The sequence below is a fragment of the Somniosus microcephalus genome, chromosome 22 (assembly GCF_052327205.1).
Source record: "Somniosus microcephalus isolate GS21.2 chromosome 22, FLI_Smic_1.0, whole genome shotgun sequence".
Classification (NCBI taxonomy): Eukaryota; Metazoa; Chordata; class Chondrichthyes; order Squaliformes; family Somniosidae; genus Somniosus; species Somniosus microcephalus.
In genome coordinates, this window is record NC_141008.1 from 14,701,487 (window position 1) to 14,945,279 (window position 243,793).

Consider the following 243,793-nt stretch of genomic DNA (forward strand, 5'->3'; position numbering starts at 1 on the left):
TCCAAGTCATTGATATGTGGGCAAAAACTGAGGCCACAGTACAGATCCCTGGAAAACACCAGTTGTCACATCCCACTAGAGTATATTCCATTTATCCCTACTCTCTGTCTCCTACCGATTGGGTTGTCAGCTTCACTCTTCTTGGCCTCTCACTTGGTTGCAACTGTCTGGCATGAGCCACAAAGAAGCTTTCTACTCTATTCCCAGCTTAGGTTTCCAATCGATCCTTCCCAAAAGAGAGTCCAGGCCCCGGCGTCCCATTCTCCACACTCAGATGGCCCAGAAACTGTACTCTATCTCTGTCCCCAGTCCAGGTGTGTTCCTTCCCTAAGTGCTTGGAGCCTGGAGCAGCAAAGCAGTGGGTTACCAGCGTGGGCTGAGTTGGACCAAGGCTGGATAATGGGTGGGTAGGTCTGAGGCTGGTATGAGAGCTGAGCAGGAACAACACCCTGTAAGCAATGCTGTTGCAGATTCAGAAGTTGTTATTAATAAAAACTGGAGCATCATTTGATGATCTAACAGTGAACTCTTTTGTATAAAAAACTGAACGAAACTTATGACTGAAGTTAAAACTCTTGGAATCCCAAATGAGTCCCATTGCAGAATAGAAGTTTTCAATTCTTGATCCTCTACTCCTTGCATTCAATATACATAACCAGTGTGGATGAGGACTGGTAATGATATGAAATTTACTGACAACACCAAGCTATGTTCTCAAGGTAACAGTGTTGGGTAGATAAATATAGGCCCGAATTTTCCGGGGCCCAAGACTGTGTACGCACTGCGTACGTGGCTGAAAGTGCCCCACAATTTCCGGGGTTCCGCATGCGCATGCGCAAAAACCCAGAACTTGCGATCTGTCAAGTTTCAGCTTGACAGAGCCACCGCATCCCTGGGTAATGGACATTTTCTGGTGGAGAGTTGGGTTATTTGCCCAACTACTGCCCAGCAAATGCCCGTGAAACTCTAATGCCTGGTAAAAGCAGGCGTAAGACCTTCTTTTACCAGCGTAAGAGTTTAAATAAATATTAAAATATTTTTTTTTTACTTAAAAAACTTTAAAGTTAGCTTAGGTTATTTTTAGCCCCTTTAAAATGTTTAAATTTATTTTTCAAAAAATTAAATTTTTGTTTTAAATGTTTAATTAAATTGTAGATTTTTAGGTGATTCTTAACAGTTTGCTGAAGGAATCTGGTCAATGTGAAGCTGTGGTAATGAGGTTAATTAAATACTAGGATGCGTCTCAAGGATACTTGAGTACAGTGAAAATAGGAATTTGTAACCCATATGAGTAATTTGCAAGCACAAATCTGAAATATTGGCCAAGAGTTTCCACTTTGGACACAATCGGCGACTCAGGCGCAAATTCCGCTCAAAATTGCACTAGTTTTGAGAAGTGTATTTTTTCTCAAGTTTCTGCTCAAACTCATTTGCACATCGCTGAACGTAAAATCAGCTGTGATCCAGTGCAATCGGGCAGCGTTTTAGAAAGTAATTTTAAAAAGAATCTTTGCATTCAGAAATATTCCTTGATATATGTAAGAGTGGTAACTTGGTGCAGTTTTATTAATACAGCTGTAAATGGGTTTATCACAAAACAATAAGCATTTTTAACCAGAGTGTCTAGACACCACCTGTCAGTAACCCAATTTTAAATAACTGAAAATGACTTAAAAAAAACTATACAGAACCATTTGCTCGTTTATATTGGTGTACAATAGTCAGTTTCTTAGTAAGTTAAAATATATATATATTTAAAAGCTTTTAAAACCTGCCTATTAGCGTCCTGGCGCCTAAAAGAACCAGCTTAATTTTAGGAGCCTCCTCGAAGGCCCGCAAACGGGTGCAATTAGCGGAAACTTGCAACGGTGATTAATTCGATTTGGGGCCGTGGTCAGTTTTGCGGACGGATCCAGCTTTTTAATCTAGCGTAAAAGATAGCAGAAACTCAATTTGCGCTGAACGTATTTTTTGCTTAAAATTCCTCAATGTTTTGTGCCATTTTGGCCGATTTCAGGTGAACTGCTCTGAAATAAACAGCACAACCTAGCGGAAACTCCTGCCCATTGTGTGCATTTTAGGCACCTTACTTCAAAAGCTTGTGATTGATATCAAGGACAACACTAAAGGTTTTTACAAATATATTAAGAGCAAGAGGGTGGCTAAGAGTAACGTGGGCCCCTTATTGACAGACGCAGGTGATATTGTAATTGGAAATCAGGAAAAGGAAGACTTAGTAAATGGTTATTTTGTATCGGTCTTCACAGTAGAGGATGAGAATAAAATACCAGATACTGTACAAGGAAAACTATAAATATATCAAGGGGAGGAACTAACTAGATTCAGTATAAGTTAAACAAAAGTGGTGGTGGAGAAACTAATGAGATTAAAGATAGACAAATCTCAAGAACCCGATGGTTTCCTCCAAGGGTATTAAAAGAAGTAATTGAGGAAATTGTTGACGCATTCGTCATGATCTTCCAAAACTCTCTCGATTCAGAAATTGTCCCCTTGGATTGGAAAACTGCCAATGTCACTCCATTATTTGTGAAGGCTAGGAGAGATAAACTAGGAAATTATAGGCTTGTTAGATGTTCCTAGAATCTATGATTAGGGACAGAGTGACTGAGCATCTGGACAAATATGAGCTGATCAGAGAGAGCCATCGTGGATTTGTAAAGGGTAAGACCTATCTAACGAACCAGTTGAACTTTTTGAGGGGGTAACTAACATGGTAGGTAAGGGAGTGTCTATCGATGCTATTTATATATGGACTTCCAGAAGGCAATCGACAAGGTATGACATAAGAGACTGTTAACAAAAAAAGAGCACATGGAATTGGAGGCAACCTATTGGGATGGACAGGGAATTATTTAGGAGGCAGGAGACAGAGAGTAGGGATAATGGGTATGTACTCAAATTGGCAGAATGTAACTTAGTGGTGTCCCCCAGGGCTCTGTACTGGGGCTGCAGCTTTTCACAATATTTATGAATGACTTGGATGAAGGAATAGAGAGCCGTATATCTAAGGTTGCTGACAACACTAAGTTAGTTGGCACAGTAATAGTATAGATGGAAGCAGAAAGTTACAAAGGGACATTGATAGATTAAGTGAGTGCACAAAACTATGGCAGATGGAGTTCAATGTGGAAAAGTGTGACCTAAGAAAGATAGATCAGAATATTTTCTAAATGGCAAGAAGCTAGGAACTGAGGGGTTCAAGTACAGAAATCACTAAAAGCTAGTGGACAGGTACAAAAAATAATGAAAAATGCTGATGCCGTTATCATAAATGGGCTGGAAGTTATGTTACAGCTGTACAGAGCTCTGGTTAGACTCTATCTGGAGTAACTGTGTTCAGTTCTGGGCCCCGCACCTCAGGAAGGATATCCTGGCCTTGGCGGGGGAGCAGCGCAGATTCACCAGAACGGTACCGGGGCTAAAAGGGTTAAATTATGAGTAAAGGTTGCATAAACTAGGCTGAAGTCCCTTAAATATAGAATATTAAAGGGTGATCTAATTGACGTGTTTAAGATGATTAATGGATTCGATAGGGTAGATAGAGGGAAACTGTTTTCTCTGGTGGCGAGTCCAGAACAAGGGGGCATAACCTTAAAATTAGAGCTAGGCCGTTCAGGGGTGATGTCAGGAAGCACTTCTTAACACAAAGGGTGGTGGAAATCTGGAACTCTCTCCCCCAAAAAGCTGTTGAGGATAGAGGTCAATTAAAAATGTCAAAACTGAGATTGATCGATTTTTGTTAGGCAAGGGGATTAAGGGTTACAGAATCAAGGTGGGTTAATAGAGTTGAGATCTGCCATGATCTAACTGAATGGCGGAACAGGCCTGAGGGGAGGGGCTGAATGGGCTACCACTGTTCCTGTGTCCCTTCCTTTGTTCCTAAAATGACATTGACGTTGGACTGGCTGAAGAGGTTTGGATGCGCCCAACAACAGATGCTGTGTGGGCCGCCCACCCTGCCAGTCTGTGGTAGTCATGTATTGAAGAGTTGGGCTGTAATTCTAGAAGTTTGGCAAATGCATCCCCTGGATAATTCAGAAATTTACAACTGGTACAACCTGCTACATATCCCTGTTCAGTTTATTGTCCAATGAACACAACATAATACATAATACATATCATATAATCAGGCTGGGATCACTTACCTTATTCATTGATCTTAGGTCCAGATGGGACACTGTCTGAATCATGACATCAATAGAAGTATCTCTGTCCATTACTCTTTCCTTGTCCTTCTATTTGTCTGTCACTCAGTCCTATGTCTCTGTTATTATCCCCCTTTCTCTCTTTATTTCTTTCTGGTATTCTCACTCCCCGTGTCTCTCTTTCCCTCTTTGTGTTTCTCTGTTAGTCTTTCATCATACCCCTATTACTCTTCCCCTTTCTATCTCCTGTGTATATTTCTCTGTGTCTCTATTACTCGTCTTTCTCTGTTTCTCTTTGCTACTGTCTCCCTAATCCTTGATTACTCTCTGCCTTTCTCTTTTTCTTTCTCTTTCACTCTCTTCGTATCTCTCTCTCACTTTCTGTTACTCTGTGTGTGCCTCTCCCCTTTCTTCCTTGCTTTCTGTGCTTCTCTCTCTGATGCTCTCTCACTTCTGGTTTTCTCTCTGTTCTTCCAGCAGTTGCTCCCCACTGCTGCCTTATCCTCTGATTGTTCCTAACTCCACGCCCCATGAAAAGATGCTTCTCTTCCCAACCAGGCCCCTAAACAACTGACCTGTGTGCATAAAGTGTAAGATATTCTTCTGTTGTTTGTGCCCCTGATCGGTTCCATTCCCCAGGCTCCGGAGCAGCCGATCAGTTTGCTGTAAAGACATTCTTCCAGTTTCTGGGCCCTTGAATAGGTGATTGGTGTGCATAATGCATAAGACTGCCCCTGGCTCCCTTGGCTCTTGAATTGCTGGTCAGTGTGCATTTAGCATTTGGCAACAGGCCTGGCAGGCCGGGGATGGATGGAGGCCTCTGCCTCGGGAGTATTCTGCAACAGGATGTTCAGTATGGTGAACCCCGAGGACGTTAATGCCATTGACCAGGCACAGAGACATATGCTGGATCATTTTGAGAACACGAACGAGTGTTACTTAAGATAAACCAGAGCTACATAACACATACAGCTTGGCATTGGGATCCCCATCAATTCACGGGCCCCAGAAATACCAGGATTTGCTTGTGTGTTAACGAGGCCTGTGTTGATCCAGAGATAAGTATAGATATAGATGCTCAGCATGGTTACAGGTTTATTAGGACCATGGGAATGAAAACTGTAGAATATTACTGATAAGGATGGAACAGTGTAGGTTTTAGGGCCAGACCGATCTCCTAGTTTTTGTTTTGTTCTTACTTGGAGCCATTTGAAATTTTTTTCTTAGAACTTTAACTTGTGATTATGCAACTCTGTAAAAGATGGGGCAAGTCTGCAACACTATGAACTGTACATGGCCTTTTAAAAGGAGCAGGCTTGAGTCCGTAACACTGAACTGTACATGGCCTGTTGGAAGAAGCAGGCTTGAAGGGCTGAATGATGTTTTCTCATTTCACATGAAATGGGACTTTGGGAAAAGTATCACAGTGACAAGTTGTAATAATTGGGTTGAACTATTATGTTAAAATACTCATTACCTTTAACTAAGCTACTGACAATCACTGTCTCAGAACCTCTTGCGTTGAAGGGTCATATGCTGTATTGTGAGTCCTGCACCTCAGAACAGGTGACTGCTGCAGTGTTGCTGTTCAGGTCTTGTCTTAAAACCCTTTTGATTTGAGTGGTTTAACCCTTTGTTGGATTGTCTCATTAGCAGGTTTCAGAGATGAAGACAACAGTGACCGTTCAGTGGGTGGGTTTGGAGGAAACAGGGCCAGAGGTAGTCGCCCTGGAGACAGACGGGGAGGAGGAGGTCGCTTTAGAGATGGACTCCCTCATGGGTCTGCTATGGAGTTCAGAGAGGCAACAGAAGGTACCAAATTATTAAATTATTTGTGTTTGCTTATAATTGATGCCTTATTTTATATTTATGTTCAGTTTCATATTCACTTAGAATTCATTAGTATTGGGAATATGCTTGGCAGGTATGATTTTCAAACCATTGCTTAAATAACTGTTTTACTTCCCAAACACTGGTCTGGATCTTCTTCTGCAATGCCACCACCTCACGGCCCCGACACGATTTTCCTTCCCACCCCCCCACCCCACCCAACCTTGCCAGTTCCACCGCCAGCTCCCCCTCCCCTGCCCACTGCATGTAAGTGCCACTGGGTGTAAGCAGGGAAGAGCCTTATGAACTGTACATGGCCTGTTGGAAGAAGCAGGCTTGAGTCTCTGAGTTACCTTATCAAAATCATTCATAATTCTAAACACCTCACTCTGGCCTCCTTTTAACCTCTGTTCTAGTGAAAAGAGCCCAGTTTCTCCAGTCTCTCCTCATAACTAAAGCCTCTCATCCCTGGTATAAGCTTTGTGATTCCCCACAGCTTTGACATCCTCCCTGAAGTAGGGCACTCAGAAGTGGACACGAAAGGGTAACCGTTCAAAGCAGATGCTGGAAATCTGAAACAAAAACAGATAATGTTGGAAACACTCAACGGATCAGACAGCATCTGTGGAGAGAACAGATGAATTAATGTGTCATCGGAACAGGAAGAAATTACAGATGAACAGCTTTTAAAAAGGACCAGAACAAATTGAAGGGGGGAGCGAAAAACGACGCATGCTTTCGTGTACGGATGCACACGCATCCACCATAAAGCGCACACACACACACCCACCATGCACACACACACGCACACACTAGAGAAGAAATAGAATGACTGTGCCATCAGCCGTCAAAGCCCTAAGCTCTGGAAGTCCCTCCTTAAACCGCTCCCCCTCTCTCTCCTTCTTTAAGATGCTCCTTAAAACCACAGAACAAAATTAAACACTTAAACATTTCATTAGTTTAAAGCACTGTCTACTGCCCTAGCTATTCGATTCGCCAGGACACTGGCGTTTCATTTGGGAATTTGGAAAGAGTGGGAATTTGGAGAAGAGGGAGAATTTTTGCCTCCACTACTTGTAATGCTTTTTGTTACAGGTAGATATTTAATTTCATTACCCATAACTTAATCTAGATCAATTAAGAAGTCAAGAAACTAAACTGTAAACTATGTTACTTAAATACAAATTTAATTAAATATAATTAAACAGAACAAGGTAATTTAGGGATGGCAGTGCAGGTGGTGTACCTCAACCGCAGCATGTGGGAGTGTGTGGAGAGCACTGTGATCCCGGACAATCACGTTTGCAGTAAGTGCCTGCATCTTGAGGAACTTCAGCTCAGAGTTGTTGAGCTGGAGTCTGAGGTGCAAACATTGCGGGGCATCAGGGATGGGGAGAGTTACCTGGACACTTTGATCCAGGAGGCAGTCACACCCCTTAGGTTAGGTAGTTGTACAGGTCTGGTTAGTGGTCAGGGACAGCAGGGTGTGACTGCAACTCAGGCAAGTAAGGGGACCCCAGGTGAAGTGCTGGAGGAGCCTCGGCATTTGTCCTTATCCAACAGGTATGAGGTTCTTGTTGACTGTGTGGATGAGGGAAAAGCCTGCAGGATGGATGAGCAAGCTGGCCATGGTACCATGGTGCAGGAGGCCATTCAAGTGGGGAGAGCGAAAGGGAATGTAGTTGTGGTAGGGGACAGTATAGTCAGAGGGATAGATACTGCTCTCTGCAGCCGCGACCAGGAGTTCCGAAGGTTGTGTTGCCTGCCCAGTGCCCTCGTGGCTGGAGAAGAACCTGGATTGGAAAGGGGAGGATCCAGTTGTCGTAGTCCACGTAGGATCCAACGACATAGGTAGAACTAGGAATGAGGTTCTGCTGAGAAAGTTTGAGGTGTTGGGATCCAAATTAAAAAGCAGAACCTCAAAAGTATTAATCTCTGGATTGTTACCTGAGCCACGTGCCAATTGGCATAGGGATAAGCCGATTAGAAGGTTCAATGCGTGGCTCAAAGAGTGATGTGGGAGGCTGGGGCTTTGCTTCATGGGGCACTGGCACCAGCACTGGGGAAAGCTGTTCCGTTGGGACAGGTTCCACTTAAACTGGGCTGGAACCAGTGTGCTGGCGAATCGAATAACTAGGGCAGTAGGCAGGGCTTTAAACTAATGAAGAGGGGGTGCAGGAGGATTCAGGAAAGAGTAAATTTAAAAGCAGCAAGAGAAATGTCAAAGCTCTAGAGCAGAGCAGAGTTTTGGGTAAAAATAAGCAGAGTGGGTCAGGAAGGGACAGAGGGAGTAACAAAGGTAATAGGGCATCAGTGACTAAGGTGACATCAGGGAAAAATAGAAAAAAGTTAAAGCTAAAGGCACTGTATCTGAACACGCAAAGCATTTGCAACAAAATAGACGAATTAATAGCGGAGATAGAAATGAATAGGTTTGATCTAATAGCCATTACGGAGACATGGTTGTAAAGTGACCAAGGTTGGGAACTAAATATTCTGGGATACTTAATTTTTATAAGAGATAAACAAAATGGAAAAGGAGGAGGGGTAGCCCTGATAATAAAGGATGGGATAAAGACAGTAGAGAGAAAGGATCTTAGCTCCGAAAATCAAGATGTAGAATCAGTTTGGGTGGAGCTAAGGAACAACAAGGGGCAGAAAACATTGGTGGGAGTTGTTTATAGGCCCCCAAACAGTAGTTGTAATGTAGGGCAGAGTATAAATCAGGAAATTAGAGGCGCAGGTAACAAGGGTAATACAGTAATCATAGGGGACTTTAATCTACATATAGACTGGGCAAACCAAATTTGCAGTAATAGTGTGGAGGACGAATTCATGGAATGTATACAAGATAGTTTTCTAGATCAGCATGTTGAGGAACCAACTAGGGAACAGGTTATTTTAGATCTAGTATTGTGCAATGAGAAAGGGTTAATTAATAACCTTGTAGTAAAGGGGTCCTTAGGGAAGAGTGACCATAATATGACAGAATTTTATATTAAGTTTGAAAGTGATTTAGTTAAATCCGAAACTAGGGTCTTAAATCTAAACAAAGCAAACTACGTAGGTATGAGGGGCAAGTTGGCTAATGTGGATTGGGAAACTACATTAAAAGGTATGATGATAGAGAAACAATGGCTAGCATTTAAATAATTAAAACCCCACAGGAAAAGTGGTCCAACCGTGGCTAACAAGAGAAGTTAAAGATAGCATTAGATCAAAGGAAAAGGCTTATAATGTTGCCAAAAAGAGCAGTAAGCCTGAGGATTGGGAGGATTTAAGAATTCAGCAAAGGCGAACCAAGAAAAGGAAACTAGAATATGAGAGTAAACTAGCGAAAGACATAAAAACAGACTGTAAAAGATTCTATAGGTATGTAAAAAGGAAAAGATCAGCAAAAGTAAATGTGGGTCCCTTACAGGCAGAGACAGGAGAAATTATAATGGGGAATAAGGAAATGGCAGAGAAATTAAACAACTACTTTCTGTCTGTCTTCACGGAAGAAGATGCAAAAAACCTCCCGGAAATAGCGGAGAACCAAGGGTCTAACGAGAATGAGGAACTGAAAGAAATTAGTATTAGTAAAAAAATGTTTTGGAGAAATTAATGGGACTGAAAGCCGATAAATCCCCAGGACCTGAGGGCCTACATCCTAGGGTTCTGAAAGAGCTGGCTATAGAGATAGTGGATACATTGGTTGTAATCTTCCAAAATTCCATTGATCCTAGAACGGGTCCCGCGGATTGAAAGGTAGCAAATGTAACCCCACTATTTAAGAAAGGAGGAAGAGAGAAAACGGGGAATTACAGACTAGTTAGCCTGACATCAGGAGTAGGATAAATGCTAGAATCTATCATTAAGGATGTGGTAACAGGGCACTTAGAAAATAATAATAGGATTGGGTAGAGTGGACTTTCAAAAGGCTTTCGATAAGGTCCCGCATAAGAGATTAGCGTGTAAAGTTAAGGCACATGGGATTGGGGGCAAGGTATTGACTTGGATAGAGAACTGGTTGGCAGACAGAAAGCAAAGAGTTGGAATAAACGGGTCTTTTTCCGAGTGGCAGGCAGTGACTAGTGGGGTACTGCAGAGATCGGTCCTTGGGCCCCAGCTATTCACAATATATATATTAATGATCTGGACAAGGGAACTAGATGTAATATCTCCAAGTTTGCAGACAACACAAAGCTGGGTGAGCGTGTGTGCTGTGAGGAGGATGCCAAGGATGATTGGGCAGAAGCATGGCAGATGCAATATAACGTGGATAAATGCGAGGTTATCCACTTTGGTGTCAAAAACATTATCTGAATGGCAATAGATTGGGAGAAGGGGAAGTGCAACGAGACCTAGGTGTCCTTGTGCACCAGTCGCTGAAGGTAAGCATGCAGGTGCAGCAGGCGGTTAAGAAGGCAAATGGTATGTTGGCCTTCGTAGCGATAGGATTTGAGTACAGGAACAAGGATGTCTTGCTGCAGTTGTACAGGACCTTGGTGAGACCACATCTTGAGTATTGTGTGCAGTTTTGGTCGCCTTATCTGAGGAAGGATGTTCTTGCCATGGAGGGAGTTCAGCGAAGATTCACCAGGCTGATACCTGGGATGGCAGGAATGACGTATGAGGAGAGATTGGGTCGATTGGGTTTATACTCGCTGGAGTTTAGAAGAATGAGAGGGGATCTCATTGAAACTTATAAAATTCTGACAGGACTGGACAGACTATATGCAGGAAGGATGTTCCCAATGGTCGGGGAGTCCAGAACCAGGGGTCATAGTCTAAGGATAAGGGGTAAGCCATTTAGGACAGAGATGAGGAGGAATTTCTTCACCCAGAGAGTGGTGAACCTGTGGAATTCTCTACCACAGAAGGCAGTAGAGGCCAATTCATTAAATATATTCAAGAAGGAGTTGGATATATTTCTTAAGACTAAAGGGATCAAGGGATATGGAGAGAAGGCAGGAGCAGGGTACTGAATTTGGATGATCAGCCATGATCTCATTGAATGGCGGAGCAGGCTCGAGGGGCCGAATGGCCTACTCCTGCTCCTATCTTCTATGTTTAAGTTTTAATGAGATCCTCTCTCATTCTTCTAAACTCCAGCAAGTATAAGCCCAATCGACCCAATCTCTTCTCATATGTCATTCCTGCCATCCCAGGTATCAGTCTGGTGAATCTTCGCTGCACTCCCTCCATGGCAAGAACATTCTTCCTCAAATAGGGCTACCAAAACTGCACACAATACGTCTCACCATTCACTGGAACTCACTAAGACACTTTCAAAGGTGCACACAAATCTGTCCAAGAGGCAAAGTGGTGACAATAAGGATTTCAATGTTTGACAGCACATTAACAGAAGGTTTACACAAACTTTGGCTAAAACGCCCAAGTGCCTACCCTTGTGTGTTGTTAGTTGGTATGATTGGACTAGGATGAGGGTGAGTGTGAGGGGTAGCTAGTGAGATGGGGAAGTGATAATGTAGATAGAGAGGGATGGGTGGAGGTGCAAGGTAAGTTGGTGTGAGTAAGGATGTGCAGGAGTAGGGTAAGGAAGGCAGAGTGATGGGGATGTAATGAGTGGCACAGCAGGATGTGGTTGAGTGTGGCTTTGCAGTAACATTTCGTGATCTTTGAGATCATTGAAATTTTTGCGCCTCTGCAGCCTGGTCCTCCTGATGACATCCCTGCTTGTGTCCTCCTGTGCAATGTGCAACCAGGCTGCGTTGGTGTCCTGGGGAGGTCTCTTCCGCCCATGGGGAGGTCTCTTCCGCCCATTGGAAGGGAAGAGAACCTTCCTGCGTGCTGTGACTCCGTCCATAAGCATATGGAGGGAGTCATGGAAGAGCCTGGGTGCAGCCGTGCACCTCTGTGCTGTGCTTGTCAGTGTTTGCAGCCCCTCAATGCTGTAGAACACTGACAGAACAACGGTCAAAATGAATGTAGCCATGGTCCCTTTAAGGAAACCAGCTGATGACGCATCATCAGACCCGCTTCCTGTTAATTGGCTGGGAATCTCGCTGGGCAATCAGGGCAAAATCAGTTGGAGGAGGCGGGATGAAGACGGGTGCGGAGCTTGAGGCTGCTGTCTACTCCGGCCGCACCAGAATCGCCACAGCTGCCGAAATCGCGGCCTAAGTTTTTCTGCTCTTTACTCCATTTAACGTTTTGCCATAAAGTCTGTGGGGGTGAAATTGTGTGCCTTTGCACTAACGGGGCGCAAATGGCTTTGCGACCAGGCACAGCACTGACATCGACTCCCGCCATATTTAGCGGGAGGTTTGCAGCGGCGTTGCGCCTTGATCTCTTTGCCTGGAAATCGTGACGTCATCGCTGTGTGCATTGTTCCAGTAGCGCCTCGGACCCAAAATTGACTTCCGCCCCCTGCAGTACCGCTGGTCAAAAACACTGACATTGCAGGAGGCATGCATCGGGCGAGTGGCCCCTTCAGGGCGATTATCAAAGGCGAGGTGGCTGAAGTAAGTTTTAAAAAAAATTACCTTTCCTGTTCTAGATTTTTTTGAAGGTTACTGCCCGCGATCGATCAGCACTCTGCTTGAGTGCCGAGCTGATCGCGCGGGATCACGGCTGCCTTGGTGGTCCAGGTAGGTACTTTTTAAATTGCAGAGCCTGCAGTGATGGCCCTTTCCTTTAAGGGAGGGAAGGAGCTTTTGAATGCGGCAGCGCTGCACGGCCTAGTGTGCGGTGCTGCTAAAGTCCCCGTCCCGCTCTCCAATGTTCGCGCCCTAAGAAGGAAGTGGAGAGCTTGATTTAGCGCGCCACTTCCTTCTTGGGGCGCTAAAACTCAATTTTGCGGTCGCCGGCACTAATTACCACTGGGTGCTAAAGTTAGCACCCAGGCGATGTTAGTACCCCAAAATGGTCGATACCAAATTTTTACTCCTGTATTTCCTCTCCTTATTCTTTATCCCAAAATCTATCGCCCGGTATGACTTTTCATTAAGTCCCATCTGACATTTACCTGTCCACTAACCTACTAATCTATAGGAAACGTTGTTATATCCGGCACCAACGGGACCGAGCTGTTGCCGATCGATCAAAACTGCCGGACATACAAAGTTAATGTTGAAGCATACGGAGGTTTTCATCTCCGTATCTGACAACAAACACTGTTGCTTAGCAACAGCTTGTAAACAGTCGGCCCACACCTTGGAAGCGTCTCTGTAGCTTAGCAACAGCTTCAGAGAGACTTTCCAGAGCCCAACTGTTGAAAACAAAGCCACGAGAAGAAGAAAAAACGAACAAAACGGCTCCTGATTTCTGCCGGTAGATCGAGGTTTCCAGACATACAACCTCCGGATAAACCAAAGTTTCCTGTAGTAACTTCTAGTCCGAAGTCACTTACAATCCTCTTCACCATTAATGTTTAATTTTCCAGGTAGGGCACATTATTCAAAGTGCGCCCCAGAATACAAGTTTTTAAAGCCAGCTCAAAATTCCTAAAGCAAGTGGACAACGCTACCACTATTATCTCCCACCATCTGCTTGAAAAGAAAAGGAATAGAGTATAGATGTCACTCGCAGCTGGTAGTATTGTTTCCATTTAGTACTCTGCTGATGTGTCTCTCAGCTGACACAAGTGGGTAAACTGTTGATGTTTATTTTGCAAATGTGGCGCAATAATTTCCTCCCACCAAGTTTCTAAGCAATCCCATCAGTTTGCAATTCGCATTTTGTACCCTGTATTGAACAAAGTTAGTTTTCTTTTTGTCTTGTGTCTTTCAGAGGAGAGGGCGCAGAGACCCAGACTGCAACTTAAACCTCGCACAGTCGCAGCCCCCCTTAACCAGGTAGCCAATCCAAACTCAGCCATATTCGGTGGAGCCAAGCCTCGGGAGGAAAAGTCTGGACAGGAGGAGCCCTAGCCTGGCTGGACTTCATGGAAAGTAGGCACGGCACGTTCCATTCCAACCACTCGACAGATTTCCTTTTGTCTTCTTCCAATTCTCCACACAGCTCTGAATGCATGTTGGTCGTTTACAGTGGGGTTTTTTTTAGAACACTCCAGCTTATCCGTATTTTAGTGCCTGCCTGGCACCGTCTTTTTGCTTTGAACAGTTTGCTTTCTGCCAGTGGTAGCTGCTCCATGTAAAAAAAGAGTCTTAAATGGATTTTCTAATGGTACTTGTGAATATTGCTGTTCTGAGTTTCTCAGAAACACAGACATGGCTGCTTCACTAGAACCTGATGTTTTATCAATATCCCTCTCACCAAAAACAGTTGTTCAACCTGCATGCAATTTCTTAGATCTATATAGTTGTACATACATGTATGTGTGTGTATATATATTTATATATATATGTGTGTATAAATATATTATACGCACACACACATATATATAATATATATAGATCTGAGAACACTGCATGCCTTGGAGAGAGAATGTTTGAACTACACTGAAGACTCTGCAGCCATTGGTCAGGCAGATAAACATTCAGGAAGACATGGTGCATCTTGTACGTTCAAACAACGAGCAGCACGACCAGCTTCTCTCTTTCGGTGACCAGTTCCCGTTGAAGGCACCCACCAATTTTTCAACGCCTTGTGCTGTGGTTCTTTTCCATAGGAGTTCCAAACAATTGACAAACAAAAAGAGTCCTTTTTACCAGACTGTGTGGCCTGCTGTTGTTCTGTAAGTAAACACCATTTCTCTCTCAGTCCAGAAGGATACGCATCCAACAGATCGCATTTCGACTAGGATCTTCGGAACATCAGAGTTTTTAAGCTTCATTGAACGTGGAAAACTTGTGTTTTTTAGACCATCCTAGATAATTGATGTCCCACATTTAGCCTCACTTTCAGTATAAAAATGCCCAACATTTTACAAATTCTACTTCATAATATATAAAATAAATTTGATATTTTGTGAATGATCTTTTAAATAAAAGAAAAATCTTCAATAACCCTGTCTGCTAATGGGTTCCCTATTTATCATTACATGTAATTGTAGTTGCTGAGTGAGATTGCGTCTGTGATTTTCCTGCAGGAGAAATTTCCCAGTCTTGGGTCTTCCATCAGTGTACGGGAGAGAAGGAGGCATTGGCGCAGGCTAGGCATGAAGGAGACATCCATGGTGGAGTTAACTTCGGCCATGCTCTCATACACCTGGATTGCACTGTGCCAGCAGCAGCAACATTGGGAGTAGGTCACCTGCTACCCCTATCAGCCAGGGCAAATGAAGGGGAAAGCAAGAATAGCAAAATATATTTGTAATTGTGAGAGACAAGTAGAGGAGACCGCATCATGAGCAGCGAATACAGTATACTAAACTGCAAGAAGTACAAGTAAATCGCTGCTTCACCTGGAAGGAGTGTTTGGGGCCCTGGACAGTGGGAAGGAATGAGGTGAAAGGGCAGGTGTTGCATCACCTGCGCTTGCATGGGAAGGTGAGAAGGGGAGCGGGTGTTGGAAGAGTGGGTCAGGGTATCGCGGAGGGAATGGTCCCTTCAGAATGCTGAAAGGGGAGGGGAGGAGGTGATGTGTTTGGTGGTGGGATCATGCTCGAGGTGACGGAAATGGTGGAAGACGATTCGTTGAATGTGGAGGTTGGTGGGGTGAAAGGGGAACCCTACTGTGGTTCTGGGAGGGAGGTGAAGGTGTGAGAGCAGAAGTGTGGAAAATGGGACGGACACGGTCGAGGGCCCCGTCCACCACAGTAGAGGGGAATCCTCGGTTGAGGAAAAAGGAAGACATATCGGAAGCACTGGTATGGAAGATGGCATCGTCAAAACAGATGCGACGAAGTTGGAGAAACTGGGAGAATGGAATAGAGTCCTTATAGGAATCGGGGTGGAAGGAAGTGTAATCAAAGTAGCTGTGGGAGTCAGTGGGCTTATAGTGGATATTGGTCGATAGCCTATCCCCAGAAATGGAGATAGAGAAGTCAAGGAAGGGAAGGGAAGAGTTGGAGATGGACCATGTGAAGGCGAGGGAGGGGTGGAAATTTGAAGCAAAGTTGAGAAAATTTTCCAGATTGGGGCATTGATACCCAGGTGGATATATTCTTTTAATTAATATATTTTCTATAGAATTTCTTCAAGCCTTGCAAAACTCCTATAAGAAAATATGATCGTTTAATATATTACTTGCCTCCAATGTGTATTTTGGCCATTGCACTTTGATGTCATACTGTGGAACTCATGCAAATTTCTGTCTTTTGGCTGAAATTTTGTATTCATAAAACAGCGACAAATCACAAGTGAACAAGCACAGAACAAACTAATCAACATGTAGCAGACAGCAATGAAAACTACCAATCAATAATTTCAAAAAATTCCCATCAAAAAACAATAACCAGCAGCAGGCAGGAGAAGAAGGTAAACCAATGAGATTGCTCTAAATATTTTTTGAAAATACTTTCTGCTGTCATCTCATTGGGCTAATTACTGGAAATAAGGTTTGTAACATAATAAAGACAAAAAAGTTGCAAAATCTATATGAAATTCATTAAACAATAGCATTTTCTGTCTTTAAAATGTCTCCATCAACATTTTCCATTGGAGGCCTATTCCCCTCTAAAGCCTGAGGCTTGAGTTCATGGGCCTATTACTGTCAGATGAGAGACACACCAAGGTAACAGATTATAACACCCAGCATGCAGCCACATCTACAACTCTGAGAAAACTTTTATGATTGACCATTCACAGAGAATTTCCACCACTTCCTTAACTCCTGTGATAACCAAAGATGATAACTCCACCTCTCCAGAAAACCATTTTTAAGCGCAGTGAAAGTAACCAGATTTTTTTTTGCATAAAACATCAAAACAGTAAAGCACCAACTCTTCAATTTTTTCTACGGCAACTTTGCTGAAAAAAATACAAATTACTTTATGCAACGATGTTTATTAGCAGTATGTTACATGTGTGACAAGTGAATCTTTGCACGTTGAAATTTCCCACTGTTTAATCTTTATAATTTCTAATTTATTCTAAATGGTTTGAGCAGCAGTATTTCTTTTACCTCAGAACTGCGAGCCAGCTAAATAATAATATTAACAGTGAACATTCTGTAAGGGCTGTGCCGTTATTCAAGTTTGGAAAGAGGATCTGAGTAGGATGTGTTTAAATAAAATGTACACATATTTATTTTAGCAGATCCTTTTAATAACACTAAGTACTGTAGCTCAGATATGTGGTAGAAAAGTGTAAGGTCCGTAGACTTGACATCAATTTCTTGGTTGCAAATAACCTTTATTTAACCCATCAAAACTCACTATCGTTGAGGAAATTACTGTGGAGGTTTGCACCCCTAACCTACCACTCAGTGCCCCCCTTTTCAATACCTGATCACAGACCTCCACCAATACCACTTGCACCAAAACGCTAGGAGCTGCAAAACATGAGCCTGGAAATTAGGCACTTTTTATCTCTCTCTTCCCTCTGGGCAGGCTCACTTTGCTTCTTACTCCCAACTGCTTAATTTTCAGCATGTTTGCTGGTATTTGAACCCTTTACTAGGGTTGCTACTAATCCAGTTTTGATCCTGTCCAGTGATGATTGAAAACCAGGGGGCGAAACTCGTCGAGCCTGAAATTCCGATTTTTAAAGTTGGTATAAAATTAGGGTAGGGGACTGGAATTTGGGGCGTGAGTCAGATATACAGGAATTAGACCCATTTTAAAATAAACGGCAAGTTCCAATGGAATTGGCTGTTGACAGACGAAGCACCCACCGCAAAGTAGTAGGTATCTGCAAGTGACAGGATAACGAGGGCCAAAGAGAAAGACTTACATTTATATAGCGCCTTTCACAACCTCAAGACGTCCCAAAGTGCTTTACAGCCAATGAAGTACTTTTTTTTTTGAAGTGTAGTCACTGTTGTAATGTAGGAAACGCGGCAGCAAACAACGTGATAATGTCCAGATTATGGGCCAGAAATTCCAGGCCAGAAGCGTGAGTGCGCTCGGGGTACTCACGCTTCTGGCCGTTGGAAATGCCGGCGTTCAGCAGGAATAGCGCATGCGGGGAACGCCGGCATTTCCAGACCTCGAGCGCGTGCGACTGCACAGGCAGCGCTTGCGCAGTGAACTTCGTGGATTTCATTCATGAAATCCGTGAGGGTAAGTCCTCAGAACTTACACTGAAAAAAAGCAAGTGTAAAGTGGTTCATTGGCTGCGGAGGAAGATATATTTTATCGTGGAGCTTTTGAAATGCAATATTTTTGTTTGGGAAAGGGAGGGAAGTTATTTTAAGAAATTTTAAGTAAGTTTTAAAGTTAAATTTTTTTTTTCTTTAAAGGGTTTTCAGAACGGTAGGTAGAAGGAGCAATTGTGGCTGTGTGAATGGAATGTGAGAATGAGTTATGTATGTATGTCCACATATATTCCTTTACGTATATGTATGTATGTTTTATATTCCTTTACTATGAATGTATGTTTTTAATTATGATTTTCCAATAAGTTACTTTCTCTGAAAGTCATAATTAAATAATACATTCATACACATAAGTAAAGGAATATATACATAACATGCAAAGGAATATATACAGACATACATACTTTCAGAAGCTCCACGATAAGAAATATCTTCCTCCGCAGCCTCTGTAGCAACTGTACCCATGCTTTTTTCATGTGTAAGTTGTAATGACTGGACCTCACTGAAAGCATTAATGAAAGCGGCGAATTATACTGCGCACGCGCTGCATGTGCAGTCGCACGCATTCTGCCTCTGAACCCCTTCGTTCAGAGGACAGGAAATGCCGGTTTTCCCCACATGCACTGTGCATGCTGAAAACCGGCATTTCATCCGGCCAGATGCGTAAGTACCCCGACCGTACTAGCGCATTTGGAAGGGAATTATTGGGCCAACATTTTACATGTCAATAAAATAAAAAATTTAACACTTGCACCACTTGCCCCCTCGCACCTGCGACTGAGGGTCCAAGGAGGTGCATTGCGCAAGAGGTCATCATCGGACGTATCCTCACACTGTTCCCTTTGGGGAACTGTATGAAGTGGTGGAAGGATTTATGGCCGTGATTAACGCTCATTCCGTGACCGTAACCATCTTTGAACCAGCCATTAGGGTGGTTAGTCCTATGGCGGGAGGGTTTTACGGGCTCCCACAACCCATCTGAGGGGGGGGGGGCGGCCACCAACACCCACGGATGCAAGTATCCCGCTGGATGTCCACCCAGAATTTAAAGTTGGAGCTCCGACTCCACTTGCCGGGACTGTCTGGAGTGGGGTTCAAAACCCTACTCCTTCTGGCCCAGCGGCGGGGATGCTTACTGCTACGCAAAAGGCCCACTCCGCACAAAAGGTGACACCCATACGTTTCCTGCGCCTTTTCCCTCCCCGTGACTGGAGCCCTATGCTGCCATTTCACGTTGCTAATCGGATTGGGCCTTTGTCATAGCGGTAGGATCCCTGCCGCTGGGCCAGATCAGGGTAGGGTTTCGAACCCCGCTCCAGACAGTCCCGGCAAGTGGAGTCGGAGCTCCGGCTCTAAATTCTGGGTTGACATCCAGCGGGATATTTGCGTCCATGGGTGTGGGCGGCCCCCCCTCCTTGTATAGCTTGTGGGAGCCCGTAAAACCCTCCCGCCATAGGACTAACCGCCCTAATGGCTGGTTCAAAGATGGTTACGGTCACGGAATGAGCGTTAATCACGGCCATAAATCCTTCCACCACTTCATACAGTTCCCCAAAGGGAACAGTGTGAAGACACGTATGACGACGACATTGCTAAATAAATAAATGGAATTTAAAAAATTCTTTTAGGGCTTTTAAAAGTCTTTAAATTGCTTTAATTCTCTTTAAAACTACTTCAGATTACTCAAAATAATGTAAACATTTAAAAAAGTTTATAAAAGTTACCAAAATCTTCAAAAAACTTCCAAAAACCTATTTAAACTGCTGCTTTGCATGTAAAAAAGCAAAGCAGCTTGACAGAAACATTGGGGGCGTGTCCAGTGAAACTGAGACCTCAAGGGGCGTGTCTCACTTACACTGCACGCTCCTGGGTCCGCGCTGGCTGCGCTCCTGGGCGGCGTGACGTCATACGCTGCCCGGGATTCTTGCTTCAGTTTCTGGAAGTGCAGGCGTCCCTGGAGCTGATCGGCAGGAGCGCGGGGTAAGTGCAAATACGGGGCTTGCACGCGCTGCAAGCCCCGTTCTGGAATTTCTGGCCCAATCTGTTTTAGAGATGTTGGCTGAGGGATAACTATCGGCCAGGACACCGGGGAAAACTCCCCTGCTCTTCTTTGAAATAGTGCCATGGGATCTTTTACGTCCACCTGAGAGAGCAGACGGGGCCTCGGCTTAACGTCTCAACCTTCCAACACTTACACCAGAACTGCACCTGACTTAAGTTCAGTCTGTAGAAAAGAGGGGTGGGCTATCTGCGCGCTTTGTCAAACCAGGAAGTGGTTGAGGTCACAAGCGTTGAAGCTCCAGCAACTTTGTCTGAGACATCAGTTTTGACTGAAACGATTACAAAAATCTGTCCTCAGCCGTGCTACCAAGAAAGGATTCCTGCAGGCTGACTTTCAGCTGTTTCAAGCAGGGAAATCTTTTGCAACCCACCCTTCTGTCTTAGAGCCCTCATCATGGGGTCATTATTATACCCTTATAATGGAGGCAGAACAGGAGCAGGGGAAAGAGGAAATGCCAAAAGGCACGCAGGATAAGGCTACATGAAGGAGAAGACCAACTTTCACCAGAGTCTACAGACCATGCTGCTCTATCAATAATGTCTCAGAATAATGTCTCAGGGCAGCACGGTGGCATAGTGGTTAGCACTGTTGCCTCACAGCGCCAGGGACCCGGGTTCGAATCCGGCCTCGGGTGACTGTCTGTGTGGAGTTTGCACATTCTCCCCGTGTTTGCGTGGGTTTTCTCCGGGTGCTCCGGTTTCCTCCCACAGTCCAAAGATGTGCGGGTTAGGTTGATTGGCTATGATAAAAATTGACCCTTAGTGTTAGGGGGATTAAATACGTGGGGTTACGGGGGTAGGGTGGGCTAGTGCGGATAAGTGGGAGGTGAGGGTGTGTTTTTTGCTCTGTTTTATTCCCCACTCCCAGGCTTAGACAGCACTGCGGAGGCGGAGCAGCGAGACAAGTCAACCAAACAGGCTCCACAGACAGTATTCAAGGAGGAGGTTGGTGATCAGCTGGTTGGTTGGTTTTCTTCCTTCTCTTCTCTTTCATACCTTTAAGTTGGTAAACATAGAAACATAGAGATAGGAACAGGAGTAGGCCATTCGGCCCTTCGAGCCTGCTCCGCCATTCAATGAGATCATGGCTGATCTTCGTCTGAGATCATAGCTGATCTTACCAGTTCAGTACCCCGTCCCCGCCTTTTCTCCGTAACCCTTAATCCCCTTAGCCTTCAGAAATATATCCAATTCTCTCTTGAAAATATTTATTGAATTAGCCTTCACAGCCCTCTGTGGCAGGGAATTTCACAGGCTCACCACTCTTTGAGTGAAGAAATTCTTCCTCATCTCTGTTTTAAATGATTTGCCCGCTATTTTTAGACTGTGGCCCCTGGTTCTGTGCTCCCCTGCCATTGGAAACATTCTCTCTGAATTCAGCCTGTCCAGGCCTGCCATAATTTTATATGTTTCGATGAGATCCCCTCTCAATCTTCTAAACTCCAGTGAGTACAAGCCCAAACTATTCAATCTCTCCTCGTAGGTCATTCCCGCCATTCCAGGTATCAGCCTGGTGAATCGCCGCTGCACTCTTTCCATGGCAAGAACATCCTTCCGCAGATGGGGCGACCAAAACTGTACACAATACTCCAGATGCGGTCTCACCAGCACCTTGTACAGCTGTAGTAAGGTATCCCTATTCCTATACTCGAACCCCCTTGATATGAAGGCCAACATACCATTTGCCTTCTTAATCGCCTGTTGCACCTGCATGCTCTCCTTCAGTGACTGGTGCACAAGAACACCCAGGTCCCTCTGCACTTCCCCATCTCCCAATCTATTGCCATTTAGATAATAATCCACCCTCCTGTTTTTACCCCCAAAGTGGATAACCTCGCATTTATCCACATTATAGTGCATCTGCCACGTATCCGCCCATTCCCCCAACCTGTCCAAATCGCACTGTAGCCTCCTGACATCCTCATCAGAGCCCACCCCTCCTCCTAGTTTAGTGTCGTCAGCGAATTTGGAAATATTGCATCCAATTCCCTGATCCAGATCATTTATATATATTGTGAACAGCTGGGGTCCCAGGACAGATCCTTGCGGCACCCCGCTGGTCACTGCCTGCCACTCCGAAAACGAGCCGTTTATTCCAACTCTCTGTTTTCTATCCGCCAGCCAGTTCTCTATCCACGTTAATACTTTGCCCCCAATCCCATGAGCCTTAATTTTGCATGATAATCTTTTGTGTGGAACCTTATCGAAGGCTTTCTGGAAGTCAAGGTACACCACATCCACTGGCTCTCCCCCATCTATTTTACCAGTTACTTCCTCAAAAAATTCCAGCAGGTTAGTCAAACACGATTTACCCTTTGTAAATCCATGTTGACTGTCCGATCCTTTCCCCATTTGTCAAGTGCTCCGCTATTTTATCCTTAATAATGGACTCTAGCATTTTGCCCACAACCGATGTAAGGCTTACTGGTCTATAATTCCCTGCTTTCTCTCTACCCCCCTTTTTAAATATTGGGGTAACATTAGCTACCCTCCAATCCACGGGTACTGTTCCCGAGTCAATGGAGTTCCGGAAGATGATCCTTAGAGCATCTGCTATCTCCAGGGCCACCTCCTTAAGTACCCTAGGATGTAGTTTATCAGGCCCCGGGGATTTGTCGGCCTTCAGTCCCCTCAACTTACCCAACACCATATCCCTAGAGATACTAATTTCTGTCAGCTCCTCCCTCTCATTAGTCCCTATGTTTGTCGATATTCCTGGGAGGTTATTTGTGTCCTCCTTTGTGAATACAGAACCAAAGTATGAGTTTAATTGGTCTGCCATTTCCTTATTCTCCATTATATATTCTCCCGAATCGGACTGCAAGGGACCGACTTGGGATTTTACCAGTCTTTTCCTCCTGATATACCGATAAAAGCTTTTGCAGTCTGTCTTTATGTTTGCTGCAAGTTTACTTTCGTATTCTATTTTCCCCTTCCTGATTAATCCCTTTGTCCTCTTTTGCTGTATCCTGTACTGCCCCCAATCTTCCGGTCTGGTGCTTTTTTTTGCCAGTTGATATGCCCTTTTTTTTGATTTTATGCTGTCCCTAATTTCCCTCGTTATCCACGGTTGAGTCACCTTTTTAGGTTTATTTTTATGCCAAACCGGTATAAACATGTTCTGGAATTCTTCCATTCTATCTTTGAATGCTTGCCATTGTCTATCCACTGTCAATCCCCCCAGAAACACCACCCAATCAATCTTACCCAATTCCCGTCTCATACCCTCGTAATTCCCTTTATTTAAGTTCTGGACCTTAGTCTCTGATTCAATTTCCTCACTCTCCATCTCGACTGAGAGCTCGATCATATTATGATCGCTCTGACCCAAGGGGCCTCGTACAAGAAGATTGCTGATAAGTCCCTTCTCATTGCACAATACCCAGTCTAAAATGGCCTGATCTCGAGTCGGCTCCTCGACATATTGGTCCAGATAACCGTCCCGAAAACATTCCAGGAATTCCTCCTCCTCAGAATTTTTACTAATTTGGGTAGTCCAATCAATATGTAAATTAAAGTCACCCATGATGACAGCTGTGCTCTTATCGCACGCTTCTCTAATTTCCCTTTTTATGCCTTCCCTCACCTCCATATTACTATTTGGAGGCCTATATATCACACCCACTAACGTTTTCCTCCCCTTGCTATTTCTCATTTCTACCCATACAGATTCCGTTTCATCCGAGTTAATATCCTTCCTTTCCATTGCATTAATCCCCTCCTTTACCAGCAATGCTACCCCACCTCCCCTACCTTTTTGCCGATCCTTCCTAAATATTGTATATCCCTGGATGTTAAGTTCCCAGCCTTGCCCACCCTGCAGCCACGTTTCTGTAATCCCAATCAAATCATACTTGTTTACCTCTATTTCCACAACTAATTCATCCACCTTGTTCCTAATGCTTCTAGCATTAAGATACAAAGCCTTCAGGCTTGCTTTTTTCACACTCTCATTATGAATTAGTTTGGCCCTTTGTGTTTCTCTCCTTTGCTTATTGCTTCTCACCTTTCTACCATCTATTTCTAACTTCATATGACTTCCCTCTTTTCCACTACCTAGGTTCCCATCCCCCTGCCAAATTAATTTAAATCCTCCCGAACCGCCCTAGAAAATATTACCCCGAGGACATCGGCTCCCTCACAGTTCAGGTGTAGACCGTCCCCTTGGTACAGGTCACTCCTCCCCAAGAACTGGTTCCAATGCCTCAAGAATTTAAATCCCTCTCCCTTGCACCACTGCTCAAGCCACGTATTTAGCTTATCTATCTTACTCTCTCTAAACTTATTAGCTCGTGGCACTGGTAGCAATCCAGAGATTACTACCTTTGAGGTCCTACTTTTCAATTTAGCTCCTGACTCCCTAAATTCAGCTTGTAGGACCTCCTCCCTCTTTTTACCTACATCGTTGGTACCTACATGTACCACGACAACTGGCTGATCCCCCTCCCCCTTCAGAATGCTCTGCACCCGCTCCGAGACATCCTTGACCCTTGCACCAGGGAGGCAACATACCATCTTGGAGTCTCGGTCTCGGCCACAGAAACTCCTATCTATCCCACTTACAATTGAATCCCCTATCACTATAGCCCTATCCCTCTTTTTCCCGCCCTTCTGTGCAGCAGAGCCAGTCATGGTGCCCTGAACCTGGCTGCTGGTGCCTTCCCCTGATAAGTCATCTCCCCCAACAGTACCCAAAACGGTAAACCTGTTTTGGAGGGAGATGACCGCAGGTGACTCCTGCACTACCTTCCTGCCTTTACCCTGCCTTTTGGTCACCCATTTACTGTCTGAGCTAGCCTTTACCTGCGGTGTGACCAACTCACTGAATGTGCTATCCACAACATCCTCAGCATCGCGTATGCTCCAGAGTGAGTCCATTCGCAGCTCCAGCGCCGCCATGCGGTCTGCTAGGAGCTGCAGCTGGACACACTTCCTGCACACATAGTTGTCAGGGACAGTGTCCCTGATTTCCCACATGGCACAGGAGAAGCATGACACGGGTCCGAGCTGCCCTTCCATGACTTAACCCTTACAATACCCTTTTATTTACTACGATTTAGCTTAATTATTGAATTCTACTTAGAATAAGTTTGTGAAAGTACTCACCAACCAGTCACCTACCTGTTTTCTGGTGTTGTATTTTCACTGCCGCCTCCTGTCCTGGAACCTTTTCCACCTAGGTTAGGCTCCTGAAATAAAATAAATTGAACCTACCTTTTCAACTTCCCCTAACCCCTAAAAGGTTAGAGGAGGTGGAAGGGTGGGAGACACTACACTGTAGTGTTTCGGGTTTAGCAACAGCTCCACCTATATAAGAGTTACTGGCCTCCTGCTCTCCCGACTGCACCAGCTGTGAAAGAAAAAGCCCGCGAAAGGTGAGCTTTTAAACTCACCAGTTACTGGCCTCCTGCTCTCCCGACTGCCCCAGCAGTTACTGGCCTCCTGCTCTCCCGACTGCCCCAGCTGTGGTCTCGGGCCTCGCCTCTCTCCGGTTTTTATACCGGGCTCCGACTCACTGCTCCCGCTGGTCCCGACTCCGCCTCCACCCGCTGCCGATGCCGCACTGGGGCCTACCTGAGCCTCTGGGGCCTCTTGTAGTCGCTCTGCCGCTCAGCTCCGCCTCCACCCGCTGCCGATGCCGCACTGGGGCCTACCTGAGCCTCTGGGGCCTCTTGTAGTCGCTCTGCCGCTCAGCTCCGCCTCCACCCGCTGCCGATGCCGCACTGGGGCCTACCTGAGCCTCTGGGGCCTCTTGTAGTCGCTCTGCCGCTCAGCTCCGCCTCCACCCGCTGCCGATGCCGCACTGGGGCCTACCTGAGCCTCTGGGGCCTCTTGTAGTCGCTCTGCCGCTCAGCTCCGCCTCCACCCGCTGCCGATGCCGCACTGGGGCCTACCTGAGCCTCTGGGGCCTCTTGTAGTCGCTCTGCCGCTCAGCTCCGCCTCCACCCGCTGCCGATGCCGCACTGGGGCCTACCTGAGCCTCTGGGGCCTCTTGTAGTCGCTCTGCCGCTCAGCTCCGCCTCCACCCACTGCCGATGCCGCACTGGGGCCTACCTGAGCCTCTGGGGCCTCTTGTAGTCGCTCTGCCGCTCAGCTCCGCCTCCACCCGCTGCCGATGCCGCACTGGGGCCTACCTGAGCCTCTGGGGCCTCTTGTAGTCGCTCTGCCGCTCAGCTCCGCCTCCACCCGCTGCAGATGCCGCACTGGGGCCTACCTGAGCCTCTGGGGCCTCTTGTAGTCGCTCTGCCGCTCAGCTCCGCCTCCACCCGCTGCCGATGCCGCACTGGGGCCTACCTGAGCCTCTGGGGCCTCTTGTAGTCGCTCTGCCGCTCAGCTCCGCCTCCACCCGCTGCCGATGCCGCACTGGGGCCTACCTGAGCCTCTGGGGCCTCTTGTAGTCGCTCTGCCGCTCAGCTCCGCCTCCACCCGCTGCCGATGCCGCACTGGGGCCTACCTGAGCCTCTGGGGCCTCTTGTAGTCGCTCTGCCGCTCAGCTCCGCCTCCACCCGCTGCCGATGCCGCACTGGGGCCTACCTGAGCCTCTGGGGCCTCTTGTAGTCGCTCTGCCGCTCAGCTCCGCCTCCACCCGCTGCCGATGCCGCACTGGGGCCTACCTGAGCCTCTGGGGCCTCTTGTAGTCGCTCTGCCGCTCAGCTCCGCCTCCACCCGCTGCCGATGCCGCACTGGGGCCTACCTGAGCCTCTGGGGCCTCTTGTCGTCGCTCTGCCGCTCAGCTCCGCCTCCACCCGCTGCCGATGCCGTAAGTCCTATTGAATAGTGGTGTGATATTATCATATATATCCGGGCAGGGTCTTCATAACTAATAATAAGAAATTTAATTAATTATATAGAATGGAGCAGGTGATGTGTTACTGTTGCGAGATGTGGGAGCCGGTGAACCCCATTGAGGCTAATGGTGATTACATCTGCGACAAGTGTTTGCTGCTAGAGGAACTCAAGTTCCATGTTATGGAGCTTGAGACCGAGCTTCGGACACTGCGACACATCAGGGAGGGGGAGAAGTTCCTGGACTCTATGTTTCAGGAGATGGTCACACCTATGAAGTTAATTACTGCAGATGTAGTCCGTGGTCAGGGACAGGACGGTGTAACTACGAGTGAGGAAGGTACAGGGATCCAGGATGTAGTGTTGAAGGAGACGCAGCCCTTGTTCTTGTCCAGCAGGATCGAGGTTCTTACTCCCTGTGAGGGCGGGAGCGGGGACTGCAGGGAGGATGAGCAACCTGGCCACAGCACCGTGGTACAGGGGGTCATTCAAGTGGAGGGAGTAAAAAGAAATGTTGTAGTGGTAGGGGATAGTATCATTAGGGGGATAGATAGGGTTCTCTGCAGTCAAGAGCGGGAGTCCCGAAGGCTGTGTTGCCTGCCTGGTGCCAGGGTTAAGGACATCTCTTCTGGGCTGGAAAGAAACTTGCAGTGGGAGGGGGAGGATCCAGTTGTCGTGGTCCATGTTGGTACAAACGACGTAGATAGGACAAGGAAGACGGTTCTGTTAAAGGAGTATGAGCAGCTAGGGGTCAAATTAAAAAACAGAACCTCAAGGGTAATAATCTCTGGGTTATTACCTGAGCCACGAGCGAATTTGGCTAGGATAAATAAAATTAAAGAGTTAAATGCGTGGCTCAAAGACTGGTGTGGGAGAAATGGGTTTTGCTTCTTGGGACACTGGCACCAGTACTGGGACAGGAGGGAGCTGTTCTGTTGGGACGGACTCCACTTGGCCAGTGCTGGGACTAGAGTCCTGGCGAATCATATAACTAGGGCTGTAGAGAGGGCTTTAAACTAATTAGTGGGGGGGAGGTTTCTAGAGAGCAAATAATAGAAATGACAACAGAGAAGGTCATAGACTTAGGTAGCAGTGGGGGAATTAAAAAACAGAATGTGTCAGGAAGGGACAGAAGGTATGGAGTAAAAAGTAAAGTACTAAAAAGGGAAAAAACAGGAACTAAGTGTTACAAAACATTTGAAAGTTCTTTATCTGAATGCACGTAGCATTCGTAACAAAATGAATGAGTTAACGGCACAAATAATGACATATGGGTATGATCTTGTGGCCATTACAGAAACATGGCTGCAGGGTGACCATGACTGGGAATTAAACATACCAGGTTATTTAACAATCAGGAAGGACAGGCAGGAAGGGAGAGGAGGTGGGGTGGCTATGTTAATAAAGGAAGGAATCACTATAATACAGAGAAATGATATTGGGTCAAAGGAGCAGGATAGTGAAACAGTTTGGGTGGAGGTAAGGAATAATAAGGGGAAAAAAACACTAGTGGGTGTAGTCTATAGGCCTCCGAACAGTTGCAACTCTGTTGGACGGAGTATTAATCAGGAAATAGTTGAGGCTTGTAATAAGGGAACAGCTATAATTATGGGGGATTTTAATTATCATATTAACTGGACAAATCAAATTGGGCAGAGCAGCCTTGAGGAAGAGTTCATTGAGTGTATTAGGGATGGGTTTCTTGAGCAGTATGTAACTGAACCGACCAGGGGGCAAGCAACCTTAGATTTGGTCCTGTGTAATGAGACAGGATTAATTAAAAATGTCCTAGTAAAGGATCCCCTTGGAATGAGTGACCATAACATGGTTGAGTTCCATATTCAATTAGAGGGTGAGAAGGTTGGATCTCAAACAAGCGTGCTGAGCTTGAATAAAGGAGACTATGAAGGTATGAGAGCGGAATTAATTAGAGTGGACTGGGAAAATAGATTAAAGGGTAAGACGGTACATGACCAGTGGTGTACGTTTAAGGAGTTATTTTACAACTTCCAAAAAAAATATATTCCACTGAGGAAAAAAGGGTGTAAAAGAAAAGATAGCCATCCGTGGCTAAGTAAAGTAATTAAGGATAGTATCCGACTAAAAACAAGGGCATATAAGGTAGCCAAATCTAGTGGGAGGATGGAAGATTGGGAAGTCTTTAAAAGACAGCAAAAAATAACAAAAAGATTGATTAAGAAAGGGAAGATAGATTATGAAAGTAAATTAGCAAAAAATATAAAAACAGACAGTAAAACTTTCTATAGTTATATAAAAAGAAAAAGGGTGGCTAAAGTAAATGTTGGTCCCTTAGAGGATGAGACCGGGAAATTAATGGTGGGAAACATGGAGATGGCAAAAACACTGAACAATTATTTTGTATCAGTCTTTACAGTAGAGGACACTAAGAATATCCCAACACTGGACAAACAGGGGGCTCTAGGGGGGGAGGAACTAAATACGATTAAAATCACTAAGGAAGTGGTACTTGGTAAAATAATGGGACTCAAGGCGGATAAATCCCCTGGACCTGATGGCTTGCATCCCAGGGTCTTGAGGGAAGTAGCGGTAGGGATTGTGGATGCATTGGTAATAATTTTCCAAAACTCACTGGACTCAGCAAAGGTCCCGGCAGATTGGAAAACTGCTAATGTAACACCCTTATTTAAAAAGGGTAGTAGGCAGAAGGCTGGAAACTATAGACCTGTTAGCCTAACATCTGTGGTTGGTAAAATGTTAGAGTCCATTATTAAGGAGACAGTAACGGGACATTTGGATAAACATAATTTAATAGGGCAAACTCAGCATGGTTTCATGAAGGGGAAGTCATGTTTAACAAATTTGCTTGAGTTTTTTGAGGAAGTAACATACAGGGTGGATAAAGGGGAACCAGTGGACGTAGTGTATTTAGACTTCCAAAAGGCATTTGACAAGGTGCCACACAAAAGATTATTGCTCAAGATAAAAAATCACGGGATTGGGGGTAATATTCTGGCGTGGGTGGAGGATTGGCTCTCTAACAGAAAGCAGAGAGTTGGGATAAATGGTTCGTTCTCAGATTGGCAACCAGTAACTAGTGGTGTTCCGCAGGGGTCAGTGCTGGGTCCCCAACTCTTTACAATCTATATTAACGATTTGGAGGAGGGGACCGAGTGTAACATATCAAAGTTTGCAGATGATACAAAGATGGGAGGGAAAGTAGTGAGTGAGGAGGACATAAAAAACCTGCAAAGGGACATAGACAGGCTAAGTAAGTGGGCAGAGATTTGGCAGATGGAATACAATACTGGAAAGTGTGAGGTTATGCACTTTGGCAGGAAAAATCATAGAGCAAGTTATTATCTTAATGGCAAGAAACTGGAAAGTACTGTAGTACAAAGGGATCTGGGGGTCCTGGTGCACGAAATTCAAAAAGTTAGTATGCAGGTGCAGCAAGTGATTAAGAAGGCCAATGGAATGTTGGCTTTTATTGCTAGGGGGTTGGAATATAAAAACAGGGAGGTATTGCTGCAGTTGTACAAGGTATTGGTGAGGCCGCACCTGGAATACTGCATACAGTTTTGGTGTCCATACTTAAGAAAAGACATACTTGCTCTCGAGTCAGTACAAAGAAGGTTCACTCGGTTAATCCCGGGGATGAGGGGGTGGTCATATGAGGAGAGGTTGAGTAGATTGGGACTCTACTCATTGGAGTTCAGAAGAATGAGAGGCGATCTTATTGAAACATATAAGATTGTGAAGGGGCTTGATCGGGTGGATGCGGTGAGGATGTTCCCAATGATGGGTGAAACTAGAACTAGGGGGCATAATCTTAAAATAAGGGGCTGCTCATTCAAAACTGAGATGAGGAGAAACTTCTTCACTCAGAGGGTGGTAGGTTTGTGGAATTTGCTGCCCCAGAAAGCTGTGGAAGCTACATCATTAAATAAATTTAAAACAGAAATAGATAGTTTCCTAGAAGTAAAGGGAATAAAGGGTTACGGGGAGCGGGCAGGAAATTGGACATGAGTCTGGGTTCGGAATGGTCATGGCCCTGTGGGTAGTGGAGCGGGCCCAGGGGCCGTGTAGCCTTGTTCTGCTCCTACTGTGTTCTAATTCTGTTAGATTTCAGGAGATGGTTTTATTCCTGTTCCTGGCTGGGGTGGAGATCGCCTTTACAGAAGTTAAGTACTGTAGAAAATATAGGGACAGAGTGATCTCCTGGAAGAATTTCGATCGCCTAGATGGGTCGGAGAGGAATTTCCCAGATTTTTTTCTCCCAAATTGGCCATTGGGTCTTTATCTGGTTTTTCGCCTCTCCCGGGAGATCACATGGGTTCGGGTGGATGCAGAGTGATAGAAGATTTGAGGTTAGGATCAGATCAGCCATGATCTTATTGAATGGTGGAGCAGGCTCGAGGGGCCGATTGGCCTACTCCTGCTCCTATTTCTTATGTTCTTATGTTCTTATGTGTTGGTGTAGGGGTTACGGGGATCGGGTGGGATATGTGTTGGTGCAGGCTCGATGGGCCGAAATGGCCTCTATCTGCACTGTGGGGTTTCTGTGATTCTGTGAATAGGCCTGCTTATGGAGGCAACAGCTCATTAAGGAGGTATAAGAACAGGAGTGGGCCATTCAGCCCCTCAAGCTTGTTCAAACAGATCATGGCTGATCTGTACCGCAACCATTTACCTGCCTTTGATCCATACTTGAAAACCTTACCTAGCAAAAATCTTAGTCTTGAAAATGTAAATTCAGACAGCATCCACAGCCCTTTGGGGGAGAGTTACAGATTTCCGCTACCCTTTGAGTGAAAAAGTGATTCCTGAAGGAACACTGTTCCAAACTAACCTGCAAACATACTTTTAAATACAAGACTAAGCAAAGAACAGACAATACTGGAATTCATATGAAAGTGTTTTTAATATTCATATATAATTCAATCTGGAGAAGTGTGAGGTAATGCATTTGGGGAGGGCTAACAAGGCAAGTGAATACACAGTAAATGGTAGGACACTGAGAAGTGCAGAAGATCAGAGGAACCTTGGAGTGCATGTTCACAGATCCCTGAAGGTAGCAGGACAGGTAGATAAGGTGGTTAAGAAGGCATACGGGATACTTGCCTTTATTAGTCGAGGCATAGAATATAAGAGCAGGGAGGTTATGCTTGAACTGTATAAAACACTAGTTAGGCCGCAGCTAGAGTACTGCGTACAGTTCTGGTCACCACATTACAGGAAGGATGTGATTGCACTAGAGGGGGTGCAGAGGAGATTTCCGAGGATGTTGCCTAGGCTGGGGAATTTTAGCTATGAGGAAAGATTGGATAGGCTGGGGTTGTTTTCTTTGGAACAGAGGAGGCTGAGGGGAGACCTAATTGAGGTGTATAAAGTCATGAGGGGCCTAGATAGAGTGGATAAGAAGGACCTATTTCCCTTAGCAGAGGGGTCAATAACCAGGGGGCATAGAGGAGAAATGTTTTCACCCAGAGGATGGTGGGGGGCTGGAACTCACTGCCTGAAAGGGTGGTAGAGGCAGAGACCCTCATCACATTTAAAAAGTACTTGGATATGCACTTGAAGTGCCGTAACCTACAAGGCTACGGACCAAGTGCTGGAAAGTGGGATTAGGTTGGATAGCTCTTTGTCAGCCGGCGCGGACAAAATGGGCCGAATGACCTCCTTCTGTGCTGTTAATTTCTATGATTCTATGATACATATTTACAACCTTTGTTTCCTTTTGCCAATGTGCCTACCCCTGGAGAACTAGGGGTCATAGTCTCAGGATAAGGGGTCGGCCATTTAGGACTGAGATGAGAAATTTCTTCACTCAGAGGGTTGTGAATCTTTGGAATTTTCTACCCCAGAGGACTAAGGATGCTCAGTTGTTGAGTATAATCAAGGCTGAGATTAATAGATTTTTGGACTCTAAAGGAATCAAGGGATATGGGGGTCAAGCGGGAAAGTGGAGTTGAGGTTGAAGATCAGCCATGATCTTATTGAGCAGGCTCGAGGGGCTGTATGGCCGACCCCTGCTCCTAATTCTTATGTTCTTATGGAACCTGCAGGCTAGCCTCTGCTCAGGCTGATTCTGATGGTGCGCTGCCTTGGTACCCTGTTTGATTCTGAACGAGCTTCAAACCCCATATCCTACCCATTATCAAGACAGCCTTTTCCACCTAGCCCCTACCATTCTTCACTGTCACTGAAACCTTCATCCACACCTTTGTCACCTTGAGTTTTGACTTTTCCAACGCTCTCTTTGCAGTGTCACAAGCTCCATCCTGCACAAACTCCAACTTGGCTTAAACTCTGCAGCCAACATCCTATCACGACCCCTGCCCTTGCTGACACCCCTTGACTCCACGGCCGGAATCTTTACCTTGGAGCCGGGTTTTGTGTGTGCGGGACGCGTAGCGGATCGGGAACACGATGTTCTGAGTAGCGCGTTGTTCAGAGCGACTTTCACTTAATGGCCCCAATTGAAAGACTCATGCGTGTTTCCTGGTCCTATTAAATGGAGCGGGTCTGATGACATCAGCAATGACTCGTTTCCAGCGCCGATATTTAAAACAGCCTTGCACTCAACTCATTTGAAGGTTGCTAGAGGAGGGTGGAACCTGACATACAAAGGCCTGAGTTCTGTTATAAAGTAGCAAGGTTGGATAGCCAAAGGCAGAGGGCTGCACCACGCTTTTCAGACGCTTCCCTGCACACTCTGGTGGAGGCAGTCAGAGCATGCAGGGAGGTTCTCTTTGCTGATAGGCGTAGGAGGCCTCCAAAAGAGGCCAAACGAGCCTGGCCGGATATAGCTGAGGAGGCCAGCAGCAGGGATGTGGTGAGGAGGACCTGGATCCAGTGCAGGAAACCATTCAATGATCTCATGAGGTCAGGAAAGGTGAGTGCAATGTCACACTCACCTTCATCCTGATGTGCCTGTTGTTGTGTATGTACCTTTAAGAGAATAACTGGTCTCAGACTGCAGTACCGGCAGTGACCACCCCTGTATAAAAGGCGCTAGTGAGCCTCTGTTTTTCAGTTTCACTATTGACTTCCACCAGTAAAGACGTGTTTTGTTTAACTCTGCTGTCCGTGTCTCAATCATTCACGGACATAATACTGGCGACGAGCAGATACGAACCTACCTACAGTCTGCACCACCTCCTGGGATCCATTCCTACAGTGAAGTGAGCAGAGGTCGAGGCCAGAAAGAAAAGAAAGTAAGAGGCAGTAGAAACGGGCGTCGACCGTGGGCATCTGCCCTGTGTTGCAGAGTTGAAGATTGCTGGAGAAGCTGTCGGATGCGGGGCCTGGTTCCTGTCGACGGTGCTTCAGCAAATCGGGCTGGCGGCAGGTAGTGCACTGATCCTTCCTGGGCTGCGGCGGTCGCGAACTCGAGCGGGTGGTTTGCAACGGGGCCGAGCAGCGTTGTCGGGAAGAAGAGAGAGAGAGGGTGGAGCACACGGCGCGGCCGGTGCTACGAAGCCGGGCTGCGTATAGACCCGCGAAGAGGGAGGCAAGAGTCCCACAGGGTTGTTCCACGATGGGAAAATAATAATAAAAATATATATTAAACGCGCAAGAAACCGTGGAAAGCAGCGCTAACAACAGCGGGGAAGAAGGCAAAGCGCGGGAGGCGCCATCGCAATCAGCGGGGAAGAAGGCAAAGCGCGGGAAGTGCCATTTTGTTAAATCAGGGAAGAAGGCAAAGCGCAGGAGGCGCCATTTTAGATTTGCAAGATGCTGTATCACTGCTTTTGATAATACAATAGAGGACTGGACCACGTATGTGGAAAGAGTCGAGGTATATTTCGAGGCAAACGAAATAGCGGAGGAGAAAAAGGCATCGATATTGTTAAACTTAATGGGCGCTAGAACGTACGGCCTATTGCGGGACCTGATTACTCCAGCCAAACTGAAGGCGAAGAGTTTTAATGAAATTGTTGCTGTCCTACAGGAACACCTAAACCCTGCACCGCTGTTGATAGCAGAAAGATTTAAATTCCACAGGAGAACTCAACACAAAGATGAGAGCAATGCTGAGTATCTTACGGAACTACACAAGCTATCAAAGCACTGCCAGTTCAGAGCAGGACTGGCAGATACCCTACGGGACAAATTTGTCTGTGGACTCCTGAGTGAAGGAACACAGAAGAAGTTACTCTCAGAGAAAGAGCTGACGCTAGATAAGGCTTTCAGTGTGGCAGTATCGTATGAAGCAGCAGCCAGGGGAGCTGCAGAAATTCAACAAAAACCACAGGAATACGACACCCACGAAATGACACGGGGATTTGCAAAATGTTATCGCTGCGGCAGAACTAGCCATGACCAGAAGGACTGCTGGTCCAAAGACAAAATATGCAGGCAATGCGGGAAGATGGGACACATTGCACGAGTTTGCAGGTCTGGGAAGAAGACCAACGACAACAAAAAGGCTACTAAGGAACCGTACAAGAAAGTACAAAAGATGACGGACAGTAGTTCCGAAGACCAGATGAGCGATAGTGAATCCGGGAACAGGAGACTAAGCTGTCTCAAACTTCACAATGTAATCGCAAAAGAGGATCACCGAACCATTTGGGTCACCCTCACGATAGCAGGGTCACCCTCACGATAGCAGGGTCCCAAGTTAAAATGGAATTGGATACAGGATCAGCGCTAACCGTCATCAATCGACGAGACTACGAGCGGCTATTTTCACACATACCCTTGAGAGAGACATCCATCGTCTTGACGACGTATACGGGGCAAAAAGTATACCCCAGAGGAAAAATAAGGGTGCCTGTCGAATACAACGGCAAGAAAATACGGAAATTGTATCTCTACATACTGCCAAATGGTGGACCACCGTTATTGGGACAGGAATGGATCAGGAAGATAAACTTAGATTGGCACTCCATTCATGCAATGACGGTGGACGGTAAAAAAGATGAAGACGTCACTCCTGGACGATTGTCAACAATCTTAGCTAACGCCAAAGAGGTATTTCAACAAGAACTGGGCACGCTTAAAGGCGTAACCGCCTCGATAAAAATAGAAGAGAATGCAGTTCCCAAGTTTTTCAAAGCAAGAGCGGTACCATATGCAATTCGCCCAGCCGTCGAGGCAGAGCTGGAGAATCTGGAGAAGGCGGGCGTGTTGTCTAAGGTCGACTGGAGCGAGTGGGCGACACCCATCATTCCTGTCATGAAGAAAACGTTAAGCAATAAGTCCGGGGAGCCAAGGAAGATTCGCATCTGTGGGGATTTCAAGGTGATGGTGAACCCAGTCCTTCACACAGTACAATATCCTCTTCCAAGGATAGAAGACATCTTCACCTCACTGTCTGGAGGGAAGCGTTTTACAAAAATTGACCTAGCACAAGCATATTTGCAGATGGAGGTTGAAGAGTCCTCTAGGAAGTATCTCACGATAAACACTCACAAAGGTCTTTACCAGTATCATCGATTGGTATTCGGAGTAGCATCGGCACCGGCGATATGGCAAAGAGCGATGGAACAAGTCCTGCAAGGGATTCCGGGGACTCAGTGTTACTTGGACGACATCCTTGTGACGGGTGAAGATGACAGTGAACACCTTAACAACCTAGAACAGGTGCTCACTAGACTACGGGAACATGGGCTGCGAGCCAACCGCCCCAAGTGCGAATTTTTTAAGAAACAGATATCGTATTGTGGCCACGTGATTGATGAAGAGGGGTTACATAAGTCCCCTGACAAAATTGAAGCGGTTGTTAAGGCCGCAGCGCCTGAAAATGTGTCGCAACTGAGGTCATTCCTCGGATTGGTGAATTACTATCATAAGTTTTTGCCGAATTTGTTGAAAATTCTGCACCCACTGAACGCCCTGCTATGAACGGGGGTAGCATGGAAATGGAGCGATGATTGTAAGCGTGCTTTTCAGAAGAGTAAGGACTTAATCACTTCAAGGGAAGTATTGGCTCACTACAACCCAGCACTGCCGATCAGACTGGCGTGTGATGCGTCTCCCTACGGCATTGGGGCGATATTGTCACATAAATTCCTTGATGGTTTAGAGAGGCCGATAGCTTTTGCGTCACGCTCGTTAACTTCTGCTGAGCGTAACTACGCCCAGATTGACAGAGAGGCCCTCAGCCTAGTGTGGGGGGTGAAGAAGTTCAATCACTACCTGCACGGTCAAAAATTTACTCTACTAACCGATCATCAACCTCTTGTCTCCATTTTCAACCCTCAGAAGGGCGTACCGATAATGACAGCACAACGGCTGCAGAGATGGTCCCTTTTCTTAGGGGCATACCAATATGACATTGAGTACAAAGGAACTAAACAGCATGGAAATGCTGATGGATTGTCACGCCTACTGTTGCCGACGGTGGAAGAAGAAGACCTTGCAGTGGATCCAATGGAGTTATTCCACTCGACCATAGTCGAATGTCTCCCTGTGACGAATGCAAACATAGAAAAGGAAACACGAATGACCCGACACTATCACGGGTCTATGATTTAATGGCGAAGGGATGGCCAGCACATGGCGAACCACTGCTGCCAGCATTCTCGCCGAGAAGAGAACAGCTGTCAGTGTGCAGAGGAACCTTGATGTGTGGATCCAGAGTAGTAATTCCACCTAAGTTGACGGATAGAGTGCTCAATGAGCTTCATGAGGGTCATCTGGGTGGGGTAAAAATGAAGAACTTAGCCAGAGCGTTTGTGTGGTGGCCGGGAATCGATAGAGAAATCGAAGAGATGACCAAGAGCTGTGCAGGATGCCAGAAGGTCCAAAACGCCCCACCACAAGCTCCTCTGCATCCATGGGAGTGGCCCTCATCTCCATGGCAAAGGGTGCACATTGATTTTGCTGGTCCCTTTATGGACTCGATGTTTTTAATTGCGTTGGATGCACATTCAAAGTGGCCAGAGGTAATAAAAATGTCCTCAACCACCACGGAAAAAACTATCACAGTTTTACGAACCATATTCGCCAGGAATGGGCTGCCTGAACAGATTTGCTCTGACAATGGACCACAGTTTGTGTCTGAAGAGTTCCGGAGGTTCTTAAAGAACAATGGTGTTAAGCATTACACATCTGCCCCATATCATCCAGCCACTAATGGATTGGCCGAGAGGTTTGTCCAAACATTCAAGAAGGCTATCAAGGCAATGTGTAATGAAGATATACCCCTACAACACAAGGTGGACAACTTCTTGTTTGCCTACCGGAATGCGACACATGCGGTTACCAACCAAACTCCAGCCATGATGTTCTTCAATCGAAGACTACGATGCCGCTTGGATTTGGTTAAGCCAAACGTCCGAAGAGATGTGGAGAACAGGCAGTTTCAGAATATGAATGACAGGCCGACCAGGAGTTTTAAGATAGGTCAACCAGTTTTGGCCCGGGACTACCGCACTGAGAAATGGCAGCCAGGAACGATTTGTACACGACAAGGACCTCTCATGTATACCGTGGACGTTGGGGAGAGCATTGTAAGACGCCATGCTGACCAGATTCTAGAGTCACTGGAAAACGTCAACTCCACACCACGATTTGATACACCTGGTAATGAAATCGACGTTCCAATTGCAACTACCGCAGAACCGGTAATATTGGAAGCAGATGAACCAAACAACGACATTGATCCTGACTCAACATTGCCAGAAGAACCTGATACTCCAAAGAGGCGTTATCCAGACAGAATCAGGAAGCCTCCTCAAAGACTGAACTTATAATTGCTTAAACTTAACCAATGTATCTTGCAACAGTAATTGTGATTGTAATTAGTTATCATTTAGTTGTTAAATGAATGTTATGTACTGTTTATCTAAAAGGGGAGGAATTGTTGTGTATGTACCTTTAAGAGAATAACTGGTCTCAGACTGCAGTACCGGCAGTGACCACCCCTGTATAAAAGGCGCTAGTGAGCCTCTTTTTTAGTTTCACTATTGACTTCCACCAGTAAAGACGTGTTTTGTTTAACTCTGCTGTCTGTGTCTCAATCATTCACGGACATAATACCTGTCACCACATCCTCATCACTCTGCCTTCCCAAGGCTACTCCTGCACATCATTCCTCACACCAACATACTTTGCACGTCCACCCATCCCTCTCTCTCTATGTACATACATCCCCATCTGACTAACCATCCCTCACACTCACCCTCATCCTAATGCAATCATAGCAAGTAACACCACAGAAGGAGGCCATTTGTCATTGGCACCCCACTCCCTCATAGTCACTCTCTACAGATGTAACCCATCCATTCCTTACACTCATTCCATCACTCTCACTCAAACTTCTCTTCTTTCCCTCCTTGCAGGACTAAAGAGCCCAGAACACACGGGAGAGTCAGGGAACAAGAGGTGGCCCTCCAGTCTTCACCCAACTAACAGCAGAGGAGGGGGCTCTGGAGATCTCGGAGAGATGCTGGCGGTGGGAGGTGGAGAGAGGGGGGCATCCCAGCAATCTGGTGACAGAATCACATCTCATAAAGCTACTTGGCATACAGCAGTCATTCATATGGTGACTGACGTCAGCAGCCAGTGAAATACCATCATGTGCATAATGGTAACGTTACACATTCTTATTATAACACTTCTAATTCATCTCTTTACTCTCCCACAGGTCCATCAGTGCCCCCGCCCACTGTCCGGCCGGAGGAGGAAGACGACTCCTCAGAGAAGCCTCCAGCCTCTAAGGGTGCACCATCAGCAGACACAAGCGCACCCAGCACCAGCGCAGATACACACACCTCGTTGGGTCCTGTGCGCCTAGAGTAGAGTTGTCACCTGGTGTCTCACAATTCACAAGTGAGCAAGAGCAGGTGGTGTTGAGAGGGACAGCAGTGGAGAGTCCTCGCTGGAGGGCACAGGATGCACCAAGCTCTGCTGAGCTGCGTGCAGACGCTGAGCCTTGGGGGCCATCGAGAAAGAGGGTGATCTTGGAGGGGCAGCAACAATTGCATGAGGCTCTGGCATCTTTTGCAGACGTGATGTCTGCAAATGTTCAGCAAATGGAGGAGTCCATCTCCAACATGAGCAGCACCATGTCGCAGGCAATGGCAACGATGTGCTGTTCCATGGAAAGGATGGCCACCTGCATGGAGTGGCGTATGTGCCAGTCACATGAGCACATGCTAGCTGTGGACAACAGATGGCAGGAGATCATAGACCTCCTCTCTAGGAGGGATATAAATGTAGATTTGGGCATTTATTGCCCCACTGCTGTGCAGCAAGGTGCTCTCCAGATCCTTGCTAGCAGGGAAGCGCGGGTGGCCCATGAGAGAGATGATGGTGAGAGGGGACATGGAAGTAGGGGCTCTTCTCAAAGCACTCCCACTTCTCCCCACTGCTGCCCCCTCAGTCAGAGCCCCACATGCATCCTTGGATCCTGACGGCCGAATCTGCCCCTGCACAGCCGCAGGAGGAGCAGACTTTGGGCGGGGCCATCACAGGCTCCAAAACCCAGAGGACATCCGCCAAAAGTGTCTAACGAGTTGCTGCTTCTACCTCTGCTGAAGCCACAGGGGTTGCACCTCGTAGAAGCACTCGGAAAAGAAAAATGGCACAAAAGTAGATGCATACGGGCATGCACATGGGTATATCAAAAAATGTTAGTGTTAAGTTTCAGTTATTTTGATGACACACACAAATGTTTTTCTTTGCACCACTTTCGGGTCTTGTCTATTTTTGCCTCAAACCTTGGAAGTGGCTTTGTCACTTGGAGTGAATGGTGAGACATTACTTAACCTCGAGCACTGGGGCTTTGGGTGAGAGGAATGGCTTGTTCATTGTAGGGATGCTTTATGGTGTTGGTGGGGGGTGGGGGGACTTAGGACAGCATGTGGCAGCCATGTGGCTGCATTGGAGCAAGTTAAGTAAATCTGGCCATGGTGAGGCCATCCCGGGCTTCCCGGGCAGCAATGTGCACCGTTGCTTGTCCCATCTCCACCTCAGGTTCACCCTCCTCCTCTTCCTCATCTTCCACCTGCTCCTCCTCCTCCTCCTCTGAAGAGGCTGTGCACTCAGAGTCTTGCTCCTCTTGCGACTCTAATCCTTGCTGCTGTGCTATGTTGTGCAGCGTGCAGCAGACGACGATGATTCTGGAGACCCTGGCTGGTGTGTAGTGAAGGTTCTCCTTCAGATCTGCCAAGGCATCTTCAGCATGCCTATTGTTTGCTCTATGACACATCTGGTGGAGAATTGGCTCTCATTATAACGCTCCTTGGCCTCAGTACTTTGTGTCCTCATGATGTCATGAGCCACATCATAGCCCTTGTCTCTAAGCAGCCAGCCAGTAAGTTTGTTTGTGGGTGCGAAGAGTTGAGGGAGGGTGGACTGGCACAGAACGAAACAGACAGCTGCCAAGGAATCTGACGCACACATGCATATTCATCTTTTTACAACAAGCTGCACATTGAGGGAGTGGAAGCCCTTGCGGTTCACAAGCACTCCTGGGCGATGATGGCCACATGTGTCCAGTTGAAGGCGCCCTGCACCTGTGGGAAGCCAGCCAGAGCCACAAAGCCAAGCACCCGCTCAGTAACACTGGCCTCTTCAGTGGCAAAGTTGATATAATTGGCTGACTTGTGAAACATGGCATCGGTCACCTGGGTGACGCATCTGTGAACGGCCGATGGCGAAATCCCGCAAATGTCTGCTGCAGATCCCTGGAAGGAGCCTGAGGCGAAGAAGTTGAGGGCGGCGGTGACTTTGACAACCACTGGTAAGGAGTGTCTACCAGGACCTCTGACCAGCAGGTCTTGATCCAGCAAGCTACAAATGTCTGCGACGACCTGGCGCAATAGCCGGAGCCTCCTGAAGCACTGGTGCTCAGTCATGTTGAGGAAGCTCATCCTCTGCCTGTATACCCTGTGTTGGGGGTGTCGCCTCCCCCGTGCTGCTGCCCTGTGCTGTTTCCCCTCTCTCCTGTGGTGCATCAGGCCGTTGAGGAGAAGGCTGTTGTTGTGGTTGCTGCTGCTGCTGCTGCTGCTCCTGGTGTGGCTGGTGTTGTTGGTGGTGGGGCTCATCTTGGTTCGATTCTGAGGACTGAGGTGAGACAGAATAAGTAGCATCCATGCTGACGTAGTAGATGGCAGGTAAAGTGGAGATCAGAGAGCCAATCTCTAGATGTTGCGATAGTGAGTAGCAATGTGGTGAGAGTGGCTTCTGAGGTTTCAAAAATGACCTGCAAGCTGCTGACACCCAGATCTGTGGACAAAATGGAGTCAGCAAGAGCTTTTCCATGAGGCAAGTAATGAGGTGTAATGTTGGAGTATTTATGGGCTTTTCCCAGCTGTCAATAAATGAACTCGCCAATGGTCACTGAGCTTCCGCCACCCCTTCACAGGCGAGGTACCCGACCTCCATGAATCCCATGCTCCTGCAGTTAAAGTCAAAAACTGGCATTAAAAGCACTCTTAAGGGTCTCTTAACAAGCACTTAATGATTTGAATGAGGTCACCCGGCTCTGCCAATCGGGTCCATGTTGCGTCTTCAAAGCTGGCCGAGTTAAATCGCGAGGTGGCAGGATGATGTCGGGTTCCCAACGCTCTCGCTATTTCCGGGATTGTTACTGCTGACCCGTCCCCAAACCCACACACTTGGCAACGGGAAAGTTCTGGCCCACGTCTCCCAATGCACCAAAGTAAAAATACTTCCCCTGATCTACAAATGCCATGGCTTTGCCCCTTCCCAAACTGGAGAGGTACCACCAACGCTGCCTCTGCAAGATCCTGCAAATCCATTGGCAGGATAGGCGCACCAACGTCAGTGTTCTCGCTCAGGCCAACATCCCCAGCATCGAAGCTTTGACCACGCTCGATCAGCTCCGATGGATGGGCCACATCGTCTGCATGCCCGATACGAGACTCCCAAAACAAGCGCTCTACTCGGAGCTCCGACACGGCAAGAGAGCCCCAGGTGAGCAGAGGAAACACTTCAAGGACACTCTCAAAGCCTCCTTGAAAAAGTGCAACATCCCCACCGACACCTGGGAATCCCTGACCCAAGACCACTCAAAGTGGAGGAGAAGTATCCGGGAGGACGCTGAACACCTTGAGTTCACCAGGAGCAAGTGGAAGCCAAGCGCAAACAGTGAAAGGAGCGCACGTCAATCCAAGCACCCCACCCACCCGCCCCTTCAACCACCGTCTGCCCCACCTGTGACAGAGACTCTAGGTCCCGCATTGGACTCATCAGTCACCTGCGAACTCATTTTTAGTGTGGAAGCAAGTCATCCTCAGTTCCGAGGGCCTGCCTAAGAGAGAGAACCTTCTCCAGCCCTACATGCCAGCATGCACCCTCTAGTGTTCAGACTCTGGCCTCCTTTCCATTTCCTCTCCCACCTTTGCCCTTGCTTTGGTGGAAGAGTCTTGGCTTCATATCTGGAACCTCTCCCCAAACCCTTTGCCCTCTTTCAAAGGCCTCCTCGAAACCTACCTCTTCAGTTACCTCCTCTAACTGTTTACCTGATACTGCTTGGTGTACAATATTTCACCTCTGTGTCTCGGGTTGTTTTATTACATTAAAGGTGCTGTGCAAGTGCATGTTATTGTTGATCTGAGGATACCAAAGGTGGAAGACGTTTTTGTAAAGTCTGTGGGTTGTGCAGTTAATTACGACACAGACTTCAGGAGTAACATACAACAGGACTTTACTATTCGAAGGTCAGGGCGAATCTGCCCTATAAATCATGCCACAGCACTTATATACCGGTGTGGTCACCGTCGGTATTACCGTATACAGAAGCCAAACAAGTAGTGCCACACCTAAAATAGTTCTCTTAAAGGTGAACGGTTACATACAATAGTCTCTTAAAGGTAGACGGTTACATACACTACAATCCTCCCTTTTTAGCTTACAACATACTATTTCTCATTAACATACATATATTCAACTTCAGGTAAACAATTTACAGATATAGTCTCTGTGGGAAACAGTTCACAGGTTCAGTCTCTGTGGGAACAGTGTATAGATTCAGTCTCTAGTCTTGACTCGGTCCGAACAACATCGCTGTGGTGTAGCCGGTTCACATTGCTAGCGTGACTCCTCCACTAGTCTTCCCCTTGACGTAACAGCTTGAACTCCCGTCCTGCTGAACCAGCAATGCTGACTTTTACAAACAGCTGTATTGCCTTGGTAATTTTCCTTACTTTCCAACTGATTTATCTCCCTTTGTAGGGCCCACGTGCATGATCTGGTAGGAGTGATAATGATTTTGATGGTTATCATCTTCTGCTTCTTCTTTTTCTTTTCTGCTTCTTGGAGACTCTCGGGGCTCCCTTATCAGCTGCCAGCTGTAGCGCCACCATCTCTCTATGTTCCTTAGACTTTAAGTGCTTCATCCTGATTTCTGCACTTTGGGAGTTTTCATCACAAGCTGGGCAGACCAGATCCTCGTAATATTCAGTGTCACTCAACAGGTCATGGTAATATTCGGTGTCGTCCTGAGCTAGTCTAGCGAGAGGGCCTGCTACTTCTTCCGTACCCAACTGGACGTTAGCCGACTGTTGTTCCCTCCCTAGACATCTTTCCTGAAGAGACTTCTTCATGCGTTCATATTCATCCCGCTCTTCCTGGGTTTCCTGCCAATCCTTCACTAATGACCTCGTTTGTGATTTCAATACTTCCCCTTCCCTCGGGGATTGATTGATCAGGCTATTCAATCCTTCTACTGGAGCAGCTGTTTCAACATTCTGCTGTTCACATTGACATGATTCAGCGTACTTTTGGCATCCCTGTAAAATCTGTGTTGCAACCTCAGCTATTTCCATAACTTTTGAGAGCTCCGAACTCCTTCCCTTTGAAGATTGAAGCTCGTGTTCAGATTGTTCCCATTGTAGAGTCTTGTCCTTCAGCATATGAAGGAGTTGGCTGACCGTTAACTCTTCCACGGGAACACTGTGGGTCAGAGTCTTCTCCATTTCATCCACCTTTTCCTCCAATGCTTTCACCTTCTTTTCCTCTTGTACTTTGGCTTCCAGCGCTCGGAGAAGTTGCGCCTTGATGCTCTCTAGCTCATGTTCAGAGGCCATTCTTACAGTCTCTGTGTTTCTTACAGTTCCCTTTTCTTCCACTGAACGGATTCCCAGTTGAATCTTTTCTTCAAGTTGTTGAATCTCGGTCATTGCCGTCCCATATTTGTCTTGGGTTTCCTTTAATATTTTGATGAGTTCTTGTACATCTTGTCTTTCAGGTTCTGCCATGTCTTTCACCTCTAATTTCTCATCTATGGATGGAACTTCTACCGATGAGTCTGTCTTGGCCTTGAGCTCATCAAGAATTTCCTGCAGCCTTTGGACTTCTTGCTCATGTTCAACCTTCAGTTGCTCATATGCTTCCACTGAAACTAGCTTTTCGGAGGTTGCCGAGTTAACCCCTTCCAGAATTGTAGCCTGGGCCTGTTCATACTGTTCTTTCAACTTCTCGCACTCTGCTTGTAAGGAGTCGTAGAGAAGAACTGGAATAAAATCCTGGCTTCCTGAAGATTCCTCTTCATTTGCTTCTTCCTGCAAATATTCTAACTCCTGAACAGCATAAGGGAGATGTGATCGGTAATTGGTCACGATGGCTCTATGGTCGCTCTCTGCTTGAGCTAGCTGCTTCTGTTGTCTTTCCAGATTCTCCCATTCGGTGTCATAGAACTTTTTCATTGTTTTCATCTCTTGTACGAGACGGTAACTCAATTGTTCTAATTGTTGTCGTAATTTGAAATAAGTTTGAGTCCGAGCTCGGTGTTCTTCCGTCATGGATATGTCCGTAACTTGAACAGGCTCAGAATTTTCTGTCGAACTAGGTTGTCGTTGTTCGGTGGAGTTCTGTTCTGAAACTTTGTTCTTCTCTGGAGCATAAGCCTTTATGCATGCCTTCGTTTTTCCAACCTTCGTCGGCAAGTCCATTTCAGCCTTGTCTTTCATATTTGGGTTGGTCTTATCGTCATCCGTTTCAGAATCTGAGCTGATTGTCTGCACCGAGTCCTCACTCGTTATGGCTTTTAGATAGTGCCATTCCATGTCTATTTTCTTGATCCACTCCCGTCCTAGAAGTGGTGGTCCTCCCTTATGTAGTACGTATAAGTTCATTCTTGGGTGTTCTTTACCCCTATCTCTCACTTTGACTCTTATCTTTCCCATGGGGTATACTTTATGCCCCGTGTATGTCTGCAATACGAACTTGGTATCTCTTAAGGGTATATGTGAGAATAGCCGGTGGTAATCCCTTCGATTTATGACTGATAGAGCTGATCCAGTGTCCAACTCCATTTTCACTTGGATTCCAGCTATTTTTAGCATGACCCAGATAGTTTGTAGGTCAGCTTCCTTACTCACATTGTGAATTCTCAGACTACCCAGCTCCTGGCCGTTTGGGTCTGAGTCTGAATTCTGTTCGTCTGAACTCTTCTCAGCCACCTTGTGTACCTTGTTGTACTTTTCCTGTGATGGCTTCCTTTGGTTGTTGGTCCTTTGGTTGTTGGTCTTCTTCCCTGACCGGCATACCTTAGCTATGTGACCCAGTTTGCCACATTTCCTACATTCCTGGTTCTTAAACCAGCATTGGTTCTGGTCGTGTGTTGTCTTCCCACAACGATAGCATTTTGTTGTTGTCGAGGTAATTTGATCCACACTTAGTGCTGCTGTCTTTAGCTGCATTTCCGCAGTTCCCTTCGCTGCGGCTTCGTGCGATGCTGCAATAAGGACAGCCCTGTCAAGTGTAAGGTTGTTCTCTTCGAGTAGTCGCTTTTGCGTTCCTTCCTTTGCCAACCCGCACACGAACTTGTCTCGCAATGCCTCTGTCAGATTCCCTCCAAACTGGCAGTATTTCGCTAGTCTACACAGTTCGACCAAGTATTCTGCGTTGCTTTCGTCTTTCCGTTGCGTTCTCGCATAGAATTTGAATCGTTCCGCCAACATCAACGGTGTAGGGTTCAAGTGGTCCTTCAGGACAGCCACAATATCATCGAAAGTCTGATCCGCCGGTTTAGCTGGTGCTAGTAGATGCTTCAAGAGCCCGTATGTCTTTGCGCCCATCGAGTTCAGCAAGGTTATAGCTTTGTCATCTTCTTCTATTTTATTGGCCTCACAATAGATCTCAATGCGTTCCACGTACGTGGCCCAGTCTTCTACCTCGGAATTAAAATCGTTGATGTTACCACGCTTAGGCATCTTCCTCTCTTTGGGAACAACACAAGTATTTCTTTAAATTATTATTTCTTTTTTTTTCTTCTAAGATGGCGGTTTTCCCGCGAAAATGGCGGTTTCCCGCTCTTATCTTCTCTCCCCGCCCACTTCAATGGCGGTTTCCCGCTTCTGTCTTCTTCCCCGCCTAATGGCGGCTTCCCGCGTTTCTTCCCTGGCGGGAGGGGTACACTTTCCCCACGGGCGACGGCCGCTGGCTTTCAGGTTCACAGCCTGCGCGTCGGCTTCAAGGCTTTCCCTTTTTTTTTTATTTTATGGCAGGGCGACCGGCTCTGGGTACCCCGTTGACGGCGAACAGGTTCAGCCGCTGGGCTGGCTCTCACACAGTTCCCCTTGCTCGGCTCTGTCTCTCTCTCGCTCGCTCGGCTCTACCGGCGCTGGTTACACCCCGTTGACGGAGGACAGTTCAGCCGCTGGACTGGCTCTCGCGCAGTCTCTCTTGGTCGGCTTTGCCTCTCCCGCTCGCTCGGACCCCAATCGCGCCTCCCAGCCCTCTCGCAGTCCGGTGCTTCTCTCCCCGGCTGCAGCTGAGTTTCTCTCTTCCCGCGCCTACGCTCCCGGTCGCAGCGCTTCATGGCTTCGGTCACCGCCCGGCTTTTCCCGCCGGTCGCGGTCTCTCACGACGCCGTTGGACCCGACTTTTTGTCCGGCTCCTTTTCCCGCTCGACCGTGGTCGAGTGCCCAGCCCTTATCCTCCAGCTATTCTTTTCACTTTCCCTTACTCACAGTCACCGTGGCAGAAGGGACAATCAGTGCCTGTTGCTGATGGAAGTTTTTGTCGCTAAAGTCTTCCTCCTTTCTATTGCTGCAGCCTTGAGTTTTCTCCCAGCCGAATGACGAGGGCGGTTGCCTCTTTTCGACGCTCTTTCATTGCTTTGAAATTATTGTTGCCGCAGGGCACGATCGGACTCGTCGCCACTGTAAAGTCTGTGGGTTGTGCAGTTAATTACGACACAGACTTCAGGAGTAACATACAACAGGACTTTACTATTCGAAGGTCAGGGCGAATCTGCCCTATAAATCATGCCACAGCACTTATATACCGGTGTGGTCACCGTCGGTATTACCGTATACAGAAGCCAAACAAGTAGTGCCACACCTAAAATAGTTCTCTTAAAGGTGAACGGTTACATACAATAGTCTCTTAAAGGTAGACGGTTACATACACTACAGTTTTGCATTCAACATCAACGATATCTCTCACTCTGTTAAGCACAAAATCTATCATAAATCAAGGAAAAAAGATTGTGTCTTGGATGAAAACTTCAAGTTCAAATCAGTCAGGTTTATATTACAGGTAGCTTTGTTTACCTGTAATCTTCTCTTGAAGGTGGTCAGTCTTGCTGTGATCCAGAGATGCCAGATCCTCCGGCTCCTCACCCAAGATCCATTATTCATGTATGTCCACAGGCTCAATGGTCCGTAGAACACTTCATAGCCAAACGCCAACCTGCCCTCTCACTCCTTGTCCACACTAGCCCACCTTCCAGCGGGAGGCAATGGATAGCAATCAGGAGGGGGACCCCTGGTTGACTTTTTCCACACCCTGGCCTAGGGGTACTGAGGCTAATTGTAGAGCCCACCTATTGACACAGCTGACGTCAGCACGTTCAGCACAGGCTGGGCATTGAGCCTGGAGCTGCCTTGTGTATATTTGGTTCAATACCATTCCTGGTGGTGCCCTGCCCCATAGAGCCATCAGGGGAACCAAAATCTAACAATCCTATCTCATTCAAAGATTTCTTGCATACATTCTGCAGGGTCGCCATACAGTTTTGTTACATGGCACTTAAAGGAAAATGCAATGACACATTAAGCTTGTTGGTAACAAGGGAAATTAGGGATAGCATAAGATCCAAGGAGAGGACATATAAATTGGCGAGAAAAAGCAGCAAAACTGAGGATTGGGAGCAGTTTAGGATTCAGCATAGAGGACAAAGAAATTAATTAAGAGGGGGAAAATAGAATATGAGAGTAAGCTTTCAGGGAACATAAAACTGACTATAAAAGCTTCTATAGATATATGAAGAGAAAAAGATTGGTGAAGTCAAGCGTAGGTCCCTTGCAGTCAGAATCAGGGGAATTTATAATGGGGAACAAAGAAATGGTTTCCCAATTAAATACATACTTTGGTTCTGTCTTCACAAAGGAGGACACAAATAACCTTCCAGAGATTTCAGGGAGCATACGGTCTAATGAGAGGGAGGAATTGAATGAAATCAGTATTTGTAGGGAAATGGTGTTAGGGAAATTGATGGGACTGAAGGCTGATAAATCCCCAGGGTCTGATAATCTACATCCTAGGGTATTTAAGGAAGTGGCCCTAGAAATAGTAGATGCATTGCTGGTCATCTTCCAAAATTCTATAGACTCTGGAACAGTTCCCATGGATTGGAGGGTAGCTCATGTTACCCCACCATTTAAAAAAGGTGGTAGAGAGAAAACGGGGAATTATAGACCGGTAAGCCTGAAATCAGTAGTGGGGAAAATGCTAGAGTCCATTATAAAAGATGTAATAGCAGAGCACTTGGAAAACAGTGACAGGATCGGACAAAGTCAACATGGATTTACAAAAGGTAAACCGTGCTTGACTAATCTACTGGAATTTTTTGAGGATGTAACTGGCAGAATAGATAATGGAAAACCAGTGGATGTGGTGTATTTGGACTTTCAGAAGGTTTTCGATAAGGTCCCGCATAAGAGATTGGCGTGCAAAGTTAAAGCACATGGGATTGGGGGTAAGGTACTGACTTGGATAGAGAACTGGTTGGCAGACAGGAAGCAAAGAGTTGGAATAAATGGGTCTTTTTCCGAGTGGCAGGCAGTGACTAGCGGGGTACTGCAGTGATCGGTGCTAGGACCCCAGCTATTCACAATATATATTAATGATCTAGACGAGGGAACTAGATGTAATATCTCCAAGTTTGCAGATGATACAAAGCTGGGTGGGCGTGTGTGCTGTGAGGAGGATGCAGAGAAACTCCAGTATGATTTGGACAGGTTGCGTGATTGGGCAGATGCATGGCAGATGCAGTATAATGTGGATAAATGCGAGGTTATCCACTTTGGTGGCAAAAACAGGAAGACAGATTATTATCTGAACGGCAATGGATTGGGAAAAGGGGAAGTGCAACGAGACCTGGGTGTCCTTGTGCACCAGTCGCTGAAGGTAAGCATGCAGGTGCAGCAGGCGGTTAAGAAGGTAAATGGTATGTTGGCCTTCATAGCGAGAGGATTCGAGTACAGGAGCAAGGATGTCTTGCTGCAGTTGTACAGGGCCTTGGTGAGACCACATCTTGAGTATTGTGTGCAGTTTTGGTCACCTTATCTGAGGAAGGATGTTCTTGCCATGGAAGGAGTGCAGCGAAGATTCACCAGACTGATACCTGGGATGGCAGGAATGACGTATGAAGAGAGATTGAGTTGATTAGGCTTATATTCGCTGGAGTTTAGAAGAATGAGAGGGGATCTCATTGAAACATAAAATTCTAACAGGACTAGACAGACTAGATGCAGGAAGGATGTTCCCGATGGCGGGGGAGTCCAGAACCAGGGGTCACAGTCTAAGGATAAGGGGTAAACCATTTAGGACTGAGATGAGGAATTTCTTCACCCAGAGAGTGGTGAACCTGTGGAATTCTCTACCACAGAAGGAAGTTGAGGCCAACTTATTAAATATATTCAAGGAGTTAGATATATTTCTTAAGGCTAAAGGGATCAAGGGATATGGGGAGAATGCAGGGACAGGGTACTGAATTTGGATGATCAGCCATGATCTCATTAAATGGCAGAACAGGCTCAAGGAGCTGAATGGCCTACTCCTGCTCCTATCTTCTATGTTTCTATGGTATAGTCAGCAGTAAGCTGGGGGCCCTGGGGGAGGGGTCAGAGTAATTTGGCTCCATCCCTCAGGTTTAACCTGATGTCCAGGTTCCTGACTGTGCAGAGTGGGACTTACACAGCTTGGGCATTGACCTGCATGAGTCTTCCACAGCCCAATCAAGTGGAAAAGAACCCTTGATGACTTGTGGCCACATTCAGTTTTCCCATCTTAGCTTCCTGGGGTGGGGAGGAGGGGAAGTAGTCTGAGTGAGTGGGTGGGGATGCTTGGGTCGGGTATATTTGCAGGAAGATGTTCCAGACTGAGTCCATGTCAGCCATGGCTCAGTGGGCAGCACTCTCGCCTCTCAGTCAGAAGGTTGTGGATTCAAGTCCTACTGCAGAGACTTGAGCACAAAATCTCGGCTGATATTTTAGTGCAGTGCTGAGGGAGCGCTGCACTGTCGGATGAGACGTTAAACTGAGTTAAACATCTGTCCTCTCACGTGCACATAAGAGATCCCATGCACTATTTGAAGAAGAGCAGGGTATGTTTCCCAGGTGTCCTGGCCAACATTTATCCCTCAACCAACAACTAAAGCAGATGATCTGATCATTTATTTCATTGGTGTTTGTGGGATCTTGTGTGTAAATTGGCTGTTGCCTTTCCTACATTACAACAGTGACTACACTTCGAAAGTATTTCATTAGTTGTAAAGCACTTTAGGACGTCCTGAGGCCGTGTGAAAGGCGCTATTTAAATGTAAGTCTTTGTTTTATATATTGCCTGTTTCGACTAGCACACATCCCACAGGTGTTTCACCCACAGGTTTGTTGTGGGGGAGGAGAAAGAGTTGGATTAGCTGCTGTGGTTCGGGGAGCTGAGGATCATGCATAAAGTAACCCATGTGACTGTATTGCAGGTGCAGGCAGGGTCTACCTCTGATGGTTTTAATGCCAGAAAAGGTTCTATATCAGTGCCTCAGTGTTTCACTCTATATTAATGACTTTCCTGTGGTTTGGGTGAAAGCCCAGCTGCAGACGACAGTGACTCCTTACACGTCAGCACGGCTTCATGCAACAGCAGAAGACCTCTTGTTCTGAACGTACGATGATTTGTCACTGGCTGCCAGATGATCGCTTTTTCCTGTGTTGAACTTGATGTGCCTCAATAATTCCGAGACTCGAAGGTAGCAGAACAAAACAAGGCTTTTATTAACTTAGAACGAAACACGTAAGCGAGAGAGATGTCGTCCTTCTGGAGATTGGGGCTAGACTGAAGCTAGCTTACAAACGGGGCCAGGTATGGGCGGAGCCCTACACACAGCACATTCCAGCGCATTCCAGTATACAATACAGCACATTCCAGTACACAATACAATGAGGTCTGGCGGAAGGGAAATGACACTGAAACCGATCTCAGTCACAGGCAGTGATGAATGGAAATATTTCATCACATTCACCCCTTCTATAGATTTAGTCTGTTTGGGGGTTTGATAGTCCTCTGCGACCGACGTGGCTGTTGCGGTGCCGCGAGTGTCGGCTGGGTGTCCCCGGTAGCCTCCTGGGTCTCTGCCGGGGGTGCCGCCAGGGTTGTTGAAGGGGTAGTTGGTGGGGGTGCCGTTGGTCGGTGTTCTTCCGGGGGTGATGAAAGAGTAGTGGGTGGGTAAGAGTTGCTGTGATCGTCGTTGCCGCTATTGCCGTGGTTGTTGTCGATGCCGGCTGGGGTGACGTCTTTTATGGACACGGTGTCCTCCCTTCCGTCGGCGTGCCGGACATATGCGTATTGGGGGTTGGCGTGGAGTAGGTGTACTGGCTCCACGAGAGGGTCCGTCTTGTGGCCCCTCACATGCCTTCGCACGAGTACCGGACCTGGGGTGGAGAGCCATGACGGCATGGATACGCCTGAGGTGGATTTCCAGGGAAAGACAAACATTCGTTCATGAGGCGTGGTATTAGTGGCCGTACACAATAGCGACCGTATCGAATGGAGCACATCCGAGAGGACTTCCTGCCAGCGGGAGATAGGGAGGCCCTTGGTCCTTAGAGCTAGAGTGACTGCTTTCCATACTGTCCCGTTCTCCCGCTCCACTTGGCCGTTACCCCGGGGGTTGTAGCTGGTGGTACGGCTCGTGGCGATCCCCCTGGACAGCATGTACTGGCGTAGCTCTTCACTCATGAAGGACGCCCCCCTATCCGTATGGATGTAGCTCGGCATACCGAACAGGCAGAACAGGCTGTTGAGGCATTTAATGACCGTGGCGCTGGTCATGTCTGGGCAGGGGAAGGCGAATGGGAACCGGGAGTATTCGTCCACAATGTTCAGGAAGTAAACATTGCGGTCGACGGACGGGAGGGGGCCCTTGAAATCTAAGCTGAGCCGCTCAAAGGGCCGTGTAGCTTTGATTAAGTGGGCTCTATCTGGGCGGTAGAACCGAGGCTTGCACTCAGCGCAAGTGCGGCAGTTCCTGGTCAGGGACCGAACTTCCTCAATCGAGTAGGGTAAGTTACGGGACTTTATGAAGTGGAACAGCCGCGTGACCCCTGGGTGGCAGAGGTCGTTGTGGAGGGTCTGTAGCCGATCCCCGGTGGCGCTGGCACACATCCCTCGTGAGAGGGCGTCAGGGGATTCGTTAAGGGCCCCTGGCCGGTAAATGATGTCGTACTCGAAGGTGGAGAGCTCGATCCGCCACCTAAGAATCTTATCATTTTTAATCTTCCCCCTCTGTTTATTATTGAACATAAACGCTACCGACCGCTGGTCGGTAAGTAGGGTGAAGCGTTTGCCGGCTAGGTAGTGGCGCCAGTGGCGCACTGCCTCCACGATGGCTTGGGCCTCCTTTTCCACGGAGGAGTGTCTGATCTCGGGCCCTTGGAGGGTCCTCGAGAAGAAAGCTACGGGCCACCCCGCCTGGTTGAGGGCGGCCGCCAAGGCGAAGTCAGACGCATCACTTTCCACTTGAAATGGAGTGTTCTCGTCCACTGCCTTTAGCGTGGCCCGCTCAATATCCTGCTTAATGCTTTTGAAGGCGGCGTGGGCCTCAGCAGAGAGCGGGAAAGAGGATGCTTTCAAGAGGGGGCGGGCTTTGTCGGAGTAGTTGGGGACCCATTGGGAATAATAAGAAAATAACCCCAGGCATCTTTTCAGGGCTTTGGGAGTGTTGGGCAGGGGCAGCTCCCGTAGGGGGCGCAATCGGTCGGGGTCTGGTCCGATTTCCCCATTCTCCACCACGCTGCCTAGTATGCAGAGGCGCGTGGTGTTGTAAACGCACTTGTCCTCGTTGTAGGTGAGGTTGAGTTTTTGTGCGGTTTTCAGGAACCTCTCGAGGTTCGAGTCGTGATCCTGCTGGTTGTGACCGCAGATTGGGACGTTGTCGAGGTAGGGGAAGGTTGCCTGCAAGTGGTGGTCATCGACCATGCGGTCCATCTCCCTCTGGAAGACCGAGACCCCATTCGTCACCCCAAAGGGGACTCTGAGGAATTGGTAGAGGCATCCGTTCGCCTCGAAGGCGGTGTACGGGCGGTCCTCTGGTCTGATAGGGAGCTGGTGGTACGCTGACTTGAGGTCAATGGTGGAGAACACCCGGTATTGGGCGATTTGGTTCACCATTTCTGATATGCGGGGTAGCGGGTAGGCGTCTAGTAGGGTGTACCTGTTGATCGTTTGACTATAGTCGATCACCATCCGTTTCTTCTCGCTACCCCTTACCACTACCACTTGGGCGCGCCACGGGCTGTTGCTGCGTTCAATAATGCACTCTTTCAGGAGCCTGTCTACCTCAGTCGCGATAAACCGCCTGTCCTCCCAGCTGTACCTCCTGCTTTTGGTTGCTATTGGCCGGCAGTTAGGGGTAAGGTTCGCGAATAGCGAAGGCGGCTTTACCTTCAGGGTAGCCAGACCGCACACTGTGAGGGGCGGCTGGGACCCACCGTACTTGAGCGTGATGCTTTGGTGGTTGCACTGGAAATCCAGGCCCAAGATCACGCTCGCACATAGGTTCTTCATGATTAATACTTTAAAATTATCATATACAGTTCCGTTAACGCACAATTGTACCGTGCAGTAACCCAGAATGGTCGATGTCTGGGTTTTGTCAGCCATAGAGATGGTACCCTGAGTAGGGACCACCTTTAGGGAGAGTTGTTGTGCCAGTTCTGAGTGGATAAAGCTCTCCGTGCTTCCACTGTCAATTAAGCATTTAACCCGGCACCCGTTTACCTCGATGTCCACCATTGATCTGGATAGCGGGTGCGGCCTGGTCTGGTCCACTGTGACCGATGCCACTGTAGGGCCCTGATCGATACAAGATGGCGTCCACGCTGTCTGCTCACAAGATGGCGGACCCCACGAGGTCGGGCAAGATGGCGTCCAAGATGGCCGCTCCCACGGCGCACACGCGGCGGTGGCGGGTTTTCCGGCGGTTGGTTTTCCGGTGGGGTTCCCTCTGCACACCTTCCCGAAGTGCCCCTTCTTACCGCACTTAAAGCAGGTGGTGCCTTTCGCCGGGCACAGGTTTCTGGTGTGCTTTGGCTGCCCGCAGAAGTAGCAGTTGGGTCCCTGACGCGTCGCGGCTGTCGTAGGGCTTCTGGGGGGAGAGCGGGGCCCAGCCGGTGTCGGGCTGTCGGGCGGGGAAGATGCCTTCCAAGATGGCGGCGCCCTCGGTGCACACGTGGCGGCGTGGACGGCGCGGGCTGAAGAGTAGGCGTCCGAGTTTCTCTGGGCCACATCCAGGGATCGCGCGGTGTCCGCAGCCTGTTTCAGGTCCAACCCCGTTTTTTCCAGCAGTCTTTGCCGGATGTAAGTGGAGCTGAGGCCTGTGATGAAGGCATCGCGAACAAGCTCGTCAGTGTACACCGCGGCTTTTACATCTCGGCACTTGCAGTCTTTGCCAAGCATTTTCAGGGTGCTTAGGAACTCCTCCACCGATTCCCCAGGTCGCTGTGCGCGGGTGGCGAGCAGGTGCCTAGCATACACCTCATTCATAGGCTGCTGGTAATGCGCCTTTAAGATGTCGCAGGCGGCCAGGTACGTCTCGGCGTCTTGGATGAGGGGGTAAACCCGGTGGCTTACCCAATTCCGCAGAATTCCGAGTCTCATCCTTGCAGTGCCCGTAGCGTCTTTGACGGCTGCGGAATTGTCCAGGAAGAATTCCATACACTCAAACCAGTGTCCGAAGCGTGCTGATGCGTCCGGAGCATGTTGATCCAAATCCAAACGTTCGGGTTTCAGGAGTTGATCCATAGTGTTGAAAAAATAAGTTAATAAAATTGATGTGCCTCAATAATTCCGAGACTCGAAGGTAGCAGAACAAAACAAGGCTTTTATTAACTTAGAACGAAACACGTAAGCGAGAGAGATGTCGTCCTTCTGGAGATTGGGGCTAGACTGAAGCTAGCTTACAAACGGGGCCAGGTATGGGCGGAGCCCTACACACAGCACATTCCAGCACATTCCAGTATACAATACAGCACATTCCAGTACACAATACAATGAGGTCTGGGGGAAGGGAAATGACACTGAAACCGATCTCAGTCACAGGCAGTGATGAATGGAAATATTTCATCACAGAACTAATTACAGTGAAGCCACGTAAGTCACCACGGAGATTGGGGAAACCTGGAAGAACACAACCAGTTAGGAGGATTGTGCCACTTTGTTAAGACTAAGGTGAGTGCTGATCAAGACCACATTTAAACTTTGTTTTCATTTGAGATGCAAAGTTACTTGCTGCTGTTGTGGTGCACAGCCAGAATGTTGAGATTTTGGCTGATTATCAGACAATGGTTTTCTTTATCAACTTGACTTGTAATCGGTGCTGAACTGTACCAACTGCAAAATGCCCTAATTTCCGGTGAAATCATGCATGTTAGCAACAAGCTCAATTGGCAAGGTTTTGCTTTAACTGACTCTGCCTTTTTTTAAATGTCTTTTCCTTCCTCTTTAGGTTCCCATCACTCTTCTCCCCTGTGCCATTCCTTGGCCAAGAAGTCAGTCAGGGCCCAGGCACGCCCATTGTCGTCCTACTCTGTAAATGGTTGCTGGGATGTGTGCAAGAGCAGACATTTATTCACCTGATCTTTCCCTCCCTACTTATGGGGAAGCAACTCACCTCCACTTGGAACATTTACCCAATGGACTGGCTGAAATGGGAAGTCTTGAGGGAATTGCTCTATTGGGCAAGGCAGCATTTTGCTTGCTACAGCAATACCAACACCTTTGAACCATGTTAGCACTGCCTAGTCTTCTCTATCACATCGGCTTTTTGTATCAGCCTTGTAACAGAATGGTTCTGTTTGAATTCACTGCTGGTGCTCTGGAATCTACCTGATGTACAATGAGGGAAGATTCTGCAGCATCAATTGCAACAGATAAACATAACTATATGTTTTGTTATAGTTCAATCATTACTTTTGTATTCGGTCTACAGTCCTGTCATGATGACTGGAACTGCGCTCGGCCTGTGCAGGTGAACTCAATGCTCGGCCTGTACAGGTGAACTGAACGCTCGGCCTGTGCAGGTGAACTCAATGCTCGGCCTGTACAGGTGAACTGAATGCTCGGCCTGTACAGGTGAACTCAATGCTCGATCTGTACAGGTGAACTGAACGCTCGGCCTGTACAGGTGAACTCAATGCTCGATCTGTACAGGTGAACTGAACGCTCGGTCTGTACAGGTGAACTCAATGCTCGATCTGTACTGGTGAACTGAACGCTCGGCCTGTACAGGTGAACTCAATGCTCGGCCTGTACAGGTGAACTGAACGCTCAGCCTGAACAGGTGAACTCAATGCTCGGCCTGTACAGGTGATCTGAACGCTCGGCCTGTACAGGTGAACTGAACACTCGGCCTGTACAGCTGATCTGAACGCTCGGCCTGTACAGGTGAACTGAACGCTCGGCCTGTACAGGTGAACTGAACGCTCGGCCTGTACAGGTGAACTCAATGCTCGATCTGTACTGGTGAACTGAACGCTCGGCCTGTACAGGTGAACACAATGCTCGGCCTGTACAGGTGAACTCAATGCTCAGCTTGTACAGGTCAACTGAACGCTCGGCCTGTACAGGTGAACTGAACGCTCGGCCTGTACAGGTGAACTGAACGCTCGGCCTGTGCAGGTGAACTCAACGCTCAGCCTGTACAGGTGAACTCAACGCTCAGCCTGTACAGGTGAACTCAACGCTCGGTCTGTACAGGTCAACTCAACGCTCGGCCTGTACAGGTGAACTGAACGCTCGGCCTGTACAGGTGAACACAATGCTCGGCCTGTACAGGTGAACTGAACGCTGGGCCTGTACAGGTGAACTGAACGCTCGGCCTGTACAGATGAACTGAACGCTCGGCCTGTACAGGTGAACTCAATGCTCGATCTGTACTGGTGAACTGAACGCTCGGCCTGTACAGGTGAACTCAATGCTCGATCTGTACAGGTGAACTGAACGCTCGGCCTGTACAGGTGAACACAATGCTCGGCCTGTACAGGTGAACTCAATGCTCAGCCTGTACAGGTCAACTGAACGCTCGGCCTGTACAGGTGAACTGAACGCTCGGCCTGTACAGGTGAACTGAACGCTCGGCCTGTGCAGGTGAACTCAACGCTCAGCCTGTACAGGTGAACTCAATGCTCGGTCTGTGCAGGTCAACTGAACGCTCGGCCTGTACAGGTGAACTGAACGCTCGGCCTGTACAGGTGAACACAATGCTCGGCCTGTACAGGTGAACTGAACGCTGGGCCTGTACAGGTGAACTGAACGCTCGGCCTGTACAGATGAACTGAACGCTCGGCCTGTACAGGTGAACTGAACGCTCGGCCTGTACAGGTGAACTGAACGCTCGGCCTGTACAGGTGAACTGAATGCTCGGCCTGTACAGGTGAACTGAACGCTCGGCCTGTACAGGTGAACTGAACGCTCGGCCTGTACAGGTGAACTGAACGCTCGGCCTGTACAGGTGAACACAATGCTTGGCCTGTACAGGTGAACTGAATGCTCGGCCTGTACAGGTGAACTGAACGCTCAGCCTGTACAGGTGAACACAATGCTTGGCCTGTACAGGTGAACTGAACGCTCAGCCTGTACAGGTGAACTGAACACTCGGCCTGTACAGGTGAACTGAACGCTCAGCCTGTACAGGTGAACTGAACGCTCAGCCTGTACAGGTGAACTCAATGCTCGGCCTGTACAGGTGAACTGAACGCTCGGCCTGTACAGGTGAACTGAACGCTTGGCCTGTACAGGTGAACTGAACGCTCGGCCTGTACAGGTGAACTGAACGCTCAGCCTGTACAGGTGAACTGAACGCTCGGCCTGTACAGGTGAACTCAATGCTCGATCTGTACTGGTGAACTGAACGCTCGGCCTGTACAGGTGAACACAATGCTCGGCCTGTACAGGTGAACTCAATGCTCAGCTTGTACAGGTCAACTGAACGCTCGGCCTGTACAGGTGAACTGAACGCTCGGCCTGTACAGGTGAACTGAACGCTCGGCCTGTGCAGGTGAACTCAACGCTCAGCCTGTACAGGTGAACTCAACGCTCAGCCTGTACAGGTGAACTCAACGCTCGGTCTGTACAGGTCAACTCAACGCTCGGCCTGTACAGGTGAACTGAACGCTCGGCCTGTACAGGTGAACACAATGCTCGGCCTGTACAGGTGAACTGAACACTGGGCCTGTACAGGTGAACTGAACGCTCGGCCTGTACAGATGAACTGAACGCTCGGCCTGTACAGGTGAACTCAATGCTCGATCTGTACTGGTGAACTGAACGCTCGGCCTGTACAGGTGAACTCAATGCTCGATCTGTACAGGTGAACTGAACGCTCGGCCTGTACAGGTGAACACAATGCTCGGCCTGTACAGGTGAACTCAATGCTCAGCCTGTACAGGTCAACTGAACGCTCGGCCTGTACAGGTGAACTGAACGCTCGGCCTGTACAGGTGAACTGAACGCTCGGCCTGTGCAGGTGAACTCAACGCTCAGCCTGTACAGGTGAACTCAATGCTCGGTCTGTGCAGGTCAACTGAACGCTCGGCCTGTACAGGTGAACTGAACGCTCGGCCTGTACAGGTGAACACAATGCTCGGCCTGTACAGGTGAACTGAACGCTGGGCCTGTACAGGTGAACTGAACGCTCGGCCTGTACAGATGAACTGAACGCTCGGCCTGTACAGGTGAACTGAACGCTCGGCCTGTACAGGTGAACTGAACGCTCGGCCTGTACAGGTGAACTGAACGCTCGGCCTGTACAGGTGAACTGAACGCTCGGCCTGTACAGGTGAACTGAACGCTCGGCCTGTACAGGTGAACTGAACGCTCGGCCTGTACAGGTGAACACAATGCTTGGCCTGTACAGGTGAACTGAATGCTCGGCCTGTACAGGTGAACTGAACGCTCAGCCTGTACAGGTGAACACAATGCTTGGCCTGTACAGGTGAACTGAATGCTCAGCCTGTACAGGTGAACTGAACACTCGGCCTGTACAGGTGAACTGAACGCTCAGCCTGTACAGGTGAACTGAACGCTCAGCCTGTACAGGTGAACTCAATGCTCGGCCTGTACAGGTGAACTGAACGCTCGGCCTGTACAGGTGAACTGAACGCTTGGCCTGTACAGGTGAACTGAACGCTCGGCCTGTACAGGTGAACTGAACGCTCAGCCTGTACAGGTGAACTGAACGCTCGGCCTGTACAGGTGAACTGAACACTTGGCCTGTACAGGTGAACTCAATGCTTGGCCTGTACAGGTGAACTGAACGCTCGGCCTGTACAGGTGAACTGAACGCTCGGCCTGTACAGGTGAACTGAACGCTCGGCCTGTACAGGTGAACTGAACGCTCGGCCTGTACAGGTGAACTGAATGCTCGGCCTGTACAGGTGAACTGAATGCTCGGCCTGTATAGGTGAACTGAACGCTTGGCCTGTACAGGTGAACTGAACGCTCAGCCTGTACAGGTGAACTCAACGCTCGGTCTGTACAGGTGAACTGAACGCTCAGCCTGTACAGGTGAACTGAACGCTCAGCCTGTACAGGTGAACTCAATGCTCGGCCTGTACAGGTGAACTCAATGCTCGGCCTGTACAGGTGAACTCAATGGTCGGCCTGTACAGGTGAACTCAATGCTCGGCCTGTACAGGTGAACTCAACGCTCGGCCTGTACAGGTGAACTGAACGCTCGGCCTGTACAGGTGAACTGAATGCTCAGCCTGTACAGGTGAACTCAATGCTCGGCCTGTACAGGTGAACTCAATGCTCGGTCTGTACAGGTGAACTGAACGCTTGGCCTGTACAGGTGAACTGAACGCTCGGCCTGTACAGGTGAACTGAACGCTCAGCCTGTACAGGTGAACTCAATGCTCGGCCTGTACAGGTGAACTCAATGCTCGGCCTGTACAGGTGAACTCAATGCTCGGCCTGTACAGGTGAACTCAATGCTCGGCCTGTACAGGTGAACTGAACGCTCGGCCTGTACAGGTGAACTGAACGCTCGGCCTGTACAGGTGAACTGAACGCTCGGCCTGTACAGGTGAACTCAATGCTCGGCCTGTACAGGTGAACTGAACGCTCGGCCTGTACAGGTGAACTGAACGCTCGGCCTGTACAGATGAACTGAACGCTCGGCCTGTACAGATGAACTGAACGCTCGGCCTGTACAGGTGAACTGAACGCTCGGCCTGTACAGTCAGGCTGATGGCTCTGCAGGCCTGAGGTGATGCTCTGCATTGCCTCATATCTCCAGCCTACCTCGCGATCTCTGAGTGAAACTGCCAAGTTAGGGCAACATTTTTGCAATGGAATCAAACTACAGCTTGTTATGCAGGGCGGTAATTGCAGTGTTTTCCCATCCCCTGCAATAGTAGGCATTGATAAAATGGCTGCGCAGGTTACGTGTAGGATGCATCCTCCTCTTGCCTCCTCCCTGTAAGAAAAGGCTCCTCGCCTCGATGTTTTGATCAGGATTGGGAACTTGGTGTGTGATGAACCACAAATATGAGCAAGTGCTTGTTCTGTGGGGCAGCACAATGGTTTACGATATTGGTAATATTCAGTAATGAATAATTAGTCCCTATAATCTGTGACCTTGTGCAAACCTGTCAAGGTACATTTTGCAAGACAATAGCAAAATACTGCGGATGCTGGAAATCTGAAATAACAACAGAAAATGCTGGAAACACTGAGCAGGTCAGGCAGCATCCGTGGAGAGAGAAACAGACTCAACGTTTCAGGTCTGTGACCCATCGTTTGTCTGGTTTATCCTATTTGAATTGTGTGGGTCTGGAGGTTTGGGAAGGGCTAGTTTTATGTTGCCTTATACATGGATAAATCCTGAATAAGAACAGAGAGATCTGTTCGTATTAGCAATTTCAAATATATGCTAATTACTGAGAACGTGGGTTTAAACTTTGTCTGTTCTCCCCCCACCATCGCCCCAGGTCAGTGATGCACATCTTTGCGGCCCAAGCAGAAACCTGGACATCCCCGAGTTAGAATACCTAATGTCAAATCTTGACTTAAGACACCTTTACTGTGTGAGTTAGTAGCCAGGCTTCCACTGATGCTTCACATTGAGTGGGGGGGAGGGAAGAAAAACTGACAGGACCACCATAGCAGATTAAGAATTCTTAGGGCCCTTGGCGTCAGTAACATTCGAGGCCACTCCGCAATGCCCCACGCCACCCCCTCCCCAACTCTGATCCATTAAAACAGTAACGTGTAGTAAAATGCAAGAAGAAATAGGCTCCTAAAATGTGTACACACCTCAGTAATAGTAAAGAATATCATATCACAATATTATACTACACTTGTATGCAGTTTTTCTGCCTTATTGGATGAGCAGAAATTTCCTCCAATTAATTATCAGGAAGACAGAAGCCATTGTCTTCAGTCCTTGACACAAACTCCGTTCCCTAGCCACTGATACCATCCCTCTCCCTGACCACCATCTGAGGCTGGACCAGACCGTTCACAACCTTGGTGTCCTATTTGACCCTGAGATGAGCTTCCGACCCCATATCCTCTCCATCACCAAGACCGCCTACTTCCACCTCGGTAACATCGCCCGGCTCCACCCCGACTCAGCTCATCTGCTGCTGAAACCCTCGTCCATTCCTCTGTTATCTCTAGATTCGACTATTCCAATACTCTCCTGGCCGTCTTCCCACCTTACACCCACCAGAAACTCAAACTCATCCAAAACTCTGCTGCCCATATCCTAACTCGCACCATTACCCCTGTATTCACTGACCTACATTGGCTCCTGTTGTGTCGGTACCTTTCTAGCTAGACACAATTTAGGACTCAGAACTCAGAGATTCAAACATGAAGTGCTTTATTGGAAGGAAAGGAAGTTCTGGCAAGTTCCGAACAAAGAGAGCTAAACTTAACCGAGAGAATACCCAACCATTTATCTCCTGTGACAGCGCCACCACAGGTGGGAGGAGAACACACAATCGAACACACAATACATAACAGCTCCCGGTCTGGCAATGCCTCCGTTTTATTTTCATCCTTATTTTCAAAACCCTCCATGGCCTCACACCTCCATATCTCTGTAACCTCTTCCAACCCTACAACCCTCTAGGATCTCGACATTCCTCCAATTCTAGCCTGTTGAGCATCCCTGATTTCCTCTGCTCCACCATTGGCAGCCGTGCCTTCAGCTGCCTAGGTCCTAAGCTCTGGAATTTTCTCCCTAAACCTCTCCACCTCTCTTTCCTCCTTTAAGACGCTCCTTAAAACCTACCACTTTGACCAAGCTCTGTCCAAATATCTCATTATGTGGCTTGGTGTCAAATTTAGATAATACTCCTGTGAAGTGCCTTAGGATATTAGGACAGGTGTCCAAAAACTTGGTCAAATACGTAGGTATTAAGGGGCGAGGCCATGGAGGGATTTGAAAACAAGGATGAGAATTTTAAAATTAAGGAGTTGTCAGACCACGAGCCAATGTAGGCCAGTGAGCACAGGGGTGATGAGTGAATGGGATTTGGTATGAGTTACGATACAGGCAGCAGAGTTTTGGATAAGTTCGAGGATGGAAGCTGGGAGGCCGGCCAGGAATAGTCAAGTCTAGAGGTATCAAAGGCATGGATGGGAATTTTAGCTGCGGATGAGCTGAGGCAGCTGATGGGCGATGTTATGGGGGTGGAAGTAGGCTTGGTCAAAGAGGTAGGTTTTAAGGAGCGTCTTAAAGGAGGAAAGAGAGGTATAGAGGTGGAGAGGTTTAGGGGGGGAATTCCAGAGCTGAAGGCACGGCCGCCAATGGTGGAGCAGAGGAAATCAGGGATGCTCAACAGGCTAGAATTGGAGGAATGTCGAGATCCTAGAGGGTTGTAGGGTTGGAAGAGGTTACAGAGATAGGGAGGTGTGAGGCCATGGAGGGTTTTGAAAATAAGGATGAAAATAAAACGGAGGCATTGCCAGACCGGGAGCCAATGTAGGTCAGTGAATACAGGGGTGATGGGTGAATGGTGCGAGTTAGGATATGGGCAGCAGAGGTTTGGGTGAGCTTGAGTTTATGGTGGGTGGGAGGACGGCCAGGAGAGTATTGGAATAGTCGAATCTAGAGATAACAGAGGCATGGACGAAGGTTTCAGCAGCAGATGAGCTGAGGCAGGGGCGGAGACGGGCAATGTTACGGTGATGGAGTGGCTATGTGATCGGAAGCTCGTCTCAGGGTCAAATTGGACACCAAAGTTGCGAACAGTCTGGTTTAGCCTCAGACAGTGACCAAGGAGAGGGATGGAATTGGTGGCTAGGGAACGGAATTTGTGGCGGAGACCAAAGACAATGGCTTTGGTCTTCCCAATACTTACTTGGAGGACATGTCTGCTCATCTAGGACTGAATGCCGGACAAGCAGCGTGACGGCTCACTGTCACACCAGAGGGGCAGGTTTACAATCAGTCATTGTAGGAGCTCTTTACTGTGTTTTTTGACATACCGTGCCCACCACTTATAGCAGGCAGGTTGGCGTTAGCCTGATTTACCCGCTATATGCGGTGGATGGTAAAGCCCATCTCCACTGCCGTGATCCCTGCGGGCTCCACTGGTCACAGAAAATACCAGTTTGGTGTGGGATGCAATTCTGACCTTGAGCACCAACAGAAAATGCGAGTCTGCCAGCAAAGAGAATCGTGGGAGAGAGAGACAGCAGCAGATGCTTCCTGGAGACCTCATCAGGGGTAAAAACTGAACATCGCACAACTGCAAATACTGTACAGTGGTTAACGAGGTGCAGAGAACTGCTCAAAACAGCCGGCGCGCTTCGTGTGTTATAAGCGGTGCCTTTGCAATTGACTCCTATAAACGGGGACGGTGTAAGTGGTGAGGACTGTATTTTCAACCAATCTATTGTAAGGACTTACTCCTGAGCTGGAACCGGAGATGAGATTCTCGGCAGGCGCACAGCACGGGTGCTGTCTGTTTAAATAACGGTCTGAAGGCGTGCTACACCTACAGATATGAATCAGTACTCTTGTGGGAAGCACCTTCCTGACTAGGCAACACATAGCTACTTAAGCACAGAGAGGCAGCGAGACAGTGCAGCACACCATCATTGCATTAATACAGTCTCACCACACCGTTCCGGTCAGGTATAAGAGAATTTCACTGTAGCTTTGGGGGTCAACTGTTTAACGATCTCAGGTTATTTCTGTTCATTTATGATTCATTTAATGCACTAGCTTCAGTTTCTCATGGCCACTTGTAACAGAGAAGACAAGGTGGGAAAGAGAAAAAGTGAGCAAGACTTGCATTGATATAGCACCTTTCACAGCCTCAGGACAACCCAAAGTGGTTTACAGCCAATTAACTACTCTTGAAGTGTCGTCACTGTTGTAATGTAGGAAACTCTGCAGCTAATTTGCACACAGCAAGATCCCACAATACGATCATCTGTTTTTAGGCGGTGATGGTGAGAACTCACCTGCTCTTTTTTGAAATAGTGTCACAGGATCTTTTATGTCCACCTGAAAGGGTAGACAGGGACCCGGTTTAGCGTCTCATCCTCCGACAGCGCAGCTCTCCCTCAGTACTGCACTGAAATGTCAGCCTAGATTTTGTACACAAGTCCCTGGAGTGGGTCTATGAACCCACAACCTTCTGACTCAGAAGCGAGACTGCTACCCACTGAGTCACACAGCTGACCAATACAGAGCAAAGTAAGGGGCAGAACACACCCTCTAGCTTACTGCAAGCAATGCCATACCCTAAGAACATAAGAAATAGGAGCAGGAGGAGGCCATTCGGCCCCTCGAGCCTGTTCCACCATTCAATAAGATCATGGCTGATCTTCTACCTCAACTCCACTTTCCTGCACTATCCACATATCCCTTGATTCCCTTAATATCCAAAAATCTATCGATCTCTGTCTTGAATATACTCAATGACTGAGCCTCCACAGCCCTCTGGGGTAGAGAATTCCAAAGGTTCATCACCCTCTGAGTGAAGATATTTCTCTTCATCTCAGTCCTAAATGGCTGACCCCTTATTCTCAGACTGTGACCCCTGGTTCTAGACTCCCCAGCCAGGTGGAAACATCCTCCCTGCATCTACCCTGTCAAGCCCTGTAGGAATCTTGTATTTTCAATGCGATCACCTCTCGTTCTTCTAAACTCTAGGGAATATAGGCCTAGTCTACTCAATCTCTCCTCATAGGACAATCCCCCCATCCCAGGATTCAGTCTGGTGAACCTTTGATCGATCTGGCAGATCGATCAGTTATTATATGCATACAATGGCTGTATAATTACTGGGAGTTGATGCACTTGTAACTAGCTCTGTAACTTGTCTGAATGTAAAGTGCAAATCTGTTTAAAATTTTGAATGTTTCCTCCTTCAATCATGTCAGAGTTGGAGGTGTCCCTGAACCCCTTTATGTGAGGGTTAGCATCTTTTGTCAAGTACAAAACAAGGTGGGTGAGGCAGGGTCAGGATCACAGTAAGATATTGATTTGGATCACAGCATGGAAGAGGGTGTACTCTTCTGGTTAAAACAATAAAACTGTAACTTAACTTAAAACATTAAAAGAACCTTAGCAACTTAAATTAAAATTGCATTCCCGGGCATGATAATGCACTCCAGTCCCTGCAGTGCCCACCGGTCGCGGAAGGCCTCGAGCATGCCGGCGGACACCACGTGCTCCATCTCCAGGCCACCCAGGCAAGAACGTGGCCGCGGAAGAGAGGCAGGCAGTCGGGCCGAATGACCCCCTCGACCGCCCGCTGCCTGGACCAGTTAATGGCTATTTTGGCCAGTCCCACAAGGAGGTTCCCCGGCCTGCCCGCTCCCCTCCACAGCGGGTGACCGAAGATCAGGAGCGTGGTGGAAGAGGGCGTAATGATGGTGGGGTGTGGGCGGGATTACAGGGAAGACAGGGGGCGGGGCCACAGCAAGGCAGGGGGCGGGGCCGCAGCAAGGCAGGGGGCGGGGCCGCAGCAAGGCAGGGGCGGCGCCACAGCAAAGTTATTTTAATAAGCAGCTTCAATCTAGCCAATCAGGATTGGGAATATTCAAGTGGTTTACATTAAGAGCCGCTGTGCCAGGGAAGTCACAACAACGAGTGCACATCGTGACCCGATAGTCATGAGTGACTCAGATAACATGGAGGAAATGAAACTCGAAGCTGGGGAAACAGTAACCACAAAATGATCAATTTCAATATAATCTGGATTTAAAATATCAGGGGCCAGCAACCAGCCATATAACACTAAAAGGGCTGGCTTCAAGGAGAGGAGGTAACAACTCAATCAAACTGATGGGAAGGCATTCAACAGCACTTTGGCAGAGGATGGGTGGAACACCTCTAAAGGCATAATGCTGAGCATGCAGGACAAATAAATCAGCAAGCGCCGATGAAAGAAGAGTGACCCCCAAGTGGGCTAACAAATTAATCAGCAATTGAATAAGGCGGACGAATGAACTCCTTTGCGGGGAGAAAGGGATGAGGCGGTTCACTGGCACATACACAGAAACAGGCAAAAGCTCATTAAAAAGGCGGTCAGTGGGGCAAAGAGAACTCCGAGAAAGGCATTGCTGTACGTGCGAAATATAACAGGAAGAAATCCTTGCAGTACTTCAGCAGTACTGAAGACGAGGTATGAACAATAAAAGGTGCAGAGGGGACGGAACACGACAGTGAACCTTCTGAACGATTACTTCTTCCACAGGGGAAGATATGAGCAATCCATCTTCCCTAAGCAGAGGTAATCTCAGTAGAATTAACAACTCAGTATAATGGTCTCAGACAGCCAGGCTCAAGTCAAGCAATGGGGCGACCATGTGTGGGCCTGGTGGTCTTCTCTTGCCCGGAGTACATCACAAGTAAAAACCCACCATTTTACACTGCGCACCCCTCTTGGAGCAGCTGAACATCAGGCCGATTCCCAGAGGAACATCCAGGCCTTAATGTCCACTCCAATCTTCGCATGTCTTTTTTTTAAATGATGTTCCTGGTTTTACAAGCAGAGGCTGGTGATGCTCCACCTAGTGACCAGCCTGAGAATTGACAAAACTTAGACAAACTCTGAAGCAAGCTTGGCGTTGAAAGGCAGATGTTCAGCAGATTGAGCGAGTTTCAATTTTCTAATATAAGGAAGCTGTTCCGAACTTTCTTTGGAGACCGGAATACTTTCTGTTACGGAATTAATTTTGGATAGGTTAACCAATATAAGATGGTGTCCACCCACACTATTCATTTATACAGATATACACCCACTTCTCATTCAGTGCTGAGTGATTGAAGTCTTTGAGCCCAATGCGTCATGTAAAGATACCCACGAGCTTGTTTACTTGTGCTGTGGTGAACCTGGAAAATACTGACATATTAGTTAATGACCTGTTGTTGTTTTAAATTTAGGCGTGTAAACACGTAGGCTTTCCATTAGACCATTATATGGCATGTTGTCGATATTCTTAGAAAGGATAAAGGTTACCACGTTATATTTAGAAATGTGACTTTTACGTCGCGATTAAATCAATGAAATTGTTGTTAAGCTATAAAAAGTGTGGATTTTGTGATCTGTTTTGTAACATGTACCCCGTCATTGCTTGAAGGAAACCTATCATGCGGTCTGGTTCTGTGGGCAGTGTTAGTCCTCCCAGAGGCTGTTCTTCATATGGATAGGCGATTGTAGGAGCTATTTAACAGTAGGATGTATTTACCTGTGGGAGCTATTTACCCGCAGAGTTGTTAACTGGGAGCCACTTACCTGTGGAATGCAATTAATGCTGCATCAATTAATCCCTCAAACAATCATGCTGGCTAAGTACCTGGTCATTAATAGGATGAAGGTCATAGGGATAAGTACAGAGATATTCATATTTATTGTGGAACATAAAGGCCGGGTTTTCTGCTTGTCTGCTTGCTGGGCCATGACAGACAGACGGAATGTAGATAAATAGATTGATAGAGAGTTAGAAATTTTACAGAACTTCTCAGAATAGATGTAATAATTAGGTAGGGTCCATGTTTGGGTAGATTATACATGGTCTGTGGCTGACGCCCAAACCCAAAATCCAATCGTAAAGATGCCACGTCCGCAGCGCCCTGGTTTACGCAGGTTCTAGTCTTATGTCATCCTGACATTATCTGTTTCTGACCATCAAGACTCATATCTGGGATAATTATGGCAATACAAATTGAACATGTCTCCACAGTGTCATAGAATCATAGAAAGTTACAGCACGGAAGGAGGCCATTTCGACCCATCATGCCCGCGCCAGCCAACAAAGAGCTATCCAGCCTAATCCCACTTCCCAGCTCTCGGTCCGTAGTCCTGCAGGTTAGAGTATCCCAAGTGCACATCCAAGTACTTTTTAAATGTGGTTAGGGTTCCTGCCTCTACCACCCTTTCAGGCAGTGAGTTCCAGACCCCCACCACCCTCTGGGTGAAGAAATTTCCCCTCAAATCCCCTCTAAACCTTCCCCCAATTACTTTAAATCTGTGCCCCCTGGTTTTTGATCCCTCTGCTAAGGGAAATAGGTCCTTTCTATCCATTTTATCTAGGCCCCTCATAATTTTATACACCTCAATAAAGTCTCCCCTCAGCCTCCTCTGTTCCAAGGAAAACAGACCCAGCCTATCCAGTCTTTCCTCATAGCTAAGATTCTCTACTCCCAGCAACATCCTTGTAAATCTCCTCTGTACCCTCTCTAGTGCAATCACATCTTTCCTGTAATGTGGTGACCAGAACTGCACGCAGTACTCTAGCTGAGGCCTAACTAGTGTCTTATACAGTTGAAGCATAACCCCCCCTGCTCTTGTATTCTATACCACGGCTAATAAAGGCAAGCATTCCATATGCCTTCTTAACCACCTTATTTACCTGGCCTGCTACCTTCAGGGATCTGTGAACATGCACTCCAAGGTCCCTTTGTTCCTCTACACTACTCAGTGTCCTACCATTTAATGTGTATTCCCTTTCCTTGTTAGCCCTCCCCAAATGCATTACCTCACACTTCTCCGGATTGAATTCCATTTGCCACTGCTCTGCCCACCTGACCAATTTATTGCTATCTTCCTGCAGTCTACAGCTTCCTTCTTCAGTGTCAACTACACAGTCGATTTTAGTATCATCTGCAAACTTCTTAATCATACCCCCTATATTCAAGTCTAGATCATTGATATATACCACAAAAAGCAAGGGACCTAGTACTGAGCCCTGTGGGACCCCACTGGAAACAGCCTTCCAGTCACAAAAACACCCATCAACCATTACCCTCTGCTTCCTGCCTCCGAGCCAGTTTTGAATCCAACTTGACACATTGCCCTGTCTTTGTCCTTTCTGTTTGCTGTGAGAGGCCTATGTTTTTAGTGCTTGCAGATATCACAACATTCCATTGACCATTCACCATTGACCAGAAACTTAACTGGACCAGCCGCATAAATACTGTGGCAGCAAGAGCAGGTCAGAGGCTAGGTATTCTGCGGCGAGTGTCTCACCTCCTGACTCCCCAAAGCCTTTCCACCATCTACAAGGCACAGTAAGGAGTGTGATGGAATACTCTCCACTTGCCTGGATGAGTGCAGCTCCAACAACACTCAAGAAGCTCGACACTATCCAGGACAAAGCAGCCCGCTTGATTGACACTCCATCCACCACTTTAAACATTCACTCCCTCCACCACCGGCGTACCGTGGCTGCAGTGTGTACCATCTACAAGATGCACTGCAGCAACTCGCCAAGGCTTCTTCAGCAGCACCTCCCAAACCTGCGATCTCTTCCACCTGGAAGGACAAGGGCAGCAGGTGCATGGGAACACCACCACCTCCAAGTTCCCCTCCAAGTCACACACCATCCTGACTTAGAAGTACATCGGCCGATCCTTCAACATTACTGGGTCAAAATCCTGGAATTCCCTCCCTAACAGCACTGTGGGAGTACCTTCACCACACGGACTGCAGCAGTTCAAGAAGGCGGCTCACCACCACCTTCTCAAGGGCAACTAGGGATGGGCAATAAATGCTGGCCTTGCCAGAGACACCCACATCCCATAAAAACGAATTTAAAAAAAATTCCAACACAGTGGCAGTTACCACTTTTGCTTCGCAGGCTAGCTGCCCTCTATTCGACCATGACAGTTCTCTTTCTCAATCCAGGCTGTCTGGTTACAACTTACTCACAGACTTTTAATTATAAGCAAAAGGTTTACCTGTCATATATAATTCAGGTTATCATTGCATACAATGGATGATTACAGACTTCTACATTTAATTTTTACACTCAATTATAAATCCCTTGCTGTTGATTATAAGATATTACTTGTTATAAGATATCAAAACAAGTATTTTAAAAAATCAACTAACCATGATAATCTTACAGTCCCTCTGCCTCTTATCTCAGTCTCTGGAATTCCATTAATTCTTTTAGTGCTGTTTCCACAGACAAGCTGTCTGTTTTGTTCTGCGAGGAAAACATCTTTAATTTGGCCCAAGCAAGGCCCAGCACCTTGGTTTCTTCCATTTTAAATCTAATGGGGTCTACCCGGGACATATTACAACAGGGTTTGCAAATATGATTATAAGTGCAGGAATAACATAATGAAATCTTTAAAGTATAATTAATAATAGCGTCAATTGGTTTAGTTCAGGTTAGTTAGAGAATAGAAAAATGGAGACGTTCCAGGATTTTCACAACGCTAGTCAATTTCTTAATAAATGTAATATTTTTTGATATGAGCAAACTTTTAAAGCATTCCTACTAGTGCCAGTGCGCCTAAGAAAATGAGCGCAATTTGAAGAGCCTTCCCGAACCAGCGGAATCGCGCAATTCCGACCCGTGGGCGTGGCCAGTTTTGTGGGTGGGGCCTGATTCAGGTCTTGTAACAGCATAAGTGGTTTTGGACGTAATGCATAGAATCATAGAATGATATGGCACAGAAGGAGGTCATTCGGCCCATCGTGCCTGTGCCGGCTCTTTGGTGGAGTTATCCAATTAGACCCACTCCCCATGCTCTTCTCTCATAACTATGTAAAAAAAAAAAATTCCTTCTAGTATTTATCCAATTCCCTTTTGAAAGTTATTATTGAATCTGCTTCCACCGCCCTTTCAGGCAGCGCATTCCAGATCACAACAACGCGCTGTGTAAAAACGTTTCCTCATGTCGCCCAATTTCTCCTTATTTAAGCTATCAAAACTGTCATGATTTTGAACACCTCTTGTAGTGGCGCTTCTTAGTTTCCAAACAGGCAGCCACTGAGCTGTGGGGCTGTTAACAATGAGTAGACGCGTGTCGAAATAAAACGTTCCCAAACGTAGCTTTGTCTTTTAAACTGTTTACTATAACACTTTACGAACGGAATTACAAAGCAAACACGTATAAACAAACACGGTCAAAAACTGTATTGCTCCAAACCTCACAACTTCTGCCTCCTTCAGCCACGTGGAGTTTAAACTGTAAAATGGCTGCATACCATGTGTGGCTTAGGGACTGTACCATTGTGGCAAGAATGAAGGGGGTGTCTCGGACTATACTACTGGAGCAAGAAAATAGGGGGTTTCTTAATACAATAAGTCAATCAGGTAAATTAACTGTATTATGCTATTTAACCAATATTTTAAAGTATTTTCTTAAGCTTTTATGGCTCTTACATTCCGGCCCCTAATTGACTAGGCACATGAAGCGTATCAATTACTCAAACATTAAGAGTCATAAACTAATGAGTTCAACATATTTACAATATAAGTGTCCACTTTTTTCGTTCAGGAACTTTTCACGCTGCTTCTTGTAGCAGGCAGAGCTTTGTGATCGGTCTTTCCAAGGTACTGGTCTTGGTTTGCAAACAAACGTGACGAACGACGCCTCTGGAGTCTGGCATGGTCTTAATTATTTTTCCCATCAACCAAGAATTTCTAGGGGCTGAATCATCCACGATTAAGACAATGTCTCCGACAATGGAGTTCCTCTTTATTTTGGACCATTTTTGACGCTCCTGTAGCAGAGGTAAGTATTCTCTTGTCCATCTGGTCCAGAAAAGGTCTGACATATACTGAACTTGCCTCCACTTCCGACGGGCATACAGATCTTCCTTTTTGAAGACTCCCGGGGGCATGGCTGGCTGTGTTTTCAACAACAACAGGTGGTTCGGAGTCAGGGCTTCGAGGTCATTGGGATCATCTGATGTCTTAGTTATCGGTCGGTCATTAATGATGGCTTCGACCTCGCACAGAACGGTTTGGAGTCCCTCGTCGTCGAGCGCTTGCTGCTTCAGTACAGAACTGAGTAGTTTTCTTACGGTGCGTATCTGTCTTTCCCAGACACCTCCATGGTGGGATGCAGCTGGAGGATTGAAGATCCACTTAATTCCTGTTTGCATCATGGCTTCCTGTATTTTAAGCCGATTCCAACCTTCAATAGCTTCCCGTAGTTCTCTCTCCGCTCCGACGAAATTAGTGCCATTATCAGAACGCATAATGGACACCTGACCTCTTCTACAGACAAAGCGCCGCAAGGCGTTAATACAGGAATCAGTGTCAAGCATGTGTGCCACCTCAATATGAACTGCTCTGATGGTCAAACAAGTGAAAAGCACACCATATCTCTTGACAAGGCTCCGTCCTCGCTTTACCTCGAAAGGCCCGAAATAGTCCACCCCTACGTTTGTAAATGGGGGCTTGTCTGGTAACAAACGGTCTTCAGGCAGGTCTGCCATTTTCTGCTCCCCAGCTCTAGCGTGTAACCATCTGCAAACAATGCATTCAGAGAGTATTTTTCTTATTACAGAATTAGCTCCTGGAATCCAGTATCTTTGTCTTAGCTTCGCAAGCACGTGATTCCTCCCACTGTGTCCAATACTCTGGTGTATATGCTGAAGAATGAGAGTAGCAACCCGGAGGTCCTTAGAAAGGATAGCAGGATGCTTGGCCTCCTCTGGCATAGCAGATTTGTTTAGTCTCCCTCCCACCCTCAGTACTCCATCTTGCAGTGTAGGATCCAGCTTGTAGATATGACTACCTTTCTTGATTGGAGTATTTCACTGTAAAGCTTCGATTTCTTCTGGGTATCTTTGTCTTTGACTGAAGCAAACTATCTCCATCTCAGCCTTGGCCAAATCCTCCACGGTCAATGAATTCTTACCCAATGTGGTCTTGTGCTGATGCATATACTGCTGTAGAAGCATTCTCTGCTTATCGGGGTTACTTTCAGACTGACTGATAGTGGCTCGGTACTCTTTTCTCTTACCGCTCAGGTGTAGCAGCAACTCTTTCAACCTTAGAAACCATGCAACTGCTTTCCTCAACTGGTGCCATCCTGAGAAATGGTTAACAAGCTTGTTCACTGTGTCAAAGTTCTCTTTTGTAGTTATGAGATTTACTGTGACTGATCTCTTGACTTCGACGTCGTCTTCAGCAATCTGACTTGGCATATCTGGTCTTTCTGGCCATGATCTCTCTGTTTCCAGCAGATAACTTGGGCCTTGTATCCAAGTTTCACTCCTCATGAAGTTTTCAGCCTTCAATCCCCGTGAGGCTTGATCTGCTGGGTTTAATGAGGTGTTTACATACCTCCATTGAGATGGTTGTGTAGCTTCTCTAATGGATGAGATTCTGTTTGCTACGAAGGTCTTGAAGCGTATCTTCTCATTCTCTATATACTTCAGCACCGTCGTGCTATCCGTCCAGAAGACACATTCTTCTAATGGGAGCTGTAACTCTTTCCGCATCGCCTGGTCAACTTTAACTGCAACAACCGCTGCCGTCAACTCCAGTCTCGGGATGGTGACCTGCTTCAGCGGAGCCACCCTGGATTTCCCCATGAGGAAGGCACAATGTTTCTGGCCCTGTTGATTTGTCAGCAAGAGGTAAGTAGCCGTGCCATAGCCGTCCTCACTGGCGTCCGAGAAATGATGTAGTTGAGCCGTCTTTGTAACTCCAAAACTCACGGGCTTGATGCATCTACTGACGTTGAAGCTAGAAAGTTGTTGCAAATCTGTCAACCATCTGTGCCATCTCTGAGCTTGACCTTCTGGGATATCTTCATCCCATCCTCTCTTGTCTCTACACAGCTCTCGTAGCATCAGCTTCACCGGCAGAATGAGTGGTGCCAGGAATCCAAGAGGGTCGTAGATGGAACTGACCACGGAGAGAATCCCTCGTCTTGTGGATGGTCTTTCGTTCACCATTATCCTGAAGTTGAACGTGTCTGACTCAATGCACCATTGTACACCAAGAGCTCTCTCGATAGGAAGGACATCGTGGCTCAGGTCCAGATCTTTGACTTCAGTGGCTCTTTCCTTTTCTGGGATAGAAGCTAGAACTGCTCTGCTGTTGCTTATCCACTTAGTCAGATGGAATCCTCCATTCGAACACAGAGTTCTAAGGTCTCTTGACGGTGCGATGGCATCGTCTTCTGTTGACACGGACTTCAGACAGTCATCGACATAAAAGTTTCTGAAGATTGTCTCCACAGCCTCTGATGGTGCTTTGCCTTTGCCATCTTCTGCAGTTTTTCTGAGAGCGTAGCTTGCACAGCTGGGAGATGATGTGGCTCCGAACAAGTGTACGGCCATTCTACATTCCACCATCGCTTGACTAACGTCGCCATCTGGCCACCAAAGGAAACGCAGAAGATCAGCATCTTCATCAGGGATTCTGACTTGGTAGAACATTGATTCTATGTCTGCCATCATGGCAACGAGCTCTTGTCTAAACCTAGTCAAGACGCCAATGAGGGTATTAGTAAGATCAGGACCTTGAAGCAGCTGGTCATTCAGTGAAGTTCCTCTGAATGAGGCGGCGCAGTCAAACACTACACGGATCTTTTTCTTCTTTGGGTGATACACACCGTGATGAGGAATGTACCAGACCCTTCCATCGTCTCTGTTCAACTGTTCCTCGGGCACTTTTACAGCATAGCCTTTCGCTATGATGTTTCTCATGAAGCCTTTGTAGTCTTCGTGAAAGTCGGGGTTCTTGTTCAGCTTTCTCTTTAGACTGATGGCGCGTTGCTCTGCTATGCAGCGATTGTTCGGCATCTTCGCGGTCTGTCTTCTCAGTGGCAAACCAATGTGATAGTGGCCATCAATGAACTGTGTAGACCTTGTCATCAAATCCATGAACTGATGGTCTTCTTGTGACATCTCTGTCTTTTCCTCACAGCTGCGTTCTGAAAAGTCTGCGTTGAACTGCTGTATCAACAGCTCTTCAATGCTTGCGATAGAGATGCGATTAACTGTGACATTTTGTCGTTCCTCCTTGTTCGACTTGTTGCCATCATCTCTCCTTACCGGTCCATTGACTACCCATCCAAGGGCTGTCCTGACGGCGTAGGGTCCATCATCCTTGCTGTTTATCACCTGCCATGGCCCCATAGTTTTGTAGGCATTGGTTCCAATTAATAGGCCAATTTCTGCTTCAATGTATGGGAGACGCACCTTTTCTAGGTAAGGCCATCTATCCACATCCTTCTGCAGGGCTAAGTTCCCTATTCTAACAGGAATCTCCCTCTGTGTGAAAACATTAGGCAGGTCTATGAAGTCCTTCTCTTCAAGTCCACACACTTCTAAGTCTGACAGGATATAACTTTGCATTGACTTCTCATGACCCATGGTGCGTAATAGGATTTCTGTTCTTCTGCCTCTAACGTTCAGCTGTCGCATGAGTGATTCTGTGCAGAACGTTGCTGAACTACCTGGATCCATGAAGGCGTAAGTCTCCACAAGCTTCTCGCTCCTCTTAGACTTGATCTTTACTGGTACGATGGCAAGAATACAATCATTGTCACCGGCCCCAGTGAGTCCACAAGTCTCTGGTTCTAGCGACACCAGAGCACTTGAAACAACCTTCTCGTCGGTATTGTTTTCTTCACTCTTCTTAGAGACTTGTTCTTCTTTATGGATATGCAGCAGACTGGGATGTTTCCGAGTGCACTCTCTGCATGTTGTTCTTTGCTTACAGTTTCTACTCAGGTGCCCCTGAGAGAGACATCCAAAACACAGGCCGTTGTACTTCAGGAATTCGATTCTGTCCTTATGTGGCTGTGCTTTGATGTCGCTGCAGAAATCCAATGTATGATTCTTCTGGCAGAATAAGCATGGCTTCTGAAAGGCATTAGCAGGCGTCACTGTGCTGCTCTTTTTGGGAGATGAGTTCTGGGGCCTTTCTTCCTCGGCCTGAGTGACGATAGTTGCAAAGCTGCTTCCCCTGGAACCACCTTTCCTGAGAGTCTTTGATTCAACAGGCTTGGCTTTCACTCTTCCATCGGTGGTCGGGCTGGCGTCCTGGATGTTTCCAAACAATGGGTCCCTAGCAATTTTAGCCTGTTTGTCTATGAAATTCACTAAGTCTGCAAACCTGGCTCTACTTTTCCGTCTCTCCATTATCTCAAAGGCTGTTCTTCTCCATTGTTCTCTCATCCTGTAAGGAAGCTTAGAGATGATGATTCTCATAGTCGTAGGATTGTCCATCTCTTCCATGAATTCAACATCCTCCATGGTGTTGCGACATCCTATGAGGAAAAGAACATATGCGTTCAATGCCTCTCCGTCCTCCGATCTGATCTGTGGCCACTTGGTAGCCTTTTCAATATATGCAGTGGCTATCTTCAGCTCGTTACCATAGTGCTCCTGCAGCAACTTCCTGGCTTCTATGTATCCCCGGTCCGGTCTCATGTGTTCACAGCTTCTGACCAGGTCTTGTGGTTTACCACTGGTGTACTGTCCCAGGTAGTACAACTTATCACTGCTGCTCTCTGTTTTGGAGTCAATGGCTTGTTCAAAGGATCTGATGAAGGGCTTATACTTGAGTGGGTCGCCTTGGAACACTGGTATGTCTCTTTGAGGGAGTCAAAACAGATTCTGTTGTTTTACAAGCATCTCTGTAATTTCGTTCTGATGTTGCATCACTCGGTATAGGCTTCCCCCTGTGTCTTCAGGCCTCTGGTGGTCATCAGCAGGGTCTAGTCTAGACCGTCTGACGTCTGGGGTAGCATCACGTGCTCCTGTTAGTGGAGAGGCCACTCTTCCACGCTGTAATGCCAGGGGATTGCCTTCGGACTCTCTTGTAACTCTTGAAGGTGCCCTGGATCCAACTCTATGTGACAACATTGACTGGCAGTATTCGCTCCCGCCATCCCGTGAGCCTTCATAATCTTCATACGCACTCAACCTGGCGTCTGAGACTGCGATAGCTGTTTTTATCTCCAGCTGTTCTTTCTTTGCCTGCACCTGGGCCTGTTGGGCCTGCAGTTGGGCCTGTTGGGCCTGCACTTGGGCCTACAGTTGGGCCTGTTGGGCCTGTTGGGCCTGCAGTTGGGCCTCTTGGACCTGCAGTTGGGCCTCTTCCCGTTCAAGAGCTTGCTTCTCTGCTAAAGATGCTGCGTGCGCCATCAACGCCGCCCGTTCAACCTCCTCTCTCATGCGTCGCGACGAGCTTGTGGTAGAAGCGACTGACCTGCGTCCAGAAACAGAGCTACCTTCTTTTCGATTTTTGCTCGGTCTGGCGGAAGTCTCTGAAATGCTATCGTCTGGTCCGACTTGATCGTCAACTTTATCTTTCTCTGCTGTATCAGCATCTTGACGAATCTTTAACATCCACTGTTCTGTGGCCTTGATATAGTCCTTAATGCTGGTTGATTTAAGATCAAACCAGTTGTGCTGATCAGCGTTTCCCTCTTCTTCAGACAGAAGTGCTAATACATCTTCATTGAGTACATTAAATTCTTCATGCAGCTTGGAGAAATCGTAATACATTATGTCTTCAGCTTTCTTAATATTAGCATTATCTTCCATGAGACGATCAATTATCTTCATTTTTCCAGTTATCTGAGCTAATTTAGCCTTCCTTGCACCTATGCTTCTATGTAACTTCTCTTCCATTGCCTTTGGGGGGAGCTTTATTTCCCTCTTTTGGCCAGCAATCCTTCTGGCTGGGGGAAGCTCCTGGCTCCGTAAGGCCTCGGCCATTTTACCCGCAGCTCTTATTTAGCTTCTCAATAGAATGAACAAAGCAAGTAACAGTCACTGTACCTTCGCTTTCTTATATTGTCGTCTGGCTCCGTGACCATTCATGTATACGTTCGCCGACGATTCCGTCCTTTCCTTCTTAGGGAGCAAGTTTTTGACTAATGTAGTGGCGCTTCTTAGTTTCCAAACAGGCAGCCACTGAGCTGTGGGGCTGTTAACAACGAGTAGACGCGTGTCAAAATAAAACGTTCCCAAACGTAGCTTTGTCTTTTAAACTGTTTACTATAACACTTTACGAACGGAATTACAAAGCAAGCACGTATAAACGAACACGGTCAAAAACTGTATTGCTCCAAACCTCACAACTTCTGCCTCCTTCAGCCATGTGGAGTTTAAACTGTAAAATGGCTGCATACCATGTGTGGCTTAGGGACTGTACCATTGTGGCAAGAATGAAGGGGGTGTCTCGGACTATACTACTGGAGCAAGAAAATAGGGGGTTTCTTAATACAATAAGTCAATCAGGTAAATTAACTGTATTATGCTATTTAACCAATATTTTAAAGTATTTTCTTAAGCTTTTATGGCTCTTACACCTCTATCAAATCTTCCCTTAACCTTCTCTGCTTTAAGGAGAACAACCCCAATCTTACATTTAAAATTCCCCGATCTTTTGCACTGGTTTGGCTGATTTGGCTCGGATTCTGCTGATATTACTAGCATACTAGCAAACTCTACCCCCTAGATTTTATACAGTGCATTACTGCATACTGTGATGTATCAGAAAGATTTATATTTATATTTTCTCAAACATAATCCTATCCCGAGTCTCACAAGGGCAGCTTCAAGCAAGTTGATGGTTCCTGGACCTGACCTTTAGGGACATTGCAGTTATACAAACAGAGTATAAGGAACAAATTGAATGAATTGCAGGCACAAATTCAACTTGGAGGGTATGACATGGTAGCCATTACTGAAACATGGCTGCAAGACTGTCAGGACTGGGAACTAAATATACCAGGTTATAAGGTCTACAGGAAAGATAGGGAAAATGGCAGAGGGGGAGGCGTAACCTTAGTGATTAAGGACTAAATCACTTCAATGATAAGAGAGGATATAATGAGAGGTAAGCAGGCAGTGGAAACTTTATGGGTAGAATTAAGGAATAGGAGAGGATTTAAGATTGTAGTGGGAGTTGTGTAAAGGCCCCCTGGCAGCAGCTGTGAAGTGGTAGAATATATAAATGCAGAGATTAGACAAGCATTTAGCAAAGGCAGAATGGTTTTAATGGGGGATTTCAACTTTTATAAAGATTGGGATAAGCAGACTAGCTCATGTCAGAAAGGTAGTAAATTTCTTGAGTGTGTCCGGGATAGTTTTCTGCAACACAGCGCCTCACAGCGCCAGGGACCCGGGTTCAAATCTGGCCTCGGGCGACTGTGTGGAGTTTGCACATTCTCCCTGTGTCTGCGTGGGTTTCCTCCGGGTGCTCCGGTTTCCTCCCACAGTCCAAAGATGTGCAGGTTAGGTTGATTTGGCTATGATAAATTGACCCTTAGTGTTAGGGGATTAAATACGTGGGGTTACGGGGATAGGGTGGGATATGTGTCGGTGCAGGCTCGATGGGTCGAAATGGCCTCTATCTGCACTGTAGATTCTGTGATTCTGTGAATATGTCCGAGAACCAACAAGGGGGCATGCCGTATTAGATTTAGTTAACAGCTAATGGCGTGTGAACATTTATCTAATAGCAATCATAATATTCAACATAGTGTTTGAAAGTGAGGAAGGAGAAACAGCTATTAAGATTCTAGGTAAGGCTGACTTCAATGCAATGAGAAAGAGACTGTCCCACAGTAAACTGGGCAAACCTGTTAAAGGATAAAATGACAGAAGATCATTAGGAGATGTTCAAAAAAGAATTTAATGTGATACAGAACCAATTTATACCCCTAAGGGGTAAGAGCTCTACATGCCAAAAAAACCCAGCCATGGACGACTAAAGAGGTAAGCGACAACATAAAACTAAAAGAAAAAGCGTACAAAAATGCAAAAATTACCAGAGATCCTGGTGAATGGGAAAACTACAAAGAACAGCAAAGGGTGACAAAACAGACAGTAAGAGCTACAAAAAGAGAATATGAAAAGAAACTTGCAAGGGATATCAAAATCAGCACAAATTTTTTTTACAATAACATTAGGAAAAAGAGGGTGGTCAGGAGCATTGTTGGCCCCTTAAAAACTGAAAGCGGTGATGTTGTAAATGAAAATAAGGAAATGGCAGACATGTTGAATAATTACTTTGCGTCAGTATTTACAGTAAAGGAAGAGGATAACATGCCGGAAATCCCAAGAAGACTAATACTGAATCAGGGTTAGGGACTCATCAAAATTAACGTAAGTAAAATAACAGTAATGAAGAAAATAATGGCACTAAAGACTGACAAATCCCCAGGGCCAGATGGTTTCAATCCCAAGGTTTTAAAGGAAGTAGGTGAGAACATTGCAGATGCCCTAACTATAATTTTCCAAAGTTCTCTCAATTCGGGAACTGTTCCTTTAGATTGGAAAGGTGTGCATGTCTTTCCGCTATTTAAGAAAGGTGAGAGAGGGAAATCAGGGAATTATAGACCAGTTAGCTTAACATCTGTTTTTGGGAAAATAAGAATCTATAATTAAGGAGAGAGTGACTGAACACCTTGAAAATTTTTAATTGATCAGAGAGAGCCAGCAAGGATGTGTGAAAGGTAGGTCATTCCTGACAAACCTGATTGAATTCTTTGAAGAGATGACGAAAGTAGTGGACAGGGGAATGTCTATCAATGCTATTTATATGGACTTCCAGAAGGCATTTGGTAAAGCCCCTCATAAGAGACTGTTAGCTAAAGTTGAAGCTCATGGAACTGAAGGCAAATTATTGACCTGGTTAGGAAATTGGCTGAGCGGCAGGAGACAGAGAGTAGGAATAATGGGCAGGTAATTGGCAGGATGTAACTAGTGGTGTCCCGCAGGGATCTGTGTTGGGGCCTCAACTATTCACTGTATTTATTAACAACTTAGATCATGGAATAGAAAGTCACATATCCAAATTTGCCGATTATGCAAAGATAGGTGGCATTGTAAGCAGTGTAGATAGAAGCATAAACTTACAAAGATATATTCATAGATTAAGCAAATAGACAAAACTGTGGCAAATGGATTTCAATTTAGGCAAATGTGAGGTCATCCAATTTAGAACTAAGAAGGACAGAACAGGGTACTTTCTAAATGGTGAAAAGCTAAAAGCAGTGGAGGTCCAAAGAGACTTGGGGGTTCCGGTACATAGATTGTTAAACTGTCATGAACAGGTACAGAAAATAATCAAAAAGGCTAATGGAATGCTGGCATTTATATCTAGAGGACTAGACTACACGGGGGCAGAAGTTATGCTGCAGCGACACAAAGCCTTGGTTAGACCACACCTGGAGCACGGTGAGCAGTTCTGGGCACCACACCTTAGGAAGGATATATTGACCTTGGAGGGAGTGCAGCGTAGGATTACCTGGACTCCAAGGGTTAAATTATGAGGCGAGATTACACAAACTAGGGTTGTATTCCCTAGAATTTAGAAGGTTAAGGGGTGATTTGATCAAAGTTTTCAAGATATTAAGGGGAACAAATAGGGTAGATAGAGAAAAACTTTCCCCGCTGGTTGGGGAGTCTAGGACTAGGGGGGGAAAATTGGGTATCGCCCATTTTGGGGCGCTAATATCGGCTGGGCGCAAAGTTAAGCGCCTGCCGCTAATTATCGCCTCCGACAGCAAACTTGGCTTTTATCGCTCCTGGAGGTGATTGGAGCGCTAAATCAGGCGCTTCACATCTGTCTTAAGGCGCAAAGGCCGAGGAACGAGGCGCTAACTCACAGCGCTGGCGAAGCTCATGTGATGTCAGTCAGCAATGGAACACAGACACACTGGCGCCGGACAATCCTTAAAGGGGAGTTCTGACGAAAGGTCATCGACCTGAAACGTTAACTCTGTTTCTCTCTTCACAGATGCTGCTTCACCTGCTGAGTTTCTCCAGCATTTTCTGTTTTTATCTTAAAGGGGAGAGTTGACCTTGGTCTCCATCCACATCCTGCTCATTGCAGCCTTGAATCTCGGCCTGGAGAGACTTGTACATCAAATCTGCTGGAAAGAACAATGGAGAGACCCAGGGAAAGAGCTCAGAGTGCAGCCCCCACAGGCTCTTCTAAATGGATACAAGGAAGGGCAAATCAAAATGAACCTGCAAAGTGCTGCTCAGTACCCAAAACTCCTTCACACAGCGTTGAATCTCTCCAGAAGTCTCTCTCACTCTCAGAATGCGTGGTGCAAAAATGTCACCAACAAAAAAAGGCAGGAAGTGGTCGCCTTTAAATAGCGCTCCCCCAGTCCCTTCCTGACTGAAAAACGCTCCCCTCAACCTGTCGTTGCTAGCGGCAGGCGGTAAGGCAGGGGGCGCCACTCAATATCCAGTCCGGGGCGCTACCGGGGCGTCGCGCACTCGACTGACGTCACGATCTGCGGGCGCAGGAGATCGTGGCGGTAGTGTTTAGCGCCGTCGCAAAAAGTCCAGTTAATTTCGCGAGCGGCGCAAACATCGCCGCGCCCGGGCGCTAGTTGATTTGCGCCCCACTTAGCGCCCTCTTAAGACGCTAATGGGTGGCGCTACCAACTGAATTTTTCCCCCTAGGGGTCTTAGTCTAAAAATTAGAGCCAGACCTTTCAGGAGTGAAATTAGGAAACACTTCTACACACAAAGGGTGGTAGAAGTTTGGAACTCTCTTCCGCAAACGGCAATTGATGCGAGATCAATTGTTAATTTTAAATTGGAGCTTGATAGATTTTAGTTAACCAAAGGTATTAAGGGATATGGGGCAAAGGCGGGTATATGGAGTTAGGTCACAGATCAGCCACGATCTCACTGAATGGCGGAACAGGCTCGAGGGGCTGAATGGCCTCCTCCTGTTCCTATGTTCCCTCTTCCCAACACACCCAACCCCCTCCCCCTGCCCAATTTAGCAGGGTGTTTAGTGATTCAGCATGAATAATATCCACATTTTCTGCCATGCCATTAGCCAGGCAATGCAGTGTGGAATCGACTTCCTCCCAGGAGATGTGATTGATGACGGCCTTCTATCTGCACATTCAGTCAGCTTGTCCAACCCCCCATGCAGATCGGTTCATGCCAAGGCATGTTAGCTCAGATGCCAACTTGGTATAGTGCTCCCTGCAGTTAATGCCCTACAGGAATCCACTGGGAGTGTGCAGTCAGAAGCAAACCTACGGCGCCCTGGGAGACTCGGCTGAACGAGGGGGCACAAGAAAGTGTAGGAATGCAGTTGTTACATGGGATTACCGCAAATGTGGTGACACTCCCCTTCACTCCCCAGTTAATGCTGACACACCCCTTCACTCCCCGGTTAATGCTGACACTCCCCTTCACTCCCCGGTTAATGCTGACACTCTCCCTCACTCCCCGGTTAATGCTGACACTCTCCTTCACTCCCCAATTAATGCTGACACTCTCCTTCACTCCCCGGTTAAGGCTGACACTCCCCTTCACTCCCTGGTTAATGCTGACACTCTCCTTCACTCCCCAGTTAATGCTGACACTCCCCTTCACTCCCCAGTAAATGCTGACACTTTCCTTCACTCCCCGGTTAATGCTGACACTCTCCCTCACTCCCCGGTTAATGCTGACACTCTCCTTCACTCCCCGGTTAATGCTGACACTCCCCTTCACTCCCCGGTTAATGCTGACACTCTCCTTCACTCCCCGGTTAATGCTGACACTCCCCTTCACTCCCCGGTTAATGCTGACACTCTCCCTCACTCCCCGGGTAATGATGACACTCTCCTTCACTCCCCGGTTAATGCTGACACTCCCCTTCACTCCCCGGTTAATGCTGACACTCTACTTCACTCCCCGGTTAATGCTGACACTCCCCTTCACTCCCCGGTTAATGCTGACACTCTCCTTCACTCTCCAGTTAATGCTGGCACTCTCCTTCACTCCCTGGTTAATGCTGACACTCTCCTTCACTCCCCGGTTAATGCTGACACTCTCCTTCACTCCCCGGTTAATGCTGACACTCCCCTTCACTCCCCGATTAATGCTGACACTCCCCTTCACTCCCCGGTTAATGCTGACACTCTCCCTCACTCCCCGGTTAATGCGGACACTCTCCTTCACTCCCCGGTTAATGCTGACACTCTGCCTCACTCCCCGGTTAATACTGACACTCTCCCTCACTCCCCGGTTAATGCTGAGACTCCCCTTCACTCCCCGGTTAATGCTGACACTCCCCTTCACTTCCCGGTTAATGCTGACACTCTCCTTCACTCCCCGGTTAATGCTGACACTCTCCATCACTCCCCCATTAATGCCGACACTCCCCTTCACTCCCCGGTTAATGCTGACACTCCCCTTCACTCCCCGGTTAATGCTGACACTTTCCCTCACTCCCCGGTTAATGCTGACACTCTCCTTCACTCCCCAGTTAATGCTGACACTCCCCTGCACTCCACGGTTAATGCTGACACTCTCCTTCACTCCCCGGTTAATGCTGACACTCTTCTTCACTCCCCGGTTAATGCTGACACTCTCCTTCACTCCCCGCTTAATGCTGACACTCTCCTTCACTCCCCGGTTAATGCTGACACTCTCCTTCACTCCCCGGTTAATGCTGACACTCTCCTTCACTCCCCGGTTAATGCTGACACTCTCCCTCACTCCCCGGTTAATGCGGACACTCTCCTTCACTTCCCGGATAATGCTGACACTCTCCCTCACTCCCCGGTTAATACTGACACGCTCCCTCACTCCCCGGTTAATGCTGACACTCCCCTTCACTCCCCGGTTAATGCTGACACTCCCCTTCACTCCCCGGTTAATGCTGACACTCTCCTTCACTCCCCGGTTAGTGCTGACACTCTCCTTCACTCCCTGGTTAATGCCGACACTCCCCTTCACTCCCCGGTTAATGCTGACACTCCCCTTCACTCCCCGGTTAATGCTGACACTCTCCTTCACTCCCGGGTTCATGCTGACACTCTCCTTCACTCCCCGGTTAATGCTGACACTCCTCTTCACTCCCTGGTTAATGCTGACACTCCCCTTCACTCCCTGGTTAATGCTGACACTCTCCTTCACTCCGCGGTTAATGCTGAAGCTCTCCTTCACTCCCCGGTTAATGCTGACACTCTCCTTCACCCCCGGTTAATGCTGACACTCCCCTTCACTCCCCGGTTAAGGCTGACACTCCCCTTCACTCCCTAGTTAATGCTGACACTCCCCTTCACTCCCTGGTTAATGCTGACACTCACCTTCACTCCCCGGTTAATGCTGACACTCCCCTTCACTCCCCGGTTAATGCTGACACTCCCCTTCACTCCCCGGTTAATGCTCACACTCTCCCTCACTCCCCGGTTAATGCGGACACTCTCCTTCACTCCCCGGTTAATGCTGACACTCTCCCTCACTTCCCGGTTAATACTGACACGCTCCCTCACTCCCCGGTTAATGCTGACACTCCCCATCACTCCCCGATTAATGCTGACACTCCCCTTCACTCCCCGGTTAATGCTGACACTCTCCTTCACTCCCCGGTTAGTGCTGACACTCTCCTTCACTCCCCGGTTAATTCCGACACTCCCCTTCACTCCCTGGTTAATGCTGACACTCCCCTTCACTCCCCGGTTCATGCTGACACTCTGCTTCACTTCCCGGTTAATGCTGACACTCTCCTTCACTCCCCGGTTAATGCTGCCACTCCCGTTCACTCCCCGGTTAATGCTGACACTCTCCTTCACTCCCCGGTTAATGCTGACACTCTCCTTCACTCCCCGGTTAATGCTGACACTCCCCCTCACTCCCCGCTTAATGCTGACACTGCCCTTCGCTCCCTGGTTAATGCGGACACTCTCCTTCACTCCCCGGTTAATGCTGACACTCTCCCTCACTACCCGGTTAATACTGACACGCTCCTTCACTCCCCGGTTAATGCTGACACTCTCCCTCACTCCCCGGTTAATGCTGACACTCTCCTTCCCCCCCCCCGGTTAATGCTGACACTCTCCTTCACTCCCCGGTTAATGCTGACACTCTCCTTCACTCCCTGGTTAATGCTGACACTCCCCTTCACTCCCCGGTTAATGCTGACACTCTCCTTCACTCCCCAATTAATGCTGACACTCTCCCTCACTCCCCGGTTAATGCTGACACTCTCCTTCACTCCCCGATTAATGCTGACACTCTCCTTCACTCCCCGGTTAATGCTGACACTCTCCTTCACTCCCTGGTTAATGCTGACACTCCCCTTCACTCCCTGGTTAATGCTGACACTCTCCTTCACTCCCTGGTTAAAGCTGACACTCCCCTTCACTCCCTGGTTAATGCTGACACTCTCCTTCACTCCCCGGTTAATGCTGACACTCTCCTTCACTCACCGGTTAATGCTGACACTCCCCTTCACTCCCCGGTTAATGCTGACACTCTCCTTCACTCCCCGGTTAATGCTGACACTCTCCTTCACTCCCCGGTTAATGCTGACACTCCCCTTCACTCCCTGGTTAATGCTGACACTCCCCTTCACTCCCTGGTTAATGCTGACACTTACCTTCACTCCCCGGTTAATGCTGACACTCCCCTTCACTCCCCGGTTAATGCTGACACTCCCTGTGGTGTATGTAACCTGTTCCACCTTAAGAGAACTACCTTAAGAGATGTACTACTTTCTCTTGGCTGCTGTATACTGTAATACCGGTGGTGACCACACCGGTTTATAAGTGTTGTGTAGGGATTTGCTGGGCAGTTCAGCCCTGACCTCCGAATAGTAAAGACCTGTTAAAAGTTATTCTTGTTGTCTGTGTCCAGTGATTGATCATACGCATAACTGGGACACACAGACTCAACAGTGGTGACGAGTCCGATCTTACGCTGCGGCAGTTTTACATCCAAGGCAGCTTCGTCCTCAGAACGGGCGTCGAGAAGAGGCATCCGCCCTCATCATCCTGCTGAGCACCATCGCACGGGAGGCATCGAGAACCCGGGTTAAAAAGAAAAAAAATTCTGGCCACGAAGCCCTCCATCAGCGATAGGCAGTGATCATCCCTTCTACCATGGTGGTGGGTAAGCCGATCAGCGACACGAGCAGAAAGTCGGCCGCGTTGGCTGTGGAGTAGGGGAGGGAAAACGGAGGAATAAGGGCGGAGAACTCGACCACGGCCGGTAAAAAGGGCCGGGCTGCAATCGAGGCCGAGAGGCGCAGCGACTGGGGCAGCTTAAGGCACGAGAGCCGCAGAGAACTCAAACGCAGCCGGTGTAAAGGACCGGGCTGCAAGCGGGGCTGCGAGGCAAAGCAGCGTCGGGGAATTGAGAACCACTGGGGCGGCAAGAACGGCAGCAGCAAGGCAATCGCCATTGCAGCCAGCGGGGGAAGAAGGCAAACGCGGGAATCCGCCATTGTAGTCAGCGGGGGAAGAAGACAAGCGCGGGAAGCCGCCATTTTGAGAAAAAAAAAGAAAAATTTAAAAACTTGCAAGGATGCCTAAACATGGGAACATTAATACCTTTGATAGCGATATCGAAGATTGGACCACGTATGTAGAACGCATGGAACTTTATTGTAAAGCAAATAAGGTACCAGATGATGAAAAAGCACTAACCTTATTAAGCTCAATGGGTGCGAAGACATACGGGCTATTGAAGCACCTTCTATCACCAAATAAACCGGCGGATCAGACTTTCGCGAATATTGTTACTGTCCTGAAAAATCATTTAAACCCCACGCCGCTGATGATAGCGGAACGATTTAAATTTTACAGAAGAACGCAGCTGAAAGACGAAAGCAACGCTGAATTTTTATTTGAACTGCGTAAGCTATCAAAGTACTGTCAGTTTGGAACAGGACTAGCAGATGCGCTGAGAGATAAATTTGTGTGTGGATTGTTAAAAGAAGGAACACAAAAGCGACTGCTTGAGGAGAATGATCTTACGCTTGATAAAGCTGTCACTATTGCAGCATCGCACGAAGCCGCAGCGAGAGGCACGGCGGAAATGCAGCTACGGTCACCGGAACTCAGCACCAATCAAATGGTCTTGGGTACAGTAAAATGTTATCGTTGTGGAAAGACAACGCACGATCAGAACCAGTGCTGGTTCAAAAATCAGGAATGCAGAAAATGTGGCAGGCTTGGTCACATAGCTAAAGTATGCCGGTCAGGAAAGAAGACCAGCAACAAAAAGTCACTGCAGGAAAAGTACAGAAAGGTACACAAGGTGACAGAGAACAGTTCGAATGAACAGAAGTCAGATTCAGACTCCAGCAGTAATGAACTGGGTAGTCTAAGAGTACACAATGTTGGTAAGGAAGCAGACCTCCAAACAATTTGGGTCACACTTCAGATAGCAGGAGTCCAAGTGAAGATGGAATTGGACACTGGATCGGCATTGACGGTCATGAATAAGCAAGATTACAAAAGGTTATTCCCACATATTCCCCTACGGGATACGGAGATTGTATTGAAAACATACACGGGGCAAAGAGTATACCCCATCGGGAAGATAGAGGTAAAGGTGGTCCACAAGGGCAAAGAAAGCCGAGGAATGGACTTATATGTGCTACCTGAGGGAGGTCCACCACTACTGGGACGGGAGTGGATTAGGAAAATAAATATGGACTGGCATTCCTTAAAAGCACTAACGGTAGATTCCGGTAAAAAAGATGTCAAACCTAAACGATTGTCCAGAATATTGGACGATGCTAAAGAGGTGTTTCAACAGGGACTGGGAACACTGAGAGGAATTACGGCAAACATCAAGGTTGAAGAACATGCAAACCCGAAATTTTTCAAAGCCAGACCGGTACCTTATGCGATACGACCTGCTGTGGAAGCTGAGCTGGAAGGGCTAGAACGTTCAGGAGTACTGTCTAAGGTAGACTGGAGTGAGTGGGCCACGCCCATTGTTCCCGAGATGAAGCGTTCATCGAGCAACAAGCTGGGGGAACCGGGGAAGGTTCGCATCTGTGGAGATTTCAAGATCACTGTTAATCCGGTGCTTCACACGGTGCAGTATCCGCTTCCGCGGATTGAGGATATCTTCGCTTCGTTGTCTGGCGGGAAACACTTCACCAAGATAGACCTGGCGCAGGCGTACTTACAGATGGAAGTTGAGGAAGAGTCACGCCAGTATCTCACGATCAACACGCATAGAGGCTTGTACCGGTATAATAGACTGGTTTTTGGAGTGGCATCGGCTCCAGCAATTTGGCAGAGGGCCATGGAGCAGGTATTACAGGGAATTCCAGGCACACAATGTTACCTGGACGATATTCTGATTACAGGAGATGATGACGAGGAACACCTTGCAAATTTGGAACTGGTGCTCACCAGATTGAAAGAATATGGACTTCGAGTTAATCGCCAGAAATGTGAGTTCTTTCAGAAGCGGATCTCGTACTGTGGTCATGTCATTGACCAGGAGGGGCTTCATAAGTCTCCTGACAAGATCGAAGCTGTTGTGAAGGCTCCTGCTCCGGATAATGTATCCCAGTTGAGGTCGTTCCTAGGGTTGATTAACTATTACCATAAGTTTCTGCCAAATTTATCCACGGTGCTGCACCCGCTGAACGCTCTTTTGCAGAAGGGAGTACCATGGAAGTGGAGCGAGGACTGTAAGAGGGCCTTTCACAAAAGCAAGGCATTGATCACCTCAGAGGAAGTGTTGGCTCACTTCAACCCAACGCTGCCTATTCGTTTGGCTTGTGATGCTTCTCCATATGGTATTGGGGCAGTACTCTCACACAAGTTGCCAAATGGCCTGGAGAGGCCAGTTGCGTTCGCATCCAGATCATTGACCTCCGCTGAGCGCAACTATGCTCAGATAGGGAGGCTCTCAGCCTTGTGTGGGGAGTAAAGAAGTTTAATCATTACCTGCAGGGGCCAAAAGTTCACGCTTCTGACAGACCACCAGCCGTTGGTATCCATTTTTAACCCTAAGAAGGGTGTTTCGGTGATGACAGCACAGAGACTCCAGAGATGGTCCCTTTTCCTAGGGGCACATCAATATCAGATTGAATTCAAAGGTACAAAGCAGCATGGTAATGCTGATGGGCTGTCGCGCCTGCCACTACCTACAGAGGAGGAGGCACCGATGGTTGACCCTGTTGAGTTATTTCACTCGACCATCATCGAATATTTACCAGCCACCAATGCAAGTATTGAAAGAGAAACCAGGAACGACCCGACACTGTCCCGGGTCTACGAAGTGACAGTGAAGGGATGGCCAGCACATGGTGATCCACTGTTACCGGCATTCTCAGCAAGACGAGAACAGCTGTCCGTCTGTCAAGGAACATTGATGTATGGAACAAGGGTGATTATTCCTCCTAAGTTAAGAGAGAGAGTTCTAAAGGAACTGCATGAAGGTCATCTGGGGGGAGTCAAGATGAAAAGCCTTGCTAGGGCTTATGTGTGGTGGCCGGGTATCGACCAACAGATAGAGGATCTGACGAAAAGTTGCTCAGGGTGCCAAAAAGTGCAAAATGCACCTCCGATTGCACCGCTGCATCCATGGGAATGGCCTCAACCCCATGGCAACGTGTACATATTGACTTTGCTGGTCCATTCATGGACTCCATGTTTTTAATTGCGGTGGACGCACATTCTAAATGGCCAGAAGTGATTAAGATGACTACCACTACCTCGGAAAAGACGATCGCGGTGCTGAGAACGATATTTGCAAGAAATGGATTGCCCGAACAAATATGTTCAGACAACGGACCGCAGTTCGTGTCAGAAGAATTCCAGAAATTCATGAAGAAGAATGGGGTGAAACATTATACCTCTACCCCATATCATCCGGCTACAAACGGGTTGGCCGAGAGATTTGTACAAACGTTCAAAAAAGCAATAAAGGCCATGAGCGAAGATCAGATTCCACTACAACACAAGGTGGACAAATTCCTACTGGCATATTGAAACGCCACTCATGCAGTGACAAACCAAAGTCCTGCCATGATGTTCTATAACAGGAGGTTGCGGTCCAGGTTGGACTTGTTAAAACCAAATGTGCGGAGGGAAGTTGAAAACAAACAGTTCCAGCATATAAATAACAAGACCACTCGGAGTTTCGAAATAGGACAACCAGTGTTAGCCCGGGACTATAAAAACGAGAAATGGCAATCTGGAACAATTCGGGCCAGACAAGGACCCCTGATGTACACGGTAGATATTGGTGAAAATGTAATACGGCGTCATGCTGACCAACTGGTAGAATCGAGAACAAGGGTCGAACCCATGGTTACGGCAGAGACAACCGTGGAAGAAGTTAGTGAACCTGAAGCATCTACCTCAGAAGTGAATGTACCTGATGATGATGTCCAATCCATAAGAGACCAACTAGATGAGTCACCCCAGCAACGAGAATCAGAGACCCCTGAAAGGCGTTATCCAACTCGAATCAGGAGGCCTCCTCAGAGACTGAATCTTTGAACTGTTTTGCATGAAGTTGTATATATATATATGTTATTATGTTATGTTAAATGAGGATATAACTGTTAAGCTAAAAAGGGAGGATTGTGGTGTATGTAACCTGTTCCACCTTAAGAGAACTACCTTAAGAGATGTACAACTTTCTCTTGGCTGCTGTATACTGTAATACCGGTGGTGACCACACCGGTATATAAGTGTTGTGTAGGGATTTGCTGGGCAGTTCAGCCCTGACCTCCGAATAGTAAAGACCTGTTAAAAGTTATTCTTGTTGTCTGTGTCCAATTATTGATCATACGCATAACTGGGACACACAGACTCAACACTCCCCTTCACTCCCCGGTTAATGCTGACACTTTACCTCACTCCCCGGTTAATGTGGACACTCTCGTTCACTCCCCGGTTAATGCTGACACTCTCCCTCACTCCCTGGTTAATACTGCCATGGTCCCTCACACCCCGGCTAATGCTGACACTCCCCTTCACTCCCCGGTTAATGCTGACACTCCCCTTCACTCCCCGATTAATGCTGACACTCCCCTTCACTCCCCGGTTAATGCTGACACTCTCCTTCACTCCCCGGTTAGTGCTCACACTCTCCTTCACTCCCCGGTTAATGCTGACACTCCCCTTCACTCCCCGATTAATGCTGACACTCCCCTTCACTCCCCGGTTAATGCTGACACTCTCCTTCACTCCCCGGTTAGTGCTCACACTCTCCTTCACTCCCCGGTTAATGCTGACACTCCCCTTCACTCCCCGGTTAATGCTGACACTCTCCTTCACTCCCTGGTTAATGCTGACACTCCCCTTCACTCCCCGGTTAATGCTGACACTCCCCTTCACTCCCCGGTTAATGCTGACACTCTCCTTCACTCCCCGGTTAATGCTGACACTCTCCTTCACTCCCCGGTTAATGCTGACACTCTCCTTCACTCCCCGGTTAATGCTGACACTCTCCTTCACTCCCCAGTTAATGCCGACACTCCCCTTCACTCCCCAGTTAATGCTGACACTCCCGTTCACTCCCCGGTTAATGCTGACACTCCCCTTCACTCCCCGGTTAATGCTGACACTCTCTTTCACTTCCCGGTTAATGCTGACACTCCCCCTCACTCCCCGGTTAATGCTGACACTCTCTTTCACTTCCCGGTTAATGCTGACACTCTCCTTCACTCCCCGGTTAATGCTGACACTCCCCTTCCTCCCCGGTTAATGCTGACACTCTCCTTCACTCCCCGGTTAATGCTGACACTCACCTTCACTCCCCGGTTAATGCTGACACTCCCCTTCACTCCCCGGTTAATGCGGACACTCCCCTTCACTCCCCGGTTAATGCTGACACTCCCCTTCACTCCCCGGTTAATGCTGACACTCCCCTTCACTCCCCGGTTAATGCTGACACTCTCCTTCACTCCCCGGTTAATGCTGACACTCTCCTTCACTCCCCGGTTAATGCTGACACTCCCCTTCACTCCCCGGTTAATGCTGACACTCTCCTTCACTCCCCGGTTAATGCTGACACTCTCCCTCACTCCCCGGTTAATGCTGACACGCCCCTTCACTCCCCGGTTAATGCTGACACTCTCCTTCACTCCCCGGTTAATGCTGACACTTCCCTTCACTCCCCGGTTAATGCTGACACTCCCCTTCCCTCCCCCGGTTAATGCTGACACTCTCCTTCACTCCCTGGTTAATGCTGACACTCTCCTTCACTCCCCGGTTAATGCTGACACTCTCCTTCACTCCCTGGTTAATGCTGACACTCTCCTTCACTCCCCAGTTAATGCTGACACTCTCCCTCACTCCCCGGTTAATGCTGACACTCCCCTTCACTCCCCGGTTAATGCTGACACTCTCCTTCACTCCCTGGTTAATGCTGACACTCTCCTTCACTCCCCGGTTAATGCTGACACTCTCCTTCACTCCCTGGTTAATGCTGACACTCTCCTTCACTCCCCAGTTAATGCTGACACTCTCCCTCACTCCCCGGTTAATGCTGACACTCCCCTTCACTCCCCGGTTAATGCTGACACTCTCCTTCACTCCCTGGTTAATGCTGACACTTCCCTTCACTCCCCGGTTAATGCTGACACTGTCCTTCACTCCCCGGTTAATGCTGACACTCCCCTTCCCTCCCCCGGTTAATGCTGACACTCTCCTTCACTCCCCGGTTAATGCTGACACTCCCCTTCACTCCCCGGTTAATGCTGACACTCTCCTTCACTCCCTGGTTAATGCTGACACTCTCCCTCACTCCCCGGTTAATGCTGACACTCCCCTTCACTCCCCGGTTAATGCTGACACTCTCCTTCACTCCCCGGTTAATGCTCAAGCTCTCCTTCCCTGCATTGAGAAAGTCAAAAGTGGGAGAAGAACATCTAGAAATATTTATAATTTATTAGTCACATAAACCTTTTCAAACTGCTCCTAAACACATATATTGTCAGAACAATCACCGTGTCCTCATATTCGCGCTGCCATTTTGATCTCAGTAATGCAGCCCCAGGTCTGACACTTGACCTTTAAGTTCGGGCTGATACTGTTACAAGATGAAGGGCTAGAATTAATGACTAATGACTGAACCCAGAGGAGCTCTGACGACGCAGGGACTCGAAGGGAGGAGGCATGATTACTGCGAAGGAGAGTAAAACTAGATCTTAAATAAAGCGGCTATCCCGGGAGGGTAAGGGCGCCAAATCTGTTAAACTGTAGCATGCAGAGTAAGTGGGCAGCTGTGGTTACACTCCTTCTGAGCGGGCCAATGCAGAGTATTCCCATGTTCATTCAACGCCTGCAGATAGTCTGCTAATTAGTCTCTGAGTAACGTTGAAAGTTCTAACTATAGAAAACAGCAGATGGGACAGTGAACTCTCTGTTATGATTAGAAACTTTTAGCAGTGCGGTGGGCGCCTTTTAAGTTTGCAGTTTAATAAGTAGGCTGCACTTCTTCTGTAGCTGAGGTGCTGTGTTAGCAATATCCTCCTGACAGCCTCGCGGCTCCGCGCTCTGTGATGCCAATAGCTTTCTCTCCTAAATAAAAACAGAAAATGCTGGAAACACTCAGCAGGTCAGGCAGTATCTGTGGAGAGAGAAACTGTTAACGTTTCAGGTCAGTGATGGTTCTGATGGAAGGTCATCGCGCTGAAACGTTAACTCTGTTTCTCTCTCCTCGATGCTGCCTGACCTGCTGAGCATTTCCAGCATTTTCTGTTTTATTTCAGTTTTCCAGCATCCGCAGTATTTTGCTTTAGTTTTTTTTTATCCTACTCTTCACATCAGTGATAAAACAGGTTACCCTTCACTGGAGCTAAACACGTGGTATTACTCCATTGGAACTGACTGAACTGCTTTCACTTTTCTATGGTTTCATTTCTATCCTTTTCCTCCTCCTCTCTTCCCCATTGTATAGTTCAGCATGTTTTCCCATGTATATTTTATGAAGCCGCTGTACATTTTGATAGCATGATGCTTGCTGGAGTATTGCATTGGTACATCCGTGTTTCTTGCTGTGACTATGAACAGTGAGGGTTAAGTTTGAGGCAGTTGGTTGGGTCTTGGTTTAAGTTTTACTTTTATAAATTCACAGCTCCTTTGTATGTTGTCTGTAACCGAGGTCAGCCACCCACTCACACACACAGACTTAGAGCTGGGTGCAGCATTGCCTCAGTATGTTCTGCATAAAAGAGTTTTCAAATGTTCACAGATAGCTGTTTGAATAAGAAAAGTGTCAAAAAGGGGAAAAGAACAGGGAAATGTGAAAGAGCGGATAACTTTTCCAGAAAGCCGGCACAGGCAAGACAGGCAGAATGGCCTCCTTCTGTACTGTAAAATTCTATGATTTTATGATTCAAACTAATTGGCATTTTGGAAGGTGCACGTTTAAAGTTGCATCCATGATGATGCTGTGTCCTTACTTCCTTCTGAAGAGGGAACTAAGGATTAACCCGGAATACAGGCTGAACATCTGCACAGTATCCACTAGGACAGGCTGAACATCTGCACAGTATCCACTAGGACAGGCTGAACATCTGCACAGTGTGCATTAGGACAGGCTGAACATCTGCACAGTATCCACTAGGACAGGCTGAACATCTGCACAGTATCCACTAGGACAGGCTGAACATCTGCACAGTATCCACTAGGACAGGCTGAACATCTGCACAGTATCCACTAGGACAGGCTGAACATCTGCACAGTATCCACTAGGACAGGCTGAACATCTGCACAGTATCCACTAGGACAGGCTGAACATCTGCACAGTATCCACTAGGACAGGCTGAGCATCTGCACAGTATCCACTAGGACAGACTGACCATCTGCACGGTATCCACTAGGACAGGCTGAACATCTGCACAGTGTGCACTAGGACAGGCTGAACATCTGCACAGTATCCACTAGGACAGGCTGAACATCTGCACAGTATCCACTAGGACAGGCTGAACATCTGCACAGTATCCACTAGGACAGGCTGAACATCTGCACAGTATCCACTAGGACAGGGTGAACATCTGCACAGTGTGCACTAGGACAGGCTGAACATCTGCACAGTGTGCACTAGGACAGGCTGAACATCTGCACAGTGTGCACTAGGACAGGCTGAACATCTGCACAGTGTGCACTAGGACAGGGTGAACATCTGTACAGTGTGCATGCTAACAGGCTGAACATCTGCACAGTATCCACTAGGACAGGCTCAACATCTGCACAGTGTGCACTAGGACAGGCTGAACATCTGCACAGTGTGCACTAGGACAGGCTGAACATCTGCACAGTATCCACTAGGACAGGCTGAACATCTGCACAGTATCCACTAGGACAGGCTGAACATCTGCACAGTATCCACTAGGACAGGCTGAACATCTGCACAATATCCACTAGGACAGGCTGAACATCGGCACAGTATCCACTAGGACAGGCTGAACATCTGCACAGTATCCACTAGGACAGTCTGAACATCTGCACAATGTGCACTAGGACAGGCTGAACATCTGCACAGTGTCCACTAGGACAGGCTGAACATCTGCACAGTGTGCACTAGGACAGGCTGAACATCTGCACAATGTGCACTAGGACAGGCTGAACATCTGCACAGTGTCCACTAGGACAGGCTGAACATCTGCACAGTGTGCACGATAACAGGCTGAACATCTGCACAGTGTGCACGATAACAGGCTGAACATCTGCACAGTATCCACTACAACAGGGTGAACATCTGTACAGTGTGCACGCTAACAGGCTGAACATCTGTACAGTGGGCACGATAACAGGATGAACATCTGCACAGTGTGCATGATAACAGGATGAACATCTGTACAGTGTGCACTACAACAGGATGAACATCTGTACAGTGTGCACTACAACAGGATGAACATCTGTACAGTGTGCACGCTAACAGGCTGAACATCTGTACAGTGTGCACGATAACAAGATGAACATCTGAACAGTGTGCACGATAACAGGATGAACATCTGCACAGTGGGCACGATAACAGGATGAACATCTGCACAGTGTGCATGATAACAGGATGAACATCTGCACAGTGTGCACGATAACAGGATGAACATCTGTACAGTGTGCACTACAACAGGATGAACATCTGTACAGTGTGCACTACAACAGGATGAACATCTGTACAGTGTGCACTACAACAGGATGAACATCTGTACAGTGTGCACGTTAACAGGATGAACATCTGTACAGTGTGCACGTTAACAGGATGAACATCTGTACAGTGTGCACTATGACAGGATGAACATCTGCACAGTGTGCACTGCAACAGGGTGAACATCTGTACAGTGTTCACTACAACAGGATGAACATCTGTACAGTATGCACCATACCAGGATGACCATCTGTACAGTGTGCACTACAACAGGGTGAACATCTGTACAGTGTTCACTACAACAGGATGAACATCTGCACAGTGTGCACTACAGCAGGGTGAACATCTGTACACTTCACTGCAACAGGGTGAACATCTGCACAGTGTGCACTACAGCAGGATGAACATCTGTACAGTATGCACCATAACAGGATGAACATCTGTACATTGTGCACCATAACAGGATTAACACTTGTACAGTGTGCACGATAACAGGATGAACATCTGTACAGTGTGCACCATGACAGGATGGACATCTGTACAGTGTGCACCATGACAGGATGGACATCTGTACAGTGTGCACGATAACAGGATGAACATCTGTACAGTGTGCACCACGACAGGATGGACATCTGTACAGTGTGCATGATAACAGGATGAACATCTGTACAGTGTGCATGATGACAGGATGAACATCTGTACAATGTGCACCATAACAGGATGAACATCTGTACATTGTGCACAATAACAGGATGAACATCTGTACAGTGTGCACTATAACAGGATGAACATCTGTACAGTGCGCACCATAACAGGATGAACATCTGTACAGTGTGCACTACAACAGGGTGAACATGAGTACAGTGTGCACTACAACAGGGTGAACATCTGTACAGTGTGCACGATAACAGGATGAACATTTGTACAGTATGCACGATAACAGGATGAACATCTGCACAGTGCACGACAACAGGATGAACATCTCTACAGTGTGCACTACAACCGGATGAACATCTGTACAGTGTGCACTACAACAGGATGACCATCTGTACAATGTGCACTACAACAGGATGAACATCTGTACAGTGTGCACTACAACAGGATGACCATCTGTACAGTGTGCACTACAACAGGATGAACATCTGTACAGTGTGCACTACAACAGGATGAACATCTGTACAGTGTGCACGCTAACAGGATGAACATCTGTACAGTGTGCACTACAACAGGATGAACATCTGTACAGTGTGCACTACAACAGGATGAACATCTGTACAGTGTGCACGCTAACAGGATGAACATCTGTACAGTGTGCACTACAACAGGATGAACATCTGTACAGTGTGCACTATGACAGGATGAACATCTGCACAGTGTGCACTACAACAGGGTGAACATCTGTAGTGTTCACTACAACAGGATGAACATCTGTACAGTATGCACCATACCAGGATGACCATCTGTACAGTGTGCACTACAACAGGGTGAACATCTGTACAGTGTTCACTACAACAGGATGAACATCTGTACAGTGTGCACCATGACAGGATGAGCATCTGCACAGTGTGCACTACAGCAGGGTGAACATCTGTACACTTCACTACAACAGGGTGAACATCTGCACAGTGTGCACTACAACAGGATGAACATCTGTACAGTATGCACCATAACAGGATGAACATCTGTACATTGTGCACCATAACAGGATTAACACCTGTACAGTGTGCACAATAACAGGATGAACATCTGTACAGTGTGCACCATGACAGGATGGACATCTGTACAGTGTGCACCATGACAGGATGGACATCTGTACAGTGTGCACGATAACAGGATGAACATTTGTACAGTGTGCACCATGACAGGATGGACATCTGTACAGTGTGCACCATGACAGGATGGACATCTGTACAGTGTGCATGATAACAGGATGAACATCTGTACAGTGTGCATGATAACAGGATGAACATCTGTACAATGTGCACCATAACGGGATGAACATCTGTACATTGTGCACAATAACAGGATGAACATCTGTACAGTGTGCACTATAACAGGATGAACATCTGTACAGTGTGCACCATAACAGGATGAACATTTGTACAGTATGCACGATAACAGGATGAACATCTGCACAGTGCACGACAACAGGATGAACATCTCTACAGTGTGCACTACAACAGGATGAACATCTGTACAGTGTGCACTAAAACAGGATGACCATCTGTACAATGTGCACTACAACAGGATGAACATCTGTACAGTGTGCACTACAACAGGATGACCATCTGTACAGTGTGCACTACAACAGGATGAACATCTGTACAGTGTGCACTACAACAGGATGAACATCTATACAGTGTGCACTACAACAGGATGAACATCTGTACTGTATGCACTACAACAGGATGAACATCTGTACAGTGTGCACCACAACAGGGTGAACATCTGTACAGTGTGCACTACAACAGGATGAACATCTCTACAATGTGCACTACAACAGGATGAACATCTGTACAGTGTGCACTACAACAGGATGAACATCTGTACAGTATGCACTACAACAGGATGAACATCTGTACAGTGTGCACCACAACAGGATGAACATCTGTACAGTGTGCACTACAACAGGATGAACATCTGTACAGTGTGCACTACAACAGGATGAACATCTGTACAGTGTGCACTACAACAGGGTGAACATCTGTACCGTGTTCACTACAACAGGATGAACATCTGTACACTTCACTACAACAGGGTGAACATCTGCACAGTGTGCACTACAATAGGATGAACATCTGTACAGTATGCACCATAACAGGATGAACATCTGTACATTGTGCACCATAACAGGATTAACACCTGTACAGTGTGCACGATAACAGGATCAACATCTGTACAGTGTGCACCGTGACAGGATGGACATCTGTACAGTGTGCACCATGACAGGATGGACATCTGTACAGTGTGCATGATAACAGGATGAACATCTGTACAGTGTGCATGATAACAGGATGAACATCTGTACAATGTGCACCATAACGGGATGAACATCTGTACATTGTGCACAATAACAGAATGAACATCTGTACAGTGTGCACTATAACAGGATGAACATCTGTACAGTGTGCACCATAACAGGATGAACATTTGTACAGTATGCACGATAACAGGATGAACATCTGCACAGTGCACGACAACAGGATGAACATCTCTACAGTGTGCACTACAACAGGATGAACATCTGTACAGTGTGCACTACAACAGGATGACCATCTGTACAGTGTGCACTACAACAGGATGAACATCTGTACAGTGTGCACTACAACAGGATGAACATCTATACAGTGTGCACTACAACAGGATGAACATCTGTACTGTATGCACTACAACAGGATGAACATCTGTACAGTGTGCACCACAACAGGGTGAACATCTGTACAGTGTGCACTACAACAGGATGAACATCTGTACAGTGTGCACTACAACAGGATGAACATCTCTACAATGTGCACTACAACAGGATGAACATCTGTACAGTGTGCACTACAACAGGATGAACATCTGTACAGTATGCACTACAACAGGATGAACATCTGTACAGTGTGCACCACAACAGGGTGAACATCTCTACAATGTGCACTACGACAGGATGAACATCTGTACAGTGTGCACTACAACAGGATGAACATCTGTACAGTGTGCACTACAACAGGATGAACATCTGTACAGTATGCACTACAACAGGATGAACATCTGTACAGTGTGCACCACAACAGGATGAACATCTGTACAGTGTGCACCACAACAGGGTGAACATCTGTACAGTGTGCACTACAACAGGATGAACATCTGTACAGTGTGCACCACAACAGGATGAACATCTCTACAATGTGCACTACGACAGGATGAACATCTGTACAGTGTGCACTACAACAGGATGAACATCTGTACAGTGTGCACCACAACAGGATGATCATCTGTACAGTGTGCACCACAACAGGATGAACATCTGTACAGTGTGCACCACAACAGGATGAACATCTGTACAGTGTGCACCACAACAGGATGATCATCTGTACAGTGTGCACCACAACAGAATGAACATCTGTACAGTGTGCACTACAACAGGATGAACATCTGTACAGTGTGCACCACAACAGGATGATCATCTGTACAGTGTGCACCACAACAGGATGAACATCTGTACAGTGTGCACCACAACAGGATGATCATCTGTACAGTGTGCACCACAACAGGATGATCATCTGTACAGTGTGCACCACAACAGGATGATCATCTGTACAGTGTGCACTACAACAGGATGAACATCTGTACAGTGTGCACCACAACAGGATGATCATCTGTACAGTGTGCACTACAACAGGATGAACATCTGTACAGTGTGCACTACAACAGGATGAACATCTGTACAGTGTGCACCACAACAGGATGATCATCTGTACAGTGTGCACCACAACAGGATGAACATCTGTACAGTGTGCACCACAACAGGATGAACATCTGTACAGTGTGCACCACAACAGGATGATCATCTCTACAATGTGCACTACGACAGGATGAACATCTGTACAGTGTGCACCACAACAGGATGATCATCTGTACAGTGTGCACCACAACAGGATGAACATCTGTACAGTGTGCACCACAACAGGATGAACATCTGTACAGTGTGCACCACAACAGGATGATCATCTGTACAGTGTGCACCACAACAGGATGAACATCTGTACAGTGTGCACTACAACAGGATGAACATCTGTACAGTGTGCACCACAACAGGATGAACGCCTGCAGACTGTGAACAAGAAGCTGAGTCTGTACACAGGCTGAGCTGGAATGTCCCTGCCATTTCTGAAATGCCTCTGCTGCTCCTTTTCTCAGATGATAATGTGTTGCTGGCGGACTCACCTGGGCACATAGAGGACGACATCCGCCCTCTTGAACAATGTGCTAACCAGTGAGATAAGTTGTCGGATTGTCCCCAAGAGCAGCAGGATGGCTCAAGAAAGGATCTGTAAGATACAGATTTGAGGTTACAAGGCCATCTGATTCATTTGTTGGTTCATTTTATTACCTCATGTTCATGCTGGAAGCCAACTTGAGTCTTGACACAATCTTTCAGAACCATACCGAAAGGGAGGACTTTGGGCTTTCTCATTTTTCTTCGATGTTGGCAAAGTTCCAATGCAGGTTAAGCTTGTCGTGTCCAAATAGGTCTCCTACTGAACTCCAGATATCGAACCAAACTAAGGTGGATTTGTGACAAAATAGGGCAAGCAGGTGCAGGAATGGAGGGCTCTAGCCTACACCGACCTGTCACTGAGTGTCTCAGTGTCATAGCGGGCACATGTATTTGTAAAGTCCTTCTCATGAGGACCTGGATTAAGCAGTTGGTGATGAGTAAGCCTGGTATGTGGACTGGATTTGAACATCTATAATGACCCTGTGCGGGTCCTTCCACCATGCTTCAGGCAGCTTTCCGTCGTATGGTTGATGAGAAATCTCTGAAACTTGGGATGACAACTGCTGGAAGGTGCTACCTGAGGGTCAGGTATGGCAACATACACACACACACTCATATATCCAAGGCTCGATGCCCACCATGTTTGGGTTGCAGCAAGTAGCTGCTACTGAAGCTCATACTTGTAACTGGTGGAACCACCATTCATGGCGTTGTGTGTGTCCATGCTGAGGACAAGGGAATGGTGGCACAGCACTCAACACATTCTATGATGAGCTGCGCTGCTCACCATTCTACTCATAAGGAACTCCTGGTACCTGCTGTCCTCCTAGGGCTCAGACCCATGCTTGTCAGTTGTCTAATAACCAACAAGTGACTCTCTTCCTTGAGGGGGAAGTGGGGTTTCTCTGGGGTCACAGTGGCTCCAAGGATGATGTGCTTAGTGAAGGATGTTAGGAACCAAGTCAACCTTCGGTAGGTTTGCTAATCCGATACCTGACCCAACCACTCCTAGTTAATGTCAATAATGGAACCTTGAGGGGTAGACGCATTATGGGATCAGGATTCTACCCATTTGATTCCAATGGTGGTAACCTTGCAAGTGAATACCCTAACAGGTAGCATAGGCAACGTTGAACAAGTAGTGAGAAGCTTGTCAGTCCTCTGCACTGGGAGGCGATGTGGGTTCGTTGGTTAAACTTCAGCAGTAACCCTGGGTACACTTGGGTCTCTCTAAACACTGGCTCTGCCAACCTGTGTCTCTGGGCTTGGGTAAGTGCAGTGAGCCTAGACAGGGAGAGAATTCACACTCAATATCGGGCACAAAAGAAAGTCCAGAGGTATAGATTTCTCAGTTATTTGATTTGGAGTCTCTTAAACACGGCTCCATGCATGACCAAAAAAAGTCATATCACGTGTTTCACAAATGTCTAATAGTGCGTCAGATACAAGGAATTTATTTTCAATGCAGTCACTGTTGTAATGTGGTAGCTGTTTTGTGCATAGCAAGATGCCACAAGCAGCAATGAGATGAATGACCAGTCAATTCGTTTTTGGTGGTCTTGATTGCGGGAAGAATGTTTTTTATTTATTCGTTCATGGAATCTGGCCGTCGTTGGCAAGGCCAGCATTTATTGCCCATCCCTAATTGCCCTTGAGAAGGTGGTGGTGAGCTGCCTTCTTGAACCGCTGCAGTCCGTGTGGTGAAGATACTCCCACAGTGCTGTTTGGGAGGGAGTTCCAGGATTTTCACCCAGCGACGATGAAGGATCGGCGATATATTTCCAAGTCAGGATGGTGTGTGACTTGGAGGGAAACGTGGAGGTGGTGGTGTTCCCATGCGTCTGTTGTCCTTCTATGTGGTAGAGACCGCGGGTTTGGGAGGTGCTGCCGAAGGAGCCTTGGCGATAGTACACACTGCAGCCACGGTATGCCGGTGGTGGAAGGAGTGAATGTTTAAGGTGGTGGATGGGGTGCCAATCAAGCAGGTTGCTTTGTCCTGGATGATGTTGAGCTTCTTGAGTGTTGTTGGGGCTGCACTCATCCAGGCAAGTGGAGAGTATTCCATCACACTCCTGATTTGCGCCTTGTAGATGGTGGAAAGGCTTTGGGGAGTCAGGAGGTGAGACACTCGCCACAGAATACCTAGCCTCTGACCTGCTCTTGTTGCCACAGTATTTATGTGGCTGGTCCAGTTAAGTTTCTGGTCAATGGTGGCCCCCAGGATGTTGATGGTGGGGGATTCGGCGATGGTAATGCAGTTGAATGTCAAGGGGTGGTGGTTAGACTCTCGCTTGTTGGAGATAGTCATTGCCTGGCACTTGTGTGGCACAAATGTTGCCCAAGACACCAGGAGAACTTCCTTCCCTTCAATAATACCATGTGATTTTTTATTTTATTTAGATAATCAAAAAGATATTTCCACCTTTTGAAGTCACTCCACAATGACTACCTATGAAGGAAGACATTGGTGCATTGGATGACATTTGGCATGTAGCTTGCTGCATGTCTGTAACTCTACCAACAATTCCAATTAATATCTATCTGAGCCACCAGATGAGGCCTAAGGCCGGATTCTCTTCCTTGAACTCGCCCAAAATCAGGTGAGAAAGCAGCTGATAATGAGGGAAAATTCAGATGATGAGGCCTCCTGCTGCCTCATGGCCCGACCAGTGTGTCCTTCCCCCGCTGGGATCACTGCTGGCCCTCCCTGCCCATTACATGTAAATGGCGGTGGGAGGGTGGGTCTGGGTCCCCAGCGGAGTTCCATTCCAACCGCCTGTGTTACCGTCAATTCTCAAGGCCTCCACAGTGGTAGGCACGGGGAAACAGTGGTAACGACCATGAATGCCTCAGGTGGATGTCTGGTTGGATCTTCGGGTCACTTCTGCCACTTTGACAAGGCTGCTGGCTGTTCCGGCACTGCACTGGCAGCCCCGCCATGTCAGTGGGCGGGCAGACATCTTACTCCTCCAGAACAACACCGCTGGGAGGAGGATCCCAGCTCTAATGTCTCCTTCAAAGGAGCACCTCCGACAGTGCAGCACTCCCTCAGTACCGCACTGAAGTGTCAGCCAAAATTATGGGCTCAAGTCTCGAAGCAGAGCTTGAACTCACAACCTTCTGAGACAGAGGTGCGATTACCGCCACCTAAGATGTGTACCTTGAAGGCTACAAAAACAAAATACAGGGGATGCTGGAAATCTGAAATAAAAACAGAAAATGCTAGAAATACTCAGCAGGTCAGGCAGCATTTGTGGAGCAAGAAACAGAGTTAACGTTTCAGGTCGATGACCTTTTATCAGTTTTGACAAAGGGTCATCGACCTGAAACGTTAACTCTGTTTCTCGCTCCACAGATGCTGCCTGACCTGCTGAGTATTTCCAGCATTTGCTGTTTTTATATTTTGAAGTCTATCTGGCTTGACTCCAGAATCAGACGCCAGCAGAGAGGTCCTGTCAATAAAAGAAGGAACTTACATTTATGCACCGTTTACAACCTCAGGACGTCCCAAAGCACTTCACAGCCAATGAAGTACTTACTGATGTGTAGTCACGGTTGTAATGTAGGAAACGCGGCAGCCTATTTGCACACAGCAAGGTCCCACCAACAGTAATGTGAGAATGACCAGAGAATCTGTTTTTAGTGATGTTGGTTGAGGGATAAATATTGGCCAGGACACTGGGGAAAACTCCTCTTCTTCGAATAGTGCCATCCACCTGAGGACAGACTTGGTTTAATGTCTACATCTGAAAGATGGCACCTTCAACAATGTAACACTCCCTCAGCACAGCACTGGAGTGGAGTACAGTTTAGATTTTGTGTTCAAGTCTTTGGAGTGCGACTTGAATCCACAACCTTCTGCTTTACAGAAGCGAGTGCTGCCCACTGAGCCACGGCTGGCACCAGTCCATGGTAACCATGACATCAGTCTCACTATGAAGAAAATACACTTGTGATGGATTTGGGTCCAAATTTGAACTTTCAGTTTCTTGTTTTAGAACCTGAAAGTTTCAGCGGTGCCTGATATAAACAGCTCTTTGATAGGCTCAATCTAGCACTTCCTGTCTAAATGGACAGTTTTTCTAGAGTCTCGGGTACAAAGAATGTTCAGACTGAGCGCTGGTTTGTGGAAAGAAAACTGGTTTAGAAATAGTGCGAAGAGAACTTAAGATGGAAGTGCTGTGAATCTCTGGTAAATTCTCTCCCGAGAATGTAACGCTAGATAAAATATGGTTGAGGCATTGATTGGCAGTGAACCAGACTTGTTTCCATTCCTGAACCCAAATGACTGTGCCAATGGGCTCCTTAAAGTTGCAGATTATTTTTTGACACTTTCCCTCACCTAACCATTAGCGAAACAATACTCACCCCGCACAAAACATGAGTGCTGGAAGTACAAAGCAGTCATCATCTGAGAGAGGTAAGGCAGGTAAATATATTGGAGTTTCCACAGCGAGTTACCCTGCTCTATTCTGTGGGAATGTAGATAAGATGTGCTGCAGCCCTTTATAGGCCCAGAGTTAATAGTCGACCTCAGGACACAAGACCCCTTCCCCCTCCCTAAGGTATTTCTGTCCAATGTAGGCTTGTATTCTCTTGAGTATAGAAGATTAAGAGAAGATCTAATTGAGGGGTTTAAGATGATTGAAGGATTTGATAAGATAGATAGAGAGAAACTATTTCCTCTGGTGGGGAGTCCAGAACAAGAGGACATAACCCTAAAATTAGAGCTCGGTCATTCAGGGGTGATGTCAGGAAGCACTTCTTCACACAAAGGGCGGTGGAAATCTGGAACTCTCTTCCCCCAAAAAGCTGTTGAGGCTGGGGGTCAATTAAAACTTTCAAAACTGAGATCGATAGATTTTTGTTAGGGTTATGGAACCAAGGCGGGTAGATGGAGTTAAGATACAGATCAGCCATGATCTAACTGGATGGCTCGAGGGTCTGAATGGCCTCCTCCTGTCCCTATGTAGGGGTGCCAATTCTGGTTGGATATATTCCTGGAGGCTTTCAACCCATGGCCTCCCACCTCCAACTTCCCTGCCCCTACACTCCTGCCATTGGTCACCCGACTCGTCCATCCTCACAAGGCAGCACCATCCCACGGCCAATTGGGAACAAACAGACTCTCTTAATTACCGGATTGGATGATGAGCGACTGCCAGTCAACAGCCTTTTCCCCCCTCTCCAATATTTTTATAACTAATAAAGGAGTGTTCAAAGAAAATTAAAAGACAATTTTTTTTTAACTGGCAGCAAGTCCTGTTCGTTGACCTACATTGGTTCCCCATTAAGCAACACCTCAATTTTAAAATTCTTATCCTTGTTTTTAAATCCCTCCGTGGCCTCGCCACTCCCTATCTCTGTAATCTCCTTTAGCCCCACAACCCCCCCGAGATATCTGCGCTCCTCTAATTCTGGCCTCTTGAGCATCCCTGATTATAATCGCTCCACCACTGGCGGCCGTGCCTTCAGCTGCCTAAGCCCTAAGCTCTGGAACTCTCTCCCTAAACCTTCATTGTCGCTGGGTCAAAATCCTGGAACTCCCTCCCTGTCAGCACTGTGGGAGTACCTTCACCACACGGACTGCAGCGGTTCAAGAAGACGGCTCACCACCACCTTCTCGAGGGCAATTAGGGACGGGCAATAAATGCTGGCCTTGTCAGCGACGCCCACATCCCATAAACGAATTTTAAAAAACCTCTCCGCCTCTCCTCCTTTAAGATGCTCCTTAAAACCTACCTCTTTGACCAAGCTTTTGGTCATCAGTCCCAATATCGACTTATGTGGCTCGGGTGTTGAATTTTGTTTGAATACGCTGGTGCGAAGTACCTTGGGAGGTTTTACCAAGTTAAAGGCGCTATATAAATGCAAGATGTTGTTGTAATGCCTCCTATGATTTTTCTCTCGGTTGCTTACAGCAATGTCCGGGAGATGAATTCCTGGAGACTCCGGGAGGGGTGGCATCCCTAGTCCGAAGCGATTAATGAAGGGCAGTTCACCAAAGCGAAGAGCTTTGAGTGACAGAGAGTCACCAGGGAGCGGATGTGGTGCGGGAGTCCTGCTGAACAGCGGAAGCTGCAGCTCGAACGGTTTTTTATTTCCCCTTCACATTCAGACTCTTCCCCCACCCCGAGACCGGAGGCAGGATGAGAGCCCGTGGAAGGAGCCCCTGAGATTGCAGCCGGTAAGGAGCCCTCCTGACCCAGAGCCTGTTCCCTCCCCAACACCTGCTCAACCTGACACCCTCTCGCTGTCTCCACTTCCAGCTGTGTTCTCCAAGGAAGTTGTTGCATTCAATGGTTATTCACTTAATGAACAACCCCCCAAAAAATCCAATCTGGGCGGACTTCTAAAAAGCTACTCAACTAATGTAATATTTAAAGTAGAAACCAAACCAGTAACAGTAGTTTATGGGTGAAATATTAAGTGTGTGGCCCAGAGGGCAACATTAAATATTGTAACCTGTGTGAAATCGAATGCTTCGCCCGCACCAACTGTTCAACTTGTCGATCGCAGCCCGCTCGCTGTCTCCCGCTGACAGCCTGCCTGGTCCGGCAATGCCGCTGCTCCAGGTCCCGATCCAGATCCAGATCCAGCTCCAGGTCCAGATCCAACTCCAGGTCCAGGACCGGTCCAGATCCAGATCCAGATCCAACCCCAGGTCCAGATCCAACTCCAGTCCCGATCCAGATCCAACTCCAGGTCCCGATCCAGATCCAGCTCCAGGTCCAGATCCAACTCCAGGTCCAGGACCAGTCCAGATCCAACTCCAGGTCCCAATCCAGATCCAACCCCAGGTCCAGATCCAACTCCAGTCCCGATCCAGATCCAACTCCAGGTCCCGATCCAGATCCAACTCCAGGTCCAGATCCAACTCCAGGTCCAGGACCGGTCCAGATCCAGATCCAACTCCAGGTCCCAATCCAGATCCAACCCCAGGTCCAGATCCAACTCCAGGTCCAGGACCGGTCCAGATCTAGATCCAAATCCAACTCCAGGTCCAGATCCAACTCCAGGTTCAGGACCGGTCCAGATCCAAATCCAGGACTGGTCCAGCTCTAGACCGGATCTGGATTAGAATCTAGATCCAGATCCAAATCCAGGTGTAGATCCAAATTCAAATCCAAGTCCAGGTCCAAAAAATCCAGGTGATCTCGATCCAGATCCAAATCCCAATCCCAACTGCAGATGACTGACTTCGAAAAGAAAGCCAGCAGATGGGTCTAATTCTGGCAATAACCGCGAGATACCGATTGGCTTTAGCTCTCCGCCTGGTTCTTGTACTGGGCGAGAATCCCGACATCAAATAATGATGCACAGATTCTCCACCAGCCCGGAGCCCGGGGCTGGGGTTTCACCGAGTGCCAAGATTGGATTCAGGCAATGCCAAGCGTAAATTCATTAGACACAGAAAGAGTTTCATTGGCTGATTGTTGCGAGAAACTTGGGACATTCTGCCTCCCTGGTCCTCTGTGGCGAGGTTGATCAGACTCCCTGGTCCTTTGTGGCGAGGTGGAGCAGACTCCCTGGTCCTCTGTGGCGAGGTCCATCAGACTCCCTGGTCCTCTGTGGTGAGGTCCATCAGACTCCCTGGTCCTCTGTGTCGAGGTCGATCAGACTCCCTGGTCCTCTGTGGCGAGGTGGAGCAGACTCTCTGATCCTCTGTGGTGAGGTCCATCAGACTCCCTGGTCCTCTGTGGCGAGGTCCATCAGACTCCCTGGTCCTCTGTGGCGAGGTCCATCAGACTCCCTGGTCCTCTGTGGCGAGGTGGATCAGACTCCCTGGTCCTCTGTGGCGAGGTCGATCAGACTCCCTGGTCCTCTGTGGCGAGGTCGAGCAGACTCCCTGGTCCTCTGTGGCGAGGTCCATCAGACTCCCTGGTCCTCTGTGGCGAGGTGGAGCAGACTCCCTGGTCCTCTGTGGTGAGGTCGAGCAGACTCCCTGGTCCTCTGTGGCGCGGTCCATCAGACTCCCTGGTCCTCTGTGGCGAGGTCCATCAGGCTCCCTGGTCCTCTGTGGCGAGGTCGAGCAGACTCCCTGGTCCTCTGTGGCGAGGTCCATCAGACTCCCTGGTCCTCTGTGGCGAGGTCCATCAGACTCCCTGGTCCTCTGTGGCGAGGTCGAGCAGACTCCCTGGTCCTCTGTGGCGAGGTCGAGCAGACTCCCTGGTCCTCTGTGCCGAGTCGCCAGCTTTATTTCTCGGCATTCTTGAGCCGAGGCGGGTCCCGATAGAACCGGGCTAACTCTAGCCTGAGCACTGGGGGCTGCCCCAGCTCCACCAGTCTATCATTGCCTTTAATCTTAAACAAGGTCCCCTCAGCGACCAAAGAGACCAGCTGCACAGAGACAGTAAGACAGATATTGTTCAGGTGTTGAGTGCAGGATGTCTCTTGTTGTGTCAGCAGGATCTCTGTTCAATGTAATCTCCTCGGGTCCATTTGCAAGTTGCAGTTCAGTTTCCCGCTGATTCAGAGATTTTAAACCTTTTTTTTACATTTTATCCGTTGTTTCCGAAACGTATTATGTAAAAAAAACCAGTTCTCTGGACGAAGCTGGTGCATTTAAAGGTTGAGGCATGTTTTGCGGTTCTCGGGTCTGTCAAGTGCCGCTCACAATCGGCCATTAAAAAAATAAACACAGCTCCCTGTGCTTGAAGGGTGACCAGTCTCACTCTTTCTGCCCACCAGTCTCACTTCCAACAGTTCCCGAGTGTTGCTGGCTCCATCAATTAAGGGAATGTGATTAAGGGAGTCGACAAAGCCAAGCCTGCAGCAGTTAGGAACAGGAGGAGGCCATTCAGCCCCTCCAACCTGTTGCACCATTCAATTAGATCATGGAGGAGCTCTGCCTCAACAGCCTTTGCTCCATATCCCTAGATACCCTTTAACCTAACAAAAAGAAAAATTGGGAACTTTGTATTCATTTCATATATATTGTGCCAAGCCCCAAGGAGGAGGCTTTTGAGGTTGTGGGGGCTCTTTATGTCACTTGGCATTAACATCACGCCACGCGTGCCCCCCCCCCTTCCCTCGCCCATTTTCAGTGATTATTGATACAGATTTGGGTGCAGAGCCTCTGGTTAGCATTTATCCTCTTTGCTTTGATAACTACAAGTTGCCCAAGAATTATTCTTCTGTAAGTGTCCAAGTAGAAGTGAAAAAAAATATGCAGCGCTCCAGATTTAAAAAAACTGTTCTCGATGTGGGCGACACTGGCAAACCAGTATTTATTGCCCCATCCCTCGGTACCCCGAGCGAGGGCGTTAAAAGTCAACCATGTATTGTGGGACTGAAGTCAGATGTAGACCAGACCAGGTAGAGGTGGCAGGTTCCCTTCCTTGAAGGGCATTACTGAACTATTTGGGGGTTTACGACAATTTGGCAATTTTCATGGTCAATTTTTGGAGCCAGCCACAAATGACCAGCTTGGTTGAATTCAATTCCACCTTTTGGTATCATGCCATGGCAGGGATTGAATTTGGGGCCTCTGGTTTTGTTGGTTCAGCACGAGGCTCCTGTACCTAAATTGATCTGGGACTCAGGAAGGAAAGGAAGGCCAGTATTTATATTGCGCTTTATCATGTCTGTCAGAAATGTTGGCAAGCCCTTTATCAGGGATGGATGGGAGCTACAGGGCCCATGGCCAGCAATCCCACCCCATTAACATCACGCCATGCGTGCTCCCCCCTTCCCTCGCCCATTTTCAGTGATAAGGATAAGGGGTAAGCCATTTAGGACAGAGATGAGGAGGAATTTCTTCACCCAGAACCTGTGGAATTCTCTGCCACAGAGGGCGGTGGAGGCCAGTTCATTAAATATATTCAAGAAAGAGTTGGATATATTTCTTGAGGCTAAAGGGATCAAGGGATATGGGGAGAAGGCAGGGACAGGGTACTGAATTTGGGTGATCAGCCATGATCTCATTGAATGGCGGAGCAGGCTCGAAGGGCCGAATGGCCTACTCCTATCTTCTATGTTTCTATGTTTCTATGATTGCCCAGGCACTGCTGCGAGCGACACTGGAGGCTCGACAGCTTCTGGCGCCAAACCCTTCCCGCCCCCACTCTCATGAAAACTTCCACATGTGTCGTCTGTAGTGACCTGCGATTAATTGTTTTCTTCCTCATCCTCCTCCATTGCCTCTTGCCCTGCAGGTCAGTAACTTCTCTTGCGAAGTGGATATAACTTACTGTTTTGTAGGGTGCCATTTTCTGCTGTGTCGCGTTAATGTAAGTGTGCTGGTTAAACAGAGAATGTAGATTGCCTCTGATTAAATGCTGTGGCAGGAAATAATGTAGAACAGCAAATCACCAATTCTAAACATACAGGGTAGTTTCTCTAAAGCTCTCACCTCGAGGCTGGGTCACAGTCGCTCCCTTAACACTCAGTGTGCAGGCGGGGGGGGGCGGCGGGAGGGGGGGAGGTGGGGAGGGTGCAACGGGGTCCCAAATGGTTTTGGTGCCCAAGGCCTCAAGAATTCTTAATCCTGCTCTGCCCGTCACATACAGTGAATTCGTTTGAAGTGTGCTGACTGTTGTTATGTGGGCAAAGCATTTTGTGCCCAACAAGATCCCACAAGACAACAATGAGATCAATGACCAGTTATGAACATGGGAATTGTTAGATGAGAAAAGGGCCATGGTCCATCTAATTTGCTTTTTATCATCCTGTTTATCACATGATACACAACAAAGAACAAATTAATTTTGTTTTACAAATTTGCAGTATCTGAATTGACCCATTCGGAACAAGAAGGCACAATCTTAAAATTGGAGCTAGACCATTTAGGAATGAAATCAGTAAACACTTTTTCACACAAAAGGTAGTGGAAATCTGGAACTCTCCAGAAGGCTGTGGATGCTGGTGGACAACTGGAGCTTTCAAGACTGAGATTGATAGATTTTTGTTGGATACGGGTATCCAGGGATATGGAGAAAAGGTGGCTAGATGGAGGTGGGGTGCAGATCAGCCATAATCTAATTGAATGGCGGAATAGGCTCGTGGGGCTGAATGGCCCACTGCGGTTCTTATGTCGGCCTGAAGATTTAACAACAATTCTCTAGAATTTTTTGTGAGTGTTACAAAAGAATAAAGAAAGCAACTTTGAAAGACTTTGGATGCTGAAGGTGCTGTTGTATTTATAGCAGGTTGGCGTGCTGCAGAGAGTCAGTAGACAATGCCCTTAAATAAAAGCACCACATCCTATAGCAGGGTTCCGTATGGAAGGGGAAAAACCTGAAATCTTGTGCATTATGGGGATGGGGCAACCAAGGGGACAACAAGTCAAAACTGTGAAAATGACCCTTACTCCCCAGTGAAATGGGAGATATATCGGTGGAACTCCGGTTTCTTCAGTTATGTGGAGAGACTAGAGAAGCTGGGGTGTTGTTCTCCTTAGAGAAGAGAAGGTTAATGAGAGATTTAATAGAGGAGTTTAAAATTATGAGTGGTTTTGATAGAGTAAATAGGGGGAAACTGTTTCCAACTGGCGGGAGGGTCGGTAACCAGGGGACACAGATTTAAGATAATTGCAAAAGAACCAGAGGAGAAATGAGGAGAATTTTTTTTTACACAGCGAGTTGTTGTGATCTGGAATGTGCTGCCTGAAAGGGTGGTGGAAGCAGATTAAATAGTAACTTTCGAAAACAAATTGGATAAATACTTGAAGGGGAGAAATGGGCTATGGGGAAAGGGCAGGGGAGTGGGATTAACTGGATAGCTGCTTCAAAGAGCCAGCCCAGGCACGACAGGCCGAATGGCTTCCTTTGTGCGGTATGGTTCTATGATTCTTTTTAAATCCAAAAGCTTGACTACAAATGTTCTACATTCTTTAGGCCAAGTTACTGGGTTAGAGTTGTTCACTGACTCAACATCCACAGCCTTTTGGGGGAGAGCTCCAGATTTCCAGATTTCCACTACCCTTTGTGTGAAAAAAGTGCTTCTTGATTTCTCTCGTAAACGGCCTAGCTCTAATTTTAAGGTTATGCTCCTTTGTTCTGGATGAGATCAGGTTACCAAAATGTCGTGGTGTATAGAACCCAATCAAAAAAGCAGGGCGGTGCGCGACAAAGCTTTATTCTTGAGTTTGAGAAAACTCGAATACTCAAAAGGCCAAGTCATTCTGGCACTCTAATTTTTTGTAAAGATTTGTAAGATGCTGCTCTGATAATACATAATTTTAGTAACAGCATGCAGAATGAGCTCTTCCTGTTCTTTAAGTTGCATTTTACCATTAATACAGACCATAATATTTAACGTGCCTGCCAATATTCACAATAATTGTACTATAAAGACTTCCACTATATTGAAATTTGTAGCAAATATACAGAGTTAAATTGATTGCTACTTATCTAAACTAGTTGTTGGTTTCTAAAGTGAGTAATGGTCCCAATTATTTATTGAGTTTATGATAAGGCTGGTAAATGTGAGAATGGTGCCTATGTGGCTTTTGGTTCCTTTTGCCCTCACAGGAAGGTTTTTGTCTCCGCATTAAGTGTTTTCCTGCAATGGAAGCTTTTGCTCTCTGATGAAGTTACAGGGCTTAGTAACGAGAGGTGAACTTTTAGTTTGTGAGAAAATAAATTTCCAATGCAGTTCTGTCGTAAAATGAGATTTCCCTCCCCAAAATAATCCATGATAAGTCCAACATGGGATACATGCCAGCAGAGAGGATTAACACATGGGCCAACAGAGAAGATTAACACATGGGCCAACAGATAGGGTCGCCAACTCTCGACGTATTCCGGAGGCTTCATCACATGACTTCCAGCCTCCAACTGCCCCGCCCCCACACTCCCGCCATTGGTCGCCCGACACGTCCATCCTCGCGAAGCACCGCCTCCCCACGGCCAATTGGAAACCAAACAGACTCTTTGTTAACCGATTGGTTGATTCTTGACTGTCAGTCAATCAGCCTTTTCCCATCTCCAATATTATTATAACTAATAAACAAAAGTGTTCAAAGAAAATGAAAACACACGCTGATTCTGATGCCCGTTGATTATTCCCCCGGGTTTGCTCACAGCAGTGCCCAGGATTAATGGAGGGTCCAGGACAATCCTGGGGGGTTGGCGACCTGACCTCGAGGGCACAAGCCAAGGGGCCCAGCCAAATCGGGGTTTCCCCATCAGGGGCCCTTTGCAAATATATGTAATTTAAGTGCAATATACTGTATTGCGATATGATTTGCTTTCTTATTAATGCAGTGGGCCAACATTTCTTCATGCATTTTAGTATAGGTGTGTGTGTTCCTGGATCGGGAGATGGTGGGCAAGCACGGTGGCATAGTGGTTAGCACTGTTGCCTCACAGCGCCAGGGACCTGGGTTCGAATCCGGCCTCGGGTGACTGTGTGGAGTTTGCACATCCTCCCCGTGTTTGCGTGGGTTTACTCCGGGTGCTCCGATTTCCTCCCACAGTCCAAAGATGTGCGGGTTAGGTTGATTGGCTATGATAAATTGACCTTTAGTGTTAGGGGGATTAAATACGTGGGGTTACGGGGATAGGGTGGGATATGTGTTGGTGTAGGGGTTACTGGGATCGGGTGGGATATGTGTCGGTGCAGGCTCGATGGGCCGAAATGGCCTCTATCTGCACTGTGGGGTTTCTGTGATTCTGTGAAAATTCTTAATCACTGCTCTGCTTACCATCTAAATGGAACCGGGGTGTGGGAAATACCAGGGAACGCGGGAGCCCCATCCTACTGAATCAGCTGGTGTGATCCCCCTGAGAAACGCCTCAAACCCACGTGCCCCGCCCCCATATAGAAGACAGGCTGGTCAGAACAATAAAGGAGAGCTTTCAAACTCTGCATTTGGTGGGGGAGGGGTAAGGGTGGGATTGGAGGGGTGGTGTTGGGGTGGGGAGTCGTGGAGTTGGGGGGGGAGTCGTGGAGTTGGGGTGGGGAGGGGTGGTGTTGGCGGGGAATGGGTGATGTTAGGGAGGGCAGAGTGGTGGAGGAGGGGTGGACTCGGAGCTAGTTGGGGGCGAAGGGTGGCATTTGAGGTGGGGGGAGGAGGCCCAGCATTCCTTTCTACTTGTCCCCCCCCCCTCATGCAGAACCTGAGCCAGCGATCCTCTCTCCAGCCCCCCCAAACACACCGCCCTCTGAGCTGGTGTAGCCTTGCTCGCATGTTCAGTGCACCTGGTTCAGCTATCGATGTAAAGCACCGTGTGAAGGGGACATGAGCAGATTGAACTTGATATACAAATGAGTGTTAAATCTTTTTGACATTTCCTCTCAGTAATTTGTTTTAAAAATCAGCAATTACTGAATATTAGAATTGAAATAGTCTCCGGAGGGGTCGGGAGGGCCACTGTGTGGATAATTATATCGCCAACCGTCCGATGTCAGAATCAAATTCCATTTTGTGTATTGTCTGGCTGGTGGTTGGGGGGCTGATGGTGTGTAAATGTCACACCACGATAGTATAGGACAGCTGGCCATTTCCTGTCCTTCCGTTTCGTAGGTTTGGTATATTGTGTAACAGGTGATTTATGATCCAAACAAACGAAAATGACGGGCAGGAAAAGACCAGCTGGTCCATCAAGCCTGCCCCACATTCATGACGGCCGGAGCGCCATGACTAGACACTTCCTCCCACCCTGCTCTCCCCTTTTCCCCGCAGACATGTACAGGAAACTCTTTTTTATCCGGCACCGACGGGACCGGCGTGGTGCCGGTTGATCAAAAAGTCCGGATTACAGAGAGGTATAATTACCAAGGTACGAGAGCCCCGTACATGGCCACAGGTGCAGGAACCCCGGTTACACGGCCACAGATCCAGGCGTCCCTGTTGCACGGCCACAGGTGCAGGAACCCCGGTTACACGGCCACTAATATATAGTAAAACTTACCTGAACCTACTCCTGAACTTTGCTGGTTAAGGGAGAATTCCGGATATTTAGGTGTCGGTTAAAAGAGAGTTTCCTGCAATCTCCTGGGAGAGACACAAAAATAATGCCCTGGATGATAGGATTGATATCCCTCAATGGGTGGAGCAGAGTAGGTGAGATATGACCAACACTGAGGAATGGCTGTGGTTGGGAAAATCTCTGATCACACTTTTAGAGATGTGCTTAACATTGAATTAGTTGTAAGAACATTACACCGAATGTCGTTTTCCACACAGTGCTTTGAATATCCTTTTTATACCATATCGTTTTTAAAGTTTCAGAGCTTGGATAATTGCAAAATCGGATTTTGAAATGAAAAATAGTTTGTGACTGGAAAATAATGGGGTCAGAACCTGGGGAGGTGACCCATTATTACAGGGATGTCATTATTCAACATGATTCAGATCCTGGTGGTGGGGGTGGGGGGGGCGCGGGGTGCAGTGACCCATCATTACTGGGGTGACATAATTCAACATGAATCAGACCTCACCCAGATTGGGTCGTAGAATTTTACAGTACAGAAGGGAGGCCATTCAGCCCATCGCGCATGTGTTGGCTCTCTGAAAGAGCTCTCCATTTAGTCATATTTCCCCATCTCTTTCCCCACATGCTTTTTAATTTTTTTCTTTTTCAAGTATTTAACCACTTCCATTTTAAAAGCTGCTTCAGATTCTGATTACACCATTGTTTCTGGTCGAGCATTCTGTGTCCTATCAACCCACTGCATTAAAACAACAATTCTGCTACCTCACCCTTCTATCTTTTGCTGAAGATCCTGAAATATCCTTCAGCTGCCAACTTGCTGACCAGTGAAAAGTTTTTCCCGATTCACTTTATCAAAACCTTTCATAATCCAAATGCCTCTATCAGCTCTCATCTTAAACTTCCTTGTTCTAATGAAAGGAACTTCAGTTTCTTTAGTCTCCCCATAACTAAAGCCTCTCATCCCTGGTATCATCTTAGTGACTCTCTTCTGCACCCTCTCAATGGCTTTGACATTCTTCCTAAATTAGGGCTCCCAAAACTAGACAAGGTACTCTAACTGTAGTCTAACCAAGGATTTGTGTAGGCTTATCTCTGCTTTTGTGCTCCATACATTTATTTATGAAACTTAAAGCCCCGATTTTAACGTAACCCATCTACCAACCTATACCCAATTCACACCTCGCCTGATTTTACTCTGCATTGACTCGAACCTGCCCCATTCTCACGAGGCAGGTTCGGTTCAAATCGGGGCTTTAGATTCCATGTGCTTTTTTTATCAACTTGTTCTCTCTCTTCTGAAGATTTGTGTGTCTCAGCCCCTAAGTCTTTATACCTCTTTTAAAGTTTTCCCATTCATTTTATATTTCCATATTCTTCCTCCCAAAATGTATCACCTCGCATTTCTCCACCTTAAATTTCATCTGACTCCTATCTTCCAAACGTATGCTTTGGCCTGGCTGGTAGGGAGAGCCCCTAATATCTCCAGATGTGAAGCCAGCTATAATTCACGGAAACTTTTATTCACTCTCCGTTATACAGCCTACCTCATTAGCGGAGATGTTCAAAGCCTTGTGTCTCTGGTCCACGTGTTACTTCGATTTTACTGTCGAAAATGGAAGCGTTCTAAAATGGAAGCGTTCTAAAGTGTTCTTTATTTGAATAAGCACAGACGTCCGACAACAGTTACCGAAAGGTCTCATTGTTTCTGGCTCTGTTGCCTCTCATTATCATTGCCCAGAATGAGTTTCAGTACATTTATTTTAAATTCCTCTCCAGTTTTCTTCCCCCCTCTGCTGAAGGCACCGGCTCTCAAGGTCCAGAGTTCCACGTGCGCTAACCTCTGTGACCATGTCTGAGCCTACACTGTGAATGTCAGCAAGCTATTTCACTGTGGGAGTATTGCAACCAAGCCCAGTCCTGCTTCCTCCCCCCTTAACACACGCACATACAGACGGACACACGTGCACACACACAAAGACACACACACACATAAGAACATAAGAAGTAGGAGCAGGAGTAGGCCATACAGCCCCTCAGGCCTGCTCCGCCATTCAATAGGATCATGGCTGATCCGAACCTACACTCACGTCCACTTCCCTGCCCGCTCCCCGTAACCCCTAATTCCCTTATCAGCTAGGAAACTGTCTATCTCCGTTTTAAATTTATTTAGTGTCGCTGCTTCCACAGCTCTCTGGGGTAGCAAATTCCATAGATTTACTACCCTCTGAGTGAAGCAGTTTCTCCTCATCTCAGTTTTGAAAGGGCAGCCCCTTATTCTAAGATTATGCCCCCTAGTTCTAATCTCACCCATCAGTGGAAACATCCTCACCGCATCCACCCAATCAAGCCCCCTCACAATCTTATATGTTTCGATAAGATCACCTCTCATTCTTCTGAATTCCAATGAGTAGAGGTCCAACCTACTCAACCTTTCCTCATACGTCAACCCCCTCATCTCTGGAATCAACCGAGTGAACCTTCTCTGAACCGCCTCGAGAGCAAGTATATCTTTTCTTAAATATGGAAACCAAAACTGCACACAGTATTCCAGGTGTGGCCTCACCAGTACCCTGTATAACTGCAGCAAGGCTTCCCTGCTTTTATACTCCATCCCCCTTGCAGTAAAAGCCAAGATTCCATTGGCCTTCCTGTTCACCTGCTGTACCTGCATACTAACCTTCTGTGTTTCATGCACCAGGACCCCCAGATCCCTTTGTACTGTAGCACTTCCCAACAGAAGTTACTGAGCAGTGATCAAGAGTGAGACCACTAGTTGAGTTCCCCCCCCCCCCCCACCCACCCTCTTCCTCTCTGGTCCAGAGTTCCTGAGGCAAAAGGCTCCCACCATTACAGGTTGCGACTGAAACCTCATACAGACCAGGGATTGAATCTATAACCCTCGTGGTCAGAGTGACACTAACCAGGGCCATTGCTTACTGAGCCTTCAGAGAGCTCCTGTGAGTTCTTAACAGTGAATATTACTCAGTAGGATTAAAAAATGGTGCAGAGCATTAAATCATATCTGAATATGAAGCAAAGGCGGGTAAATGGGGTTGAGGTTTAAATCCGCCATCATCTAATTGAATGGTGGAACAGGCTTGAGGGGCTGAATGGCCTATTTTTAAAAATGTTATCTTGGGACCTGGGCGTTGCTAGCAAGGTCAGCATTTATTACCCACCCCTAGTTGACCTTGAGAAGATGGTGGTGCGCCGCCTTCTTGAACCGCTGCAGCCCGCGTGGTGAAGGTGCTCCCACAGTGCTGTTAGGTAGGGAGGTCCAGGATTTTGACCCAGCGACGATGAAGGAACGGCGATATATTTCCAAGTCAGGATAGCGTGTGACTCGGAGGGGAACTTGGAGGTGATGGTGTTCCCATGCATCTGCTGCCCTTGTCCTTCTAGATGGTAGAGGGCGCGGGTTTGGGAGGTGCTGTCAAAGAAGCCTCGGCAAGTTGCTACAGTGCATCTTGTCGATGTTACACACTGCAGCCACGGTACGCCGGTGGTGCAGGGAGTGGATGTTTAAGGAGGTCAATGGGGTGCCGATCCCTAAGCCTTGGCTCTACTCACCTGCACATTGGCTCTTTGACCTTGATAAATGAGACGTGTCCCAATGGGGCTCCAAATTGGACAAGCAGATGTCCTACATATATGGATATCTCAGTAACGTGGTTTGGAGACTCTTAAACATGGAATGAATTTCCGTATGTGTCAGACCACTGACTCACCAGAAAAGATGATTATTTTCAGGTTGATTTTTGGCCTAGTGATTTTTTATCATTTTACATAATGGGTTGATGCTTTTTATAGGTTTTACTTTAAAGTTTATGATTGATCCAAAAAAAAGTCATAGAAATTGTACCACATTATAAAAAGTGAAGTTTACAACGATAAAAGGTTAAAAAATAGTTTAAATGCCAGAGACAAGGTCAAAGGCAGGGAATTAGGAGGAAGAAGAAAACGTCAGTTGAGTCATCATTTGAAATATATCACCAGGAAGGCCTTGGGTATAAATGGGAAATGAGGTGTGATTCTGTAGAGAGAAGGAATTGAGAGAGATAATGAGAAGGTGGGTGGTATTTCAGATCAGTCAAAAATATACTGCATGAATGGTGTTGAAATAACCATGGATGAAATTGAAAAGAGACCGAGGCGTCTTAGACACAACATGTCCAATCAATGCCGAGCAGCAATCAACAAAGCCAATAGAATATTGAATTACGCAGTAGAATACAAGCCAGAGGAAGTCATGATCAAAGTGTACAGGGCTCCAGTCAGAGCATACCTTGAGCACTGTGTTTACTTCTAGTTGCCAAGACTCAAGGGAAAGTGTTGGAGGCAGTCCAGAGAAGAGCCACGAGCCTGATATCAAGGGTCTGAGTTATGAGGAAAGACTGGAGAAACTCGGGGTCTTCAGTTTGATAGGAAACATCCAAGAGGTGATCTTCTAGAACTCTGTAAGATAGTTAACGGCATGTAAAAACTAAATGCAGAAAATAATTGGGGTCACAGGTTCCTAGTAAAGGGAATTGTAGGATTTATATCAAACTTCTTCTTGCCACAGAGAGATATCAATCCATGGAGTCAACTCCCAGATAGAGAAGAGGAGGTGAAAACCCGGGAATAAAAGCAGAAAATGCTGGAAATACTCAGCAGGCCAGGCTCTGTGGAGAGAGAAACAGAGTTAACGTTTCAGGTCGATGATCTTTCGTCAGAACTGGAAAAAGTTAGAGATGTAACAGGTTTTAAGCAGGGAAAGGTGGGAGGGGTGGAAAGAATAAAAGGGAAGGTCTGTGATAGGCTGGAAGGCAGGAGAGATTAAATGACAAAAGGGATGATGGTGCAAGGCAAAATGAGATGGTAATGGAACAAGTAAAGAAACAAAAGATGGGTCTAGAGGAGGTGTAAATGGGAATAGAATCATCAACAGCTGCCGTCTGAAAAAATTGGGGCAGAGGTTATGATCTGAAATTGTTGAACTCAACGTTGAGTCCGAAAGGCAGTAAAGTGCCTAATAGAAAAAAAAACCTGGAATAATTTAAGAATCAGTTGGATGCTGCAATGGGGGAAGGAGTCTTTCTGGGTGGGTGAAGGGCCTTTCTCATCTGCAATTATCTTGTGACCTGGTACAGAGGGGAAAGGCTTGCCTCCTAGAAATCTTTACGCCCTTATATAGGGAGCAGTCGCCGTAGGAACATTCAAACGGTTAACAAATTGTGAATGTTTAGCAGCCTCGGCCTTCAATGTCCCGTTAATGCGCCTGTGCCTTTTGAACTCCAGGTACAGGAATGAATCAAGTGGAGCTGTGGTGGGGCGTTCTCTCCGTTCTTCCACTTGGGATCCTAGTAATGCTCTGTACCAGATGTAGACTATTTGGGAGTCGCAGTAAGTAGCCATTTTCTTGTCTTCAGCTGGAGGCTTGTGGTGGTCTTTGTGCGAGCGGGAGACTCTCCAAAGCACAGGCAGCGGTTGGCTTTGTTTTCTGAATGTGCTCCTTCTCTTTATTTTGCTCCATGTGGTTGTCCTCCCAGCGATGGTTGTGCTGAAACGGTTTTATCCAGCTCTGACACTAACTTAGTGCAATATTGTAAAGCATGCGAAATATCATAAAAACAATCAGTAACATTCCTTTCCAACACAGAATATAAAGTAGAACCAGAGAAATGTGTGAAGATTCACAATGTTCCTAACTTAGAGCAGCTCCAGAATGTATCTTAGAATTTTCTGTTCAGAAGTATTTAATACCCTGTTAATACATGTTAGATAAGTCATTAGTTTTAGATATACATCTGGTGAACGGTGCATCTGCAGTAAAATTCTGCTGCGCTCTTCAAATCCCACGTTGTAGGTCAAGCGGGTAAATGTCATCGAAATTGAGAGGTGGGAGGTCTATAAATAATGCAAGATACAAAGTGAAATAAAACTGACGTGGGCTCTGTTGCAACGAGTTTAATTTTTTTTAATGAAACCTACTTCATGGGTTCAGTCGACAGCAAAATACAACAGTGCAATCAAACGCGTTCTGAGAAACCATCTATTTCAGTAAGTTTCTGAAAACAGTGAGCTTGGCTTCGTTCTCAGGAGTCGGCTGATGTTTGAAGTATGTCGCTGTGCTCCTGTGAAACTAGCGCTGGGTACCACAGGCTCTTCTGCTGAAAGTTGACGTGAAACTTGAGCACGGTGGGCGGGGAGAGGCGGGGGCGCAGGGGGATCTGAGGTGTGTCGGGAACCTGCAGTATATTAACCCCTGGAGGACTGCGGGGTTAACTGTTGCTTCATTTCCAAAATTAGTGCAAGATTTTAACGTGTAGATTTTTCCCTTCAGCACTTGCCGTTGATGGAGATGGAGATGTCTCCCACGTGCTTTGCAGCTTGTCTGTATCCTGTTGTGCAGTACTGAAGAACGAACTTGCATTTCTATAGCGCCTTTCATGACCTCAGGATGTCCCAAAGCACTTTACAGCCAACGAAGTACCTTTTTTAAAGTGTTGTCACTGTTGTAATGTAGGAAACGCAGCAGCCAATTTGCACACAGCAAGCTCCCACAAACAGCAATGTGATAAATGACCAGATCATCTGTTTTTAGTGTCTTGGTCAAGGGATAAATATGGGCCAGGATTCTCCTGCTCTTCTTCAAAATAGTGCCACGGGATCTTTTATGTCCACCTGAAAGGGCAGACGGGGCCTCGGTTTAACGTCTCATCTGAAAGATGGCACCTCCGACAATGCAGCACTCCCTCAGTACTGCACTGACCTATCAGCCTAGATTTTGTGCTCAAGTCTCTGGAATGGCATTTGACCTTCTGACTCAGGCAACAGTGCTACCTACTGAGCGACGGCTACACGTCATGCTCTCCTGAGAAAATAGTAATGAACCAGTACCTGTCTCTGCCTCTTGAGATGCATTGCTGGCCCTCGCTCACCTATATTTTTCTGATGTTATTTTGGAATCTATTGCTTGACGCAGTCAGAAACCACAAGAACAAACGTGACCGGCTTGTCAATCATCTGAACCCTGTGGATCACTATCCATAATCCACTGCCACCCAGCCACTAGTTTTCATACCACATAGAATATAATGGCCTAGAAATTCACTATGGCCCTGTTTGGGGCGCCAGCCTCACCAGGGTGCTAAAAGTAGTACCCCGGAAGCATTCGCGGCCGCCCGCCAGAAATTCAGTTGGAGCACCCCAGAGGGACACGTGGCGCTACTGGAGGCGCCCCGCATCCCGCTTGGGGCGTTGCGACTGAATATCGTTGCGCGCGCTGCGGCACGTCGCGCTGCAGTACCGCAGGCCTTCCTCCCCTTCTTAAAGGGGAGAGGCCTTGTTCAGCGCGATCTGGGGCCCAGCTGGGCCCCCGAGGATCGCTAGTGCCGGCAAAAGAGCCCGGCACCGAGAAGAAGTGCCGGGCTCTTGGAACGCAGCCGGCACTCCGTGGGGGGGGGGGGGCGGTCAGGAGGCCGGGGACGGGAGCGCAGAGAGGTGCTGGCAGGCGGCCAACAACAAAAATGGCCGCCCCGCACCTCTCCTTTAATTTGCGCCTCTACCGCAGCAGGTAGGCCCCCCGAACCGGTCGCACATAGCGTCCGGCGGTAACCCTGAACCGGTCGCACATAGCGTCCGGCGGTAAATCAGGGGGCGCTTCCAAATATCGCGGCCGGGGCGTCAGCGGGGCGCTGCGCACACCGATGATGTCATTGGTAGCAGCACAGCGCTAATGGCTAGCGCCACCACTAGCGTCCCGCTGAATTTAGCGGGAGGCGTGGCCAGTGGCTTGTGACCCACTTAGCGCCCTCTTAAGGCGCTAACGGGTGGCGCAGCCCACTGAATTTCTCCCCCAATGTTCCTTATTCACTATTCTCCTTATAATACGTGGATGTCATTTAAAGGAATATTGCAGAAACCTCCTAGAATGCTTTACACTTAAGAGTTCAAACGCACAATATAAAAATTATTGATAAATAAAATAAAGTTAGTTTTGCTAACTTTTTCGCAATATATTTGGGCCTGCCATTTTCACTGTATTTTTAAAACTCATACGTGAAAATGTGGGATAAAAACAGACAATGCTGGAAACACTCAGCAGGTCAGGCAGCATCTGTGGAGAGAGAAACAGAGTTAGCGTTTCAGGCCGGTGACCTTTCGTAAGAAAATGTGGGGTTTGATTAGCAAACCTCAGCTCCCAGCGCGCTCGCTATTCAGCAGATATCGCAAACAATGCTTTTATTCGTGACAGCTGTCTAGAACTAGCAAGCAGAGCTACAGGCAGGAAAGATGAACCAAGAGCCAGAGACTCAAAACCATTTGTAGAAACTCCACCACTCACTGTAACAACCAGACTTCTATCATTAAATTCCCGTTTCAGTTTAAAACTAGCTGTGTCCTAACTCGCACCCAGTCCCGTTCACCCATCACTCTAGTGCTCGCTGACCTACATTGGCTCCCAGTCCACCAATGCCTCAAAAATGTTATTTTCCTCCTTGTGTTCAATCCTTCCATGGCCTCGCCCTCCCAATCTCTGTTAGCTGCTCCGGCCCTTTAACCCTCCGAGATCTCTGCACTCCTCCAACTCTGGCCTCTTGCATATCCCTGACTTCCTTCTCATACCATCGGTGGCCGTGCCTTCAGCTGCCTGGGCCCTATGCTCTGGAATTTCCTCCCGAAACCTCTCCGCCTCTCTCCTCCTTTAAGATGCTCCTTAAAACCTACCTCTTCGACCAAGCTTTTGGTCACCTGTCCGAGTATCTCCTTCTTCGGCTCGGTTTAAATTTTTCTCTGATTAGGCTCCTGTGAAGCACCTTGGAACGTTTTGCTATGTTAAATGCGCTATATAAATACAAGTTGTTGTTTACAGCTCAGTAATAGACCAGGCGATCTGAGATTTTGTAGCAGTAATGATTTGTTATTCTAAATTTTTAAAGAAATTTATCAGCCTAGGATTCTGACATGATTTCAATGGGGCATTTGGCATTTTCACTGCTAAATATTTTTGATTGTTCTGCAGCCTTTAACGGTGGGAGATGTGTGATTATTGAGCAATGATAAACAAACTACGCACACGCCCATAGACGCACAGCCACCTCTTTCAAGAGCAATATCTCGCTTAGCGATGCCAGTAACAATTTCCAGCATACCCACGATTATCACTAAAATCACTTTGAAGAGTTTGAACGAGTTGTGGCTTTTGGCTTCAAAAAGTTAGCGCACAGATGATATTGCTTTTGAAACCTCAGTTCTTAATAAGAGTGACCTTTACTGAAAATCGGCAAAGAGACGGTCATAAACTTCAGGAGGTTTGTTGGTGAGCTTTTCAGTGACTCATGAAAGAGTATTTCTTTCATTGTTTCTGAACTTAGGTGAAGGGCCAAAGCCTATAGCGCAGAACACGACACGGCACGGTCGAAAGGAGCAGGAGAGAGGATGCGGTCAATTAGCAAGTGGTGATAAGTTTTTTCTTGATAATTCTTTAGACTGGAGGAGGAAGGGGTTCCACACTTTCAATGGGGAACTGCATCAATTGGCGGTCTTTCTCTCTTCCTCCAAGGCAGCAGTGCAGGGGCTGAACAGCTGCTATCTATTTTAAAGAAAGACTTGCATTTATATAGTGCCTTTCACAACCTCAGGACTTCCCAAAGCGCTTTACAGCCAATGAAGTACTTTTGAAGTGTAGTCACTGTTGTAATGTAGGAAACGCAGCAATTTGCCCACAGTAAGCTCCCACACACAGCAATGTGATACATGACCAGATAATCTGTTTCTTAGTAATATTGCTTAAGGGATTATTATTGGCCATGACACTGGGGAGAACTCTCCTGCTCTTTTTCTACTAAATAGTGCAATGGGATCTTTTACATTCACCTGAGAGGGCAGATGGTGCCTCAGTTTAATGTCTCATCTGAAAGCTGCAGACTGCAGGAAGATATCAATGGGCTGGTCAGGTGGGCAGAACAGTGGCAAATGGAATTCAATCTGGAGAAGTGTGAGGTTATACATTTGGGGAGGGCTAACAAGGCAAGTGAATACACAGTAAATGGTAGGACACTGAGAAGTGCAGAAGATCAGAGGGACCTTGGAGTGCATGTTCACAGATCCCTGAAGGTAGCAGGACAGGTAGATAAGGTGGTTAAGAAGGCATACGGGATACTTGCCTTTATTAGCCGAGGCATAGAATATAAGAGCAGGGAGGTTATGCTTGAACTGTATAAAACACTAGTTAGGCTGCAGCTAGAGTACTGTGTACAGTTCTGGTCACCACATTACAGGAAGGATGTGATTGCACTAGAGCGGGTGCAGAGGAGATTTACGAGGATGTTGCCTGGGCTGGAGAATTTTAGCTATGAGGAAAGATTGGATAGGCTGGGGTTGTTTTCTTTGGAACAGAGGAGGCTGAGGGGAGACCTAATTGAGGTGTATAAAATGATGAGGGGCCTAGATAGAGCGGATAAGAAGGACCTATTTCCCTTAGCAGAAGGGTCAATAACCAGGGGGCAGAGATTTAAAGTAATTGGTCGGGGGATTTGAGGAGAAATTTTTTCACCCAGATGGGTGGTGGCGGTCTGGAACTGTAGGGTGGTAGAGGCAGAGACCCTCATCACATTTAAAAAGTACTTGGATATGCACTTGAAGTGCCGTAACCTACAAGGCTACGGACCAAGAGCTGGAAAGTGGGATTAGGGTGGATAGCTCTTTGTCGGTTGGCACGGACAAGATGGGCCAAATTCTATGATCTGCAAGACAGCACCTCTGACAGTGCAGCACTCTCTCAGTACTGCACTGGAGTGTTAGCATGGATTTTGGGCTGAAGTCTCTGGAGTGAGGGCTTGAACCCCCAACCTTCTGACTCTGAGGCAAGTGTGAAACCAACTGAGCCACGGCTGACATGATTTACTTACTTCTATTGGGGAGGGGGCTGAATTGCTCAGCACATCTGTCGATACCAATAATGTGGCTTTTGCATTGTTGGGAGTTATGGGCCTCCCAGACAGCAGGGAGGGTTTCACCTTCAACACTGAACGTCAGGTTTGTGCATTGATTTTGTGTTGGAAGATCTTCCTTGCAATGTAACTGGGAATGATTCACCGGCACCAAGACCTTCAGTATGGGACCAAACATTTAGAGCTAGTCCGTAATATAAAGGGAGTGGAGACAGCCTAGGTTAACTGACTACAAGTGCCAGTCCAATCCGGGACCTGAGTATATAATCCATGACTACGTTTCAGCAGGCAGTACTGAGGGAGCACAATGTTGTTGGAGGTGTTAACTTTTGGATGATATGTTAACCCAAGGCCCAATCTACCTGTTCAAGTGGATGCAAGATAGCCAGTAGCACTATTGGAAGAAGAGCAGGGGGGTTCTCCCCGGTGTCCTGGCCAATATTTATCCCTCAACCAATATCACTAAAAACAGATTATCTGGTCATGATCTCATTGCTGTTTCTGGGATCTTGCTGTGTGCAAATTAGCTGTTACGTTTCTTACATTACAACAGTGTCTACACTTCAAAAGTACTTCATTGGTTGTAAAGCTCTTTGGGATGTCCTTTTTTTAATTCGTTCTTGGGATGTGGGCGTCACTGGCAATGCCGGCATTTATTGCCCATCCCTAATTGCCCTTGAGAAGGTGGTGGTGAGCCGCCTTCTTGAACCGCTGCAGTCCGTGTGGTGAAGGTGCTCCCACAGTGCTGTTAGGGAGTTCCAGGATTTTGACCCAGCGACGATGAAGGATCGGCGATATACTTCCAAGTCAGGATGGTGTGTGACTTGGAGGGGAACTTGGAGGTGGTGGTGTTCCCATGCGCCTGCTGCCCTTGTCCTTCTAGGTGGAAGAGGTTGCGGGTTTGGGAGGTGTTGCTGAAGAAGCCATGGCGAGTTGCTGCAGTGCATCTTGTAGATGGTACACACTGCAGCCACGGTACGCCGGTGATGGAGGGAGTGAATGTTTAAGGTGGTGGATGGGGTGCCAATCAAGTGGGCTGCTTTGTCTTGGATGGAGTCGAGCTCCTTGAGTGTTGTTGGAGCTGCACTCATCCAGGCAAGTGGACAGTATTCCATCACACTCCTTACTTGTGCCTTGTAGATGGTGGAAAGGCTTTGGGGAGTCAGGAGGTGAGACACCTGAGGACGTGAAAGGTGCTATATAAATGCAAGTTCTTTCATCCTTTACATTATCCCTAGTTGATAAATTGGTAAAATAATTTCTGCACTCTCTTTGTTTAAATCAGATTTCTTCACCGAGTTTTGCATGCGCAATATTGAAATAACAACCACTTAGCCACCGATATCTGCTCCAAACAAAATCTAACGATTCATTTAGGGACAAGTGAGCTGTTAATCCCACACGCGCGGACAGATTTTAGTGCTTAGTTTACTGATCTGAATTCAGAATTATATCTGAAGGTGTCAGCCGTGGTGGCTCAGTGGTAGCACTCTCCCTTCTGAGTCAGAATGTTATGGGTTCACGTCTCGCTCCATACGCTTGAGAGCGTAATCATGGGTGTGCCATCTTTTGAATGAGATGTTTAACCAAGGCCGCGTTTGCCCTCTGAAATATCCCATGGAACTATTTCGAAGAAGAGCAGGGGAGTTATCCCCGGTGTCCTGGCCAATATTTATCCCTCAACCAACATGACAAAAACAGATTTTTTGGTCATTTATCTTATTGCTGTTTGTGAGATCTTGCTTTGCACAAATTGGTTGCCACATTTTCCTACATTAGTACAATGACTACACTTCAATGGTTGTAACGCATTTAAGGTCATGAAAGTCGCTATATAAGTGCAAATTCTTTCATTCTTCTTTATACTTTTTTTTATTCATTCGTGGGATCTGGGCGTCGCTGGCAAGGCCGGCATTTATTGCCCATCCCTAATTGCCCTTGAGAAGGTGGTGGTAGGGCTTCTTCTTGAACCGCTGCAGTCCGTGTGGTGAAGGTGCTCCCACAGTGCTGTCAGGGAGGGAGTTCCAGGATTTTGACCCAGCAACGATGAAGGATTGGCCGATATACTTCCAAGTCAGGATGGTGTGTGACTGAGAGGGTAACTTGGAGGAGGTGGTGTTCCCATGCGCCTGCTGCCCTTCTCCATCTAGGTGGTAGAGGCCGCAGGTCTGGCAAAGTTTAACCAGCCGTATTGGGTGTTGTGTTTCACAGAGGAGGTGTCGCAGACTTCCTTTCTGGACTTTCCACTCGCAGTCGCTTTGATTGCGTGATATTTATCCGTGAGCATTTTAAAGTCATGTTAACGTTTAATTCCAATCTTGGTGTCCATCTTAAGTAAACGGAGATTAATAGTCTATAATCAGCAATAGAGGAACTGGTTTTCAGGTTAACGATAGAATTGTTGTTTATGGCTGAAATCAGGAATTCGGATGAAATCTGAATGAAGTTGCATTTCAGAAACCCACAATGAGATCATTGTAGAATTGTACATGTTTCATTATCTCTCAAATTCTGCCCTCAGACTCCCAGGAAAATGCCCTGAGCTGTCTGGTTTCCTGTTTTCAGCAGATGCATTGGGGTGCTTAAAGAAATACTAATATTACAGTAAAACAGATGATCTGGTCATTATCTCAGTGCTGTTTGTGAGAGCTTGCTGTGTACAAATATTGACAGCTATATTTCCCTTACATTACAACAGTGACTACACTTCATAAGTACTTAATTGGTAGCACTTTGGGACATCCCGGGGAAGTGAACGGTGCCATATAAGTGCAAGTCTTTCTTTTGTTCTTATTTTAATTTAAATTTAATTTGATGTTCTTCCCACTTAGTCTACCCATTCTTATCCTATTCCCATGTGCAATCTTGTTCCTGCTCCTTCCTGGCTCTCACCAACGACTTTGGAAACAACAAGCTGGAGGGTGTGTTTTTAATTGGCCCAGAACCAACTGCCGCACCCTTTCTCTGTTCAATTGAAGATGAACAGGCAAAAGTTGACAAAATCTGTGTGTGTAGAAATTCACCGAAACAGGAAGGGCTGCTGACATGAATAAAGTCGTAGGCAGTCCGCACAGTAAGGTCACACCCACATGAGTGCACGTTAAAGGTTAATGGAGCCCCGCAAAAGACCAGAATAAAGAAAGATTTAAATATAGCCAGCTGCACTGCTTCGTGAAGGGGAGGTGCAGTTCTCTTAATTGTCGTCCAGTCCTGAATGTTAAATGGGTGTCGTATGCACATTAACAGCCTCAGTCCTGCCCTCTAGATGTTTCATAGAAACATAGAAAATAGGAGCAGGAGTCGGCCATTCGGCCCTCCGAGCCTGCTCTGCCATTCAATATGATCAGGGCTGATCCTCTATCTCAATACCATATTCCCGCTCTCTCCCCATACCCCTTGATGCCTTTTGTGTCTAGAAATCTATCTATCTCCTTCTTCAATATATTCAGTGACTTGGCCGGGTTTCCATCCCATTTACGTTTCTCCTCAAATTCCAATGAGGGGATGGGGCGGGCGGGGGAGTGGGTGTTATTTTTTGCTCTCCCCCCTTGGGAGAGTTCACAGGACGTCGCAGCAATTCTGCCAATTAGGCCGCTCTAGAATGCAATAGAACAATCTAGAGTTGAGGGCCTACCTAAGGCCTCGGCACCAAATTAGAAAAAAGGTAATTGATCCCAGAGGGGCTCAAATGACCTTCTCCATTCGTCCCATTTAATCCCTGCGGGGGTAAGAAGGCTGTAATTGACCTCAATCCATTGACCCTTCAAAGTCCACTTCCAATCCCATTGGAGCAAGGCCAAGTGACTGCCATATAATTGCATTACTCCTCATCAATGCGTCTGCCAATTTGATTTTTATCTTGCTCTTTTTCTTGTTGAAAAGAGGAGAGAGGACAAGGAAATCGGGGACCATTGATTAGGCGATGCCAAGATTGAATTTGTATGGGAAGGGGAAATTCTCGGACTCCAGCCTTTTGTTCACGCCCACTTTCCATTTGCCTTTCAGCCACCCGAGTCCTCTCCTGTGGCAGTCATAAGAACATAAGAAATAGGTGCAGGAGTCGGCCATTTGGCCCTTTGAGCCTGCTCCGCCATTCAATAAGATCATGGCTGATCTTCTACCTCAACTCCACCTTCCTGCACTATCCCCATATATCTTAATTCCCTTTGTTCCCAAAAATCTATCGGTCTCTGTCTTGAATATACTCAACGACTGAGCCTCCACAGCCCTCTGGGGTAGAGAATTCCAAAGATTCACCACCCTCTGTGTGAAGACATTTCTCCTCATCTCAGTTCTAAATGGCCGACCCCCTATTCTGTGACTGTGACACCGTGTTTTAGATTCCTCAGCGAGAGGGAACATTTTCTCAGCATTAACCTTGTCAAGCCCCTTAAGAATTTTATATGTTTCAATTAGATCACCTCTCATTCTTCTAAGCGCTAAGAAATATAGGCCCAGTCTATTCAATAGTTCCCTGCCTCTCCTCTGGCATTCTCTGCCTCTCCTCTGGCATTCCCTGCCTCTCCTCTGGCATTCTCTGCCTCTCCTGTGGCATTCCCTGCCTCTCCTCTGGCATTCCCTGCATCTCCTCTGGGATACCCTGCCTCTCCTCTGGGATTCCCTGCCTCTCCTCTGGGATTCCCTGCCTGTGCTCTGGGATTTCCTGCCTCTCCTCTGGGATACCCTGCCTCTCCTCTGGGATTCCCTGCCTGTGCTCTGGGATTCCCTGCCTCTCCTCTGGGATTTCCTGCCTCTCCTCTGGGATTTCCTGCCTCTCCTCTGGGATTCCCTGCCTCTCCTCTGGGATTCCCTGCCTGTGCTCTGGGATTCCCTGCCTCTCCTCTGGGATTTCCTGCCTCTCCTCTGGGATTCCCTGCCTCTGCTCTGGGATTCACTGCCTCTGCTCTGGGATTCCCTGCCTCTCCTCTGGGATTCCCTGCCTCTACTCTGGGATTCCCTGCCTCTCCTCTGGCATTTCCTGCCTCTCCTCTGGGATTCCCTACCTCTCCTCTGGGATTCCCTGCCTCTCCTCTGGCATTTCCTGCCTATCCACTTCTCTCCCCTTTTGTGAAACCTCTTGACCCCAAAAATCAATGACAAAGCTTCCCTTTCGATCTGCGCATAATTCCGCTCACTGGCACTGCGAGTGCGTGAAGCAAAAGCAATTGGTCTCTCCTCCCCACAATCCAGTACATGAGAGATCACTGCCCCAACTCCGTACAGAGAGGCGTCACATGATACATCATAGTGAACTAACATGGTACTCTTTACTAACTGGCTTTTACACTCTTTGAATGCTGTGTCGCATTCTTATGACCACTTCCAAGGGACTTGTTTTTTCAACAGCTCATTCAGTGGATGTAACAATGTAGCCAAGTTTGGGAGGAACTTTCCTTAATAATTCAAAAGACCCAAAAATAATTGAAGTTCAGAGACATTCTTGGGAGTGGGGGCATTCCTGATTGCATCCAGCTTTCCCTTGGTTGGATGTAAACCACCTTTGTCTACTCTGTGCTCTAAGTACTCCACTGAGTTTTGAAACAACTCACATTTGTGAGCTGTCACTCGTACTCTGTGCTTCTCTAGCCGTTTGAGCACACCATTCAACACCTCATCATGGATTTGTCTGTTTGGTGCTGAAATGAGTATGTCATCCAAATAACTCACTACCCCTTCAATCCCTTGCAAAATTTGGTTCATCACCCCCCTGGAATATGTCGGGGGCAGAAGGCACTCCAAATGGTAGCTTATTGAACTGATATAGGCCTCGGTGTGTATTTATAGTCAAGCATGACTTGGACTCTTCATCTAACTCAAGTTGTAGGTAGGCATTTGTTAGATCTAACTTCAAAAAGATCTGGCCACTTGTCAGTGTTGTGAACAAATATTCCACATTTGGCAACATATTGGATAGATTACACTCTAGAACCTGGTTTATGGTTATCTTATGATCACCACACAACCTTACCTTATCATCTGTATTAGGTACAATAACACTGGGTATAGCCCAATTACTCAGATCTACCTTAGAGATAATATCCTCAGTTTCTAGTCTTTTGAGTTCTTGCTCAACTTTCTCCTTGAGTGCATATGGTACGGGACGTGGCTTGCAGTAAACTGGTCTTGCGTCCTTCTGCACTCTGACATTCGCCTTGAAATCTTGGATCAGACTGCCTGTTTCGCTGAACACCTTTGGATAAGTTTACCATAGTTACTGACCATAAGTCCCTGACAGCAATCCTCCATAGAGAAAGGATCTTAGCTCCGAAAATCAAGAAGTAGAATCAGTTCGGGTGGAGCTAAGAAACAGCAAGGGGCAGAAAACATTAGTGTGAGTGTTTATAGGCCCCCAACAGTAGTTGTAATGTAGGGTAGAGTATAAATCAGGAAATTAGAGGCGCACGTAACAAGGGTAATACAGTAATCATGGGGGACTTTAATCTACATATAGACTGGGCAAACCAAAGTTCCAGTAATAGTGTGGAGGGCGAATTAATGGAATGCATGCAAGATAGTTTTCTAGATCAATATGTTGAGGAACCAACTAGGGAACAGGCTATTTTAGATCTAGTATTGTGCAATGAGAAAGGGTTAATTAATAACCTTGTAATAAAGGGGCCTTTAGGGAAGAGTGACCATAATATGATAGAATTTTATATTGAGTTTGCAACTAGGGTCTTAAATCTAAACAAAGCAAACTATGTAGGTATGAGGAGCGAGTTGGCTAAGGTAGATTGGGAAACTACATTAAAAGGTATGAGTAGAGAAGCAATTATACATAATTTACAACAAATATATATTCCTTTAAGACACAGAACCCCATAGGAAAAGTGGTCCAACCGTGGCTAACAAGAGAAGTTAAAGATAGTATTAGATCAAAGGAAGAGGCTTATAATGTTGCCAAAAAGAGTCGTAAGCCTGAGGATTGGGAGGATTTTAGAATTCAGCAAAGAAGGACCAAGAAATTGATAAAGAAAGGGAATATAGAATATGAGAGTAAACTAGCGCAAGATATAAAAACAGACTGTATAAGCTTCTATAGGTATATAATAAGGAAAAGATTAGCGAAAGTAAATGTGGGTCCCTTACAGGCTGAGACAGGAGAAATTATAATGGGGAATAAGGAAATGGCAGAGAAATTAAACAAATACTTTGGGCTGGAGTTTGTGAATGGAGGCGAGTTGGAGGCGGGACTGCTGCTGGTCGGGTCTCAGTCCCGCCTCCATCATCTTCTGGCCAACCAGCGGGATTTTCCCCTGATTGACATTGTTAAGCCCGCCCTGCGGGCTCAGCAGGCCAATTAGGGGGGAAGTCACAGACAGAGCACGTCAACATTTGACGTGCCATCTGTCAAGATTTCTTGAAAGAAGAAATGTCAGCGTTTGACAGCTCTGTGAAGCTGTCAAACACTGACATTCTGTGTAGTTTGATGAGCCCTTGTGTTCAGGACTCATCAAACCTTTCTACTTTGTAGATTTCAGATGACTGTTGGTTCGGAGGATCCAACAGCCAGTCTGTGAAATCTACAAGGAAGATGTCGGGACTCCGGATCCAGCACGGCTGAAAGCTGTAGGCAGAAACAAAGGTAAGTGAACATTTTATAACACTTTACATTCACCTCACATACTTACCACTCCACACTTGCACCCATCACTCACCTCTACATCTCACTTTCAGACCCCTCCGACCCCCACAGATGTCCTACTCACCTCCTACACCCCGGCGGGGTTCTCCCAGACCGGGAAGCCTGCATTTGAAAAGGTAAAATTGGACTAATCCTTTTTTCTGCCTGTTAACTACCTGTTAACAGGCAGTTAAAAGGATTTAATCCCTTTCCCACCTAGAGGAGATGGGACCCGGGTCAGGACGGCTTCCCGCCTCCTGACAAAAGGGCACGGAGGCGGGATGGGGCGGGTTTGCCAGCCGCCCCCACTTTCTGCAACTTTACCCGCCTCCTCGGGGCTGAAAAAATCCAGCCCTTTATGTCTGTCTTCACGGAAGAAGATGCAAAAAACTTCCCGGAAATAGCGGAGAACCAAGGCTCTAGCAAGAATGAGGAACTGAAAGAAATTAGTATTAATAATAAAATAGTACTAGAGAAATTAATGGGACTGAAAGCCGATAAATCCCCTGGACCTGATGGCCTACATCCTAGGGTTTTGAAAGAGGTGGCTATAGAGATAGTGGATGCATTGGTTGTCATCTTCCAAAATTCCATAGATTCTAGAACGGTTCCCGCGGATTGGAAGGTCGCAAATATAACCCCACTGTTTAAGAAAGGAGGGAGAGCGAAAATGGGGAACTACAGACCAGTTAGCCTGACATCAGTAGTAGGGAAAATGCTAGAATCTATTAATAGGGACGTGGTAACAGGGCACTTAGAAAATAATAATAGGATTGGGCAGAGTCAACATGGATTTATGAACCGGAAATCATGTTTGGCGAATCTGTTAGAGTTTTTTGAGGTTGTAACTAACAGAATAGATAGGTTATTAAACAAAATTAGGGCTCATGGGATTGGGGGTAATATACTAGCATGGATTGAGGATTGGTTAACGGACAGAAAACAGAGAGTAGGAATAAACAGGTCATTTTCGGGTTGGCAGGCTGTAACTAGTGGGGTGCCGCAAGGATCAGTGCTTGGGCCTCAGCTATTCACGAACTACATCAATGACATGGATGAGGGGAATACAAAGCTGGGTGGGACTGTAAGTTGTGAGGAGGATGCAACGAGGCTTCAAGGTGATTTAGACAGGCTACGTAAGTGGGCAAGAACATGGCAAATGAAATATAATGTGGAGAAATGTGAAATTATCCACTTTGGTAGGAAAAATAGAAAAGCAAAGTATTTTTTAAATGGTGAGAGATTGGGAAATGTTGGTGTTCAGAAGGACCTGGGTGTCCTTGTACACAAATCACATGCAGGTACAGCAAGCAATTAAGAAAGCAAATGGTATGTTGGCCTTTATTACAAGAGGATTTGTATATAAGAGTAAAGACATCTTACTGCAATTATATAGGGCCCTGGTGAGACCACACCTGGAGTATTGTGTACAGTTTTGGTCTCCTTACCTAAGGAAGGATATACTTGCCATAGAGGGAGTGCAACGAAGGTTCACCAGACTGATTCCTGGGATGGGGGGATTGTCCTATGAGGAGAGATTGAGTAGACTAGGCCTATATTCTCTAGAGTTTAGAAGAATGAGAGGTGATCTCATTGAAACATATAAAATTCTTACAGGGCTTGACAGGGTAGATGCAGGGAGGTTGTTTCCCCTGGCTGGGGAGTCTAGAACCAGGGGTCACAGTCTCAGAATAAGGTGTCAGCCATTTAGGACTGAGATGAGGAGAACTTTCTTCACACAGAGGGTGGTAAATCTGGAATTCTCTACCCCAGAGGGCTGTGGAGGCTCAGTCATTGGGTATAATCAAGACAGAGATCGATAGATTTTTGAATATTAAGGGAATCAAGGGATATGGGATAGTGCAGGAAAGTGGAGTTGAGGTAGAAGATCAGCCATGATCTTATTGAATGGCGGAGCAGGCTCGAGGGGCCAAATGGTCTACTGCTCTTATATCTTATGCTCTAGCCACTGCTGCTAGCAAAAGGACGAGGGGTTTAACTAGATGGCTGAAGGCACGGCCGTAAATGGTGGAGCGAGGGAAGTGAGGGATGCACAAGAGGTCAGAGTTGAAGAAATGCAGAGTTCATGGAGGGTTGTAGAGCTTGAGGGGGTTACAGAGATAGGGGGGGGGGCGAGGCCATTGATGGATTTGAACACTAGGATGAGAATTTTAAAATGGAGGTGTTGGATCAGGAGCCAGTGGAGGTCAGCGAGCACAGGGGTGATGGGTGAACAGGACTTGGTGAGAGTTAAGATACGGGCTGTAGAGTTTTGGATGAGGTCAACTTTGTGGAGGGTGGAAGATGGAAGAACAGCCAGTAGAGGATTGGAATAGTCGAGTCTGGAGGTAACAAAGACACGAATGAGGGTTTCAGCAGCAGATGGGCTGAGGCAGGGGTGGAGACGGGCGATATTACGGAGGTGGAATACTACAGAACGACCATCTAGTTGAAGTTAAGTTGCAGCGTGCAAAGCATCATCTGCAACTCGAGCTCAATGTAGAAGCAGCTGTGACCACACGGCAGCATCGAGTTGTTCCAGGATCTGACTTGTACTGAGAACTCCCTAACAAGGCTGCAGTACCCCTTTAAGAAGCGCTCACTGCCTCTTTCTGTGCCAGGTCATCGGGGTGAAGCACTTGCAGCACGAGCTCAGTAACCGACGTAGATTAACCCATTGTTGTGTGATAGAACGCAGCGCAGTAGCTGAGGCCTGTGCAGGAACTCCCATTGACTCACAAGCCAGTTTCTGTCAGGTATGCAAAGCAGCCAGCCACACGATAAGGCTTAAAACACAGAAGTGGTAAAAGATTCAGACAGAAAAATATATTGTACCCGAAACAGGGCTGCACAAAGTACATTTTAAAAGCAAATCCAGGAAGAAGCTAATATAAAATAAAATTACTAGAGGAGTGGAAGATTCCTGGATCAAAGAAAACGGGGGAAAAACTCAAAACAGTATGTAGGCAATGAAGGCAGTGGACAAAGTGAGCAAGGGAAGAGGTGGAGGAGCTCTCAATGGACGGAGAGCCACGGGTTTGGCAAAGGAAGAAGAGATTGTGTGATGAGATAGTCCGTCACATGCCTGTAACACTTCCAAAGTTGTACAATGTCTTTGGGGAGCCCTTCTACTGGTAGCTGCATTCAGATCACAATGGGTTCGCAGATTAAACTGACCACTAAACTGCACTAACCACCACAACTGGAGCAAGCACTTCTTCACTTCCTGTGTAGCTTAAACTGTGGGAGTATTTCACCATAGGCAAGCACTGACGTTTTCTACTTCAGTTTACTTACTTTTTGAAATGCAGTCACTGTTTTGTAGGCAAATGAGGCAGCCCATTTGTGCACAGCAAGATCCAACAAACCGCAAATTAATGAATCCGTTTTGGTGCTGTTGGTTGAGGGATAAATACTGGCCAGGAGTACTCCCTGCTCTTCTTCAAATAGTGCCGTGGGATCTTTTGCATCCACCATGTATCCCTCCTCCCATTACACCCACCTTATCCTCAGTCTTCCACCTGTGTTACTCAGTACTTATCAGTTGACATAAGTACATTTCTTGTTTGTTTTTTCCTCTTTTTCCCTGGCCAATGTTCTCCCCTCCTCACCTCGAAGGTGTTGACTCCATACTGGGGGGTGTAGTCCCACGAGTCTCAGTTGTCCTCAGATACCTCACGTTTGAGCCTTGCCTGTGAATGTCAGCAGCTATTCCTCCACAAGGTGCATCACATCCATGTCCAATCCTGTCTTCAGCTGCTACCCACACACGTACAGTTCCAGCAAGGAATAGTGAGAAGTCCCTGGGACCCCTGGACTGTTGCCTCTCTTTAACCTAGACAATGAGTCCAATTATAGCATTTACAGCCTCCCCATAAAGGTAAGAAAGTCAAACACTCAAATGGCAGATCACATTATGGATGGTGTCTGATGGTGCTTCCTGATATTTATATGTCCCTGTTCGTCTTGTCACTCTTGACTGCTGATTTTTTATGGTGTGTTCAATCAGCTTGTTTGGGGCCAGTCTACGTGTGTGTTACAGCAATACCGACAACTTCCATTTATATAGTGGCTTTAACATAGTAAAATGACCCAAGGTGCTTCACGGGAGTGTTATCAAAAAGAAATTGACACCGAGTCACATAAAGAGATACAGGAAACTTTCTGGTATCCGGCATGGACGGGACCGACGTGGTGCCGGTTCATCAACAATTCCGGATAACCGAACGCTATAGTAAAAGATACGGAGCTCAGAGCTCCGTATAAAGCAACAAACCCTGTTGCAGCTTCAAAACAATCGGCACAAGTTGCAAGCGTCTCTGTAGCTTAGCAACAGCTTCAGCTACACCCTTGCACAGCAACAAATGGAGTAAAAAAAGTAATAAAAGTTACCTGAGCCGACTCCTGAATTTTGCCAGTGGCATAGTGGTTAGCACTGTTGCCTCACAGCGCCAGGGACCCGGGTTCGAATCCGGCCTCGGGTGACTGTCTGTGTGGAGTTTGCACATTCTCCCCGTGTTTGCGTGGGTTTCCTCCGGGTGCTCCGGTTTCCTCCCACAGTCCAAAGATGTGCGGGTTAGGTTGATTGGCTATGATAAATTGACCCTTAGTGTTAGGAGGATTAAATACGTGGGGTTACGGGGATAGGGTGGGTTATGTGTTGGTGTAGGGGTTACGGGGATCGGGTGGGATATGTGTTGGTGCAGGCTCGATGGGCCGAAATGGCCTCTATCTGCACTGTGGGGTTTCTGTGATTCTGTGATAGAGCGTTCCGGTTATTTAGGGGCCAGTTAATCGAAAGTTTCCTGTATTTGGACAGATGACCAAAAGCTTGGGCAAAGAGGTAGTTTAAGGAGTGTCTTAAAGAAGGAATGAGAGGTAGAGAGGTGGAGAGGTTTAGGGAGGGAATTCCAGAGCTTAGGGCCCAGGCAGCTGAAGGCACGGCCACCAATGGTGGAGCGATTATAATCAGGGCTGCTCAAGAGGCCAGAATTGGAGGAGAGCAGATATCTCGGAGGGTTGTACGGACCTTGGGCCAGCGTAGGTAAGCAAGCAAATAGGTGATGGGTGAACGGGACTTGGTGTGAGTTAAGATACTAGCAGCAGAGCTTTGGATGAGCTCAAGTTTCTGGAGGGTGGTAGGTGGGAGGTAACAAAGGCATGGATATAAGCATCAGTTTACTTGCAGAATGGGTGTGTAAATGGCCAATTCACTTCAATAGGTAAGTGTGAAGTGGTGCATTTTGCCAGGAGGAATGAAGAGTACACCTCCTTGGAAAATAAGAGTATAAATGGGATAGTAGCAAAAAGGGATCTAGGGGTAAGATTCACAAATCATTAAAAGTAGCAATGCAGGTTAAGAAAGCCATAAAAATGCAAGCAAACCACTGGGATTCAGTTCTAGAGGAATAGAATTCAAAAGCAGAGAACTTATGTTAAGCTTATATAGAACCTTAGTTAGACCACACTTACAAAAAGGATATAGAAGCTCTGACTATAAAGGGAGCAGCGAGGCGAGGCCCGACCACAGCGGCTGGACCTGGGAGTGGAGCAGCGAGCACGGCGACTATAAAGGGAGCAGCGAGGCGAGGCCCGACCACAGCGGCTGGACCTGGGAGTGGAGCAGCGAGCACGGCGACTATAAAGGGAGCAGCGAGGCGAGGCCCAACCACAGCGGCTGGACCTGGGAGTGGAGCAGTGAGCGCGGCGACTATAAAGGGAGCAGCGAGGCGAGGCCCGACCACAGCGGCTGGACCTGGGAGTGGAGCAGTGAGCGCGGCGACTATAAAGGGAGCAGCGAGGCTTACCAATTCAGCAGCGGGGGAGAGAGGTAAAAAGTAATCAAAGTGTGACGTCACCAGGAAGCAGGTAAGTGATTGGTTGGTAAGTATTTCTCTTTTTTAAACTTAAACTCTGTGGTTTATAGTTACTAAGGTCTCTCTGGTGTAGCGGGGACTGTTGGTAAACCATTTAACTGTAGTGTAATTAGTGGGATTGATTGATTTAATTTAAATTCAATTAATTAAAGGGTAAGTCATGGCAGGACAGCCCGGCCACGCGGTATGCTCCTCCTGCGATATGTGGGAACTCAGGGACACTTCCTGTGTCCCTGACAACTACATGTGCAGGAAGTGCATCCAGCTGCAGCTACTGGCAGACTGCATTGCGGCACTGGAGCTGCGATTGGATGCATACTGGAGCGTTCGCGATGCTCAGGACATCGTGAATAGCACATTTACAGAGTTGGACACACCGCAGGTACAGGTTGGACAGGAAGAAAGGGAATGGGTGACCAACAGGCGGAGTACCAGGCGCAGGCAGGTAGTGCAGGCGTCCCCTGTGGCCATCCCCCTCTCAAACAGATACACCACTTTGAGTGCTGTTGGGGGGGGGATGGCTTATCAGAGGAAAGCAGCCAACTTCCTGGCACCAGGGGTGGCTCTGCTGCACAGCACGGGAGGAAAAAGAGTGGGAGAGCTATAGTAATAGGGGATTCTATTGTAAGGGGAATAGATAGGCGTTTCTGCGGCCGCAAACGAGACTCCAGGATGGTGTGTTGCCTCCCTGGTGCAAGGGTCAAGGATGCCTCAGAGCGGCTGCAGAACATCTTGGAAGGGGAGGGTCAACAGCCAGTTGTCGTGGTGCATATAGGCACCAACGATATAGGTAAAAAGCGGGATGAGGTCCTAAAAGTGGAATATAGGGAGTTAGGAGGTAAATTAAAAAATAGGACCGCAAAGGTAGTAATCTCAGGATTGCTATCAGTGCCACGTGCTAGTCAGAGTAGAAATAGAAGGATATTTCAGATGAATATGTGGCTAGAGGAATGGTGCAACGGGGAGGGATTCATGTTCCTGGGACATTGGAACCGGTTCTGGGGGAGGTGAGACCAGTTCAAACCGGACGGTTTGCACCTGGGCAGGGCCGGGACTGATGTCCTAGGGGGAGTGTTTGCTAGTGCTCTGGGGGAGGGTTTAAACTAAAATGGCAGGGGGTATGGAACCTGAGCAGGGAGACAGAGGAAAGGGGAAACAAGGATAAAAGCAAAAGATAGGAAGGAGAAAAACAAAAGTGGCAGTCAGAGAAATCAACGGTTTAAATCAAACGTGGCCACAGTAAATAATAATTCTAATAGGTCTAAGAGCGTTAAAAAACAAGCCTGAAGGCTTTGTGTCTTAATGCGAGGAGCATTCGTAATAAGGTGGATGAATTGGCTGCGCAAATAGAGATAAACGAATATGATTTGGTTGGGATTACGGAAACGTGGCTCAAGGATGGCCAAGGCTGGGAACTCAACATCCAGGGGTATTCGATATTCAGGAAAGATAGGCAAAAAGGAAAGGGAGGTGGGGTAGCATTACTGGTTAAAGAAGGGATTAACACAATTGTAATGAAGGATATTCGCTCTGATGATGTGGAATCTGTATGGGTAGAATTGATAAATACTAAGGGGAAGAAAACGTTAGTGGAAGTGGTATGTAGACCTCCAAACAGTAAGGCGGAGGTTGGGGATGGCATTAAAAGGGAAATTAAAGAAGCGTGCAATAAGGGCACAGCAGTCATCATGGGTGACTTTAATCTACATATAGATTGGGCTAACCAAATTAGTAACAATACTGTGGAGGAGGAATTCCTGGAGTGTTTACAGGATGGTTTCCAGGACCAATATGTCGAGGAACCAACCAGAGATCAGGCCATCTTAGACTGGGTATTATGTAACGAGAAAGGATTAATTAGCAATCTTGTTGTACGAGGCCCCTTGGGTCGGAGTGATCATAATATGATCGAATTCTTCATTAAGATGGAGAATGAAGTAGTTGACTCAGAGACTAGGGTCCTCAATTTAAATAAAGGAAACTACGATGGTCTGAGGCACGAGTTGGGTAGGATTGATTGGGGAATGTCACTCAAAGGGTTGACGGTGGATAGGCAATGGCAAACATTCAAAGACCGAATGGATGAACTACAGAATTTGTTCATCCCAGTTTGGCATAAAAATAAAACAAAAAAGGTGACTCAACCGTGGCTAACAAGGGAAATTAGGGATAGCATAAGATCCAAGGAGAGGACATATAAATTGGCCAGAAAAAGCAATAATCCTGAGGATTGGGAGCAGTTTAGGATTCAACAAAGGAGGACAAAGGGATTAATTAAGAAAGGGAAAATAGAATATGAGAGTAAGCTTGCAGGGAACATAAAAACCTGACTGTAAAAGCTTTTATAGATATGTGAAAAGAAAAAGATTGGTGAAGTCAAGCGTAGGTCCCTTGCAGTCAGAATCAGGGGAATTTATAATGGGGAACAAAGAAATGGCAGACCAACTAAATACATATTTTGGTTCTGTCTTCACAAAGGAGGACACAAATAACCTCCCAGAGAAGCCGGGGAACATAGGGTCTGATGAAAGGGTGGAAATGAAAGAAATCAGTATTTGTAGGGAAATGGTGTTAGAAAAATTGAAGGGACTGATGGCCGATAAATCCCCAGGGCCTGATAATCTACATCCTAGGGTATTAAGGAAGTGGCCCTAGAAATAGTAGATGCATTGCTAGTCATCTTCCAGAACTCGATAGACTCTGGAACAGTACCCATGGATTGGAGGGTAGCTAATGTTACCCCACTATTCAAAAAAGGTGGTAGAGAAAAAGCGGGGAACTATAGACCGGTAAGCCTGACATAGGTAGTGGGGAAAATGCTAGAGTCCATTATAAAAGATGTAATAGCAGAGCACTTGGAAAGCAGTGACAGGATCGGACAAAGTCAACATGGATTTACAAAAGATAAATCATGCTTGACTAATCTACTGGAATTTTTTGAGGATGTAACTGGTAAAATAGATAAGGGTATTTGGACTTTCAGAAGGCTTTCGATAAGGTCCCGCATAAGAGATTAGCGTGCAAAATTAAGGCACATGGGATTGGGGGCAAGGTATTGACTTGGATAGAGAACTGGTTGGCGGACAGAAAGCAAAGAGTTGGAATAAACGGGTCATTTTCCGAGTGGCAGGCAGTGACTAGTGGGGTACCGCAAGGGTCGGTCCTAGGACCCCAGCTGTTCACAATATATATATTAATGATTTGGACGAGGGAATTGGATGTAATATCTCCAAATTTGCAGACGACACAAAGCTGGGTGGGAGGGTATGCTGTGAGGAGGATGTCATGAAACTCCAGTACGATTTGGACAGGTTGGGTGATTGGGCAGAAACATGGCAAATGCACTATAATGTGGATAAATGTGAGGTTATCTACTTTGGTGGCAAAAACAGGAAGGCAGATTATTTTTTGAATGGCAATAGATTGGGAGAAGGGGAAGTGCAAAGAGACCTGGGTGTCCTTGTGCACCAGTCGCTGAAGGTAAGCATGCAGGTGCAGCAGGCGGTTAAGAAGGCAAATGGTATGTTGGCTTTCATAACGAGAGGATTCGAGTACAGGAGCAAGGATGTCTTGCTGCAGTTGTACAGGGCCTTGGTGAGACCGCACCTTGAGTATTGTGTGCAGTTTTGGTCACCTTATCTGAGGAAGGACGTTCTTGCCATGGAAGGAGTGCAGCGAAGATTCACCAGGCTGATACCTGGGATGGCAGGAATGACGTATGAGGAGAGATTGTGTCGATTGGGCTTATACTCACTGGAGTTTAGAAGATTGAGAGGGGATCTCATCGAAACCTATAAAATTCTGTCAGGCCTGGACAGACTAGATGCAGGAAGGATGTTTCTGATGGCTGGGGAGTCCTGAACCAGGGGTCATAGTCTAAGGATAAGGGGTAAGCCATTTAGGACTGAAATGAGGAGGAATTTCTTCACCCAGAGAGTGGTGAACCTCTGGAATTCTCTGCCACAGAGGGCAGTGGTGGCCAGGTCATTAAATATATTCAAGAAGGAGTTGGATATATTTCTTAAGGCTAAAGGGATCAAGGGATATGGGGAGAAGGCAGGGACAGGGTACTGAATTTGGATGATCAGCCATGATCTCATTGAATGGCGGAGCAGGCTCGAAGGGCCGAATGGCCTACTCCTGCTCCTATCTTCTATGTTTCTGAAGAAAGTGCAAAAAAGATTTACAAGAACTGAGAGGTTATAACCATCAGGAAAGACTGAACAGACTGGGGGCCTTTTCTGTAGAAAGGAGAAGACTGAAAGGTGACCTGATAGAAGTCTTTAAAATTATGAAGGGGTTCAATATAGTAAACGTAGAGAAGGTGTTTCCACTTCTGAGGGATTCCAAAACTAGGGGCCATAAATATAAGATAGTCGCTAATAAATCCGATAAGGAATTCAGGAGAAACTTTGTATTCAGAGAGTGGTGAGAATGTGGAACTTGTTAACACACGGAGTAGTTGAGGCAAAAAGCGTAGATGCATTTAAGGGGAAGCTAGAGAAGTACATGAGGGAGAAAGGAATAGAAGGATATGTTAATAGGGTGCGATAAAGTAAGGTGGGAGAAGGCTCGTGTGGAGCATAAACACCGGCATAAGCCTGTTGGGCCGAATGGGTTGTTTCTGTGTCGTAAATCCAATAGGGGAAAAATTCGCTTTCGCCCCTATTGGGGCGCTAACGTCACCAGCGCCCCGAAAAAATTACCGCCCCTCCACATGAAATTCAGTTGTAGCGCCCCAAGCAGGAGGTGGGGCGCTACTGGAAGTGCTCCCCCTCCTTCTTGGGGCACTGCAACTGAATATCATGGTGCTACGTGCAACAGCGCCACGCGTGTCGGCACGTAGCGCCGCATCATTGCAGGCCTCCTCCCGTGATTAAAGGGGAGGGGCCTAGCGCTGCACGCACCGGGGCCCTACTGGACCACCGGGGAGCGGGGTGCCGGGAAAACAGTCCGGCACCCCGAAGAAAAAAGGGGAAAGGGGTAGCTGCTGGCAGTCGGCCAAAAATAATGGCCGCACGACACCTGCCCTTTAAGTAGCACCGCTGCGGCTGCAAAAACGCCACCCTGACCCTGTCGGACATATCGCCGGCGATAGGTCAGGGGCGCAACCCAAGGGATGTTCGCTGATGACTGCACAGTGTTCAGTGCCATTCACAACTCCTCAGATAATGAAGCAGTCCATGCCCGCATGCAACAAGACCTGGATGACATTCAGGCTTGGACTGATAAGTGGCAGATAACATTCGCAGCACAGAAGTGCCAGGCAATGACTATTCCAACAAGTGAGAGTCTAACCACCACCCCTTGACATTCAATGGCATTACCATCACCGAATCCCCCACCATCAACGTCCTGGGGGTCACCATTGACCAGAAACTTAACTGGACCAGCCAGAGGCTAGGTATTCTGCGGCGAGTGTCTCACCTCCTGACTCCCCAAAGCCTTTCTACCATCTATAAGGCACAAGTCAGGAGTGTGATGGAATACTCTCCACTTGCCTGGATGAGTGCAGCTCCAACAACACTCAAGAAGCTCGACACCATCCAGGACAAAGCAGCCCGCTTGATTGGCACCCCATCCACCACCTTAAACATTCACGCCCTCCACCACCGGCGTACTGTGGCTGCAGTGTGTACCATCTACAAGATACACTGCAGCAACTCGCCAAGGCTTCTTCGGCAGCATCTCCCAAACCCGTGACCTTTTCTACCTAGAAGGACAAGGGCAGCAGGCGCATGGGAACACCACCACCTCCAAGTTCCCCTCCAAGTCACACACCATCCTGACGTAGAAGTATATTGCCGATCCTTTATCGTCACTGGGTCAAAATCCTGGAACTCCCTATCTAACAGCACTGTGGGAGTACCTTCACCACACGGACAGCAGTGGTTCAAGAAGGCGGCTCACCACCACCTTCTCGAGGGCAATTAGGGATGGGCAATAAATGCTGGCCTTGCCACGACACCCACATCCCATAAACGAATTTTAAAAAAATCAACCCAATTATTCCCCTCATATATTATTGTATCAGTCCCTTTAGGATCAATGGGGGAGAAATTGGACCCCGGTGTGCCCATTTGTCAGTCGCTGAATCGGAGAAAAAGACACCATCTTCCCAGCGTGGCCGATTGGGTCGGGCAATATTCAGGTGTCGCTGGTGGCTATCTAAAACAGGTGTTAGCCCCTTGTACAGGAAACTTTCGATTTACCGGCACCTAAATAACTGGAAATCTCGGTTAACCGGCAAAATTCAGGAGCAGGTTCAGGTAACTTTTATTACTTGCCTTCCTCCATCTGTTGCTGTGCAAGGGTGTGGCTGCAGCTGTTGCTAAGCTACAGAGACGCTTGCAACTTGTGGCCATTGTTCTGAAGCTGTTGCTAAGCAACAGGGTTTGTTGCTTTATACAGCGCTCTCAGCTCCGTATCTTTTACTATAGCTTTCGGTTATCCAGAATTTTTGATGAACCGGCACCACGTCGGTCCCGTCCGTGCCGGATAAAAAAAAGTTTCCTGTATATGCTAATGAGGGGCCTAAAGCCTATTTCAGGAACTTTCCTGGAAATTCGTCAGGACCGAGCAGAGCAAGCACTAGGCAAGCTTCGCTCCGGTTTTTGGATCCTTCAGCAGCCTATCAGTGGACCTTAAAAGGACTGCTGGAGGCCACCACCAACAGTGAAGTATTTTCTTTTAAACATTCATTAATGTGGAGCCAGGGAGAAGCAGGCATGCTCCTCCTGGATCCACAGCACCACTGCTAGCCTCCCTCCTGCTCCTCCTGGATCCACAGCGCTACTGCTAGCCTCCCTCCTGCTCTTCCTGGATCCACAGCGCTACTGCTAGCCTCCCTCCTGCTCCTCCTGGATCCACAGCGCTACTGCTAGCCTCCCTCCTGCTCCTCCTGGATCCACAGCACCACTGCTAGCCTCCCTCCTGCTCCTCCTGGATCAACAGCGCTACAGCTAGCCTCCATCCTGCTCCTCCTGGATCCACAGCACTACTGCTAGCCTCCCTCCTGCTCCTCCTGGATCCACAGTGCTACTGCTAGCCTCCCTCCTGCTCCTTCTGGATCCACAGCACCACTGCTAGCCTCCCGCCTGCTCCTCCTGGATCCACGGCACTACTGCTAGCCTCCCTCCTGCTCCTCCTGGATCCACAGCACCACTGCTAGCCTTCCTCCTGCTCCTCCTGGATCCACAGCGCTACTGCTAGCCTCCCTCCTGCTCCTCCTGGATCCACGGCACTACTGCTAGCCTCCCTCCTGCTCCTCCTGGATCCACAGCACCACTGCTAGCCTCCCTCCTGCTCCTCCTGGACCCACTCCTGGGACTTACCTGACGGCCGCTGGTGACGAGGCAGCTGGCCAAAGTTGGTCCTCTTCAAACCGGCGAGCTGCCTCTGGATGGCCAGTTGGCGTCCGCAGCTTTCTGGAAATATCCCGATGAAGCCCAAGGCCCAATTTTGAGTGAGTCTTGGGCTTTCGGCCTCCAGCATCTGAGTTCTGGCAAGTGCTTCCAGTGCGCCGATGATTCTGTCCCCAAAAACTGACGGCAACGAATTTCTAGCCTAGTGTGTGTTGAGTCAGTCTATGCAGTGTCAATCTGTGCTGTGCCATTTAGTATATTTTGGGTAATATTTGTTGGGTCAGCATGCGCACTTTGGGTAAGCATGTTGGTTCGGCGTGTCTTGTTTCAGATTGTATGGGATCAGTGCGTGTTGGGTAAGTTTGGTTAGTTAGTTTGTGTTACCTTAGTCTACGAGGGTTAGTGCGCACTGGGTAAGCCTATGCTGGGTGAGCTCTCGGTCTCCCGATTGAGCCCTCACTCCCCCCGGTGAGCCCTCGCTCCCTATGTCTGCGAGTGCTTTCATTTAACCAGGTAGCTAGGTGATCTCATAACATCCCCAGGGAGTGAACAGAGGACTCTTATTGATTTTGGCTTACAGATTTTATCATGTGCTCTGAAGTAATCTTCCTTAACTTCAGTACATGGCAGAATACACTAGAGTGTGATTTAGGCTTTAACTGCAAATGCTATTAATAAAAGAATGAGTGAATAGTAACACCATTACAGTATAGATTCTACAGAAGTTATTAAACTTAACTACATAGGATATACGGCACAGAAACAGGCCATTCGGCCCAACCAGTCCATGCCGGTGTTTATGCTCCACTCGAGCCTCCTCCTGTCTTTCCTCATCTAACTCTATCAGTATAACCCTCTATTCCCTTCTCCCTCATATGCTTGTCTAGCCTCCCCTTAAATGCATCTGTACTATTCGCCCCAACCACTCCCTGTGGCAGCGAGTTCCACATTCTCACCATTCTCTGGTTAAAGAAGTTTCCTCTGCATTCCCTATTGGATTTCTTGGTGACTATCTTATATTGATGGCCTCTAGTTTTGCTCTTCCCCACAAGTGGAAACTTTCTCCCTGTATCCACTCTATCAAAACCTTTCATAATTTTAAAGACCTCTATTAGGTCACCTTCTTTTCAAGAGAAAAGAGACCCAGCCTGTTCATCCTTTCCTGATATGTATACCCTCGCATTTCTGGTACCATCCTTGTAAATCTTCTCTGCACCCTCTCCAGTGCCTCTATATCCTTTTTATCCTTGGCGACCAGAACTATAATAATTCAACTTTATTGTCATTGTACAACGAAATGTGATCTTGCAAGCTCCCATGAGTCCAGTACAAATAACATTAACATTAAACGTAAATAGCACCGTCCTGGGAGAAGCAAAGCTGCTGCGTCTGTGCGCGCCGCCATTCCATTTCCACCATTCCTCCTGTCCGACAATCTTCAGCCCAACGCCCGGGCCTGCTCACCAGCCGCCCCTCCCGGGGCTCCTTCCGTGACCTTCTCACCAACTGCCCCTCCTCGGGGCTCCTTCCGTGACCTTCTGCACCTGGTCTTCTCTGATGGTCACCTCTCCAGGTACTAACCAGGCCTGGCTCTCGCTTAGCTTCCAAGCCTTGACCAGTGACCCTGTCCCTAGTCCCAGGAACTATACATAGTACTCTAAGTGTGCTCTAACCAAGGTTCGATACAGGTTTAGCATAACTTCCCTACTTTTCAATTCTATCCCTCTAGAAATAACCCTAGTGCTTGGTTTGCTTTTTTTATGGACTTGCTAACCCGTGTCACAATTTTTAGTGATGTGTGTATTTGTACTCCGAGATCCCTTTGTTCCTCTACCCCACCTCAACTCGCACCCTCCAAGTAATAAGTGACCTCCCTATTCTTCCTACCAAAATGTAATACCTCACATTTATCTGTGTTGAACTTCATTTGCAAATTATATGCCCATTCTGCAAGTTTATTCATGTCCTCCTGTAATTTGTTGCAGTCCTCCTCAGTATTGACTATCCCAATTTAGAAATTGTGTTTTTGATTCCAAAGTCTAAATTGTTAATATAAATTGTGAACAACAGTGGTCCCAGCACTGATCCTTGTGGAACGCCACTACCCACCTTCTGCCACTGTGAATAGCTACCCTTTACCCCTACTCTCTGCTTTCCGTCTTGAAGCCAGCTAGCTATCCATTCTGCTACTTGTCCCCTGACTCCGCATTCTCTAGCCTTTGCTCATCAGTCTATTATGGGGTACCTTATCGAAGGCCTTTTGAAAATCTAGATAAATTACATCTACTGCATTATCATTGTCTACTCTCTGTTACTTCTTCAAAAAATTCAATGAGGTTGGTCAAGGAAGACTTTCCCTTTTGAAATCCATGCTGACTATTCATTACTATGTTTTTGGTTTCTAGATGTTCTTCTATTATCTCCTTTAGTAGGCATTCTATTATTTTTCCTACCAGCGATGTTAAGATGGCTGGTCTATAATTCCCTGGACATGTTCTATCCCCCTTTTTAAATATAGGTATTACGTTAGCTATCCGCCAGTCCTCTGGCACTACACCTTTTTCGAATGAGTTATTAAATATGTGTCGTAATGCCTCTGCTATCTCTTCCCTAGATTCTTTTAAAATACGTGGATGTAATCCATCCGGGCCAGCGGTTTTATCCTCTTTGAGTTTGATTAGTTTATTTAATATATCCCCTCTTTTTATTTTAAATGCACTTATCTCATTACTAATCTCATCATCCAATGTCATGTCCACCTGTTCTATCTCCCTGGTAAATAGTGAAGCACTTTCTCTTACTACTGTTCAGACCTTGAGAATTACGAATTAGCTTAACAATGACAGACAAGCATGTGATCAATAAAACTGGTCTTTATTCACACTATAGTTCAAAATTCGAGTGTGCATAGAAGAACCTTTGGCGATAAATTCAAAGAACTCTCGACACAAAGCTGGGTGGGCGTGTGTGCTGTGAGGAGGATGCAGAGAAACTCCAGTATGATTTGGACAGGTTGGGTGATTGGGCAGATGCAGTATAATGTGGATAAATGCGAGGTTATCCACTTTGGTGGCAAAAACAGGAAGACAGATTATTATCTGAACGGCAATAGATTGGGAAAAGGGGAAGTGCAACGAGACCTGGGTGTCCTTGTGCACCAGTCGTTGAAGGTAAGCATGCAGGTGCAGCAGGCGGTTAAGAAGGCAAATGGTATGTTGGCCTTCATAGCGAGAGGATTCGAGTACAGGAGCAAGGATGTCTTGCTGCAGTTGTACAAGGCCTTGGTGAGACCACATCTTGAGTATTGTGTGCAGTTCTAGTCGCCTTATCTGAGGAAGGATGTTCTTGCCATGGAGGGAGTGCAGCGAAGATTCACCAGACTGATACCTGGGATGGCAGGAATGACGTATGAGGAGAGATTGGGTCGATTAGGCTTATATTCGCTATAGTTTAGAAGAATGAGAGGGGATCTCATTGAAACTTATAAAATTGTAACAGGACTAGACAGACTAGATGCAGGAAGGATGTTCCCAATGGCGGGGGAGTCCAGAACCAGGGGTCACAATATAAGGATAAGGGGTAAGCCATTTAGGACTGAGATGAGGAGGAATTTCTTCACCCAGAGAGTGGTGAACCTGTGGAATTCTCTACCACAGAAGGAAGTTGAGGCCAACTTATTAAATATATTCAAGAAGGAGTTAGATATATTTCTTAAGGCTAAAGGGATCAAGGGATATGGGGAGAAAGCAGGGACAGGGTACTGAATTTGGATGATCAGCCATGATCTCATTGAATGGCGGAGCAGGCTCGAGGGGCCGAATGGCCTACTCCTGCTCCTATCTTCTATGTTTCTATGTAATAAATATGCCTGCAACTTATTAATTCAAATGTACATAAAAGTACCCTTTTAACAATATCTAAGCTTATATCTGATTCCCATACATACTCCTTCAACTCTGGGTGATCTCCCTCCTGCGCTGTCTTCGGTGTTCTGCTTCTGTGTTCTCTGATGTTCTTTCTTCGGAAAACTTTAAAACTCCCGCCCCTGGGTTATCGTAAATAACACTCTGCCTCCCTCTGACAGGTCAGTCCCTGATTGAAGTTCCTTCCGAATGACACGTTCCTGATCCTCTGAGATGTATGGGGCGGGACTTTCTTGTCAATCATTGTCCAGGTGGCCTCTCAAACAAAGAAGACATACTGACCACCATTTTGTGTCTTCACAAACAAAGAACACATGCTGATTTCCTACATTTTAAATCCGTCCGTTATCATCTTACAATTCGTTCGCAATTTCAATCTCCACACGATAGCAGCGGTTTTATTACACTTTTCAGAATCTTACTGTCCTCCCTCAAATGTCTCTCATGTTTATTCATGTGCAGACATTTCACCAGAATTGGAGCACTATGTATTCCAATCGGACATAGTTCCCTTTTATTCCCTATAATACAATATCTATACCCTATTTCACATTATTAAAGCTAATTCGGGAACAGTCCCCTCGTATGCCTAAATTGTCTTCCCTTGTTCTTTCTTTGTTTACGTCTTGCCCACATTCCCCACTCCCACATAAGCACAATCACACACACAGTCTTACCCATGGAGCTAAGTCTATACGATTAAATCCCGAATCGCACCAAGAAGTCGCCTCGTTCATTAACGAGGTTATTATTCTGGCATTAGCATCATTCCTCCCTTTTAACACTGAGAATGTCCTTCCCACTTCTCCAATCCGTTTCACAAACTCAGTGAGATTTTCATTCATCCAAGGTAACCCATATCCACAAATGGACACGTATTTCTCCAAATCATTGATGTGCTTGTCCCCAGCAGAATTGTCACTGTCTCCCATCCCAGTCTTTCTCCCTGGGATGGTTCTCTTCTTTCCTCTCCAATGGGGTGCAAACAAATGGATTTGCCACACAATGGGTTTAGCCATCCATCACCAAATCTGGCTGGATCATATCGAGCTCCCCAACCTCACTGCCACTAATGCAGGATCATGCTGATAAACCCAGGCATCAATTCTCCACTACCAACCGTCTCCTTAAACTCCTCCACCCTCAATAATTGTCCTGGCCAATATTTATCCCTCTTTCCACTTGTGGGGAAGAACATAACTAGAGGCCATCAATATAAGATAGTCACCAAGAAATCCAATAGGGAATTCAGAAGAAACTTCTTTACCCAGAGAGTGGTGAGAATGTGGAACTCGCTACCACAGGGAGTGGTTGAAGGGAAAGTGTAGATGCATTTAAGGGGAGGCTAGATAAGCATATGAGGGAGAAGGGAATAGAGGGTTATGCTGATAGATTTAGATGAGGAAAGAGGAGGCTTGAGTGGAGCATAAACGCCGGCATGGACTGGTTGGGCCGAATGGCCTATTTCTGTGCCGTATATCCTGTGTAATCTACCCTGGTTGATGCCTTAACATGCATTGGATTCTGATCCATTAAAGGCAGAATAGTCCTGTTCTCAATTTTTACCATCCTTTTAGGTTTAATACACATAGTACTGTTAGATACCAGACATATTGATAATAACCTCCCTTGCATCTAATACAACATCATGTAACATTGACAACTCACTGGGAACCATCACCAATCCGTTAATCGGAGCAGGGAATGGGGTGGGGCACTCTTCACTCCCTTCATCGGGTGGCACTGGTTTCTCTTTCGCCTTTAATCGAATGGCTTCTTTGGACTGATCAGGACATTGAATATTATCATAATGATTTGAGGATCATCATGGGAGAAATTTCTGCTTACACATATATAGATATATACTCCTGTGTGATTACTTGACCAGAAATTTGTCCAACAGTAACTTGCTCCATCAATTAACGGGGTAGCTACAATCTCACAATCTATTTGTGGTCTCACCCGGTGCAAACCGGAGTTCTAGGATCGTCCCGTTTGGAGTGGTCTCATTTGAGCACTTTAAACAAATCCTTTGCTCCTCATGCACCCTCTGCTCCGTTACTCTCACTGTCCAATTATAACATGTTATAGTTTGATTTTTAATTGTTACATTCATCTCACTTACAACAGAAAACTCTGTATCCAGTGAGGTTATGGTTCCATTGGTGCTGTTTCCGAGCTGCTGTGATTCCTGATATAGTTCAATCCCATCCACTACGAGCACCAAAGCGCTCAATGTGTACAGGAGTTTTCTCATCATGGAGCTGGTAACCTTGCACCATCAACACTCATCTGGCCCCTCGCTTAAAAGAAAAAAACAGACAACCCATTGCGGCTTTCCTAAGAGCCAAATGGGTTAATTCGTCAATCCACTCAAATTTAAAACTTAAAAATTTAACAATGCCCAAAATGTTTACAAAAGTGGAGCTTGTGGAGTTAAAAACAGAGTTGACAGCTGCTTGTGAAAAGAGTTAACTTCTGTCTTTTGCATTTCAAAAGAAGACAAACACAGACATCACTCACTGTCAGGTTTGGTTCACAACCTCACAGCTTGCAGTCTTGTACCTTTAAAATGAGATATCCTAAACATTCTGTGAAGCAACTCCACACAATAGCATTTCCTCTTTTTTTTTCCCTGGTCACCCATACTTGCAATTAGTCAAAAATTTCCAAAAATTGTTGATGTGTTTTTGCCACATATCCGGAACTAGTAGCTTCCACACAAATTTACAGCAACCAGAATTTCACCGTGGCCACAATAAAAGTCTGGTTTTAATGGGTTAATTAACCTCAATAACTCCAATTCAATTCAAACCAACATTTTAAAACTAAGCAGTATCACTTGAAAAACAAAAGAAGAAGCCACACTAACAAAGAAACATTCGCACAGGCTTTGTAAACGTTCAAATTCATTTTATTCCAGGCACATTAACTTCAAGGATGAAGCTTATCTTTTGTAAAACAATTAACAAACTTAAAACAGCACACGCTTGTCCATCATTCAAGACAAGACAAGCTCTCAGTACAGAAAAATGGGCGGAGCTGAAACAAACACACCAGACACTTTCTTTCAAAGACAGAAAACTACCACACTTTTAACACACACTTTCACACAAACTGAGATTCCAGCATTCCTTTCTGATCCTTTCACTCAGCAAACCTTGTGTTTTACTTCTTCATGGTTGGAGATATTCACATGGCAACTGTCTCTCATTCTGCCAGCGCATTTCACACTTCATCTAAACATAGAAGGTAGGAGCAGGAGTAGGCCATTCGGCCCCTCGAGCCTGCTCCGCCATTCAATGCGATCATGGCTGATCATCCAAATTCAGTACCCTGTGCCTGCTTTCTCCCCATATCCCTTGATCCCCTTAGCCTTAAGAAATATATCTAACTCCTTCTTGAATATATTTAATGAATTGGCCTCTACTGCCTTCTGCGGTAGAGAATTCCACAGGTTCACCACTCTCTGGGTGAAGAAATTCCTCCTCATCTCTGTCGTAAATGGCTTACCCCTTATCCTTAGACTGTGACCCCTGGTTCTGGACTCCCCCGCCATCGGGAACATCTTTCCTGCATCTAGTCTGTCTAGTCCTGTTAGAATTTTATAAGTTTCAATGAGATCCCCTCTCATTCTTCTAAACTCCAGCGAGTACAAGCCCAATCGACCCAATCTCTCCTCATACGTCATTCCTGCCACCCCAGGTATCAGCCTGGTGAATCTTCGCTGCACTCCTTCCATGGCAAGAACATCCTTCCTCAGATAAGGCGACCAAAACTGCACACAATACTCAAGATGTGGTCTCACCAAGGCCCTGTACAACTGCAGCAAGACATCCTTGCTCCTGTACTCGAATCCTCTCGCTATGAAGGCTAACGTACCATTTGCCTTCTTAACCGCCTGCTGCACCTGCATGCTTACCTTCAGCAACTGGTGCACAAGGATGCCCAGGTCTCGTTGCACTTCCCCTTTTCCCAATCTATTGCCATTCAGATAATAATCTGCCTTCTTGTTTTTGATACCAAAGTGGATAACCTAGCATTTATCCACGTTATATTGCATCTGCCATGCTTCTGCCCAATCACCCAACCTGTCCAAATCATCTAGAGCCATCTTTTGTCTCTTTACTTGTCCTATTACTATCTCGCCTCGTCTTGAATATCTCTTCACTTCCCTTTTGTTCTTTCATCCCCTCCCCCATGTCCCAGCCCCCAAACTGGCCTTTTAATCTGTTTCATTTCCTGCCTTTTTTCTCAGTTCTGATGAAGGGTTTCGACCTGAAACGTTAACTTTATTTCTCTCTTCACGGATGTTGCCTGGCCTGCTGAGTTTTTCCAGTGTTTTCTGTTGTTATCTTGTGTTTTACTTGTTTTGGACAGAAAGTAATAGCTTCGTGTCGGTAAAACTTTAATTTTTCCCTTCTTTTTCCTTTTCTTAAATTGCCTCCACAACTTATTCTCCCAGTCATATCTCACTTGCGGTTGCATCATGCAGTTCCAATCGTCCCCTTTATTTCCCTTTGGGATTACTCGCACCTCTCCTGATTTATCCTCTTCTGCTGCGCCCCACAAACAATCATTATGCCGGTCCACTATCACATTGTGGGCCAGCCTTCAATAAGAGCCTAGCACCCCATGCCCTTCCTTATCCCAATTCATAAGAACACATTCCCACTTCGATTCTAGTCTCCCTACTTTAACTTTTAAAGGTCTTGATACCGCCCCTGCCTTTTGGTTGCCCGTGAAACCGGCTAACACGTATGGTGTTCCTGACGACCATGGGGAACTATCAGGACATTCCGAGTGAATCACGCTGCTTGAGGCTCCGGGATCCACTAGACACGTCCCGTTTGTATGTTCTACTTCTACTTTCACACATGGTTGTCCCCAACTGTCATACCTGAGGGGATACAGGTACTCGGGCTGGGCGCGGCCCCTTCATTGTGATCATTTAACCAGGTAGCTAGGTGATCTCATAACATTCCCAGGGAGTGAACAGAGAACTCTTAATTGGTTTTGGCTTACAGATTTTATCATGTGCTCTGAAGTGATCTTCCTTAACTTCAGTACATGGCAGAATACACTAGAGTGTGATTTAGGCTTTAACTGCAAATGCTATTAATAAAAGAATGAGTGAATAGTAGCAATTTCGATCTCCACACGGTAGCAGCGGTTTTATTACACATTGCAGAATTTTACAATACAGAAGCAAAATAATTATTTAATATTTCTGCCATCTCTCTATCGTTACCTGTGGTATTATCCTGTCTATCCCTCAATGGCCTTATTCCCATCCCAACCTTCCTTTTTTTATTGATGTGCCTGTAAAATATTTACTATTTTGTTTTATGTTCCTTGATAATTTAATGTCATAGTTCCTCTTTGCTTTACTAATTATTTTTTTGACTTCTCTCCTAATCTCTTCATATTCTCCCTTATCATGCACTCCCCTGCTATCTATGTACTCAATGTATGCCTCTTTCCTTACCCTCAATAGTTCCCTTATGACTTTATTCATCCATGGCGTCTCATTAGTGTTTAGTTTGTTCTTTCCTTTTAGCGGAATATATTGTTATTGCACTCTGTTGAAAACTGTTTTAAATGTTTCCCATTGCTATTCTACATGGTTGTTTGCCAATATTGTTGCTCATTTTATTTTCCCAAGTTCTATTCTCAGCCCCTCAAAATCAGCTTTTCTCCAATCTATTACCCTAGTTTTCATTATAATTATGTCCTTTTCAATTATCATCATAAAGTGTTTTATATTATGGTCACTATTGCCTAGCTGTTCCCCTACTTTTACTTCTCTTATCCGCTCTGGTTCATTCCCCATTACTAGATCCAATAGCGAATCCTCCCTTGTTGGGCTTTTTACATATTGGGTTAGAAAGGAGTCACGTACACATTGTAGGAACTCTATTCCTTTATCCCCTTTACCTACCTCTTCTGTCCAATTAATATCGGGGTAGTTGAAATCCCCCATGATTATTATTCTTGGTTTTTTACTCATTTTCCTAATTTGTCTGCATATTTCTTCCTCCACCTCCCTTCCACTATTAGGTGGTCTGTAGACTACCCCTCTTAGTGTAATTGATCCTTTATTATCTTTTATCTCTATCCATACGGATTCTATTTTTGTCTTGCTGATAGCTGCGTCACTTTTTTCTACTGCCATTATGTTATCCCTAATAAGTACAGCTACTCCACCTCTCCTTTTTCTCTCTCTATCTTTTCTAAATATGTTATACCCTGCAATGTTTAATTCCCAGTCCTGATTTTTCTGTGGCCATGTCTCAGTAATCCCTACTTTGCCTGGTTCCTCGCAACGCATGATTACCTCCAGCTCCCCTGTTTTTATTACGGACACTGTGTGCATTGCTGTACAGTCAGTTTAACTCATTTTTAATAGGATTTCCTCTCGCTTTATGTTTAACCATCTTTTTAGACTCCTGTTTTATAACGCTATTTATTCCTTTGCCATCAATGTCCTCCCTTACTTTATTCTTTCCTATGCTCTCTTTTCCTGTTTTGTTTATAATTAGGCTGGTTACGTTTCTTGTAGATCCCTCCCCCACCTTACTAGCTTAAAGCCTTTGCCACCTCCCTATTTACCTTTTCCACTAGGACACGGTTCAGGTGGAGCCCGTCCCATTGGTACAGCTCCTTCCTGTCCCAGAATTGGTGCCCGTGTCCCATGAAAAGGAACTTCTCTTTCCCACACCAGCATTTAAGCCACGTGTTAATTCTCCTGATCTGTCTGCTTCTTTGCCAATTTGCACGTGGCTCGGGCAATAATCCAGAGATTATTACCCTCGAGGTCCTGCTTTTTAATTTAGAGCCTAACTCCTGATACTCTTTCAGCAGGATCTCCTCCCTGTTCCTACCTATGTCATTTGTTCCAACATGGACCACGACAACTGGATTTTCAAGTTCCTCTCCAGCCGCCATGAGATATCCCTTACCCTGGCAACACACCCTTCGGGATTCTCGTTCATGGCTGAAGAGGACGCTATCTATCCCCCTAATTATAGAGTCCCCTATCACTACCACATTTCTATTCTGCTCTCCCACCCCCTCGGACAGCCTTCTGAGCCACGGTGCCTTGGTCTGCATTGTGGCTGTCCTCCTTGCAGTCTTTCTCCTTGTCCTCACAGGTAGCGAGTACTTCGTACCTGTTGGACAAGACCAGTGTCTGCAGGACCTCCTTCTCAACCTCTCCTAAATCCCCGCTACCTGGCTTCCTAGCAGTCACACCCTCCCCTTCCAGTTCCTCTGGGCTGTGACTTCTGGATAAAACTGTCCAGAAATTCCTCCCCCTCCCTTATGTGTCGGAGTGTCTCCAACTCTCGCTCCAGCTCAATGACTCTGAGCTGGAGAGATTCGAGATTGAGATATCTTCTGCAGATGTGTTCACTCGGGACAGTCTCGCTGTCCACAAACCCCCACATACTGCAGTCCAGATCCACAAACTGCCCTGCCATATCTTCGTCTAGCCTTATTTTATTTATTTAATTAGTTAAAGTCTTTATTCAACGATTATGTATAGTTATATTAATTAGTTTAACTAGTTAAGCTATAAATTTAATACAGTACTTTGTAGTTTCCTGCACCTAGTTTAAACCACTGTCCTAGGTTAGAGAAAAAGAGACAAAAAAAACCCTTAATACTCACCCACCAATCACCTACCTGCTGTCCTGTGACGTCACTCCTTGTTTTTTTGGAAATTGTCGAAGGTTCGGCCGCCGCTGATACCGCCTCCAATTAGGTCCGCGCTGCCTGGTCTCCTGCTATTTTCTATCTCCTCCAGTAAGCAGAAAATAATAAATAGCCATAACTGCTGTGCTAAACTGTAATAGAAATAATAATGTTACAGTGTGGTTGTTTTTCTCCTCACTATCTCTCTCTCAAGGCTTTAACTGGACTCCTCAATTTGAACCAGACAGGCTGAGAAATATTTTCCAAAAAATGGCAGGACCAAGCAAATTTAAATAACTCTCTGTTGAACTCTAAAAGAGCAGCCAAACAATAAATATTGGAACCAATTCCATAAGGTGTTTGTATTTGAATTGAATGGATTGCTCCCACCTTCTTGGAAACCAGGTTTAGGCAAAATAATGAATTTTGCAACTATTATATCAGGAGAAACTAGGGCACTTTTTTTCTGCAAATGACGCCGAGTTTTAACCCCTTGTGTACCATGAAGGAATAAATGAAACCAGGGCCATACCGTGTCTTGGACAGCAATGCTTCACTTTGGACAGTTTCCTGCTGTGCTAAAAGTGTTCCATCCAGTTCGTTGGTTCTGCTCGGTCATCTCCAGCAATGGACACACACACACGTTAGTGCATATTCTGAAAAGTGGAATGTACTGGAAGTGTTAGTCTTGCAGTTGTCTTCAGATGTCCCACAAAACCCACAGGTATCTTATTCTGGACTCTACATGTGCAGTCAGGCAGCAGTGGGGGTTATTGCACAAGGATCTGCTTGTGTGAGCTATTTTTCATTCAGTGGTGATGAAACCGTTTTCGATCGGAACACCAAGAAAGAAAGACTTGCATTTCTATAGCACCTTTCACAACCCCAGGATGTCCCAAAATGCTTTACAGCCAATGAAATACTTTTGAAGTGTATTCACTGTTGTAATGTGGGAAACGCGGCAGCCAATTTGCACTCAGCAAGCTCCCACAAACAACAATGTGATAATAACCAGATAATCTGCTTTTGTTATGTTGATTGAGGGATAAATATTGGCCAGGACACCGGGGAGAACTCCCCTGCTCTTCTTTGAATAGTGCCATGGGATGTTTTACATCCACCTGGGAGAGCAGACAGGGTTTAATGTCACATCCGAAAGACGGCACCTCTGACAGTGCAGCACTGGAGTGTTAGCCTAGATTTTCTGGAGTCTCTGGAGCAGGACTTGAACCCACAACCTTCTAACTCACAGGTGAGAGTGCCACCCACTGAGCCACAGTTGACACCAAGAATCGATGCTTCAACAACAAACAACAGCTGCAAAAGATGCCAGCGATACAAGTTTTAACATGAATACTTTCCTCGTTTTAAAATTAAGACAAGTGTGGAAATTCCCCTCTCAGTGACATTAACCCTAACTCAACAAACATAAAGTCAGGGTCTTTTAATAACACGAGAGCTGGACCAGCTCCTGACAGGGTGGGAGATTGCATCATACAAGCAGTAGGTACCAAGTAACATAAGTCATGGTCAGTGTGGTCTCCTGGGCTAGTTTCAATTGCCTTGGAGGGGGTGGGGGTGGGGAGGTGTCAGAGAAGTATTTTACAGGATTTTTCCCCTAATTGTGCGTTGGTTTTTATCTGGTTTTTCGTCTCTCCCAGGAGATTATGTGGACTGGGATGGGGAGGGATGGGTAAGCCTTAATTGTGGTGCATAAGGCATCACAACTGTGTGGGACAGGCTAGATGCACCAGCTGGTCTTTTCCTGTCCAGTATTTTTTGTATGTAAAGTTCATAGCGACAAAAGGCCCCTCGGCCCATCAAACCTGGTCCATCCAATGTCCACATATACTTATTCTATCATGGAATCCACCCCCCACTTTAAGGAATCCCTCTTCACTTATGCTATATGAAAGAAACAACTTGTATTAATATAGCACCTTTCACATCTCAAAGCACTTCACAGCTATTGAAGAAGTTTCGAAGTGCAGACGCTGTTTTATTGTAGGCAAATGTGGCAGCCAATTTGCACACAGCAAGGTGCCAAAAACAGAAATGAGATAAACGATCAGATAATCTGCCTTAGTGATGTTGGTTGAGGGATAAATATTGGCCAGGACACAGGGAAGAACTCCCCTGCTCTTCTACGAATTGTGCCGTAGGATCTTCTATGTCTACCAGAGAGGGCAGACGGAGCCTTGGCTTAATGTCTCATCTGAAAGACGCACTGCAGTGTTAGCTTAGGTTATGTGCTCAAGTCTCTGGAAGGGGCTTGAACCCAAAACCGTCTGACTCCGTGGCTAGAGAACTACCACTGAGCCAAGGCTGATAGTTATGAGCAAATATTATTTCCTAACTACAGTAAAAATCCAAGAGCCTTGAACAGTATAAGCGCTGGCCTGCCGGAATTTGTACAGTTCAGGGATCTCACTGAACTGAGAAGAGACAAGCTCTAATACAAAGATGAAGTATGGTCAAAAGCAGAGCGAGAAAAGCTTGCCCAGAAACACCAAAACAAACTAGAAGAAGAAGAAATGTGAGCCAGAACAAAAGCAAAAGTTTATCTGATCGAAGTTCATAGACTCGGAGAGGGAGAACTGTAAGTTACAAAACTAAAATAGAGGAAGGAAAAGTGAGAACATGCGACAGAAATCCAGACAGTTTTAAGGTAAACCGTGCCTCAAGTATAGAAGAGGCACAATTGCAAATGACTCAACTTGAGCTAAAGGATAAAATAATTCTCCATTCAATATGTATAATACTGTATAAAGATTATATCATTCTGAAGAAGTGTGTCAACCCTATGTAGATGAATCTCTTTGGGATGATTGGTGTGGCGTGTAGCTTGTATGGAAGAGTTAAAAAGCACCGTGGACCCAGTAACCCTGAGCTCTTAAACAATTAATGAAGCTATCTAATTTCAAATATTGAATCCTAGTTGGCTAAATGACCATCAGGAGATCACAATTTGCACCTGATAATTGAGGTCTCATGGCATCAAGTCAAACATGGGCAAGGAAACCTCCTGCTAATTACCACCTACCGCCCTCCCTCAGCTGATGAATCAGTACTCCTTCATGTTGAACACCAATTGGAAGAAGCACTGAGAGTAGCAAGGGCACAAAATGTCCTCTGGGTGGGGGACTTCAATGTCCATCACCAAGAGTGGCTCGGTAGCACCACAACCGACCGAGCTGGCCGAGTCCTAAAGGACATAGCTGCCAGACTGGGTCTGCGACAGGTGGTGAGGGAACCAACAAGAGGGAAAAACCTACTTGATCTCGTCCTCACCAATCTACCTGTTGCAGATGCATCTGTCCATAACAGCATTGGTGGAAGTGACCACCGCACAGTCCTTGTGGAGACGAAGTCCCGTCTTCAGGTTGAGGATACCCTCCACCGTGTTGTGTGGCACTGCCACCGTGCTAAATGGGACAGATTTCGAACAGATCTGGCAACTCAAAACTGGGCATCCATGAGGCGCTGTGGGCCATCAGCAGCAGCAGAATTGTATTCAACCACAATCTGTAACCTCATGGCCTGGCATATCCCTCACTCTACCATTACCATCAAGCCGGGAGATCAACCCTGGTTTAACGAAGAGTGCAGGAGAGCATGCCGGGAACAGCACCAGGCATACCGAAAAATGAGGTGTCAACCTGGTGAGGCTACAACACAGGACTACTTGCATGCCAAACAACGGAAGCAACATGCGATAGACAGAGCTAAGCGATCTCACAACCATCAGATCAAATCAAAGCTCTGCAGTCCTGCCACATCCAGTCGTGAGTGGTGGTGGACAATTAAACAGTAAACAGGAGGAGGAGGCTCCAAAAATATCCCCATCCTCAATGATGGTGGAGCCCAGCACGTGAGTGCAAAAGACAAGGCTGAAGCATTTGCAACTATCTTCAGCCAGAAGTGCCGAGTGGATGATCCATCTCGGCCTCCTCCTGAGGTCCCCAGCATCACAGATGCCAGTCTTCAGCCCATTCAATTCACTCCACGTGATATCAAGAAATGGCTGAAGACACTGGATACTGCAAAGGCTATGGGCCCTGACAACATTCCGGCAATAGTACTGAAGACTTGTGCTCCAGAACTAGCTGCGCCCCTAGCCAAGCTGTTCCAGTACAGCTACAACACTGGCATCTACCCGGCAATGTGGAAAATTGCCCAAGTATGTCCTGCCTACAAAAAGCAGGACAAATCCGACCCGGCCAATTACCGTCCCATCAGTCTACTCTCAATCATCAGCAAAGTGATGGAAGGTGTCGTCGACAGTGCTATCAAGCGGCACTTACTCAGCAATAACCTGCTAACTGACGCCCAGTTTGGGTTCCGCCAGGGCCACTCAGCTCCTGACCTCATTACAGCCTTGGTCCAAACATGGACAAAAGAGCTGAACTCAAGAGGTGAGGTGAGAGTGACTGCCCCTGACATCAAGGCAGCATTTGATTGAGTGTGGCATCAAGGAGCCCTAGCAAAACTGAAGTCAATGGGAATCAAGGGGAAAACTCTCCATTGGTTGGAATCATACCTAGCACAAAGGAAGTTGGCTGTGGTTGTTGGAGGTCATTCATCTCAATCACATGACATCACTGCAGGAGTTCCTCAGGGCAGTGTCCTAGGCCCAACCATCTTCAGCTGTTTCATCAATGACCTTCCCTCCATCATAAGGTCAGAAGTGGGGATGTTCGCTGATGATTGCACACTGTTCAGCACCATTCGAGACTCATCAGATACTGACGCAGTCCGTGTCCATATGCAGCAAGACCTGGACAACATTCAGACTTGGGCTGACAAGTGGCAAGTAACATTCGCACCACACAAGTGCCAGGCAATGACCATCTCCAACAAGCGAGACTCTAACCATCTCCCCTTGACATTCAATGGCATTACCATCGCTGAATCCCCCACTATCAACATCCTGGGGGTTACCATTGGTCAGAAACTGAACTGGACCAGCCATATAAATACTGTGGCTACAAGAGCAGGCCAGAGGCTGGGAATTCTGCGGCGAGTGTCTCACCTCCTGACTCCCCAAAGCCTTTCCACCATCTACAAGGCACAAGTCAGGAGTGTGATGGAATACTCTCCACTTGCCTGGATGAGTGCAGCTCCAACAACACTCAGGAAGCTCGACACCATTCAGGATAAAGCAGCCCGCTTGATTGGCACTCCCTCCACCACCGGCGCACTGTGGCTGCAGTGTGTACCATCTACAAGATGCACTGCAGCAACTCGCCAAAGCTCCTTCAACAGCACCTTCCAAACCCGCGACCTCTACCACTTAGAAGGACAAGGGCAGCAGACGCATGGGAACATCACCACCTACAAGTTCCCCTCCAAGCCACACACCATCCTGACTTGGACCTGTATCGCCGTTCCTTCACTATCGCTGGGCCAAAATCCTGGAACTCCCTTCCTAACAGCATTGTGGGTGTACCTACACCATATGGACTGCAGCGGTTCAAGAAGGTGGCTCACCACCATCTTCTGAAGGGCAATTAGGGATGGGCACTAAATGCAGGCCTAGCCAGCCAGCGACGCCCACATCCCATCTGACAGACACACTCCGTTCCATTAGCTTTAAAAACTCCATTCCGCACTTTGTGATGGATAAAGTCAGCTAGATTATTAATATGATGATGATGATGATGCAGAGTGGAAGTTTGAGGGCATGTGGCTGAGGAAGGTGGTGCAATGTGCAGCAGGCACAATGGCCTTGAGTATTTGAAATGGACAGATGTTCTTTGTACACTACACTACTATATGATGAAATTTGTCATGTTGTAATAAAAATTAAGCAAGACTTGCTATTATATAGCGCCTTGCACAACCTCAGGACGTCCCAGAGCACTTTACTGGCACTGAAGTACTTTTTGAAGTGTAGTCACTGTTGTAATGTAGGAAAATGCAGTAGCCAATTTATGCACAGCAAGCTCCCACAAACAGCAATAAGATAATCTGATTTAGTGATAAATATTGGCCAGGAAAAACGTCCCTGCTCTTCTTCAAATAGTGCCGAGGGATCTTTCATGTCCACTTGAGAGGACAGACGAAGCCTGAGTTTAACATCTCCCTCAGTGCTGCACTGAAGTGTTGGCCAAGATTGTTGTGTTCCAAGTCTCTGGAGTGGGACTTTGAACCCACAACCTTCTGACTCAGAGGCGAGAGAACCACTGGCTGACACTCAAAACTATTCATAGTAATGCAGCAACAGTGGTAGCCTGAACTGTGAAAACCTGTGAATGGCTTTGAGTGTTAGCCATGGCTCCGTAAAAAGTAGCTGGCGACCTTTTATAACACGGGCTACCCTGCCTGGGTGCCCACCAGGATACCTATTCGAAAATGAAATATCTTAATGTAACAAAAGCAACATTTAGTGATTGCAAAAGTCGTGTGATGAATTCTAGTTTGAGGGAAGGAGGGAGGCCCCATTATCAGAGTGTTCATTGATTGCTCACGGTGCTGCCAGCTCATGGTTTGCACACTTGGACTGCATGAAGCCCTGAGGCCTACATTGTGAACGAGGTAACGTATGTCCTTAAACGGGGCAGGAGTCTGATAGACAGTGGTTGAATGGAATGGAAGCAATAGCGGAAGGATCGTTACTGGGAATGCAATTACTGGGAATGCTAAGCACTTTACTCAGGATGAATCCCAACTTTTATTTGGACGTGCGGGTGGGGGACCTGGCACCGGTGTCGGTTGGAGTGGGCAGAGGCTGGGGGTTGGGGGCAGAATGAGGAGAGTTACAGGTTTGAGTCCACATTGGGTGGAGGGTGAGATGAGTGGAAAACGGGGAGTAATGTGACCTGGGGAAAGACAACGAGGAGAGCACATGGGGGCAACAAACTATGTCCCTGCGAACCATTGTTCATTCTAAAATAATGGAAGGGTTTCTGTTTGGTGTTGTTCATTGAAAAGCTAAAATGAATAAATTTGCTTACTATTAAGTCAGGTGGAAGAAATTTGCCAATTGAGCCAATTATTGTATAGTCAAAATTTGCTTATAATTATGATAGAGGTAGTATGGCACAGGAAGCTGGACACTTGGAATGAGATGAACAGGAATGGCATGCAGAGGTAACCTCTTTCTCATATTACTAGCAGATCAACCGTGGCATTGCTCATCATAGTGGGAGAGAGGTTAGGAGAAATCTCTTCATGCAAAGAGTTGTTAGTGCATGAAATTCTTTGCCACAGGAAGTGGTTGCATCTTTTAAGGAAAACAGAATAATTATTTGAAGCAAAGGGAGATACAGGGCTACAGTGAGAAAGCGGGAAGTGGGATTAGTTTGGATTGCTCATGCAAAGAGCCAACACAAATACAAGCTGGGTGGGCGTGTGTGCTGTGAGGAGGATGCAGAGAAACTCCAGTATGATTTGGACAGGTTGGGTGATTGGGCAGAAGCATGGCAAATGCAGTATAATGTGGATAAATGTGAGGTTATCCACTTCGGTGGCAAAAACAGAAAGACAGATTATTATCTGAATGGCAATAGATTGGGAGAAGGGGAAGTGCAACGAGACCTGGGCGTCCTTGTGCACCAGTCGCTGAAGGTAAGCATGCAGGTGCAGCAGGCGGTTAAGAAGGCAAATGGTATGTTGGCCTTCATAGCGAGAGGGTTCGAGTACAGGAACAAGGATGTCTTGCTGCAGTTGTACAGGGCCTTGGTGAGACCACACCTTGAGTATTGTGTGCAGCTTTGGTCGCCTTATCTGAGGAAGGATGTTCTTGCCATGGAGGGAGTGCAGCAAAGATTCACCAGACTGATACCAGGGATGGCAGGAATGACGTATGAGGAGAGATTGGGTCGATTAGGCTTATATTCGCTAGAGTTTAGAAGAATGAGAGGGAATCTTATTGAAATTTATAAAATTCTAACAGGACTAGACAGACTAGATGCAGGAAGGATGTTCCCGATGGCGGGGGAGTCCAGAACCAGGGTTCATAGTCTAATGATAAGGGGTAAGCCATTTAGGACTGAGATGAGGAGGAATTTCTTCACCCAGAGATTGGTGAACCTGTGGAATTCTCTACCACAGAAGGCAGTCGAGGCCAATTCATTAAATATATTCAAGAAGGAGTTAGATATATTTCTTAAGGCTAAAGGGATCAAGGGATATGGGGAGAAAGCAGGGACAGGGTACTGAATTCGGATGATCAGCTCGAGGGGCCGAATGGCCTACTCCTGCTCCTATCTTCTATGTTTCTACAATGGGCCTAATGGCCTCCTACTGTGTTGTAAACCTCTATGGTTCTATGATAAATCAGAGCGTACTCCTGCTTTATGACGACAGAAGGGTTATACCATGAAACTTTAATATTAATCTGCAGTGTTTTGAAGTGCTGGTATCCTGCCCCATTCAACCTGTCTAAAGATGAAGGCAATTACCAGTTGGTTATCTTAAAGCTGCATCAGCACTTGGCATGTGCTGCGGCTAGTGGCAATTTTGAATCTAAAATCTATTTTAAAGTGTGCCGGTGAGCTGAGTGCTGACAGACTCTACTGCCAGCTGTTATAGGCCAGCTGGAAACCTACTTCGATGTTAGGTGAACAAGAGAGGCAGAAGACAGGCCTTTCTAAACATGCTGCTGATTAAACTTGGGTTTGTCTCCAATTCTTTCTCCCTCTCTCCCTTTGTGTAAGTCTGTTCTTGATTCTGTCTCTTCTTTGCAGGTCTCTCACACGGCTTCTATCTTTCTTTTTATTTAGTGTGTATATCTTCCTCTCTTTCATTATGCTTTGCATCCCTTTTGCTTACTGTTACGAAGGGGAAGTCATGTTTGACAAATTTGCTCAAATTCTTTGAGGATGTAACATACAGGGTGGATAAAGGGGAACCAGTGGATGTCGTGTATTTGGACTGCCAAAAGGCATTTGACAAGGTTCCACACAAAAGATTACTGATCAAGATAAGAAATCACGGGATTGGGGGTAATATACTGGCATGGGTGGAAGATTGGCTATCTAACAGAAAACAAAGAGTTGGGATAAATGGTTCGTTCTCGGGCTGGCAATCAGTAACTAGTGGTGTTCCGCAGCGGTCAGTGCTGGGACCCCAACTCTTTACAATCTATATTAACGATTTGGAGGAAGGGACCGAGTGCAACATATCCAAGTTTGCCGACGATACAAAGATGGGAGGGAAAGCAGTGAGTGAGGAGGACATAAAAAACCTGCAAAAGGACATAGACAGGCTAAGTGAGTGGGCAGATGGAATATAATGTTGGAAAGTGTGAGGTTATGCACCTTGGCAGAAAAAATCAAAGAGCAAGTTATTATCTAAATGGAGAGAAACTGCAAAGCGCTACAGTACAAAGGGATCTGGGGGTCCTGGTGCATGAAACACAAAAAGTTAGTATGCAGGTGCAGCAGGTGATCAGGAAGGCCAATGGAATCTTGGCTTTTATTGCAAGGGGATGGAGTATAAAAACAGGGAAGTCTTGCTGCAGTTATACAGGGTATTGGTGAGGCCACACCTGGAATACTGTGTGCAGTTTTGGTTTCCATATTTAAGAAAAGATATACTTGCTCTCGAGGCGGTTCAGAGAAAGTTCACTCGGTTGATTCCAGAGATGAGGGGGTTGACGTATGAGGAAAGGTTGAGTAGGTTGGGACTCTACTCATTGGAGTTCAGAAGAATGAGAGGTGATCTTATCGAAACATATAAGATTGTGAGGGGACTTGATCGGGTGGATGCGGTGAGGATGTTTCCACTGATGGGTGAGATTAGAACTAGGGGGCATAATCTTAGAATAAGGGGCTGCCCTTTCAAAACTGAGATGAGGAGAAACTTCTTCACTCAGAGGGTAGTAAATCTATGGAATTTGCTACCCCAGAGAGCTGTGGAAGCTGCAACATTAAATAAATTTAAAATGGAGATAGACATTTTCCTAGCAGATAAGGGAATTAGGAGTTACGGGGAGAGGGCAGGGAAGTGGACGTGAGTCTAGATTCGGATCAGCCATGATCCTATTGAATGGCGGAGCAGGCCCGAGGGGCCGTATGGCCTACTCCTGCTCCTACTTCTTATGTTCTTATGTTCTCTCTGTCGTTCACTCTTTCACTGACTCGCTCATACTTCTATCCGTCTCTTTTTCCTACATTACAACAGTGACAACACTTCAAAAGTACTTCATTGGTTGTAAAGTGCTTTGGGAAGACCAGAGGTTGTGAAAGGTGCGATATAAACACATTGAAATAACAACAGAAAATGTTGGAAACACTCAGCAGGTCAGGCAGCATTGAGGAGAGAGAAACAGTCAATGTTTCGAGTCAGGGACCTTGGGCTCGATTTTGCCAGGCCCGAGGAGGCGGGAATGGAGGTGTGTGAGGTGGTAAAATTGCAAAAAATGGCATGTGGGCCCGATCCCGCCTCCAAGCAATTTTCCCACATGCGAGTTTTCTGACCCCGTTTCCATCCCGCCTCCAAGAGGCGGGATAGGCCCTTAAGGCCCTTAACAACCACTTAATTGCCTTTATTATCCCATTTTGAGAGGCCTTTCTGATTTTCCCACTTTTCCCACGTTCTGCACGCCTCCTCTGGAATACGCCAGTGAATCCTGGCGGTAGCACAAGTGGACTGCTTACTAACAGCTGCAGCTCCAGCATTATAAAGGAGTTTTCACCAATCATCATTTTCAGGTGGCAGAACTTTGTTGTCTCAGGTCTGGGGGAACTTTTAGCAGGCCTACTCATTGTTCTGGAAGTTTGGAGCCTGACACCCATCTCCAGTGTGACCTCCTGGGAAACCCCTCTCCCCACCTTGACTGAGCGCTTCCTCAACTGAGGTATATACCAGAAGAATGGGAACTATTTATTTCCTTTCCTCCTGGACATCAGATTTGGACGAAGACCAGCCATGGTTGCAGCAGCAGCAGAACCCTGACCAACAGCAGCACCAACTGCAGGAGCAACAGCAGGAGCTCCAAGCTGCTGATCACCCACCTGAAGCTGTACGGGCCAGAAGGTGCCAGCGCATGGAAGCATGTTGGCGCAGGAGATACCCCCAAAACAGGGTCTACAGACAGAGGATCAGCTACCTCAACATGACTGAGCAGCAGTGCCAAAGGAGGCTCAGACTTTCTCGAGAGGTAGTGGGTGACATCTGCGCAATGCTGCAGCAAGACATGGAGCCCAGAGGAGCAGGTGGACACCCCTTACCAGTGGCCGTCAAAGTCACCACCGCACTCAGCTTTTTTGCTTCAGGCTCATTCCAGGGATCAGCAGCAGACATCAGCGGTATCTCCCAGGCGGCCGCACACACTTGCATCACGCAGGTAACCGATGCCCTCTTTGCCATCGTGCACAATTACATCAATTTCTCCAAGGATCAAGCCAGTGTAACCGAGCGTTCGGTTGGGTTCGACAATCTGGCAGGCTTTCCAAGGGTGCAGGGCGTCGTTGATTGCATACATGTGGCCCTTAAGGCACCCCATTACAATCCAGGTATTTTTGTCAACCGCAAGGGCTTCCACTCCCTCAACGTACAGCTGGTGTGTGACCACAAGAAGGAAATTTTGAATGTTTGTGCCAAGTACCCTGGCAGTTGCCATGACTCCTTCATCCTGCGCCAGTCTAGTGTGCCTCCGCTCTTCAGTCCGCCAGACCAACTTTTCGGATGGCTACTTGGAGACAAGGGCTATCCCCTGAAGACATGGCTAATGATGCCATTGAGGAGCCCATCCACCGAAGCTGAGGAGCGCTACAACTGCAGCCACATTTCCACCAGATCCATAATCGAGCAAACCATCAGCTTGCTGAAGATGCACTTCAGATGCCTTGATAGATCAGGTGGAGCCCTGCAGTACTCAGCAGCCAGGGTCTCCAGAATCGTTGTGGTTTGCTGTGCACTTCACAACATGGCACAGTATCGTGGCTTGCAGATGCCTGAGGAACAAGTGGCTCATTACATAGCCTCCTCAGATGAGGAGGAGGAGGAGAGCGACAACGAACAGCTTACAGAGGCGCATCAACCAGCGGCAGCAGCATGCGAGCACATTGCTGCCCGGGATGCAAGGCACACACTCATCTTGGCCAGATTTGCTTAGCCTGCACAATCAAACACTTTTGCCTCGCACCTTCTTGGCAAAGAACCTGCGGATTCCTATCACTCTGACCACCATACTGACAATTGCAAGTCATCCTAAGCCCTCAATGTGGAAGTCCCATTAGCGAAATGACACACGCCACAACTGCAACAGTTTGCCATCAGAATTTTTAATGACAATAACCAACTGATGGCTTTTCAAAATTAAACGTAACATTTCACCCAAGTGACTACCCTTGTGACTACTTGTGCATTATCTTCCTCTTATGCGTGCTCCTACGTGGTGCTTCCCCTGTGGCTTCAGCAGATGCGGAGACCCCTTGTTCACTTTCTTGCTGCTCCTGTCTCGACACCTTTGGCAGGCGCCCTCTGGGGTTGCGAACCTGTGAGGGCTTGGCAAGTCTGCTGCTCCTGCGGCTGTGCAGGGGTTGAGACGCCGATCTCAGTTGGGTGGGGACTCTGGTGGGGCTCTGACTGAGGGCTTTGCATTGGCATGGTCGTGTGAGCGCTTGGATAGGAGCCCCCACTTACTTGTTGTCTGCCTCCAACATCCCTCTCATGGGTCAGCCCCACTTCAGAGCTAGCAAGTGGCTTGACAGCACCTTGCTGCACTTCAGGGGGGGCCATGAGGACCCGTTTCTGTACTGGAAGTCCTACTCCAGAGGACTTGCATGAAGGTCTGGTTTGTTTGCTCAATAGCTGTCCATCGCTCAAGAGATGTCAGTCTATTCTGAACAATTATCATGTTTTCCATACACTGGCGACTAAGCTCCTCCATGGACGTAGCCGTCCTCTCCTCTACCGTAGCCATCCTCTCCTCTACGGTAGCCAGCCTTACCATGGAGGTTGCCATCCTTTCCGTGGTGATGTGTTCATGCGCCAATGCCTCCACAAAGGCTCTGCTCATGTTAGTGATGGACTCCTCCATTCGCTCCACACTCGCAACGACCCTGGAGACAAAACCTGCCAGAGACTCCTGCACCTGTTCCTGGAGTTCCAGCACCGCTCTCCTTCTGGAAGGACCCGGAGGCACAGGGTCGACATGCAGCGGAGCCAAGCTGGGAGCGTCCTGCGCCCTTCGACTAGGACTCTCCACTGCTGTCCCTGTCTCCACCATCTGCTGATGCTCACTTGTGAGCTGTGATGCACCAGGTGACAACTCTACTCTATGTCCCGGAGGTCCCACTGAGGTGTGAGTGTCTGCGCTGGCGATGTGTGCATAATTCTGCTGACGCAGCACCTTCGGAGGTTGCAGCTTCCTCTGAGGAGTCTGGAAGCTCAGGCTCTTCCTCCTGGACAGTGGGGACGGGGGCCGTCGATGGTCCTGTGGGGGAGTAAAGGAAAGAGTTAGAGATGTGAGGTCAAGGTTACTTGCATATTGAATAGTGCAGATGATCATAAGTCAATCTGTTTGAGGATCAGATGCATTATCAGTAACTCACACAATGTCAATGAGAGAGATGCCAAACTATTCTGTCACCAGCTTGCTGTGATGCGCCTACCTGCCCGTCCCCCACTTGAGAATCCTCCTTGATCCTGGCAATTTCCAGGGCCGCCTCCTCCGAGGTGGTGAGCTGGGCTACTGAGGGTGGCCCTCCTCCTGTCCTCGCTCTTTCCCTCTTATTGTGGGCTCTCTTTTCCTGCAATGAGGGAGACAAGTGGAGTTTGAGTGAGAATGAAGGAGATTCCATAGCATAGATGCTTAGAAGGAGACAAAGGGCCCTCCCTGTGTGTTGTAAGTTGTCATTGCGTCATAGTGACAGAGAGTGTGAGGGCTGCATGGTCGAATAGTTAAGTGAATGTGACCATCGAGAGAGAGGGAATGGGTAAGGGTGCAGAGATGTAAGTGTCAAGTGGGATGTGGAGGAAGAGGTTGGCAAAGCAGAGTGCTGGTGAGGAGAGGCGCTGGGGATCAGATTGAGGGTGATGGGAAATGCATACTCACTTTTCCAGTGCGCAGAAGGTCATGAAACCTCTTCCTGCACTGAAGCCAGGTTCTGCGGCACATAGACATAGAGTTGACCTCCTGGGCCACTTGCACCCACACAGCTTTAGTCTGCAGGGGAGGAAGGGAAGAGCACCTCCTTATTTGCTCTTCCTCCCTCCACCAGAGCTTGCAGGGCGGCGTCATCGAACCGTGGAGCACACTTTGGCCTACTGCTGGACATAGTTGCTGAATGAAGCGATCACAGCAATGGGCATAAAGTTTGCAGTCTCCAGAAGAAGCAAGACTGCTTGCAGACCTTAAATCCAGCAGCATTGATGACGTTATCGGAGGCGACTTTCAGGATGGAAAGACTCACTGGGCCAGGGTTTCCCACATGCTGGAAATCAATTGCACAATTAGGGGAAAATCGCTCTTTTTTCCCACATTACACTGGAGTCGGGTTCAGAACTCGAAAAACACTTGACACGCCCCCAGCCCGCCCCAATGGCAAAATCGAGCCCAAACAGTCATAACGGCACAGAAGGAGGCCATTTGGCCCATCGAGTCTGTGCCGGCTCTCTGTGGAACAATCCAGTCAGTCCCATTCCCCCGCTCTATCCCCGTAGCCCTGCAAGTTTATTTCCCTCAAGTGCCTATCCAGTCTCCCCTTGAAAACATTGAGGCCTAGAAATTCAGCGGCCTGCGCCACCAGTTTGCGCCCAAAGAGGGCACTCAGTGGCTTTAGCGCCACTGGCCACACCTCCCGCGATATTTAGCGGGGCGCTAATGGCGGCGTTAGCCTGTAGCGCTGCGTCGCCACCGATGACGTCATCGGTGTGCGCAGCGCCCCGCTCCTGCCCCGATGACCATATTTGGTCGCGCCCGCCTCTTTAACGCCGGTCGCAAATCGCGACCGGTTCACAGGGCCTACCTGTGGCGGTAGTGGCGCAAGTTAAGGTGGAGGTGCGGGGCGGCCGCTTTTTCGGCGCCCGCCTGCCAGCACCTCCGTCCCCGGCCTCCTAAACCCCCCCCCCCCCCCACGGCATTGCCGGCTGTTTCCCGAGAGCCCGGCACTTCTCCTTGGTGCCGGGCTCATTTGCCGGCACTCGCGAGCGGGGATCGCGCTGTTGCAGGCACCTCCCCCTTAACAGTGGGAGGAAGGCCTGCAGTACCGCAGCGTGCCGTGCCGCAGCGTGTGGCGATGCGGCCCTTAGCGCGCCGATATTCAGGGTGAGCGCCCCAAGCGGGGCGCGGGAAGCCTCGAGTAGCGGCCCGCTTCCGTTTGGGGTGCAGAAACTGAATATCGGGATGGCGCAAGTGGCTCCGCTCGCAGCGGTAATTCCGGCGCCCAGGCGAGCTTGGCGCCCCAAACGGCGCCCAACTGAATTTTTAGCCCTGAGTGTCTCCACTTCCACCACGTCCGTCGGCAGCAAGTTCCAGGTCCTTACCACAGTTCTGGTCCCTATATTATAAAAAGGATATAGAGGCACTGGAGAAAGTGCAAAAAAGATTTACTAGAATGATACAAGAACTGAGAGGTTATACCTATCAGGAAAGATTGAACAGGTTGGGGCTTTTTCCTCTAGTAAAGAGAAGACTGATGGGTGACCTGATAGAGGTTTTTAAGATTATGAAAGGGTTCGATAGGGTAGACGTAGAGAAGATGTTTCCACTTGTGGGCGAGACCAGAACTAGGGGCCATAAATATAAGATTGTCAAATCCAATAGGGAATTCAGAAGAAACGTCTTTAGCCAGACAGTTGTTAGAATGTGGAACTCGCTACCACAAGGAGTGGTTGAGGCAATTAGCATAGATACATTCATGAGGAAGCTAGACAAGACATGAGGGAGAAATGAATAGAAGGGTATGTTGATGGGGTGAGATGAAGAGGGGTGGGAGGAGGCCGGTGTGGAGCATAAACACCGGCATGGACCTTTGGAGCCGAATGGCCTGTATCTGTGCTGTAAATACTTTGTAAATCTTTTCTGCACTTTCTCCAGTGCTTCAATATCCTTTTTGTAATATGGAGATTTGATATTTTTTCAATATAAAACAATGGATTATTTTGAATAAAAAATAATGATCCTTTTTCAATAATTTAGCTGGCAGCCTGTTAAAAACAGAATTCACATCTGAATAGGCTTCAGGACTAAGTAGAGAAAATAAATAGGATGACTAATCTTTCTCCAAAAGATCATTTTTACCTTCATTAATATTTTGACCAAACCAAAACGGTGACAATGTGGGAAACGGATATGAGGCAAATAAACAAGTCTCATTTTTTCCGCTAACTTTCATCATTTTTTAATGTGTGTGAGATACGAAACTCTCAATGTGTCTATGATTCACACAGTGAGAAATTCTTGAGATAGTCTCATTTTTATCTTGCAGTCTTTTTGAAATTTATTTGTCTTTCTGGACCAAGTACATGGACTATTTTTTTACTTCTTGGGATGTGGGTGATACTGGCAAGGCCACATTTAATACCCATCCCTAATTGCCCTTAAGAGTCAACCCCAGTGTGGGGCTGGAGTCACGTGTAGGCCCAGACCAGGTAGCAGGCAGCAGATTCCCTTCCCTGAAGAACATCAGTGAACCAGTTGGGTTTTTATGACAATCCTGCAGCATTCATGGTCATTTTCTGGTGCGGGTCTAACCAATTGTTCAAAAAAATGTATCTACATTTAAAAACATACCTTAATTTGATTAATAAGGATTTTAGGAGCAGCACTCTAGGTTGCCCAAGAGTTATGTGGGGCGAATTTCCACTGTTGGCGATGGTGGAAAGCTGGGGGGTTACAAGTCGCCGCCCGTTATATGCCCCGCTCAATTGACTTCAGTGGAAACCTCTCACAACATTTTCAACATTCCAAGTCCCATTCCGCATCCCTTTAGACCATGCTTACAACTCCCACAGTTTAGCTTTTCATTGAACATCTCATCTATTCTGAGACAGCCCATTCCTGCAGAAACTTTAAGTGCTTCTGAGCAATCTTCTATTTCTAAATGTTTCTGCATCAGTTTCTCAGTAATTGCACCTGGCGCGTCTGGGGTGATGGGGTACCCTCTCTGGGGAGGGGGGTCCCCTGCGTCCTGGGCCACCTCAACCTTCATTCGTCCGGTGGATCCTGTGTCACTTGAAGATGCCCTTCCACACATGCCTCGATAAGGGAACGGCCACCCCTATCCTGAAGTAAAGGTCCTAAGAGAACGACATGCGTGGTTGAGGCGCGGCCTCCCTATTGCGATTCCCTCAGCTTTTCTTTTAACTTCTCTACTTCTCTAGCCAATCTATCCAATCATCTATCAACTGATGGGTCGGGACCCAGGCTCCACCTGCTGCAGCTTAGATATTCCTTTCTCTAGATCTTGATTCCTGTTCTGTTCATCCGCAAGACGCTGATCCAGCGTCAGAACTGTCTTGGCTGCTCCGAGCGCCCGGAATCACCAGTTTTCTACCTCTTTCCTGGCTGCTGCTAGCTGCTCTGTAAGTTCTGCGACTTCTCTATCTCTGGCCTCAGCCTCTTCACCGAACTTCTGAATCCCCAACATTAGACACTGTAACACTAACGCTTTTCTCTTTTTATCACTTTTTAACCCTAAGACCTTAATCTTTTTGAACCGGACACTCTCCACTAAGGACTGCATGTCTCTCTCCACCCTCCTGTCTTTGTTACCTGCCCAATTCCGTAGGGCCCCTCTTTAGACTCAATCCATTTACTAGGAAATGACTGGACCTCATTCGGAATATTCCCTGATCTTTCCATTGCTAACTAGAGATCCCTTTAAGCCGCGACAACTAAGAGAATACTCACCCCTCGAACTGAGGTCATAGAATCATAGAAATTTACGGCACAGAAGGAGGCCATTTGACCCATCATGTCTGTGCCGGCCGAAAAACAGCTACCCAGCCGAATCCCACTTTCCAGCTCTTGGTCCGTAGCCCTGTAGGTTACGGCACTTCAAGTGCACATCTAAGTACTTTTTAAATACGATGAGGGTTTCTGTCTCTACCACCCTTTCAGGCAGTGAGTTCCAGACCCCCACCACCACCTGCTGGGTGAAAAAACTTCTCCTCAACTCCCCTCTAATCCTTCAACCCATTACTTTAAATCTGTGCCCCCTGGTTATTGAGCTCTCTGCTAGGGGAAAGAGGTCCTTCTTATCCACTCTATCTAGGCCCCTCATAACTTTATACACCTCAAGAAGGTCTCCGCTCAGCCTCCTCTGTTCCAAAGAAAACAACCCCAGCCTATACAGTCTTTCCTCATAGCTAAAATTCTCCTATCTTGGCAACATCCTCGTAAATCTCATCTGCACCCTCTCTAGTGCAATCACATCCTTCCTGTAATGTGGTGACCAGAACTGTACGCAGTATTCTAGCTGCGGCCTGACTAATGTTTTATACAGTTCAGGCATAACCTCCCTGCTCTTATATTCTATGCCTCGGCTAATAAAGGCAAATATCCCATATGCCTTCATAACCACCTTATCTACCTGTCCTGCTACCTTCAGGGATCTGTGGACATGCACTCCAAGGTCTCTCTGTTCCTCTACACCGCTCCGTATCCTATCATTTATTGTGTATTCCTACCTTGTTAGCCCTCCCCAAATGCATTGATGTGTGGCAAACACTTCCTCGAACCAACTCTAACTTTAACAAAATTTAAAATCACATCGGGGTCACCAAGATGTTGGACTGCTTTCTTGTTCTTTTTCGTCTCATTACTTTAAACGTCAGATTACACTCAGTTGTAGCAATGCAGGATCAGGTCTTTATTGAAACCTCATGGGGTAAAAATTTGGTTGATTAGTGCCTCCCGTCAGTGCCCTAAGAGGGCGCTAACAGGGCGCAAAGGAACTAGCGCCCGGGTGCGGCAATATTTGCGCCGCTCGCGAAACTGACCAGACATTTTTCGATGGCACTAAACACTGCCGCTACAATCTCCTGCGCCCGCAGATCGTGACGTCAGTCAAGCGTGCAATGCCCCGGACCGGATATTGAGTGGCACCCCCTGCCTTACCGCCTGCCGCTAGCAATGACAGGTTGAGGGGAAAGTTTTGCAGTCAGGAAGGGGCTGGGGGAGCGCTATTTAAAGGCGGCTGCTTCCTGCCTTTTTTTGTCGGTGACATTTTTGCTTCACGCATTCTGAGAGTGAGAGAGACTTCTGGAGAGATTCTACACTGTGTGAAGGAGTTTTGGGCACTGAGCAGCACTTTGCAGGTTCATTTTGATTTGACCTTCCTTGCATCGATTTAGAAGAGACTATGGGGGCTGCACTCTGAGCTCTTTCCCTGGGTCTCTCCATTGTTCTTTCTAGCAGAATTGATGTACAGCTCTCTCCAGGCCGAGATTCAAGGCTGCAATGAGCAGGATGTGGCTGGAGAGCAAGATCGACCTTCCCCTTTAAGAGTTGGCCGGCGCCAGTGTGTCTGTGTTCCATTGCTGACTGACATCACATGAGCTTCGCCAGCACTCTGAGGTAGCACCTCGCTCCTCGGCGTTAGCGCCTTAAGAGAGGTGTGTAGCGCCTGATTTAGCGCTCAAATCACCTCCAGGGGTGATAGAGGCCAAGTTTGCAGTCGGAGGCGATAATTAGCGCCAGGCTCTAAACTTTGCGCCCGGCCAATAATTGTGCCCCAAACGGGGCGATACCGAATTTCTCCCCCCATATCATCCACAACCAGTATGAGTGCACAAGTCTTTTCATATTACACCATTCCAGTATGAGAGCGAGCTGCTGAGACACCACACTTTATGATTCCAGTATGAGGTCTTGAGACATCACACTCTCACAATTCCAGTGTGAGCTGCTGAACAGTCGTTCACTCACATCCCTTATACCCAATTTTACCTTTGATCAATACCTTCCATGCAGAACTGGCTCAAGTGGACTGGAAAAATAAATTAAAAGCTAAGACAGTTGAAATGCAGTGGCGGACATTTAAGGAGATATTTTATAACTCTCAACAAAAATATATTCCAGTGAGAAAGAAAGATTTTAAGAGAAGTGAGTGCTATCCGTGGCTAACTAAGGAAGTAAAGGATGGTGTCAAATTGAAAACGAAGGCATACAATGTTGCCAAGATTGGTGGGAGGCCAGAGGATTGGGAAATTTTTAAAAACCAGCAAAGGATGACTAAAAAAATAATAAAGAGAGAGAAGATGAATTATGAGAGTAAACTGGCAAGAAATATTAAAACAGAAAGTAAGAGCTTCTACAGGTATATAAAAAGGAAGAGAGTAGCTAAAGTAAACGTTGGTCCCTTAGAGGATGAGAATGGGGAATTAATAATGGGGGGGAACTGGCAGAGACTCTGAACAAATATTTTGTATCTGTCTTCAAGGTAGAAGACACTAACAACATCCCAATAATGGATAATGAAGGGGCCACAGGGAGGGGGGAACTTAAGACAATCACTATCACTAAGGAAAAAGTTATGGTAAAATAATGGGTCTAAAAGACGACAAGTCCCCTGGACCAGATGGCCTGCATCCCAGGGTCTTAAAAGAAGTGGTTGCAGAGATAGTGGATGCATTGGTAGCAATCTACCAAAATTCCCTGGACTCTGGCGAGGTCCCAGTGGATTGGAAAACTGCTAGTGTAACACTCCTATTTAGGAAAGGAGGGAGACAGAAAGCAGGAAACTATAGTCCAGTTAGCCTAACATCTGTTGTTGGGAAAATGCTGGAGTCCTTCATTAAGGAAGCAGTAGCAGGGCATTTGGAAAAGCATAATGCAGTCAAACAGAGTCAGCATGGTTTTAGGAAAGGGAAATCATGTTTGACGAATTTGCTGGAGTTCTTTGAGGATATAACGAACAGGGTGGATAAGGGTGAGCCAGTGGATGTGGTGTATTTGGATTTCCAGAAGGCATTTGATAAGGTGCCACATAAAAGGTTACTGCATAAGATAAGAGCTCAGAGTTGGGGGTAATATATTAGCATGGATAGAGAATTGGCTAATAGAAAGCAGAGAGTCGGGATAAATGGGTCATTTTCAGGTTGGCAAACGGTAACTAGTAGGGTGCCACAGGGATCGGTGCTGGGGCCTCAACTATTTACAATCTACATTAATGACTTGGATGAAGGGATCGAGTGTAATGTAGCCAAGTTTGCGGATGATACAAAGATGGATGGGAAAGCAAGTTGTGCAGAGGAGTCAAAGAATCTGCAAAGGGATATAGACAGGATAAGTGAGTGGGCAAACATTTGGCAGATGGAGTATAATGTGGGAAAGTGCGAGGTTATCCACTTTGGCAGGAAAAATAAAAAAGCAAATTATTTAAATGGAGAGAGATTACAAAATGCTACAGTTCAGAGGGACCTGGGGATCCTTGTGCATGAAACACAAAAAGTTAGCATGCAGGTGCAGCAAGTAATCAAAAAGGCAAATGGAATGTTGGCCTTTATTGCAAGGGGGTTGGAGTATAAAAACAGGGAAGTCCTGCTACAACTGTACAGGGTATTGGTGAGACCACCCCTTGAGTACTGCGTACAGGTTTGGTCTCCTTATTTAAGGAAGGATATACTTGCATTGGAGGCAGTTCAGAGACGATTCACACGGTTGATTCCTGAGATGAGGGGGTTGACTTATGAGGAAAGGTTGAGCAGGTTGGGCCTATACTCATTGGAATTTAGAAGAATGAGAGGGGATCTTATTGAAACATATAAGATACTGAGGTAGCTCAACAAGGTAGGTGCAGAGAGGATGATTCGCCTCGTGGGGAAATCCAGAACTCGGGGGCATAGTTTTAGAATAAAGGGTCGCCCTTTTAGAACTGAGATGAGGAGGAATTTCTTCTCTCAGAGGGTCGTAAATCTGTGGCATTCTCTGCCCCAGGGAGCCGTGGAGGTTGGGTCATTAAATACATTTAAGGTGGAGATAGACAGATTTTTGCAAGATAAGGGAGTGAAGAGTTATGGGGAGCGGGCAGGGAAGTGGCTTTGAGCCCAAGATCAGCCATGATCTTATTGAATGGCGGAGCAGGCTCGAGGGGCCCAGTGGCCTGTTCCTGCTCCGATTTCTTATGTTCTTATGTATACATACCACCAATAAATCATAGTATATCAAAGCTACATACAAGTGACAACAGAATAACAACATAAACCCAATAAACATGCACTTCCATAATTATGATTGCCGTCATAAACTTCCCATTCATTTTATTACCATAAGCACAAGTGACCTGATCCCAGACCTGATGGGCACGCAGGTCACCCTTCTGATCTGTGGAGATACATTTACTTTAAAATCCCCTTACACAATTTACAACCCATGCTCAGCAGAAAGCTGTGTTAACTTTTAACTCATCATGTGCTGGTCTCACAGACAGCCCAGAAAGAATAACGAGGTACCCAGGTAGTGTGAGCCCTCGTTCCCACAGTTGGGCAGGGCGTATAATGGGCAGCCGACCCGCAAATGCCAGTTTAGAGCCTGTGTGTCGATAGTGGTAATCAGCCCCGGCGCGACATCGGCCCGGAATTTCCTCGGAGCTACTCCCGCTCCGCTGCACTTTCAGCAAATTTACAGCAGTGGAATGGGAGCAGCTCCGAACAAATTCATGACCAAGGAATTCTGTTTTGATGTCTTTGAGAGGTGAGAAGACAGAGCAAAAGGGGAAAAAAATCAACGAAAGATTGATCCCAGGTCACACCACCGCACGGCTCTTCATCCCAGGTCACACCACCTCACGGCTCTTCATCCCAGGTCACACCACCTCACGGCTCTTCATCCCAGGTCACACCACCTCACGGCTCTTCATCCCAGGTCACACCACCTCACGGCTCTTCATCCCAGGTCACACCACCTCACGGCTCTTCATGCCTATGCAATGGAACATTGTGCCCCCTGGTGGCTGAGCTGGTTAAGACCGATTACCATTGCCACACAGATCAGAGCAGTCCCACGAGTGATTTTTGATAAGTTAGCTGGACTCTTGTGGGGCAGCACTAAGGGTTGCTGGGACTGGCTATGGATATAATGCTCCCTGCGGTAACACTCACTATCTGACCTCACACTTGAAGAAATGGCCATGGGTGAAGTCTCAGGAGGAACCTACATAGAATATACAGCACAGAAACGGGCCATTCGGCCCAACCAGTCCATGCCGGCACTTACTCGAGCCTCCTCCCATCTTTCCTCATCTAAATCTATCAGCATAACCCTTTATTTCCTTTTCCCTCATATGCTTATCTAGCTTCCCCTTAAATGCATCTATACTATTCACCTCAACCACTCCCTGTGGTAGCGAGTTCCACATTCTCACCACTCTGAGTAAAGAAGTTTCCTCTGAATTCCTATTTGATTTCTTGGTGACTATCTTATATTGATGGCCTCTAGATTTGCTCTTCCCCACAAGTGGAAACACTCTCTCTCTATCAAAACCTTTCGTAATTTTAAAGACCTCTATTAGGTCACCCTCAGCCTTCTCTTGTCAGCCTGTTCAGTCTGTTCATCCTTTCCTGATATGTATACCCTCGCACTTCTGGTATCATCCTTGTAAATCTTCTCTGCACCCTCTCCAGTGCCTCTATATCCTTTTTATAATATGGCGACCAGAACTGTACGCAGTACTCCAAGTGTGGTCTAACCAAGGTTCGATACAAGTTTAGCATAACTTCCCTACTTTTCAATGCTATCCCTCTAGAAATAAACCCTAGTGCTTGGTTTACTTTTTTTATGGCCTTGCTAACCTGTGTCGCAATTTTTAGTGATTTGTGCATTTGTATTCCGAGATCCCTTTGCTCCTCCACCCCATTTAGATTCTTATTTTCCAAGTAATATGTGATCTCCCTATTTTTCTTAGCAAAATGTAATACCTCACATTTATCTGTGTTGAAATTCATTTGCCAATTATATGACCATTCTGCAAGTTTATTAATGCCTTCTTGCAATTTGTTACAGTCCTCCTCAGTATTGACTATCCCCCCCAATTTGGAGTCGTCCACAATTTAGAAATTGTGTTTTGATACCAAAGTCTAAATCGTTAATATAAATTGTGAACAATAGTGGTCCCAGCACTGATCCTTGTGGGACCCCACTTTCCACCTTCTGCCACTGTGAATAGCTACTCTTTACCCCTCCTCTCTGCTTTCTGTCTTGTTGCAGCAAGATAGCTATCCATTGTGTAACTTGTCCTCTGACTCCGCGTGCTCTAAGCTTATTCATTAGTCTATTATGTGCAACTTATTAAAGGCCTTTCGGAAATCTAGATAAATTAGATCTGCTACATTACCCTTGTCCACTCTCTCTGTTACCTCGTCAAAAATTTCAATGAGGTTGGCCAAGCAAGATTTTCCCTTTTGAAATCCATGCTGTCTATTCATTATTATGTTTTTGGTTTCCAGATGTTTTTCTATTTTCTCCTTTAGTAGAGATTCCATTATTTTTCCTACTACCAATGTTAAGCTGACTGGTCTATAGTTCCCTGGACATGTTCTATTTCCCTTTTTAAACATCGGTATTATGTTAGCTATCCACCAGTCCTCTGGCACTACACCTTTTTCTAATAAAAACAGAAGAATTAGGAGCAGGAGTAGACCATACATTATGTATTATTATTATTATTATACATTATCAAGCCTGCTCTGCCATTCAATAAGACCATGGCTGATCTTCAAACTCAACTACACTTTCCCGCCCTATCCCTATATCCCTTGATTCCTCTGGAGTCCAAAAATCTATTTATCTCTGCCTTAAATATACTCAACGACTGAGCATCCACAGCCCTTTGGGGTGGAGAATTCCAAAGATTCATAACCCTCTGAGTGAAGAAATTCCTCCTCATCTCAGTCTTAAAAGGTCGACCCCTTATCCTGAGACTGTGCCCCCTAGTTCTAGACACTCCAGCCAGGGGAAACAATCTCTCAGCATCTACCCTGTCAATCCCCTCAGAATCTTGTATGTTTCAATGAGATCACCTCTCATTCTTCTAAACTCCAGAGAGTATCGGCCCATTCTACACAATCTCTCCTCATAGGACAACCCTCTCATCCCAGGAATCAATCTAGTGAACCTTTGTTGCACCGCCTCTAAGGCAAGTATATCCTTCCTTAGATAAGGAGACTAAAACTGTGCACAGTACTCCAGGTGTGGTCTCACCAGAGCCCTGTACAATTGTAGTAAGACTTCCTTACACTTGTTCTCCAATCCCCTTGCAATAAAGGCCAACATACCATTTGCCTTCCTTATTGCTTGCTGTTCCTGCATGCTAACTTTCTGTGTTTCTTGTACTAGGACACCTAAATCTCTCTGATCACCAACATTTAATAGTTTCTCACCACTTAAAACATATTCTGCTTTTCTATTCTTCCTACCAGAGTGAATAACCTCACATTTCCCCACATCTGCCACCTTACTGCCCACTCACTTAACCTGGTTATATCCCTTTCAGTGTCAGCTGGGGCTCAGTTGGTAGCACACTCACCCGTGATGTCAGAAGGTTGTGGGTTCAAGTCCCACTCCAAGAGACTTGAGCACACAAAGCTAGGCTGACACTCCAGTGCAGTGCTGAGGGAGTGCTGCACTGTCGGAGGTGCCGTCTTTCGGATGAGACATTAAACCAAGGCCCCCGTCTGCTCTCTCAGGTGGACATAAAAGATCCCATGGCACTATTTCAATGAAGAGCAGGGGAGTTATCCCAGGTGTCCTGGCCAATATTTATCCCTCAATCAACATCACTAAAAACAGATTATCTGGTCATTATCACATTGCTGTTTGTGGGAGCTTGCTGTGTGCAAATTGGCTGTTGCATTTCCCACATTACAACAGTGACTCCATTTCAAAAAGTACTTCATTGGCTGTAAAGCATTTTGAAATGCCCAATGGTCGTGAAAGGTGCTATATAAACGCAAGTCTTTCTTTGCATCCTCCTCACAGCTTACTTTTCCACCTAGCGTTGTATTGTCAGCAAACTTGGATACATTGCACTCAGTCACTTCGTAGAATCATAGAAAGTTACAGCACGGAAGGAGGCCATTTTGGCCCATCGTGTCCGCGCCGGCCAACAAAGAGCTATCCAGCCTAATCCCACTTCCCAGCTCTTGGTCCGTAGCCCTGCAGTTTAGAGCATCCCAAATGCATATCCAAGTACTTTTTAAATGTGGTTAGGGTTTCTGCCTCTACCATCATAAGAACATAAGAAGTAGGAGCAGGAGTAGGCCATACGGCCCCTCGGGCCTGCTCCGCCATTCAATAGGATCATGGCTGATCTGAATCTAGACTCACGTCCACTTCCCTGCCCTCTCCCCGTAACCCCTAATTCCCTTATCTGCTAGGAAACTGTCTATCTCCATTTTAAATTTATTTAATGTTGCAGCTTCCACAGCTCTCTGGGGTAGCAAATTCCATAGATTTACTACCCTCTGAGTGAAGAAGTTTCTCCTCATCTCAGTTTTGAAAGGGCAGCCCCTTATTCTTAGATTATGCCCCCTAGTTCTAATCTCACCCATCAGTGGAAACATCCTCCCCGCATCCACCCAATCAAGCCCCCTCACAATCTTATATGTTTCGATAAGATCGCCTCTCATTCTTCTGAACTCCAATGAGTAGAGTCCCAACCTACTCAACCTTTCCTCATACGTCAACCCCCTCATCTCTGGAATCAACCGAGTGAACCTTCTCTGAACCACCTCGAGAGCAGGTATATCTTTTCTTAAATATGGAAACCAAAACTGCACGCAGTATTCCAGGTGTGGCCTCACCAATACCCTGTATAACTGCAGCAAGACTTCCCTGTTTTTATACTCCATCCCCCTTGCAATAAAAGCCAAGATTCCATTGGCCTTCCTGATCACCTGCTGCACCTGCATACTAACTTTTTGTGTTTCATGCACCAGGACCCCCAGATCCCTTTGTACTGTAGCGCTTTGCAGTTTCTCTCCATTTAGATAATAATTTGCTCTTTGATTTTTTCTGCCAAGGTGCATAACCTCACACTTTCCAACATTATATTCCATCTGCCCACTCACTTAGCCTGTCTATGTCCTTTTGCAGGTTTTTTATGTCACAGAATCACAGAATCACAACAGTGCAGATAGAGGCCATTTCGGCCCATCGAGCCTGCACCGACACATATCCCACCCGATCCCCGTAACCCCTACACCAACACATATCCCACCCTATCCCCGTAACCCCACGTATTTAATCCCCCTAACACTAAGGGTCAATTTATCATAGCCAATCAACCTAACCTGCACATCCTCACTCATTGCTTTCCCGCCCATCTTTGTATCGTCGGCAAACTTGGATATGTTGCACTCGGTCCCTTCCTCCAAATCGTTAATATAAATTGTAAAGAGTTGGGGTCCCAGCACTGACCCCTGCGGAACACCACTAGTTACTGATTGCCAGCCCGAGAATGAACCATTTATCCCAACTCTTTGTTTTCTGTTAGATAGCCAATCTTCCACCCATGCCAGTATATTACCCCCAATCCCGTGATTTCTTATCTTGATCAGTAATCTTTTGTGTGGAACCTTGTCAAATGCCTTTTGGAAGTCCAAATACACTACATCCACTGGTTCCCCTTTATCCACCCTGTATGTTACATCCTCAAAGAATTCGAGCAAATTTGTCAAACATGACTTCCCCTTCATAAAACCATGCTGACTCTGTCCTATTAAATTATGTTTATCCAAATGCTCTGTTACTGTTTCCTTAATAATGGACTCCAACATTTTGCCAACCACAGATGTTAGGCTAACTGGTCTATAGTTTCCAGCTTTTTGTTTACTTCCCTTCTTAAATAAGGGTGTTACATTAGCAGTTTTCCAATCTGCCGGGACCTTTCCTGAGTCCAGGGAGTTCTGGAAAATAATCACCAATGCATCCACAATCCCTACCGCCACTTCTCTCAAGACCCTAGGATGTAGGCCATCAGGTCCGGGGGATTTATCCGCCTTAAGTCCCATTATTTTACTGAGTACCATCTCCTTAGTGATTTTAATCGTCTTTAGCTCCTCCCCCCCATTGCCCCCTGTTTGTCCAGTGTTGGGATATTTTTTGTGTCCTCTACTGAAAAGACTGATACAAAATATTTGTTCAGCGTCTTTGCCATCTCCATGTTCCCCACCACTAGTTTCCCGGTCCCATCCTCTAAGGGACCAACGTTCACTTTAGCCACCCTTTTTCTTTTTATATAGTTGTAGAAACTCTTGCTATCTGTTTTTATATTTTTTGCTAGTTTACTTTCATAATCTATCTTCCCTTTCTTAATTAATCTTTTAGTTATTGTTTGCTGGCTTTTAAATGCTTCCCAATCTTCTATCCTCCCACTAGATTTGGCTAATTTATATGCCCTTGTTTTCAGTTGAATACTATCCTTTATTACTTTACTAAGCCACGGATAGCTGTCTTTTCTTTTACTCCCCTTTTTCCTCAGTGGAATATATTTATCTTGAAAGATGTGAAATATCTCCTTGAATGTAGACCACTGCTCTTGTACCATCTTACACTTTAATCTGTTTTCCCAGTCCACTTTAGTCAATTCTACTCTCATACCTTCATAGTCTCCTTTATTTAAGCTTAGTACGCTGGTTTGAGATCCAACTCTCTCACCCTCAAACTGAATTTGGAATTCAACCATATTATGGTCACTCATTCCAAGGGGATCCTTTACTAGGACATTTTTTATTAATCCTGTTTCATTACACAGGACCAGATCTAAGATTGCCTGCCCCCTGGTTGGTTCAGTTACATACTGATGCGCCATCAATTACTCAAAAGACTGAAGTTGAGCGAGTAACAATCAGGCTTTTATTAACTAAAGAATGAAGGTCTTGTCTCGAGTGGTCGACCCGTCCAGAATACTAAGGGACTGGGAGGTAGTCACTTATATACCTGGAATAGTGGGAGGAGTCAGCCGAGGCATGTCCAGACCTGTACCTAGTGGAATACACATACAGACACAGACAGGTATGACAGTGGTTTACCACACATACTGCTCAAGGAACCCGTCCCTAATACACTCTATGAACTCTTCCTCAAGGCTGCCATGCCCAATTTGATTAGTCCAGTCATTATGAAAGTTAAAATCCCCCATGATTATAGCTGTTCCCTTATTACAAGCCCCAACTATTTCCTGATTTATACTCCGACCAACAGAGTTGCAACTGTTAGGAGGCCTATAGACTACGCCCACTAGTGAATTTTTCCCCTTATTGTTCCTTATCTCCACCCAAACTATTTCACTATCCTGATCCTTTGACCCAGTATCATTTCTGACTATTGCAGTGATTCCATCCTTGATTAACATAGCAACCCCACCTCCCTTTCCTTCCTGTCTGTCCTTCCTAATTGTCAAATAATTGACAAATTGTATGTTTAGTTCCCAGTCATGATTATCTTGCAGCCATGTTTCCGTAATGGCCACCAGATCATACCCATGTGTAGTTATTTGTACCGTCACTCGTCAATTTTGTTACGAATGCTGCGTGCATTCAGATAAAGAACTTTCAAATATGTTTTCTGACAATTTATTCCTGCTTTTACCCCTTTTACTACTTTACCTTTATCATTATACATTCTATCCCTTCCTGACATGCTCTGGTTTTTAATTCCCCCACTGCTACCTTGCTCTATTGCCTTCTCCGCTGTCATTTTTATTTTTTGCTCTCTTAAAACCTCCCCCCCCACTAATTAGTTTAAAGCCCTCTCTACAGCCCTAGTTATTCGATTTGCCAGGACTCTAGTCCCAGCACTGGCCAACTGAAGTCCGTCCCAACGGAACAGCTCTCTCCTGTCCCAGTACTGATGCCAGTGTCCCAGGAAGCAAAACCCATTTCTCCCACACCAGGCTTTGAGCCACGCATTTAACTCTCTAATTTTATTTACCCTAGCCAAATTTGCACGTGGCTCAGGTAGTAATCCAGAGATTATTACCCTTGTGGTTCTGCTTTTTAATTTGACCCCTAGCTGCTCAAACTCCCTCAGCAGAACCTCCTTCCTTGTCCTATCTATGTCGTTGGTACCAACATGGACCACGACAACTGGATCCTCCCCCTCCCACTCCAAGTTTCTCTCCAGCCCAGAGGAGATGTCCTTAACAGGCAGTGAGTTCCAGACCCCCACAACCCTCTGGGTGAAGACATTTCCCCTCAAATCCCCTCTAAACCTTCCACCAATTACTTTAAATCTGTGCCCCCTGGTTTTTGACCCCTCTGCTAAAGGAAATAGTCTAAGTCATTAATATAGATTGTAAATAGCTGAGGCCCAAGCACTGAATGAATTATTAAATATGTGTAATAATGCCTCTTGCTATCTCTTCCCTAGATTCTTTTACAATGCATGGATGCAACCCATCCGTACCAGGGGTTTTATCATCATTGAGTTTGATTAATTTATTTAATATTTCTCCTCTTTTTAATTTAAATACGGTTATAACATTTCTAATCTCATCTTCCAAGGTCATGTCCACCTGATCCATCTCCCTGGTAAATACTGAAGCAAAATAATGATTTAATATTTTTTCCATTTCGCTATCGCTGCCTGTGATTTTATCCTGCCCGTCCCTTAGTGGCCCTATTCCCATCCCGACTTTCCTTTTTTTATTGATGTGCCTGTAGAATATTTTCTCCATTGAGATGGGCCCCACCTGACCTGGGCTGGGTCCAGGGTCCTAACAGAAAGGATAAATAGGGCAATCAAATGAGTAAATGGGCGAGGGGGAGGGCTCAGGTGCAATAGGTTGTATAAATAGTAATTCTAAAACAAATGAAAAGGAAGAGAGTAGAGTAATGGTCAGAAGTTGTACTTCAGGCACTACATGTAGAGGGAAAACTAAAAGATGTAAAGTGATTAAATCAGGAGAGAGAAATAAGAAACAAGTGAGAAAAACAACATTAGAGCAGAAGGACAGGCTAGGGTGTGTGGCCCAAATAAGCGTTCTTTATACAAACACACGGAGTATAAGGAGCAAACTGAATGAACTGCAGGAGCAATTCATCAATTTAGAGGGTACAATAGAGTAGCCATTACTGAGACATGGCTGCAAGACGGTCAGGACCGGGAACTGAATATACCAGGTTATAAGGTCTACAGGAAGGATGGGGAATCTGGTGGAGGGAAGAGGAACAGCATTAGTGATTAAGGATGAAATTACTTCTATGATAAGAGATGATATAACAAGAAGTAAGCAGGCAGTGGAGACTTTGGCCTAGAAATTCAGTGGTGCCCCGTTTGGGGCGCCAGCCTTGCCAGGGCGCTAAAAGTAGCGCCCCGGAAGTAGTCGCGGCCGCCCGCCGGAAATGGACTTTGCGCGCCCCAGAGGGAAGCGCGGCGCTACTGGAGGCGCCCTGCATCCCTCTTGAGGCGCTGCAACTCAATATCGCTGCGCAACGTGCCGCAGCGCCACACGCTGCGGCACGGCGTGCTGTGGTACTGCAGGCCTTCCTTCCCTTCGTAAAGGGGAGGGGCCTGCTGCAGCGCAATCAAAGATCACGAGTGCCGGCAAAAGAGCCCGGCACCGAGGAGAAATGCCGGGCTCTTGGAACACAGCCGGCACTCCACGGGGGGGGGGCCTCAGGAGGCCGGGGACGGCGGCGCGGAGAGGTGCTGGCAGGCGGCCAGCAAAAAAAATGGCCGCCCCGCACCTCAACCGCCGCAGGTAGGCCCCCCTGAACCAGTTGCAAATAGCGACTGGCGTTAAAGCAGGGGGTGCAACTAAATTTCGCAATCGGGGCAGTAGCGGGGCACTGCACACACCGATGATGTCATCGGTAGTGGCGCAGCGCTAACGGCTAGCGCCGCCATTAGCATACCGCTAAATTTAGCGGGAGGCGTGGCCAGTGGCATCCAACCCACTAAGTGCCCTCTTAGGGCACTAACGGGTGGCGCAGCCCACTGAATTTCTAGGCCTTTATGTGTAAAAAATAGTAATTAAAAAATAGAAAAGGATTTAAGACTGTAGTGGGAGTTGTGTATAGGTACCCTGGTAGCAGCTGTGAAGTGGCAGAATGTATTAATGCAGAGATTAGATAAGCATGTAGTAAAGGCAGTGTGGTTTTAATGGGGGATTTTAACTTCCATAAAGATTGGGATAAGCAGACGAGCACCTGTTAGAAAGGTAGCAAATTTCTTAAGTGTGTTCAGGATAATTTTTTGCAACAATATGTCCTAGAACCAACAAGGTGATAGTCCATATTAGATTTAATAATGAACAATGACCTGATTTAATTAACAGCCTAACAATGCGTGAACATTTATCTAATAGCGATCATTCTATGATTGAGTTCAACATAGTGTTTGAAAGGGAGATACACAAAACAGTTACTAGAATCTATTCGAGACTTAGGTAAGTCAGACATCAATGCGATGAGACAGAGACTGTCCACAGTAAACTGGATAAATCTGTTAATGGGTAAAACGACAGAAGATCAGTGCGAGGTATTTGAAAAAGAATTTAATGTGATGCAGAACCAGTTTATACCCCTGAGGGGCAACAGCTCTACGTGCCAAAAAAACAGCCTTGGACGACTGAAGAGGTAAAGGACAGCAGAAAACTTAAAATAAAGCCTACAAGAGTGCAAAAAATAACACCGATCTTGGTGAATGGGAAAGAATCAAAGAACAGCAAAGGGTAGCAAAACAGACAGTAAGTGCTACAAAAAGAAAGTATGAAAATAACTTGCAAGGGATATAAAAAGCAACACAAAAACCTTTACAATTATATTAGGAAAAAGAGAGTGGTTAAGAGCAATGTTGGCCCCTTAAACACAGACTGGTGATATTATAAATGAAAATAAGTAAATGGCGGACATGTTAAATAATTACTTTGAGTCAGTAATTACAGTAGAGGAAGAGAATAACTGCTGGACAGCCAAGGAAACTAATATTGAATTAGGGATGGGGACTCACTCAAATTAACGTAAGCAAATTAACAGTAATGAAGAAAATAATGACAGTAAAGAGTGACAAATCCCCAGGACCAGATGGTTTTCATCCCAGGGTTTTAAGGGAAGTAGGTGAGAACATTGCAGATGCTCTAACTATGATCTTCTAAAGTTCTCTCGATTCAGGCAACATTCCTTTAGTTTGGAAAGTTGTGCATGTCACTCTGCTATTTAAGAAAGGTGAGAGAGGGAAACCAGGGAATGAATTATAGACCCGTTAGCTTAACATCTATTGTCGAGAAATTACTCGAGTCTATAATTAAGGATAGAGTGACTGAACACATTGAAAATTTTCAGTTGATCAGAGAGAGCCAGCATGGATTTGTGAAAGGTAGGTCATGTCTGATTGAATCTTTTGAAGAGGTGACTAAAGTAGTGGACAGGGGAATGTCTATCAGTGTTATTTATATAGACTTCCAGAAGGCATTCGATAAAGTCCCTCATAAGAGGATGAAGTTCAAGCTCATGAAATTGAGGGCAAATTATTGACCTAGTTAGGAGATTGGCTGAACGGCAGGAGACAGAGAGTAGGGATAATGGGCGGGTACTCTAATTGGCAGGATGTGACTAGTGACGTCCCACAGTGATCTGTGTTGGGGCCTCAACTATTCACAGTATTTATTAATGACTTAGATGATGGGATAGAGAGTCACATATCCAAGTTTGCCAATGACACAAAAAATAGGTGGCATTGTAAGCCGTGTAGATGGAAGCATAAAATTACAAGGAGATATTAATTGATTAAGCGAATGGGCAAAACTGTAGCAAATAGATTTCAATGTAGGCAATTGTGAAGTCACCCACTTTGGATCTAATAAAGGATTGATCAGAGTACTTTCTAAATGGTGAAAAGCTAGAAGCAGTGGAGGTCCAAAATGACTTAGGGGTCCATCTACATATATCATTAAAATGTCATGAACAGGTACAAAAAATAATCAAGACGACTAATGGAATGCTGGCCTTTATATCTAGAGGATCAGAATACAAGGGATTAGAAGTCATGCTACAGCTACACAAAGCCCTGGTTAGACCACACCTGGAGTACTGTGAGCAGTTCTGGGCACCACACCTGGAGCACTGTGAGCAGTTCTGGGCACCACACCTGGAGCACTATGAGCAGTTCTGGGCACCACACCTGGAGTACTGTGGGCAGTTCTGGGCACCACACCTGGAGCACTGTGAGCAGTTCTGGGCACCACACCTGGAGCACTGTGAGCAGTTCTGGGCACTACACCTGGAGCACTGTGAGCAGTTCTGGGCACCACACCTGGAGTACTGTGAGCAGTTCTGGGCACCACACCTGGAGCACTGTGAGCAGTTCTGGGCACCACACCTGGAGCACTGTGAGCAGTTCTGGGCACCACACCTGGAGCACTGTGAGCAGTTCTGGGCACCACACCTGGAGCACTGTGAGCAGTTCTGGGCACCACATGTTAGGAAGGATATATTGGCCTTGGAGGGAGTGCAGCGTAGGTTTACCAGAATGATACCTGGACTCCAAGGGTTAAATTACGAGGAGCGATTACACAAACTAAGGTTGTATACCTTGGAATTTTGAAGATTAAGGGGTGATTTGATCAAAGTTTTCAAGATATTAAGGGCTACTAATAGGGTAGAGAGAAACTATTTCCGCTGGTTGGGGAGTCTAGGCCTAGGGGGCTTAGTCTAAAATTAGAGCCAGACCTTTCAGGAGTGAAATTAGGAAACACTTATACATGCAAAGGGTTGTAGAAGTTTGGAACTCTCTTCTGCACATGGCAGCTGGGTTAATTGTTAATTATAAATCTGAGCTTGATAGATTTTTGTTAACCAAAGGTATTAAGGGATATGGGCCAAAGGTGGATATATGGGGTTAGGTCATAGATCAGCCATGATCTCATTAAATGGTGGAACAGGGTTGAGGGGCTTACTCCAGTTCCTATGTTCCTTATTTACCGTGCTAATTTAATTTCATAGTTCCTCTTTGACTACCTAATTTTTTACTTCTCCCCAATCTCTTCATATTCTGCCTTGTTCTGCTCTCCCCTGCTGTCCATGTACTTGGAGTACGCCACTTCCCTTACCCTCAAATATTCCCGTATGTCTTTATTTATCCATGATCTCATTAGAGTTTAATTTATTCTTGTTTTATTATAGTGCAATATATCTTTTCCTGTACTCTGTTTAACACCTTTTTAAATGTTTCCCATTGCTGTTCTGCATCATTGTTTGCCAATATTGTTGTCCATTTAATTTCCAAAGTAATATTCTCAGCCCCTCAAAGTCAGCTTTTCTCCAATCTATTACTCTGGTCTTTGTCATGCTTATGTCATTCTCAATTATTATCTTAAACCATATTATATTATGGTCACTATTGCCTAGATGTTCTCCTACTTTTACTTCTCTTATCTGCTCTGGTTCATTGCCTATTGTTAGATCCAGTAGTGACTCTTCCCTTGATGGGCTTCTTACATACTGGGTTTGAAAAGAGTCCTGTACACATTATAAGAACTCCATTCCCTTATTCCCATTATCTACCTCTTCTGGCCAATTAATTTCAGGGTAGTTGAAATCCCCCATGATTATTATTCTATATTTTTTCTCATTTTGCTAATTTGTTTGCATATTTCTTCCTCCACCTCCCTCCCACTATTAGGTGGTCTGTAGACTACCCTTATTAGTGTGATTGATCCTTTATTATCTTTTATCCCTATCCACATGGATTCTATTTCTGTCTTGCTGATAGCGGCATCAGTTTTTTCTACTGCCATTATGTTATCCCTAATAAGTACAGCTACTCCACCTCTCCTGTTTCCCTCTCTAACTTTTCTAAATATGTTATACCCTGCAATGTTTAATTCCCAGTCCTGATTTTTCTGTAGTCATGTCTCAGTAATCCCTACTATATCTGGTTCTTCGTAATGTATTATTGCTTCCAGTTCCCCTGATTTATTACATTCATTGCTGTACAGACAGTTTAACTAATTTTTAATAGCAGTTCCTTGCACTTTATTTTTAACCATCATTTTACAGTCCTGTTCTATAACTCTATTTATTTCCAGGCCATTTATGTCCTCCTGTCCTTTCCTCTCCCCCCCCGGTCTTATTAGTTTAAAACCTTTGCCAACTCCCTATTTACCCTTTCCACTAGGATACTGGACCTATTTCAGTTCAGGTAGGACCCGTCCCATTGGTACAGCTCCTCCCTGTCCCAGTACTGGTGCCAGTGTCCCATGAAAAGGAACCCCTCTTTCCCACACCAGCACGGTGGCATAGTGGTTAGCACTGTTGCCTCACAGCGCCAGGGACCCGGGTTCAAATCTGGCCTCGGGCGACTGTCTGTGTGGAGTTTGCACATTCTCCCTGTGTTTGCGTGGGTTTCCTCCGGGTGCTCCGGTTTCCTCCCACAGTCCAAAGATGTGCAGGTTAGGTTGATTTGGCTATGATAAATTGACCCTTAGTGCTAGGGGATTAAATACGTGGGGTTACGGGAATAGGGTGGGATATGTGTCGGTGCAGGCTCGATGGGCCGAAATGGCCTCTATCTGCACTGTAGATTCTGTGATTCTGTGATTTAGCCACGTGTTAACTCTCCTGCTCTGCCAATTTGCACGTGGCTCGGGCAATAATCCAGAGATTATTACCCTCGAGGTGCTGATGTTCATGAAACCACATCCCTGGCGTGAGTCGTTGTCAGGGAGGTGGAGGCGGAGAAGGAGAAATCTGGTGGAAGAAGGAGGGAGAAAAAAATTACGAAGTGGGCCATTACTTTTAACTTCGGATTGGCTTGATGAGCTAATGGGTCTTCTTTCTCACCCACAGCTATAATCAGAGAAGAGACCAGGAGAAAAGGCCAAAGTGTTCACACGTAAGTAAAACTCGGATTACAGTTCAAAACTGCAGTGTTCTTTTATGTGTTGGGCACTACGTGAGCATCAAGTGTCCGCAGGATTGATACGGTGCGCTCTGTCTGAAATTGACACAATGGCCCAGAAATTCGGGTCTCCACGGGTGAGTACGCATGGGGTACTCACCCGTAGGCCCAATGGAAGTGCCGGTTTCCTGCATGCACTGCGCATGCGCGGGAAAACGGCACTTCCGTTCCTCTGAACGAAGGGGTTCAGAGGTCGAACGCATGTGCGGGGGAGGCTGTGCGTGCGCATCAAACTTACATTTTTTTTACAGGTTTTCCCGGGAGGGTAAGCCTGCAGAAGTTAGAAATGTAAAAAGCAGGCGTAAGGCCTGCTTTTTACAAGGTAAATGGTGAATTAATTAAAATTAAAACATTTTTTCCACAGGTTTATTATTTTTAAATACTTTAAAGCAAGATAAGTTTATTTTTAGCCCTGTTAGAATATAAAATTATTTTTTTCAAAAATTTAAATTATTGTTTAAAATAGTTATTTCATGTAATTTATAGTTTATTTAAAAAATGTGATGTTTTAAAAAATTTATTTGAAGGTTTAGTGCTATTTTGGGGCCGTAGTATTTATAAGTCTGGACAGCACTTCCTGTCAGACTTATGGATGGAGCATTTCCTGCTCCGATTGGCTGCCCATGGCCCACGTGATCCCAGGGGACGCATCGAACTGCGCCCCTGGGATATGCAAGCACTGCGCGCCGGCAGCTGGAGCAGGCCCAGGATAGGAATTCCACGGGGCCCTACAGCTCAACGGCCGGCGCGCAAGGTAAGTGCAGATTGGGGGCTTGCACCCGCGGGAAGCCCCCGACCCGAATTTCTGGTAAGGTGCGCTCTGTCTGAAATTGACACAATATTGATCAGTAAGGGATTGATACAGTGCGCTCTGTTTGAAATTGACACAAATGGTATGTTGGCCTTCGTAGCAAGAGGGTTCGAGTACAGGAACAAGGATGTCTTGCTACAGTTGTACAGGGCCCCGGTGAGACCACACCTTGAGTATTGTGTGCAGTTTTGGTTGCCTTACCTGAGGAAGGACGTTCTTGCCATGGAGGGAGTGCAGCGAAGATTCACCAGGCTGATACCTGGGATGGCAGGAATGACGTATGAGGAGAGATTGTGTCGATTGGGCTTATACTCGCTGGAGTTTAGAAGATTGAGAGGGGATCTCATCGAAACCTATAAAATACTGTCAGGCCTGGACAGACTAGATGCAGGAAGGATGTTTCTGATGGCGGGGGAGCCCAGAACCAGGGGTCATAGTCTAAGGATAAGGGGTAAGCCATTTAGGACTGAAATGAGGAGGAATTTCTTCATCCAGAGAGTGGTGAACCTGTGGAATTCTCTGCCAGAGGGCGGTGGAGGCCAGTTCATTAAATATATTCAAGAAAGAGTTGGATATATTTCTTAAGGCTAAAGGGATCAAGGGATCACGAGGCTGAGAAGTTGGTGGATAGCACGTTTAGTGAGTTGGTCACACCGCAGGGAAGGGCTACACAGGAAGAAAGGAAAGGGGTGACCATCAGGCGGAGCAATAGAAGTAGGCAGGTAATGCAGAAAACCCCTGTGGCCATTCCCCTCTCAAACAGGTATACCATTTTGGATACTGTTGGGGGGGATGACCCACCAGGGGTAGGCAGCAGCAGCCAGCTTCCTGGCACTGGGGGCGCTCCTGCTGCCCAGGAGGGGAGGGAAAAGAGTGGGAGAGCAATAGTGGTAGGGGATTCTATAGTAAGGGGAACGGATAGGCGTTTCTGTGGCCGTAGACGTGAATCCAGGATGGTTTGTTGCCTCCCTGGTGCCAGGGTCAAGGATGTCACTGAGCGGCTGCAGGGCATTCTGGAGGGGGAGGGTGAACAGCCGGAGGTCGTGGTCCACATTGGTACCAACGACATAGGTAAAAAGAGGGATGAGGTCCTGCAGCAAGAATTTAGGGAGCTAGGGGCAGGGTTAAGGAGCAGGACCTCAAAGGTTGTAATCTCTGGATTACTCCCGGTGCCACGTGCTAGTGAGTATAGGAATAGGAGGATAGAACAGATGAATGCGTGGCTGAAGGGATGGTGCAGGAGGGAGGGCTTTAGTTTCCTGGATCACTGGGACTGTTTCTGGGGCAGGTGGGACTTGTACAAGTCGGACGGTTTACACCTGAACCAGAGGGGAACCAATATCCTTGCGGGGAGGTTTGCTAGCACTGCTGGGGGGGGTTTAAACTAACTCGGCAGGGGGATGGGATACAGAGTGGAGCTATAGTAGGGGGTGAGGTACAGCCAAATACGGAGGAAAAAACAAGTCAGCAGGGAAGGCAGAGCAAAGATGTGAAGGCAAAAGGGAATATGGCAGGGCTGGAATGCATTTATTTTAATGCAAGGAGTCTTGCAAATAAGGTGGATGAACTGAAGTTGTTGATGAACACATGGGAGTACGATATTGTGGCTATCACGGAGACATGGTTGAGGGAGGGTCAGGACTGGCAGCTGAATATTCCGGGGTACAGAATCTTCAGGCGAGACAGAGGGGGGGGTAAAAGGGGAGGGGGTGTTGCAATATTAATTAAGGAGTCTATTACTGCTGTAAGGAGGGATGATATATTAGCGGGTTCCTCTAATGAGGCCATATGGGTAGAACTTAAAAACAAAAAGGGGGCAAGCACCTTGCTGGGAGTGTACTATAGGCCCCCAAACAGCCAGGGGGAGATAGAGGAACAGATATGCAGCCAAATCTCAGAGAAGTGCGAAAATAATAGGGTAATAATAGTGGGGGATTTCAACTTCCCCAATATAAATTGGGATAGTCAGAGTGTGAAAGGCTTGGAGGGTGAAAAATTCTTAAAGTGCATTCAGGAAAGCTTTTTGAGCCAACATGTAGAAGGTCCTACAAGAGAGGGAGCGGTGCTGGACCTAATTCTAGGGAATGGAGACGGGCAGGTGGTGGACGTGTCTGTAGGAGAGCATTTTGGCGATAGTGACCACAATTCGGTGAGATTTAAGGTGGTCATGGAAAAAGACAAAGACGGCCCGGAAATAAGGGTTCTAAATTGGGGGAAGGCAGATTTTAATAAGATAAGACAGGATCTGGCCAAAGTGGACTGGGAGCAGCTACTTATAGGAAAATCCACATCAAAACAGTGGGAGGCTTTCAGAAGGGAAATAGAGAGAGTACAACACCAACATGTTCCTGTAAGGGTCAAGGGTGGGACCAACAAGCAAAGGGAACCTTGGATGACAAAGGACATACAAAAATGCATTAGGAAAAAAAGGGGGGCTTTTGGCAGTTACAAAAGACAAAAGACGGTGGAAGCCCTAGAGGAGTATAAGAGGTGCAGGGGCATACTTAAAAAGGAAATTAGGAGGGCGAGGAGGGGCCATGAAATAACACTGGCGAGCAAGATAAAGGAAAATCCTAAGATGTTTTATAAGTATATTAAGAGCAAGAGGATAACCAGGGAAAGGGTAGGGCCCATTAGGGACCAAAGTGGCAAGCTGTGTGTAGAGCCAGAAGAAGTAGGTGGGGTTTTAAATGAATTTTTTGCCTCCGTGTTCACTGTGGAGAAAGATGATGTAGGCATAGAAATCGGGCAAGGGGACTGTGACATACTTGAACATATTAGCATCGAGAGGGAGGAGGTACTAGCGGTTTTAGCAGGCCAAAAAGTGGATAAATCCCCAGGCCCGGACGAGATGTATCCCAGGCTGTTGTGTGAGGCAAGGGAGGAGATTGCGGGGGCTCTGACACAAATTTTCAGAACCTCTCTGGCCACAGGGGATGTACCAGAGGACTGGAGAACAGCTAACGTAGTACCATTATTCAAGAAGGGTAGCAGGGATAAACCAGGGAATTACAGGCCAGTGAGCCTAACATCTGTGGTAGGGAAATTATTGGAAAAAATTCTGAGGGACAGAATTAGTCTCCACTTGGAGAGGCAAGGATTAATCGGGGATAGTCAGCATGGCTTTGTCAAGGGTAAATCATGTCTGACCAATCTGATTGAATTTTTCGAGGGGGTGACTAGCTGTGTAGATGAGGGAAATGCTGTGGATGTGGTTTACATGGACTTCAGTAAAGCTTTTGACAAAGTCCCGCATAGGAGACTGGTCAAGAAGGTAAGAGCCCATGGGATCCAGGGGGCCTTGGCGCGTTGGATCCTAAACTGGCTGAGTGGCAGGAGGCAGAGGGTGATGGTCGAAGGTTGCTTTTGTGACTGGAAGCCTGTGTCCAGTGGGGTACCTCAGGGATCGGTGCTGGGTCCCTTGCTGTTTGTGATCTACATTAACGATTTGGATGAGAATGTAAAGGGTATGATCAGTAAGTTCGCGGATGACACGAAAATTGGTGGGGTGGTAAATTGCGAGGAGGAAAGTCTCAGGCTACAGGACGATATTAACGGGTTGGTCAGATGGGCGGAAAAGTGGCAAATGGAATTTAACCCGGAAAAATGCGAGGTGATGCATTTTGGACGGTCAAATAAGGCAAGGGAATACACAATGGGTGGTAGGGCCCTAGGAAGTACAGAGGGTCAGAGGGACCTTGGTGTACATGTACATAGATCCCTGAAGGCAGCGGAGCAGGTAGATAAGGTGGTTAAAAAGGCATATGGGATACTTGCCTTCATTAGCAGAGGCATAGAATATAAGAGTAGGGAGGTTATGATGGAGCTGTACAAAACGCTGGTGAGGCCACAGCTGGAGTACTGTGTGCAGTTCTGGTCGCCTCACTATAGGAAGGATGTGATTGCTCTGGAGAGGGTGCAGAGAAGATTCACCAGGATGTTACCTGGGATGGAGCGCCTTAGCTATGAAGAGAGACTCTACAGGCTGGGGTTGTTTTCCTTGGAGCAAAGGAGGCTGAGGGGGGACCTGATTGAGGTGTACAAAATGATGAGGGGCATAGATAGGGTAGATAAAGAGGAACTTTTCCCCTTAGTAGGGGGGTCAATAACAAGGGGGCACAGATTCAGGGTAAGGGGCAGGAGATTTAGGGGGGATTTGAGGAGGAACTTTTTCACCCAGAGGGTGGTTGGAAGCTGGAACTCACTGCCTGAAAGGGTGGTAGAGGCAGGAACCCTCACAACATTCAAGAAGCATTTGGATGAGCACTTGAAATGCCATTGCATACAAGGCTATGGACCAAATGCTGGAAAATGGGATTAGACTGGACAGGGATGGATGGGCGGCGCAGACACGATGGGCCGAAGGGCCTCTTTCTGTGCTGTAAAACTCTATGACTCTATGACTCTATGATATGGGGAGAAGGCAGGGACAGGGTACTGAATTTGGATGATCAGCCATGATCTCATTGAATGGCGGAGCAGGCTCGAAGGGCCGAATGGCCTACTCCTGCTCCTATCTTCAATGTTTCTGTTTCTAATATTGATCAGTAAGCGATTGATACAGTGCGCGCTGTCTGAAATTGACATATTGAGGTTTCTGAGAGATGTGATAAAGTGCTACTTCAATGTAAGTCTCATAGAGTTATAGAGTCATAACGGCACAGAAGGAGGCCATTTGGCCCATCGAGTCCGTGCCGGCTCTCTGTAGAGCAATCCAGTCAGTCCCATTCCTCTGCTCTATCCCCGTAGCCCTGCACGTTTATTTCCCTCAAGTGCCTATCCAGTCTCCCCTTGAAAACATTGAGGGCTAGAAATTCACTTTGGGCCCGCCAGCTGGCTTGCGCCCAAAAGTTACCGCTGCGCGCGGAGCCACGTGTGCCCACCGGAAATTCAGTTTCAGTGCCCCAAGTCGAAGCCGGCCGCAATTCAAGGGTGTGGCCGCCCCCGCTTGGGGCGCTGAAACGGAATTTCGGCGCGCTAGGTGCTGCAGCGCCACCCGCTGCGGAGCGGCAGGCTGTGGTACGGCAGGCCTTCCTCCTTCTCTTAAGGGGGAGGTGCCTGCAACTCCGAGATCGCCGCTCGCTAGTGCCGGCAAATGAGCCCGGCACCACGGAGAAGTGCCGGGCTCCCGGAAAGCAGCCGGCAATGCCGCGGGGGGGGGGGGGGGGGGTGGTGGAGGCCGGGGAAGGAGGTGCGGGCAGGCGGCCGCCGAAGAAGCGGCCGGCCGCACCTCCGCCTTAACTCGCCCCAATAAGGCTGCAGGACGGCCCCGGTTGCTGAACGTTGTTTGCGGCCGCTGCGGAAGAGGCGGCCGCAACTAAATATGGGGGTCGGGTCGGTCGCGGGGTGGAACCGGGGCACTGCGCACACCGATGACGTCATCGGTGTCGGCGCAGCGCTACCGGCTACCGCCGCCATTAACGCAGCGCTGAATATCAGCGCAAGCTCCTCTAGTGGCGCAAAAGCCCTCTTTGGGCGAAAACTGGGCGCAAAGCCTACTGAATTTCTGGCCCTGAGTGTCTCCGCTTCCACCACTTCCGTCAGCAGCGAGTTCCAGGTCCTCACCATTCGTTGCATAAAAAAGTTTTTCCTTACATCCCCCCTGTATCTCTTGCCCAAAACCTTAAATCTGTGTCCCCTAGTCCTTGTACCATCACCTAGTGGGAACAGCCTTTCCCCGTCTAGCCTATCCAAACCCGTCATAATCTTGTACACCTCAATCAAATCACCCCTCAACCTCCTTTGCTCTAATGAAAACAAATCCAGCTTCTCCAACCTGTCCTTGTAGCTAAGATTCCCCATCCCCAGAACCATTCTGGTAAATCTCCTCTGCACCCTCTCAAGGGCTTTTACATCATTCCTAAAGTGTGGTGACCAGAACTGGACGCAATCATCCAGTTGTGGTCTAACTAGCGCTTTATAAAAGTTCAGCATAACTTCCCTACTTTTGTACTCAATACCTTTATTTATGAAGCCCAAGATCCCATTTGCTTCGCTAACCACTCTCTCAATATGTCCTGCCACCTTCAGGGACCTATGCACATTAACTCCCAGGTCCCTCTGTCCCTGCACACTCTTTAAAACTGTGCCATTAAGTGTATATTGCCTCTCCCTGTTCCTTCTGCCAAAATGCATCACCTCACACTTCTCTGTATTAAATTCCATCTGCCACTTTCCTTTTTACTTTCACGGAACTGCTGTGTAGAATACAAAGTAAGTTTTATGATTCTAAAATGTGACTTTATCTTTTGATGGTGTGGGGGACTCAGAGATGGTAATGCCATTGAATGCCAAGTGGTTAGGCTCTCTCTTGTTGAAGATGGCCTGGCATTGTGTGGCTCGAATGTTGCTTGCCACTTATCTGCCCAAGCCTGGAATTTATGCAGGTCTTGCTGCATGCGGGCATGGACTGCTTCATTATCTGAGGAATTGTGGTATAGAGGTGTTACCTGTCTGTTGCAATTTATGCTACTTCCTCATACTTTTGTAACAGAGATTGGATTCCTGAGTGTCAAAAATGAGAATTCAGCCACAAGACTGGAGAAAAATGTTCAGTTTTCAGACAAATTAACATCTACTCTTTTTAGGAATGAAGACAAGAAACGATTTGAAGTAGTGAGATCATATACAGGTAAATGTGAAATATTAATATGCAAATAAATGAGAAATATTAATATATGGGTAAATGAAAAATATTGATATACAAGTAAATCATAGAGCACACAAGGAGGCCATTCGGCCCATTGTGCCTGTGCCGGGTCTTTGAAAGAGCTCTCCAATTAATCTCACTGCTCTTTCCCCATAGCCCTGCAAATTTTTCCCCTTCAAGTATTTATCCAATTCCCTTTTGAAAGTTACTATTGAATTTGCTTCCACCGCCCTTTCAGACAGCGCATTCCAGATCACAACAACTCGCTGTGTAAATAAAATAATTCCTCATGTCGCCTCTGGTTCTTTTGCCAATCACCTTAAATCTGTGTCCTCTGGTTAACGACCCTTCTGCCACTGGAAACAGTTTCTCCGTATTTACTCCATCAAAACTGTTCATGATTTTGAACACCTCTATTAAATCTCCTTTTAACCTTCTCTGCTCTAAGGAGAACAACCCCAGCTTCTCCAGTCTCCCCACATCACTGAAGTCCCTCATCCCTGGAACAATTCTAGTAAATCTCCTCTGCACCCTCTCCAAGGCCTTGACATCCTTCCTAATGTGTGGGGCCCAGAATTGGCCACAATACTCCAGCTGGGGCCTAACCAGTGTTTTATAAAGGTTTAGCATAACTTCCTTGCTTTTGTATTCTATAGGGCTAGAAATTCGGTGCATTTGCGCCCCTCGTTAGCGCCCCGGGTGGGGTGATACTTATTGGACGCAAACAACTTTTTGCCCAGGCGCGGCACTGCTAACGACTCCTGCTAAATTCAGCGGGAGTCTTTAGCGGCGGCGGTAACCGGTAGCACCCCGCTCCACAGGCGATGACGGTGTCATCACCGTGCGCAGCGCCCCATTTTTGCCCCGCCTGCAAAATTGGCTCGCGTCCCCTGAATCTGTGCTGAGTGATGAGAGCGACCGATTCAGGAAACAGAGTGGCAGGAGGCTCGCGGGGCGCTAACTAAAGGGGAGGCGACGGGCAGAGAAAAATAATCAGCCGACTTGTTGTGACCCGTTGCGTCTTTAAACGCAGGGTCCGTGCCGCGATCTGGCAGCCCTGCACTCCTCCTGAGTACCGGGCTGCTGGCAAGGCTCCCTGCTCCCCGGTGGTCCAGGTAGGGCCCCGCAGAGTTGTGGGCTTGGGCCATCCCCTTTAATGAGGGGAAGAGCCCTTCCATGCGGCAGTGTTACGTGACCCAGTGCGTAGCGCTGCAGAATGCACCGCTCCGATATTCGGGGTTAGCGCTCTAAGAAGGAAGTGAAGTGCTTGAATTGCCGTGCACCTCCCTCTTGGGGCGCTAAAACTGAAGTTAGCGATCGCCGGCGCTATTAGCAACCCAAAATGGTTGCTAACGAATTTTCCCCGCTATGAATAAAGCCAAGGATCCCATATGCTTTTTAACAGCTTTCTTTACTTGTCCTGCCACCTTCAAAGATTTGTGTACATTCACCCCCAGGTCTCTCTGTTACTGCTTTAAAATTTATCATTTAATTCATATTGCCTCTCTTCATTCTTCACCAGTTTGTCTATGTCCTCCTGAAGTCTGTTACAATTCTCCTCATTGCTTACTACATTGCTGAGTTTTGTGTCATTTGCAAATGTTGAAATTATGCCCTGTATACCCAAGTCCAAGTCATTAATATATATCAGAAAGAGCAGTGGTCCTAATACCAACCCCTGGGAATCACCACTGTATACCTTCCTCCAGTCTGAAAAACAACCATTCACCACTACTCTCTGTTTTCTGTCCCTTAGCCAATTTTGTATCCATGCTGCCACTGCCCGTTAATTCCATGGGCTTTAATTTTGCTAACATGTCTATTATGTGGTACTTTGTCAAAGGCCTTTTGAAAGTCCATATACACAACATCAACTGCAGTACCCTCATCAACCCTCTTAAAGAACTTCATCAAAAAACTCAATAAACTTAGTTAAACACAATTTGGCTTTAACAAATCCATGCTTTCTTTCATTTATTAACCCATATATTTCCAAATGCCAATTAATTTTGTTCCGGGTTATTGTCTCTAAAAGTTTCCCCACATCCTGACTGGCTGTAGTTTATCTCTCTCCCATTTTTTGAACAGCGGTGTAACATTTGCAATCCTCCAGTCCTCTCGCACCACTCCCATATCCAAGGAGGATTGGAAAATTGTGGCCAGAGCCTCCACAATTTCCACCCGTGCTTCCCTCAGTAATCTCGGAAGAATCCCACTCGGACCGGGTGACTTTTCTACTTTGAGGACTGCAACATTTTAAGTGCCTCCTCTTTATCTATTTTTATCCGATCCAATATCTCTCCTGCCTCCTTTACTGCTGCATCCTCTTCTCCAGTAAAGACAGATGGAAAATACATATTTTGTACCCCAGCCATGCCTTCTGCCTCCACAAAAAGATCTTTTTGGTCCCTAATTGGCCCCACCATTCCTTTGACTACCCTTTTAATATTTATATGTTTATAAAAGACTTTTAGCTCCCCTTTTATGTTAGCTGCTAATCTATTCTTATTCTCTCTCTTTGCCCCTCTTATTTCCTTTTTCAGTTCTCCTCTGTACTTTCTATATTCAGCTTGGTTCTCTACTGTAGATGAACCTTACATTTGTCATAAGCCTCATTTTTCTGTTTCATTTTAATCTCTATAACTTTAGTCATCTAGGGAGTTCTAGCTTCGGAAGTCCTTCCTTTCCCTCTCATGGGAATGTGTCTACTCTGTACCCAAACCATCTCCTCTTTGAAGGCCTCCCATTATTCAATTACTGTTTTGCCTACCAATTTTTGATTTCAATCCATCTGGGCCAGATCCCTTTATAGCTAACTGAAATTGGCCCTCCTCCAGTTAAGTATGTTTATGCTTGATTGCACCTCATCTTTTTCCATAACTATTCTGAACCTGATGCTATTATGATCACTCTTCCCCAAATGCACCCCCGCCCCGAAACATGCTCCACTTGCCGCATTTCATTCCCCAGAACTAGATCCAACACTGCTTCCTTCCTCGTTATTCTGGAAACACATCGACCAAGAAAGTTCTTCTGAACACATTTCAGGAATTCCTCCCCCTCTTTGCCCTTTACACTGTTACTATACCAGTCTATATTAGGATAATTGAACTCCCCCATTATCACTACTCTATAGTTATTGTATCTTTCTGCAATTTTCCTGTAAATTTGCTCCTCTACCTCCTACCCACTATTTGGTGGTCTATAGTACACACCCAGTAGCGTAATAGCTCCTCTATTACATCGTCCCTTTCAAGTCCTATAATAGTTACTTTGACAAATACAGCACGGTGGCATCGTGGTTAGCACTGTTGCATCACAGCGCCAGAAACCCGGGTTCGAATCCGGCCTCGGGTGACTGTCTGTGTGGAGTTTGCACATTCTCCCCGTGTTTGCGTGGGTTTCCTCCGGGTGCTCCGGTTTCCTCCCACAGTCCAAAGATGTGTGGGTTAGGTTGATTGGCTATGATAAATTGACCCTTAGTGTTAGGGGGATTAAATACGTGGGGTTACGGGGATAGGGTGGGATATGTGTTGGTGTAGGGGTTACGGGGATTGGGTGGGATATGTGTCGGTGCAGGCTTGATGGGCCGAAATGGCCTCTATCTGCACTGTTGTGATTCTGTGAAAACTGCCGTGCCCCTTCACTATTTTCCTGAATATCTTACAGCCAGGAATGTTAAGTTCCCAATCCTCCCCTTCTTTGAGCCCGGTCTCTGTTATTGTCACTATATCATAGTCCCAAGTGGCGACTTATGCCTGCAGCTCACCAACCTTATTTACCATGCTATGTGCATTTATGCACATGCATTCCAAATCCTTCTTAGACTGCCTTGCATTTGCCCCCTGTCTGCTCTCTCCTAATTCTGAACTATTCTTTACTCTAGTGCTATTCACCTCTCCCAGTCCTCTGTGCACCTTGTTTCTCCTCTCTAATGTTGCATCCTGATGCCCATCCCCCTGCCAGAAATATTAATATACAGGTAAATGGGAAATAACATTACATTTTATACAAGTAAATCAGTAATATATATGTAATATACACAGATAAATATAATTGAAATAACAACAGAAAATGCTGGAAAAACTCAGGCCAGGCAACATCCGTAGAGAGAAAGGGTTTCGACCTGAAACGTCGACTCTATTTTCTCTCCACGGATGTTGCCTGGCCTACTGAGTTTTTCCAGCATTTTCTGTTGTTATTTCGGATTTCCAGCATCCGCAGTATTTTGCTATCATAAATATAATTGAATCTTGTCCAGACTGATGATTGAAAGTCTTTGCTCTGTCCTACATGAAGTGAGTTTGGGCAGTTTCGAACCAGTTCCTAGTGGTCGTGGGCCCACAGCACAGACTGCCCACTGCTCAATGTGCCAAGAAATTAGCAACCTTGGCCAGAGTGGTCACAAGAACGATTAATGTGGGGAATGAATAATATACCCGCTCTGTAGGAGATGCTTTTCTGAGGTTAGGCTTGAGCAGAGCTTTATTCTGCATCTAGGAACGTAGGAACAGGAGTTGGATATTCAGCAGCTCGAGCCTGTTCCCCATTCAATTAGATCATGGCTGATCTGTGGCTCAACCTCATTTACCTGCCTTTGCTCCATATCCCTTGATACTTTCCTGCCGCTGTCCCAGGATTGAGTCCCTTCTGGGTGGGCCCATTAGTTCACACGTCTCCATCCTAGACATTAAGCTGCTGTGCACATTTCCACTGTTGCCTCACTGGGAGAGAAACTCACCTGAGCACATTGGCCGCATGACTGGCCTGGTTGTCCGCTCCTAGGTCTGGCTGGACCACCTCAAGCAATATCTCCACTCTCTTCCACAGCCAAATGCTCCCACTGCTCCAAAGTTATCCTGGAGGATGAGGACAATCCAAAATTCCCACTTCTTGACCACAAGCTGCGGCCTTCAACCCCTACCTCTCCGCTCCCTCCATCCGCACTTCCAATGCCAAGGGTGAGGAGCTCGTGGATTTTTTCATCTCTGACTATCCACTCGGCTGCCTCAGTCTCCCATTAATCCAACTCTACACTCACCTCTCCCAATAGTCCCTGTTTGAAAATTTTCAGTCAATTTCTGCCCTGGTCAAAATCCAATGCCATCCTGTGTGATTGCAATCGTGGTGTGCTATCATGGTCGACTACTTCATCCTCCTCCTTTGTTTCTCCTCTATGATCCATAGCCACACTTGCCATTGCTTGGTTCTACTCCTGCCTGTCCCAGGTAGCCAGCACATCTCCTGCAATGGTTTCTCCTCCCAGTCGCTTCCGAGTGCGTGAAGGTTAAATCCTAAGCTTCCTCCTATTCCTTGTCTACATGCTGTTCCTCAGCATCATTATCAGGAAGCAAGGGGTCTCCATCTGAGGACACTCAGCTCAACCTCTCCACTTCCCTCAACTCCTTGACCACTACTGTGCGGTCTGATTGATTATTCAATATCAAGTCATAGATGTGCCAGAGCTCTTCTCCCCTTTAACATCAACAAGACTGAAGTCATCCTGTTTGCTACCACCAAAACTTCTGCACCCCAGCACATGAATCCATCCTTCTCCCCCAACCTGAGCCCAAATGTACACAGCCTCAATGACTTATTTCACCCGTAACTGTGCATCATGTCTGGCTCATCACCTACTTCTACCTCCGACACCTGCTTCCAACCTTAACCTCACCCCCCACTGCTGCTGAAACCCTCATGCAAGTTTTTGTCATCTCTAGGCTCAATTCCAACAAGTTCTCCTTGCTGGTGTCCCAAGCTACAGCCAACAGAAACTCCAACTCATGCAAGACTCTGTTGCCTATATTCTATCAGCTTCCACATATATGCTGATGACACCCAGCTCTACCTCACTACTTTTCCCTCGACCCCTCCATGGTCTCTAAATTGTCTGACTGCTTGTCTGACATCCAGTTCTGGATGAGCAGAAATTTTCTCCAATTAAATATTGGGAAGACCGAAGCCATTGTTTTCGGTCCCTGCCACAAACTCGTTCCCTAGCCACTGACTCCATCCCTCTCCCTAAAATCTGTCTGAGGCTGAACCAAACTGTTCACAATCTTGGTGTCATATTTGATCCTGAAATGAGCTTCTGACCACATATCCGCAGCATAACAAAGACCGCCTACTTCCACCTCTGTAACATCGCCCGTCTCTGCCCTTGCCTCAGCTCATCCGTTGCTGAAACCCTCATCCATGCCTTTGTTACCTCTAGACTTGACGATTCCAATACACTCCTGGCTGGCCTGCCACATTCTACCCTACGTAAACTTGAGGTCATCCAAAACTTGGCTGTCCGAGTCCTAACTCGCGCCAAGTCCCGTTCACCCATCACCCCTGTGCTCGCTGACCTACATTGGCTCCCGGTTAAGCAGCGCCTCGATTTCAAAATTCTCATCCTTGTTTTCAAATCCCTCCATGGCCTCGCCCCTCCCTATCTCTGTAATCTCCTTCAGCCCCACAACCCCCCGACATATCTGCGCTCCTCTAATTCTGCCCTCCTGAGCTTTCCTGATTATAATCGCTCAACCATTGGTGGCCGTGCCTTCTGTTGCCTAGGCCGTACACTCTGGAATTCCCTGCCTAAACCTGTCCGCCACTCTACCTCACTTTCCTCCTTTAAGACGCTCCTTAAAACCTACCTCTTTGACCAAGCTTTTGGTCACCTGCCCTAATTTCTCCTTATGTGGCTCGGTGTCAATTTTTTTGTCTTATAATACTGCTTTGCAGCGCCTTGGGATATTTTACTACGTTAAAGGCGCTTTATAAATACACGTTGTTGTTGTTGCCTGCTGAGTCATGTTCCCCAATCACCCATGTCCTTGACTCCCCATCCCCAACATATTGAATTTAATCTCCCCATACCCATTTATAAATCCCTTCAGGGCTTTGCCCCACCCTACTTCTGCTACCTCTTCCGGGACCTACGTCAGTGTGCACCTTATGACTCTGGCCTCCTTTGCATTCCCGTCCGATCCCCCCCTCAAGCCATCTTCACTGGCACAGCCTTCAGCCATCTTAGCACACAGTCTGGAACTCTCTCCTTAAACCTATTGCCCTTGTTACCTCTATACCCATCTTCAGAATCCTACATCTTTGGCCATACCTCCAGTCACCTCTCCTAATTATCAATCTACTTTTCAGTTGTTTCAGCCATGGCTCAGTTGGTAGTACACTTGTCTCTGAGTCAAGAAGGTTGTGGGTTCAAGTCCCACTTCAGAGTCTTGAACACAAAAATTCTAGGCTGACACTCCAGTGCAGCATTGAGTGCACTGTCGGAGGTGCCATCTTTCAGATGAGATGTTAAACTGCGCTCTCAGGTTGCCGTCTGCTTTCTCAGGTTGACATAAAAGATCTCACGGCACTATTTCAAAGAAGAGCAGTGGAGTTATTCCCAGTGTCCCGGACAATATTTATCCCTGAATCAACATAACAAAAGCAGATTATCCAGTCATTATCACGTTGCTGTTTGTGGGAGCTTGCTGTGCGCAAATTGGCTGCCATGTTTCCTACATTACAACAGTGATTCTCACTTCAAAAAGTACAGCGCTTTGGGACGTCCTGAGGTTGTGAAAGGCACTATATAAATGCAAGTCTTTCTTTACTGCTCAGTGCCCAGTTCTCCTCTGTGAAGAACATTGGGAGGTTTCACTATTCTTAAAGGTAGTGAACGTCACAAGGTGTTGTTTTTATTGTCCGGCTTGTTCGTGTATTTTTTTTTACGCACACAGGTGGTAAAGGAGACAAGACAAGTTAGTCTGTGAGGTAGAACAGAGAGGAACAAAGGATAGCGAGATAGACCTTTGTTTCAATACTAAGTGTGAGGGTGGGTAGCTTAAGACTTGGGAGTGGAGCAAGTTTGGGCCCAGACACAATGCCAGAGTTTGTATGGCTTGGTGGAAAGCTGCCTTTATATGTCAAAGACTAAATCAACGTCGGTACACGTTAAATAACAAAGTATTCAGGGAATAATTCAGTTTGTATTACCTTAAGTTTTTACTGAGTAAAATGTCTTTATTTTCTTCCCAGTGTCACGACCAGAACAAGTTCCGAGGCCGGAGCCAGAGACTGAGTAAGAACCGTAGGGCAAAATATGATCAATAATGTAAAAAAAAGAACTTGCAGACGACACACATCAAACTATTTCCCTCCGAATTGGCCAGATGTGAAAATGTTAAGTGTGCGTGTGCTATTGTTGTGAGCTGCTGAATTTCTGGTCGATTAGTTAAGCACAGGAAGCAAGTTTATTAATCGTTAATGACATGTTTCTAACCTCTTTCAGAAATGTGGATGCCTCAAATGATTCAGCTTCACACATTTACCAGGGTATGTATGAAACAGATTCCGAATCCCCTTAAAGGGGCAGTCGATGTTAATTACTCACTAATACCAGTACATCTGCCCTAATACTCACAGACAAAAAATATCCAATTGTCCTCTTTCTGTCTCTACTTGTCTCTTGCCCTCTAATTCTTTATGTCACACTCGCTCTGTCTTCAACTCTATCTCACTCTCTCTCTATTTATAACCTCTCATTTTTCCTGTTATCTTTGTGTATCTCTTTCTCTTTGCCTATGCCTTTTTGTCTCTCACTCTTTCTCTTTTTGTAAGTCTGTCCTTTGTCACTTTTTCTCTGTATCTCTTACTCTCTCCCTGTGCCTCTCACACACTTTCCCTGACCTTACTACTGACCCTTCAGGTAGAACTGCAAAGTTAGTGATCCTACAACAGAGTGTCAGAGGAGGAATGTCACTCCTTTTAAATAAAGAAACATAGTACTCAACACTTCATTCCCCTATCTTTTGCTAAGCTCCTTTAAGATACGTTCAGAGTTGCTGCTGCTCTTGATTGGTGACCTGCTAGAGGTGAGGACTGAGCTGGTCTTGGCCGTGATGCTCTGCACAGTCAAATATCCCACCATTGCTCACAAATCTCACGCCAGTGCTAAATACCTAGGATCACACGTGAAGAAAGAGCAATTGGAGCGGGTAGAGGGGAGCAATCAGTGTCCAGTGAACTGTATCATAAGGACATAAGAATCAGGAGCAGGAGTAGGCCATACGGCCCATCGAGCCTGCTCCGCCATTCAATAAGATCATGGCTGAACTTCTCCATCATCTCCACAGCAGACAGCTCCTTCAGGATGGGGGTGAAGGAAAATTGGGGATGGAGGGAATGGACTGTAGTATTAACTCTTACTGCAACCAATGTTAAACTCCATTCCCTTTTCTAACAGCTGCAGATATTGTGCCAGACTATGGGAATATAACTGTTGGTAAGTGAAAGATTTCTGCAGTGTTGTTGTAATGGAGCATAAGTGAGGGCTGGAGGTTGTGGGTTACCAATGTGAACTCTCAGTGATGACAAAATCCATAACATTTGATTTACATGTTCATAATGTTTCTATAATATCACTTATTTTTTCCAAATCCAAGAAAAGTCAGAGGAGGTCATTATTAAACTGCACAAGGCCCACCTTGAGCATTGGGTCCAATTCTGGTCAAACCCACCTTGAGCATTGGGTCCAATTCTGGTCAAACCCACCTTGAGCATTGGGTCCAATTCTGGTCAAACCCACCTTGAACATCGGGTCCAATTCTGGTCAAACCCACCTTGAGCATTGGGTCCAATTCAGGTCAAACCCACCTTGAGCATTGGATCCAATTCTGGTCAAACCCACATTGAGCATTGTGTTGTATGTGCCTTTAAGAGCAATTATGGTGTATGTGCCTTTAAGAGCCCCAGGTGTGCGTAATGCCGGTAATTGCCACTTGGGCTATATAAGCCTGTGTATTGTGTATATCCTTTAGAAACCCCCCCCAGACTTGCTTAGTAAATACCTATGAACCAACTCCTGTCTTCAGTGTCTTTATCTACACACGGACACTACAGTGGCGACGAAGTGGAAACGGACTTACCTGCAATTCGGCAGCACCTCAAGGACATCGATTCCTCCAGCGTCCAGAAGACTCAAGGAAGTAAGAGAAACTGTGGTTTCACCAGCTGGCCAAGCTGGTGACAGGTACTGCACTAATCCTTCCTGGGCGTCAGGCTGGAGCTCCAGCGGCGGGCTCTACAGCTGAGACAGGCAGCGAAATCGGAGGCAAGCAATAACGGACTGGGAGGGTGCACTCGAGAGACGGCCGGCGCGGCAAGCAGGTCGGCGTTTAGACCTCCGTCGGGAACGAGTCTCCAACAGTGAATAAACGGAAACCACAGCGTTGTTATCGGTAGCAGCGGCGGGAAAGCGCGGGAAGCGCCATATCGTTGCTACAGAGAGGAAAAAAAAAAAAGCGCGGGAAGCGCCATATCTTTTCTGAAATGCCTAAATCTGGTAATATTGAGGCTTTTGATGGCGAAATACAAGATTGGACCACATACGTGGAAAGAGTAGAGGTTTATTGCACTGCAAATGGAATAACAGATGAAAAAAAAGCTTCAGTACTTCTGAACTTAATGGGCGCGAAGACATACGGGCTGTTACGAAATTTAATCACTCCAGCCAAACCAAAGGACAAGACTTTTAAAGAAATTGTTGATACCCTGCAGGAGCATTTAAACCCAACACCGCTGCTGATAGCGGAACGATTCAAGTTCTTCAAGAGAAATCAACACAAGAATGAAAGTAACGCTGATTACCTAACCGAATTAAGAAAGCTATCAAAGTACTGCCAATTCGGAGCAGGACTATCGGATTATCTTCGAGACAAATTTGTTTGCGGTCTCTTAAGTGAAGGAACACAAAAAAGACTGCTTTCTGAAAAAGATTTAACATTGGACAAAGCTTTCAGTATGGCTGTATCATACGAAGCAGCAGCAAAAGGAGCTGCAGAGATACAACAAGAGACACAGGACTTCGGCACCCATAAAATGACACAGGAGTTCGGAAGATGTTATCGCTGCGGCAGATCCACCCATAACCAGAGGGACTGCTGGTTCAAGGGCAAAGCATGCAGGCAATGTGGTAAGATTGGACACATTGCACGGGTATGCCAATCTGGACAAAATAAATCCACTGACAGAAAACAAAAAATCAATAAAGAAAAATACAGGAAGGTACAAATGATGACGGACAATAGCTCCGAAGACCAGAATAGCGATAGCGACTCCGGAAACAAGAGACTAAGCTGTCTCAAATTACATAATGTACTTGCCAAAGAGGATTACCAAACCATTTGGGTTACCCTCACAGTAGCAGGGTCCCCAGTTAAAATGGAGCTAGATACAGGATCAGCTCTAACCGTAATAAATCGACGAGATTACAAGAGGCTATTTTCGCATATACCTCTAAAAGACACATCCATTATCTTAAAAACATATACGGGGCAGAAAGTCTACCCCAAAGGAAAAATAAGGGTGCCTGTGGTATACAACGGCAAAGAAATACAAAAGTTGTATTTATACATTCTACAAGATGGTGGTCCACCGTTGTTGGGACATGAATGGATAAGGAAGATACGTTTAGACTGGCACTCCATTCAGGCACTGACGGTGACCAGTAAGGAAAAAAACAATGATGACATCATACCTGAACGATTAAAAGACATCTTGGCCAACGCCAAAGAAGTGTTTCAAGAGAAACTAGGAACCTTGAAAGGCATCACCGCCTCAATAAAAGTGGAAGATACAGCAATTCCAAAATTTTTTAAGGCAAGACCGGTGCCATACGCAATACGTCCGGCAGTCGAGGCAGAGCTGAAGAATTTGGAAAAGGCAGGCATATTATCCAAAATAGATTGGAGCAAATGGGCAACACCCATCGTTCCAGTCATGAAAAAAACATTGAAAAATAACTCTGAGGAACAGAAAAAAATTCGCATCTGTGGGGACTTTAAGGTGACTGTAAACCCGGTCCTTCACACGGTACAGTATCCTCTTCCGAGGATAGAAGATATTTTCGCCTCACTATCCGGAGGGAAACGTTTCACAAAAATTGACTTGGCACAGGCATATCTACAGATGGAGGTTGAGGAGACCTCTAAAAAGTATCTCACAATAAACACACACAAAGGCCTGTACCAGTACAATCGACTGGTTTTTGGAATAGCATCAGCTCCAGCTATCTGGCAAAGAGCTATGGAGCAAGTCCTGCAAGGGATTCCGGGGACTCAATGCTACCTAGACGACATCCTTATAACAGGAGAAAACGACAACGAGCACCTTGCCAATTTGGAGCAGGTGCTCACTAGGCTGAAAGAACGGGGCCTACGAGCAAATCGCCCCAAGTGCGAATTTTTCCAAAATCAGATATCATATTGTGGCCACATAATTAATAAGGAAGGGTTGCATAAGTCACCTGAAAAAATTGAAGCAGTTATAAAAGCCCCAGCACCTGAAAATGTTTCACAATTAAGGTCATTCCTGGGATTAATAAATTACTATCATAAATTTTTACCGAACTTATCAACTATTCTACACCCTCTTAATGATCTTCTACAGACAGGAGTGATTTGGAAATGGAACGAAGACTGTAAACGTGCCTTCCATAAATGTAAAGACTTAATCACATCCGAGAAAATTTTGGCTCATTACAACCCATCACTACCAATCAGACTGGCGTGCGATGCATCCCCTTACGGCATAGGAGCGGTATTGTCCCATAGATTCCCTGATGGCTCGGAACGGCCGATAGCTTTTGCGTCACGCTCATTGAACTCAGCTGAGCGTAACTATGTCCAGATAGACAGGGAAGCACTCAGCCTGGTATGGGGAGTGAAGAAATTCAACCATTACCTACACGGACAAAAATTTACCTTGCTGACTGACCATCAACCCCTCATCTCCATATTCAACCCTAAAAAAGGTGTCCCCATTATGACGGCACAAAGACTACAGAGGTGGTCCCTTTTTCTAGGGGCACACCAATACAACATTTAATACAAAGGGTCAAAACAGCATGGGAATGCTGACGGTTTATCACGCCTACCGTTGCCAACGATAGAAGAGGCGCCTACAGTAGACCCAGTAGAGATATTCCACTCTACCATAGTGGAATGTCTACCGGTGACAAATTCTGCCATTGAAAGGGAGACAAGAAATGACCCTACTCTCTCACGGGTCTACGATTTAACAGTGAAGGGGTGGCCAGCACATGGCGAACCACTGTTGCCAGCATTCTCGCAAAGAAGAGAACAGCTGTCAGTGTGCCGAGGAACCTTGATGTGTGGATCCAGAGTGGTGATTCCACCCAAACTCCAGGATAAAGTGCTAAAGGAGCTTCACGAGGGGCATCTGGGTGGAGTGAAAATGAAGAACCTAGCTAGGGCGTTTGTATGGTGGCCAGGTATCGATGGAGACATCGAAGACATGACCAAGAGCTGCCTAGGATGCCAGAAGGTCCAAAATGCTCCGCCACAGGCCCCTCTACATCCATGGGAGTGGCCCTCATCTCCCTGGCAAAGGGTGCACATCGACTTTGCTGGTCCATTTATGGACTCAATGTTCTTAATCGCAGTTGATGCACACTCCAAGTGGCCGGAGGTAATAAAGATGTCCTCCACCACCACGGAAAAAACCATCACAGTATTAAGGACCATATTTGCCAGGAATGGGCTGCTGGAGCAGATATGTTCTGATAATGGACCGCAATTTGTGTCCGAAGAATTCAGAAAGTTCTTAAAGAACAATGGGGTAAAGCACTACACGTCCGCCCCATACCATCCCGCCACCAATGGATTGGCTGAAAGGTTTGTCCAGACCTTCAAGAAGGCCATCAAGGCCATGGGTAATGAAGACATAAAACTTCAGCACAAGGTGGATAACTTCTTATTTGCATATAGGAATGCAACGCATATGGTTACTAACCAAACTCCCGCCATGATGTTCTACAATAGAAACCTAAGATGCCGGCTGGATTTGGTCAAGCCCAACATCCGAAGGGACGTGGAGAACCGGCAGTTTCAGGGCATGAATGAAAGGCCAACTAGGGCCTTCCAGATAGGCCAACCGGTTTTGGCCCGGGACTACCGTACCGAGAAATGGCAGCCTGGAACTATCTGCACACGATTAGGACCACTGATGTATACCGTGGACATCGGAGACAGCATAATAAGGCGCCATGCTGACCAAATCATCAAGTCATCCAAAAAGGGACAACCTACACCACCACTCTATACATCTAACGATGAAGTAGAGATACCCATATCTACCTCCGATCCGGTGATACTGGAGCCCGATGAACCCGACACTGGCCTTCAAGCCGAATCAGCCTTGCCAGAAGAACCTACTACACCACCAGAAACTACTACACCCCCGAGGCGTTATCCGGACCGAGTCAGGAAGCCTCCTGAGAGACTAACTTATAATTAATTAATACAGCAATGTATATTATTTTGCATATAACATGTAATTAATAATTACTTAAAATATGATGTACTAGTTAGCTAGAAGGGGAGGAATTGTGGTGTATGTGCCTTTAAGAGCAATTATGGTGTATGTGCCTTTAAGAGCCCCAGGTGTGCGTAATGCCGGTAATTGCCACTTGGGCTATATAAGCCTGTGTATTGTGTATATCCTTTAGAAACCCCCCCCAGACTTGCTTAGTAAATACCTATGAACCAACTCCTGTCTTCAGTGTCTTTATCTACACACGGACACTACAAGCATTGGGTCCAATTCTGGTCAAACCCACATTGAGCATTGGGTCCAATTCAGGTCAAACCCACCTTGAGCATTGGATCCAATTCTGGTCAAACCCACCTTGAGCATTGGGTCCAATTCTGGTCAAACCCACCTTGAACATTGGGTCCAATTCTGGTCAAACCCACCTTGAGCACTGGGTTCAGTTCTGGTCAGACCCACCTTGAACATTGGGTCCAAATCTGGTCAGACCCACCTTGAGCACTGTGTCCAATTCAGGTCAAACCCACCTTGAGCACTGGGTCCAGTTCTGGTCAGACCCACCTTGAACATTGGGTCCAAATCTGGTCAGACCCACCTTGAGCACTGGGTCCAATTCAGGTCAAACCCACCTTGAGCACTGGGTCCAATTCTGGTCAGACCCACCTTGAGCACCAATTCTGGTCAGACCCACCTTGAGCACTGGGTCCAATTCTGGTCAGACCCACCTTGAGTACCAATTCTGGTCAGACCCACCTTGAGCACTGGGTCCAATTCTGGTCAGACTACACCAAGTAAACTGTGAAATTCTGGTCGCCAAGAAACATGTGATGTTCAAGCCCTGAAGGCATTGTCGATATGAGCGTCAGGGGTTCTGAGTTATAAGGAAAGACTCGAGAGACTTGGGGAGTCAACCTCCTTGAAGCTTCTCCTGCTCTGCCTCCATAACTGGCGGAAATCCCATTTACCCATGAACAGGGTTTCCATCGAAGTCGTGGCAGTGGAGTGGGCGAAGCCCTGAGGAAATTCAGCACCTAGAAAGGATGTGCCTAAGAAATGATCTTATAGAGGGGTACAAAATAGTAAATGGTATGGAAAAGGTTAATCCTTTAAATCAAAGGCTGTGATTAGGACAAGGGAACACAGGAAGAGGTCGTCTTAATTATTTGCAAATTTGTTTTAATCTTGCCAAATTTACTAAGCAAGTTTATTCCACCTAAAATAGATTGGGTCATTCTGCCCGAATGATTGACTCCTAGTCCAGCCTTCCCCGTCAAGAATTGTAGGAGGCCACCAAGATGTAAATTAAGATGAGAGAGAAGCAATTTAACAGCCAGGTATAAATTTCTACCTCCCTGCAATTGGCTTTCGTTCTTACCGATGCAAAGTAATCTTACACTTCTGTTTGTTTCAACTCCCTTTCCAAGAACGTATTGGGGGCAAGGAAAATTGGGTGGATGTATAACAGGTTGCCTATCCGCTACACTCCCGCCCCTCCCATTTTACTCCCACAATGTTTCCCACTTTTCTATTGACCCATTTGGCAAACAAGACCAGCTTTTATATCTGTAGCCGTAGCCCTAAGTGAACACACCATTCGTTTGAGGAATGCAAAGCATTACATCTAGGGGCACACATCTATATTTTATTTTGCATAGTATAATGTCCCTTTCCTTATTAACAGCCCATTCCTGGATCTACCCTGAGCAGCACCATTGCGAGTATATAGAAACCTGTTCCATGATGGTCAGAAGGTTGTAGGCAGTAATACAGATTTAGGGCTTCCTTCTCGCAATTAGTGACATTAGCCGGGCTGTCACTTCTACGCAGTACTGAGGGAGTGCTGCACTGTCGGAGGTGCTGGCTTTCGGATGAGACGTTAAACCGAGGTCCTGTCTGCCCTCTCAGGTGGATGTAAACGATCCCATGGCACTATTTGTAAGTTTTCCCCGGTGTCGTGGCCAATATTTATCCCCCAACCAACACCTAAAATAGATTACCTTATCATTTATCTCATTGATGTTTGTGCAAATTGACTGCTGCATTTCCCTGCAATAAAACTATATTTCAAAAGTACTTCATTGGCTGTGAGGCACTTTGGGACATCCTGATGATGGGCAAGGTGCTATATAAATGCAAGTTTGTTCTTTCCTTTCTTTCTTTATCTGAATCCTAGATGGATTGTTGTCGTGCAATGCACTCGCACCAGGCCATCCTCTTCTACTGCTGTATGGATCGGTTCTTCTGATTGTTCTGATGTGGCTTCCAAACATCCTGTTGCTTGTTAATAGAGTTGTTGGCGGGCTGCCACCTGTAGAAATTATTATTACGATAAAGTAACAAGATCTGTTCTCTTCCAGCAAACAAACATGATGAACTAGACCAGAGTTACATGTAAGTCACCGTGAGTTTTGCATTGTGTGTTTTTTATATAAACTGTAGTTGGGATTCTTTCAGGTGTAGCAATGGCGTCTGAGAATAGGATCAGGCAGAGTGGGTAACTGAGAAATATAAAACAACACGGGGAAGGAGGAAGACCGCAGAAAGATTTTAATGATCAGAGACATCCTTTCACAAACTTATATTGCAGAACTCACGTTAGAAATGCTGGTGATGTGCCGGGGGGGATGGGTGGGATTTAGAGTGTGGGGATGAGGGGTAAGGGGAGGGTTGTTCCCCATTCCCATTGCTGCTGTGTGATTCAGTGATACTTCCTCCCTGTGTAAACTCTTCACCGGCAAATTTTCAACCTGTTCATTGTTGGATGGATGCTGGAAAGAAGAGTTGGGCTCAATGCGATGTCGAAGGACTGAGAGGTGCGCTAAATCTGGAGCATTGACCTCCTGTGTGACCCAGTCGGGAGTGATGGGATACAAGGCTGCTGCTGTAGGGATCTGAAGTGGAATGAGTTTGTGTAGTCTCAGCCCAGTTCCCACTGGACGTCCCTGGCAAAAACTGGCTAAATTGACAATCGCACCCAGAGAGGCCGTGAGAGTGACCAATGGGGAAGATGGCCCAATTCACAATGGGGCAGCAGGAGAAATTGGATTTAATGCAGTGGAGGGATTTTTAAGGGCTTCCATGCAATCATAAACATCCTTGCCATTTTTCTCTCTTTGCTCGAGGTTTTGAGGGTAATTTTCCACTTGAACGGAACAATTGGTGGCAGTGAATCGCCCACTCGTTCTTCCGCTCCATTGAAGTTGATGGAAAAGAAAATTGGGTAGGGTGTATAGGAACAGGAGTAGGCCATTCAGCCCCTCGAGCCTGTCCCGCCATTCTATTAGAGCATGGCTGGTCTGTATCTCAACCCCATTTATCGGGCGGCTGATTCACTACACCAATTGTTCACCATCGGCAAAGGTGCAAATTATTCCCAACCCAGCTCTTTGCCGGAGTCAGTTCCACGAGCAGCAAGCACCTTTTGGTAGCTCGCTCAGTACCTCCTTCATCATAACCCTGGACAGGGAATGGCACAAGACTGAATGTAGGACCATCACGTTTCACCTGCACTTTCAGCAGAAGCTGGCGTATTTCCCATGGTCTACACTGGAATCCCAGTTACTGAGACAGCACTGGGTAGGTCTACACTGGAATCCCAGTTACTAAGACAGCACTGGGTAGGTCTATACTGGAATCCCAGTTGCCGAGGCAGCACTGGGTAGGTCTACGCTGGAATCCCAGTTACTGAGACCGCTCTGGGTAGGTCTATACTGGAATCCCAGTTACTGAGACAGCACTGGGTAGGTCTACACTGGAATCCCAGTTACTGAGACAGCACTGGGTGGGCCTACACTGGAATCCCAGTTACTGAGACAGCACTGGGTAGGTCTACACTGGAATCCCAGTTACTGAGACAGCACTGGGTAGGTCTATACTGGAATCCCAGTTACCGAGGTAGCACTGGGTAGGTCTACGCTGGAATCCCAGTTACTGAGACCGCTCTGGGTAGGTCTATACTGGAATCCCAGTTACTGAGCCGCACTGGGTAGGTCTATACTGGAATCCCAGTTACTGAGACAGCACTGGGTAGGTCTACACTGGAATCCCAGTTACTGAGACAGCACTGGGTAGGTCTACACTGGAATCCCAGTTACTGAGACAGCACTGGGTAGGTCTACACTGGAATCCCAGTTACTGAGACAGCACTGGGTAGGTCTATACTGGAATCCCAGTTACCGAGGCAGCACTGGGTAGGTCTACACTGGAATTCCAGTTACTGAGACCGCTCTGGGTAGGTCTATACTGGAATCCCAGTTACTGAGCCGCACTGGGTAGGTCTATACTGGAATCCCAGTTACCGAGGCAGCACTGGGTAGGTCTATTCTGGAATCCCAGTTACTGAGCTGCACTGGGTAGGTCTATACTGGAATCCCAGTTACTGAGACAGCACTGGGTAGGTCTACACTGGAATCCCAGTTACTGAGACAGCACTGGGTAGGTCTACACTGGAATCCCGGTTACCGAGGCAGCACTGGGTAGGTCTACACTGGAATCCCAGTTACTGAGACAGCACTGGGTAGGTCTATGCTGGAATCCCAGTTACCGAGGCAGCACTGGGTAGGTCTATACTGGAATCCCAGTTACTGAGACAGCACTGGGTAGGTCTACACTGGAATCCCAGTTACTGAGCCGCACTGGGTAGGTCCATACTGGAATCCCAGTTACTGAGACAGCACTGGGTAGGTCTACACTGGAATCCCAGTTACTGAGACCGCTCTGGGTAGGTCTATACTGGAATCCCAGTTACTGAGCCGCACTGGGTAGGTCTATACTGGAATCCCAGTTACCGAGGCAGCACTGGGTAGGTCTATTCTGGAATCCCAGTTACTGAGCTGCACTGGGTAGGTCTATACTGGAATCCCAGTTACTGAGACAGCACTGGGTAGGTCTACACTGGAATCCCAGTTACTGAGACAGCACTGGGTAGGTCTACACTGGAATCCCGGTTACCGAGGCAGCACTGGGTAGGTCTACACTGGAATCCCAGTTACTGAGACAGCACTGGGTAGGTCTATGCTGGAATCCCAGTTACCGAGGCAGCACTGGGTAGGTCTATACTGGAATCCCAGTTACTGAGACAGCACTGGGTAGGTCTACACTGGAATCCCAGTTACTGAGCCGCACTGGGTAGGTCCATACTGGAATCCCAGTTACTGAGACAGCACTGGGTAGGTCTACACTGGAATCCCAGTTACTGAGACAGCACTGGGTAGGTCTATACTGGAATCCCAGTTACTGAGCCGCACTGGGTAGGTCTATACTGGAATCCCAGTTACCGAGGCAGCACTGGGTAGGTCTATTCTGGAATCCCAGTTACTGAGACAGCACTGGGTGGGCCTACACTGGAATCCCAGTTACTGAGACAGCACTGGGTAGGTCTATGCTGGAATCCCAGTTACCGAGGCAGCACTGGGTAGGTCTATACTGGAATCCCAGTTACTGAGCCGCACTGGGTAGGTCTATACTGGAATCCCAGTTACTGAGACAGCACTGGGTAGGTCTACACTGGAATCCCAGTTACTGAGCCGCACTGGGTAGGTCTATACTGGAATCCCAGTTACCGAGGCAGCACTGGGTAGGTCTATTCTGGAATCCCAGTTACTGAGCTGCACTGGGTAGGTCTATACTGGAATCCCAGTTACTGAGACAGCACTGGGTGGGCCTACACTGGAATCCCAGTTACTGAGACAGCACTGGGTAGGTCTATGCTGGAATCCCAGTTACCGAGGCAGCACTGGGTAGGTCTATACTGGAATCCCAGTTACTGAGCCGCACTGGGTAGGTCTATACTGGAATCCCAGTTACTGAGACAGCACTGGGTAGGTCTACACTGGAATCCCAGTTACTGAGACAGCACTGCGCGGGCCTACACTGGAATCCCAGTAACTGAGACAGCACTGGGTGGGCCTACACTGGAATCCCAGTTACTGAGACAGCACTGGGTAGGTCTACACTGGAATCCCAGTTACTGAGACAGCACTGGGTAGGTCTACACTGGAATCCCAGTTACTGAGACAGCACTGGGTAGGTCTATACTGGAATCCCAGTTACCGAGGCAGCACTGGGTAGGTCTACATTAGAATCCCAGTTACTGAGACAGCACTGGGTGGGCCTACACTGGAATCCCAGTTACTGAGACAGCACTGGGTAGGTCTATACTGGAATCCCAGTTACTGAGGCAGCACTGGGTAGGTCTACACTAGAATCCCAGTTACTGAGACAGCACTGGGTGGGCCTACACTGGAATCCCAGTTACTGAGCCGCACTGGGTAGGTCTATACTGAAATCCCAGTTACTGAGGCAGCACTGGGTAGGTCTACACTAGAATCCCAGTTACTGAGACAGCACTGGGTGGGCCTACACTGGAATCCCAGTTACTGAGACAGCACTGGGTGGGCCTACACTGGAATCCCAGTTACTGAGACAGCACTGGGTAGGTCTACACTGGAATCCCAGTTACTGAGGCAGCACTGGGTAGGTCTACACTGGAATCCCAGTTACTGAGACAGCACTGGGTAGGTCTATACTGGAATCCCAGTTACCGAGGCAGCACTGGGTAGGTCTATACTGGAATCCCAGTTACTGAGCCGCACTGGGTAGGTCTATACTGGAATCCCAGTTACTGAGGCAGCACTGGGTAGGTCTACACTAGAATCCCAGTTACTGAGACAGCACTGGGTGGGCCTACACTGGAATCCCAGTTACTGAGACAGCACTGGGTGGGTCTACACTGGAATCCCAGTTACTGAGACAGCACTGGGTAGGTCTACACTGGAATCCCAGTTACCGAGACAGCACTGGGTGGGTCTACACTGGAATCCCAGTTACCGAGGCAGCACTGGGTAGGCCTACACTGGAATCCCAGTTACCGAGGCAGCACTGGGTAGGTCTACACTGGAATCCCAGTTACTGAGACAGCACTGGGTGGGCCTACACTGGAATCCCAGTTACTGAGACAGCACTGGGTAGGTCTACACTGGAATCCCAGTTACCGAGGCAGCACTGGGTAGGTCTACACTGGAATCCCAGTTACTGAGCCGCACTGGGTGGGTCTACACTGGAATCCCAGTTACCGAGGCAGCACTGGGTAGGTCTACACTGGAATCCCAGTTACCGAGGCAGCACTGGGTGGGCCTACGCTGGAATCCCAGTTACCGAGCCGCACTGGGTAGGTCTACACTGGAATCCCAGTTACTGAGACAGCACTGGGTGGGCCTACACTGGAATCCCAGTTACTGAGGCAGCACTGGGTAGGTCTACACTGGAATCCCAGTTACTGAGCCGCACTGGGTAGGTCTATACTGGAATCCCAGTTACCGAGGCAGCACTGGGTAGGTCTACACTGGAATCCCAGTTACTGAGCCGCACTGGGTAGGTCTATACTGGAATCCCAGTTACTGAGACAGCACTGGGTAGGTCTATACTGGAATCCCAGTTACTGAGACAGCACTGGGTGGGCCTACACTGGAATCCCAGTTACTGAGGCAGCACTGGGTAGGTCTACACTGGAATCCCAGTTACTGAGCCGCACTGGGTAGGTCTATACTGGAATCCCAGTTACTGAGACAGCACTGGGTAGGTCTATTCTGGAATCCCAGTTACTGAGACAGCACTGGGTGGGCCTACACTGGAATCCCAGTTACTGAGACAGCACTGGGTAGGTCTACACTGGAATCCCAGTTACTGAGCCGCACTGGGTAGGTCTACACTGGAATCCCAGTTACCGAGGCAGCACTGGGTGGGTCTATACTGGAATCCCAGTTACTGAGACAGCACTGGGTAGGTCTACACTGGAATCCCAGTTACTGAGGCAGCACTGGAAAGGTCTACACTGGAATCCCAGTTACTGAGGCAGCACTGGATAGGTCTACACTGGAATCCCAGTTACTGAGACAGCGCTGGATAGGTCTACACTGGAATCCCAGTTACCGAGGCAGCACTGGGTAGGTCTACACTGGAATCCCAGTTACTGAGGCAGCACTGGGTAGGTCTACACTGGAATCCCAGTTACTGAGACAGCACTGGGTGGGCCTACACTGGAATCCCAGTTACCGAGGCAGCACTGGGTAGGTCTACACTGGAATCCCAGTTACTGAGACAGCACTGGATGGGTCTCCACTGGAATCCCAGTTACTGAGGCAGCACTGGGTAGGTCTACACTGGAATCCCAGTTACTGAGACAGCACTGGGTAGGTCTATACTGGAATCCCAGTTAACGAGGCAGCACTGGTTGGGCCTACACTGGAATCCCAGTTACTGAGGCAGCACTGGGTAGGTCTACACTAGAATCCCAGTTACTGAGACAGCACTGGGTGGGTCTACACTGGCATCCCAGTTACTGAGCCGCACTGGGTAGGTCTACACTGAAATCCCAGTTACTGAGGCAGCACTGGGTGGGCCTACACTGGAATCCCAGTTACTGAGACAGCACTGGGTGGGCCTACACTGGAATCCCAGTTACTGAGGCAGCACTGGATAGGTCTACACTGGAATCCCAGTTACTGAGACAGCACTGGGTAGGTCTACACTGGAATCCCAGTTACTGAGGCAGCACTGGGTAGGTCTACACTGGAATCCCAGTTACTGAGACAGCACTGGGTAGGTCTACACTGGAATCCCAGTTACTGAGACAGCACTGGGTGGGCCTACACTGGAATCAGTTACTGAGACACCACTGGGTGGGCCTACACTGGAATCCCAGTTACTGAGACAGCACTGGGTGGGCCTACACTGGAATCCCAGTTACTGAGACAGCACTGGGTGGGCCTACACTGGAATCACAGTTACTGAGGCAGCACTGGGTGGGCCTACACTGGAATCCCAGTTACTGAGACAGCACTGGGTGGGCCTACACTGGAATCAGTTACTGAGACAGCACTGGGTGGGCCTACACTGGAATCCCAGTTACTGAGCCGCACTGGGTAGGTCTATACTGGAATCCCAGTTACTGAGGCAGCACTGGGTAGGTCTACACTGGAATCCCAGTTACTGAGCCGCACTGGGTAGGTCTATACTGGAATCCCAGTTACTGAGACAGCACTGGGTAGGTCTATTCTGGAATCCCAGTTACTGAGACAGCACTGGGTGGGCCTACACTGGAATCCCAGTTACTGAGACAGCACTGGGTAGGTCTACACTGGAATCCCAGTTACTGAGCCGCACTGGGTAGGTCTACACTGGAATCCCAGTTACCGAGGCAGCACTGGGTGGGTCTATACTGGAATCCCAGTTACTGAGACAGCACTGGGTAGGTCTACACTGGAATCCCAGTTACTGAGGCAGCACTGGAAAGGTCTACACTGGAATCCCAGTTACTGAGGCAGCACTGGATAGGTCTACACTGGAATCCCAGTTACTGAGACAGCGCTGGATAGGTCTACACTGGAATCCCAGTTACCGAGGCAGCACTGGGTAGGTCTACACTGGAATACCAGTTACTGAGACAGCACTGGGTAGGTCTACACTGGAATCCCAGTTACCGAGGCAGCACTGGGTAGGTCTACACTGGAATCCCAGTTACCGAGGCAGCACTGGGTAGGTCTACACTGGAATCCCAGTTACTGAGGCAGCACTGGGTAGGTCTACACTGGAATCCCAGTTACTGAGACAGCACTGGGTGGGCCTACACTGGAATCCCAGTTACCGAGGCAGCACTGGGTTTGTCTACACTGGAATCCCAGTTACTGAGACAGCACTGGATGGGTCTCCACTGGAATCCCAGTTACTGAGGCAGCACTGGGTAGGTCTACACTGGAATCCCAGTTACTGAGACAGCACTGGGTAGGTCTATACTGGAATCCCAGTTAACGAGGCAGCACTGGTTGGGCCTACACTGGAATCCCAGTTACTGAGGCAGCACTGGGTAGGTCTACACTAGAATCCCAGTTACTGAGACAGCACTGGGTGGGTCTACACTGGAATCCCAGTTACTGAGCCGCACTGGGTAGGTCTACACTGAAATCCCAGTTACTGAGGCAGCACTGGGTGGGCCTACACTGGAATCCCAGTTACTGAGACAGCACTGGGTGGGCCTACACTGGAATCCCAGTTACTGAGGCAGCACTGGGTAGGTCTACACTGGAATCCCAGTTACTGAGACAGCACTGGGTAGGTCTACACTGGAATCCCAGTTACTGAGGCAGCACTGGGTGGGCCTACACTGGAATCAGTTACTGAGACAGCACTGGGTGGGCCTACACTGGAATCCCAGTTACTGAGACAGCACTGGGTGGGCCTACACTGGAATCCCAGTTACTGAGACAGCACTGGGTGGGCCTACACTGGAATCACAGTTACTGAGGCAGCACTGGGTGGGCCTACACTGGAATCCCAGTTACTGAGACAGCACTGGGTGGGCCTACACTGGAATCAGTTACTGAGACAGCACTGGGTGGGCCTACACTGGAAACACAGTTACTGAGGCAGCACTGGGTGGGCCTACACTGGAATTACAGTTACTGAGGCAGCACTGGGTAGGTCTACACTGGAATCCCAGTTACTGAGACAGCACTGGGTAGGTTTACACTGGAATCCCAGTTACTGAGACAGCACTGGGTGGGCCTACATTGTCACAAGGTATTCTTTTGGATTTAATCCCACTTATTTTCAGTCTCAGTTTAGGATTGTTTTGCGTCTAATTTCTGTCTTTTATTATCTTTGACAGAAACCCGTTAGCCGCAGAATATTATTGCCTCCCTCAGGAATTTTTCAAACCTCCTGGTGGTAAGTTGCACAGCGTCATTAACTGAGGTCTGTCGATTGGTTGGTGCATTATTTTGATACAGTAGTAAGACAAGGGGTGAAGGTTCAAACTGGCAAAAGGCAAATTATGGGCTGATGCCAGGTAGTTCCATCTCCTCAAAAACTGGACAACATATAGAACGAACTTGTAGTTATAGAGCGCCTGTGTATTCTCAGGACATCCCAAAGCATTCCGCCAATGAAGTGCAGTCATTGCAGTAGTGTTGGCCAACACAGCAGCCAATTTGTACAAAGCAAGGTCCCACAAACAGCCATGACAAGATAATGGGGTGTTAGTTGAGGGATCAATGTTCTCGAGGACATCAAGAAAAATTCCCTGTTCTTCAGAATAGTGTCATGGGATCTTTTCAATCTACCTGAGCAGGTAGATAGAGCCTTGGTTTAACAGCTCAAAGCAACAGCCCACAAACAGCAATGTGATAATGACCAGATAATCTGTTTTTGTGATATTGATTGAGGGATAAATATTGGCCAGGACACCAGGGATAACTCCCCTGTTCTTCTTTGAAATAGTGCCATGGGATCTTTTACGTCCACCTGAGAGAGCAACCAGGGCCTCGGTTTAACGGCTCATCCAAAAGGTGGCACCTCTGACAGTGCAGCACTCTCTCAGTACTATACTGGATTTTTTGTGCTCGTCTCTTGGAGTGGGATTTGAACCCATAACCCTCTAACTCAGTAGTCAGTGTGCTATCACTGAGCCATGGGTGACACTTAGAATTGACTATCGGATAGAGTATGGAAGTTCGGGATGTTGAAGTTATTTGAGAGACAGCATTGCTGCCATGGAAGACTAGGTTTTCCAATCAGGAAACTCTCTTTTAACCGGCACCTAAATATCCAGAAATCTCTTAACTGGCAAAATTCAGGAGTAGGTTCAGGTAAGTTTTACTATATATTAGTGGCCGTGTAACCGGGGTTCCTGGATCTGTGGCCGTGTAACTGGGGTTCCTGCACCTGTGGCCGTGTAACCGGGGTTCTTGGATCTGTGGCCGTGTAACCGGGGTTCCTGCACCTGTGGCCGTGTAACTGGGGTTCTTGGATCTGTGGCCGTGTAACCGGGGTTCCTGCACCTGTGGCCGTGTAACCGGGCTTCCTGCACCTGTGGCCGTGTAACCGGGGTTCTTGGATCTGTGGCCGTGTAACCGGGGTTCCTGCACCTGTGGCCGTGTAACCGGGGTTCCTGGATCTGTGGCCGTGTAACCGGGGTTCCTGCACCTGTGGCCGTGTAACCGTGGCTCCTGCACCTGTGGCCGTGTACGGGGCTCTCGTACCTTGGTAACTATACCTCTCTGTAATCCGGACTTTTTGATCGACTGGCACCACACCGGTGCCGGATAAAAAAGAGTTTCCTGTAGATGAACTAAGATGGTCTGAATGATCTTCCTCATCTGCTTCTATTTTGTGGTATGTGGAAATCTACTTTTTTTGTGATTAAAGGCTAATTTTTTTATTTTGTAGATTTAAATCATTTTATCTAAAGAACTAATTTATTGAATATTCATAAACAAACTTGGATTAAGTGTCTGTAGAAAATCACACTGAGGTAGGAGTGATCTTTCTTTTATAAATCTCGCAGTGCCCATTCTCTAACTTTACTACTTGCCTATTTCCCAGTTAGTTTTGTACAGAGCATTCTGTTTATTAGTAATCTCTGTGTTAACCTGTGGGGGGGGGGGGGGGGTAAAAAATCCTCGACAAAAAAATCAATAAAAAGTTCTCTATAATTCAAGATTGGCGGGTGGGAATAAGAATATGGATCAGTGGGACCACCGTCAGTGTTGGTGGTGGGATTGCAGTGGGATCACGCACCTCTCCCTCTCCAAAATGCTGCTGTCTCCCTCCAGAGTCTGCTTCAGGAATCTGGCAGGTCCCAGTGGAGGGAGAGCATCACAGCTGGGTGTGGAAGGCACGCTGTCAGGCCAGTGCGCTCGCTGCTGTTTTTTTATTCCCACCAGGCCCGTATTTCTGCTGATTTAGATTTAGAAGCTGGCCATTTTGAAACCATGTAGTGGTTTGGATTTGCCTCCTGGGCCGAGGGTTTTGACACCCTCCAGCTTGATAGGGTAAAGGCATCACCCTTTGCGGTTCTAATCCAAGGCCCTGAGTTTGATCCCAGTTCTGTGCTGAGTTTGCTGCCTTATAACCGGGGCTGTTAAGTTGGTCTCGGCGCCTCTGGGCTCGGATGAGGTGGTGATTAACCAGGGTTCTTGCTGCTGTTTGATATACAGCGACCCCCTACTGTTAGTGTCTGTGCATTGTCATCAGGTCAGAATAGGAACGTGATGAAACCTCCCAGAATAGGCAACCCTGGTTCATGCAGTGGAAACCTGGGTCTGTAATATAACACGAGGTGGCAACGATTTATGTTGTAAACATTTTTAGAACACCGTCTTTTTCCAACATTTGCCTAAAATAGGTCATTTCCATAAAAGTTAAAGACTGAAAAACAACAGATTAGTGCGACCTTATTATATGGTCAGCTGTGGCTAAGTGGGTAGCACACTCGCCTCTGAGTCAGAAGGTTGTGGCTTCATAGTCCCACTCCAGGGACTTGAACACAAAAATCTATGTTGATCTGAACTTCCTTTCCTGACCTTAGTTCTTAAACATCCTTTTGCTCGTCTTAGAGTGAAACTTATTTTGCTAATGCCTGATATGTCTACGAAAGTTGTCCTAGCCATGGAATCAGGCTTGTTTGAGGTCTAAAATAACAACAGAAAATGCTGGAAAAACTCAGCAAGTCAGGCAACATCCGTGGAGAGAAATTTGAGTTGACGTTTCGGGTTTGACCCTTCTTCAAAACTGGAGAGAAAAGGAACTAGATCGAAGGCAGGGCTGCGATCGGACAAAAGAATAAAAGAACCAAAAGAAGTAAAAGAGATTAGAAGCTAGACGAGATGGTAATAGGCTGTGATTAGGTGTGAGATTTGAGGTCTACATGGGCCGACAACACTGCCTGTCATGGACCTCTTTGGCCATCACTGCTGATCCCTGTGTGAGCTGTGGCTCAGTCCGTAGCACACTTGCCTCTGAGTCAGAAGGTTGTGGGTTTGAGTCCCACTCCAGAGACTTGAGCACATAAATCTAGGCTGACACTCCAGGGCAGTGCTGAGGGAGCACTGCACTGTTGGAGGTGCCGTCTTTCAGATGAGATGTTAAACCGAGGCCCCGTCTGCTCTCTCAGGTGGACGTAAAAGATCCCATGGCACTATTTTGAAGCAGAGCAGGGGAGTTCTCCCCAGTGTCCTGGCCAATATTTATCCCTCAACCAACATCACTAAAACAGATGATCTGATCATTATCACGTTGCTGTTTGTGGGAGCTTGCTGTGCGCAAACTGGCTGCCGCGTTTCCCACATTACAACAGTGACTCCACTTCAAAAAGTACTTAATTGGCTGTAAAGCCCTTTGAGACATCCGGTGGTCGTGAAAGGCGCTATATAAATGCAAGTCTGTCTTTTTATCCCCCCCCCCGTGTTCTGTCCGGTGAATGTCGATTCCCTCCGATCAGTTACTGTGCCCTGCCATTAGATGGAGCTCCAAGCACACAGATTAGAATTGGGCAGGTGACAGCAAAGACCATCCACACTACTGGGCACAAGGGCCTGAGCAGGGACCTGATTGCTGTTTTATATTAGAAACCCAGTTCCATAACACTTGAACATTATTTAAGTACTGTAATTCTTTCAGATGAATATATTTTATATGGAATTACAGAAATGCTGATCGTCAAACATTTCATAATGTTCTTAAGTTAAACAAAACTTTTTTTTTAATTATGTAACTTTTGCCTCCAGACTTCCTCACTTTTTAGAATCATACAGGTAGGAAGGTCATTTGGCCCATCTTTGACAGAGCTATCCCATTAATCCCACTCCCCCGCTCTTTCCCCATATCCTGCACTTTTGCCAAATTCACTTTGCAGAAGAATATGAATAGGATCCCCTGTGGGGTTTTCTCCTCTTCCCCCATACTGGAATGTCCCACATCACACAGTGTAGCCCAGAAACAGTGGAACTCGCGGTTGAGATTCGAGAGAGGTATTCAGACCCCAGCGACCCGAACGGCAGTGGCGCTCCTATGTCCTCAATAGTGCGAGAGACCTTGCACACTTCTGATTCTGGTGCAGAAATGCTACTGCAGCTGTCAAAGGATTAATAAGCGAGTACGTTTTTCGGGTTTGCTGTGATGAGGTTTATAACATACCCTTGTTTTATTTTTGCATGAAGACGATGATTCGAATTCATACGAAAACGTGGAGATCAGTAGAACAGAGAGTCATACATCTGGTAGGTTCGGCTACGCAGTTCCTCTGCATTTTCAGTATTAGAGACACTTAGAAAGTCGCTGCTAACAGCGGTTCCTCTTCTGATTGCAGTGGAGTCTGGGGGGAGTTACGAGAACTGCGATTACATCGAGAAATGGAAGGATCAGGAGAAACCAGAAGGTAATGGTGTTGTTATGGTCCAGCATTGGTAATACTGAAAATGTCAAAATCCTGAGATTTATTGTAAAGAAAGACTTACATTTCTATAGCACCTTTCATGACCACCGGATGCCCGAAAGCACTTTACAGCCAATGAAGTACAGTCACTGTTGTAATGTGTGAAATTTGCACACAAGGTCCCAGAAACAGCAATGTGATAATGACCAGAAAGTCTGTTTTTGTTATGTTGGTTGAGGGATAAATATTGGCCGAGGACAACTCCCCTGCTCTTCTTCGAAATAGTGCCATGGGATCTTTTACGTCCACCTGAGAGAGCAGATGGGGCCTCGGTTTAACATCTCACTCAGCACTGCCCTGGAGTCTCAGCCTAAATTATTGTGCTCAAGTCTCGGGAGTGGGATTTAAACCAACAACCAGTGATGATTCAGAGGCAAGTGTGCTACGGACTGAGCCACAGCTGACACTGGGATCAGCAGTGATGGCCAAAGAGCTTAGAGTTAAACGGTGAGGACAGTTTGCATAAACTTGACTTGCATTCCTTCAAGTTTAGAAGGTTTTAGGGGTGATCTAATTGAGGTGTTTAAAATGATAAAGGGATTCAATAGGGTAGATACTGAGAAACTATTTTCTTTGGTGGGGGATCCAGGACAAGGGGACATAGCCTTAAAATTAGAGCTAGGCTTTTAAGAGTGAAGGAAACACTTTTTCCATATAAAGGGTAGTGGAAATTTGGAACTATCTTCCTGCAAAAGGCTGTGGACGCTGGGGGTCAATTGAAATTTTCAAGACCGAGATTGGTAGATTTTTGTTAGGTAAGGTTATCAAAGGATATGGAACAAAGGCGGTTAAATGAAGGTGCGGTTCAGATCAGCCATGATCTGATTCAATGGTGGGACAGGTTCGAGGGGCTGAATGGCCTACTCCTGTTACTATACCTATGGTAGTCCACTAACCCACATAAGGCACCTGCCTTAAATGATCTCCTAGATTTTATCCTTGTTCTTATTGTGACCAGTATTGCAGTAGCAAGAAATTGTACAAAATCTCAACAAGCTCAATAAAATTGTATGTTTTTCTTTTAATCTTCAGAAAAGACAGGTGAGAATAATGATGATGATGATGACGAAGATCCTGATTATGTCAACACCGTTCCTTGTCCATCTCTGTGAAGGTAAGAAAGTCACTCGGAATTTGACCAAATGTGCTGGCTCAGCCGGTTCCAGTAAATGGAATGGGGCATGGGGTTGATGTAGTAAGAATGTTGAACATGAAACAGCATGAACAAGACATGAAAATGTTCCTACTAGCTCCAACTTTCCGAATAGCAACTTCTTAGGAATCCTTACATTGTCCACCATCTGAAAATGCCTAGGGCAACAAACTCTGATTACTGAGAACATAAGCCTTGGAGCATAACCTAGTGTCACAACAGCTGTAACATCCCAAGAGATGTTGAATTGCCTTGATCCTGGGATGAGAGGGCTGTCCTATGAGGAGAGATCAAGTAGATTGGGCCTATACTCTCTGGAGTTTTGAAGAATGAGAGGTTTTCTCATTGAAACATGTAAGATTTTTAGGGGGGTTGACAGGCTGTTTCCCCTGGCTGGAGAGTCTAGAACGCGGGGGCATAGTCTCAGGATAAGGGGTCGGCCATTTAAGACTGAGATGAGGAGGAATTTCTTCACTCAGAGGGTTGTGAATCTTTGGAATTCTCCACCCCAAAGGGCTGTGGATGCTGAATCATTGAGTATATTCAAGGCTGAGATAGATAGAACACCTCGAGTCTCTTCGCCGGGAGAAAGTGGAAGCCAAGCGCAAGCAGCGCACGTCAACCCAAGCACCCCACCCACTCGCCCCTTCAACCACCGTCTACCCCACCTGTGACAGAGACTGTAGGTCCCGCATTTGACTCATCAGTCACCTGAGAACTCATTTTTAATGTGGAAGCAAGTTCCGAGGGACTGCCTAAGAAAAAGGAGATAGATTTTTGGACTCTAAGGGAATCAAGGGATATGGAGATCGGTCAGGAGAGTGGAGTTGAGGTCGAAGACCAGCCATGATCTTATTGAATGGCAGAGCAGGCTCGTGGGGCCGAATGGCCTACTCCTGCTCCTAATGCTTATGTTCATATGCCTTCTGATACACGTGTGCTGAAAAGTGTAAGGAAGTGTCATGAGTCAAACTGCGCAACATTTATTATAACTTAATAAACTTGCAAAGGCATTTCATGGAGGAGAAATGATGCCAAGCTGAGGGAGAGATGATCGTAACCAGTCAAAAAGATAGGATTTTTGATAATGCTTTTAAAGGCAGAGTAAGAGTAGGAGGGCTGAAGGGTTGAGGAGTTCCCGAGAGTAGGGCCAACACAACTGAAAACTATACACTGATGATAGCGCAAAAGAATAGCGGTTGCAGGGCGGGCGGCAGGCACAGGAAGCCAGAACTGGATGTGGGGGTTGGAAGTTGTAGAGGTTGTGAGGCTGTGGAAGGATTTGTAAAAGAGGATGAAGATTTAGAATTCAGTATTGGGAGACAGGGATACAATGGAGATTAGCGAGGAGAGGAGTGATGGGTGGGTGGGGGGCAGGATGCAGACAATAGAACTTTGGAGTTTGTGTAGGGTGGAGCTTGGTAGAGCATCAAGGAGGGGGTTAGAGAAATAGAATCTGTATGTTACGAAAGCACAGGTATGGGTTTTAATGGTAATGTGGTTGCATAGGTTAAAGTAAGCGGTCTTCGTGATGGATACAATATGGGGTTTAAATCTCAGGTTAGGATCAAACAGGGCAGTGACCTTGTGCACCGTCTGGTTCAGCCTAGTGAGCAGCTAGAGAAGGGATAATGCGCATGGTCAAAGTCCTAAAGGATGTCACTGGAGAGGTTACCAGGGTCGTCCCAGTGCTGTGGGCAGAGTGGAAGCTAGACTATAAAAATGTGAACAAGACATTGTAGGGGTTTTGGTGGTGGTGACGTGTTTAAGGCCTTTGGAGAGGTAAAGGGGGGGTTAAGATGAGGCAGTAGCTCACAGAATCATACACCACAGGAGGTGGCCATTCGGCCCATTTTGTCTGTGCCGGCTCTTTGCAAGGGCTATCCTTAATTTCACTACCCATAGGCCTGCAAATTTCTTCTAGTCAATTATTTATCCAATTCCCTTTTGAAAGTTACTATTGAATCTGCTTCCACCGCCCTTTCAGGCCTTTTGACATGGAAGGGAACAGTGCCAGTGCAAAGATAGCCATGTCAGTAAGAATTGGGGTAAGGAAGGTAGTCGAGTGGTCAGGATGGCTTGGGGTCACATAGAAAAGGAGAGGAAATGGGACAAGTTGGAGGCTGCCCTGCAGTTTGTCCAGTTTTCTATCTGTACTAGTAGCAGATTTTATAAGTGTTCAAATGAACTTCTTGCTATTAATGACCATATCCTAATACCTTGCTATGTGATGGGGATGGTTTTGCACCCGACTCATTTCTTCCAATGGAGGTTCCACCCAAACAAGGCCCCGTAGCTGCTGGCAGCCCAGTCTGGCACTGGGTTCCGACCAAATTTAAAGGCCTTACAGTAGGAGTGTGCCCTAGCGATGCAGGTTAATAAAGTCATTATAAAAAGCAAACAAAGCACTGGGGTTCATTTCTAGAGGGACAGAATTGAAGTTATGTTAAACTTATATAGAACTTTGATTAGGCCTGTGGTAAACCACTGTATACCTGTCTGTATGTGTAATGTGTATTCCACTAGGTACAGGTCTGGACATGCCTCGGCTGACTCCTCCCACTATTCCAGGTATATAAGTGACTACCTCCCAGTCCCTTAGTATTCTGCACGGGTCGACCACTCGAGACAAGACCTTCATTCTTTAGTTAATAAAAGCCTGGTTGTTACTCGCTTAACCTCAGTCTTTTGAGTCATTGATGGCGCATCAAGACCACACTAATAATACTGTGCACAGTTCTAGTCTCTATATTATGAAAATATGGAGGCACTGGGAGGAGGCAAAGGATCATACCAGATCCCGTCTTTTGGATGAGACGTTAAACCGAGGCCCCGTCTGCCCTCGGGTGGATGTAAAAGATCCCATGGTACTATTGGAAGAGGAGCAGGGGAGTTCTCCCCAGTGTCCTAGCCAATATTTATCCCTCAATTAACATCACTAAAAAAACATTATCTGGTCAGTATCTCATTAGTGGGAGCTTGCTGTGTGCAAATTGGCTGCCGTGTTTCCCCCATTACAACAGTGACTGCACTTCAAAAGTACTTGATTAGCTGTAAAGCACTTTGGGATGTACGGAGGTCGTGAAAGAAGGCAAATGGTATGTTGGCCTTCATAGCGAGAGGGTTCGAGTACAGGAGCAAGGATGTCTTGCTGCAGTTGTACAGGGCTTGGTGAGACCACACCTTGAGTATTGTGTGCAGTTTTGGTCACCTTATCTGAGGAAGGATGTTCTTGTCATGGAGGGAGTGCAGCGAAGATTCACCAGACTGATACCTGGGATGGCAGGAATGACATATGAAGAGAGATTGGGTCAATTGGGCTTGTATTCGCTAGAGTTTAGAAGAATGAGAGGGGATCTCATTGAAACGTATAAAATTCTAACAGGACTAGACAGGCTAGATGCAGGAAGGATGTTCCCGATGGCGGGGGAGTCCAGAACCAGGGGTCACAGTCCAAGGTTAAGGGGTAAGCCATTTAGGACTGAGATGAGGAGGAATTTCTTCACCCAGAGAGTGGTGAACCTGTGGAATTCTCTACCACAGAAGGCCGTTGAGGCCAATTCATTAAATATATTCAAGAAGGAGTTAGATATATTTTTTAAGGCTAAAGGGATCAAGGGATATGGGGAGAAAGCAGGGACAGGGTACTGAATTTGGATGATCAGCAATGATCTCATTAAATGGCGGAACAGGCTCGAGGGGCCGAATGGCCTACTCCTGCTCCTATTTCTTATGTTCTTATGAAAGGCACAACATAAATGCAAGTTCTTACTTTCTTAATGCTTTCTGCTCCTGTGAGAATACAGAGTTACCTGGGCTTGTCTGCTTCGCAGTACTGAATCAGCATTGACAGCTGTCCCAGCTTTCCTCCTCCCCTGCTACCCAACCAGAAACTGGGCAATATTGTTTGAGGTTGAGCTCTAGCTCTCTGGGCTGGTCACTGGCAGGGTGTCGTGACAGTGAGATCAGGTATTGGATTAGTTAGACTGACTTCCAGTCAACTGGCGATAGCCTGCCCTGCCACCAGAGACTGAAGTCGTTGTGCAAGATTAGTGCACTGGTCTTCAACGTACATGAGCTAACTCCAGCAGCTCAACTCTAATAGCTTTTCAACTCCAAATGTACAGGAAGAATGAATCAATTGCCATGGATCCATACCTGTGTTGTGGTGTAAATTAATCTTAAGAATCAGAGGGGAGATGAGGAAAAGAAAATTTACACAGCGAGTTGTTATGATCTGGAATGCACTGTCTGAAAGGGTGGTGGAGGCAGATTCAATCATCAAATTCCCTTTTGAAAGTTAAGGGGAAAACATTGCAGGGCCATGGGGAAAGAGCGGGGGAGTGGGACTAATTGGATTGCCCTTTTAAAGAGCCGGCACAGGCAAGATGGGCCGAATGGCCTCCTTCTGTGCTGTATCATTCTATGATTCTACGATGATTCTAACCGAGTTATACTTAACAGGAAAGATTGAACAGGCTTGGGCTTTTTTCTCTAGAAAAGAGAAGGCTGAGGGGAGACCTAATGGAGGTCTTTAAAATTATGAAGGGGTTTGATAGGGTAGATGTGGAAAAGATCTTTGCAGACCAAAACTAGTCGCCATGAATATAAGATCGTCACCAATAAATCAAATGGGGAATTCAGGAGAAACTCCTTTACCCAGAGAATGGTTAAAATGTGGAACTCGCTACCACAGGGAGTGGTTGAAGCGAATAGTATAGATACATTTAAGGGGAAGCTAGTTAAGCACGAGGGAGAAGGGAATAGAAGGATATGCTGCTGGGTTAGATGAAGAGGGGTGGGAGGAGGCTGGTGTGGAGCAGAAACGCCGGCATGGACCAGTTGGACCGAATGGCCGGTTTCTGTGCTGTAAATTCCATGCAAGAGACCTGTGGAACTTTGGGGTCTATCTGTCTTTAGGAGTCATACAAGAATCATGCCACAGTGAGGGGGTTAAAAAAGCTGAATGAATCTGAAATTAAAAGCAAGAAAATATTGGAAATGTGCAACAGGTCAGTTGGCATCTGAAAGAGAAAAGACAGGTTGATGTTTGAGTGAAAATCCTTCCTCGGAAGTGGAATTCTGAAACCTACCCATTTTTCAGATGCTGACTGACTTCCTGTTTCTATAGCGGTGAATGGGTATCCGCATGGTTTGTGTTGTACAGCAACAATTTCTATTTATGTAGCGCCTTTAACAGAGAAACATCCCAAGGCATAAGGAAAAATGGACACCTAGCCTAGGAGGTACTGAGGGCTGACCAGAAGCTTGGCCAAAGAGGTGAGTTTTAAAGAGGGGCTTAAAAGAGAGGGAGGTGGAGAAACAGGGAGGTAGAGAAACAGAAGGGTTTAGGGAGGGAGTTCCAGAGCGTAAAGCTTAAGCAGCTGAAGGCATTGGCTGCTAATGTTGGGGTGAAGGGAGGGGGAATGTACAAGGGGTTATAGCCAGAAAAATAGAGTTTAGGTATACAGGAAACTTTGGTTTATCCGGAGGTTGTATGTCCAGAAACCTCGATCTACCGGCAGAAACCAGGAGCCGTTTTGTTAGTTTTTTTTTCTTCTCGTGGCTTTGCTTTCAACAGTCAGGCTCTGGAAAGTCTCTCTGAAGCTGTTGCTAAGCTACAGAGACGCTTCCAAGGTACAGGCCGACTGTTTACAAGCTGTTGCTAAGCAACAGTGTGTTTGTTGTCAGATACGGAGATGAAAACCTCCGTATGCTTCAACATTAACTTTGTATGTCCGGCAGTTTTGATAGATCGGCAACAGCTCGGTCCCGTCGGTGCCGGATATAACAAAGTTTCTTGTAGTGCTGGAGAAGGTGGGGAGGGGTGAGGTTACGGAGGAACTATATGGTGTTTTATGTGGTTTCTCTGTTCACAAGAGTTTAGAAATGATTAGGGTGATAAAATAAGCATATCTTTCTTTAAATGAATAAATATTTACACTAAACATTTCACCCATATTATTTCCTTTAGCATACGGATAGCTGGAAGAAAACTTAAATAGAAGACTCTTACAGACCGTGACGCTAACTATTCTCAGATGAATTCAAATGGACTATTTGAAGAGGAATAGTCTACAAGCCTCTGGAGAATTCCTTACTTTCTCGCAATGCAAAGCTTTTTTGTGTGTTTCTTAGTTCTGCTAAGAATACTTGCAAAGTCACAACGTTCATAGACAGTTACTTACCGGTTCTCCATCTCCATTAATTTATTGCTGCACAAGAATCAAATTCTGATGGTGCACTTTCCCAATCAAACAGGTTAATTCCGCTCTGTTTAAACATCATTTCATCTGAATTGGAAGATTTCAATGATGACCATTCCATTCGGCTGTGCTGATACCAGCCCTGTCTGTACCTGCTTTGGTATCATTTAATGGTGTTTCTGATACGGCAGCCATTCAGGACCATCTGTTTTAGTTCAATCCACAAGCTCTGAATGCGCCAGAAGATCAACCATCATTTCTCATCCTCAATTAGTATTTTATTAAATTATTGTATCTATTGTTGAATTTAAAATGTTCACGTACATTCTAAGCCAGTTTAGAACCATTGCCCCTACAGATAGAACAAAAGTTATTGAATGGCATTGTTAAAATAATTATTTTGATCCTGTATTATGTTTTAAACTGTGCTTTGTATTAAGTCCTTCTGTGATGCACAATGAAATCCTGTGTTATGAACAGTACACGGTTTCACCCAGGATTCATGGTACATCTAATTCTAAAGATATTAGAAGCTATTTTATGAATCAATGGAAAATTCTGCACAAGTTTATATCAAGCCATTGTGTTCACCGTTGATCAAAATTTTATAAACTTTATATTAAATGATTAAAAGCATTTCCTGTTTGGATGATTTGGTAGTGTAGGGTGTTGTTGTGCCAGTGGGGTAGGTTAAGGTTTCGAGTGCATTGGCCACCTGTCAAACTCGAACAAGATGGTGCTCAGACACTCGAGCAGCCAGTTAGAGTGAAACTGGGAATGATCCGGGAACAGATCACATTCATCCTCCACATGTGGTACATGCAGTGGACCGAAAGTTGTTT

At 46.8% G+C, this 243,793-nt stretch overlaps 2 protein-coding genes across 5 annotated transcripts in view; both read left to right on the forward strand.

The window, feature by feature from the left end:
* eif4h (eukaryotic translation initiation factor 4h) overlaps positions 1 to 14,911 on the forward strand; it is a 106,000-nt gene extending 91,089 nt beyond the window's left edge. For 2 of the 3 annotated variants that reach the window (XM_085964200.1, XM_085964201.1), the window contains exons 5-6: positions 5,820 to 5,978; positions 13,734 to 14,911. In XM_085964200.1, the coding sequence (XP_085820326.1) occupies positions 5,820 to 5,978; positions 13,734 to 13,873 (299 nt within the window). In that variant the 3' untranslated portion in view covers positions 13,874 to 14,911. The remainder of the gene's footprint in view (positions 1 to 5,819; positions 5,979 to 13,733) is intronic. The other variant, XM_085964202.1, reaches the window with a different exon arrangement.
* A 94,589-nt stretch (positions 14,912 to 109,500) lies between these two features.
* Positions 109,501 to 243,584, forward strand: LOC147102053 (linker for activation of T-cells family member 2-like). 2 transcript variants are annotated; one of them, XM_085964203.1, is made up of 13 exons: positions 109,505 to 109,614; positions 123,590 to 123,694; positions 198,413 to 198,458; positions 205,923 to 205,966; positions 214,013 to 214,055; positions 214,266 to 214,309; positions 215,220 to 215,258; positions 222,682 to 222,715; positions 230,988 to 231,046; positions 235,318 to 235,377; positions 235,467 to 235,535; positions 236,625 to 236,706; positions 242,720 to 243,584. In XM_085964203.1, the coding sequence occupies exons 2-12, from the start codon at positions 123,598 to 123,600 to the stop codon at positions 236,702 to 236,704; spliced, it is 615 nt and encodes a 204-aa protein (XP_085820329.1). In that variant the 5' UTR covers positions 109,505 to 109,614; positions 123,590 to 123,597; the 3' UTR covers positions 236,705 to 236,706; positions 242,720 to 243,584. The 2 variants fall into 2 exon arrangements, with proteins under 2 accessions (XP_085820330.1, XP_085820329.1); XM_085964204.1 differs by lacking the exon at positions 215,220 to 215,258 and having other exon boundaries at positions 109,501 to 109,614.
* Positions 243,585 to 243,793: the final 209 nt, after the last annotated feature.

Bases quoted from the DNA above. Each gene is read 5' to 3' on its own strand.
- LOC147102053 (XM_085964203.1), top strand. From the start codon at position 123,598: ATGAATCAAGTGGAGCTGTGGTGGGGCGTTCTCTCCGTTCTTCCACTT. The intron at 222,716-230,987 runs GTAAGTCACCGT...TATCTTTGACAG, and splicing joins GAACTAGACCAGAGTTACAT to AAACCCGTTAGCCGCAGAAT. The intron at 231,047-235,317 runs GTAAGTTGCACA...TTTTGCATGAAG, and splicing joins ATTTTTCAAACCTCCTGGTG to ACGATGATTCGAATTCATAC.